Source organism: Grampus griseus (genome assembly GCF_964374135.1).
Source record: "Grampus griseus genome assembly, chromosome: 18".
Taxonomy (NCBI): domain Eukaryota; kingdom Metazoa; phylum Chordata; class Mammalia; order Artiodactyla; family Delphinidae; genus Grampus; species Grampus griseus.
In genome coordinates, this window is record NC_139012.1 from 61,917,370 (window position 1) to 62,147,647 (window position 230,278).

The 230,278-nt window shown below is 37.9% G+C and overlaps 3 protein-coding genes and 1 pseudogene across 8 annotated transcripts in view; 3 read left to right on the forward strand and 1 right to left on the reverse strand.

Moving 5' to 3' along the window:
• The window catches only part of CDADC1 (cytidine and dCMP deaminase domain containing 1), a 38,925-nt gene extending 15,048 nt beyond the window's left edge, over positions 1-23,877 (forward strand). For both annotated transcript variants that reach the window (XM_082675387.1, XM_082675388.1), the window contains 6 exons: positions 1,527-2,096; positions 7,799-7,848; positions 11,064-11,233; positions 12,931-13,120; positions 17,251-17,311; positions 23,397-23,877. In XM_082675387.1, the coding sequence (XP_082531513.1) occupies positions 1,527-2,096; positions 7,799-7,848; positions 11,064-11,233; positions 12,931-13,120; positions 17,251-17,311; positions 23,397-23,470 (1,115 nt within the window). In that variant the 3' untranslated portion in view covers positions 23,471-23,877. The remainder of the gene's footprint in view (positions 1-1,526; positions 2,097-7,798; positions 7,849-11,063; positions 11,234-12,930; positions 13,121-17,250; positions 17,312-23,396) is intronic.
• A 22,325-nt stretch (positions 23,878-46,202) lies between these two features.
• Positions 46,203-144,640, reverse strand: CAB39L (calcium binding protein 39 like). 2 transcript variants are annotated; one of them, XM_082675732.1, is made up of 11 exons: positions 144,599-144,640; positions 130,415-130,562; positions 129,725-129,800; positions 94,968-95,109; positions 90,132-90,296; positions 84,788-84,906; positions 71,309-71,477; positions 67,287-67,346; positions 63,465-63,530; positions 56,499-56,642; positions 46,203-48,005 (listed from the first exon to the last, which is right to left on the reverse strand). In XM_082675732.1, exons 4-11 carry the CDS (start codon positions 95,076-95,078, stop codon positions 47,826-47,828), a joined length of 1,014 nt encoding a protein of 337 aa, XP_082531858.1. In that variant the 5' UTR covers positions 95,079-95,109; positions 129,725-129,800; positions 130,415-130,562; positions 144,599-144,640; the 3' UTR covers positions 46,203-47,825. The 2 variants fall into 2 exon arrangements, with proteins under 2 accessions (XP_082531858.1, XP_082531859.1); XM_082675733.1 differs by lacking the exon at positions 130,415-130,562 and having other exon boundaries at positions 144,599-144,615.
• Positions 123,765-124,621, forward strand: LOC309835914 (protein ILRUN-like; annotated as a pseudogene). The gene has a single exon. The product of its transcript is annotated as a protein ILRUN-like (transcript).
• A 6,639-nt stretch (positions 144,641-151,279) lies between the features above and the next one.
• On the forward strand, positions 151,280-226,093 carry LOC309835803 (histone-lysine N-methyltransferase SETDB2-like). Of its 3 annotated transcripts, XM_082675496.1 has the most exons (21): positions 151,280-151,385; positions 157,408-157,533; positions 158,555-158,620; positions 161,654-161,750; positions 172,438-173,001; positions 177,255-177,371; positions 178,121-178,290; positions 179,809-180,028; positions 180,572-180,671; positions 182,038-182,131; positions 201,078-201,199; positions 210,066-210,173; positions 214,468-214,601; positions 217,737-217,771; positions 217,965-218,036; positions 219,362-219,417; positions 220,184-220,366; positions 220,807-220,858; positions 221,581-221,712; positions 223,262-223,333; positions 225,254-226,093. In XM_082675496.1, the coding sequence occupies exons 1-21, from the start codon at positions 151,370-151,372 to the stop codon at positions 225,391-225,393; spliced, it is 2,676 nt and encodes an 891-aa protein (XP_082531622.1). In that variant the 5' UTR covers positions 151,280-151,369; the 3' UTR covers positions 225,394-226,093. The 3 variants fall into 3 exon arrangements, with proteins under 3 accessions (XP_082531622.1, XP_082531623.1, XP_082531624.1); XM_082675497.1 differs by lacking the exons at positions 201,078-201,199; positions 210,066-210,173; positions 214,468-214,601; ... (6 more) ...; positions 223,262-223,333; positions 225,254-226,093 and adding exons at positions 184,621-184,946; positions 188,652-188,740; positions 189,330-189,612 and having other exon boundaries at positions 151,303-151,385; XM_082675498.1 differs by lacking the exons at positions 182,038-182,131; positions 201,078-201,199; positions 210,066-210,173; ... (7 more) ...; positions 223,262-223,333; positions 225,254-226,093 and adding exons at positions 188,652-188,740; positions 189,330-189,612 and having other exon boundaries at positions 151,303-151,385.
• Positions 226,094-230,278: the final 4,185 nt, after the last annotated feature.

Below are 230,278 nucleotides of genomic sequence, written 5' to 3' on the forward strand. Positions count from 1 at the left end.
TAGGAAATGAATTATGAGAACTCCAACAGAGGGAAAAAGAAACAGCCAGAGGAAACATTCTGATAGCTTTGAGGCCTTCAAGATTACTTTACAGCCCAAGGCACAGTAAGGGTCAGTAGTAGGAGGGAGTAGATAGAAATGTGTGTTTGTTTAACTCGAATTTTTTAGTTCATCTATATCTTTGAATGAAGAGAACGTGTGGGCCATCTGCCTGTTCACTTCTGGGCACAATTATCAAAAACATAAATGCCTCTCCTAGCAGAAGTTACATGAGACACCAGCAAAGGCATTTCTTTGTTGTAAAATAGTAACTAATTGATAAACATTTATGTGCTTAGTTTTGTATAAGGCATCTCATCGTTCATTCTCAAACACAAATTGAAAACTTTTTTCATATTTGTTACCCAGTTTTGTTTTCTCTTTTGTAAATTGTTCATATATTTTGCCTCTCTTGGAGGCTTTATTCTTGTCAATTCATATGTGCTCTTAGTGGATTAAAATCTCTGTACATCAAAGATTACTAACCTTTTCTCTGTTACATTTATTGAAAATGTTCCTTCTAGTTTGTTGTTTTGTCTTCAATTTTGTGGACTTAAAAACAATTAATATTGCTTCCTCTCCCGCCGCTTCCCTGCTGCCCTCACATTACAAATTCTTTGTGGACGTTTTGGATAACTGCATATTTTATTATGAGGAAAACTAATGTGTTAAACCATTCCTCTATTTTGGCCATTTAGATTTTTTCTATGTTTTTACTGTTTTAAACAATGCTGCACTAAACATATGCATGCATGAATTTTCTTTTGTCTTTATTTCAAATATTTTCTTAGAAGAGCTTCCCAGAGGAAGAGTTTAGAGTACAGGTACATTTTTCATGTGTGGATGAATTTGTTTGTTTCAGGTACAAAACTCTAGCCAGTATCAGTTATGTTATGGTATTTCTAAAAGCTGCCATTTGATTACTTGGAGGACTCTGGTATATAGTCCTATCTCTGGGCTTTGGGACCACACTTAGCAGAGGTAGTGATTCCACAGATACCTTCCATGGGTTTTGTTGTCGGCAAACTTTTCCTATAAAGGGCCAGATAGTAAGTATTTTAGGCTTTGCAAGCCGTAGGGTATCCATACAGCCATTCAGCTCTCAACTCAGCTACTCCATTGTAGTACAGAAACAGCCAGAGACAATGTCAAAGATTAGGTTTGTCTGTTTCCACAAATCTTTATAGGCACTGAAATTTGGGTTTTATATGATTTTCATGTCACAAAATAGTTTTCTTTTGATTTTCCAACTATTTAAAACTGCGAAATCCATTGTTGACCTGCAAGCTGTATAAAAATAGGCAACAGGACAGATTTGGCCTGTGGCCGTAGTTTGCCAGCACTTGGGCTCTATTATTGGTGACTTGGTAATAGACTTTTATTATATTGGGGCCTTTGGACCTACTGCAGTGATATGGTGGATTTATCAAGAAAACCCTTAATTTCAGCATGCATCTGATAACTACCGTTCATATTTTGTGTTTCAGCTGGAGTTAACCGAATTTCCTATTGGCCTGCTGATCCAGAAATAAGCTTGCTTACTGAGGCTTCTAGTTCTGAAGATGCAAAGTTAGATGCCAAAGCAGTGGAAAGATTGAAGTCAAACAGTCGGGCCCATGTGTGTGTCTTACTTCAGCCTTTGGTGTGTTACATGGTGCAGTTTGTAGAGGAGACCTCTTACAAATGTGACTTTATTCAAAAAATTTCAAAAACATTGCCTGACACTACCATTGACTTTTATTCTGAATGTAAACAAGAAAGAATAAAAGAATATGAAATGATATTTTTGGTTTCCGGAGAAGAAATGCATAAGCAAATACTGATGACTATAGGTTTGGAGAACCTGTGTGAAAATCCGTACTTTAGCAATCTAAGACAGAACATGAAAGACCTTATCCTACTTTTGGCCACAGTAGCTTCCAGTGTGCCCAACTTTAAACACTACGGATTTTATTGTAGCAATACCGAACAGATTAACGAAATTCACAATCAGAGTTTGCCGCAAGAAATTGCAAGGCACTGCATGGTTCAGGCAAGGTTATTGGCATATCGAACTGGTGAGTTTATACACTTAGTTCATAAATCGGGGCTGCTTGGGTCGTATTTGTCTCAGAAGTAAAGTATTCATTTCATCTATGGTAGCGTTTATTGACTCTTAGATACTAAGGTTTTGTTGGTCATACAAATAAAGAGAAGTTAGTGAGACCCTTGAGTAGACAACTCTTAGAGTAGTTTTAGGATTTCTTGTGGCCTATATCAGGTGCTACATTTATAAATCAGGATCTGATTAGGCCCTTTCTGCTTCTTGCTTTTATCATTTCACAGTTGAATGAGCCCTCCACTAGATAGGACAAAAAGAGAGGGGAGAGAGAACCAGAATTATTCTTTTTTTTCTTAACTCTTCAATATTCTGTAGGTATTCAGTATTTAGTAAAAACTTAAAAAATCTTTAAAAATATGAATTCAAAATAACAAATAGAATCAAAGTAAAGGAGATTTTTTCATATTCTTCCAATTTCTGGTATGTCTTCAATCAGCAAGTGGAGAAATCAAACATTTTTACTTTATTATATTAAGTTGTACCTGAGTAAGTATGTGAAAAAGGAAAATATTACTTGGGAATTTTCTCTATCATGATAAAAGGCGGTATCTGTATTTCCAATTATAGAACAGTGTTTTTACATCTCAGCAGACATAACATTTTTCAAAGTAGAATCATGATCACTTTTTTTTTTACATCTTTATTGGAGTATAATTGCTTTACAATGGTGTGTTTCTGCTTTATAACAAAGTGAATCAGTTATACATATGTTCCATATCTCTTCCCTCTTGTGTCTCCCTCCCTCCCACCCTCCCTATCCCACCCCTCCAGGCGGTCACAAAGCACCGAGCTGATCTCCCTGTGCTATGCGGCTGCTTCCCACTAGCTATCTACCTTATGTTTGGTAGTGTATATATGTCCGTGCCTCTCGCTCGCTTTGTCACAGCTTGCCCTTCCCCCTCCCCACATGATCACTTTTTAAAATGCAACTTTGAAATAAGGAAAAGAAAATGCAGGCAGGAGGAACAGTAGAGTAAGATTTGGTGAGTAGGCTATAGTAGGAATTTTTAAACTTATCCCAAGAAAGAAGGAGAAGAGAGAAAATCTTCAGAAAAAGTCCATACAAATGCCACTGATCTGCAGTATATGCTCAACAAAGACCACAGGTTGAAGTAATTTCAGTAAAATGGAGGTTTTCAAATGGCAGCATGTTAGAATCACCCTAGAAACTTTTATTAAAAGTAAGAATGCTCAAATTCTAACCCAGACCTACTAAACCTGGTCCCTAAGGGTATGTCCTAGGTCTGTGAATTTTTAACTTTCTGTAAGGGATTCCAACATTCAGCAGGGTTAATAATCACTTGATTCTTATTAAAGAATTTGATTCTACTATAGGCACAAACTACATGATGCCAAACAACTGTATTCTGTAAAGGTCTGACTTAATGTAAGTGTCTTGTATCGTGGGCTCTATGTTAGTCTCTGCCAACTCCAGCTTTATAAAGAATTTTTCTCCCAACCATTCTGGAAGGACAGAAACATAAATGGAAACAGCTGTTACAGCTATACTTCACTAATTCTCATTTGCTAATTAGAATTCAGCAGATTCCAGAGTGAGCGTAAGATGGGAGGTGTGAGTCTGTTTTTTTACTGAATCTCAGGAGCTCCTCTCCTAATACCTAACAATACCGTGTATGGCTCCACTATGCAGTAATGTATAGATATGAATTTGCACATATATTCTTTATTAGATACTCTACTAGTATAGTTATAGTATTGTAAATTTATCTGCTGTTACTATGCAGAGTTTTGTACTTATGCGCTTGATGGGTGAATTAGGTTTTTCAAGGTTAATTTTTTGTCTATGTATGACTTTCTTGCCTGGAACCCAAATCCTGAATAGAATGCGACTCTTATGTCATGTGCTCCTTTCCACTGTGAGCTCTTCCAGGGGAGAGACCATGTCCTCATCATTGTTTTTTCCTTAGCACAAAAGAAATATTTTTATATACAAAGATAAGTGGTCCACAGTCCCCTACCCAAAGCTCTTGAAGCCAGATGAAAAGGAATTCAGAATTTTTCAGATTTTAGAAAAATAATATGTACATGCTATATGTATGTGTGTCAAGGTGTTTTAAAAAAACTTGATATAAAGGATTGCAGATAAGGAATTCTGGACTGATACTCCTCATTGATGATAATAAAAAATTTACTGAGCACCTACTGTGTGTCAGGCACAGAGCTAGGTGATTTATATATGTACCTTACTTAACATTGAGGACAATCCAGCAAGGTAGATATCCCCTTGACTTAGTGTGTTTCTAATAACTCTAAATTTTATGCTGTTCAGCTCACATAACTTTATTTCACTCTAATAGGTGAAGAAATCATTCCGTTAAACCATTTCATTTAAAAATATACATATGATTAAAAAGAATGCCAAAACTTCTAACAGAGTTCTGAAACTAATTGAAAGTAGGTAATTAATTGATTTTTGAATGATGAGTAAATAGGATCCACAGAGGTGTCATTAAAAATATGTTTCTAAGCTACTTTGAGGGTAGCAAAAAAGTGACAAAATTTGTTTAGACTCTAGGGGAAAAAAACAGAGATAGGAGGGCATCACATCTTACCTACCTGGTTTAAGTGTGAGTTTTGATTTCTTTTTATGTCCTGTTTCCCATTAGACTAGGCGTTTTCCAAAGCTGACGATTATGCCTTCCTTCTGAACCACAACGCTAATGATGAAAGTAGGTTGGAGTAGCCAAGAAAGTTAACTGTTTCAAATCATAACTCAGTGGTTCTCAACTTTTAGTTGCCTACGAATCAGAGGTGATGCTCATGAGAAGTACAGATTCCTGAGTCTGCCGCCTCCCTTGGAGAGGTTGATTCATGGAATTTCCATGGGAGCCAGGAGTCTGCCTTTGTAACAAGCGTCCAGTCATTCTGATGCAGTTGGTTTGTGAACCACACTTGGACAAACCCTGACATGACCACAGTATTGGGAGCTAAAATAACCATGCCTGTGTTCCAGAACCATAGGATAAAGAGTCCTCTGACTTTCAGTGACCAAAGAGTCTCAGAAATTTGGCTCAGTGATTTTAAGTTGACCTTTCCTTCAAGGGTATACAGAGAAAATCCTGTGAATGACCAGATCCTGGGGAGCAATTTACAGACATAAAGGTTTTTGAGAAACTTTACATAAAAATTACTGATGTGAAAAGATTTTTGAGAAATTACCTCATCTGTCATCCAACCTTGGGGGCTGGGTGAAATCTACTCATCGTATATGGATGAAATTTTATTCTGATTTCAAAAGACATGTAGTAAAGAATATTTTCTTGGTGAAACTAGGCTTAGCTAAGCAGTAGAGCTTTATTTTTGGCTGCGTTGGGTCTTTGTTGCTGCGCGCAGGCTTTCTCTAGTTGCGGTGAGTGGGGTTACTCTTCGTTGCGGTGCGCGGGCTTCTCATGGCGGTGGCTTCTCTTGTTGCGGAGCACGGGCTCTAGGTGCATGGGCTTCAGTAGTTGTGGCATGAAGGCTCAGTAGTTGTGGCGCACGGGTTTAGTTGCTCTGCGCCGTGTGGGATCTTCCCAGACCAGGGCTCGAACCCCTATCCCCTGCATTGGTAGGTAGATTCTTAACCACTGTGCCACCAAGGAAGTCCCTGAGCTTAGTTTAAAAAATCACATTTTTTTTCCTCCTAACAAGATTTAGGCTGTCCCTAGACTGAAACAGAAAAAGTGGCTCCTGGACTAAAAAATAATAATATGAAAAATACTTAGTATCAATGGTAGGAAAAGTAGACTCTTGATATGAAGAGTTTCTATTTGAGTTTTTCATTTTCTGTTTCAGATTTATACATGTATTAAGTACAATTTTACTTAAAGGTTTTCATTTATAATATAAATGAAATATAATCTTAGGTTTTTAACTTCTATACTGCTTACCTTAGAAAGGAGCATAAAGCCATAATTATATTCTTTTCCCTTCATGTTGTATTCTGACAATCTTGGAAGGAACAAAACTTTTACCCCCAAATTCCTTTCCTGACAGTCTCCATACTATGTTTCTCCCATACACTGTTTGTTTCTCCCATACACTGTTCCTCAGTATCCTGCTCCTTTCCTTCATAGCCCAGCACAGCACCTAGGTTCTTAGATGTTTCCTTGTTACCATCTTCCTTCTCCATTGGACCATAAGCTTCATGAGTATAGGCACTCAGGTATTCAGTAAAGGGGAACCTTTGTTACAAAATTCTTCACATCGGAGGGAGGCAAGCCGATTGGGTGTGGAGGGCTAAATTTTAGTCAGTTTCTTTGCCTGTTTTCTCATCTAGAAAAGGAAATTTTGTCTGCTTTACCTTTAGGATAAAAATGAGATAATGGATAACAAGTGCTTAAAATAAATTATAAAAATGCTTTGTGGTATAATTTTGAAAACCCAAGCTTGCTTGACCTGAAGATGGGGAATTTCATTATAGTGTCATAACTTTCTTTAAAAATTAACTTTATCAGGCATCCTAGTTTTTCATGCATAGGTAGAATAATGTTTCTTTGTACTTTTACTAGAAAAGTATTTAAATATGTTATTATTGGAAGGATTATCTTTTAGGAAATTGTGGGGTGAAGCCACAGTTTTGTTTAATCCTCATCAATATGAAAATGCCTGAGGGCAAGTTCACAGATAATTTTCACTTTCTCTGTGTAAATGTACCTACTTAACTATATTGGTCTCTTATTAAGATTTTGATAAATACTATGGTTTTTATAATTTGTGTATAATTGTCCTAGAAATTTTTAACTCACCCTTAGTAGTAGTAGAAAGAAAAAGTCAGTTCTTAATATTTAGAATTTCTATTTTGGTTTTGTATTTTCTGTTGAAGGTTAATAGTTTTAAGAAATACAGCCTTTCTTGTTGCAAAGTAAATAGGTTGGTTCTGCAGGGAAATTATAATGTTATATTTGTGACTTCTGCCACTTGATTTAGAAATGGGCATCATGTCACTAACTTGGCATTCTTTTCCCCTCAAGGTAAACTGTGAAGGTCAGGGAAAGGACATCATTTTATTTAAATCAAAATTCCTTTCATGTACCTTCCAGCAAAAAAAAAAATATATGTGTGTGTGTGTGTGTATATATATATATATATATATGAAAGCCCATAAAGATTTGTTTATGTTTGTATTATGAGTTTGAACTTTTTTCATAGCAAGAACACTTTCATGAAATGTATTTTCCATGATTAGAGTGCAAAAGATGCTAGGAGAAGACAGATTTGATTGTTGTGAATGGTTATTACACTAAATCCATTAGTTCAGAAACTTCTTTCTTAATTGATTTCATCGTCTATTAGAAATAGTCATTTAAAAACTTACTTGTTGGTGGAAATTCAATAAAGTTACCCTCAGTTCTGGTTACAGCTTTGAAGTCACCTGAGTGCGGGCACTGCCACTGTGTTATCTCTGCACATAGATCACGTGAGATTGGGTTGGTAGTGATACTGTCTATAGTTAGTTCGTACCTAGCTCCCATATAGTCTATGCTTGACAATATTTATTTTCATACTTTTTCCGTAATTAGTGAGGTTGTCAAGGATTGCTGCTACATTTATGAAGTATATTTCAATAAATACATGTTCATTATTTTTGGAAAAAATGTATTTCTGAAACTAACAAATCATTGATTTTTACTGAGTTACACGCCATGTATCTTTCAGAGGATCATAAAACAGGAGTTGGAGCAGTCATCTGGGCAGAAGGAAAATCTGTGAGTATGAAAATAATTCTTTATAAACATTTAAACTTGATTTTGTTTAAACATATTTCCATGTTAAGTACATGACATTTTGTTGACCCCTGGGGATTAATATTTCTTATTGGTGTATTTATTAAGTTTTATAAACATTTGCATATTCTCTCAACAGTTTTTTTATATAGATTTATTCATTTAGTGAACATTTATTAAACACCTGCCACAGGGTTGGCTCTGTGCCACAGTGAACAATGGGGAGTTAAGGATCACATAGTCCACCCTTCATAGCCTTATATAGTCTAGTGATGGAGACAGAGGTGAAAAAGAGACTGGTATATAACTGTAATTATAACCTGATACCGTGAGAGCACAGAGGAGGCACCTTTACTCTGCTTGGAGAAATGAGTAAAATACTATTAGGGGAGGTCAGGTGCTATTAGTCTTGAAGAATGAGTAGGAGTTCATCAGGCAGAGCAAGTTAGTGGGACTAGAAGGGTAACATGCAGAGGTAGGGCGTGAGAATGTGGGGAAATGCAAGTAATTTGGCACATTGAAGTCCAGGGTCCTGTGTCTAGCAGAGTAGCAAAAAATTGGGCTGCACCATAAAGAACTCTGTATACCACATAGAGAGTTTAGACTTTATCCATCAGACAGTGGGATACACTAGCATAGTGCTAACCAACAGAAATAAAAGGCAAGCCAATACGTGATTTAAATTTTTTTAGGAGCCACATTAAAAAAATAAAAAGAGGGCTTCCCTGGTGGCGCAGTGGTTGAGAGTCCGCCTGCCGATGCAGGGGACACGGGATCGTGCCCCGGTCTGGGAGGATCCCACATGCCGCGGAGCGGCTGGGCCCGTGAGCCATGGCCGCTGAGCCTGCGCGTCTGGAGCCTGTGCTCCGCAGCGGGAGAGGCCACAACAGTGAGGGGACCGTGTACCGCAAAAAATAAATAAATAAATAAATAAATAAAATAAAAAGAAACAGGTGAATTAATTTTAAGAATATATTTTACTTGGGACTTCCCTGGCGGTCCAGTGGTGAAGACACCGCGTTTCCACTGCAGGGGGCACGGGTTCGATCCCTGGTTGGGGAACTAAGGTCCCACGTGTCGCGCAGCGTGGCCAAAAAATATATATATATGTATTTAATCGTCTGTCCAGAAATATTATCATTTCAACATGTAACCAATATAAAAATATTTGTTAATGTTTTTAATAAAATACTTTGCATTTGGGGGGAGTATTGATTCTTCACAATCCTGTATGTATTTTATACTTATAGCACCTCTCAGTTTGCACTGACCACATGGTGCTATTGGCTACTATACTGGACAGAGCAATCCAAGAATATTTTAAATGGGAAAATGATCTGATTAGATTTGCATGTAAAAAATGAAGTGGGGCTAGACAGGAACTAGGGAGGTTAATAAAAAGAGATGATGAGGACTTGGAATTCTGTGGATGGGTTGGGAGGGCATGGAACCAAGAGATACTTCGTAACTATGAGGATGACTAAAAGATGAGTAGGGGGGCCTAAGTGTCCTTCAACAGACTTTATAGCAAGTAATTTTACTATTTGGCTGGATATGTCATGAGCCCCTCAAGTTCAACCTAGCCAATACATTCAGTATCTTCCCGGCTAACCTATTCCTTCACTAGTGGTCACCATCCCATTCCCCATTCCACTCAAACAATCGATCACCAAATGCTGTGAATTCCACCTTCAGACTATCTCTTGACTCTTATTTCTTCCCAAATTGTTAGCACCTATTAGAATAGGTTCCTCTGCCAGAAACTCCCATAGTATTCTGTACAACTCCGTGGTGACGCTCATCACAGTTAAATTTACATGTCCAGTTTCTTATCGTCTCCAGATCAGAAGGTTCATGAGGGCTGGGATTCTCTGTCACATTTACCAGTGTATTCCCAGAACCTAGCACAGGGCCTGGCCTATGGTTGGAACTCTCCCTTGGATTTATATAAATGCTCAGCAGCCTTTTGGCTTAACACCTGGTTCTCAACTACTTTTTGGAGAATTTAGTTTCCAGTTATATTATCTAGAGTGTAGGCAGCATGGTAAAGTGGAAGGACATGGGTTTGGAGTCAAGCAACCCATCCTTGAATTCTGGCTATGTTGCTTACCAGCTTTGTGACTTTGGACAAGTTATTTAATCTCTTTTGGCCTCAGTTTCCTTATCTATACAATGGGAATAGTAATAGTACTACTGTCTAGGATGTTGTGAGGATTAATTAAATGAAGTAACACATATAAAAGTGAGCATGATGTTTAACCTTTAGTGAATGCTCAAGGATAATTTGTTATCAATGAGATAACATATTATTTGTAAGCTTCTGTCGGCTCATCATAACAATGATTTTTACCAAGCTGCTATAGTACTGAGTCTGTTGAAACTATCACATGAGTAACTATGTATAATATATTGAAATTTAGTGAGGTTTATGGCATATTCCAAAGTATTATAAACAGTTCTGATTTATAAAATATTTTACTTTTATAGTTGATAAAACATTCATATTGACACCTAATATGCCACTGACCAGGAGAAATAAAAAAACCACTTTAAAAAAAAAAAACCACTTAAGTAGGAAGTTCTATTACATACACACACACACGCACATATACACAAAAACACAGTAGAGGCTCAGTAAACATGAAAATTAAAGGAAAGTGCATTATTTATTTTCCAACTATATACACTAGCACATTTTTAGCCCAAAACAGAAATTGTCTGTTCAAAATATTTTTAGGATTTCTGACTTGCTAACCAGTAGCACAGCACAGAGCATATAAGAAATTAACAATAATTTATTGTGTACCTGCTGTGTATGGAACACTGTAATAGGTCTACTTTAAGTGGCAGAAAGGAGGTATAAAACATGGTTTCTGTTCTCTAGGATCTTATAACCTATTCAGGGAGAGGTGTCTGAATCAAGTGAAACAGTTTGTGAATTAAGCTACTATTTAATTAACTGCTAAAACGAAGGATTGCCTTGAGATTATATACTAGAGATGATCAGGCTGCTTGAAATTTAACTTTGACAAGACCACACTGTGGCAGGAAAATCTAATATTGTATTTTTCTGATGGCTCAGTTTATCATGGAAAAGTGAATTCATTATAAGTATGATACTAAGCTTTAAATATACAATGTAAGATGCCTTTTCAGAATGTTGAAAACAGCTTTGTTGGTTTGCTTACTTTTCATAGAGAAATTGTGATGGAACAGGAGCAATGTACTTCATAGGATGTGGTTATAATGCTTTTCCTGTTGGATCTGAGTATGCTGACTTCCCGCACATGGATGACAAACAGAAAGACAGAGAAATAAGGAAATTCAGATACATTGTACACGCAGAACAGAATGCCTTGACATTTAGGTATGAAATTTGTTCGCATGTATTTTCTATAAAATGTAGCAAGGATTAGTTAAAATTAGTTTTCTTTTAGCTGTAATTTATTGCCTTTTTAAAAAATTCCAAGAAATATTCTTTTCAGAAGTATAACTTTGGTCCTACTTGGTCTTTGCTACCTGACCTGAAGCCATTGTCAGGGATCCTGCAGGGTTTCAAATTTATTGAGCAAGTCTTTTTTCCTTTCTTCCTTCTCTGTCCAATATAAAACTGCTTGAAGTTTGTCCTTAGGGTCTTGCATATTTCTGCATTATATAATCAGTTTTGTTTTCTAAATGTAGAGCCCATATATTTATATTTATGAATATATAGATTTTATTATGAATCAAATTGCTTTAACATAGTTTTTGTTAGAGATTATAACTGGCATTACCTCCTTCTAATGTTAATTTAGATCATTTCCACAAACATTTCTCAGCATTTACCATTAAGTGGGTGATCTTAGGGGATTTAAATCTGCATAAGTCATGGTTTCTGTCCTTGAGGAGCTTATAACACAGTATGGGATATAAGACTGTATTCAACCTAACATGGTCAGTTGTGTGGGAAAGGCCAACAAAAAGTGGGTAGAAATTCAGGGGCTGCTACGGATGGAGGGGGAGTGAGAGGGAAAAGCTTTATGGAGAAACTGGCATTTGAGCTGTGCTTTAAAGGTTTGGTAGGATTATGCCATTGGAGATGCTTACTTGAAGGGAAACCATTCTTGCTTCAGGCATAGCAGTGGGCTAGAAGTAGGAAAATGCTTGTGTGTTTAGGAACACAGATGTTACACTTAGGCTGCACCATGGAGCACATGGGATCGGTTGGGACTGACAAGAGAGGACTTTGAGTTTAGACTTCATTTGGTAGGTAGTGGAGAAATTGAATGACATTGACAGAGCCACACTAATGATTACTTAGGTTGCAGGCATATTGTTTGAACAGACTAGATGCATACAATTCTGCTGCCCTAGTACAGGGGAACAGAATGAGAATCTGAACTAAGGACATGGGTGCAGAAGGCTGGTGGTGGGGAATGTAAGACTGAGAGCAGTGTAAACCATAGAACCCAGAAGTACAACTCCTGTATCCTCAGATGAAGCATTCCTTAGTCCTAAACTACCCCTGGCATGTAAAATTTCACCAAACTCCTCTGTTTTTTTTCCTTGTGCTCTTCATTACAGATTACTTGCTTCGTTTTGTCAAATCCAAATGCTTGTTAAATAAAATTATCCTGTGTTAGGGAAGGGAGTAAGGGAACTGTAACTCAAAACAGAACTCTAATATTAATTTATCAATTTAGTAAGCATTATTAAATATCTGTTAGTTACCAGATAAGAGGTAGACCTTTTGGCTACCATGATGACTTAATGTCTAATCACACATGGTACATTCTTAGGGAAGGTGTTAGTTCTAGCCCCTAATTCTGGCATTATAAAGAGTTACTTACTTAGAAAGCATTGTTTTCTCTCTCTCTCTCTCTCTCTCTCTATTTTCATTTCCTTTGTAATGTAATACTGAAAATCTTGCCATTGACTAATTCAGCAAGAATAAGGCTTGATCATTATTGTGTATAATGTTGTAAATCCTAAAGCAGCTCAATTTTAATGTTTAAAGATTTTTCTAAAACATAACTTACCCTTTTAGAAACTATCTTCCTGATATTTTATATATATTTTTTGTAGGTGTCAAGAGATAAAACCAGAAGAAAGAAGTATGATTTTTGTGACAAAGTGCCCATGTGATGAATGTGTACCTTTAATTAAAGGTGCGGGCATAAAACAAATCTATGCAGGGGATGTAGATGTTGGAAAAAAGAAGGCAGACATCTCTTACATGAGATTTGGGGAACTTGAAGGCGTTAGCAAATTTACAGTAAGTAGATACACATTTTTTCAAATATACTTTTTATTATATTGTTAGGTACTCTGCTGCATATTTTAAATTAGCGATTCTTACCCTTTTAAAGAGTTATCATTGAGTTTATGTTTATGTGCAAGCACTTGCTTAACTACAAATGTTCAGCTTAGGATCTGCCTTATGAATATAGATTTCTATCAAGAGTTGTGCATTGACCTTACAGATCTTGAATTAGTTAGTCCTTTGGTGCCATCTGGTGGCTAACAAAAGAAAATCCTTGACCCACCTCTTCCCTCACCTTTCTGGATTGAAGTGGTAGACAGAGGTGAAAGTAGTTTAAGATTACCCAAAAGAAGGGGACACGGACACACACACACACACACACACACACACACACACACACACGTGTGCATTTCTCATGAGAAAAACCAGGAAAAAATAAGAAGAATTTAATATTTGACATTTCAAAAAAAGTGCTGGGGTGGTTTGTGGAAAACTCAGAACTTTAATTCTTTGTGCTTTTTTACTACTTTGGTTTATAAAAAACTTTTTCTTGGGCTTCCCTGGTGGCGCAGTGGTTGGGAGTCCGCCTGCCGATGCAGGGGACATCGGTTGGTGCCCCGGTCTGGGAAGATCCCACATGCCGTGGAGCGGCTGGGCCCGTGAGCCATGGCCGCTGAGCCTGTGCTCTGCAACGGGAGGGGCCACAACGGCGAGAGGCCCGCGTACCGGGAAAAAAAACAAAAAAACCTTTTTCTTTTTAGAAATAATCTCAAGCATACAGAAGTTACAAAAATACTACAAATAATTTTTTTTTCCAGAACATTTGAGAGTTAAGTTGTTGCTATGATGCCAGATCACTCTCAGATATTTTCTTGTATATTTCCTCAAACAGTATATTATCCTACATAACCACCACAAAACTCAGGAAATTATCATTGATATGTTGCTACCATTTAATCCAGAGTCCAGTCAGGGTTTACCAGTTGTCCCAATAAAGTTCTATACAGCAAAAGGATCCTGTCCAGAATCATATGTTGCTTTGATAATTCTGGCTTTTTTTTTTTTTTAATATTTATTTATTTGGTTGCACCGGGTCTTAGTTGCAGCTCGCTGGCTCCTTAGTTGCAGCACATGGGCTCCTTAGTTATGGCAGGTGGGCTCCTTAGTTGCGGCTTGACAGCTCCTTAGTTGTGGCATGTGAACTCAGTTGTGGCATGCATGCGGAATCTAGTTCCCTGACCAGGGATCGAACCTGGACCCCCGGCATTAGGAGCACAGAGTCTTATCCACTGCGCCACCAGGGAAGTCCCATAATTCTGGCATTTAATATAACATTTATATACTGTAGTTTGCAGTGGGTACAAAAGGCATATGATAGAACTGTTTACAAATTTCAACTTTACTTTTCTGTTTGAATCCAGGGTGTCTGGAACATACAAGGCACCTAAAAATTACTTACTAAACCATATATATATTTAAAAATTTATTTAAAAATTAATATAGCAACACATTAGTTTTCTAGTTTGTGTGTGAAGAATCATATATTTTTATCCTTTTCATTTTTGTCATATATTTTTGTTTTTTATTTCCAGTTGTCTTATTTAAAAGACATGATTTTAAAAAGAAAAGGGGGGCACTGAAAGAAGGGAGAGATGGGACAGATGCCTCTTTTGTAAAACTAAACAAGTTTGTATCCATCTAATCAAAAGGGAAATCACCAGTTCTGTATTTTTGTTTTCTGTTCCTTCATTCCTCCTGAAGATTGGGAGGAAATAATTCTCTTTATAAAGTGTAAGTGACCTAGCTCTTCAGGACTGTGAGTGCTGGGTTAAGTGAATTCTGAAATATCTTGCTTACTGGTGGATTTTAGTAGCTTTTCCACCGTAAAGAGAATGAAGAGATCAGAAGAATGTAAGACAGGGCAAGAGAAGCAGGAAGAGACACGAAGACAAAGGGAGTGAAGGCCCCTCGGGCAGAGATGGGATTCAGAAATACCTGTTGGGCCAAGACCCACCCAGGAGTGCCCTCATTCAGGTACACCTGGTCTCTCTGTACTCCTTCCAGTGAAGATTAGCTCTCCACCCTCTGATCCTTTCCCTCATCTGGCCTGGCTTGCAATATTATGTCAATGATTTAAACTACTTGGTTATAGCTAAATGCCTAGTTTTGTAAATACCAGTAACTAACACGAACTAGTATTTGTTCCACGTTGGAATTTTTATAATGATTATATTGCTTTTAGACTGTCAAAAGTAGCATGAGTACCAGTAAATTTCATTTTTTTAAACATTAAACCAATTGAAATTAATTTTGTTTGAAAATTTTTTTCTTTTCTCTTTGAGGTGTTACCATATGCCTTGAGATAAGAGGTTCTGTTCTGTGGGGTTGTTGCAGACTAGGCTAGGGCTGGGCAACAGTATTTCCAAGAATATATTTTACCTGTGTAAACCCAAGTCCATTTACTGAGAAACTATTTTTTTTTCTGTTTAATACATGTAAATTTTTCTTTTTTAGGTTATATTACTTTTTTTTAAATTGTGAAAGTAATGTATGCTCATTATAGAGGAAATAGAAAAAAGAACAGATATATAGATGAAAATAAAAAAAGAACAGATATTATCCCACAGTTCATAGATACCACTGTTAACATGTTGCTGTATTTTCTGTGTCATTGAAAATTCTTCAGAAATAATTTTTAATGATTACACAGTATTGCAACCTATGGACATAACTTATTTAACCATTCCCTTTTTGTTGGACACCTAGATTGCTTCTAAGTTTTCACAGTTAGACATAGTCTTTTTATGATGATCTTTAAATGTAAATTCAAGGTTATTAGTTTTTACTTTGCCCAAAGTAATAGATTTTAATGGTTTGACATGTTTTGAACATGACTTTTTTTTTTTTTTTAATTTCACATATATCTTCCCATTGCTTGGAAATCCTCCTTTTTCCTGGTGCTAATCCTAACCATCCCATTTCTATAGGTGACCAACCAGTTCTAGATGTCTTCCCCTTCCAAGGACTTTTTTATACATGGTAAAATGTCTGTCTTATATCTCATTCTCCCTCAAGGCCCATGATATTAATGACTTCATCTGATGAACTAACTGATGCTTCTGGAAGAGGCCCCCAGGAACTATCCACTTAATTGTGTCTTTCTGGAGAGAGTGCCCTAGTGGGGCTTTTTTGGTTAAGTCATTAGTGTTTCTGATGATGGGGATTTCTAGGCAAATAAGAAAGGAAGGGTGTGCTTTGAGATATTGATTACACTCAGTTTTTCTTATCTGCTGCTCCGGTCTTCACTGTAATATCTGAGAATCTTCATGCTTCTGTATTTCTTTCTGAATGATTGAGATGGAAAACTATAATCAGAGGAGATGTGATATGATATGATATGGTACAATAAATGGTATGCTATGATAAAAATAATAGTATATATTATATTACTATATTAAAAGGCAAGATAGTCTTTGTCTTATTTTCATTCTTTCTATCTAGGCCTTCTCTAGCTATTATAAGATTCTGTAGGACCTGGAGCTAGAATATGAAGTGGTGGAAATTCTATAGTATTGGGCATGGGCAGACCCAGGTTCTGGTGCTACTGCTGTCTTTAGTCAGTATGTAACCTTGGGCAAGTCACTATGCTTCTCTGGTCTTCCACTTCCTTACCTGTAAAACGGAGGTAAAGGAGGATTTTTATACTTCCTTCTCTAAGAATATTGATTCTCATTCCAGAAGTCATATCATTCAGGGTCATTCAGAGTCATTATTAGGGCTTGGTTGGTACGACACACTAACTCTTTTTTCTTACATTGTTTTAAGCTGTTTTGATATTTGAAAGCACAGTGCTGAAATGCTACTTTTTTTTTTTTTTTTTTTTTTCTGTACGTGGGCCTCTCACTGTTGTGGCCTCTCCCATTGCGGAGCACAGGCTCCGGATGCACAGGCTCCGGACGCGCAGGCTCAGCGGCCATGGCTCATGGGCCTAGCCACTCTGCGGCATGTGGGATCTTCCCAGACCGGGGCACGAACCTGTGTCCCCTGCATTGGCAGGCAGACTTTCAACCACTGCACCACCAGGGAAGCCCTGAAATGCTATTTATTAAACATATAAATAAAATGTTTGTGTCCTTTTACAGTGGCAAATGAATCCATCAAGAACTTGTGTTCTTGAGCAAAATGAGCCTGAAAGCAGAGAAAGTAAGTATTTACAAGTCCTTTACTGAGGTTAACTTTGCTGCTAAGAAGAAAAGAAACATAGTGAATTAGAATGATCAGGTGTTGGAAATTGATGTGGTTGGAGATGGAGTATATTCTTTTTGCAGGTTACATTTTTGCCATTCAATTTGTTCACAGACGTTTGTGTATCTACTATTTGCTAGGTGTCATGGAAACTGCTGATTAATGACTAGTCCTATGGGCTCTGCAGTTTAATACAAATAATCATGAACAAATTGAATTTATAAATTAAATTTACATGAGAAAGTAGACGACAGTGCTCTTCTATACCAAAACAAAAGCCTCTTGGGCAGTTAGAAAGGAAAAATACATGTAATTAATACAGATGGATCTAGGGCCAAATTATGAGGATATGTACATTCTTATTAGAGTAAAGCCACATTAGCTCAGATTGGTCAGAGAGTGGAAATATTCTGGTTATTTGAATAATCTAATTAAGAGTCATCACAGTTACCATAAATGAATTAGTAATCTTCAGAGCTTTATTATTTGCATATTAACCAGATATTTTTAATGTAATACAATCTTTGGGATATCTTGCAATTCCTCAGGCACATAATTTGGAACATTAATTATTATTAACTGTACAATATTATGTTAAAATGTTATCTTTCTGTTTGAATTCAATTCAAGGTAAGTAGAAGTTTAGTATAATAAGTCAAATTTTCTTGATAATAACAATGATTTGACTACTCTGAAAAATCAGGAAATATAAGCCTTTATGGGCAGAAGCAAGAAGAACAATCCTGTGGAACAAAAACCACATTCACAGAAAGACAGACAAGATGAAAAGGCAGAGGGCTATGTACCAGATGAAGGAACAAGATACAACCTGAGAAAAACAACTAAATGAAGTGGAGATAGGCAATCTCCCAGAAAAAGAATTCAGAATAAAGACAGTGAAAATGATCCAGGACCTGGGAAAAAGAATGGAGGCAAAGATCGAGAAGATGCAAGAAATGTTTAACAAAGGTCTAGAAGAATTAAAGAACAAAAAACAGAGATGAACAATACAATAACTAAAATGAAAAATACACTGGAAGGAATCAATAGCAGAATAACTGAGGCAGAAGAACTGATAAGTGACCTGCAAGACAGAGTGCTGGAATTCACTGCCATGGAACAGAATAAAGAAAAAAGAATGAAAAGAAATGAAGACAGCCTAAGAGACCTGTGGGACAACATTAAATGCAACAACATTCACATTATAGGGGTCCCAGAAGGAGAAGAGAGAGAGAAAGGACCCAAGAAAATATTTGAAGAGATTATAGTCGAAAACTTCCCTAACATGAGAAAGGAAATAGCCACCCAAGTCCAGGAAGCACAGAGAGTCCCATACAGGATAAACCCAAGGAGAAACACGCCGAGACACATAGTAATCAAACTGGCAAAAATTAAAGACAAAGAAAAATTACTGAAAGCAGCAAGGGAAAAATGACAAATAACATACAAGGGAACTCCCATAAGGTTAACAGCTGATTTCTCAGCAGAAACTCTACAAGCCAGAAGGGAGTGGCATGATATACTTAAAGTGATGAAAGGGAAGAACCTACAACCAAGATTACTCTACCAGGCAAGGATCTCTTTCAGATTTGATGGAGAAATCAAAAGCTTTACAGACAAGCAAAAGCTAAGAGAATTCAGCACCACCAAACCAACTCTACAGCGAATGCTAAAGGAAGTTCTCTAAGTGGGAAACACAAGAGAAGAAAAGGACCTACAAAACCAAACCCAAAACAATTAAGAAAATGGTAATAGGAACATACATATCGATAATTACCTTAAATGTGAATGGATTAAATGCTCTAACTAAAAGACACAGGCTTGCTGAATGGATACAAAAACAAGACCCATATATATGTTGTCTACAAGAGACCCACTTCAGACCTAGGGACACATACAGACCGAAAGTGAGGGGATTGAAAAAGATATTCCATGCAAATGGAAATCAAAAGAAAGCTGGAGTAGCAATACTCATATCAGATAAAATAGACTTTAAAATAAAGAATGTTACAAGAGACAAGGAAGGACACTACATAATGATCAAGGGATCAATCCAAGAAGAAGATATAACAATTATAAATATATATGCACCCAACATAGGAGCACCTCAATACATAAGGCAACTGCTAACAGCTATGAAAGAGGAAATCAACAGTAACACAACAATAGTGGGGGACTTTTAACACCTCACTTAACACCAATGGACAGATCATCCAAACAGAAAATTAATAAGGAAACACAAGCTGTAAATGACACAACAGACCAGATAGATTTAATTGATATTTATAGGACATTCCATCCAAAAACAGCAGATTACACTTTCTTCTCAAGTGCGCACAGAACATTCTCCAGGATAGATCATACCTTGGGTCACAAATTAAGCCTCAGTAAATTTAAGAAAATTGAAATAATATCAAGCATCTTTTCTGACCACAAGGCTATGAGATTAGAAATCAATTACAGGGAAAAAAACGTAAAAAACAAACACATGGAGGCTAAAGAGTACATTACTAAATAACCAAGAGATCACTGAAGAAATCAAAGAGGAAATCAAAAAATACCTAGAGAAAAATGATAATGAAAACATGACGATTCAAAACCTATGGGATGCAGCAAAAGCCGCTCTAAGAGGGAAGTTTATAGCTATACAAGCCTACCTCAAGAAACAAGAAAAATCTCAAAGAAACAACCTAACCTTACACCTAAGGGAACTAGAGAAAGAAGAACAAACAAAACCAAAGTTAGCAAAAGGAAAGAAATCATAAAAATCAGAGCAGAAATAAATGAAATAGAAACAAAGAAAGCAATAACAAAGATCAATAAAACTAAAAGCTGGTTCTTTGAGAAGATAAACAAAATTGATAAACCATTAGCCAGACTCATCAAGAAAAAGAGGGAGAGGACTCAAATCAATAAAATTAGAAATGAAAAAGGAGAAGTTACAACAGACACTGCAGAAATACAAAGCATCCTAAGAGACTACTACAAGCAACTCTATGCCAATAAAATGGACAACCTGAAAGAAATGGACAAATTCTTAGAAAAGTATAACCTTCCAAGACTGAACCAGGAAGAAGTAGAAAATATGAACAGACCAATGACAAGTAATGAAATTGAAACTGTGATTAAAAATCTTCCAACAAACAAAAGTTCAGGACCAGATGGCTTCACAAGTGAATTCTATCAAACATTTAGAGAAGAGCTAACACCCATCTTTCTCAAACTCTTCCAAAAAAATTGCAGAGGATGGAACACTCCCAAACTCATTCTATGAGGCCACCATCACCCTGATACCAAAACCAGCCAAAGATACTACAAAAAAAGAAAATTACAGACCAATATCACTGATGAATATAGATGCAAAAATCCTCAAAAAACTACTAGCAAACAGAATCCAACAACACATTAAAAGGATCATACACCGGGCTTCCCTGGTGGAGCAGTGGTTGAGAGTCCACCTGCCAATACAGGGGACACGGGTTTGTGCCCCGGTCCGGGAAGATCCCACATGCTGCGGAGTGGCTGGGCCCGTGAGCCATGGCTGCTGAGCCTGTGCGTCCAGAGCCTGTGCTCCGCAATGGGAGAGGCCACAACAGTGAGAGGCCCGCGTACCGCAAAAAAAAAAAAAAAAAAAAAGGATCATACACCATGATCAAGTGGGATTTATCCCAGGGATGCAAGGATTCTTCAATATACACAAATCAATCAGTGTGCTACACCATATTAATAAATTGTAGAATAAAAACTATATAATCATCTCAATAGATACAGAAAAAGCTTTTGACAGAATTCAATACCCATTCATGATAAAAACTCTCCAGAAGGTGGGCAGAGAGGGAACCTATCTCAACATAGTAAAGGCCATATACTACAAACCCACAGCAAATATTATTCTCAATGATGAAAAACTGAAAGCATTTCCTTTAAGATCAGGAACAAGACAGGATGTCCACTCTCACCACTGTTATTCAACATAGTTTTGGAAGTCCTAGCCGCAGCAATCAGAGAAGAAAAAGAAAAGGAACACAAATTGGAAAAGAAGAAGTAAAACTGTCACTGTTTGCAGATGACATGATACTATACATAGAGAATCCTAAAGATGCCACCAGAAAACTACTAGAGCTAATCAATGAATTTGGTAAAGTTGCAGGATACAAAATTAATGCACAGAAATCTCTTGCATTCCTATACACTAATGATGAAAAATCTGAAAGAGAAATTAAGGAAACACTCCCATTTACCACTGCAACAAAAAGAATAAAATACCTAGGAATAAACCTACCTAGGGAGACAAAAGACCTGTATGCATAAAACTATAAGACACTGTTGAAAGAAATTAAAGATGATACCAACAGATAGAGAGATATACCATGTTCTTGGATTGGAAGAATCAATATTGTGAAAATGACTATACTACCCAAAGCAATCTACAGATTCATTGCAATCCCTATCAAATTACCAATGTCACTTTGTACAGAACTAGAAAAAAAAAATCTTAAAATTTGTAGAGACACAAAAGACCCCGAATCGCCAAAGCAGTCTTGAGGGAAAAAAACGGAGCTGGAGGAATCGGACTCCCTGACTTCAGACTATACTACAAAGCTACAAAAATCAAGACAATATTGGTACTGGCACAAAAACAGAAATATAGATCAATGGGACAGGATAGAAAGCCCAGAGATAAACCCACACACCTATGGTCAACTAATCTATGACTAAGGAGGCAAGGAGATACAATGGAGAAAAGACAGTCTCTTCAATAAGTGGTGCTGGGAAAACTGGACAGCTACCTGTAAAAGAATGAAATTAGAACACTCCCTAACACCATATACAAAAATAAACTCAAAATGGATTCGAGACCTAAATGTAAGAATGGACACTCTAAAACCCTTAGAGGAAAACAGGAAGAACAATCTTTGACATAAATCATAGCAAGATATTTTTTGATACACCTCCTAGGGTAATGGAAATAAAAACAAAAATAAACAAATGGGACCTAATGAAACTTCAAAGCTTTTGCACAGCAAAGGAAACCATAAACAAGACGAAAAGACAACCCTCAGAATGGGAGAAAATGTTTGCAAACGAATCTTAGGACCAAGGATTAATCTCCAAAATATATAAACAGCTCATGCAGCTCAATATTAAAAAAACAAACAACCCAATCCTAATATGGGCAGAAGACCTAAATGGACATCTCTCCAAAGAAGGCATACAGATGGCCAAGAAGCACATGAAAAGATGCTCAACATCACTAATTATTAGAGAAATGCAAATCAAAACTACAATGAGGTATCACCTCACACTGGTTAGAATGGGCATCATCAGAAAACCTACAAACCAAGAAATGCTGGAGAGGGTGTGGAGAAAAGGGAACCCTCTTGCACTGTTGGTGGGAATGTAAACTGATACAGCCACTATGGAGAACAGTATGGAGGTTCCTTAAAAAACTAAAAATAGAATTACCATATGACCCAGCAATCCCACTACTGGGCATATACCCAGAGAAAACCATAATTCAAAAAGACACATGCACCCCAATGTTCATTGCAGCACTATTTACAATAGCCAGGTCATAGAAGCAACTAAATGCCCATTGACAGATGAATGGATAAAGAAGATGTGGTACATATGTACAATGGAATATTACTCAGCCATAAAAAGGAACGAAATTGGGTCATTTGTAGAGACGTGGATGCATCTAGAGACTGTCATCCAGAGTGAAGTATGTCAGAAAGAGAGAAACAAGTAGGTGCATTTTGTTTCCTCCAGCCTAATAAGAATAACTATCCCCCCAGAACAGTTTTATGAATTGTTGGCTATACACTGTTGAATGAATCCAGTTTTTAAAAGGTCAGATATTGTGTTACCTGAGTGAGTTATCTAGAATCTGTTCTTCAACAGTTGAGAATTATTTTAAGATAAGATCAGTATTCCTTTTTAACTTAAGCATTATTTTGATCTTACAACCTCTGTGACTTTAACGAATAGTCATTTATTTGAAGTGACATTTTTCTGACGTTACGTTATTCTTGAACGCTAGATGGTGTGTTGGGACCCATACCCCGGGATGAAGAACAGCACCAAAACAAGAAGCTGCGTCTTGCAAACCACTAAGAAGTCTTGTGTAAACTAGGGTGAAGGCCTCAAGAATTTTTATTGCACTTTTAAAATCCAACCTTCTTAACTCAGAAAATAAGAATGGATTTTGGATATAATCGAAAAAAATTTTTAAAGAAAGCTAATTTATTACTAGCATATGAATGATATTAATGAGAATATTTTTATTTTAGATTTGTGTGTTTTCCAGAGTATAGTGGTGTGTTTTTTTATTACACTGAATGAGGTATCAATAATTTAACAAGACCCAGTTCAATCGGCCATACAGATTGATTTCTCCTTGTCTTAGCTTTACATTAACCAGTTTGAAAGGGGCTGGTTTATTGGATCACACATCTCAGCAAAGAATTACATACCTTTTCAGAAATATTAATTTTTAAAAATAAATTTATTTAATTTATTTATTATTTTTGGCTGCATTCGGTCTTCGTTGCTGCACGCGGGATCTCTCTAGTTGCGGCAAGCGGGGGCTACTTTTTGTTGCGGTGCGCAGGCTTCTCATTGCGGTGGCTTCTCTTGTTGTGGAGCAGGGGCTCTAGGCACGCGGGCTTCGGTACTTGTGGCTCGCAGGCTCTAGAGCGAAGGCTCAGTAGTTGTGGCACACGGGCTTAGTTGCTCTGCGGCATGTGGGATCTTCCCCAACCAGGGCTTGAACCCATGTCCCCTGCATTGGCAGGCGGATTCTTAACCACTGCACTACTAGGGAAGCCCAGAAATATTAATTCTTTTGGATTATGAAGGTGATAATTAGTAAACTACTCCAGGAAAATAAACGGCAACCTGGCCATTTTTAAGTCAGTGTGTGGCTCACAAAAAGTTCCCATTTATACTCAAAGCTTTCTAATAATCAGAATTTACTTAATTAGGATTGAGTCATAAAAATGAAGTTGGTGGACCTGGTCTCCATTATAAAAGTACATTCCTAACAAGGTTATTAATTTTTCTTCAGTCTTTCGATATGTAGAGATCACGATCATTTGTTGGACTAGGGTGTTTTTATATCACTGATTTTGGGTAGCAAAAGGAAGAGAATATAATTCTGAGACAGTATTACTATTTGATATCACTGACTCTTTAAACCACTAACAACAAACTTCAAATTTGGTTATGATGTTAACAGAGAAGAAATATTTTAGTGTGGAATACTGAAACTAGCCTTTTTCAAGTTCCATTCATAAATGCTGCCCATTATTCCCTCCATATAATTAGCACAGAATGTCTCATGGCTTTGAATGGAAAGCCTTATAAAAACACTTGCAAACCTTAAGAATACTGAAAGTCTTGAAAGTAAACGTTATGGTCAGTTCAGTTATTTTCCAAATTGCTCTTCGTGAGTCCTCTCATTTTTATTTGCTGAGAAACTTTCAGAAAATTAGCCCGAGTCAGAGAGGGATTTGCATGGCCTGTGGCCTGCAGGCCTGGGGTGTGACATGCTGAGGAATGACTGCCCTGGTTATATGTGGGGAATCAGGTTCGCCTCTGCTGTTGCCCCCTTTCCAGGGCATCACATATCATCACAAGGCCTCCTATCAGTTTCTCAGAATTTTACACAGGACAGTCCACATGTTGACCGATGTCCCTGCTTGGACAGCAGCGTGCTTAGGTCCTCCGGGGGTTTAGTCATCATACCTGGCAGTTGAGAACTGCTGTAAACATTTCACCACAGATGTAGGACATAGAATAGAGAGGGATGGGAGGAAAGATGCCTTTAGAGGTAACTAAGGCTAATTTGAAAACCAGTGGTTAAGCTATTCTTTAACATTTATCGATATTAAATATTGAGATTTGCTTACATTATGCTTAAGTTCATCTTATATGATGTGTTGTTTTCAACTGATGTCAGCTACATCAACTATTTTGTAAATCAATGAGCAAATGTTTTGCCAGTTTTGTGGATTTATGTGTTGGACATAGTGGGGAATATCAGAAGGGAGAAACATACAAATGGGAAGAGCTATGATTAGGAAATGGAAAACTGGTTATTTCTGTAGCACTATTAAAATGGTCATGATAATGCCATATTTTCTTCTGTACAACTGGCCGGATTTCAACATTTATTGAGAGTTTACCATGTAGTACCAGAAGGAAAGCTCTTTGAGTGTAGGGATGTGTGTATGTGTGTATGTATGTGTGTGTGGGTGTGTGTGTGTGTGCGCGCGCGTGCACGCACGTGTGTATTTAAACTGCTGAATCCAGTACCTACAACAGTGTCTGGCACATAACAGGCATTCAATAAATATTTGTTGATTGACTGAATGACTGCTAGACTCTGGCTAGACCCTGTAGATGAGATGTGTAAGAAATGCGTCCTGACCTCAGGAAGCTCACAGTCTAGCGGAAGTTGCAGGCATGAAATCAAGCAATAGAGTGATTCTCAGAAGGGGGTCCCTGGACCAGCAGCATTAGCCTCGCCTGGGGACTCGTTAGAAGTGCAAGTTCTCAGGCCCACCCAAATCTACTGAGTCAGAAACTCTGGGGGCGGGGCCCAGCATTCCCTCCAGGTGATTCTGATGACCCTCAAGGTTGAGAACCGCCTTGTGGATGTAACTGTAGGAACAGTGGTGGCACAAAAGAGGACAAGCATACACTCTGGTGAGTCATGGAGAAAGGGTCTTGTAGAAGTGGAGGTCCTGAAGGGGCTACAGGGTGTTGCCAGGCAAACAGTGGGGGTGAGATGAACTTCTGGGAGAAAGTAATGGAGATAGATGGTCACACTGGGAAGCAGGAAAGGGAAGTGTCAGGGACTCGCACAAAGATTGCTGAGCTGTACCAAGAGCGCCCTGGGGTAGCCCCCTGCCTAAAATCTAGGAATTCACAGTCAAGAGGGTTCATCCCTTAGCGTGAGAAATCAAAATTTGCACTTAAAAATACATCATCCTTAATTTCAAAGATCGGGAGGATAATAGTGAATTCATAATTTGAAAAAAAGAGCTCTGCATTTGTTTACTGCCAAGTGACAATATAATATGCCACCTGGAGGCGGGGTGAGTGTGGGCCTGGCTCGCCACCCAGCTGTCAGGTAGAGTGCGTGCAGGTTTACATGTACTGTTTCATTGCATCACTGCCAAAGCTTTTTCTTTTATTCAGCTTTTCTATGGGTTTCTCTTCCTCAGTTACTTATTGAGTTTGAGAATATACCTTCTCTCATAAATCTTCCTCGTTTTATGCGTGAACAGTTCAGCTTTAAGATCTGCCACAACAATCTGCTTTTGACCCACTTCAGAGCAATTTTTTGAAGTTCTGGTATTGCCAATAGTGGCCACTTGGCATTTAGCTGAGGCTATTACTGTTGCTTTTTAGGATTAAGCAACAGTTTAGAACATTCATTTCATGTGTAATATTCTTCAGGGTTTTTTTTTTTTTGCTATCATTTAAAATTATAACATTTCTGATATACAAGAAAAGTTAAAAGCCCCATTAATCAGTATCAGTTGAAAATGAGACCCATTTAAAATGGAATACCCTTTAGAACCTTGTCCATAAAAATGTATTTACTCTATTCAATGAACTGCATTCAAATAGAGTCAGATTTCAAAGGAACTCAGATCTCATCTGTTTAGAATACTCCTTTATAGTTCTGGAAACAGAAGCATCCAGAAGGTGAATGATTTCTTCAAGTCTAGTTCAGAATGTCACAAGGGCCTAAATCAGTATCAGGGTTTTTTTGTCCATTTTCAGTTTTGCTTTTAATGTAAGTGCACATTTGTCCTGTACATGTTGACATGTTGGCTGATTTTAACATGTATATGACAGTAATAAAAGACTTCCATTACTATAAATTATTTTTTAGTAAAATTACACCTACACATTTTAAATGAGCAAATAGTCCTATAAACCTTATTTTGAAACAGTAAGTCTCACGCTGTCCTCTGTATCACCCCACCCCAGAGGCCACCAGGCTCAATTATTTTAGCTGAATTATTTTGTATTTATTTCCAAATCTCCAAATCACATGTTCCTTACTAGTGTTTCAGTTTTAGGTATTTTCTTTTGAATTACCATTATGAAAGAGCTTTCTTTCACCTCACTCTCTCCACCCACTTCCATCTTTCCATCCTCCCCACATTCTTTTATTTTGGTGGCATCAATATTCATTGTCTGGTATTATGACTATGTAAATGCTACTCACAGGTTTGTCATGTTGTGTACTGTGATTACTTTCCCTTTCCTTATAAAATTTATTTTTCTGAATTTAAAATTTGACTTTTTTTGAAGGGGGGGAGCTTGGTTTTCTGTATTTTATTGCTAACCTGTAGCCAAACTCTTCTCCCAGTTGTGTGACCAACTCTTCTCCCAGTTGTGTGACCTTCTCTCAGTATGTTGAAGCACATTGAGTGTCCTAAAAAGCTCTTCTTATTGAAGAAATCCCTCCTAGAGCCTCTGACCACCTCTAGCCTGGGCTAATTGGTCACTAGACCTTCTGCATTGCTGGCTTCCTGGGGTCTTCCTCCACAGCTCTGCTGGAGGGAGCTGGGGGGCATTCTTCACCCTCTCCTTGAATTGGAACACCTGTTTCCTGGGATCCAGTCTTTTTCTCAGTTTGGTGGGCATATCTTTCAGAAGGGCTCTGAGAAAAGGGTACATGGTGGTGGGATGACTGTCAGACAAGACTACTGTTGGGGAACATTTTCGATGCTATGAGTATCTGCAGATGTCTTTATTCTACCCTCAATTTAATTGATAGTTTGTTGGGTGTAGAATTCTAGATTGGGAATAACTTCCCCTCAGAATTTTGAAGGCATTGCTTCATGATCCTAGTTACACTACTAGAATAAGTTTCAAGGTTTGAGTTGTCAATCAGACTCACAGGAATCAATGAAGGGGGACTTCCCTGGTGGTGCAGTGGTTAAGAATCTGCCTGCCAATGCAGGGGACAGTTCGAGCCCTGGCCTGGGAAGATCCCACATTCTGCGGAGCAACTAAGCCCACGCCACAACTACTGAGCCTGCGCTCTAGAGCCCGCGAGCCACAACTACTGAAGCCCGTGCGCCTAGAGCCCGTGCTCCGCAATAAGAGAAGCCACCGCAATGAGAAGCCTGCGCACCGCAACAGAGAGTAGCCCCCGCTCGCTGCAACTAGAGAAAAGCCTGCGTGCAGCAACAAAGACCCAATGCAGCCAAAAATAAAAATAAATAAATTTATAAAAAAAGAATCAACAAGGGTTACTTGGCAGCAGATGCTTAGAACAATGTAGAACACAGCACAGCCTCATGCACCACAGCAGCCTCCCGAGACCTCACATTCACAGGCACAGCTTCCAAAATGCCACCATTGAGTCCTCTTTTCTCTTTGTCCTATAAGTTTATGTTTAAAACACAACTCCTTTACTTTCATTTTATGATTTGGGGGGAGAAAAAAGAGGTAAATTAATGTTTGTTCACTTCCATTTTTGTATTTTCTGTAATGTTTTGGCTTTAAGCATGAAATTCCTTTCCCACAGTCATTTTAAACATTTTTATTAATATATTTAGTATAAATAGCCACCCCCTAATATCATTATGTATCTTTTCCTTGGGGATAAGCCCCAAAGATATTGTGTCAGAGGAGCATGTGTTCTGCTTAGGGCTATTTTTAAGACTTGATGCAGATGAGGAATACCTGAAAACTACGGATTTTCTAAGACACAACCTTTGGGGATAAAGAATTAAATCTTGTTCAACATCATAGCATTTGGGTGTCTTTCTATTTGTTATTTCTGATTGTATATTTTAAAAGGCTTGAAAATAGAAACACTTTACCAGGCTAACCATGTATTTTGGTTCTTGTTTAACTCTCATCTTTGCTGGAATTGGTCCACTAGGTGGCTTCAGGCTCAAGTTTATTTGCAAACCATATATCTGATAAAGAGTTAATACCCCAAATATACAAAGAACTCATAAAAATCAACATTACAAAGCACCCAGTTAAAAAAAATGGGCAGACATCTGAATAGACAATTTTCCAAAGAAAACATACAGATGACCAACAGGTACATGAAAAGATGCTCAGCACCACCAATCATCAGGGAAACCCCAATGAGAACCACGATGAGATATCATCTCACAGCTGTCAGAATATTCTGTTATCACAAAGACAGCAACGAATGTTGACAACGATGTATAGAAAAGGTAACCATTGTGCACTGTTGGTGGGAAGTAAATTGGTGCAGCCACTATGGAAAAAAAGTATGGCTATTTCTCAAAAAAAATTAAAAATAGATCTACCATATGTTCCAGCAATTCCAATTCTGGGTATTAAGCAAAAACACTAATTGGAAAATATATATGCACCACTACATTCACTGCAGCATTATTTATAATAGCCAACCCAATTGCCCATCAATTAATGGATAAAGAAGTTACACACACACACACACACAATAACTGTATGATTTCAATTATTTGTGTAATCTAAAAAACGAAGCAAATGAACATATAACAAAACAGAAACAGATTTGTAAATACAGAGGAAAAAACAGGTGGTTGCCAGAGGAGAGGGGGGGTGGGAGGAGGAAAGAAATAGGGGAAGGAGATCAAGAGGTACAAACTTCCAGATGCAAATAAGAAACAGTCTTGGGTATGAGATTTGGGAAATACAGTCAGTAACTATGTAATGTCTTTGTATGGTGACATATCATAAACAGACTTACTGTGCTGATCATTTTGAAATGTATAGAAATATCAAATCACTATGTTGGGCAACTGGAACTACCAGTGTTGTAGGTCAATTATAGTTCAAAACCAAACTCACAGGAAAAGAGATTTGTCCTTACCAGAGGCAGTGTGCGCGTGGAGAAGGAATTGGACGAAGGCAGCCAAAAGTTACAAACTTCCAGTTACAAGATAAATAAGTACTAGGGATGTAATGTACAACATGATAAATTTAATTAACACTGCTGTATGTTATATATGAAAGTTGTTAAGAGAGTACATCCTAAGAGTTATCACAAACTTTTTTGCTATTTCTTTAATTTTGTATCTATATGAGATGAATGTTCACTAAACTGATTGTGATAATCATTTCATGATGTCTGTATGTCAAATCATTATGCTGTATACCTTAAACTTGGGTACAGTGCTGTATGTCGATTATATCTCAATAAAACTTAAATAAATAAATGAATAACACATTAATAAACCTAACTTAGGAAAAAACTTTATAGCAAGATTAAGTGAATCCTATGCCAGGACTCCAATGTTTTGGTTGTTAGGAAGTATATTAATATAACTAATCAGCTTACAAATTCAGGAAAGGCATGTGACCAACTTGATAGATGCAAATAAAGTAGCATGGTAGAATATTACAGGTAAAAATTATAGAAATAAAGAAGATATTAATGCATATGTACTCAAAGAAATGTCACATACCCACAACACTAGTTCACCTATAGAGAAATAATAGATTAATTTCCTCTAATTGTGAGATCACTAGGAGACATGAACACCTAACTTACTTAACACTTTGAGGTATTAGTAAAAAAAAAAAAATACCACTGGAAAAGAAGGATTAAAATTATCTCCATTTGCAGAGCATATGGATATATATCTAGTAAGCCCAAAGAACACCTGGAAATTTGTTACAGAAAATAAGACAATAAAATATTTTAAAAACTATAATAAGCATGTAGTACGCAGTTCATATAGACACATCGCAAGCAGTTACCAGGTATGTTAAAAGGGAGGCTGCAATTTTTAAAGTATAAAATAAAAATAAGAACACGTGAAAAGCCTACATGAATAAAATTATCATGAACTCCTTATATAGATAATACAGATTCGAAGAAAAGGAAAAATCGATTTCCTTAAATATAATAAATCATACATAGAGAAAAATATACCAATATGCATATGTTTATGTATATATTTGTGTGTATATGTGTATGTGTATACATATATATACACACACACACAAGTGTTTTTCTGGGGATAGATAATTTATTTACATAAAATGAGAATATAAAATGTACATAAAATAGAGTTATTTTATGAAATAAAAGATTAGTTATTAACTTAAATATATTTTACATGCAAGATACTTTATATATGTTTCATGGAAACTACAAAGAAAAAAATCTATTGTAGTTACACAAAAGATTAATCCTTTTTCTTTAAAAAGAATTAATTCATATCACATCAAAAAAAATACAAAGAAACTACAACAACAACAATAACAGAAAATAATGAAAGTCCTTATCAACAATTAAACATTAACAGATGAAATTCTCCAATTAAATGACACAAAGTGGTTGAATTAATTTAAAAAAAGAACCTACAGGGAATTCCCTGGTGGTCTAGTGGTTTCACTGCCGGGGACCTGGGTTCAATCCCTGGTCGGGGAACAGGGATCCTGCAGGCAGCATGGCGTGGCCAAAATAAAAAATAATTTTAAAAAGAACCTACAATATGCTCTCTACAAGAGATTCAATTTAACTTTAAGGACGTATATAGGTTAAAGTGAGAGGATGTAAAAATATATTCCATGCAAATGGCAACCCCAAAGAGAGCAGGAGTACCTATACTTAGATAATACATATTTTCAATCAAAATCAGTCACGAGACAATGTTACTATACAGTGATAAAGGAGTCAAATTATCAAGAGAATATTACAAGTATAAATATGCACCCAACACTGGAACATGTAGACATTTAAAGCAAATATTAACAAAACTACATACAGAAAAAGCAATAAAGTAACAGGGTACTTCAATACCCCATTTGTAAATGTGGATAGATCATCCAGGCAGAAAATTCATGAGAAAACATTGACCTGCACAACACTTTAGAAAAGTAAACCTAACGGAAATATACAGAACATGCCATCCAAGGGCACCAGAAAACACAGTCTTTTCAAGGGCACATAAAACATTCCCAGGGATATGTCATTCCTGGGCCAAAAAGCCAACTTTAACACATTTAAGACTAAAATCTTATCTCAAATCTTTCCAACCACAATGATATGGAGCTAGAAATCAATAGGAGAAAAGTCTGGAAATTTTACAAATACATGGAAATTAAACAACACATTCCTGAATAACCAGTGGGTCAAAGTAGAAATCGAAAGAGAAATTAGACAGTATCTTGAAAAAATATAAATACAAAATATCACAATTTAGGGAATACATCAACAGTAGTTCTTATGTGCCTACATTTTAAAAAATGAAAGTTTTCAGAAACAACCTAACTTTGCACATCAAGAAAGTAGGAAAATAAAGAATTAAGCACAAGATTAGAAGAAAGGAAAGAGCAAAGATTAGAGGATAAACAATGGATAAAGAGACTAGAAAAAAAAATCAAGCTACGAGTTGGTTTTAAAAAATAAAGCAAACTGACAAACTTTTAGCTAGACTAACCAAGGAAAAAAGAGAAGTCAAAAAATCTGATAAATGGAAGAGGAGACATCAAAGAAATACAAAGGACCATAAGAGTATATTATTAACAATTACATACCAACAAATTAGATAAATTATAATAAATTCCCAAAGCATGAATCTACCAAGACTGAATCATGAAGAGAAAGTCTGAACAGACCAATAATAAATGAGGACATTGAAACAACAAACATAAACCTCCCGACAAAGAAAAGCCCAAGACCAGATGGTTTCACTGGTGAATTCTACCAAACATTAAAAAACTGGACTTCTCCAGTGGCGTAGTGGTTAAGAGTCCGCCTGCCAATGCAGGGGACACGGGTTCAAGCCGTGGTCCAGGAAGATCCCACAAGCCGTGGAGCAACTAAGCCCATGCACCACAACTACTGAGCCTGAACTCTAGAGCCGGAGAGCCACAACTACTGAAGCCCGCGCACCTGGAGCCTGTGCTCCACAACAAGAGAAGCCACCGCAGTTAGAAGCCCACGCACCACAACAACGAGTAGCCCCCGTTCGCTGCAACTGGAGAAAGCCTGCGTGCAGCAACGAAGACCCAATGCAACTGAAAATAAATTTAAAAAAATAAAATAAAAAATTTAAATTTATAAAAAAAATCATTCTCAATGATTTCTCAATTTCATTCTCAAAATCATTCTCAATTCACCAATCATTCTCAAACTCTTCCAAAAAAATTGAGGGAAGACTCCCAAGCTCATTTTATGAGTTCAGCATTACTCTGACACCAAAGCCAGATAAGGAACACTACAAGAAAATAAATCTAGGGGCTTCCCTGGTGGCGCAGTGGTTGAGAGTCCGCCTGCCGATGCAGGGGACACGGGTTCGTGCCCTGGTCCGGGAAGATCCCACATGCCGCGGAGCGGCTAGGCCCGTGAGCTATGGCCGCTGAGCCTGCGCGTCTGGAGCCTGTGCTCCGCAACGGGAGAGGTCACAACAGTGAGAGGCCCGCGTACCGCAAAATAAATAAATAAATCTATAGGCTGATATTCCTGATGAACATAAATGCAAAAATTCTCAGCAAAAGTCTAAATAAATCAATAAGGGTGATACACATTGCTAAAAGAATGAATATATGATCCTTTCAATAGATGCAGAAAAAGCAATTGACAAAATTCAAAACATTTTTATGACAAAAGCTCTCAAAAAATTGGGAACAGAAGAAGCATGCCTCAAAATAAGACCATATAATACACATCCACAACTAACCTTGTACTGTACCTTGTAACCCTGAATGGTGAAAAATTCAAAGCTTTTCCTTTTTAATCAGGAACAAGATAAAGGGTATCCACCCTCACTACTCTTATTAAAGACAGTACTGAAGTCCTAAGCAGAGCAATATGACACAAAAATAAGAAATAAAAAGGCATTCAAAATGGATAGGGAAAAATAAAGCTTCCTCTGTTTTCAGAAAGCATGATCTTATATACGACCTCTCCTCTCCCCCAATATGGTGAAAATAAATTCAATAAAGTTGCAGGACATAGAACCAACATACAAAAGCCAGTTGCATTATATGCAACAGTAACAAAATATTTGAAAGAAATAAAATAATTCCATTTACAAGTAATTGTTGTCCTCGACCACCCTAAGGGTCCCCGGGCGTCTGTGACAGCACGGGTCCGACCTCTTTAGTCGGCTGAGGCACCCATCCCCCGTCCCCTCCCCCCGGTACTTTATCTAATAGCGGAAGGAGCGCAGAGGCACGTGGCTAAATCAGGAAACCTGCGAGCGTGTGGATGAGTTTTACGCCCGAGAGCGCGAGAGGCAATTAAACATTATTGGAACCCACTGTAAGCGCAGGGAGGGGAGGTTAGGAGGCGGAGTCCCGCCGTAGCGGGTCCCGCCCCAGGACCCCGCACAGACACGCCCCCGCCCCTTCCCCGCCGTCAGGAGGAGGGGCTCTGCACCTCCCCCTCCCCGATTCCCCTCAGGACGCTCAGGTTTCCACCCCCACCCCGGGGCCCAAGCAAGCCGGGCGGAGGTCTGGGGCGAGATGAGGGACCCAAATTCCTCTGGACTAAGGAGGCAGCTCTTCCTAAAGAGCAGTCGCAGCTCCGAGCGAATCCCTGCGGCTCGAAAGTTGGCCTCGCGACCCCCCGCCCGCCCCCGCAGGAGGTGCAGGGTGCGGGCCAGCTTACCTGGCCCGAGGCCCCAGGGGCGGCCGGGGCCTCAGCGGGCGCGGTCCGTCTTAGCGCAGCGGCCGAGCGGCCGTGGACTGGGTCCGCGTCGCGCCGCCCTCCCCTCCGGCTCCCGGGCAACTCAGCTAGGGCGGATGGACGCCAAGAGAGGCCGTGCAGGGAGTTCGGGCTCCATTCCGGGCGGCGGGGCACTGGGCCCTCAGTCACTTGCAGGGCCTTTTATCCGTTCCCTTCCGCGCCCCACCCCGGGCGCTAAACGTCAGGTGCCCCGGATTTAGGGCAGGTGGCGGGCTTCTAGTCATGTGACCCGGCTCCACTCACTCTGCCTCCCGAGCCTGAAACTTCAAAAGTCGGAAACTTCTCCTTGATTCCAGCACCTAACATAACTTTTGACGTAAAGGCTGGGATCAATGACTGTACAACAGATGGATAAGCGAGAACCTTCTGCTGAGGGAAGGGGTGTGGGGACAGGAGGGGGAGGCTCAGATGGAAAGGGAAGAAGGAAGTTGGGGGAAAACTCTCAGAGAGGAAGGGCACAGGTATGAGCACAGCCCACCCACCAAAATACCACCGCTTTTACAGGCTCCACGTTTTACAGGACCACCAGCCCCGTTTCCCAGATGCCAACACCCACGCAGGCTTACAGCTTGCAAACTGCAAGCCCAAGAGTCAAGCCGGGTATTTCTGGGTCCAGAGTCTTGCTTCTGGAGAAGCAAAGGGCAGTCACACCGCAGACAGCCTGTGAGGCTGTCCAGCCACTGGGCCACCTGACCAGGCTGGAAGTGCCCCGTCGGATGCTGAAGGGGCAGACCTCTGTCCTCTGTGTGATGCGAGGCAATTTGGGCCAGAAAGTCAGAAACGCCCGGTTACCAACCCCTCCTCTCTGGGCACGTCCTTGGGGTTCCTCCATCCCCGTCTCCCAGCCTGGCTGTCTGGGCGGGAGCCACAGGTGGGATCCGCCGGTGCTCTGGCGCCCTCTAGTGGCCGTTCGCTCTAAGGCCAACTCTTAGCCCTTCCTCCTGCCTCCCTCCCCAGCCCTGGGGGCTGCACTGGCCTTGGGCACCTGCCAGCCTGATTTTGTTCCTCCTTTCCCTTTAAGCACAATGAAGTGCCCTACAGAGGTTTAGAATCTCTTGAAGAAAGAAGCTCTTTTAGTCAATACACCTTGACCCTGAGAAGGTGGTTTCTAGAATGAACCTGAAATACTGTATTTTTCTCCATGTGTTTCCAAGAAGAGAGAGCTCTAGTTTTCTAAGTCAAAAGAAATACAAAGTTATAAATACGATGTTGTGAGCCAGATGGAAAATCAATATTTTAGAAAGTTTATTCTTTTTGAATGGACCTTTCATTGAAGACAGAATAAAGGATTCCCCTGCAGATTCCTTGAACTGTAAACACATAAAATCCCTCTGGACTTGATTGATTCAGTTGTGACATTTAAAAGAGAAAGCTAAAACTGTGCATGAGCAATTCTTCTTGACAAAACCGTTCGATCAGTCAGCCCCCTTAAATCCCGTGACCCCTGTAGATCAAACAGGCCCCTTAAATCCTGAGACCCCCTTTGATTTATCAGCCCCCTTAAATCGAGTGACCCTTGTTGATTCATTAAGTTCCCTTATATCATGACCCTTTTTGATTAAAATAGCCCCCTTAAATCCTGTGACCCCTGTGTGATCAAGCAGCCTCCTAAAATCCCGTGACCACCGTTAGACCTATCAGCGGCCTTAAATCCCATGACCTTCTTTGATTCAATTAGTACCCTTAAATCCTGTGACCCCTGTTCGTTCAGTCAGCAAGATAGCGGTTCTGGTTTCACAGGGAAATATCAGGAAGTGTTATCTATCAACAGCACAGTCCTATTTAGGCAAGTTCAGGCAAAAAACAAACAAACAAAACAAACTTTTGAGTTCTGTATACATATCCTACTATTTAAGACTTGCAGACCATTTATCTCTTTTTCCTTAACTTTAGAATTTCCATTCAGCTAAAAACACATTTGAATCTTTTATTCTGGTTGCTTTGCACCTAATGAGGCTTAAATTATGGCTTTAGCATTTTTAGCAAAGTTCTTCTGAATGATAAACGATTTACGATTTTCTTTTGTCCTCAGTTGCTTTACCTGCCTTTCAGGAACCGCTCTCATTTTCAAGAACTTGAGAGTGAGACTTTGTGATTTGAGGAATTCCAGAAGAGGATGCATCCTTATAAGGTTAAAAAGAAAAAATAGTGTCATTTAGTAGTGTACAGAAGTGTGAGGGCCAAGATAAAGGATGAAGTTCCAGCTTCTTAAAAGTGTGGAGGAAGGGGTCTGCTGCTGGCGATAAAGACATGGGTTAGAATGTTTCATGAGGGTCACTCATCACCACCTGGTCCCCCTCCCTCTTCTGGGACCACAAGCCAGTAAAGAAGCTGGTCCCTTTCAAATTGTACACCCGTGTCCCTGAAAGGAACCAGGTGAATGTGCGTGGCTGGATCAGAGTAAAACGCACATCTAAAAGGGTCTGCGTTAATGAGGCTGAAGGGCTGGGACTACTGCCTTCGTATACAAAGGACAGTCCTTTTTATTTTATGTTATCTCTTGTCTATTTGATGACAGCCATCCTGACAGGTGTGAGGTATCTCATTGTGGTTTTGATTTGCATTTCCCTGATGATGGGTGATGTTGAGCATCTTTTCATGTACCTGTTGGCCATCTGTATGTCTTCTTGGGAAAAATGTCTATTCCGTTCCTTTGCCTGTTTTTCAATTGGATTACTTGATTTTTTTGCTGTTGAGTTGTAGGAGTTCCTTATACGTTTTGGGTGTTAACCCCTTATCAGATATATGATCTACAAGTTTGTTGCCCTGACTTCTGCTTTCTGGGTGACGGGGGTCCAGGCACTCGGGATCCTCTGTTTCTCACACATGTGGTTACAGTAGTGGCCGGGGCTGTGTTCTGATAAAACTCCACATGGCCGGGGATCACTAACCCCTCTTCTAGGAGGCGGCATGCGGAGTGCAGCGGTGGGCGGGCACAATTCCCCTGAAGTCATCAGTCAGATGGTCATGCGCCGTGGAGTTCACATCTCCCAGCCCCAAAGTGATGGGGCAACTTCTAAAGGGAGGACCTTGCAGCTGAAACACTGAGCAGGTGCTCTTGTTCCTTGTTGGAACGATCTGGAAACCAAGTTGTGTGGAACAGGGAACTCCCCCAAGTCACAGAAGCTCAGTTCAGACTTCCTGGGACGCCAGACCTGCTCCGAGTCACCCTCACTGAGGAGCGAAAGCCCTCAGGCAGGGACGGGAGGAGCTGCTGGATTGCCCTTGCCCTGCTGGCCAAGGAGCAGCTCTGCGATGAGTGGCACATGCCTTTTGCTTTGGGCATGTAAGAAAAAGCCAGGAGACTGGCTTTTTCCTCTGGTCGAGGGCCTCCTGTGTGCCAAGCACAGCAATCCTCTGTCACGGTTGGAAAGCTAGACACAGATAGGTCAGGGAATGTTTCCAGGTCACACAGCTGGTAGGGGCAGCGCTGGGGTCTGATGCAGACCAGATGCCCAGCCCTCACTCTCTCCACTTTCCCAGGAGCCGTCGTGATCCCACGTGTCAGCGTCCCTCAGAGAGGCCGAGGCATCGGCGCTGGGAGCCTTCCCTGCCTAACAAGGCAGGACGCCGTAAGAGGGAGGACAGGATGCCCAGAGACTGCTCTCAGCAAGGGACCCAGCACACACTGGGCTGTTTCTCCTTGGAAACACATGGAGAAAAATACAGTATTTCAGGTTTATTCTAGAAACAACGTTCTCAGGGTTAAAGTGTATTGACTAAAAGACCTTCTCCGAGAGATCCTAAACCTCTGTAGGGCATTTCATTGCACGTAGAGGGAGAGGAGGAATGGAATCAGGCTGGCAGGTGCCGAAGGCCAGGGCAGCCCCGGCGCGCTGGGGAGAGAGGCAGGAGGAAGGGCTGAGAGTCGGCTTTAGAGCCTATGGCCGCTAGAGGGCACCAGAGCACCGGAGGATCCCCCTGCGGCTCCCCGGCCCGACCTCCAAGGCTGGGAGATGGGGTTGGAGATGGGGTTGGCGGAACCCCAAAAAGGTGCCCAGAGAGGCGAAGCTGGTTACAGGGCACTTCTGACTCTCTGGCCCAAATTGCCTCGTCTTCCTGTTTAGGAAGAGCTGCGCAGCATCCTAGTCTGGGGAATTTAGTCCTTCATCTCGCCCCCGCCCTCCCACCGTCTCGCTAGGCCCAGCGTGGGTGGGGAGGGGGCCCCCCCCGCCCTGCGCGTCCCGGGGGAATCGTGGAGGGGGAGGCCCAGAGTCCCGCTGGAGTCGCAGCGCCCCTCCTCCCGAAGGCGGGGAAGCGAGGGGGGTTGGGAGGGCTGTGCGGGGGGCGGGGTGTCCCCGGGCTGGACCTGCGGCGCTGGGACTCAGCCTTTCAACCTCCTAACCCCCCTCCCCCACCCCGCCTCCCTTTCAGTACGTTCCAGTAATATTTAACACAGATCCGTGCGCGCCACCTCCAGAGTTTATGATTCGGTGGGTCCAGTATTAGAGCCCAATAATTTGTCTCTCTGACAGTTTCTCAGGTGATGCTAATGCTGCTGGTTTGGGAACCACACGCTGAGAACCGGCGACTTAGCGATTCACTTAGACAAACTGTGCATTTTCTCTCCTGGGGGGTACAGTGGAGAACAGCACTGGTGGTGAGGAAGCGATCTGCCATCTACTGAGCACCTGTGACATCTGCCGTGTGCCAGGCACCTCAGCAGCACTTTACGCGTATTATCCTACTTAATCCTCTCACCCGGCCCGCCAATCAATTCGTAATTATTTATTGAGACCCCGTCGTGTATCATGCCATGCGCTGTGCTAGGCTCTGAGGATGTGAAACCAACCCCACAGACATAATCAGGGACACATTCTTGAGCAGATAATTATAAGGGCAATTAGCCTAATCCATAGAAAGTGGAAGACCAGAGAGTTGAAATAACTTGGCTTGGGTTACACAGCTAGTGGGTGACAGAGGAGACAAAACAAAAACCACTTCATTCCAAAATGTACAGTCCTTCCGCTAAACCAGAGGTTCTCTGGTTTTTGGTCTCAGGGACTCTTTACACTCTCAAAAATTATTAAAGACCCAAAAGATCTGTTTGAGTTAAATCTATCAACATTTACTGCACTGTATTAGAAATTAAAACAAAATGGTTCACACTTTGAGAACCACTGCACTAAACCAGGCTGCAAATAGTAACATCTTTCTTAGGTTCTGAATCCTGACTTGTTTTTTGTTTTTTTGATTTTGGCTGCGTTGGGTCTTCGTTGCTGCGCGCAGGCTTTCTCTAGTTGTGGTGAGCAGGGGCTACTCTTCGTTGCGGAGCGTGGGCTTCTCATTGCTCTAAGATGTGCACAGATCCTCTCAGCTGACACAACCGGGCATGCTATCCCCTGGCTCCCAGGACTGCACTCAACCCTGACCAGCTACTGTGCAGAGGGGGAGTTCCTGCCACTGTTCAGGGCAGCTCATTGCTGACAGAGGTTGGAAGCGGTGTGGGAAGGGAATATCACCCCTTTTCCTGGTCCCTGTTTGGTCTCTGCCAACATGCCATGGCTCCTGTCCTGGGCAGAAATCCCTAGGCTCTCATGGCCTCAGTAAGGGTACTGAAGTGGGTTTGGTACTAAGTAGGATAAAGCTATTCTTATCCTTTGAACAACCAGGTCAATAAGGACTCTTTTTTTTTTTTTTTTTAATTTTGGGGAGGTTTAAGAAATGGCTGGGTGTCTACGGTCCAAAAAAAAAAGGTGTTCCTCTGCACCAGCAAAGTTCACAGTGATAGGAAAATTCCTTGTGGGTGGGAAGGGCATTGAAGGAAGAAGGAGGAACAGGATGGAAGGAAGAAGTGAGGGGAGGAGGGGAAAGTCCCCAGTTACAAGGTTTTAAATAGTTGCTTTGCTTGTCCTATGTGTTTCCCAGCAGCACTAATGGGGGAGAGTATTCAAGGAAGGGACAGGAAAGAGCAGGCAAAGAGGAGGGGACTCCTCTAACAGCCCAATACTTTATATTCTGTGGCCGGAGGCCCATTTGCCTCTGTAAACGAGAGGTGCAGGGAAGGTGGCAGGGAGGGCTGAGGGTTGCTGGGTCTAGTGATGAAGATCAGAGACGACAAGGAGAATGGCAGCAGAGTCCTGTTTGGATCCTCACATACCATTTCCTATATACGAGTCCCAATAACATGCACAGCATGCAGGAGGCGGCTGCGTACCAAGGGGACGCTTTTAAAAGTAAACCTTAATTAGTCCCTGGGACTCACTGAAACTAATTTTTAGAAGCAAATCACCTACTCTGATTCTAATCTTGCCAGACACCTTTATATCTGGCTTTGTCTTGTTTTTTTTTTTTTTAAGGTATCCCAAACTAGCCTGCCTAAATTAAAACATGCTTATTCACTCCATACTGCTTCCCATCAAGGGCAGGGAGCTACATTTTAAGGTTTTCACCTCAAAGAAAGAGTACTGGCCTGGGCAGAAGCGGAAGCCTGGGTCTTGGACCTGCTCAGTTCCTGATGATAAACCAAAGTGATTTCTAGACAAAAGGGGGAGGGGGGAGGACTGGGAAGGGGGAGTCTGAGGCAGTTCCGTGGTAGTTTGTCCTGAAACCCTAGCGGAGAAGCCAGTATGAGGCACCTGCTGAGAGAAGCGCCCAGAAACTGCTGGCTGCATCTGTAGGAGTTAACAGTAAAGAGGTAGGAGTGTGTTTCTGAATCAGAGTGGAAGTGTCTTAAGAGGGCCCCCACTGGTGGTCCCTGAGCTGCCTCCCTTCCACGAGTGGGAAGAGCGAAGCCCATGCAGAACTGAGATGAAGCAGGGGTGGGGTTCAGCCGGGCAAGAGCTGTGCTGTCTGTGGCAGGGAGCCCCACAAGTCAGAAGAGAAGAACTAATCATTTGTTGCAAGAAAACTTGCTGAGTACTGGGGGCAAAAGTGAGAGGGGCCACTAAAGGAAGGTGGAAGTTCTTTGATGGAGAGCAGAGAAGCCTAGGCACAGTGGCCCTGAGTCCACACTCGCCCTGATCTTTTAAAAGTGATGTGTCCCAGCTATTGTAACTAGTGCTGCAATGAACATTGGGGTGCATGTATTGTGGAACTAAGCCCAGTCAGTGTTAAGTCCTAAGTATCTCACAGGTTCTAAAGCTCCTGCCTCTGAGCCCTAGGTTTGAATCCTGCCCCACCATGGGCTCAGTGGACAATCAGGCCGGTGACCCTCTCTGCGCCTCGGTTTCCACACTTGTAAAAAGTCAGGATAATAAGAGCACGTGCCTCACAGGTGGTTCTAAGGTTTGAGTTTAGTATTTGTGAAGCACCTAGAACAGGGCCTTCTCAGAGCAGGCACCAGCTCGGCCACAGATGTTCTTAGGGGGTCCTCACTGTCTTGCATCCCCTCACTCAGTGCTCCCCATGCCAGGCCACTCTCCTCCTGACCGACCGTGCTCTGACAGGCAGGATGCATGTCACTTCCTGCTGAAAGGCCAGCTGCCTCCATGATGGCCCGAGACCCTTTGGGTGGCATTGAAGGCTCTCCTCCCGGTTCCCTCCACGTGTCCACACGCCCAACACTCAGGGCACACACCTGTCTCTGGCCACACGTGCTTCATGCCCATGGCCCCTTTCGCCCAGATCCCACACTGGAGTGGAATTCCCTCTCCCACTGGCTGTGAGCCCCGCAGGGTAGCTGAGGGAGTTCAACATGGGAGCGTCCCCCGGGCCGGCACATCACAGACTTTACCTCATTGATTCCCTGTGAGGCAGCTCCTCTTTTTGCCTCATTTTACAGGTAGGAAACTGAAGGTCAGTGATTCTCAAGATCAAACACTTGTAGTGGAGCTGGGATTGAGTCCAGGCGTGGCTGTCCCCAATGTCTACATGGGTCCATCGACACCGCACAAACCTCTCATGTCACTTAAGAGGAAAAAACGGCCAGAGGTCTTCAAGGGGGGAAAGACATTAAGAGGATGTGGAAACACCTCCTCCAGTGCAACACATAAGTGGTGGGCTTGGGATGTGTCCGTTTAGCTGGAACACGTTCCCAGTCTCCTCTCCTGCATGGTGATGAATTAGGGCTGGGGTCAAGAAAAAGCTGGCAGCTGCAAGTGGAAATGAGGTGGCAGCCACACTTTCCCCGGGAAGGTCGGGCCATCACAGCTCAGGACGTTGCCGCAGGCCTGCTGGCTCACCCTGCCGCTGGGGCCCCAGCCTCCCTGCCCCTCCTCCGTCAGCTGCTCCAAATCTGGGCTCAGCTGGGGGAGCTGTACAGTGAGTTGTGCGGTCTTACAGTCAGCCACGGCGTCGGAGGTGGAGGCTGGGAGGCCGGGAAGGCAGTGTGGGTTCCAGATCATATCCATGGATTCCAGCTGTCCTCATGGGTGCCCACTTCAATCTATCTTCCCTTCCCTGCTGACTCAGGCCCAGTGCCAGACGCAGGGGACAGGCTTACGAAGGCCACGTACCCAGCCCCCACAGCACATAGGTCTGACCCCTACAGTAACCCCCTACAGTAACTCTGTGGATCAACCCCTGACGGGCACAGAGAGTGAGTTCAATGAATGCTGGTTGAATAAATATTTTGGTTGCTTTATCTAGACTTTAAATTTCAGAACTAAAATGAGGGGAACTCATTTTTTCAACCTTCGCTAATGGATAAATTATTAATGTATATTACAACAACATGTTCTTCCAAAAGGCCCCTGTGATCACAGCTTTCACGTAACATAGATGGCTCACAGGGCAGTGATTAAATTACAATTGATATTGAGTTAATTGATGGTAAAGGGACCGGGACTTTTTGTATGGTTCTGTGACTTTCAGGGTATTGGTAATTGTACACCTTCCTCCTGGGAGGGAGTGATGAGGGACTTGGTTATCTCAACAGGATCGTTTGTACATGCATCAGAACGTCTGCCTTGTGGTAGCCCCGTGGTGCTGGGCCGCTGAGGAATCTGAAATGGAGGCACGGCTGGCTGGGCAGCAACCAATCTATCAGGAATCTAAGCTGATATTATGTCCAACTGCAGAAGTAAGTCAGGAAAACAGAAGCAGATGCAGAAGAGTGGTTTGGAATTAACACCTGTGTAGAGTCAAGAGATTGCTCAAAATGATACAGAAATTCAAGATCGAATCCCTTATCCCATGCAGAGGTCTAATTTGATCTTCCAACACCAGACAACCACATGAAGCAAAGTTACCCCCTGAAATGAAACTAGCTTTTGAAATCTTTCTATTGAGTTATCTTTAGGTGGAATGCAATATTTCCTCCTTTCCTTGGGGGCCATGATGAACGAAGTGTCTGCCCCTGGGGTGGAGTCAAAGAGCAGGCCTGGCGGGAGGCGGCCCAGACATGCAGCCTAGTTTCCGAAGACATGGACTCAGACTGGCCCTCAATCCTGGCTCTGCTGCCAGCTGTTTGACCTGGATAAGTTACTCACCCTTTCTGCGATCCAGTGCTCTCCTCCATAAAGTGAAGAGTGATACGACAGGGTCTCTGAAGAGGCTTAGTGCTGGCCAGGCTGATCATTTTGTCATACTTTGCTTTAATTACGGTAGTCATATAACAGCACTTTCTGTATGTCAAAAACAAAATCACATCCTTGTTCACAGCCATCTTCTGTCTTTTCAATCTTCTTAGAAAGACTAAGTCTAGCTTTTCCAGGTCTCTTTTTGTTTCCAGCCTTTATCTAACTATGGGCCCTCATTAAAATAGCCAAAAACCTTCCTGAAAAAAACATGCAGGAAAAGATGTACGTGCCATATGTACAATATTCTTTTGGATAAAACAGAAAAAAAAGTAAAAGATATAAATCTTAATTTCCTCTAGTATAGTAGACTAGAAAGATCTGTAAACCTATTTTGAAACAACTATCTTTTCATATTTAAAAAAAAAAATCCTAGTGATTTTTGAATTTCATTTTCCTTCACTTTATTACAATCACTTTCAAGTCCTGTGTAGTTTCCAGACGGCACTATGGCTCAGAGCAGCTGCGTCTCACACAGACCAACCAGTGTGGCTGGCAACAGAGGCTTTGGAAAGCTTGCTGCCCTTCCTCAGCATATACTGCTCCCCAGAGCCCTCCAGGACGAGAACCCACAGGGCTGGCAGTTAGAACACTTGCTCAAAGGCTGAGTGCCCCTCGGCCTTTTCTCCCAGGGTAATAATCCCAACATTTGGGCAGATGCCTGGCTTTACTCAGAGTCTCGTCCAAGAACATTATGATTTCAATCCATCCTGGCTTCATTCTAGGACCTTCACCCCCGGGAGCCTCCCAGGCAGCAGTGGGGGAGGGCACGACATAATTCCCCACTCCCAGGACCTCCCCTCGTTCACAGCCTTGAGGATGAAAAAATGAATAAGAGCAGGAGTTTGGCCTCCGGCCACCGTGGCTTTGTACCCCAAGTCTAGTCCACATTGTCTGGGATACTGCTCAGAGCCTCAGTTTCTTCAAATATAAAATGGGAATGACTCTGGCTGTGGTGAAGCATCAATCAATAACGTGAGGTGTTTCTATACTGCCTGACAGGCGGCCCTTGGTCAATGGCAGTGAGCCTCACTGGGAGGATGGGACAACCAAGGACAGGGGAAGTGGTCGTGGGGCCTCTGGGCAGCCTGGGGTGCCCTCCGCCTGGGGCTTTCCCTGTTTGGAGCGGTGACAAGAACAGAGAGGCGGGACATACAGAGGAATGAAACCGACCAAGGAATATGTGGCACCTTTTCATTTAGTCAGTCTTTATTTAAATGTGTGCTTTTGAAATAGCTTATTAAATATGACCTTTTCAAAACCCAATTCTCACAATATTTACAGTGACTTTTATGCAAACATATTTTAACTGTGAGCTTCTTGCTCCCTCTTTCACGTTAATAATCTACAAATTTGTATCACAGCAAAATCCCAGCTACTTCATTTATTGCCTTTTAGACTAGTTTTGTTTGTGAGGTACTAAGCTAGGATAAGGGATTGCTAGGAACGAGCTAATTCAAGCTCAGAGGAAATAAAATATGTTTTATTTATCAAAAAAGAATTATAACAAGACCTTGCTTTCCAACTGAAAACATGTGTCCCATGATGTGTGGAACAGTATTTAAGCAATGAAATACATTTCCAATGGTCATTATTGCGCCGCCTTCTTTTTTTAAAGAAATATTTACACTCATCTCTCTTAAACAAATAAAATCAGAAAAGTCAAATTTGAAGAGATTATGGACTGTCAGGGAATGTTATAAAAATAATCTGACCTCAGTGACTGAAGAATGAAGGTCATCAGACGGCCCGGCACTGACCAGAGCTGCTGCAAGAAGGTCCTGCAGGCCCTGCAGCATCTGCCTCAGGATCTGACGCTGGACACGGAAAGACACAGCCAAGAAGGATGAAACCGCACCAGGTGATTCTTCAGATGCTACATCTACAAGGGCACTGATCCTGGAGAGGGATCTTTCCCTCTCTGGGTGGAGAAATATCTGGTTGAAGAACACAGTACCCAATGTTGTAAAAAGTGAAGATTCCTATGGAAGCCATAACTCATGATTTGGAAACAGAATTATGAAAAAAATACAGATTAACAATTGTACCTTTAATGTCTTGTAAATAGCGCTTAAAATTCCGTTTTATACACTTGATGTCTGAAAACAAACCATGGCCTTTTTAAAAAAACACAAATTAATCCTTAACCATCCTAGTATGCAAGAGAATATTTGAGACCAACATTTTTATAAGTTTTCTACCTTTTCACTGAGGAATTTGATGTGAAATTAGAACGACAGCTTATTAGAAAATAAAGTGGAAAAAATTTTTAGTCCTTTGAGGATTTTTTTCATGCATTTAATCATTTGCGCTTCCAACGGCAACATTCCCTTATTTATAAAGGCCTGTGCAACCCTCTGGACCCATGGTTTTGCACACGCTAGGCATCTCAATGCAATGATTCCTACTCTAAAACACACTTTCACCACAAAACTTTTTTCCCATAATGAGAAGTATGAATGAAATATTCCAAACATTCACTAACCCGACAGAAGTCTGTGGGAAACAGCAGTGACTTTTGCTAGAGCTGTGGTTCTTACCCATCTGTTCCAAGTTCTCAAGTAAGCAGGTCCTACCCTGTGGGTGCTCTACGCCCATGACTCTTGTTAGTCCATCCTGTTTGGACTTAGTTGGTCCCATGCTAACCTGGTCAGAGTGGAGAAGTGTGTGTGTCTGTGTGTGTACCATGAGTTGGTCATGCTGAGGAGATCCATTGGGGTGGAATGTGGGGCAGTAAGCAGAAAGGTGGGCATCAATTCCCTAGGAAGTTAGGAATGAATGATTACAGTTAAAAGATATAGGCAGGGAACAGAATACGTAATGACTGAAAACATGGATCTTATTTTCTTGGTACCTTGAGAAATTTGTTTGTTCAAGTACAGATGGGCAAAACAGTTTTGTGCGTCTTGCCCCCATGCCCAGTTCTCTAAGAATTTAATCCTCTTCGAGAACTCAGTGACGCCCATTCTTTGGGCTCCTACTACTTGGTGGCTCGTGGTGACTCAGGGCTCAGGTCTGCAAGCCCACAGCCTTGTTGCCCTTCATCAAGAAAGGGTTAAAATTGCTTCTATGAATGTCTAAAACAATGGCTCTGATTTCACATAAATAATCACAGACTCGATTAAGATGAATATATTATTCTAAATTAATTTTTTTCTTTCAGACATTTATATTCCATCTACCCTGAACAATGAATTGAGAAAAAAATAGCCACCTCCAAAGCCTTCCCAAGAATGAATACTTTTTGAAATGACACTTTTTGTACAAACTGAACAAATGAGACAGTGACGGTGGCAGGAAACTGGGTGAGACTTCAAGGCGCCGTTTTCTTCAAGTCTCGAATCTGTTTAATCAAGTAGTTCTTCTCATCGGTGAACTGCTCATCGTCCGTCCTTTCTTTTTGGAAGCTGCTCAGAAACTCGATGAGTTTGGGTTGGTTTTTTAGTAGAATCTCCACAATAGGCTGTGCTTTGTGAGGACTGGCCACAAACACCTGAAACATGAGAAACAAATACCTAGGACAAGGAATGCACATCAGGGAAAACACGGATCCCACCTGTGTCTCATTTGTTACATGTGTTAGTAAAATACAGAAAGCCCCAGATTATACTTCCTTATTGAGGAAAATGAGTCATTCCCCATTCATATCCATTTTCTACAGAGAATATACAAATATATTCAATATATTTAAATTATATATGTAATCATATATTTAAAATTACCATATAACTAAATATGTGATTATAAAATTAAATAAATACATATAATTCTATATAATGAAATAGATAATATATAAATATAAAACCATATATATATAAATATTCAATATATATAATATATTGAATATACTTAATATATTCATCTGGCTCAAAATTCAAAAAGGACAAATGTGAAAAGTCCCCCTCTCACCTCCTCTCCCTGGAGGTCACCAATGTTATTATTTTCTTATGTATGTGGAGCTTTAAAATTTATAACTGCCTAGGTCCCACCTCCCAGAGACTCCAGTTCAGTAGATCTAGAGGGGAGTTCTGTCTCTCTGTATTTTTATAAAGTTCCACAAAGATTCTTATGTGTACTCCTAGTTGAAACCATGATCCTGGGCTAATAACTCAGCTGTACTATAAAAGACAGTGACAACTGTAATAACAGGACACAATAACTCAAAACTATAATGCTGGGACTTCCCTGGTGGTCCAGTGGTTAAGACTCTGTGCTTTCACTGCAGGGGGCGTGGGTTCCATCCCTGGTTGGGGAACTAAGATCCCACATGCTGTGAGGTGTGGCCAAAAAAAAAAAAAGAAAGAAAGAAAGAAAAAACCAAGCATATTAAAAAAAAGAAAAACTATAATGCTGACTGGTACAGTATTTTGCAAAGGACACACTTCCTAGTTAGATGCTATATATATAATGACATGACCAGAATATCCATAAAACTGTTGACTGCTATATAGCTCTCTGGTTTCATGTTCTGGGCTCCCCACTCCTCAGAAGGGCTGAGTGCTTCACCACCAGCCCCTCTGCACACTGCCCCCTCTGCACACCGCCTCCTCTTCCTGAACCTCCAACAGTGCACAACTCTACTCCGAACACACTGTGGCCAGTGATCGGTTATGGAGACAGTGGGAGCTACAAGGTTGAACCCTCAAGGTTCCTCCAATCCAGCAAGCATGAGGAAGGAAAAACTACACCAGGATGTAAAGGACCTATGAGAGGGAAATGAAAAGCTGTGGAGGTTCAAAGGAGGTGGAGATAACATTAGATTTCTGAGTTTGGAATAGGAAGGGCTCATGGTGTAGGTGAAATGAGAGTTCATGAATCAGATTTTCTCTTTTTTTTTAATATCAGTTTGGTAGTTTGTGCATTTCTAGGGATTTGTCCATTTCATCTAGGTTATCTAATTTATTGATGTACAGTTATTTGTAGTATTCTCTTATAATCTTTTTTATTTCTACAAGGAGGTTGAATCAGTAACCAAAAACCTCTCAACAAAAGCCCAGAACCAGATGATTTCACTGGTAAATTCTACAAACTTTTAAAGAAAAATTAACACCAATCCATTTCAAGTTCATCCAAAAAATAAAAGACAAGGGAATACTTCCTAACTCATTCTATGAAGTCAGCATTACCCTGATACCAAAGCCAGACAAAGCTATCACAAGAAAACTACAGATCACTGTCCTTTATGAATAAAGATGCAAAAATCCTCAACAAAATACAAGCAAACGAAGTCCAGAATAATATTAAAAGGATTACCTGCCATGACTAAATGGGACTTACTCCAGAAATACAAGCATGGCTCAACATAATAAAATCAATCGATGTAATACACCACATGTACTAGACTGAACTGCATCCTCTAAAAAGATGAATGTTCAAGTCCTAACCCTTGGTACCTGTGAACATGACCTTATTTGGAAATAGGATGTAATCAAATTAAGATCAGTTCATACTGAGTTAGCTTGGGCCTGAATCCAATTACTAGTATCTTTAGAGGAAGAGGGAATTTTGGACACAGAAACACACAGAGATACACAGAGGAAAATGCCATGTGAAGATGGACACAGAGATTGGAGTTACGCATCTATAAGGCAAGGAATGCCAAGGATTGCTGGCAACCACCAGAAGCTAGGAGAGAGGCACAGATTTTCCCTGAAAGCTCCAAGAGGAACGAACCCTGTTGACACCTTGATCTTGGACTTCTAGTTGCCAGAACTCTGAGACAGTGACTTTCTGTAGTTTTAGGACACTTAGTCTTTGGTACTTTGTTATAGCAGCTCTAGGAAACTAAGATGACATATTAGTACATTGAAAGAAAACCATATGATCATTTCAGAAAAAGTATTTGACAAAATCCAACACCTTTTCATAATAATAATAATAATAATAATAAACACTCAACATGGGACAACTAGATATCCACATGCAAAAAAATAAAGTTGGACCCTTACCTTGCACCATAAACAAAAATTAACTCAAAATTGATCAAAAAACTAAATATAAGAGCTAATAGGGCTTCCCTGGTGGCGCAGTGGTTGAGAGTCCACCTGCCGATGCAGGGAACACGGGTTCGTGCCCTGGTCCGGGAAGACCCCATGTGCCGCGGAGCGGCTGGGCCCGTGAGCCATGGCCGCTGAGCCTGCACATCTGGAGCCTGTGCTCTGCAACGGGAGAGGCCACAACAGTGAGAGGCCTGCGTACTGCAAAAAAAAAAAAAAAAGAGCTAATAAAACTTTTAGAGGAAAATATAGGGGTACATCCTCATGACCTTCTATTTGGCAATGGTTTCTTAGCTACAACATCAAAAGCATGAGCAACAACAAAAAAAATGGATAAACTGAACTTCATCAAAATTTAAAAATTGTGTGTATCACAGGACACTATCAAGAGCGTGAAAAGACAATATACAGAATGTAAGAAAATATTTGCAAATCATATATATGATCAGCATCTAGTATCCAGAATATATAAAGAACTCATACAACACAACAACAAAAAGACAAACAACCTTTTTTAAAAAGGGGCAAAGGGGGACTTCCTTGGTGGTCCAGTGGGTAAGTCTCCGCGCTCCCAATGCAGGGGGCCTGGGTTCGATCCCTGGTTGGGGAACTAGATCCCGCATGCATGCTGCAACTAAGAGTTTGCATGCCACAACTAAGAAGTTCACAGGCTGCAACTAAAGATCCTGCATGCCACAACGAAGATCCCGTGTGCTGCAACTAAGACCTGGCACAGCCAAAACAAACAAATAAATATTAAAAAATAAAATAAAAAGGGGCAAAGGACCTGACATTTCTCCAAAGAAGATATACAAATGGCTAATAAGCATGTGAAAAAATCCTCAACATCATTAGATCATTAGGGAAACACAAATCAAAACCACAATGAGACTAGGCCAGCTACAATTAAAAAAAAAAACAAAAACTAACAATAACAAGTGAGGAATGGAGAAATTGGAACCCTGTACACTGCTGGTGGGAATGTAAAATGGAGCAGCCGCTATGGAAAACAGTTTGGTAGTACCTCAGTAAGTTACACACTGGATTATCATAAGACTGAGCAATTCTGTTCCTAGGTATATACCAAAAGAATTGAAAACATTTGTTCAAACAAAAACTTGTACATGAATATTCATAGCAGCACTATTCACAATAGCCAGAAGTCCATCAGCTGATGAATGGATAAGCAAATTGTGATATATCCTTAAAATGGAATATTATTCAGCCATAAAAATGAATGAGGTACTACTGATCATGCTACAACATGGATGAACTTTAAAAACATTATGCTAATAGAAGAAACTGGACACAAAAGGCCACACATTATATCATTTCATTTATATCACATATCCAGAACAGGTGAATCCATAAAGACTGAAAGCAGGTTAGTGATTGCCAGGGGCTGTGGGTAAGAGAAAACGAGGGGTAGTTGCTGAATGGGTATAGGGTTTCCTTTTGGGGGGATGAAAATGTTCTGGAACTAGAGAGTAGTAACAGTTGTATAACACTGTAAATACAAAATGCCACTGAACTGTACACTTTAAAATGGTCAAAATGGTGAATTTTTATGTTATATGAACTTTACTACCATAAATTAAAATTGTTACTTATTAAAAAAAAGTACCCCAGGCTCGTTTACATTGTTACACAAAATGCCTGATGTTTACAGAACACCTAATATGTTAGGAAATCACATACTGGAGCCAAACGTGTGGCTCCTCTGGCTACCATTAGTTTACAAGTGAGCTGCTGGGAAGTTTTAGCTAGGAACTGTCTGGCATTTGTGGTAACGACAGCAATAACTCATAACAGTCTTTATTCCCAAAAAAATTTTTTAGAAGATTAAATATATAGAACAAACTAAGCTTCTCTGTTTGAATCCAAAATAAATGTGAAACATAGTGGAATTTGCAGACAAGGCATCACTGGATCAACTCTACTGAATCCATACACTGTACAACAGACCTAAAAAAATGTTCAATTTGTTTTCAAGTTTAAATTTTTTCCTTATTTTTATTTTTTTATGGCTTCTGAACTCTGCTGCCTCTAAAGGTAGTTGCTGATTAGAGGTGACTAATGCTCTAATGTACAATTCCTTTGGGGCATCCGGGACACTGAAATCAAAGCTTGAGATGAACCTTTCATGAGGACAACCATTCTTGTTCTGTATACTTTTTCAGGTGAATTGTCAAGCTGGCCTTTGGATTTTGGAATAAGCTAGGGTGGAGCTTCTTGTTTTCATGGAAATGGCTATTGTGGCCAACTGCTAGGATCTGAGCAACAGAGCAGTACACTCAGACCCATTTTCGGCAATGGCCATGCCTGAGTTCCAGCAGCTCTGAGAGGTGAGCCAAAAGGCACTGGCCATCCCCACCCTCTAGGTGCGAAAGACAGTGGCAACAGCGTCCTTTGCTATTAAGGATGTTAACAGGGAAAGGAAAGAAAGATCAGCTCATAGCTGATCCCTAAATTCACGTTGGCCATATCTCTGGAAGAGGCAGGATCACAGAGACAAAGGTCTCCTGAACCTAGTATCTTAGAATTAGACTTTTGATTTTAATTTAACATTTTGCAAGTGAGGAAGCAGATCCAGATGGATTTGCCCAAAGTCACTGGTGGCAACCGCGCCACAACAAAGACCCAGGTCTCTTGACTTCCATGACTTCCATTTAGTCCTTTCCCATCATACCATCCTGTTCGCCAATAGCAGAGAAAACATGAAATGGCAACTCATTCAAGTCCTTGAACTTTTCAAGCAAGCTAATGAAAATTGGCCACTAATAATCTGGCAAAGACATTTTTAGTCATGTGTTCCACATTTTCTGTACTTTAGGAAAGGTACCTGGGGAAAAAGACTATTAATAAAGAACTGTGAGAAAACTCTAGGACTCAGCTGTTACTTTTTCTAAATAACAAAATATTTTTGGCAAGTAAACAATTCAGTTTGCCCTTCAGTGCAACGAACATAGTTAGGGTCCAGAGTAAGTCCAGTTTATACACATACAAGTAAACAAGTGGTCAACTATTTTTAAATGCACCTATTCTGTCCAATAATGAGATGATCCAAATTCTGATCTCAGAGGATGGAAGTAGGTTATTTCTATTTTGCCACCCACTGAATACTTCCATAATACTGCATTTTGGAACCAAGTTATATGAAGCATGTTCTCATCTAGGATGATATATTAAAATTCTGTGGGAGCTGGAAAGATAAGACACACAGCCTTCTATAATTTCCTCAGTCAAAAGGCAAGGGTCTTAAGAGGGCCTATCATTTTATACTCTGCAGGCATTTTCCTGTCCTACAAGAGCCTATTTTTGTCTCATCCAATTTGTGTTTATTCTTTATTAAATAATTCTAACACAGAGAAGAGCACAGCAATAACATATGAGATTTCAAGTTCCCACCATAGAGCTCTATCATTTTTGCCAAACTTGCCTTCAGAATTTTAATAAAATAAAACATTACAGATATAATTAAAGGCTATTAGACATTTCTTCATGATATCATTCTCTTTCCTACTCCTCCCGTGAAGTGACTGCTATCCTGAATTTGGTATTTATCATTCCCATGCAGGTTTTTAGACTATAACTGCATATGTCTGAATCCATACATAGCGTTGTTTTGCATGTTTTTAAACTTTAAATAAATAACATCCTTTTAACATTTGCTTATCCCACTCAGTGTTTCTGATACTTATCTACACTGATCCATATAACTCTATTAAGTTTAACCCATTACTATATGCTATTGTATGAATACAGCACAATTTATTTTCCCAGTCTCCTGTAGATACCCAATTTTTCCCATTTTACAACATGCGAAACAATGTTGCAATAAACATTTTGGTACAGGATTCCTTATGCATGTGAGCAAGATTGTCCCTAGGAAATTGCCAGAAAATGAGATTTCAGGACTGAAGAGTATGGACACTTTCAGTACTTTATTTTGCTAAATTGCTCTCCCAAGTGCTTGTACCAATTTACAGTGTATGACCTACTGCCCTCCAACCTTACCAAAATTTGATGTTGTCAGACTTAAACATTTTTGTCAGTATGAAAAATGTAAAGTGATATCTCTTTGATATTTTAATGGCCATTTCCACAATTACTACTAAGATGAGCATCTTCACCTATTTGTTGACCAATCAGGTTTCCTCATCTGTAAATTACCAACTTGTATGCTTTGCCTATTTTTCTATTGAATTGTTTGTCTTTTTCTAAATGATATGTCAGTTACATGTGTCACATTCTGTCCTGTTTTTCACTTTGTTTATGATGTCTTTTCAAAAAGAAGTTAAATTTTAATGTAGTCAAACTTATTTTCTATTATGTTTTGTGATTTTTAATTCTTTTTAAAAATTCTTCCTTCCCCAACATCATAAAAAGTCTCCTATTTTCTCTTTTAAAAGTTAAAAAATTTTGCTTGTCAAGTGTAGATCTTTACCAGAATTTATTTCTGAATATAGTGGAGAGTAGGGTTTTCTATATGAATAATCTATTACCCTAGAACCATTTATTAACAGTAACCCTTTCTTCACTGATTTACAATCCCTCCACTATGAAATATCAAATTTCATATTTGCACAGGCTTATTTCTAGGCTTTTTACTCTGTTTTGTTGTTCTATTTATCTATCTCTATGCCAGTACAATATTGTCTCCATTTACTATAAATCCATAATAAGTCTTAATATATGGTAGGATGGATTTCCCTACCTTGTTTTCCTTGAAAATTGCCATAGATAATCCCAGGCCATCGTTCTACCTTACAAATTTTAGAGTCAGCTTGTCAAGTTCCAGGAAAAGTTCTGCTGGGATTTTGATTGTAATTAAATGGAATTCATAAATTAATTTGGAATTTGAACTGCTCTAGTGGTCTTTTGGACAATAAAGATGTGGTGGCTGAAAGATGGACTAAAATTGTTTTTTACCTCTCAAAGCAACAATTACATACCTTATAAACTGCCATGTCTCCCATTTATAGACTTATAAATTCAATCACTGAATATACATTATAAAGGCCAAAAAAAAAAAAAAAAGCCTGGAACTCTCTGAATCCTTAATTCTACTCTAGATACCTATCCTAAGAAAATAATCCTAAATATGGAAAAAATTAGCTGAATACATAAAATGCTCATTGTAGCTACAAATTGAAAATAACCTAAATATAAACGACACAGGAATATTTAAGTAAACTAGAGTAAGTATACCCAATGAAAAACTATAATGCCAATAAAACTACTGGCTCTTTTTAAACACTATATATAACAACAGTGAATTAATGTTCACTTACGGTATAGCATTGAGTGATAAAATTAGTGTATCAATTGTGTGTACAATGTAAATACAGCTGCAGAAAAAACCTTCAAATATGTGCACAGGAAAATAAAATTTACTAAAATCTTTAAAATAGTTAAGTCAGGGGTATGGGATTATAGATTAGATTTCTTCCACCTACCCTACTTTAAACAAATCTATTGTTTAAAGTTTCTAGGAGATGATTTTATTACTCTTACATCAAAGAAAAGATATTAGAAAGAAAAAGCAGGTGTTATATGGACTACTTTTCTTTCAAAACGAATTAAAATATTTCTAAGCAAGTAACAAAGCAAGTAGTACTCAGTGTTTCTTTAGGTTTCACTTAAAGTTCAAAGAAACACTTCAGGCAGAAGCAAAGCATTCAAATTCTGACACAGGTTTTCGGCTTCAACTCAATCACTGATTATTTTAGTAACTTTTGGGAAACAGTATTCCCCTATTTTCTCAGCGAAAAAAATGAAAATATGTCGAGATATGGATTAGTTAGCAAATCTTTTAGAAACAAATGGGCATTCATTAAAATAACTCTAAAATTTCACCTAAGTCATGCAAAACAGAAAGACTGCCTATTTAATTTTCTCTCAAGTATAAAGGAGGGTACACAGTAGGGAGTTTGCCATTTGCGACTGGAAAACAAATGCCCACATTATTTCTGCAGCTTGCACTTTACCTTAAAGACATGAAAGGCTTCAAACTGGATGTTGGGACTTTTATCCCGGAGGAGGTTCATCATCAGTTTGAGGTTCTCTGGCTTGCTGATGTACTTTGTCATGATGGCAAAGTTGTGCCGGTCCAGGATCAGTTCACCTAGCAGCTACAAAAAACACAGAATCAAATTAGAATCTGTCCGAGAGTCATCTTATTCAAAATATATCCCACTTCTTCACACCGGAAAACAAAATATAAATGTGAGTTATGAATGTTGATATGAAAAAAATTCAGAGTCCTTAAGTACATCTTAAAGCATAGGCATGGAAGCTGTTGTTATTATTAAGTTATTTTTAAATTTTTCATACAGTTTTGCTAAAGTCAGTGCTTAATGCATTTCTGAATCTTTTTTTTTAAGCCAGTCATTGCTACTGCTTAAAAAAGCTTTCTCTGCTGCCCTCATCAAGAGCTAGCCAGAAATAAATTTATTATTTTCATCCCTTACTTTAATGTGCTTCCCAGTAATGTACTGCTCCTTAGGCGTTGAGGTAGGATAAGAATAAAAAAATTGACTTAACAATTATACCTTCCTTATCTGAATAAATATACTCTAGTAGCTTGCTGGAAAAACAGGTTATATTAAGTGACTCTTACCTTCTCCCTAAATTTTATTACAAAACCTGATATAGAGCCAGAAAAAAACTCTGACCCTGAATTCATATGAAATTTAATATGTGCAGCAAGTTTTTATAAAAAAGTAAAGCAAAACATTTTCTGGTGACAAATTATTAACTCCTAAAATGCGGCATTACTCCATGTTATGAACTGGATGTTTATGTCCCTCTAAATCTATATGTTGAAATCCTAATCCCCAATGCGATGGTATTAGGAGGTGGGGCCTTTGGAAGGGGACTAGGACATGAGGGTGGAGCCATCATGAGTGGGTTTGGTGCTCTTAAAAAAGAGATCCCGGAATGCTGCTGGCACCTTGATCTCAGACTTGCCAGCACCCGGAACTGTGAGAAATAAATGTTTGTTGTTTAAGCCACCCAGTCTATGGTATTTTTGTTATAGCAGCCCAAACAGGCTAATACACTTCAAAACAAAATAAAAATACCAAGAGTGAGAATAGTTGAAGACCCCCTAGCAGCATATGGCTGAACTTTTATTCTCACTGTAGTGGTAGCAATTCCTAAAGCTTCAGCAACCAGGTGGGTGAAATGTACCCTTAACATAATTTTATATATGATATACTTAATGATGACCAGTGTTGGATGTTAGATGGTCACCAGTTAGTCTCAAACATATGCAATAGCAATTGTGTAAATTTGTAGTCTTCATCTTTCTTAATCTCTCCTCAGCATCTAAAGCTAACTGGATACTCTCCTGGAAACTTTCTTTGTTCCTGGTTTCAAGGCCACCGCTTTCTTCTCTTTTCTTACCGCTTGAAGCGAGTTCCTATGCTGCCTGTTACTGATTCCCCTTCCCTTTAGGCTCTATACATGCAGGGATTTTCCAAGCTGTAGTTTACCTCTTTAACTCCCAACAATCTCATCTATGCCCGTGGCTTCAACTATGACATCCAGGAAGATGTCTCCCAAATCTATTATACATCTCTGTTTTAATTTCCTTCCTAAACTCTATACCCACATTTTTAACTCCCTGACCCCCACCCCAAGCCCTGGTTGAACACTTAGCTGGCCTATCACACTCAACATCTCTACAACCAATTCCCTTTCTTCTCCTTGTTAATGACATCATGATCTGCTAGTCCCCTGGGGAAGAGAGTTGAAATCTTTCTCAGCTCTTTTCCTTCCTTTACTCCTCATACCAAATCTATATCTAAGATCTGCCAATCTTCTGTTTTTAAATGTCTTGAACATCCTTCGTTCCATTTTTACTCACTCAGACCCTCCTACCTTCCATCTGGACTACTGCAACAGCACACACAATGGTCTCTTTTTCAGTCTTCACCCAATCCAACCCATTCTGCACATTATGTCAAATGAATCTTCCTGATGATCAGCCTTATTCATGTTACTAATGCCACTTATAACATGAATGAATAAACAAACAAGTATCTAGATTCCTTTGAACTGGGGATAAAAATTGAAGTCCTTAGTCTGGCATTCAAAACCCACTGTGACTGGAGTCATTTCTGCTGCATCCTTTCCTCTGCCCCCTCACTTATTCTTTCTCATTCTTCTGCTTCTGTGGCTTCACTACCCTTGCTCCAAATTTTTCCCAGCTTTACTGAGGTATAATTGACAAAACTGTGTACATTTAAATTGTACGTCATGAAGATTTCATATGTGTATACATTGTGAAATATTTACCACATGCAATTTAATTAACACATCTATAGCCTCACGTAGTTACCCTTTTCCTTTTTGGGGTGAGAATGCTTAAGATCTACTCTCAGCAAGTTTCAAGTATACAATACAGTATTATTAACTATAGTCACCATGCTGTATGTTAGATCTTCAGAATTTATTCATCTTATAACTGAAAGCTTGTACCTTTTGACCAGCATCTCCCATCCCCCTGCCCCCCACCCATAACCACCGTTCTACCTTCTATTTCTATAGTTCAACTCTTCTCCTCAGCTGAATTTCCTCTCTTGCCTCTGTGCTCTTTGTTTTTTCCTAGCTGTACTCACTTTGCCTTACAGTGCAGAGTTACTCATGAGCTTATTTAGAATATAAGCTCCATAAGGGCATGTGTCAATTCCTACTAGTGTTTGTATCCCTTATAACCTAACTGTGTGAGGTGTATGGATATCGTTGGGGAAATAAAGTACAAGCAACACAGAATCCTCTCTACAAAGTGTAGAAAAGAAAGAAAGCAGTTTTATTATAGAATATGCGTATTCAGAGCACAACACTGCAGGTAATCTACAAAAAAGGCATTACGAAGACATAAAATTCTATCTTATTTATACAACCAAGCAGCTACAATCCAGTACATATATATACTCTCAAGATGAAAGATAACTGGTCCCCTATAAGAGGACCAGACAGTGCCATTTGCTGTGCACCCTTTCATAGTTCACCCTGAATTCACCTGGCCATTGAAGAAGCCATTTGTTTTACCTCATTGCTTTTATCCAACTAATGTAGAGAATAATAAAACTTCTCTTATCTCTCTGACAAGCAAATGGTTACAGCTTGGAGAGGAGCATCAAGGTTAAACTTTCCTGTGATAGAGAGGAAGGAGAGTTATCTTCCTAGATGTTTACACTGCAGGGGGATGGCTCCCGGATTCTCAAAAAAAAAAAAAAACCAAAAAACATTCTGGGTTGTAAAGCTGACAAGAAGCTTCTAAAGATATATATGTGTGTGTGTATATATATATATATATATATATATATACACACACACATATATATCTTTATATATATACACACATATGTGTATATATGTAGCTTCTATGTAAATATAGATTCTATGTAGATATATATTTATTTAAAATATAACATATTTTATATGTTATAATAAAATATAATTATAATATAACTCTGGTGGTCCAGTGGTTAAGACTCCATGCTTTCACTGCAGAGGGCATGGGTTCAATCCCTGGTTGGGGAACTAAGATCCCGCATGCTGTGTGGCGTGGCCAAAAATACATATAAAGCATACACACATACACATATCAAAAGGTCTTATAGCAACAGAGCAATTTCATTTAAAAAATTTAAAATTTGTATACATACACACATTCAATAAATATTTGTTGAAGTGACATTTATGAGTTAAGTTCAGATTAAGTCACTTCAATTCTTATTACATGGGGATGCCTATATATAAATTCTACCCAATCTATCCTCTGTTTATATAATTTCACTACTTTTTGGAAACAATCAATTATGTTAAATCATTTGGCCAAAAACACTGAATCTTTTAGCCATTAAATATTAATCTATTAATTAATACTGACAGTGAAAAATGCTGCATTTCATAGTAATACAAAGCATTATACAGCAATACTATACTAAGTAAAAGGAAAAAAATTCATATTTTTTACTTCTTTAACTTTCATGTTATAGGCTTCATAGTATACAGTGAAACCACGCACAATAATGAGTTTTTAAAAAACTCTGTGTTTTAATGATATTGACCAGAGCTCTCCCCAAATCCAGAATTCCACCAAGCTTCTTTCGAATTATAATCTTTCTAGTGATTAAATACCAGGCCTCTGAAGAAGATAAGAAATAAATTCCTAAGCTATGTCATATAGTGAAAGGAATTTCTCTGTTAATTATTTTTTATTGACACCAGGAACCTAAGCACCCCAAGATAGTTCAGAAAAATTTAGAATTTGATTAACAAAAGGCAGGAGGTAGCAACTACTTTGGAATCAGAAAATAGCCTAGTAAATACACTGTTACAATAATCTAACCTCTCTTGTTTTCTAAAATTATGAAACATCTATGTGCAAAATATTACAGAATCCAGAGATATAACCATAGTAAAATCAAAATAGAAGATACTGCTACCACAGATCTAATTACCCAAAGGAAAACCCAACAGCACACAGTGGAGCTCTGCAGACAATGTTCTGATGAAGAAAAGAGCAAACAATACTTAAGGAGCTCTTTCCTTGAATAGACTGATACAAGACCATCTTAGCAATATCTCTGCCTAAATCCAACATTCAAAAAAGGCCAACTCTTCAGTAACGATTTTAGCAATTTTTACATTCTTGATATACTTTATCTACCTTTTACTAGTGCTTTTCACTGTCTAACCAGTGCTTGGTTTTATCACATTGTAAATCAAATATTTGTGAGACAGTCAACTGTAAAGGATTTTAAGTGGGAATAGCAGCTCATGTAGTATGTGTGGGTGCATTAATAAAGAAAGAGGCCTTATGAGTGGGCTGAGGCATCTGTAAATAAGTAGAAAACAATCAGCTTGAAAAGGGAGAGTTTAAAGGAGACTTTCTATACCACATGCGGTACAAAGTCAGATGCTCTTTGCCATGTCACTGGAATAGCGCTGAGGTCTTCAGCTGGAGAACTATGTGAAAAGAGGAAGAGAGGCTGGATGGTGGAGAGCCAGGTGGCAGCAGACAGAGGTGAGAAATGAGTCTTTCTTGCTCCCCTTTGCTACCCGCTAAATTTGTATTACATGTTGTACTAATCATACATCTACTGGGTTAACAGGCTTCGATTTTTAAATGCAAATGCATCCTGGTAGGAAAAAGTCTAACTCAGACCCTAGTCCCAATTATTTATTTAGAATAGATCGGTGCCTTCAGTCCAGAGACTGAACTCTGGGGACAGTGACGAGGAATATTTATTAATGAAATTTATTTCAATTTTCTTTAGCAAATATATGCAGGTCTTACCATGTGGTAGGTTCTGCTCTAACCATTTAACAAATATTAACAAGGGAACAGGACAAGGTGGGGTTGAAGGCATCCTGAGAAGAGAATGAGGGCAATGGGCACATGGATAGGAGGGGATGACAGGACAGCAGGAAAGAAAAGCAGGAAGAAGGCCAAGAAGGGAAATGTCTGGGTAAAAAACTGTAAACTTTATAACTTTGCCTAAGGCCCTAGAGACAGTCGATCACAGAAAAATTTGTCACAAGTTCTTATCACTGTGGAAAATGGTACAAGGATAAATTCTAAAGTCCATGACCCTCAGTTTTCTTGATCCCAGTTTGGTTCAGTCACCTTAGTTCATATCAACCCCTCTACTTTGGCCCAGTATCTGACAGGTTCCACTGAAAATAGGAAGGACTTGGAAAATTTATGAGCAGTTAGCTATATATTGGCCCTTCAGAGCATCGTCACCTCTGTTTACTGTTCCAATTTCCACTCCCCGCCAGGATGACTACCTCTGTAACACAGACAAGCTTTCCTGGTTTGACTGTTCTTGTGTCTATTCTTTAAGTACACGGCTGTCCCAACAGGATGTATCCTTATCTTCAACTGCTTTTAAGAAGCTTTCTGGACATGGGAGAGCACAGCATTGATGTCTCTGCCTTTGCCTGGAGCTCCATCTCATTAATTCAAGCTCCAGCACAGACAGCAGCACACCCATGATACTTTTCTTCTATGTGGATTACTCTGTATGGGTTTCTGCACAAGGAGAAACTCAATCAAGAGTGCTGAATGACTGGCTGAAAATAGTACACTGACCTCTCCATCAACAGGTAAAGCTGGAGCAGCAAGGGCACAAGTACAGGGGAGAGTGGTCAAGGCTGACACATAATCATGGGGAAAGTGAATTCACAAATATGTGGTACAAAATAGATTTAATTTATTGCTTTAGCTTAAAACTATCAAATATTTAGAAACAAATGCATTGTTCTACAATGTCATCATTCCAACATTTAAAAAATAATACTATATTTTTATAATTAATATATAAAATAATATGAATATATAATAATATAAAATAATATTTAGTAAGCTCAAGCATCATACAAATTGCTTGACTAAAAACGGCCAATTATTATCTGCCAAAAACATTCTTTTGGATATCTGAGTAGGATCTGAAGGGCAGAGATGCAGCTCTAGCCAATGTCCTACTCCCTCAGGAGCTGTCCCACCTCCTCTTGACCAAATGGCTACTTCCAGGCACCTTTTCACTGAGGGAGGGAAGGCCACTCACAGATGGATGTGGCCCAATTCTGCTGGGTCCCTGTCTGATGAGGGAGAGAGGCATTTCAACAGGCATTTCATAGGAGATAGAATCTCAAATCAGAAATGCCGTTTGGTTACATACAAATAAAAACATACCCCTCATCCTGTATTTATTCTGTACTTATTACTTATATTGTTACTTCCAAAAAGTATTTGAAGCAGGGCACTTACCTCGTTTTGCTACAAAGTACAGTCATAACGTTGAATGTACTTCTCAAGTTACAAAAAAATAGAATAATTTTTCTCTATTTATTTGTCCACTATTAAACCTTAGTCATCTACTAACAAGAATATCAACTTCTGGAGACTCTAACTTAAAGAAATTTGATATTACCTTTAAAGATTGTCTCTTAGTCACATAATTCTCAGACTGGAGCAATTTCTCATAGTCTCCAAAAATCTAATGAAAAGAAAAGAAATATTAGAGTGTAAACCCAGCAGTGATTTCTCTGCATTAAGTTTGCTACTTCTCTTTGTTTTATTTTAGTTCTGTAAATTAGAAATTGAGTAGAAAATGAAGTAATTGAGTCCTCCCAATAAATCATTTTGAATAAAACATCTGTTAACTCATCTAATGAGCTACAGGATAACTCATTTTATGACATTTTAAAGACATTTTAAAGAAATCTGTTTATGTAGTCTTGCTGATAGCTATTAGTCTGTGAATAATTTGAGAAAAGATTAAATACACTTAGCAACTCATAAAGAATCAAACTGTCAAATTCATAGCATGAACGGGTAGAGGAATAGGGCTACTTCTGCCACATAATGGCCATGTTAATGCCAAGTGGCCTCTCTGGGGCACTTCCACTCTCCCCAGAAGCTAGGGGACGCTGGTGATTGGGGTCCGTTTCCTAATGTGATTGGTCGTCAATCACTGCCCAGTCCCTTTGGTTGAACACAGAGTGCCAGCGGCTGGCAAAGCTCAGTGTCAACCTCCCATCACACATAGACACACTCGGAGACCACTCAGGTGGGAGGAGCAAGCCTGGCAGAGAACTGAAGGCAAGAGAGCTCAGGGGCTGAGGAGGGTCCTGGTCCTCAGAGGAGCAAGTGCCAGGTGTGTGTGCGTGTGCATGATGAGGGGAAGCTGTGCACACTGAGGATAATTCCTGATAGAGAATTAAGAAAGTGAAAAGTAAAAACAAAATCATGTAGCTCACATTAAAGTCACAGTAATTATACTCTTTTACATAAAGGACTTGTTTATTCTAATTGTCATGGAACACAAGGAGGATTTTTCACTAAATCTGTCACACGAATGTCGTGGTAAATTTTAATTGTAACTATAAAATGCAAATACACGCAGATAAGGTATTGTTGACTCCCCAAGCTACCAGTTTCATTATTTTAGGTCATATATCATGTTCTCCAGCTTCAGGTTTACTGCTAAAGAAATATGAAACTCAAGAAGTATGAAATGTTTAGGGAGTATGAGTTCTCAGAGCTAATGTTCAGGTCAGTGTAGCAGGCTCAGCATCTGTGAAACTACTAAATTACACATGAAGTGACTATAGATACAGAGACAAATTTAGGTAAATAAGAGTCAAAGAGAATGAGTTTATGGTCTCTCAGATTATTGCTTATTATCCTTGAATGCAAACTGCACAACACATTTATCTCACTCATCCTATAGAAAAGATTAGTAGTTAACACTACAGGTTTTGTCATAAACTATCTTTGCCCTCTTTATTTTCATTTATTATAAATGTAACATCTAATGAGACTTTAACATTCCATCCAGCATCTATAGTTACTGAACAACTAAACTATAATAACAATTCATTTCCTAACTTCAAAAATACGTGATTTTCTTTTAATCTTGAAGCTTTTGGATATCTCTGGCAATAATCTTTTTCTCCCTTCATGTTTTACACTTTGATCAAAGTTCTCCAGTTGATCCCATGGGTATTCTCTTGATAATTTTAAGATATGAAAATCACTTTTGATTTCATGATTATATTGATAATTCTTAATCTCAAACCAAAGGAAGATCAGCAAACAACTTATGAATAAAAAATCCATAGTTTAATTTCTGTGACTTGGATGTATGAAGACATAGGATACTGATAGGGTATTTCATATCTTCCCAGAGTCATCTGTTTCCTTTTACATTTTTGTGTGGCTAACTAGAAAATTTTAATTTACATAGTGGGTTGCATTGTATTTCAATTGGACAGTACTGGTCTGAAGCAGCTAAACTAATACTGGAATAAACCTTATAAAGTTTTGCTTCTAGGTTTGTGCTACGTTTCACTTTAATTATGCTATTCCTATTGCTGATACACTTAGCAAAAGCAAAGCAGCTCTTGGATGGGTCTGTTCATTCAATATTCATTTAACACCACCAAATGTATGGCACTGAGTTAGGTATTAGGGATGTAAGTAATAATGATAAAAATTAATACATGGTACTATCCTAAAAACTTTAAATTTTGTCAAATTCCTACAGCAATCCTATGAAGCAGGTATTATTAATATCTTCATTTTTTGGTAAGTGCAGTAACTTGTCCGGGATCATACAATTATTAAGAGGTGGAGCAGGATCCTGAAGCAAAGCAAGTGGATACTAAAGTCTATACTGTATTCTGAAACACTGTGTTTGACAGATAAGGTTCCTGCCTCCCAGGGAGCTTAAGAACCAGTCAGGAAGATATAAAGACACACCATAATAATACAACGTGGAAAACGTGTGAGAGAGAAGGAGAGAGGGAGAAAGGGAGGGAGAGAGGGAGGGAGAGGGGGAGAGAAAGAGAAAGAGACAGAGAGAGAGAGAGAGAGAGAGAGAGAGAGAGAGTGTGTGTGTGTGTTTGGGGGTGGGGGGATTACAGAAAGCTTCCTAGAAGAGTCACATTATGCAACCAGGCAGGACTCTGAGGGGCCTTCCCAGGAACATACCCTCCTGAGTCCCCCACTTCTTGTTTGTAAAAAAGCTTCAGCCTCGGGGCTTCCCTGGTGGCGCAGTGGTTGAGAGTCCGCCTGCCGATGCAGGGGACACGGGTCCATGCCCCGGTCCGGGAGGATCCCACATGCCGTGGACCGGCTGGGCCCGTGAGCTATGGCCGCTGGGCCTGCGCGTCTGGAGCCTGTGCTCCGCAACGGGAGAGGCCACAACAGTGAGAGGCCCGCGTACCGCAAAAAAAAAAAAAAAAAAAAGCTTCAGCCTCCTAGGTCTTCCCCGAGTTTCAAAGAGCAAATTTAATCAGAGAAGTGAGAAAATGCAGAAACAAAGGAAAACAGCCAAGCAAGACAAAATAATAATAGTTTAGCCATAAAACAAAGTCAAGGATCTTTTGTTCCTCCTCAAGGTCTATAGATAATATCCTGAGCCATATCCTTGAGTTGTTTTGCAAATACTGAAACCCTCACCAGGTGGAAGAAGTTAACTGCATACTGTCCACAGGCATGTAGACCTCATACTGGTTGGAACCAAAAGGTTGATGATGTTAACCCCTGAAATACCACCCTGTCACCTTACCACCAACCAGTCAGAAGACTGTCCATGAGCCAATGAGGCACCCTGCAACCCTCACCCCTTCCCTGAAAACCATTTGGGATTGGGGTCTTTTGAGCATTAGCCGCCCCACATTCCTTGCTCGGCCTTGCAATAAATGTTGAATTTTCCTTCATCACAACCCGGTGTCAGTAGACTGGCTTTGCTGCATGTCGGGTGAGTTTGGTTCAGTAACAATTATAGCTAATTATCAAAAGGTTGAGATGGATTCACCCTTAGAGAAGGGAGTTGGAAGACATATATGTATTTTGGTATTTCTACTAGTAAGTAAAACTAGTTATCAAACCAAGTAAAATATTTATATTAGTAAGATGGGGTGCTCTTCCATTTGGAGTTTCCTACTGCCTCTTAAGGGCAACATGGATGCTCTTAAGTCAAGATCAAAGTGAGCAGGTACTAGTTGTTTCCTGGAGCTCCAGAGCACAACAGGAAGAGATGTGAAAAACAAGAAAGCCCTGATCTCCTGCCATCCTCTATTTTCCATAGTTTCTTGATGACCTGACTTCTAGGTAATAAACCAATCGGGTGTATGGTTGGTTTCAACTGTGTATCATAAATAGGAGTAAGTGCTAACAGATCTAAGAAGGAGAGAGAGAGAGGAAGAGAGAATGAGGTAAATACTTAAAAATGACTTCTACTTACAGTGTCATAATTTTGTTCTAAGAAGTCTGCTACCAGCACTTTATGTCTGGTCAGTAAATCCTAGAAAAAGAAAAGTCAAGTGAAACAAAATTATTATAGGTAACAAATTTTATAAATCTTTTTCTTCTAAGATTTTCCAAGTCCATTAATTTGAAACATAAAAGTTTCAGAATATTTTCATTTACATCATTAAATTACTTCCATTCTTAGTTTAAGATGTGAAATACAATTTGTTTCATGCTAAAAACAGCAGAGTGCTTTAAATTCATACCATAGAAATAATTCAACTAGTGAAACAAATGTCACCTAACAGACAAGTGTACAGTATATTTCTTCAAGCCATAACTCTACATTGTGAAAATGATATAATAAATATTCAAATAAAGTCTATGACTATCTTTTTAAAATGTCATTAATAACCATTTATTAAAAAAAGAACTCTGAATGTACTAAAACCATATCTCACAAGTTAACAGATTTTCAATGATTAATCTTTAATTTTTCTTAACCACTTTTGAAACGTAAGTGCCTAGGATGCTGGGAAGCACAAGAATGACATTTAACAGGGCCATCTCAGCATCATCCTGCTCTTGGGTTAATGGGCTGGGAAGTGTTGTTCAGTTACTAAGTAGCACAATGCACCCTTTCAAAGTTGAAGACAAGTAGCCTGATCTAACTACAGACATAACTCTCGGAAAATTGAACAAAAGCATAAAGGAATGTTTCACTGAAAATTCACACCTAAATTATATCCTTAATTCACCTTAATGTTGGAAGAAAACAAGCGTCAGCTAATCCATTTAACATGCTTAAGGGCTAAATACCCTGTCTAGGTACTATGCAGAATTTAATTAAAAACCTAACAAGAATTTTCAAGTTTTCAAAAATAAATTCTTATACTTTAATACATATTTAATTAAAGCTTCTTAAAAGCATATACAAGATACACAACATAACCTCACAGAGAAAAAGAAGGCAGCAGCAATGGTAAAACTCACTTATTTCTATTTCAATAAAAAGTTAAATATTTAAAGCACTTTGCACTACAATTTTCTTTTTTTTCAGTTTTATTTTTATTTTTTAAAATTTTTATTGCAGTATAATTGATTTACAATGTTGTGTTAGTCTCTGCTGTACAACAAAGCGAATCAGTTATACATATACATATATCCACTCTTTTTTAGATTCTTTTCCCATATAGGTCATTACAGATTATTTGAATAGAGTTCCCTGTGCTATACAGTAGGTCCTCATTAGTTTGCACTACAATTTTCAAGTTCAAAAATAATGAGACTGGCTATTAATTTCATTTCATATTACCTTTCATCACAACTTGATTGACCATTGGGCCTATCAGTGGAGAAATGTACTTTTTTCCTCAGGGGAACATGTAATACTGTTCTGGAATCACAATTTTAAAATGGGAAAATCCTCTAAGGAATTCATTCCTGGTCCATCCCAGGTCAAAATTCAAACCAGTTCCTATGTCAGGGGACACCTCAGAGAGTAAGGTAGTTCCACAGCATCCTTTGGGGTCCCTAATCTTTTTCTAAGTGGATATTCGGGATGCCTAGTTTTCAGATACTCTCTTCCCCAATCTCCTGAGCAGTATCAGTGATTTTCTAAGCTGACCCAGGTTAGAAAGTTCTCTCCATGGGCTGCAGCAGACACTGTGGATGGCTGCACCCATGGGGTTCTGCATCTATTATGACAGTCATCAGCCTCAGGTATGAGGACCATGATCTCCCATGGCCTCAGGCCCTGCACATACCCTGATGGTGGCAACAGAAAGAGTACTTTGCAGATGAGTGCTGCTTGGAAAGGTTTTCCATTCACTATACATTAGTGTTACACCAAAGAAAGAGGAATAAGGAGGGGGTTCTGTTAGTAGCAGCTCCTTCAAATTCTAAGGGAAAAAAATAACTTTAAAATCCAATAATAGAAAATATAATATGGTAGGGTAGAATTCCTCCAGCACACGTGTATGATGGATACAGCCAATAAGTGATTCGTGCACATACACTCTTATACTTGAGTGTGTATACATTATATATACATAGATATACCCTCCAATTTATATACATAATAAATGTATGCACAAAACTGGAGGGATTATACAATATATATATACACACATATATAACATAATACATGTATATAAACATAATACATAGACAAATACAGATGTTGCATTATTATAGATCAAATAACTGAGTGGGAGAAAAATTGCTAAGATCCCACCCCAAAATGAAAAAGCAGAAAATTGCCAAGAAAAATAAAGTTCAAATTTTAAAGAATTCAAAGTTAAAAAAAAGTATTTGAAATAGTGTACTCTTTCATCCCACCTCCTAACAATTGTTTTGACAGGGCTAGGTTCTGCATAGTCTAAGTATAATGCTAAAAAAATGTTGATATTGACATTTTAGTGAATTCTTCACAGCTTGGGAGAACTCAGGGTGCAATGACAGAGGCAGACATGCAATGGCAGGGACACGATACATCAGCCAGCAGCAGCTGCATTTATTGAGTTTTTACTACGTGCTGGAGAGTGTGCCGAGCACCTTACATACGTTATTTCTAATCTTCACAACTCTGCAAAAACAGAGATTATTTTCCTCATCTCACAGATGAAGGACATATAGCAAGTCAGGTACAGAGAGAGATGGAATTCATACCACTTCTTATCATGTTGATTCTTAGAGGGAGAGGTGAAAGAGATTGTGGTTGTAAGGAATCTTTTTTGGGAAAGGACAATTTGTAGACAATACCATGACAAAAACATAAGCCAACAATGTGAAAACACCAATGACTAACTGGGCAGTAGTCATCTTGCAGTTCAAAACAAAAAAGGTTAAGCCTAAGAAGTTAAAAACAAAAGCCCAAACCAACCAGCCAACCAAGTAAACAAATCCCCTTGAAACCAGCTACTTAAAAAAAAGTGACTTATGGTCATTACATTATATTAACCAGAGCATTTTGGTAAAATATAGATAATAGGCATTTTCAATATCAGTAGCATACTAGGAAAGTTTTTAAGGTTATTTAGATTTTCAAGGACTTAAGTTCAACGGAAAATATGCTCATGTACAAATCACCATAGTTTATTTTTGTGATTCAATATTGTGCTGAAAATTAAACTGAGCTGAACATATGATGCAAGACACTATTATCAAGTATAGTTTATTCTATTAAATATTGAAAAATCTTTGGGGAAATTTTCAAAAATAAATGCTCAGTTGAATTTGATCTTCCCCCTCCATTGAGTTGTTCTATGTTTACAGTTATTTGTGAAGTCTTATTTAAGGATTTTTAAAAAAGGAACTAACTTGCTTCCATGACAGCAAAGAGTCATCAGATTTGAAAAGGAAAAAAATGGCACTACAGTAGCTACTAATAGAGAACATCTCCTCAGTTGTTTAGGAACAGATATTTGCTAGAAAGAAATGGAACCATCCTTTGTGTTAAATGTCCTTCTTCCTATCTGATGCACCAAGGCCCCTCCTACCATGTGTTCTAGATATACTCTTGGGGGCTTCATCTGTAGCCACTGTACAACTGTTGTTTTGCCAGGTGAGACTTGTCGCCTATGAAACAGAGAAGGCTCCTGGGGTTTCTCAATACCCTGAGCACAAGTCCATGTTTCTTGCCCTCGCTGCTCCTCTTCTCTCCACCCACCGCCAACTCTCCTTAGAGTCTGTCCCCTGTCCTTTCCTCCTCTTTTCCTTCCTTCCCTCACTCTTTGCTCTTCTCACTGGTTTTCTTCTTCCTTACTCTGTGTCTTTGTCTTCTTCATAAGCCCCTATGAGCTTATGACAAGCATTTTGAGTTGCCTTTTCCACAGTGTGACAGACGGGTCTAATTGCATTCTACTTACTGAATCCTCTTATGATCCACATCATACACAGTTGGCTATGCTCTGACCTAAGGAATACAACTTTCTGCTTTTAAAAGTTAAACTGCCTCTTAGAGCCAAATAACTAAATGCTGAAGTTAAATAACCCAGCTGATTCAGAAAAAATTACCTTAAAAGTAGCAAAGGCGTCTGAAGCAATATCAAATGTTGACAACTCCACATACTTAAAGAAATCTCTGAATTGATTAGAAAAGAGGATGATTTTCGCAAGCGGTTCATGTCGAATACATTCTCTCAGCATAATCCCACAACGTAAGGCGATCTGTGGGGTTTCATATCTAAAGCATAAACGAAAGAGAAACAGAGAACAATGTTGTTTTATTAACAAAATAATATTAATGGTATCAAAAGGACCATTTCAATACTACTGTTAATGGAAGCATAGATACCATTTGTCACAGTTCATTCAAACACCATTCTTTCAATACCCACTAAATATCCACAATGTGCCTGGCACTATTCCAGATGTTGGGGACAGAATAGTAAGCAGACAAGGTCACTGCCTTCCTAGCATTCACAGTTTAGTGCAAATGTTTCTGGTGGGGGAGGAGACAGACTATAAACAATGAAAAGATAATTTCATATACTTCAGTGCTGTGAAACTGAAGACAATAAAATAGGTATACTATAGAGTATACTTAATTTGCTCTACTTTAAACTGAGTGGTCAGGGAAGAGGCAAAGCATTCAGGCAAAGGGAACTAACTGTAAAGGCTCCAAGGAAAGAACCAGCAGCTTTGTAAACCAAGGTAAGGAGTTTCATTTTTAAATGTGATAGGAAGCCTTTGGATAGTTTAAAGAAAGCAATTAACACAGTCTGTCATATGCTTTAAAAAAGATCACTCTGGCTACCTGTGGAGAATCTTGTAAAACAGGGAAGAATGAGCTGGGGAGCTAGAGTGGAAGCAGGGAGACTAGCTATTAGGAGGAACAGAAGCCCAGCTAGAGATGATGGGGACTTGGATTGGGGTAGAATAGTAGTAGAATAGAGGACTGTGGGCAGGTCATGCATATTATTCAGGGGAAGAGTCAACAAAACTTGTACATGTTGTAGTTGGGGTAGGGTGAGGAATAAATTTGGGGTGAGGGAAATTGAGGATTCAAGAATAATAAAATAATATTTACATGAAATTCAGAATCAAGAATAAAATCTCTTTCCCACAATTTAGGAAACAGGCTACTTTGTAACATCAAATTTATAAATACAGTAGGGAAAATAGCAAAGAAAGGTATTTGAGAGAATTCATTAAACCAGTGTGGTATTTATCCATTTTTTCCCCCATTTTTATGTGGAATAATATTCACAAATATCATCTGAATATTCCCTGAAAAACTCATATTGACATTAAATGTTAATATATTCAGATAGGCACTATTCTTTGCAGAATATTAAAAAATGCCAATTTATAGTGTTAGCAATTTCTCTTATCAGAAGAATTTGAAAATCAGCTTATTGGCATGCATGGAAGAGTTATAAGGTGGGTTTTTATTAAAGATGTTATAAAGATGGGTACGTTTTCTGAAATGTGAAGGAGAAAAACACTATCATTTATTAATAGAGTACTTAGGAGAATATAAAATGAAGACTGTTGACCTAGAGAAAGAACCTAAGGGGCAGACAATTAAAATCCAGACTTATTAGTAAGATATTTATGGACTTTCATAATTTTGCTTTAAACTTAACTTTTCAATTTCATCTCTCATCACATTCCTTAATTCCTTGGGGTATGCCATTCTCTCAACCTAGAATGCCCTTCTCCTTAAGTTTCCATCTCTAAGATTCTCTCTCGTCTTTCAAGACTTAGTTCAAATGCCACCTCCTCCTTGAAGTGTTTCCAATCACCTACCATTCAGAATCACTCTCCCCTTCCTTCATACTCCTACAACAGCTTGTCTGTAATTCTACTTCAGCACTTTTCTCATTCTACACTATAGTACATTGCAATTAATTGTTATAAATCTGTTTTCTTTACCTCATTACAAACAACTTAATTGCTAAGGATATGTTTTACTTATCCTGTTACCTTCTCCTCTCCTCCATATGGTGCCTATGTCTTATTTACTGTTACCTTCCCCCATCCCTACCCCAGTCTCCGAAGAGTGCCTAGGATAATGCTTTTCACAAAGGCATATAATGAATTTAATAAACTTCAAACTCTGATTAAAATTCTTAATACTAGAGGACTCTAATGAGACACAAACTTTGGCTTAGAGAAAAAGCTGTATGATCTCTAGCCAATGTTTTCTCATTTCTTAATTCAATTGTCAAACTGAAACTATCTATAAAAAAGGTTTCTACTCCAACTTTTGTGTATAATTAGTTCTCTTTTTTCTTTCATTTGGTGAAGTTTATTGGAACCATCTGTGATGCACTGACTATTCTTGAGAACCAAGAGAATATTTTAAAAGATGCTACTCTAGGTCAGAACACTTGTCATCCCATCCTAGTAGTTTGTGCCCAAGAGTGGAACTGTCATTTCTCTGAGATGACAACTTCTTAAAGTTAGGAATATATTGGGATATATAAGGAAAGTCCTAATTTTCCTCAGTACCTTTAAGGAATTTATAATTCACATACATCATTTCAACCTGACTACCCTCTAGGATATTGACTTTTGATAGTTTATTGCCTACTATATAAAGAAGTCCTCCATAAGTTAAGCCTACCTTAAGTTTCAAATCCCAAGAACATTAATATACTTAGGTTTGGTAAAGAATCAATATTTGGGCTTCCCTGGTGGCGCAGTGGTTGAGAGTCCACCTGCCGATGCAGGGGACACGGGTTCGTGCCCTGGTCCGGGAAGATCCCACGTGCCGCGGAGCGGCTGGGCCCGTGAGCCATGGCCGCTGAGCCTGCGCGTCCGGAGGCTGTGCTCCGCAACGGGAGAGGCCACAACAGTGAGAGGCCCGTGTACCGCAAAAAAAAAAAAAAAAAAAAAGAATCAATATTTACCTCATCTATTTTATTCTACTTGTGGATAAGTGTCTCAAGGACAAAAGACCACGACAAATCACTATGTTCTCCATAACAATTAACTTAATGGCAGGTTGCTGATAAAGGTTAATCCAATGAATGTTGAATCACTATTTTATAGAATTGAATCATATCTTCCTACTGATTTGCAGTTTGGATCATATAGTCCAGACTATATAATTAACTGTGTCATTGTGCAGAATGCACACTACTTTTATGCATGCTTATTCAAATAATAACAGTGTGTAAGATCTGTTTCAAATTTAATAAAAGCCAAAGTGTAAGAGAAATGATCTCATCTAGCAGTGAGCTACAGTAAACATTACACAAAAAATGGTTAGAAGAAAGATCTTGTGCAAGAATATCTCAATTTAAGAACACAGATTATATTATGTAAGGAGAAAAATGACTTTTGTTGTTACTGATGGAAGAAACAACGTCAGCAAGCACTAGTAAAAGTTTTGTAAAATGCCATTCAGCAAACACTTGGCCTCCTCAATATAATCAAGAAGTTTTGCTTCTAACCTAGAAACATTTGCTTACTTTAAAAATAGTGAGCTAACTCTGTCCACTGAAAAGGTCTAGAAGAAATAACAATCCAATGTCAATGAGCATCCCTAGCATCCAGATTATAGTCCCTAAGAACCATTTCTAACTAAAACGAGAAAGAGTCCTTGGTAGAGATGGCTAATTCCAGGTCTGTATTAGAAAATGTACAAGATGGGCCAGAAAGCAAGGAAACTCTCACAAACTAATGGGAGTGATATCAAAAGGACATAGGTCAACTTGAAGAGGCCACAGACAGATGATCAAGCATCAAAAAAAGTTTTTAGGGGCTTCCCTGGTGATGCAGTGGTTGAGAGTCCACCTGCCGATGCAGGGGACACGGGTTCTTGCCCCGGTCCGGGAAGATTCCACATGCCGCGGAGCGGCTGGGCCCGTGAGCCATGGCCGCTGAGCCTGCGCGTCCGGAGCCTGTGCTCCGCAACGGGAGAGGCCACAACAGCGAGAGGCCCGCGTACCGCAAAAAAAAAAAATTTTTTTAAGTACGACTATATAAGATGTATGAAAAAACACTAAGTCCACTAGTTCATAATGATACTACAGGGATACAGGGGTGAGGAGGAGGAGGAGAGAAGAAGAGAGGAACAAGGGGGAGAGGGAGAAAGACAGGGGGAAAGAGAGAGATAAATAAATGGACACCAATGGAAGTTCCTAGGTTAACAATTTATTACTTTCTAAACTGATAATTGAAGGGAAAGAACTAGGCATTTATTCTTCCTCTCCAGTATGGACTGTACTTCAGACTAGTTAAATTGTGGTGGAAGAGGGAAAGTTATTCTCTATAAAACTAGTCCAGTCAATAAATACATAAGGAATAATAAAGTTAGAAAATCACCTTTTTGTAACCCCTAAGGAAATGACTGAATCAGGCAATGTTCATCAGTGGATGATAAAACAATTAAGTGTAGTTGATGGGGAACTTTATAATGGATTAGGCTGCCACCATCTGAACTCATTGCTCAGTCTTAGCATTACTAAATGTATGTCTCCTGATGTGATGAAACACAAACTACACAGCACCACTTACAAAATATGACTGCCATAATAAAACTGAATCTGAATCTAATCAAGCCTTTAAATATAACCTCCAGTGAAGCAATCTGACAAACCTAGAATAAAGGAAATTATGTAGGATAACTGATTCAGTTTTTCAACAAGTCAATGGCATAAACATGGGAGAAGGTGCTGTTTTAAATGAAAAGGGACTTAAAAAAGACTTAAGTGACATTATAAGCAAATACAATAAGTGGACCTTATTAGAATTCTTGTTTGAACAAACCAACTAAAATTTGGGGGGGCAATCAAGGAAATTTGAGTATGGACTGGGTATTAGTTATTAATGAATTATTATTAATTTTTAAGTGCAAAATTACATTGTAGTTATGTAAAAATTCTTATTTTTGAGATGCGTATTGATGTGTTTAGGGTTGATATGATGATATTACATGAGATTTGAGATTTGCTTTAAAATACTCCAGTCAAAGAAAAAAAAAAAGAAAAAACAAGGGAAGAGGTGTTGGGAAGACAGATGAAATTAACACAGCAAAACACTGACGGTTGTTAAGGCTAGGAGATGAGTACATGGGATTTCTTTGCACTGTCTTGTTTTGTATATGGTTGAAAATTTTTGCAATAAAATTTTTACAAATAAGATTATTAGGAGAAATTTATTATTTTAATATTGGACTTCTGGAAAATCTTCCACGGGCAATGGTTCTTTACGGATCACTGAGAGCAGTTTAGTGACCTCACTCTCAAGTTCTCTCAGTACCCTGAAATGTCATTTGCGTGGGCCAGGAGAAAAGTTCGTTTGAAGTGAGAAAGTCCTTTTTAATGATCTTTTCATAAAATTTGGGTTCCAAATCCTTTTACTGTGTTTTGTATCCCATATCCAAATGATTCTCCTTGATGGACAAGAATCAATTTCTTTCTGTCTTACATTCTTTTTTTTTTTTTTTTTTTTGTCTTACATTCTTTATGGTTAGACTTAGGTCCAGTATAGCATGTTACTATCATATCCCTAAATGACATCATTTTTTTTATGATTTCTGTCTTTTTTTCTTTTTTATTATTATTTTTATTGGAGTATAGTTGATTTACAGTGTTGTTAGTTTCTGTGGTACAGCAAAGTGAATCAGTTATACATACACATATAACCACTCCTTTTTAGATTCTCTTCCCACATAGGTCATTACAGAGTGTTGAGTAAAGTTCCCTGTGCTGCACAGGAGTTTCTTTTTAGTTATCATTTAATATATAGTAGTGGCAAAGCACTTAGTTCTGTTGAGACATGTTCTTACTAACATGTTTAAAGAATTGAGGTAATTTCAAAGAGCAATTCAACTAACAGAATAATGCTGACCTCCATCTTGAGCCATAGTCATCATCTGACTCCACTGTCTAATCTTCTTTTTTTTTGCATTTCTTTTCTTTTTTTTTATTTTTTAGATTTTTTTTTTTTTTTTTTTTTTTTGCGGTACGTGGGCCTCTCACTGCTGTGGCCTCTCTCGTCGCGGAGCAACAGGCTCCAGACGCGCAGGCCCAGCGGCCCTGGTTCACGGGCCCAGCCGCTCCGCGGCACGTGGGATCCTCCCAGACCGGGGCACGAACCTGCGGCCCCTGCATTGGCAGGCGGACTCTCAACCACTGCGCCACCAGGGAAGCCCCTATTTTTTAGATTTTTATTGGCGTATAGTTGCTTTACAATGTTGTGTTACTTTCTACTGTACAGCAAAGTGAATCAGCTATACATATACATATATCCTCTCCTTTTTGGATTTCCTTCCCATTTAGGTCACCAGAGAGCATTGAGTAGACTTCCCTGTGCTACACAGTAGGTTCTCATTAGTTATCTATTTTATACATAGTATCAATAGTGTATATATGTCAATCCCAATCTCCCAATTCATCCACACCCCCTTTGCCCCCTTGGTATCCATATGTTTGTTCTCTACGCATGTGTCTCTATTTCTGCTTTGTAAATAAGATCGTCTATACCAATCTTTTCATATTCTACATATATGCGTTAATATACAATATTTGTTTTCCTCTTTCTGACTTACTTCACTCTGTATGACAGACTCTAGGTCCATCCACATCCCTACAGATGACCCAATTTCATTCCTTTTTATGGCTGAGTAATATTCCATTGTATGTATGTACCACATCTTCTTTATCCATTCCTCTGTGGATGGACATTTAGGTTGTTTCCATGACCTGGCTATTGTAAACAGTGCTGCAATGAACACTGGGGTGCATGTGTCTTTTTGAATTATGGTTTTCTCTGGATATATACCCAGTAGTAGAATTGCTGCATCACATGATAGTTCTATTTTTAATTTTTTAAGGAACCTCCGTAATATTCTCCACAGTGGCTGTTATCGATTTACATTCCCACCAACAGTGCAATAGGGTTCCCTTTTCTCCACACCCTCTGCAGCAATTATTGTTTGTAGATTTTTTGATGATGCCATTCTGGCTGGTGTGAGGTGATACTTCATTGTAGTTTTGATTTGCATTTCTCTAATAATTAGTGATATTGAGCATCTTTTCATGTGTTTGTTGGCCATCTGTATGTCTTCTTTGGAGAAATGTCTATTTAGCTCTTCTGCCCATTTTTTGACTGGGTTGTTTGTTTTTTTGGTATTGAACTGCATGAGCTGTTTGTATATTTTGGAGATTAATCCTTTGCCAGTTGCTTTGTTTGCAAATATTTTCTCCCATTCTGAAGGTTGTCTTTTGTCTTGTTTATGGTTTCCTTTGCTGTGCAAAAGCTTTTAAGTTTAATTAGGTCCCATTTGTTTACCTAAATGACATCACTGTTTGATATCTGAATGCACCAATCAAATTATGTCCCCAGTTTTCAAGCAACTTTACAAGAGATAATTCAGTAAAAATGCTGATTTTTAACAAAGAGCTAAACCTCTAGCTAACCTAGAAAATGGTAATGGGTAAAGCTGGTTCCGTTCAGGGCTTCTTGTCTACTCTGTCCTCAGGGTCTTCTATAATTACCTCTCCCTTCTTATCTCAAGGGCTTCAAATCTTATTAAGGACGTATTAATGGTTAAGAAGATGGGATTTAGAATCAGATCTGGATTGAAAAATTGGCTCTGTTACTTATTAGCTGTATTTATAACCTTGAGCAATAGTCTTACTCTAAGTTTCAGTTTCCTCATCTGTAAAATGGTAAGGATAATACCTAGTCCTCATAGTATTGTTAGAAGGATTAAATGAAATAACATAAGACGTTGAATGTAATGCCTGGCACACAGCAAACACTCAATAAATGGTATCTATAAAACAGGATGTGAGGCAATGAGTCTAAAGTTTGGGTTAAAAAATAAAAGAAGAATCATTATAATATAGGATAAAAACCAGAGAAGTCATCACCAAATTGTTGATAATGGTTTCTTTGGGAAGGATTATGGTATGCACTCCCTTTCTATATTATAGATTTCTAAAATGTTTGAATTTTTAAAATTTATTTGTATTGAAGTATAGTTGAATTACAATATTGTGTTAAAATGTCTGAATTTTTAAATAATAAACATGTATTACTTTGAATCAGAAAAAATAAAATGTTTTAAAAATATCTACTCTTACACAACATTATAAAGCAATTATACTCCAATAACGATATAAAAAAGAAAATAAATAAATAAAAATATCTACTCCTCTTCATCCCCAATATCACCACTAAAGTTCTGGCCCTAATTATCCCTTGCTTGGACTCTTCCAAGCTGGAATCTCAGACCCCCAATTCTCCAAGCCATTTTCTATACTGCCACCAGAACTCATCACATCTAGTCCCTGGATGGCTCCATGTTGCCTTTAGAATAACATTTAGACTCCTTGGTAGGACTGAAAGACTTATGAAAGACTCTTCATAACTTGGTCTTAGCCCTTCCAGCTTTATCCTCATCCCTACTTTCCATTCACACTAGGTTCCAGCTGCATCAGAATTCTTGTCATCCTCCAAACACATTGTGCAATTTGATGCCTCTGTGGCTTTGCATGGGAGGTACCTAATCCTTCTACTCTCTGTGTCTATTTGGAAATTTTCTACTTTAAGACCTGCTTCATTTTTGACATCTCAAGCAGAGGTGATGACTTCTTCATCTGTGCACCCACAGAATAAACTGGTAAAGAAACAACAATGAGTTGTAATGAGTTATCTCTGCTCACTGTAGACTATAACTGCTTGAAGACTGGAAAGCTGGATATTGTTCTGAGAGCACAGATTCTGGAGTCAGACTACTAGAGTTTAAAGTATACCGGCTATGTGACTTTGGACAAGTTACTTAACCTCTCTGGGCTGCAGTATCCTCTTCTATAAAATAGGTATAATAAAAATAACAACAACAAAAACAACAATAACTATCCACAGGACTATTATATAAATACAAAGCAGGGCCTGACATATACTAAGTACTATGTTAACTACTACAATTACTATACTTACTATTATTAGTGCTATTATTATTGTAGACCCCTAATAAATGAACTAATAAGCAGTTTTAGCCTTACAAACTAATCTAATTATTAACTTTTCAGAAGATATGGAAAGACGGTTTATAAAACTTTCCTGATGAATCAGATTTGAGGGAGTTATGCTTAAAATAAACAATTCCTATTTTTCTATTGTGTGCTATAATTACATGAAAATGGAGTCTTAGAAATCTGTATATTGAGAAAGTGTTTTTTTTTTTTTTGAGAAAGTGTTTTTTAAATTAAATGACTCAAAATTACTTTTTCCACATATTGAAAATAAATGAAAGCTAAGTTTTTTCTTAAATACAGAAAAAATGACATATAATTATTATAAATTATCCATTATAATAGGATTCCTGGTAAATACAGGTGATTAATGAATAGAAGAGTTCATATTTGAAATATAAGGAAAATTTCTACTTACATCAATTTAATAGTTTGTTCAGAAACTGAGTGATCTTTTGCAACAACTAATTTGTAAAAGAATAGTAGTCATTTGAATTCATCATAAAGTTCACCACCAAATAGGACAGAGACACATTTTCAAATAATTAAAGATAAAATAAAGATATACTGATTATTCATACTCAGTAAATTTTATATGTAATCATAATTGCAAAAGTGCCAATGCCCCACATGTTTTATCGAATCACATATAAATAAATATAATCTAGTAGGAAAAAGTTATTAAAAGAGATTCCAACCTTTATCATTTGTCTCTCAAAATTATTGATTTATAACTTACAGCACCACTTCTCAAACTCCCTTCCCTCCTCTAATTTACTCTGCAGCTACTTTGGAGCCTCCCACTAGTAAACCTCCAAAACCCTCTCCTGATATTAGTGGGTTTTCTCCCTCTGATTCCTTCCTCCTCATCTCTAAGTCTTGTTTGTGCCAGTGGACATAACCTTCTAGCTTAGTCTAATTCCCCTGCCTGGCTTCCTATCACTAGGTTTTTTTCTCAACTCTCTCTACTGAAAAAGGAGAAGGGGTGGGAGAAATATAGGGGACAATTACACATTAATGAATCCTGTGCACATCACAAATAATAAAGGCTCACTACAGATCTGTAATATGTTCCAGCAGATAAATTATTAATGAATAACAATTAGAATTAGTTGTTTATCTTGTCTCGTTATTTCTAGAAAGGGAAAATAAAGTTATATTCTCCAATATAAGTTGTAATTCTTCACCAACTTAATTTAAAAAATAAATATCCCATTACGCTAAATTTTCACATCTTCCACAAAGCATATATAATGTGTCAATGTATAAAATGTATATATATTCTATCATATATAAAAGGAATGAAAAAATTACCCTACAACCATACTTTATAATTTATTGGATTGCTTTTATCTGAATTCTTAAAGCTTAACAGTAATAATTTTCATGTGTTTATAATTTCCTTGGTAAGAAGACACTAAATTCATATCTTTAGCAGAGCCACTTGTATCTGGTGCAGCTCTTTGACAAAATAAATACAAGGCAGTTGCCATCCCCTGACTGCTATTCAGTGACAGCAGCTACATGAAGGAGATCCTCCAAACAAATAATTCCCACTCCAGGAATGAAGTCCGTGGAGTTGCGTGTATCCTTCACATAACGACCCCATGGTGGAAGATACTGTTTTAGAACATCCACACAACTTCTCTTCCACATCAGCTGACAGGCTCTCCAATATATTTTTAGGACAACACATTTTAGCATTCTCAAGGGATCATTGATTTACAAACTAACTTTAAATGATTATTAATTTATCTTCACTTCCTGAAACACAAATCTGATATTCTTCTTCCCAAACTCTCCAATGACTCCCCATTTCCTACAGGATAATGTCAAATGCTTAGGCTTAACATTTTAGAATCTCCAGAAGGGGGTACAAATTGATCATTCCAGCCTTATCCACCAATGACCAGCTGGGCAGATCATAACCCATTACATTTTGTAGATCTTATCTGAGCTAGAAACAAACACTTCCCTTTATAGTATTATTCTGACACTTGGGTATGGTCTTAATTGTATTTGTTTAAAATTGCACATATATCTCAATGTGAACTGCAGCTCTTAAGAGGGATAGGGATAATAATTTTTTAGACTAGTAGTTACTGAGTACTGAGTACCATGTGCTTGGTGCTATGCTCTGCGAGAACTACCTCAGTAAAGACTCAAAATGACATACTGAAGTAGGTTTTATTATTGTCTTCATATTACAATGAGGAAATCAAGACTTAAGGAAGCTAGGTAACTTACCCAAGGTCTTAGCAAGTAAATAGCAGAACCCTGACTGAACACATAGGTCGGTCTGACAATGCATAGTTTAAGGCATATAATGCAACATTATCTTAGCGCAAAGGTAATATTACAAATTTTATAGATAAGAAAACTGAGGCTTGGAAAAGTGCAGTGACTTGCCCAAAGTCGCAGAGCTAAGAAGTGGAAGAGACAAGAAACAGGAAAAATCAGAGAGCAAAAAAAGAGCTCTTATAAATTAAAAATAGGGTCGCTGAAAGGAGAATTCAGTAGAGTTTATCTTCAATGGAAGATACAATTAAGAACATCTCCTGGGTAAGCTGGGATGAAGTGAGAGAGTGGCATGGACTTACATATACTACCAAATGTAAAATAGATAGCTAGTGAGAAGCAGCCACATAGTACAGGGAAATCAGCCCGGTGCTTCGTGACCACCTAGAGGGGTGGGATAGGGAGGGTGGGAGGGAGACGAAAGAGGGAGGAGATATGGGGATATATATATGTATAGCTGATTCACTTTGTTATAAAGCAGAAACTAACACACCATTGTAAAGCAATTATACTCTAATAAAGATGTTAAAAAAAAAAAGAACATCTTCTGACAAGTAAAACAAAAAGACAAAGAAACAGAAAATAGAAGAGATATGAAATCAACCCCAGAGATTTAACTTTGACTAACAGGAGAACGAGAAAGTGAGAACAGAGAATATAGAAGGGAATAAATTTTCAAAGAAACAGTATGTGACAGAGAATGTTAACTGTCCACAGAAATCCTTTCTCCTCTTCTTCCTGGGCACTAACTACATTTCTCAGGTTTCCTTAAGAATTAAGAGGTCAAGTGACTAAGTGCTCTCAAATGGAATGTGAGTGCGAGTAATGGAAGCCATTTCCAGGCCTGGCTCATAAATTCTCCCAAGTACTTTTGCCTTCTTGTGGGCTGAAATGGCAATCAACAAAGTGATCTTAGGAACCACATGTTGAAGGAACCCCTGCTGACCTAGAACATCTGTTCTTCTCTATTATGTGAGAAATAAATTTATCTTGTAGTTGGCCACTCTATTTTGGGGTCCATTTGTTATAAAGCTTAAGGTTTGTTATAAGTTTAGCCTACCCTAACTAATACATGATACAAGTATATTTCCCTTTCCAGAACTGAAAGACTTAACTCTCAGTAAAAACAATATTTTGTACTAAAAAACAAAGTAATTATAGTACACTACTTTGTTCAACAATGAATAATAATTACATAGCTATAATAATATAAATGTGACTAATAAAATTAAAAATTGTGATAAAGTATATTGGGAGGGTTAAGAGAAGGAAAATGGAGTAACAGTGGTGGTGGAAATACTAAATTGTCATCTAGTCTATGAGAAAGTTAAAAGATATTTTTTAAAATTGGTAAATCAGAAGTTAGTAAAAGCCCATTATTGATAATATAGAGGTAAATACCAGATGAACAAATAAAAAAGATGAAAGTGGTTGTCTTTGGGCAATGGGACTGAGGAATAGAGAAGGAAGAGACAAAGAGCTGATGTTTGTTGATATTTCTGATTTTTAAACTATGTGGTATGTATTATTTTGATACAATAAAATGTTTTAAAATGTACAAGAAAGGATTCGGGAATTGAACACAGACGAGATGGACTAGAAGAGCATGCTAGATTCAAGATGGTAAAGTAGAAAGATAGAGAAGGGGAGACAAAAGATAGTCTGCTATCCCCAAGCCTTTCTACATCCATATTTCTGGTTTTAGGAGTTGGAGCAGCCTCAGAATGCCCAAGAAACATTTGTAAATGAGTATACATAAAAAGTAATAATCAGGAATTCTATTATCTGACCCGACTTTAGTTTTTTGGCTGCCCTGTGGTCCCATATACATACAGTGATATTTATTCTATCCTCACGTGAAGCATGTCACCATAGTAGATGCTAGCCATTGAAAGGATATCGTGTGTGTGTGTGTGTGTGTGTGTGTGTATTTGTGTAATGAGGGGATTCAGTCTTATGCAAAGAGGCTAAGTGGGCAGCTAGAAAAAGGGCAGATTGGAAAGCACAAGCAATAATGTAATAGGAAGAGATAACAGGAAAGTGGAGGAAAGAGAGGCAGTAAGTGGAAGGGAATTTATTTAAAAAGGATTTTGCTGCAGCCTGACTAATCCCAGAGACATAGATTTGGAGGGCTAACTTCAAGCATGGCAAATATGAATCCAAAAGGGATCGTTTTCTCAAATGAGGCTAATGCTATATATTACTTTTAACAACTTTTCTAAACTCAAACCTACTTTAAAGGAAAGCACGCACCTACCCTTTGAGGAGCATAAATAGGATATGAGGATGAGCACTAATGTACTCCACAGTAGGACTCCGAGTGCCTATCTGTCGTCTCAGGATGTTGTTAAATATCTGGGTCACATCTTTTTTCCCCTGTTAAAGAAACAACGAACCATTAAGTTGTATACTTTAAATGGGTGAATTGCATGGCATGTGAATTATTTCAAAAGCTGTTTATACACACACACACACACACACACATTCCATTTAATATGACATAGTATTTTCCCACCTGAGATTGTGAATTCTTTGACTTAATTTGTCTAATGATAGGTACAAAATATATAAACAACCAAAAAAATCAAGATCAAATAAAATCAATGCCCTACACATATAGTAAGCATTTCAAACTGTTAAATGCATGAAGTACAGTCAAAGCTTGTGTGTCAAGGCTTTCTGATTTCTCATTTTTATAGTAATAAAACCAAAGGTTAAGGACCACTTTTTAATGAGGGCCAGGGAACAGAAAAGGATATTTAGGGAATGGAAATTTTCAAAAACTTAGGACCATAAAATGGCTTATTGAGAAGCTGATCCTGGAGTGCTTATTTTGCTTATTTTTTATAAAACGTAGCTTATTTTTTTTAAACGTAGCAATCTCTAATAATCATTAGAGATTAAATTAGAGATGGACTAGAAGAGCATGCTAGATTCAAGATGGTAAAGTAGAAAGATAGAGAAGGGGAGACAAAAGATAGTCTGCTATCCCCAAGCCTAGAGATTAAATTATCACAGTAGGAAGTTTTCTACCTTTTTTTTTTTAAACATCTTTATTGGAGTATAATTGCTTTTCAATGTTGTGTTAGTTTCTGCTGTATAACAAGGTGAATCAGCTATACATATACATATACCCCCATATCCCCTCCCTCTTGCATCTCCCTCCCACCCTCCCTAGGAAGTTTTCTGCTTCTTTGAGCTGCTTTCTAATTCAAACTGAACAGTTGACTTTGCATCCAGCCTATTTTCACAAGGCACACCTGCCTTTAAAATGAATGCATCAACTCTTACATGCAATACATTTTCATCCTTTGATCTCTTATCACATTGTGTTTCAAAACATCAAAGAGTCTAAAGCTGTGTCTTGAATAGTGCCCAAACATCAAAAAACACAGCTCTGAGTTTGATCCTGAGCCCACAAATCAGAAACTTTGCAATCTCAGCCATAACTCTTTTTTTTTTTTACCTCATTAGAATATGCTGAAGTATTTTTTTTCATCAGCAATTTTAAGGCTTAAAGGATTAGACAAAAATTTATGGCTATAAAGTAATGAGATTTTCTTTCAAACAATTTTAACCCAAAGGTCTGTCTTCTAACTAGCCGTTATTCACGTAACAGCAGGATCCTCCAATACTTTCCTCACCCCAATGGACCACTTTCCTCTTGATTCCTGAAGAAGAAAATGGGTTTGCCACACAGATTCCTGAGTCAGTCTCTGCTACCCAATCTAAAGCAATGCCTTGGGCCACCATCACTGTTGTCAGCTCTGGATTTCAAATCCCTGCTCCTAGCTCCTCTCAGCCCTTGTTCATTGTCTTGCCTTCTACAACTAGTTATTTTCTCAGCTAGTTATTTTATATACTGTTTATCCAAGTACAGAAAACCACCTCTTCTCCTTCATTTGACATATACTATTAGTACATAGTTCTTTTATCAAGGGTTTAAGGGTAACAAAGGGTAATTATAGCACAGTGCAGAAACAACTTCAAATTGAATCCTACACATCATAATTAAAGATTATTAAAGATTCCTCAGCATTCCTGATCATCTTTTTCCTTAAGCCCCTTCCTCTGTCATGGCTCTGGAGCCTTCTCTCTCCCTTACTCCAGACCCTTCTCCTATCTCTCTTCTATTTCCTACTCCTATCAAATTTAGCCAAAGAGACGGCATTTCTCAAATTTCTGTTATTTTACTCTGCAAAGGGAATCTAAGCTCTTTTCTTTCAGTCTTTTTCCTTCCAAACATTGCCTAGAGACCTCACCTTTCACAACTAACAAAAAAGCCCATGTAGGTGTCTTCTAAACAAAAGTTCTTTTTTTTTTTCTGTAAGGAATGCTCCATCCTTTTAGGTTATCTGGCAAAAGCTGCAGCCCTTCCGTAAAGTAATAATTTTCCTTTCCTGTTATAAAAATATAACAAAGATTTTACAGTCAAATGACTGTTACACTCTTCAAAGAAGCCCCAGGAGAGGCTATTCACTTACTGAAGTATTATCATTATTCCTGAATTATGCTCTACACATTTACTAATTCTTTAAGAAAAGTGGCTTACTGCTGTGCTTCGGGACGTCTTCCTTTGCTCCAATTCCCTTACCTCTGCTTCTATTTCTCACTCTCATACCTACATTGATTCATTCATCCAACCAATGGATATGGAACTAGGCATGGGAAATGCAGTCCTAGTACTCAAGATACTCTCAATCCAGAACGAGCTGTAACAGGGCTACCTAAGAACCAAGAGATGAGGAGGGTGGGGTTCTGTGTGATTAGACGGAGTTTTATCAAATGGTCACTAGTTTATATGGATACTTTAAGCTTGAGAAGGAAAGTTGCTGCCTGTGGGCTGATCATTCATGCTTCCAGTCCATAGAAATACACAAAACATTTCTGCAAGTGGGCTCATAATGCTAGTAATGGTGCATCCTTCCTGAAAATACTATGAGTATATAGTTGGTGGAATGCTTAAAACTGAACCATTTTCAATTTTAACTGTTTTTCATTCATTCATTCAACCAAGAGTGTTTATAAGTATTTATTTGCTATGGGTTTGATTGAGGAGGACAGCTTCACCTACTGAATATCACATTCATTTATAACTATGTTCTAGGCATCAACTAAATGAACAAAGTCAAGAACCATCTGGTCAATTATTCCTCAATAAAGCTGAAAAAAAGAACTGTCTGCAATTATCATGATAATAGACCTTCATAATGATAGTGTTGAGTCATCAGTAAAAAATGATTACATCTAGTATATAATTTTGGAGGAGAGGCAAGTATACAATGCATGTTATAAAGAAAATGTAAAGTAATCCACAAAAGTAATCTACTTAACTTTCTTCATTTGAAGAGTTAATCTTTAGCTACATGGAAAATGCACATATTCAGAAAGATAATTTTTTCCCCAAGGATTCCAGAGAATAAAAGTTTACTCTACTTGATAATGTATAAGTCAATTTTTAGGCAATTGAATGTCTTAATCCCCAAATAATTTTTAAGTAAACTTCTCTATATTTATTTCTAGTATACCATGTAAAATAAGGGAAATTTGCATAAGTGTTTCTTACTGTTCCTCTTTTGTTTTCTAAGCCAAAGCTGCACAAAATTGTGAGGCACCCTAAGTTTTTCTCTGGTCTACTCCCACCTCCCCAATTCTTGGAGAGCACTTTGAACCTATGCTATTCTGTGGTCGCTCAAGGCTTCTCCAGGTCACTGGACCTGACGACATCTCATCCCTGACTCATTCTTCAAAACGTAACCAACCTTGGTCATATTCCTTCCAGCATCCCATTGCAAATTAAGCTAATCTCATAAACTAACTCAAGCTAACATATTAATTAGTGATGATAATAGCTTAATACATTGCTGCTTTCAGGGAAATGTGCAAAACAAGGGGAGATTTATAGAAATATAATACTGTATTCCAAGAGCAGGGAGTTTCCCAGTTATGGTCACTCACCAACTAAATTTAAAACTAAAATAATAAACACAGAAACAAACATCAAAGGTTATAACAAAAATAAACCAGCTTACATTTAACTTAAGTTTGAGAAAGAGAGAAGATGAAAATATACTATCTGACATCTGTATATATCTGCACATGTATTTAGTGTTCTTCCATAACATGTATATGTATATATATTTTACTTTGTTTAATATTTAAAAACAATGATATAAGTTCATATTATTCCTATTTTATAGATGAGAAGGTTTAGTCTCAAAGAGGTTATGATACTAACTATCAAATGGCAGAGCAGGGACTCTATAAACATTCCTAAATCCAAGTCAAGTGTTTTTCCACTATGCACAGCTCCTACAAATGTCCATAATACCTCATTTTAAACTAAATTTAAAAAACATGAAAGTATATAAACACAATGATAAAACTACACTTTAATTCCACATATGCCAGGTTTAAAAAGGAAATAGGGAGTAAGATGGGGAGGGAGAGTGACAAGCCAGGCAAGAGGAAAAAGTAGGAGATTATTGAGCAGAAAATGTCAAGGTTAGAGAAACAGGTAAGAGAGGGAAGGAAAGAAAAAAACAGGTGTTTCTGAAAGGAAGGCTGAGTTGAAGTCTGGGCCCTGAGAGGCCCTCAGTCAGTGTAGTTTCTAGTCAACACACTTGACTTCACTGTCCAGAGCAGTCTTGCCCTGCATTCCTCCTCCTCTGCTCCAGTCGGCCAAAATCTTCCCCTATCTAAGCCATCCAGAGAGCTGTGGGCTAGTATTTCCACAGATCCCCAGAGCCCTGACCTTATCTTGGTCTAATCACTGTAATGAGTTTCTTTTAACTTCCTTGGTGACAAAACACAAAGCAATTTACTTCAGAAATCTCCATTCTCTTCTATCTTTGAGAATTAATGGAGATCCAAGCACTTACCTGAGAGTATCAAAAGCCTGATAGTGGTAACAAAACAGCAAACAAATCAAAACCAAGACTTCCATCATTGAAATGTGCCTTACGTATATATATTTCATTGAAGAACCACTGATGATAAAATGCTTACACATATTCACCACTTATGTTTCTAGGTGTTGTTTTATTTATTATTTAGGCAATTAGGTATAATTGCTTTCAAAATGAGATAAATATCCTATATTAGTAGCATTTAACAAACTTCTTAAATCATTGGTATAAATATTTCAATTAAAGAAACAGGTCTGGAGAAAATAAGTTTGAATCTCAGCTTAGGCTCTTAGTAACTGAGTGACTTAGGGGAAATTACTTAATATCTTTGAACTTTAGGGTCTTTACCTGTAAAACAAGACTAATAATATAGTACCAATCATATATAGGTTGCTTTCAGAATTAAATGAGATGAGTGCTTGGAAACTGTACAACATGCAGTAAGCACTCAACAAATGTTATCTATTATTATTATTATTATTGACCAGTAAGTTTCTTACTTAGCTGCATAAAACTTAATTCCAGTATACCTTTTGCTTTTTTAAAAAAATGATTAAGATGATTTTAGAACTTTCAGGGGAAAATGGGATTTTAAATAATATATAAACAGTAATAATAAAAAATTACAGTCAAATATTGGTATGTATATAAAAATTGAAAAGCAGAATTGTCATCCTTTTGCAGATAGTTTACCTCAAAGTCTATCAGCTGTAGGTCGGCTATCAGTGTCACCAGCAGCCCACTATTGTAGAGTTCTTGTGCTAGCTGAGCCACAGCTTCTGTTGGGGGTTCCTTGTCACTTGTCCCACACAGAATTTCTTTCATTGCTTGCAGTGATTTCGACACTTCTTCTGAAGCCTAGTGACCAAAAAGTATGCTAATAGTTGAGTAATAAAAAATTTCAAGTTATAAACAAACAAACAAAAACCACTTATTGAGCCCTGCTTATTTATGATTAAAGAACTGTGTACAGTTGCAAACAAAAACCATTCAGTAGGCACTGCGTTTTTTATTTCAGAAAATGTTACTAAAGTTAATTTATAAAAGAGAGATCTTCAGTATTTCTACTTAGTTAGAATAATTGAAATGATCTTCCTTTATTTAAAAAAAATTTTTTTTAATTAAAAAAGTGTTTTTACTTTTTGGCTGCACTGTGCAGCACGTGGGATCTTAGTTCCCTGACCAGGGATCGAACCCACACCCCCTGCAGTGGAAGTGTGCAGTCTTAACCACTGGACTGCTAGGCAAGCCCCCATGAACTTCCTTAAATCATACTCATACTGAACTTTACTAGTAATTAATTACAAATTTAATTTATAAATTAAATTCAGTCCATTTTGAAGACTTATCAGTAGCTAGTAGTCTTTATTTAAATCATTTGTTAATGTTTTTCAACAAATCCCTATTATTCTGTTTTTTTTAATGGAGTAGGTACAAAATCATACATTGTCAAAACCCATAACCTTTGTCAATCCACTGATCCCTCACACATAATCATTATCTTTTTGTTATCTATGAAACTTAAAAAAAGAAGCAAAAGATCTCACATTTTTTTAAATGGCCTCATATTTTATATGTTTTTATTAAAAACATATAATTTTGCTTTTATTAATTCTTAAAAAAATTATAATTAATTTATTTTATTTTAGGCTGTGTTGGCTCTTTGTTGCTGTGCGCGGGCTTTTCTCTAGTTGCGGTGAGCGGGGGCTACTCTTCGCTGTGGTGCACGGGCTTCTCATTGTGGTAGCTTCTCTTTTTGCGGAGCACGGGCTCCAGGCGCGCAGGCTTCAGTAGTTGTGGCTCTCGGGCTCTAGAGTGCAGGCTCAGTAGTTGTGGCGCACGGGCTCAGTTGCTCTGAGGCATGTGGGATCTTCCCAGACCAGGGCTCGAACCCATGTCCCCTGCATTGGCAGGCAGGTTCTTAGTCACTGTGCCACCAGGGAAGCCCTCATTGCATTTTAAAGAATAATAGGAGAATACATAGAGGTAGAAAGTACATTAGTGAGTATTAGGGCTTGGGTAAGGGAGAAGGAGGCGCTGAAAATGTTCTGAAATTAGATAGTGGTGATGGTCACACAACCTTGTGAATAAACTAATAACCACTGAATTGTACACTTTAAAATGGTGGATTATATGGTATCTTAATTACACTCAATAGAAAATTTTTTTAAAAACAGGTGAAGATAAATAAATAAATAAATAAATAAATAAATAAATAAATAAATAAATAAATAAAGCAAGGGCTGCCCTGGTGGCACAGTGGTTGAGAGTCCGTCTGCAGGGAATGCGGGTTCGTGCCCCAGTCCGGGAAGATCCCACATGCTGCGGAGCGGCTGGGCCCCTGAGCCATGGCCGCTGGGCCTGTGCGTCTGAAGCCTGTGCCCCGCAAGGGGAGAGACCGCAACAGTGAGAGGCCCGTGTACCGCAAAATAAATAAATAAAGCAAGCAAGCAAGCATGGGATACCAAAAAAAAAAAAAAAAAACAGGTGAAGAAAAAAAACAGGCCAATTAGTTAACAATTTGCTGACTGTTTTTAAAGAAATATAGTTTTATTACTTTCAAGTATTGTATTCTAATCATTATAATTGAAGAAGGAAATGAGGAGAATAAGGCAAAATAATAAAAGTAACTCATAGTAGCATGACACTACTTAAAAAATTAGTTTCCAGATACATTTTATGATATTGCTAAAGCAATCCTTAATTTATTAAAGGTTGGAAGTTCCTTAAATTGTGACATATATCCACAGAAGATTACTTTAAACATATATAGAGTTAAGAATAATTATAAAGCAAACACCAGTGTGACCATAAGAGAGGTCAAGAAATAGAACATTTTTAGCATCCCAGAAGTCACTTGAATGCCGCCTTTTCAGCCGGAAGTAAATACTTTTATGTTTTTGATGACAATCATTTATTTACTTTTCTTTATAGTTTTCTCACCTATGTTTGTATCCCAAAACAACATAGTTTAGTTCTGCTGATTTGGAATAGTACCTGTACCCTCTTATGATTTGCTTCTTTCACTCAACACTATATTTGGGAGGTTCATCCTTGCCGCCGCATGTAGCAGCAGTTCTTTAACATTCATTGCTCTGTAGTATTCCATCAATGGCTGGACCACAACTTCTCACTTCTACTGTTGATGGACATCAGGGTTGTTTCCACTGAGGGGTTACTATGAACAACAATGCTACGAACATTCTTGACATGCATCCTGGTGCATATTTGCAAGAACATCTCTAGAGTTTATACTAGGAGGGGAACTGCAGGGTCTTAGAACATGTATATCTTCATATTTAACAGATAATATACTCAACTCATTTCCAAACACCAATTTATACTTTATCACTCATAGTGAATGAAAGTTCTTATTGCTCTCCACACTTGTCAACATTTAATAGCATCAGACATTTTTCATTTTTGACAAGATAGTAGGAATGTAATACGAATTTACTGTTGTTCTAATTGGACTTTTCCTGATCACTAATGAAAATTAGTGTCTTTTTATGTCTTTTCCTTTTTCCTCTCTTTTGTTATTTAGATTCACTCTTATATGAAGGTCATTTCTTCATTCTATTGAGCCAATATTTTGCTCAATATTACAAAGTACACTAGAAATAAAAATATATTTCTACATTCCTTACAAGATGTAGGATAAAAAATATATTTCTACATCATTACAAGAATACAATATTGTATCATTCACTGGGACAGAAAGATACCATTAACTCAAGGGTATTTATTTTACAGATATCTTGAATCTTGCCATAAACTAGTCCCTTTAGAGACAAATTATATATGTAGGATTCAATGTCCCTTTGAAGGAATAACTGAATTACTAAAAACCCCTTCCTCTGAGGAAGCCCTTCTTGGTAGGACTTTAAAACAATGTTAAAATGAGGCTGCACTGGGAATTCCCTGGCAGTCCAGTGGTTAGGACTCCGCACTTCCACTGCAGGGGGCGCGGGTTCAATCCCTAGTCAGAGAACTAAGATCCCACATGCTGCGTGGTGTGCCAAAAAAAAAAAAAAAAAAGAGGCTGCACTGTAGTAGAAACTATCAGTTGATCTTTAAATATAAACATTTTACCCTCTATGTCAGTATAATATTATATACCAGTATAACCCCTTAGATTTTTTCTTCATTCTGAGTTTTTTTCCTTCCAGTTTTATTAAAATATAATTGACATTCAGCACTGTATAAATTTCAGGTGTACAGCATAATGATTCAACTTACATACATCATGAAATGATTATCACAATAAGTTTAGTGAACATCCATCATTGCATATAGATACAAAATTAAAGAAACAGAGAAGAAAAGAATATATTTTTCCTTGTGATGAGAACTCAGGATTTATTCTCTTAATAACTTCCATACATAACATACAGCAGTGTTACTTCCATTTATCATGTTGTACCTTACACCTCTAGTACCTACTTATCGTACACTTGGAAGTTTGTATCTTTTGACTGTCTACATCCAGTTCCCTCTCTGCAGTACCCCTGCCTCTGGTAACCACAAATCTGATCTCTTTTTCTGAGTTTCTTTGTTTGTTTTTGAAGTATAATTGACCTACAACACTGTTAGTTTCTGTTTTACAACACAGTGATTCAACATTTCTATACATTTCAAAATGATCACCACAGGGCTTCCCTGGTGTCCAGCGGTTAAGACTCTGAGCTCTGAATGCAGAAGGCCCGGGTTAGATCCCTGGTCAGGGAACTGGATCCCACATGCCGCAACTAAGAGCCTGCATGCTGCAACTAAAAGATCCTGCACACCGCAGTGAAGATCCCATGCGCCGCAACTAAGACCTGGCGCAGCCAAATAAATAAATAAATATTTAAAATATATATATTAAAAAACCCAAAATAATCACCACAATAAGTCTAGTTATGATATGTCACCATACAAAGGTATTACATAGTTATTAACTATATTCTCTACACTGTACCTTTCACACCCAACTGGAAGTTTGTACCTCAATCTCCCTCAGCAATTTCTTCCCCCTCCAACGCCAACCCACCTCCCCTCTGGCAACCACCTGTTTGTTCTCTGTATCTATAACTCTGTTTCTACTTTATATTTGTTCATTTGTTTTGTTTTGTTTTTTAGATTCCACATATAAGTGAAACCACACAGTATTTGCCTTTCTCTGACTTATTTCTCTTAGCATAATGGACCTCTAGGTCCATCCATGTTGCTGCAAATGGCAAGATATCATTCTTTTTTATAACTGAAATGGATTGGTGGTTGCCAGAGGTAGAGGGTGGGGTGTCACCCCTTAGTTTAAGTCTAGAGGGATCCAAGGTTGGTCAGAGGCTCTAGAAAGTGAACGAAGAGTTCAAGACAACAGACCCAACAATTATCAGTTGCATAAAACCCAGAATCAATTTAAACGTACTTACAAAGAGCCTACGAGTGCATCACAGACCATGTTTAGGATTCTTCATGAAGCTTTTACATTAGCTTTTTTGGTCTATTCATGTATTTTAATAAAAATGTTATTATTTTACCTCATACCTTATCTGTCTTTCTGTCTTGCTTTTCCAAAACGGCCATGTTGTCTTTCAGAATTTTCACGATTTCTGCTGGATTTTTGTGCGATTTACTAAACAAAGGCATTTTTTTCATCTATAGAAATCTCTTCTTCCAATGTGGAATGCTAAAAACAAACAAACAAATAAACAAAAATTATAATTATAATTCTTAACATGATTAAATTGTTATACCAAAATGTCTTATAAGTTTTCAATAACCAATTCAGTAATATGAAACATTAAAATCAGTCAAACTAAAACAAGTTTCATTGGGACTTCCCTCGTGGTCCAGCATTTAAGACTCTGTGCTCCCAATGCAGGGGGCCCAGGTTCAATCCCTGGTCAGGGAACTAGATCCCACATGCCGCAACTAAAGGTCCCCCATGCCACAACTAAAGATCCCACATATCATCTAAAGAATCTGCATGCTGCAACTAAAGATCCTGCGTACAGCAACTAAGACCCAGCGAAGCCAAATAAATAAATACATAAATATTAAAAAAATAAAACAAGTTTCACCAAGTTTTGTGCCAAATTTAAATTAATATAAAATATTTTAAGAAAGATATTTTTTAAAGTTTACCTAAAAGTTTTTACTCAAAGTTTAAAATCTTTCCTAAAATAGAAATTCAAGATTTATGCAAGAAGGGGAAAAGGAGTATTTTTAGAGAATAACCTGATATTTAAAACTAGATATTTTGACCAAAGAGAGTGATGATGATGATGGTGATAATAATAATCATAGATAAAATAAAACATGTAAAACAAAAGTGGGATTAGGATCCACATACTTTGGTAAAGCAATGTTTAAAAACATGCCACTCCACAGCAATCACAAAATTACAATGTAAAATTGTTTAGAATCCGTTTTTTATTTACTCTTCAAACATTCAGCTGGCATACTCACTGATGAAATGAGGACTACCATGATGGGGGGTGAGGTGGGAGGGGAACAGGAAAATCAGTTCTTCTTTTTGAGAACATCTATTTACATAGAGCAGAGAAAGCCAAATATAGCTGTCATTGCCCTATTTACACTAAAAATGTGTTATTTTTTTTTAGAAAAAAATCTAAAATTAAAGGCTCCAGTTAGTAGAGGCATATTCATTTACTTTACATTTATTAGCAAAAATATTTCAAACATTACAGAAATATGATGTGATAAATCAAAGGCTCCCATTAACCAGTCATCCAGAGGCAACAACTATTATCAGTTTTGATACATATTCCTCCTGAATTTTTTCTATGTATATAAAAATATATTTTTTAAAACCAAAATAGAATAAATACTAAATATAGTATTTTTCAACTTTTCCCCACTTTTTATATCTTGAATATCATTCTATGAGTATATATTTAGATGCACTACAATATTTTTATAGCAATATCCATTATACAGACATATTATGTAATTACTTCTAGTATTTGGTAATTTCTTATTAAATTATTATATAATTTATTTTACCAATACCTTTATTTTTTTTTTTTTACCAATACCTTTATTGATAGACTTTTGGGTTAATTCCATTTTTCCTCATATTTTTCTTATTAACAATGATGCAATTAATCAATAAAGAATATTACACACAAATGTACACAGCAGTCGATAGCAATACTCTAAACAGTTATTCCTCTGGCATATCCTTGGCTATGGTTCTAAATATTTACTTCATCTCCCTAGACTCCTACTTCCCAAATCTGGTTCCCTAGGACTTCTGTCAAATCTCTGAGTTACCTTATACGCTTTCAAAAACTTTCTTCAGTATTTGTTGTTTGTGATCAAGAATAATGCTAAGTGGCACTCAACATACCTGCTAAACAAACAGGAGGTACTTAAACCCCCAAATTGTTCTGAGTTGGTAATTCATCCGCTATGATTCCGAAGTTATCACCCTTGTCTGCATGTCATTTGCTCTATCTGTAAAATGAGTGTTCTGTTTTTTAACTGTGAATTCACCTAGTCATATCATTTAACTCATATTTTTTTTCATCTCATTCACCAAGATATCAAGAAAAATTTTGCCAAATGTTTTGGGAAAGCCCAGATACATTATATTTATTTGTTAGTACCAGTTTAGTTACCTTATTTTATTTTTTAATACATCCCCATGACTCACTTATTTTGTAACCAGAAGTTTGTACCTTTTGACCCCCTTCACCCATTTCATCCACACCCCACCCTCCACCTCTGGCAACAACCAATTTGTTCTGTGTACTTATGAGCTTGGTTTTTGGTGTTTTTAGATTCCACATATAAGTGAGATCATATGATATATGTCTTTTTCTGATTTATTTCACTTAGCTTAATGCCCTCAAAGGCCCATCCATGTTGCCACAAATGGCAAGATTTCATTCTTTTTATGGCTGAATAATATTCCATTATACACACACACACACACACACACACACACACACACACACACACACAGCACATATGCTTTATCTGTTCATCCATTAATGGGCACTTAGGTTGTTTCCATATCTTGGCTATTGTAAATAATGCTGCAGTAAACATGAGGGTGCATATTTCTTTATGAATTAGCATTTTCATGTTCCTCAGATAAGTACCCAGAAGTGGAATTGCTATATCATATGGTAGTTCTATTTTTAATTTTTTGAGGAAACTTTATACTGCAAGGGGGATTCTTAAAGAAAGATAGAGCATGATATTTTGAATTAGATAGGCCAAATATAGCGAGCTCTAGCATATTCATCACTGGTCCACACCCATTCTAACTCCATCAAGGCCAAAGATAAAGTATGTAAGATGGAGTCCTGAAAATGGTGCTTCCTTGGGATAAAGTGGTAATAGTAATAAATTCTATGTCAGAGTTATAGAACACACATTATATTTCAACAACACAAGAAGCAGGAACAGGAGAAGATGCCATGCTAAGTCCAACGGACTGACACCAGGTGAATGCCTCCTGGGCACTGAAAGCTGTGGTGGGGTTGCACACATCAGCCTGCCCTCCGGCGTTAGTGCTGACAGCAGGCCATGCAGCACACAAATATCAGAGGACTGACATGGGCCCTATTGTACTTTTCCACTTTCCAAAGTAAGTGAACAGAATAAACAACAAATAAATAGTTTCTACTAAAAAAAAAAAAAAAGCACAAGCAAAGGGGAGAAATGCCCTGTGGACTTCGACAGGAAAGGTTACTTCCAAAATTAATTCTCTGTAGGAGATAGAATAGATATAATTGGTAAAATAAAAATTAAAAAAAGGAAGAGAAGAACTTAGACAAAAAGAGAGTTGGTCAAGATAAAAGATCAAAAACACATAATATACACACATATACAGAAACACCCCAAAATGCAGCATGGCAATCCAAATCTGCATACAGCAGAAATGACCCCACAGAAAATTGATTGAGGACAACCAAAAGGTACACAATTAGTTAGTCTATATTTATTCATTCAGAAAATATTTACTGAGCACCTGTAAGGTGTGAGGCGTTGCACTAGTAAATGCAAAATAAGCTTCAGAGGGTGCACAATGTAGTGGGAGACACAGCCACACAAAGGGTTTTGCCAGAATGCCAGAAAAGGTTAAACAAACTTAAATGATGGAGAAAAGGTACTTGGTGTGTGTTCGTGTGTATGTGTGTATAGTATATATTATGGAAATATGGAGAAGATACAGTGTTCTATCTATAAAAACGGGTATTACAACAATGAAAAGAGGTGGAGGAAGACAACAAATGCAAAAGGAACTAAAAAATGGAGAGAAACAACAAAGATAAAACAGCCTAAGCAGAAAAAAAGATCTAAATGTGGTCATTTACAGAATTTTTCTAGTTGAGATTAATGATGAGACCCCAAATTCAGTGCCTTGTGGCTTTTAGAAGAAACCAACATTCTTCTCTTAAAGCTCATTCCTACAAAATGACTGTTAACAACAAAAAGGATAAAAATTAAGCTGTCTTTGGACTTCCATAAAACTACATGTCATAAAACCATGGAGAGAATCTACAGAGTTCTGAAAGGGAAAGTCTATAACCTCACAATTAAGTCTCTAGCCAACATATTTATGTGTGAATAGACCGTGTACACCTACTAAAATTCTTACAAAAAGATGAGATGGAGTCAAACCCACAAGAGTTCAAGAAAATAAATGCTAAAAACCAGAAATAGTTCTTGAAAGGGAGCCTTGATAGTGCTGGCAGAACATTTGGGAGGGTGCAAATCTACAATGCATTCATGTCGGAATAAAAATAAATAAGGATTCAACTAAATAAGTTAAAAAGGAAACTGCCTCAAAAATCTCAAGAAAAGAATGATGGAAATAACAATAGAATTAGAAATAACTGAATCAGAAAAGTAAAAGAAAAAGAAAATCTCTGGTACTTTTTGGTGCCTGTTTTTTCTGGTGCTAGACCTGTCTGCTCTCCTTCCCACCCCACCCTACCAAAAGGGTGGGAACATGACCCAGGCGGGGCCAGAGTATTCCTTCCACTGCCCTGGCTACAGCAATTGGCTCACAAATGGATTGTGACACCATCAAGCTAATCAAAATGCTTCAACAGCATGCTTCAATGCTTTTCCCCTAGGTATTTTAATTTAATTTAGTTTAAATGAAATATTTAGGGCATCTAGAAGAAGAAATAGAGAACAATGTAACAAGTTCCTGTATATTTACCACCCGGCTTAAAAAATAAAACAACTAAAGCAACGCTCTTGGTACAATTTTCTGATCCCATTTCCCTCTGGCTCATACTGTACCTATTTATCATTACCCTTACCTATATATGCTTTCACACTTCTACTAATATTACAGACAATATGTGATATTGTTGTGTATGCTTTAAAGCGTTATAGAAATGGTATTACATGGCCAGTTTCTTTTTTTCTCCCTCAACACTGTGTTTATGAGATTTATTTGTGTTAATACACAAATCTCACGTTTATCTTACGTGCTGTATAGCATCCCACTGTATGACTATACCACAATTTATTTATCAGTTCTCCGAGTTCTGATTGTTTTCAATTGTTTATTATTACACGCATGATCATAACACAGATTCTTTTGCCAGTCTACTTATACATTTGTATGAGAATTTCTCTAGGGCAGTGGTTTCAACTTTTTAAATAGTGACTTGCAGTAAGAAATGCATTTTATATTGTGATCCAGAGCAAAGGAATGTATAAATGATTGTATAATTGTTTCATGAAACAATACTTGCCCTCTAGATAGATTCCATTCTGTTCTATCTGTTCTATCCTACATTATTTTTTTAAAAAGTGCTGATCATTATCCATTAATTCACTACCTGCTAATTAGTATGCAAGATGTCATTACAGGGGGAAGCTAGATGAAGGGTATACAGGATCTCTCTGTATTGTTTCTTATAACTGCATGTGAATCTTTAGTTATCTCAAAATAAAAAGTTAAAAATAAAGAATCCATCACTATGGAAAATGGACAGTGATAATCCAACATAAGGATAATTACTGTTCCTGAAGTAGAAAACTAACAAATGAAAGACGTACTTAAAGATGTACAAGATGTGTCTATTTGTCTACTCAATCCTTCAGCAAGCCACCCTTTTAATTGTATACAGCCACAGAACTATTTCTGGAATGTGGCTCAGCTAATGTTAATGGTATTATCTGAATGAGATTTGTGATACATCTAAAATTTTTTCATCTTGATATTTTTCTGTATTATCTATAATAGTGGGGAATAAACCCATGTAACTAAGAAAAGAACCGAATAGAAAAACCTATTTTGTTTTTGAATAGAAAAACTGAATATCATTAAAATGTCAATAATCCTAAAGTCCATAATTTGATACAATTCCAGTCACAAGTCCAAAAAAGTTTTTAGTAACTAAATTAAGCCAAGAATACCAAAAAAAACTCACAAGGATAACGAGTTTTAAAAAGGAAGATTTCTTACGAGGGAATGAAATTAAACGTGCTATCAAGTGCTATATGTGAAAGTGACACAAGAAAAACAGACCAATGGAACAAAAGAGGCCAGATATAGATGTTACTATAAGTGACTTTCAAACTTCTGGATGTAAAATAATTTCTCTAATTTTAGAAGTGATGAAATAAATCTCAAAAAAAAAGACTGACAAATCAGTTAATATAAATATGTTACAAATCTAATAAATTGTTTTGAATTTTTATGGATAAAATAATAAAAACATTGTAGGCAAACAACAAATAAGAGTGACAACAAATAAGAACAACAAATAAGACAACAAATAAGAATTCTGTGACATGAATATGAAAGACAGGGCTAATATCATTATAAAAGGAGATCTAAGACAAATAAGAAAATCATTAAGAAATAATGCATAGATATTAGAAAACCACAAAGGAGGAAATACGGTTAAACACATAGTAAATGTTTATTCTCTATAATGGAAAAATGCAAACTTAAAGTGAAGGACTATTTTGCCCATCATATAACAAAGTTTTTTGTTGTTGTTTTGAGAAAATTCAATTCTATTGATGGTGAGATGCAACAGGCCCTCTCTTTTCTTACTGGTGGAAGTATAAATTGGATAATAATTTGGCAATATGGATCTAGAGCCTTTAAATATTCACAACCTCTGACTTTAGTAATTCTGCTTCTATCAATCTGTCCTAAGAAAATAAACTAATTAAGGTTACCTTTATAACTTTTTTTCCCATATTTTAACATCTCTAAAATGTGCATGTGTCTTACAATTGATGGAACCTTATACTAACTGGCAGGGTTTTTTTTGTTTTTGTTTTTTTTCTTTCTTAGTGGTACAAGAGTATATGCCTTACAACCAATGGCTTCTTAGATTTGATGAAATATAGTATATGGCTATGAAAATGTTTACAAAGAATGTGAAATAAAATGTACATGTTAAAAAAACACCATCCCATAATATAGACCATAACTACAACTATGTAAAAGCAAACAAAACCACAAATACACAAAACCTATGCATAGAAAAAATCATTTAAAAAAGTTAACAGTGATTGCCTCTGGGTAGCTGGCTTATAAATACTTAGTTTTCTTCTTCCTTCAAAGTTTCTTTTGTCCCCAAACTTTGTTCAATAGATCATGCAAATGTTTTTACAATGGAAACACCTTCTCATAAATGATACTTTTAATGACTAAATCACCATTTTTTAAAGTTCAAACTGTGGAATATCTGATCATCATGTCTTTTCAAAGCACTAGTCAAACAAATATGATTTCTGTTACTTGGCTATGAAATTTCATTAAGAGTAGCACTTGGCTCAGATTCTGGAGAGAAAGCCAAAAAAAATTCTTCAGCTCTGCTCCCAGGGAACTCAGGCCCTGTAGATTTTTAGTAGACTTTGCCAGCTTGGCAGCATTCCCTTTCCTAAGGCACAGTAGAATATTTCATATTCCTAACTTATGTGTGAGCGCCTCTAAAGATGACCCAAAGTCAATCACTCAAATACCTCATCTGAACATGTTCAGTGACGTAAGTGGAGAGGAGTGTGTTTGAAGGGGGCCAGGGAAAGGGAAGCTAGGAGAAGAGGTCATTTGGGCATTAAATACCCTCACTGTTATCCCTTAAAGTATTTTAAAGGGGAATAAATGTCTATCTGTAGGTGGCTAATGAGTATCTCTAGGCCTTTATGTCTAACCTCCAAATGTGCCGTTCAATAATAGTTTTCAGTTCAAAGACTTTCCACGAAAGCTTAATGGAGTGGGAAATTTATCACTGAAGACAAGAGAAGTCTCAAGATTTCCATAGGTAAAACCATAAAAAATATAACCAAACTGCTAACTCATTGTAAGAAAGTCAACTCAAAAATGAGCCTTGTTTTCCTTCACATAGGTTATTTTACAATGAACAATGAGTAAGAAAGGAAGATTTCCAAAAGTCTTTCACAGAGCTTGCTAATTTAAACTTAGTCACAGGTACCTTCGCTCAAACTAAGAAAATTAAACCATCACATTAAAATAAATTTCAAGAAAGTTCAGAAATTACCATTCTTTTATGTTTTATTCCAAATAGGACTCACAGATAGAAATAATGCAATCAAAAAGTACACCTATGGCAAATAATTGGGCCAATAAGATTCATTTTTAAAAATCAATGGGATGGAGATTACATGAGTATATGTATTTGTCAATATTCAGTGAACTGTTCTCTTAAAATGGGTACATTTCATTGAATGTAAATTTTAAAATAAAAAAAAGTACACCTAAACGTTCTACTGTATTTGTTGCATCCCAAATAGGCCTCTTCCCACCACAAAATCATTGATTACCTTCACAGATATAATAAACTACAAAGCATATCATTATTGTTATATATGTTATGATATCAAATCCATTATAAAACATATTACATATGTCAAAGTACCTTCCAATCAATGCCCGCTATCCCTCAACCATTCCATTTTAAAATATACTTCCTAGATGTAATTAGAAGACACCACAATTGCATTTTGTACTTGAAGACCTATAGAAACGAGTGAAAATCAGTGGACAAAGTATAAATAAGGACTTTCACTGATCATCCTTTTTCTCAGTTCAAAATGACTAAGAATGGACCTGTTTTTATAAGTTTTGTTAACAGAGTTTGAGGGAGCACCATTTTCAAAAATGAACAATTTACATAGAAATGAAAAACTTGTAAGAACTGTTTTATGTACCCTTACTCATTTGGAAGCCTTGATCAGACTTACATCAGAATAAAAACTCTTTTACAAGAAAAAAACCCATGTCCTTGGGAATTGCTCCTTAATTCTAATGTATTGTAACCACTGAAACAATTTAAAAATAGAACTAGTTTATGAAATTAGGAAGACATACAACTACCCATTTATTATTATAAATATTAACCTACTAGACTACTGTTCCAGGAAAAACAACCAGAAACTTCATTCACAGTAATGTTTCTGTTGACAGCTCCAGTCATTTGTTGGAGTTAAAATTTTCTACATCTATTAGCTAATAAAGATTGTCAATGGATAATAATTTTACATTTGAATTTCATAATCTCAATTTATAGCAGAGATCTGAAGCTAGGTCAGTATTCTCAAAGACTAGGAAGTGTAATCAAAGCATCAGTTCTCACTGAAATTCACAAATGGCTATTTTTCACAACAGAATTATCAAGGGAAACTTGTAATTCTTTTTTGGGGGGGGGGCGTGTCTTTCTTTTAAGCACATACATATACAAAATAATCATCAAATTTTGGTTAGATACTGTTACTGGTATTAAGGCAAAGTTTATAGTTACAGTGTGAAATACAACCATTTCATAGCTTCAGTAAGCCCTGTGCCTATCTATGAACTCTCAATCTATAAAACATTAACATGGGAGAGTAAAGATGCATGTGATTTAGCTGAAATTATCTCTCATCCTATAGACTTCCAGGATTGTAAAGTTCTTCTGGATGGGTAAGTTAATATGACCTCTCATCCTTCCACAGCTGGAAGAGACTAGATGAGTTTCTGCTGGAAATTTAAGACATATAAGTCATAAAATTAAATATTTATTATTTCATTTAGAAACAGCAAAGATTTCATCTTAAACAAACTATTTTAATTACCAGTGGAACACTAAGTATGTCCATAATTAAAAAGCATGCTAACAGAGATTTTTTCCTTGTTAAGGGAATCTCAGCTAAATATTATCTTTAAGCTGCATTATAAATCTATACATGCATGTACACAGACATCCATACCTCAGAAATGGAAAATTGTCCAAACTATTCCACATTATTTCATTCAATCATTCAACAAATATTTATTAAGCACCTATTATATGCCACTTGGAACTACTCAAAATCATTACTTTTAAAATGTGATTTGAAATAGAACATAGAAAGTATTTTTTGATCAGATGGAAAGGTTTTTCTGCCTCTAAAAATCATCTAAGTATAATCTGCATTCATTGTATTGTTTATTTCATTACATATGTTTACTGCAGTACTAACTTTAACATTTTATATCTTGGCCTTTTAGAGAAACTTTTTTTAAAAAATTGAAGTATAGTTGATTTACAATATTGTGTTGGTTTCAGGTATACAGCAAAGTGATTCAGTTATATCTATATATATATATTTTCCAGATTATTATCCATTATTGTAGAGAAACTTTTAGGGCCAGCGTAACTAAACTTAATTTGGATAGACCTAATTTGAGTTTTCCGAATAGGCCACATTTCTTCATATGGGTCCTAGTACACATATGCAAATACATAATTCTTCTGAGTTAAAGTTGACACCTTACTTCAGAATGTCCCATGTACTCAAGATACCAAGCTTGTAAATTGCCTCCCCTCATCACCATCCCTACTCATTCAAGATTACCCCCAAGTTACACCACAGTCTTCTCTTTTTCTCTTAACAGTTAGGCCTATTCTGTACTACTATTGCTTTGTTTGCTTCTTAAAATTCAATTCTTGGCTCTCTCTTTCTCGTAATGAAAACTGTGTGCCCCTAAACCCCTTTCCTTTTCGGGGTACCTTGGAAAAACTACTCAGTTCCATTTTTGTAAACCAAAGAAAGAGTTGAGTTCCTATCTGGTAACTATTTATTAGGTACCTACTTATATGCCAGACACTGGGCTAGATCTCAGAAATGGCTGATAAGCATAAAAGCAATGACTAGAAATATTCCTGTAGCAAGGAAAAGAAAAATCACTGATTTTAATATAAGATTAGATCTCATAAACAGTGCAATTTATCTTGGAAGCTCATAAAAGTACCTAGAAATGCTGTTTATAAACATACTGCTTTTCTTCAAGTATTAATATTTAGGAAAAATAATGTCTTATGCAACTTGTAATTGTTTTTATATTTAGTTTCATCACTGTAATTGATTTTCTAATATTTTTCAGGGTGGTGATGGTTTTTCTATTGTGTAAGTGAAATACAAACTTAGGCTATAATAAACACCAAGCAATCATTATTTGTTAAATTGTTTCCCAGAGAAGATGGTTCCCAAATTCCCAACAACCCACTCACAAATAAACTTCTAAGGTACAAAACACTTGGAAATTGGGGATGGCTTATTTTTTATTTCTATATTTACAATCCTATAGGCTTAAGAAATGGTGCCACTACTAAGATAATACCAATGAATTACTAGTTTAAAATAAAAAATTATTTGGAAGATTGTGAAGCTATGTGTAAATCTTCCATCAGTCTAAGGACTGAGTGTGGGAAATTCTGTAAAGAAGTAAAATTTGGTTTGTGATATAATCTCTATTGTATTTACTTTTGACTTCAAGTATAAGATACTAGTCCTAAAAAGGTTTTCACAGACAAGCTGAGTTTCTTTTTATACACTGGTCAATAGGTTAAAAAAACTCCACAAAACAAAACCTGTTCTACAGGCTTCTGCACACATACAGGAAATATTAGAGAAAGTACAGTAGTTTTACATTATATCTAGAGTACAAACCCTTTTAATAGGTTCATTGACACCTTGCTTAAGTTTTCATTTCTGCTAAGTTGTTCTGCCTTAAAGGACTCACTTGAATCAATAACTAAGGACATCTTTTTTGAGGCTGGCAAACTAGAAACATTGCTTAGAATGATGCATCTTTAAGCAATGACTCACTTCTGCAGCTAACAATATATACTTCCTTCTTACACAGAAGAATGATTACATGCCTTCCATCGATGCCTTTAAAAAAACATATAAAATTAGCATACAATCTCCCAAGTTAAGATTGTACAAATGAAGTTTTTATTGGAATGTGAATATATATTTTAAGAGTTTTTTCTTTTTTCTCTTCTCTATTGTTTACATACATATATGCATCTGGTTAAAATAGTTCTTCAGCAGAACAACAATATTATATAAGAGTTTGGTGCCAGCTATAAGAACAAAATAACTGCCTTATTCCTTAATTTGAAATGTGCATTCATTTTGTATCAAATGTTAAGTTTGATATGTAAATTGTCTAATTTTTATTTTCACTCCAGAACTTTGAAAAAAATCATGTGTCACTTATTGGATCTAACAGAAGCATTCAACATTCAAATTACATATCCCTTTATTTAATGGCATCATTAACATTTCTAATTGAATTATGAGGGAATGCTGTAATTGATAATATCAAACATCACAATGATTATTTTAAATTTACTGAAAATAGACGGAACGAGGTAACTTTTGAATTTTTATTCAGTTGAAAGAGAAACATGAAAAATGGTATCCTGCCACTATTTTATTTTTGGAAACTCTTTGTAAATAAAAACCCATTTCCAAAATAAGATATTCCATGGACACGGAATAGTTGGTAATGATTCAAGTGCCTTAGGCAACAGAGAAGTATTGTTTTGTAGTTGTTTTTAAAACCTCTCCTAGTAACAGCAGTTTATCATGCACAAAGAAACAAGGTAACAGCACAGTTTAAAATGAAAATATAAGCAAAAACTGTAAAACCTCAGCTAAACTAAATTTTAATTCCATCTCTGTGAACCATTATAGGTAACCTGGTTGATACTCACCAAATGTTACAGAAAAGCCCAGGCTCGCCTAAGCAACGAAAAGTAGACACGTGGTGAGGTGCTGAAGACAGCTCTCTCTGGGGCTCAAAGCACTTTAGATGAAGTAGCCTTTATCTTCCATTTAATAGAGGGTGCCTCCTATTACCAAAGCGTGGCAGAGAAGAGTTTCCACAATCCTGTCTTGACTTTCTGTCTCCCTCTTTGAAGAGTAAGTTACCACCGGAAAAAGTTAGCAGAAAATGATCACTGAACACTCACACAGGGCAGCTGTAAATTTCCACTCTCTTTGCTTGCTCTCAGATTCCAAGCCTTGCTTGTCTCTTAATCTGTCACAGGCAGTTCTGTTTCTGGTCAAACCAGCTTGCTTATGCGTTCTCCTCTCCTCCTCTAATGCACTCTTTTAGATACATACCACACAGTCACAGCTCCCTCTTTTTCTTCCTCCTTCCCAATCATGCAATGTCACAAGAATGTGTGTAAAGCAATTAAGTTGAGGCAAATTTAATTCTTGGCCAAAGGAAAAAAAAAGAGTCTAGGTATAAACAAAATTTTTTTCTCATCAAATTTTTTCCTTTTAAGTCCTATACTTGTTCATGCATGGTTTTGTCAACAAATTAAATTGGCCTGACCATCTTGTTTAAAAATTTGAATAACAAAGGCATGTTGATAGTGATAATAACAGATTCATTTGCTAATATGTTAGATTCCCAGGGAAGATGCTATTCCCAATCATAATAAGAAAGTGTAGCAAGTAAATACACAGTATTATTAATTTAATCTTGAGATTTTAAAAAGCAAGGGAGGTGGGGGGGCGGGGGCGTTGGCACAATGGATAACGCCTCTGACTACGGATCAGAAGAGTCTAAAAAGCAAGGGAGGTGTTAGAATGAGTATTCATAATTTAATTTCAGTGTAATTTTGTGAAAACTTAATTTATTAAAAAATACGGTATATTTTGAAACTTAGAATCAATTTAGTTATAAAAAGGAAATTATAAAGAACATAGAGAAATATTAACACCAAAACTATTAAATGGAGCAGCTTACACCATTTATGTGCAAACCAAATGTAACTATTTGGTGTAGAATGTCTCCCCCTCCCTCCCCACCCCATCACACAAAAGCACTATTTGTCAGGATACGTAATACCTCTTCAATGAGAATTTTAAAAGCTAAAGGTTTCAAAAAACATTTTTTCATTAATATACATGTATAATTATAGAGTAAAATTTCTTAAAATTATGGATCTTTCTGCAAGGTTTGAGGATGAGGAATTAGGTAGAAGACTGAGTGGGATGGCTAGTGACAGGCTTAGATGGCCTTTATTAGATTCTTTGGAGTTAAAAGGTAAGCTTGGAATACATGCTAGCTCTGTGAGGATGCTAGTCAGAGCCTGCTTTGGGGTTTTCTTTTTTTAATTAATTAATTAATTAACTTATTTTTGGTGTTGGGTCTTTGTTGCTGTGCGCGGGCTTTCTCTAGTTGTGGCGAGCAGGGGGTACTCTTCGCTGCGGTGCGTGGGCTTCTCATTGCCGTAGCTTCTCCTGCTGCACCAGCTCTAGGCGTGCGGCTTCAGTGGTTGTGGCACGTGGGCTCAGTAGTTGTGGCTCAATGGGCTCTAGAGCGCAGGCTCAGTAGTTGCGGTGCACGGGCTTAGTTGCTCCGCGGCACGTGGGATCTTCCCGGACCAAAGATCGAATCCGTGTCCCCTGCATCAGCAGGTGGATTCTTAACCACTGAGCCACCAGGGAAGTCCTCTGTTCCAGTTCTTTAGTGCCAAAGACTTTTAGGTTCTCTGTCTCCCACTATGTTTCCACTCAAAAGTCTTGTGCTCTTCTAACAGATCTCCCAATTATAGAGCTGACAGAAATAGTTGTTAGACCTATTATTACTTTAATCTTACTCTCTGCAGAACTAAAATATCTCTAAGAATATGAACTTAAATAAATTGAAAGGTAATTATTTGTACTTAGTTGTTTATCCTTATGAAAAATAAGTGAATGAATCTTGGCTTTATTACTTAATCTATATATCATATATATTAAATATATATTTCTTAACATATATACTTATTTTAAAATATATTTCTTTATCTGGCTTATTTAAAGTACAGTTTAGAAATTTAAATATGTTACAAGGAAATTTTAACACCTAAAAATCAGGCATCAAGAAGACTAGGGCTTCCCTGGTGGTGCAGTGGTTGAGAATCCACCTGCCAATGCAGGGGACACGGGTTCGATCCTTGGTCCGGGAAGATCCCACATGCCACGGAGCAACTAAGCCTGTGCACCACAACTACTGAGCCTGTGCTCTAGAGCCCGTGAGTCACAACTACTGAGGCTGCATGCTGCAACTACTGAAGCCCATGCACCTAGAGCCCATGCTCCGCAACAGAAGCCACCACAGTAAGAAGCCTGCGCACCACAACGAAGAGCAGCCCCTGCTCACCGCAAGTAGAGAAAGCCCATGTGCAGCAACGAAGACCCAACACAGCCAAAAATAAATAAATAAATAAAAGAAGCCTAGAGATTAGTCTGCTGTTTGTTACTTCAAATTAGTAGTTCTGTAAATCTGGAATCTTATTTCCTATTTTTAAAGAAACAATAAATGGAAATTATCCCAAAACCCTAAAGGGTATTAAGAGCCTACTATCTTCTTAAGATTATACTCAAAGAGTTCTGGTATAACTGAAGAAGTTCAGAATTTGTAAGGGTAGAACTTAGAATAACTATAAGGCTGATTTTTTAAAAGTCACTTTAAAATTAGACTTTATATCAATCTGTGATGGAGTCTAAGGCACAAAATAAAGACAAGTCATCTAATACATAATTAAACAGATTGTCTGCATATGAATGTATGTTTACATTTGATTCCTACTAAATACCATTTTTTAAGATGCATACAAAGAAATCACAAAAAGTGACCTTATATTAGGCCACAAAGACATCAGTAAATTTTCAAAGGAGAAATAGTGCAAACTTCATTCTGTAAATACAACACAATAAAACTAGAAGTTATTTTTAAATTTTTCAGAAGATAAGCAAACTGTTCTTTAAAAATACCCTATTAATACGTGAAAATTAAAAAAGAACATTCTTTCAAAAATTATTTGGACAGAGAATTAAAAGTACAATTATAGGGACTTCTGTTTCAGACTATGATGGAGTAACAGGGACTAGATTTACTCTTCTATCTTACATAATTAAAAAACTGGACAGAATTAATAAAACAATGGTTTTCAGACACTGGACACCAGGCAGCTCAGCCCAGTAATCCCTAAGAGAAAGGAAACAAACAAAGGTAAGCTTCACAATTGTCCCAGTTTGCAGAGCAGGAAGGGGAACCCAAGCAGAGCATGGCAGTCTCCCTGAGTTCAAAAGACAGAGTTGATAATTCAAGAAGGCCAATGTGGCTAAAATTCACAGGGCAAAATACCAGAGAGGGAGAGCTACAAAGAGAGCCCCAGAGATCTGCAAAAAGTTCCCCTCAAATCTTCACTGAGAACTGATCAGTGCACGTCCATGAGAAAACTCTCCAAGGCCAAGGAAAGAACCACTGGAAAGAAGCAGGCTGAAGAATTCCCACTACACACACAGGCTGAGAATAAATAGGTCATGTTCCCAACAGTCAGAATAAAGAAATCGCATAATAAATGGGAGATTGGGTTGAGTACTCAGAAAAATATTGCCTCAGTAGCAGGACCAAATTAGTCCTAAAGGTTGTTCTGGTCCCCCCCAATAGAGGTTACAAGTGAGCTTGAAAGGATCAAATTGTTTCCAAATAACTTAAGTGTATCCTAGAGAAGAATTAAAAATTTTTAGAAATCTAGCACACTACAACATAGAATCCACATGTTTAGCATCCAGTCAAAAAGTACCAGGCATGCCAAAAGCAGGAAAACACATGCATAATAAGGAGAAAAACTTAATAGAAAATAGCTCAGAAATGACACAACTAACAGCATTAGTACAAAAAGACATTAAAACAGCTATTACAAATATACTCCATAAGTTTAAGAAAGTATAAAAAAGCATAAGTATTGTTAAGGAGAGCCCTGGAATATATTAAAAAGACACAAATCAAATTTCTAAATATTAAAACTACAATTTCTGAGATAAAAATTACACCAAATAGGATGAACAGATTAGACACTGCAGAAGAAATAATTAGTAAACTTGAAGACAAAACAGAAGTTATCAAAATGAAACACTGAGGGCTTCCCTGGTGGCGCAGTGGTTGGGAGTCCACCTGCTGATGCAGGGGACATGGGTTCGTGCCCTGGTATGGGAGGATCCCGCATGCCGTGGAGCGGCTGGGCCCATGGGCCATGGCCGCTGGGCCTGCGCGTCCAGAGCCTGTGCTCCGCAACGGGAGAGGCCACAACAGTGAGAGGTCCGCGTACTGCAAAAAAAAAAAAAAAAAAAAAGAAACACTGAGGGAAAAAAAAGACCAAAAGAAAAAAAAGAATTAACGAGCATTCCTAACTATGGGAAAACTTCAAGCAGCCTAATGTATGCATTGTTTGAGTCCTAAAAGGAGAGCAGAGAAAAGGGGAAACAGAAAACAATGTTTGAAGAAATAATGACCAAAAATTTTCTAATTTAATGAAAACTAAACTGAGAGAAATGAAAGAAGAAAAATACAAATCTACTACTATAGTCCAAGATATAAATACTCTTCTTTCAATAATTCATAGAAAAAGTAGAAAATCAGTAAGTACGTAAAAGACTTGAACAGCACTAAAACCAATTTGATCTGATATATATCAAACATACAAACATAGAAAATATGTTCTCTGATCACATTAACTTAGAAATCAATAATAAAAGATATGAGAAATTCCCAAACATTTGGAAACTAAATAGCACACTACTAAGTAATCTATTGGTCAAAGAAGAAATAAAAGCAGAAATTAGAAATTATTTGGGGGAATTCCCTGGCAGTCCAGTGATTAGGACTGGGCACTTTCATTGCCATAGACCCAAGTTCGATCCCTGGTCAGGGAACTAAGATCCTGCAATCCATGCAGCATGGCCAAAAATTAAAAAGGAAAAGAAAAGAAATTACTTTTAACTGAATGAAAAGGAAAACCTAACAACAAAATCTGTGGGATGCAGGTAAAGAAGTATTTAGAGAGATGTGTTTAACATTAAGCACTTATATTAGAAAAGAAAGCATGCCTCAAGCTAATGACCTCAGCTTCCACCTGAAGAAACTAGAGGCGTTAAGCCCAAAGCAAGCAGAACCAAGAAAATAATAAAGAGCAGAAATCAATAAAGTTAGAAACAGAAAAACAATGAAAAAAATCAATGAAACAGAACCCGATTATTTGAAAAGATCAATAAAATTGCTCAACATCTTACAAGACTGACAAAGAAAAAAAGACAAAAATATCACTATCAGGAATGAAACATTAAACCATAAAAAAGCTATGAGAAAACGCTGATATTTATTTGATCTCTGGGTAAGATAGTTTTTTCAGACCAGATCTATTTAAGAATAATGTTTTAATTTGTTAAGCCCTCCCTCCTCTTCCTTTTTAAAAACTGATTCTGGACTTTTCAAAAGACCAAGACAATTCTGTTACAGAAACTTTTGAGAATGTGTTTTGTGGTGCCATTTAACTTGTTCTTCTATCCCCTGTATTTCCTATAAAAAGGAAGTTAGCTCTGAAAGCATAATAAAACATAAACATTTTTTACAAGATAAGTTCATAATGAATCACACCAAGAGGCAACAGTCTCATTGTCCCACTATTAGTGATCTATGTTTGATGACTGAGTTAGGGTAATAATAGCACATTTCTTTATTGAAAAGACATTTCCCTTTTTGACTAGCTAGTAGGGTATAGACTGATATTTTTTTCAATCTGCAAATATGCAATTCTCTCTCAGTGCTTCCTCCAATGATTTTAGTATTCATTGGTGATCCTTCCCTAAATCAATTACTTCACCAGGGTTGCAAACCGGTAATTTTAAAAATTCTATTCTTTCTATGTATATTGGCTGGCACTGTTTTGTAGAGAAGAGCTTCTCCTCAACTATACTTCTAATTGTTTAATTCTCTTTATTTAATCACCAATTTTGAGAGTAGGAAGCTAGTAATATTCACTTCCAATGGTGGCAAAGAGAGATACGTTTTTTTGGTGGGGGAAGTCTTTCTCTTCTCTTGAATATCACTATAGGTTCACAAATTTTTACAAATTCAATGTTTCAATCAATTACAGGCACTATTCTTTTTGGTGCTGTCCTTGTAGCCTGGGTTGCCCCCCAAAAGCAGGGTCTGAAGCAAAAGCCTCATGTAATATTATTTTAATAAGAAATCCAATCACAATGAGCAGGAATGAGGAAATAGGGGAATAAAACAAAGAAGGAATATGTCAGCCAATATGACAATGCATCATCAAGCTGGCCACCTGTTAAATCTATCAGACTGAAACTCTTAGAAGCTATATGAACTGCATTTCAGGATCACCCCTAGGGTTCGGGGGTGGGAGGGTGGGAAAGGAAGAGGAAGAATTTATCTACTGATTCTCATCTTGGATTGATCAAAGTCTTTCCCCAAAGGGAACTAACTCCCCTACACTTGAGTTTAACTCCTCTATTCTTCCCGGTTGCACATGTGTGGGTCTGGGCACTGAGTGGACCCCAGAGCAGTGGCCACATGGAAGCCCTGTGACACGTAGCAAAGAGCTTGCAGAATGACAGGAGATGAAGCTATTAGGTTATGCCTGCATGAGGGTTTGCATAGAGGTGAAATGAGACAAGTGAGTCCTAGAGGATCTGCAATGGTATATAAGAGGTATCTAAAACAATTGCTCAAACTTCCACAAATTAGGCCAGCGGGAGTCCTTTCAAGATAGCTCCTACATCCTTCTGATACAGTTTCAATAATCCTTGAACTTTCATTGCTTTCTTGTTCAACACAATGGTGCAGGCTCACCTTGTATTTACTTTCTCCCAGATCTGGGCCATTTCTCCAGAGAGAAGTTTTCCAAATGTGAGGAACAGTGCACTTACCCTTGCTCAAAAGTGTTTACTTACTGCATCCAGCTCCAAGATCTCTGTTGGTTTTATGCTTTTTAATCAAATTTGAAGTAGCTCCTTATGGTCTAGCATTCTATGGCTCAATTATAAATTTACTCCCCCACCCACCCAGGACATCTAATAAACAAGGCAAAAGGAACACAGGATACCAGGAATAAATACTCCCACATGAAAAAGGGTAAGTGAGGAAACATTAATCTATAATATGTATGATATTTTGCTGGACAGGAAGAGCAAGCTTCCCTGCCTGGGGATGAGTTCCTTAGCTACCAAACTGGTTGCCCCTGGTTCTAATCTCTCTAATCCCTGGGAGAATCCTCCCTATCAATTGTCCTCCAACGTCACATTTGAGAGGGTCATTGTGGATGGTTCATGACTGACAGCTTTCCTGCTGAAGCCAGTCTACCTGTTTGGGGGCCAGATTTAGGGGTCTGGGAGTTGCCAAGGGATGACAGAACTTTATTTCTCAGGCTTGAATTTCTTTGACAATACAACGGTCTTGGATTATCATTTGGCTTTTAATCACTTTGCCTTTTGTCTTCTACTCATCAAAGCCAAAAACTGTTGAATCTGTTGTGATTTTTGTCTCTAACCAGCTTCCTTGGTCTGCCCATTACTCAAGCCCCCAGGTTAAAATGCTTCCTTCTTGGTCTCTTCTTCCAAAAAAATGGGAGAACTTCCCCTTACACCCAGGCTGCATCCTATTAGATTGCTCTGTATTCGGGGTTGACTGCCCCACAAGGCAGAAGTAGAAAAAGATGCTTGGGTTTTCAGGCTTCTCCTAGATTCTAATCATATCTTTCTCACACTTTGTGCCTCCCTACTTTTGCTCAAACTAATTTAGCTCATGGCTGTGATCACACTGGAGAGACAAATATGCAGGCATAATGCTTAGGAAGTTCTTAGGCTCTCAGGTTCTGTATATGCCTTTTTAGTTATCCTTTTCCATATGAGCTCATTATCTCTTACTCAGAATCCTTTGACTCAAATTCTACCCAGGTGGAGCTCTGCAAAATCACATGTTGCTCCACTTGAATGATTGATTCATTTCATTAACCTGTGACTTTGCTTATTTACAATATCATTATCATGAGGAGGGTGGCTTAAAATCTGGCAACTGGAAGTGATGTCTGGAAGGTCTTAAATAGACTTTCTCCCCCTCACCCCGCCTTTTTTTTCTACTTTACTCATATCATTGGGTCATTCAGCATTTTTTTTTTCATTCAGCATTTTTTATTGCAAGAAGGCAGAAATTTTATAGCCTCCTTTTACCCTTACCTTGCGTGCATTTTCTTAAAGACCTCTTAGCCTAGTACACTCATTTATTACTTAAATAAATTCCTATTTATCAGTTCTATCCATCACTCCACTTCCCATGGTCCACTTCAATATTTAACTCCCTATAGAAAGGGGTCAGCCTCTGTTTCCCCCACATTCTTCTCTCCTGATCAATAACACTGTAGTTACCTAAATAGATAATAAAGTTTGTTTTTGTGTTTGCTTTAATTATACTTCTAAGGTTGGTGAGGGTAAAATAAAACAAGAACTCTAGTACTTTAACACAGAGTGTAAATTAACATAACTTTTTCCTGTAGGGATATTAACAATAAGTTGCAAAAGGCTTAAAATATTCATTTTCCTTTTTATTTAGTAATTCAATGTCTACAAATTTATTCTAAGAATAAGTATGCAAGGAAGAATATACAGGGATATTTATTACACTACTTATAGCAAAAAACCCCAAAACTAAAGTCCAAAGTATGTGATTGATTATAATCATTGGGGTCCATGTGGCATGGGCATTGGCCAACCAAAGCAGATGTCCAAATAACCAGCATAGTTGCAGGCCATTCAGCATGCCTACTGAATATTGAGCAGTGTTCATTCATTAATACAGAATAACACGGTCAAGTTGTTTAAGAACATTTAAAGAAATGGGGATATATTTATTGCATAATATCAAGTTTAAAAATTCCAAGATGCTAAACTTAGTAAAGAATATGAGCCCCCAATTTTTGTTCTATTTTTTACATAAATATTTCCTTCTATTTGGACATGGAAACAATACCAAAGGTTAACATTAGTTGGAACACCAGTGGTTACATTCATACATTCTTGTGTTTTCCAAATGTTCTAAAATTAACATGTACAGTCAGTTTTGCTACAAAATGAGGTAAGTGTTCCTAAAAATCTCCATGCTATGCAATATCATGCAATAAGAACCACAGGAATTCTGGGGAAAACCGGGTTGGAGCTCAATACTCAAAAATTTCATCAGTGACATATTTTTTCTCTTAAAGTAGGAACCTAATAAAAATAGTAGCACACTTTTACACATGTTAAGTGGTTTAAAAAAATACATAAATACCACAATAAATATGGTACTTTTCCTTGAAAAAGACCTGACATTTTGCTTATGGTGGTGGATGTTAGGAGACTTATAGCTTGTAAATTATTTCAAAATAGTGGAAATAGGATTATCTGAAATCAGCTGGAGAGTTGTAACACCAAACATGGATGAATGTGACTCATATAACATGTGGTACACAGAGACAGCTGGTACATGCTTGAGGTGTGTGCATGTCTATGTTTTGTGCATTTCTCCATGGTTTATGTTTTGTGCATTTCTCCATGGCTTGGTTCAGCTGGGTGGTTTTCTGCATTCGTAAAACTGTACAAAAGCAAATGAGAAATCTGCATTATGCTCAAATGTTTCCTAATATGTCAATCATATTGGAACAAATTTGTGTTTTCAAAACAAGTGTTAAAAGCAGAAATGACTCTTTTACCACTGTAAAATATATGTATATGTTGAGTATGCTAACAAGTACTGTGAACCTATTGTTGTAATTTTGCTAATTTGGGTAACTACAGATTTTTTTTTTTAAGTGGTATTTACCTCTTACTCTCGCTGTTTTGTTTTGTTTTTTAAACATCTTTATTGGAGTATAATTGCTTTACAGTGTTGTTTTAGTTTCTGCTGTATAACAAAGTGAATCAGCTATATGCATATGTATATCCCCATATCCTCTCCCTCTTTCGTCTCCCTCCCACCCTCCTTATCCCACCCCTCTAGGTAGTCGCAAAGCACCAAGCTGATCTCCCTGTGCCATGCAGCTGATTTCCACTAGCTATCTATTTTACATCTGGTAGTGTATATATGTCAATGTTACACTCTTACTTCGTCCCAGCTTACCCTTCCCCTCCCCATGTCCTCAAGTCCATTCTCTATGTCTGTTCTTTATTCCTGTCCTGCCCCTAGGTTCACGAGAACCACTTTTTTTTTTTTTAGATTCCATATATATGTGTTAGCATACGGTATTTGTTTTTCTCTTTCTGACTTACTTCACTCTGTATGACAGACTCTAGGTCCATCCACCTCACTACAAATAACTCAATTTTGTTTCTTTTTATGGCTGAGTAATATTCCATTGTATATATGTGCCACATCTTCTTTAGCCATTCATCTGTCGACGGACACTTAGGTTGCTTCCATTCACTGTTTTTTTCTCCTCGCTTCTCATCTATGCTTTTGTTTCTCTATTTTTCTCTCTTCCTAAAGATTACAGTATAGGTACAAAATACCACAGCTACAACTTCAGGTAGCCCAGGAATAACATTTGACTTTTCTTCAATAGTCTTATGCCAAAAAGGGAGACCCAAAGCAAAGAATCTATTTATTATCTTAGGAGTTTGTCATGCTATCCATGTACCATAGATATCTCTAGTTCTTCTCATAATTCCCATTTCAGACAGAATTAACAACGTGGCCCTGGAACTTGCTTAAAGATACTCAAATTGCTTTCATAAAAGCAGAATACAGAAGAAATGCCAGAGGACAAATGCTTTAGAGGTGTCCAAGTTGCACTGAAATAGGGGTTAATTGATAGAATGAAAACACATTTCCAATTGTCCATTAATTGCTAATCCTTGGCCAAATTTGGAAATCTTTAAAAGTTCTTAACTTCAGCAAGATAACAAAGCTTCTTCATTAGTCTGTTTTCTCTCTTATACTAACTCTGCTTCCATCTCCACCTTCTGCTTTTTTTAGGAAGGAGGAAGCTTGAATTACAAAATTTAGGTGACACCCCTGCCTATTGGCTGTATTTCCAAAATGTCAGAGCAATCTCTCAAAGCTGAGACCATCAATCTTTTTCTCACTTTCTAGCACTACTCTGGCCCCCTACTGGTACTGCACTGCAGTGGCAGCTGCAATATTTGGCCCTCAGCAGTAACATCTACTATGCCAGTCCAAGGAATGACTGCCTTGTTTCCCTAATGCCAAGATAAAATATATCTCTACATATATCTATTTAGTAATAAATAAATATAGATATATAGTCTCTGAAGGCCTTTATGTGATAAACTATTCTGAACACTCTTCTCATATCAAGTGCCTAGTTTCACAGTCCATAAAATCTTTGAAATTAGGCAGACTCAGATTTGAATGAAAACAGATTGTACGTAAGTAACATATCTTTAAATTGGAGATAACAGTATATACTCCAGGACTAGTTGTGAGCATCAAGTGAAATAATATACATACATGCCTGACTCAGTTAACTGTTAAATGTTAGACACTGCTCCACTCATAAAAAACAAACAACAACAACAACAAAAACTCTAGCGTATATTAAAAGTACATCATCCAACTTGCAGTTGCTCTATCACTACTCCTGAATGGGGCAGATCCACTGGAGGAGTCACAAGCAGTTTGTAGTCAACCTCATTTACGAAACACTTAGTAGATGCAAAGTGCTATAGTAGGTGCTCCAGAGATACTCATAGCCCACACACCAACAAGTCATTAACTATGTGTTTAAGGACTTTTAAATTTGTCTTATATACCAACTAGACCAAAAGAATTCCGTTAAAAGAATTTTGAGTGCAGCCTTTTTTTTTTTTTTGGCCACACCACGAGGCCTGTGGGATCTTAGTTCCCTGAGCAGGGACTGAACCCGGGCCCTCGGCAGTGAAATCACAGAGTCCTGACCACTGGACCGTCAGGGAATTCCCTGAATGCAGCATTTTTAAAAAGCATAGGATAGGAGTACAGAAACCCTGGAGTTTAGTCTAATTTACTCTAAGCAAAAGACAGAGTTGGGGTGGGGGCAAGGGAAACGGGACCCTTAACCATTTGATTTAAGTAAGAAAATTACAAGAAGTCTCAGAGGTTCCAGAAGCGGTGCAGGGATTCCAGAATATTTGTGAATTTGAGATTAATAGCGAATTATCAAGGAGATGCTCTATAACAATGCTTTATTTTACACTCGATTAATCCACATCTTTCATTCTAACAAACATTTTGAGGGTATTTTCTATGTGACACAAAGTAGTTTTCATAATGAACTTCAATTAATACTGTCCATACTTTCAGGGTTGCTACTAGCTTCTATGGTACTTTGGTAAAAGTCAGAAAAAGGGACAGGTGCAGTCAAGCAGGCGCATAGATTAACCAGCAGATAGCACCTTCATACAAAGAACAAGTACCCTTTTCACAGGCAGATGCAGCCCTGCACCAGCCTGGCACATAGTTTGATGTGACAGAAGTGGGGATGTGAGCTGGATTTCAGGCCCCACTCACTTCCCTGGCCAGGAGGCTTTGGGCAGTGGACAAGCCATACAACTAAATGCAATGGCCCTGAACACTTGACAATGGCAAGGCTCTGTTACAACTTTCTTATCACTTCAATGTATAGGATTCATTCATCCAACCATCTGAGGGAAATCTGCTCTTTGGGGGTACAGAGTAAAATAAGAAATTCATATTTTATTAGGGGATATAAGACATGTACTAAAAATAAATAGAGTGTAAGGCAAAAAGTTATGAATTACAAATGAAAAGACTAATGAAATACCAAAAAATTCAGAAGAGCCAAAAAAACATACCTTGAGGAATCACAGAAGGTTTCATAGAAAAGGTGCACTGAACTCAGTTTTGAATGATGGGTATGATTTGGTCACATGGAGATAAGAACACAGTATTAGGAAGTACAAGATATAAATAACAAGCAATAATTTAGCTTATCAGAAGCAAATGCTATGTGAATGACACTAAAAAAAACTGAAAAAAAACAGGTTGGGATCAGATTATGAAGAGCTTTAATACTAGGTTAATGAGTTTAACTGTTAATTTGTGGGCAAAAGGGAGCCATGATGTAATCAAACTCTCTTTCATGAATATGAATGTGGCAGTGTGTAAGAAGAATCAAGAAGGCAGAGAGACAGGAGGAGATGAAATTAAAGGCAATTGCACTAGTCTAGGATGGCAATGAAAGTAACTAGGCAGTCTACCTATCAGAGACAATAGGTTTGGCAACTGAATAAATGTAGATGGTAATTGAGAGAAGAGACAATATGATGAGTTTCCATGCCTGTGTGAAAGAGTAGATGGGTAATATTTTCAAAATAAATAAGGACCAACGAAGGAAAAACAAATTTTTGCAAAATAACCAGTTGCTTGATATGTAACAAGTTTGAGGTGCCAGCAAGACTTCTGGATATAGATGCCTACAGAGGCAGTTGAACACATAGCATAGAACTTGGAGAGAAAACAGAGCCAGAGATACATTGGGGGTCACTCATTCTGCCAGTGCAATATGAGAGACCAAAAAGAAAGCCAAGAACAAACCTTTAAGGAACGTCTATAAGTTGTGATAGAAAAAACTGACTAAAGAAACAGTAGTTAGAGAAGGACAGGAGAACCAGAAAAGTATACTATCACTATGAACAAAAAGGAGAACATCAAGAATATGAAGTGTGCAACAATATGGAATACTGTAGAGCAGTGATGAGCATCCTGCCTAAACCTGTAATCTAATTTCTAAGGCCCTCTTTCAATTCTTACAAACCAAAGGTATCAGGGGAAATAGGTATATTCAGAGAACCACTTAGGACAAGGAAAAGGACCTTTAAGAATTCATATTCCCCTAAAATCCTAAAGACATAGGCTGATAGGCCAAAGCCAGGCTGGGATCACCAGAGCATACGGTACTACAGCAAAGCATAAAGCAGGCAGAGGACTCCAAGCCAGTCCTTCTGGGAAATTGGTAATATTCGTTCTGATCCAGGTAGCATGGCTCAACTGACTTGCCTTGAACACTGGATGAGAGGTTGGAGTAGTAGTCCCTGACACACAACAAATATTCCAGGGCAAAATTAGGATTGTAAGAGGTTAGGGATGAGGTAACGGAGGCATGAGCATATATTACTGTTTCCAAGTGTTTTGATAAGGAACAGAAGGAGAGCTTGAAGGACTAATGAAAGGTATTTTTGTTGCTTGCTTGCTTGCTTTTTTTTTTAAACTCTCAGTAGATTGGGTGGAACAGATATCAGAAAGATGCAAGATAAGAGGATAATTAGTGAGGCAAGAGTCTTAAGCCCACAACGGAATATGGGATCAAGAACATAAGTGGAAAGTTTAACCCCCAAGAAGAATGATATATATCTTTCTAAAATGAAAAAGGAAGAGAAAGTATGAGTGAAATAAACTGTCCAGGTAAAGAGAAATAAAGTTAGAAAGCACATGATTGCTTCCATTTTCTCAGAAAAGAAGAACTCAAGATCATCTGAAGAGAATGAGAGTGGAGTAATAGAATGTGCATTTGAGCAGAGTGAAAATTGATGTTATCAAAAATCATATAGGGACTTCCCTGGTGGCACAGTGGTTAAGAATCCGCCTGCCAATGCAGGGGACATGGGTTCAATCCCTGGTTGGGAAGATCCCACATGTCACGGAACAACTAAACCCATGTGCCACAGCCACTGAGCCTGTGCTCTAGAGCCCAAGAGCCACAACTACTGAAGCCCGCGCACCTAGAGCCCGTGTTCTGCAACAAGAGAAGCCACTGCAGTGAGAAGCCTGCACACCACAATGAAGAGTAGCCCCCACTCGCCGCAACTAGAGAAAGCCTGAGCACAGCAACGAAGACTCAACACAGCCAAAAACAAAATAAATTAAATAAATAAATAAATAAAAAGGAAATAAAACGAATCCTCCTGCCAATGCAGGAAACACGGGTTCAATCCCTGGTCGGGAAGATCCCACATGCTGCTGAGCAACTAAGCCTGTGCACCACAACTACTAAGCCTGCGCTCTAGAGCCTGTGAGCCACAGCTACTGAAGCCCGAGCACCTAGAGCCCGTGCTCCGGAACCACAACAAGAGAAGCCACCACAATGAGAAGCCTGCGCACCGCAAATGAAGAGTAGCTCCCGCTCGCTGCAACTAGAGAAAGCCTGCACAGCAATGAAGACCCAACAGAGACAAAAATGAATAAATAAATAATAAGTTAATTTAAAAAAAAAAGAAATGAAGGGGTACCAAAATAAATAATAATTTAAAAAAATCATATAAATGTAGTAAGAAGAAAAGCTAAAGGCTATAACTTGCATACATCAAATTCTAAGCTCAATAGTTACAATTCCACTTACAATTGCAGCACAAACAATATTACCAGGTGAAATACATGCTATGGTATTCCTCCAACTTCCCAATTCAAGGAAAAACAAAGAATGAGGTAAGAAAGAAGTCATGGAATCCTCAGATACAATATATCAATACAATATCATCATAACCAACAAAAATGGGCTTAATGCTATAACCATAGTCAGATGGTAATGACTCTCTTATTTCCCTGCCCTTCTTTGATGGATCTATTTTCTGTTTTTTTCCACAGTTGATACTTGTATGAAAAGTTCTTCCTTGAATCAATTAAGAACACAACATAGCTTTTAATGAAAGAACAACTCTCATCCTATCAAGAACTGACACATGTTCGTTCTCTTTTTATAAAGTATGTCATCTTCCAATTTTCTGAGTTTTTACAAACTTTCACTTTGCTACAAATTATTGAAATCAGAGCTATACAAAAAATTTTATGTTGGAAAATCATATTATTTCTGTTATAACTCTTTAAAAGTACAATTTGTAAGCTGGTGCTTTAGAACCAGGAAGGAAAACAGGATCTAAAAAGAACACAGAAAGGACAAAGAGAGAATTAGGTTGAATAAAGGGACAGAAGACCTTCAGTTATAAATTATTCAGTTTAAAATGTCCTGGGAGGGAGAAGCGAGAGGAGGCGCTGGCGGCGGCACTAGGGGGGCGCGGGGGTGGGGTGGGGTGCGAGAGTGAGTGAGCGGCTGAGTGAGTTTATCCCTATGGTTGGTGAGAGGCCCGGGGCCTACCTCCGAGGAGCGGGGTCGCAGCGCCAGCTAGCAACGGGCCCCTCCCGGGCCCCGGCCCGGCGTCGGCTCAGTTGTGAGGAGGAGGGGAAGCGAGTGTCCGGCCCCAGCCATGGAGGGCATGGACGTGAACCTGGACCCCGAGCTGATGCAGAAGTTCAGCTGCCTGGGCACCACCGACAAGGACGTGCTCATCTCTGAGTTCCAGCGGTTGCTCGGCTTCCAGCTCAACCCGGCCGTCTGCGCCCTCTTCCTGGACATGACCAACTGGAACCTACAAGCAGCAATTGGCGCCTATTATGACTTTGAGAGCTCAAACATCAGTGTGCCCTCTATGTCCTTTGTTGAAGATGTCACCATAGGAGAAGGGAAGTTGATACCTCCTGATACTCAATTTATAAAAACATGGCGGATCCAAAATTCTGGGGCAGAGGCCTGGCCTCCAGGGGTTTGTCTTAAATATGTCAGGGAAGACCAATTTGGACATGTGAACATGGTAATGGTGAGATCGCTAGAGCCCCAAGTGATTGCAGATGTCAGCGTCCAGATGTGCAACCCCAGCAGAGCAGGAATGTATCAGGGACAGTGACAGATGTGCACTGCTACAGGACTCTACTATGTAGATGTCATCTGGGTCATTCTCAGTGTGGAGGTGGGTGGACTTTTAGGAGTAACACAGCAGCTGTCATCTTTTGAAACGGAGTTCAACACACAGCCACATCACAGGGTAGAAGAAACTTCAACCCGTTTGCCTCTCCCCAAAAGAACCAACAATCAGATGAAAACAACTTAAAAGACCCTGGGGGTTCCAGGTTCGACTCGATCAGCAAAAACACATGGTCTCCCGCTCCTGACCAAACCGAGCAAGATGAGAATAGACTCTCACAGAACTCTGTAAATCTCTCCCCCAGCAGTCACGCAAACAACTTATCAGTAGTGACTTACAGTAAGGAATCTCCTCTACCCTAGGAGATGGCCATGAGAGAGCTCTGTCTGCCAGCATCTCACCTGGATTCTAGCACACTTGCTATTACATGAGATCTTGGGGGATAGAATTTCAAATAGCGAATAGCCTTTTCTGAAGTCTTTAATGAAAGGAAAGTCAAACTCAACCAACATCCTTCATCTCATTGTAGGACTTTAAATAATATGTTTTCATTCACAAAAAAATAATAATAAAATAAAATGTCACGGGAAACTAGTCTCAAAGTATCTCTTTCTACAGTTTGAAGATTGTTGATAATGGAAAGTACTTTTTGACAAGATATTTAATTTTCAGACTCAAAGACATTGACAGCAAACAACACATAGAATTATAATAAAACATATTCACTGAATGGAAAAATCTCTATGGAATTAGTTCAGTAACTACAGTTGGATTTCATTATCTTTATAAAACACATTTTACCATAACTCTGAAGACTTATAAAACATGATCTAGAATAGGAGAAATGATTATAATCTATTAATAACTACTGACCACAGAAAAATACCTTTAATAAATGCAAACACAGAATGGTATCTCGTTTTACAAATAAAATATGAACTAGTGTACTTTTCTTGCTATATTAATTCTTTAAAAATATATCTTTTAGGGCTTCCCTGGTGGCGCAGTGGTTGAGAGTCCGCCTGCAGATGCAGGGGACACGGGTTCGTGCCCTGGTCCGGGAGGATCCCACATGCCACGGAGCGGCTGGGCCCGTGAGCCATGGCCGCTAAGCCTGCGTGTCCAGAGCCTGTGCTCCGCAACGGGAGGGAGAGGCCACAATAGTGAGAGGCCCGCGTACCGCAAAAAAAAAAAAAAAAATTTATATATATATTATATCTTTTAGCCTTTTGATTTCAAAATAAATGCTCACTGTAAAAAAAAAAAAACAACGAACTTTTAATTTTATATGCTTCTCTATTGTTTGAAAATCCCCTCCCTTCCTCTTCTCTAATTACACTCCCCAAGGTTAACTACTAATAATAGTTTAGTTTTATTCTTCCTGACATTTGTTTCCAGGCAAACACAGACAGACATACATGTTGTTCGAGTATACACACAACTTTTAAAACATGGGATCATACCACACATACTGTTTTATAAGTTATTTGTTTTTCTTAATAGTAGATCCTGGATTTCTTTACATGCCAGATTTGATAGATAAACTTCATTCTTTGGGCCTCTCACCGTTGGGGCCTCTCCTGTTGCAGAGCACAGGCTCCGGACGCACAGGCTCAGTGGCCATGGCTCACAGGCCCAGCCGCTCCGCGGCATGTGGGATCCTCCCGGACCGGGACACGAACGCGTGTCCCCTGCATCGGCAGGCGGACTCTCAACCACTGCACCACCAGGGAAGCCCCAAAACTTCATTCTTTTTAAAGAGCTGCATAGTGTTCCTTAATATTGGTGTACCAATTTTGTTAACCACTTCTCTACATGTAGATATTACAGTAGCTGCTGCTCCCCCGCCCCTTCTATCTTATAATCTATTTTTAACTTATTCACTGATAATACAAGGATAAATTAGGATTTAAAATTATGATGCCAGTTCTCCTTTGAAAGAAGCTGTAATGTGGTCATCTAATAGTAATAAACTTTTTTTTACTTTAAATAAAGATTTTGGCCTTTCATCACTGATAATCATATACAAAAGTTGTCACTGTTTTCCATGCAGTGTTATCAATAACTCTGAAAATTTTCAAATATAACTGATTTTCAAATTAACTACACATTATAGCCTAATTCTCCACTATCACTCAATTACATGTAACAACTCTTTATTGGTGTTTCTACAAGCCTACTGTAGTACGGCGTTGTCTAAGGAATTAAAAATAAGTCTTTCACAAAGGACTTGCCTTCAGGGAGCTTACAACTTTTGGGGAAAAAAACTTATTTACGTATATGAAACAATTACACCAGAATATAAAGACTGGAGAAAATGTAAAGGGAAGAAAAAATAACCAAGGGACCAAGTATTATAAGGTACAATATAGAGATTACCTAGTGAGGAGAGAAAAGATAAAGAACTAATGGAAGAAATGGGAATTTAGATGCACTTTGGAAAAGTACTAGGATCTGAATAGGGAGATAGAAAAGGGGGGAAGATACTCCCAGCAAGGGAAAATGTTTTAGGAAAATCTTGAAGACTGGCATGAAAAAAGAAAGGGGAAACAGTAGGAAAGGGGAAAGAAAGAGAACTAGGAAAAAGGGAGAAAAGAAAATCATGGTTAAGACAGAAGCATACAGGAAAAAGTTTCTGAGATGGAGTGGTGGGCAGGGAGGGTTGTTTGTTGCTTAGGCACATATATTTACTGTCAGAGGAAGAAGCCTGGGGAGAGGTAAAACTAAAAGATCCTAGTGGGAAAAGAAGTCAGTGGTAAAGGAAAGAGTGAAGAGAACAGTGAGACACAGAGAGATCTCCTAGAGGGAAGAAGTAACCCAAATGGTAGCTGCTCCCTAAACACTTGGCCAAATGTTTTAGTCGCATATCAACCAACATTTAGCATTCAGCCCCTTCACTGGCTTCTGCAAGAAATCCAGGTACACCAAGGATTTCCTAATTTCCATACGTTTTTATTTGTGGGGTCACAGTGAGAGTCACATTACACAATATACAGCATTTCACTTGGAAAGTCTCATCTAACATCTCTCGAGGGTTCCCATTCCCCTCCTGCCAGGTTTTCCCTGTACCTTTCACTTTTTTCTTTCCATTATTTCTGTCCCAGGTTCTACTTCCAAATCTGTGTACGTAACTCATCCTGAACCTTAACAAAACAGGCCCTTCCAATGGACACAACACACCTCTTTAAAAAGCAATTTAAGGGGCTTCCCTGGTGGCGCAGTGGTTGGGAGTCCGCCTGCCGATGCAGGGGACACGGGTTCGTGCCCCGGTCCGGGAGGATCCCACGTGCTGTGGAGCGGCTGGGCCCGTGGGCCATGGCCGCTGGGCCTGTGCGTCCGGAGCCTGTGCTCTGCAGCGGGAGAGGCCACAGCAGTGAGAGGCCCGCGTACCGCAAAAAAAAAAAAAAGTAAGACAAAGAGGAAGTGCTGACTTTTAAGTGATGAGTTGGGGAACCCATTAAAAACAAATTAGTTCTGGTTTTGTTTTTTTATTCCTGCCCGTACAAAGGGGATGATGCTTTCTCTCTAGAGAAGCTCATCTTAGGTTACTCTGAAGTGTTCTACTTTAGTACTAACTTTCTTCATAAATTGTATCCTGCTACTCTGATTAAATCATCTCGCCATCTCTTTTATTTTTCCTATATTTTTTTTCTCTGTGTATGGCCTTCCATGCACAGTTGACCCTTGAACAACTTGAGGTTTAGGGGTACCAACCACCAACAGTCAAAAATCTATGTTTAACTTTACAATCAGCTTTCCATACTGCGGTAACCACATCTGTGGATTCAACCAATTGCAGATCATGTAGTACTCAAGTACGTATTTACTGAAAAAAATTCACACATAAGTGGACCCGTGCAGTTCAAACCTGTGTTGCTCAAGGGTCAACTATAGTTTCTTACTCTTTTTAACTGTGCCTTATATGCTGGTTTAACATATTATTTAATTTTTAAGTTCTATTATGGGATTTTTCATTTCTGATATTCTAATTCATTCTTATTTTAATGTGCCTTGTCATTTTTATAGTCTATTACTCTTTATTTATGTTTTAGAATCCCTCTTTTTTTAAACATCTTTATTGGAGTATAATTGCTTTACAATGGTGTGTTAGTTTAGGCTGTATAACAAAGTGAATCAGCTATACATATACATATATCCCCATATCTCCTCCCTCTTGTGTCTCCCTCCCACCCTCTCTATCCCACTCCTCTAGGTGGTCACAAAGCACCAAGCTGGGGACTTCCCTGGTGGCGCAGTGATTAAGAATCCGCCTGCCAATGCAGGGTACACGGGTTTGAGCTCTGGTCCAGGAGGATCCCACATGCCGCAGAGCAACTAAGCCTGTGTGCCACAACTACTGAAGCCTGCACGCCTAGAGCCCGTGCTCCACAACGAGAGAAGTCACTGCAATGAGAAGCCTGCACACTGCAACAAAGAGTAGCCCCCACTCACTGCAACTAGGGAAAGCCCACGCACAGCAACGGAGACCCAATGCAGCCAATAAATAAATGAATAAATTTATTTAAAAAAAAAAAAAAGCACCGAGCTGATCTCCCTGTGCTATGTGGCTGCTTCCCACTAGCTATCTATTTTACATTTGGTTAGAATCCCTCTTTTATTTATTAAATACATTTATCTTATGTATTGGATATTTCTAATAGCTGAAATATCTGTAGATCTGTTTCAATTGTGATTTCTGCTGACTCTTGCTCATAGTGTTTTGATTTTTTCCCCTTGTATGTTTTGTGGGTTTTTTTTAAAAAATGAGTTTATTTGTTAGAATTTTAACTATGATTATTTGATAACTAGGTTGATAATTCCTTCCATGGAGGATTTGTGATTGTTTCTGGCAGGTACTGAAGAGTGTTACAGACCCAAGTCTATTTTAAATTAAAACTCTCAATTTGTAGAGTTTAAGGATCATGAAAATAGTATAAAATAAGGCATCAAATCCAAGTGAATGTAAGCAGGAATTATTCAGGGAGATTTTTAACTCCACCCAGAGCTGTATGACTCTCCAGGATGGTCTCTGATAGGCCCCCTTCACTTTGCAGAACGCAGGGAATTTTCCTCCGTCTCCATTCTTCTCCATGCACAAGTTTCTATGCCAAAAGAAACTGATGGATGCCCTCAAAGTATTCAGTGATTTCAGCACTCGTTTACCTCACAGAATATACTTGCTTGGTTTCTAGCCCCAGAAAGTTTCCCTTATTTTCTTATAGGTTCATCCATTCATTTTAAAGGATTTTTAAAATACTGAATCTAGTATTTTACATATTTGGTGGATGTCTTGTCTATCATACTACCAGAAATGGAAGTCTATTTAATACTCCTACAATTGCTTTGTAAAATTTAAATCAGGATATAATAATTACTCCTGTAAATTTTATTTTAGTGTGTTAACTGTAGTCTATAAGTCTGTCAAGGGTACTTATAATCTTGACTGAGTTATTATATTAGCTTACCTTAGAAGTTGTGTATCATCTGCAAATTTTCTTCAACTTTCTCAGCCTTCACCAAAGTCACTGATCAACACAGCTTCTGACAAAAAGAAAAGCTTAAAAATTAATTTAAAAAATCTTTATAGAAATTTCAACGTTTTCCTTATTATCATGTACATAGAATTATAAATTGAATTTCCATCAGAATCATATAAAAATGAATCAAATTAAAATACGAATATCTCCCTACCCCAATTAGTTCAAGTGGCAGACTTTTTAAAAATTAGTACTGAACCAAATAAAAATATTTCATCATTAGGGAAAACCAGTATAAATGTGAAGGGGTGGCTTAGATGAGGGGAACTCTAGCACCACTGAAATCTCTATCAGCCCTAACCTTCCACAGGAGGAAACCACCTTATCTAAACTAGTATCTTAAAGGCCAATACAAAAAGGTTGTGCAAAGCTTAGAAGAGCTTTAAAGTGTCACGAAGGGAAGCTTTGAAAGGTTTTTTGCTTTTGACAGCATCATGAAAACCCATGCCTGCTAGATTTTTTTTCTGCTTTGCCATAATTTTAGTTCACATCTGTCACTAATTTCAGTCATCAATGGCAACTTTTATAAAATTTCTATCTCCAACATCAGTATGAGGGCGTGTATGTGTGCATGTGTGTATGCTTACATTTTCCCATTAGAAATAAGAGAAAACTTACACTCTCTCCTTTAATACAATGCTCTTGCATGAAGAACGTATAAACAACTGACTTTGGGTCTGCATCTTTATTTTCTGAGCAGCAACTACTGGTTTAAACAGAACATTTAGCTCTGGATGTTCTTTCTTCTCAATATTTGATGTATATCCTGCAATAATGTAGTAGAAAAAACACAGGCTTTGGAATCACATAGATCTGGGTTTAAATCTCAACATCCCTCTTAGGAAAATAATATCACAAGTCTCAACGGGTAGCTGCACGAGCCAAATTATATAGCATATACATAGTGCCCAGCACAAAGCCTGCTACGTAACCTGTACTCTGTTAGCTGTCCTTCTGTGTAATTTTGTACTTCATTTCCACTTTGCTCAATCTATCAAAGGACTTTCCAGACTAAATTTTCTAAGTCATAGCCCTGATAAACTACTGTGGTTTTGTTCAACAATTAACATTTTGCAACACTTATTTTACCCAACAATAGACATAAAATACTTTAAAAATAGCAATACATCGGCTTCCCTGGTGGTGCAGTGGTTGAGCGTCCCCCTGCCGATGCAGGGAACACGGGTTCGCGCCCGGGTCTGGGAAGATCCCACATGCCGCGGAGCGTCTTAGGCCCGTGAGCCATGGCTGCTGAGCCTGCGCGTCCGGAGCCTGTGCTCCGCAACCGGAGAGGCCACAACAGTAAGAGGTCCGCGTACCGCAGCAAAAAAAAAAGCAATACAACAATTATACTACTGAATATACCCCGCTAAGAAGATACAGTTATCCCTTGGTATCCATGGGGGATTGGTTCCAGCTCCATCCCCCCATGGATACCAAAATCCACGGATGCTTAAGTTCCTTATATAAAATGGCATAGGGTTTGCATATATCCTATGCACATTGCACATATACTTTAAATCATCTCTAGATTACTTATAATACCTAATACAATGTACATGATATATAGTTGCCAGTAAGGGGTAAATTCAAGTTCTGCTTTTTGGAACTTTCTGGAATTTTTTTCCCTGAATATTCTCGATCCATGGTTGGTTGACTCTGCAGATGGAGAATCTGAAGATACAGAGGGCCAATGTACAGTCCAAAATCTATGTTCTAAAGTCACTAAAATTGTTGCTTTTCTTGTGTGGCTATGTCACCAAACTTCTATATAGTTATGTAAATTTATTTCCTTTGTAGATTTTTCTTCTCTTTCTACCTTTTTACTTAATTTAATTTTTGAATATGTAAACATACATGATTCTAAGATTGAAACCATGTAAACAAGTTATAATTAGAGAACTCTATCATTGGCACCTTTCCCATTCCTTTCTTCTACATATTTAATAGATTACTCTTCAGTGTCTTTGTTTTTTCCACTTTGTAATATATTCTGCAGATCACCCGATATTGGTACATGGAGACTTTCTACATTCTCCTTATGCCTTCTAGTGAAAAGGGTGACTTGGAAGGGACACCATCAACCTGAAGATTATTCCATTGTTGCATGTACTTTAATCAGTTCCCTATTAATGGGCATTTTGGTTATTTCCAATCTTTCGCTAATACAAGTAATTCTGTTGTGACTAAATTGATACAAATGCCAGTTTATATTTTATGCCTGTGTGTCCTTAGAACAGATTCCTATGTCTGGGTCAAAAGACACACGCATATGTGATTCTGCCAGATACTACTTAATTCCCTCCTGGGCTTTGTGCTTTTGTATCCCCACCAGAAATGCATCAAAGTGCCTGTTTCCCCACAGTCCATAGAATATTTTATATAACTACAGATTTTGGTGAGAAAGGCTTTAGTGTAGTTGTGGTTTTTAGAATAGGTTTCATTTGTATTTCTCTTTGTATGACTGAAGTTGAACATCTTTTATATGTTTTGTCATCTGCATTTTTTTCCATGAAATCTATTTTCATATCTTTGGCCTGTTTTTCTACCAGGTTGATGGTAATTTGCCTTGATTTTTGGAGGTTATTTTCATTAAGGAAATGAGCTCTTTGTGCTGTATATTCAAATATTTCTTCCCAGTTTGTCACTTGTCATTTGACTTTGTTCATGGCATTTTTCACCACGTAAATATTTTTTTAATATAGTGGAATTTATCATAGTTTTAATTTTCTTCTGAGATTGAGTCATAGTTATAAAATCCTTGGCTTACAATTTCATAGACTTTAAATTTGTTCCATGCCTATTTTGCTTTGTATGTTGCCATTGAGAAGTTTGTTGCTAAACTCTTCTTTCTGCCTGGAAGCCCAGAGGTACTTTTCATTATCTTCAAAGTCCAATAGTTTTATTAGGACATGACTTAGTGTTGACTACTTGGGATCAATTTTCCCAGTACACAAGGAGCATTTTCAATACATAGATTTAAATCTTCTGTTACTTCCAGAATGTTTTCATGGATTTAAGTTTAAATATTGCCTCAGCTACTGTTTTTTTCTTCTTAGGAACTCTAATTTTACATATAATCTATATAAATCATTTTCTGACTTTTTACCTTTCTTCATTTAATTTTCATTCTTTTGGCTGTCTTCATATTTTTTCTCAATGCCCCTTATATTCTTTCCATTAGGTATCTTGGACTTCAGCTTCATTTTAAAAGATGATTATTTTTTGTCTTCATTTTGTTTCCTGAGTTCAGAAAATTCACCTTCCATTTCTTCCCTTCTTTTTTTGTCTTGGGGTTCTGAATTTGAAACTTTATCTCTGCAAATGCTTGTTTAAGGGTATTTCAGTTAGGAGTATTTAATTCAGGTAGTTTTCTTTAGCTCTTTAGTTGAGTAAGCTTTGGGGGAGACTTTCCATCAGCTGAAATATTTTGATTCTCATTTTATTTTTTCTACTTATAGTAACCTTATATGGGTGTTGCCTGCCATTTTCTGTTCATTTTGAAGGGTTTCAATTTTCTTAAACTAATTAACAACGGTACATAGACAGGAGTGAGGGATTTGGAAGAAATACTGGATTTTTTTAGTTCAACAGCACCTTCTGTTGGTTTAATAAAGTACAGACTTTTAAAAATCAGTGACTCCTTTTTGGGTGAAAAAGGGTTCATCTATCTTCTACTCTGTTTCACCAAGATCCTTAATTTCTACTACCTCTTCATTCTCTTTACCACCGAGCCTCCAGGTAAATGGTGACCCTTCCAAGTCATTCTGTTGCCAGAAGCAATACCTTTCTGAGATGGCCTCTTTGATCCTGTGTACTTTCAAGTCCCTTTTGTCTAAGGAGTCTTAAACCTTAGTATTTCCCTCCTTAGGGTGGGGTTTTCTCTTTTTGGAGTTATTTTACTTGCATTCTACTGACGCCAGTTCCTGCTTCCTTTTTCTCTGTTCTGAAGTCTCAACCTCACTTGTCACCTCAGCATGGGGTCCAGAGCTGAGTCTGCTCATTTCAGTTTATCTGCCTACATAACCATAATTTGAAATTACATTAGTTAGGCAAGGGTGGTGGTGATATACTTTGCTCTCCTTACAGATCTGTATGGTTTTTTTAAAAATAAATTTATTTATTTATTTATTTTTGGCTGCATTGGGTCTTCGTTGCTGCGTGCGCTTTCTCTAGTTGCAGCAAGTGGGGGCTACTCTTCGTTGCGGTGTGTGGGCTTCTCACTGCGGTGGCTTCTCTTGTTGTAGAGCACGGGCTCTAGGCGTAAGGGCTTCAGTAGTTGTGGCTCACAGGCTCTAGGGTGCAGGCTCAGTAGTTGTGGCACATGGTCTTAGTTGCTCCTCGGCATGTGGGATCTTCCTGGACCAGGGCTCGAACCCGTGTCCCCAGCATTGGCAGGTGGATTCTTAACCACTGCACCAGCGGGGAAGCCCTGTATGGTTTTTTAAAAGGATGTATGGAGAGATTTGGATTTAGACAGTTGCCACCATCCTACAGAAAACTTGACCCAGGTTTAATTTTAAAATTTTTAAATTATTTTCTAGTCTTATTACATGTGGTCAAAATTTTGACTTTTTATATTTTGGAACTGATATATTCTTTGTGGTCTAATACATAATAGATTTTTATAACTGTCCTATGTGCATTTGAGAAGACATATTCTCTATTAATGGATTCAGACTTTGATACAAATCTGTAAGATCTACCTTACTGATTATGTATAATAATGACTAATTTTCTTGGTCCACTTAACCTGACATTTTGAGAGAGGTGTGTTAAAGTCGTCTATTATTAGCAGGTTTCTATTCCTTTTTACATCTAGTAGTTTTTACTTTATGAAAACTATTGATGTGTCATTTGGTAAATAGATATTTTAAAAAATCTTCATTGTAAATATAACCGTTAGCTTTATATGGGCTATTTTATAGTATCCTTCATCTTAATGCTTTTTGAACTAAACTCTGCTTGTCTGATACCAAGATGATGAACCTTGCTTTTTTTAAAATTTGCATTTTTCTGATATGTTTTCACTCTTCCCTCTATTATTGTTATTTTAAAATTATCCTTCATTTCTTATGAACTCCTTTTATTATTCATACTTTTTACAACTGTATCTTTTGCATACAGCGATCATTAAGTTGAGCCCATATACATTTATTAATACACCTGACATATTTAGTGTTGTGATAATGATTCATGTTCTATTCATTTTGTGTGTGTGTACAGATAAGTACGTATAGAAAATAAATACATATAGAAAATGTGTGCATATCATTACATAGTTCTCTTTGCTCTTTTTAGGGTAGGTATTTCTTTTAGTATTTAGGAAAGTTTTTGTTATTGGGGTTAACTCTATAGTAATATCTTTATACAATACTCTTCATTCCCCTCCCCTCTTTTTAAGATACTGTTATTTAGGAAAGTTTTTGTTATTGGGGTTAACTCTATAGTAATATCTTTATACAATACTCTTCATTCCCCTCCCCTCTTTTTAAGATACTGTTCCCTGCAATTAGCAGTAACAAAATTAGTAACTTCCTCTTCTCCCCCACCATCTAGTTTTGATCACGGGTATTACTTTTATTAGCGTTTTATCTTACATATCTAAGTATACATACTTATTTATAGTATTTTATGTCCATCAGTCAGCTTCAAGTGCTATCCTTTTCCTTACAGCTAATTCCTATGAGGCAAACAACCACTTAATTCTACTTTTCACTTATACTCCTCTTCCCCCCTCCCTTTTTCTGTGGGCTATGCTATTTCTACATCATCAGATTATACAACATTTACATACCATTCTACCACAATTATTCCCATCTTACAATCTTAGTGCTACACGAGATATACTCAGTGCTTACCACCTGACCTCATGTCAAAGATTCTCCAGTCATTTCCTGGTTGTCTGAAATTTGTTCTCTAGTATATTCTTCAAGAAAAATTCATAGGAACAATATTCTTTGAGTTGTTTCATGTTCATATATGCTTGTTAATGGCCTGAATTCTTGAAGTATAATTTGGTGAGATATGGAATATTTATTTCCTTGAATATTTAAAAAATGTTGCTTTGTTATTATCTGGCATGAAATGTTGCTGCTAAAAAAATCTAATCCAGGGCTTCCCTGGTGGCGCAGTGGTTAAGAATCTGCCTGCCAATGCAGGGGACACAGCTTTGAGCCCGGGTCCAGGAAGATCCCACATGCCGCGGAGCAACTAAGCCCGTAAGCCACAACTACTGAGTCCATGTGCTGCGTCTACTGAAGCCTGTGCACTTAGAGCCTCTGCTCCGCAACAAGAGAAGCCACCACAATGAGAAGCCCGCACACCGCAACGAAGAGTAGCCCCCGTTCACTGCAACTAGAGAAAGCCTGCGCACAGCAATGAAGACCCAACACAGCCAAAAATAATAAATAAATAAAAATAAATAAATTTTTATATTAAAAAAATCTAATCCAGTCTAATTTTCTTTCCAGGTTTACTTGGTCTTTTTTCCATGGGTGCAGAAAGATTTTTTTTCTTTATTTTTAAAATCCAACAGTTCTACAAGAATCCTTCTGTGTTAACTGACTGGTCTGGGTTGAATTCCCCAGATGCACAGTGTGTCTTTCAATGTATATAGACTTAAACCTTCTTTAAAGTTTTCCTGAATTATAGTTCTAATAGTTGTTCTGTTCCACTGCATTGGTTTACAATTTTTTTATCATGGTAAAATAAACAACATAAACAACAATAATAAACAACAAAATAAACAATATAAAACGTACCATTTTTAAGTATACAATCCAGTGGCATTAAGTATATTCACAATATACTTGTTAATGTTACATAATCATCACCTCTATGCTTTGGTTTAACAAAGCCAAATACATTCCTAATACACTTATTTTGGCTCTCTTTGTCTTGTCACTTTCTTTTCTTTAAAAAAATATTTATTTATTTATTTGGCTGCGCCAGCTCTTAGGCACAGCACATTGGATCTTCGTGGGATCTTTGTTGTGCCATGCGGGATCTTTAGTTGAGGCATGCAAGATCTAGCTCCCTGACCAGGGATCGAACCCAGGCCCTCTGCATTGGGAGTGTGGAGTCTTAACCACTGGACCACCAGGGAAGTCCCTGTCTTGTCACTTTCTTTTGGCCCCTTTTAAAAAAACTTTATCTGTTTGATTTTCTTCAATTTTCTCTTATCTACTCTTTATTTCTCTTATTGTGCTTTCTATGATGTATATTCACTCTTGTGTTCTTTCTAATTTAATCATCATTAGAAATATCCTTTTTTCTAATTCTTTCTGGAGTTCTGCCAGCTCTCATTTCACATCCTTCTATATAGCTTATTCACCTCATCTCTGAGCTCCTTTTATTTCTGATTTGTGTGGTTCCTTCAAAGGTTTCATCTTTCCCTTAATTTCTCTTTGCTTTATTTTGAAATATTTAATTACCATTTTCATCTGCTCTTTGGCCACTTTTTTTCTGGTGTGTTTTGATTATATGATGCAATGCTCCATGGCTCATTTGGTTTTTTTTCTTATGATAACTTAGTATGTAATTATCTCATAGTCCCTTTTCCAATATACTTATATGTTATCCTAGACTAAGAGGTTCGTTCCTGTGTCACATTGTACGGACATACTTCGGTTTTTAAAAATCCATTCCCCAGTTGAGATATCTGGGTTGTTTCCAGTTTTTGGTGATTACAAATACAACTGCTATAAATATTTGCAGAGGGGAGACTACAGGTTTTCATTTCACTTTTCATAAGAAAAGCATACAGCAGTTGTGGGGGAAATGCAAATTAAAATCATAATAAGATGTCACTTCATATCTCATTATAATGGTTAAAATAAAAAAAAAAACTGATAATTCCAAATGCTGGCAAGAGAGAGAAGCTAATGGAGCTCTCATATCTTGCTGGAAAATTTCAATCTAGGAGTGGGATTGCTAGGTCATATAATAAAGGTATGTTGGATTTTATAAGAAACTGTCAGTCTTCCAAATGGCTATAGTATTTGCATTCCCACTGGCAAGATTTGAGTCCTGTTGCTTTGTATCCTTGCCATCACTTTGTTCTCTTCTTTTTCTTTTTGTTTTGTTTTTTGCCATTCTAAGAGGTTGTATAGTGGAATCTCACTGCATTTCCTCAATTACTATTCTATACTTTTCTCATGTAACAAAAATAATGATCATTTTTCTATGTCATTAAATAGCCTGTATCACTAAATACCCTTTGAAAACAATCCTTTTAAAAGGTTGAAATATAGCCTATTGTGATGGGTGTGCCGTAATTTATAAAACCATTCTTCCACCATTAGGTAATTTTTATTTCCAATTTTTCACAAGTACAAAATTACATTGTGATCAAAAAGTTTTGACTCCATCTCCATTTTCACAGAAGCTTCCTAGAAAGGGTCAAAGAGTATACATATTTATGTCTCTGATGCATTCCAACAAATTGCTTTAAGTATTTATTTCTTTAATTACAAGTTAAATACTTTTCATGGAAGCCGTTTGTACTTGTACTTTTGTCACCATGAGTCCATGTCCTTTGCTCATTTTCTGTCGGGTACTGATGTTTTTATATGTTGATTTGTAAGAAATGAATACACTCGCCAAAAGTATAGACCACACTTCACATGTAAAGCAATATAGGCCTACCTTTGACCTCCCCACTCAATTCTTTATTCTATTTGAAAAATGAAATATACTTCAAATGAACAAACATTTATCGAATATTAACTACATACAAACGTGTTCATCAGACTCAGGAAGTAGTCTTGCCTTCCAGGGAGTTATTTTGTTTCTCACAAGCTTGTAAGAAGCAAGTACCATTGTATAAAATGCACAATTTGAATACAGCATGATTAGAAGAGATTGTGATTGAATGAAACCTATTTATACTTTAAGAGGAAGTTGAGCTAGGCATTGATTACTTTCAAAAGAAAGTAATTTTGGACAATGTAAATCATTTTTACACACAGAGAAAAGGAAAGTACCAGTCCCTAGGTCTGCAAGTGATAGGCCATGAGCACAATATTTGAGGGTCACAGCAACCCACCTTACTTCTCCCAAATGTAACTGAAGGAACCTAACAGAATCATCAAAAGTTCATGAAATCATAACAGAAATGATGAAATTGTTACTTTATTTTGTAAAGATATTAAAAATAACTTTCTAAAACCCAAGGTTGAAAATAAAATCCTACTCCTACTACCACTTGCAAATATTCTGCCCACTCCCCGCCCCCATATATTTTAGCCTTTAAGTTAAAAGCCTGTGGCATATAATGGCAGGAAGTGAAGCAGCCATCTTGGTCCACAAGATGGAGCTGTATGAGGATAGCAGAGCAACAGGTTAGAAAGAGCTTGGGCCCCTGACAACTTTTTCTAGCAAAGCTACCTGGTCAGCTCATACTTTTACACAGGAAAGAAATAAACTTTTTATTTTATTAAAAAAATATTATTTTAGACCACAATTATTTTTCAGTTTCTCCATTACAGAAGCCAAACCTGTATCTTAACTAATACAAATTTCAAGTTAAGGAGTATGGGCTTTGTCAATCATACAATGGCATATAAAATGTTGTTAAGAAAAAGAAAAGGAAGGCCTAAATTAGGGCAGTGGCAGTGAGAGCAGAAAATGAAGAAAGCCATTTTGGAGGCTAAAGCTACAGATTATACAATTGGGCAAAAGGAGAGGTAAGAATTTGAAGTTTTACATCTGAGCCACTCAGAAGATGCTTATCCCATTAATCAAGATAGGAAACATGAAAGAGGAAGAGTAGTATATAAATTGAGTAGATCGAATTGTCCAAAAGGCTGTGAGAAATGTGTGTTAAGTGCTTAAGAGAGCAGAACTTGACTTTAGAATTAGGGCTCATTTGCACAAAAATGATGGTTTAAACAGCAGGAACAAATGAGATTTCAAAGGGAGAAGTCACAGTAAAGGCAAAACTTTAGTGTTTCAGTTCCCCTATCCTTTAAAAAAAACAAAATAGGGCTTCCCTGGTGGCGCAGTGGTTGAGAGTCTGCCTGCCAATGCAGGGGACACATGTTCGTGCCCCGGTCAGGGAAGATCCCACATGCCGCGGAGCAGCTGGGCCCATGGCTAAGCCTGCGCGACCGGAGCCTGTGCTCCACAACGGGAGAGGCCACAACAGTGAGAGGCCCGCGTACTGCAAAAAAAAATAAAAATATATATATATAATAATTTAAAGTTTACTCCTTTAAGTGAAATATGAATGTCCCATGTGTTTACCTCACAATCATTTTCAGTAGTTAATGGACATTCTCATGATTCAGGCATCCAATCAATTTCATTGATTAGCTGAACACCACAAACTGCAGTAGTCATTTTGATCTTTATATAGGTTTTTTTTGTTTTTCTTTTTTTTTTAAATTGAAGTATAGGGACTTCCCTGGTGGTCCAGTGGTAAAGAATCCATCTTACAATGCAGGGGATGCAGGTTCAATCACTGGTCAGGGAACTAAGATCCCACAGGCTGTGGGGCAACTAAGCCCACGTGCTGCAAACTACAGAGACCACATGCCCTGGAGCCTGCGTGCTACAACTAGAAAGAAGCCTGCACACTGCAAGGAAAGATCCCGCATACCTCAAAGAAGATCCCGTGTGCCGCAACTAAGACCCAATGCAGCCAAAAATAAATTAAATAAATAAATAATAAATCTTCTTAAAAAATAAAAATGAAGTATAGTTGATTTACAATGTTGGGTTAATTTCTACAGTACCACAAAGTGATTCAGTTATACATATATACATTTATTATATTCTTTTCCATTACAGTTTATCTCAGGATATTGACTATAGTTCCCTGTGCTATGCAGTAGGATGATCTTTATATAGTTTTAAGTCATTTTTTATTTTTAGTCACATCATTTAATTTATTCCCATAATGGACTTTATTGGTTGAATACCAGAAAAATAATGGTGAAACACACCAAATTAAGGAGGAATATAGAAATATTTCTGAAAATCTCAAAATGTTCCCCCAAAGTGACATTTGTATGGTCAAAATTATTTACGAGGCCCAGCAAGGTATTTCTGGTACTTCAAAAATAAATTTAAAAAGAGGAATGATTATTATATGCAATTTAGTACGAGGGGAAAACCTATCACATTTTAATTTTTTTTTTAAATAAAGAGGTGCTTGTATTGTTACTTATATGTGGAATCTAAAAAATAAAACAAAGGAACAAATATAACAAAGCAGAAACAGACTCAAAGATACAAAGAACAAACTAGTGGCTACCAAAGGGGAGGGGCGTAGGGGAAGGGGCAAAGTAGGTGAAGGGGATTAAGAGGTACAAGCTACTAGGTATAAAATTAAAAAGTTACAAGAATGTAATATACAGCACAGGGAATATGCAACTGAGTCCCCCTAAAACTGAGTTCCTCTGCTGAGTTTATTATTAACCTCTCTATCCAAAACTTTATTCCATTTCTTGTCCCACACCTGTTCCTCTCAAGATAGAAGAATATCAAACTAAAGGGGGTACTGAAATCAAACAGGTCTTGGGGGGGGGTCCTCCTGTGTACAAAAGCCCCTCCATTTCCCCCATTTTTTGTTTGTAAAAAATGTCTCTAGTCTTCCAGGCTTTCCCTGAGTTCCAAAGAGCAGGCACAGGCAGTTACTAATTAGGGAAATGAGAGAATGCAGAAACAAAGGAAAAGCAGTTAAACAAGAAAAATAATGGCAGTAATTCGGCAATAAAGCAGAATCCTAGTTCCTCCTCAAGGGATATACATAACAATCTGACAGATATCTTTGTCAGGAACTAAGGCCCCCCACTCACCCAGGTGGAGGACAGTGACTACATTCTCAAGCACTAGACCCCAGACTGGTTGGAACCAGAAGATTGATGATTGAGATTCCTGAAATGTCATCCTGCTACCTCACCACCAAGCAATCAGAAGAAAGTCATGAATCTTGCAGCTCTCACCCACAAATGTTGCTTTTAAAACTGATCCCCTGAAAACCATCCAGGAGTTTGGGTCTTTTGAGCATGAGCTGCCCATACTCCTTCCTGGGCCCTACAATAAATGGTGTACTTTCCTTCACCATACCCAGTGTCAATAAATAGGCTTTGCTGCATGGCAGGTGACCAGACTCAAGTTTGGTTCAATAACAAATACAGTCAATATTTTATAATAACTTCGTATGATGTGTAATCTATAAAAATATTGAATTACTGTGGTTTACACCTGAAAATAATATAATAAGTCAACTATACTTTAATAATAATAAAAAAGAAGTGCTTATAATCACTCTAAAACCTTCACTCATAAAATCTTTTGAATTTTTTAAGTACCAAACACAAGAATTCCAAACAGGTTCTGAGAGCAGTTTTTATTGACTTTTTTATGCTCTATTAGATAAAGAGATTCTAATAAACATTCTGTCACAAAACATATTCATTTAAAAGGTATCATCAAATTTTTTCTTTTATAATTAAACGGTGCGTCACTTGATAATGGGGAAAAAATCTAAATTTGTATATATGAGATTGCAAAAAAAAATAATCTCTAACATATCAATCTAAGTTAAATGACTTTTACTTAGTTACTTAACATTGTTCATGCAAAAGTGATATTTTAAAAAATTTCTACAGATCTTCAGGTTATATATTATGAAATCTAGAGAACTGTATTCTTCAAAGAAAAATCTGAAGACAGTTACCTAATTTGTTATTTTAAAATTACATACAGAACATATTTACGCAATATAGTAAACGTAGTATTTTGACTTTAAGTTGTGTTAAAAAGAAAATAGATTGGGATTGATATATATACACTAAATGTATAAAATGGATAATAAGAACCTGCTGTATAAAAAAATAAAATAAAACAAAAAAAAGAAAATAGAAAAGCAATAAATTTTCTTCAGCAGAAGAGATCGAAGGCACTAATGTTTGGTATCATTTACTGAGATTGTACGCTTTCAAGAAAAAATGCAACTACAGCATTATTACTTGAGGGTTCATTTTCATTATCTAAATTTCCTTATAGTAGGATCTCATAAACAGACCTCACAAAAGATTTATGAACCTGTCCTCATTATTACTCACATGTATAAAGTGGAAGCAAAAAATAAATTTAGTTCAAACAAATTGAAGGTCAAGTTTTCCAGAAAGCAGGTTAAAAAATTATGTTTCAGTTAGGCTAAAAAAATGTATATATCCATACCTCCCAATTACTGTATGTTTTAAATGTATTCAATCAACAATTACACTTTTGAATGTATGCCAGTAACTATGATATGTGAACGCTATCCAAAAGTTTTTGCAAACATTTACTGAGCAGCTCCTTTGTGTTATCGCTGTTTGTTAGCCACCAATCGCTTACTTTTTTTTTTGGCTGCACTGCACAGCTTGCGGGATCTTAGTTCCCCAAACAGGGACTGAACCCGTGCCCCCTGCAGTGGAAGCACAGAGTCCTAACCACTGGACCGCCAGGGAATTCTCACCAACTTTACTTTGATAGCCTATACAGTCCTCCCTGGAAATCCGCCCAGGGTTGGTTCCAAAACTCTCCGCAGACACCAACATTCCTTATGTACATAGTACCTAGCCATCAACTCACCACTAAATTACTGATACTGAACTCTTGCAATTTAAGTTTTTAAGGCTCATGAATAAAAAGTAAAATTGTAAAAGAAAATTAATTTTCAATTATTATTTTACTGCTGTTCTCTTTGGTACTCCTGCCATGGTACTTTTGAGTTGGGTTACCAGTTAACCTTGGATAAATGAAAACTAAACTCAAGGCAATAAGTGTCTTTGCTTTCTTCTCATGAGTGTCAAAACTGCTGAAGTTAATCACAAAATATTAACCTTTTAGCTAGGTTTTCAGATCCGATAAAATTTCCCCTCAAATGAATGACCATGCGTGCATTCTACTTCGATTTTTTAAAATAATAAGGAGGAAAAGGAGGTAATTCCTGTCTCCCTCCTCCCATCCCCAAAGAGCTGAGAAGTTAAGATGCTTTTTCTTACAAAAACCTCTCCCTACCCATGACGAAGCAACCAAGGATGCCAAGGCAAACCCGGAGATTCCTAAATCTTTAGCAGATTGTAACAAGGAAAACCAAAATTTGACAAAATTCTTCCTTCATTTCCACTGTTTCTGCAAAGATCAACTACTTTCTTGCTTTTAAAAAAAGACCACTGCAGGAATGCTGGCTGTACACTTAATGAATAAAACTGCCCTAACGCAGAACCTGACGCTCACTACTACCAAAAGAGGGCCTTAGTCAGAGGTTAACTACCGAGTAGGGCAAACACTTTAGCAGTCACTCCCTTGCAAACGACAGAAAATGAAGACGTCTCTTTCGAATCTGAGGACAGTCGTGAGGTATCTCCCCCTGTCCCCTTCCATTACCAGCCTTGTTCCTTTCTGAATCAGGCAGTCCATCAGCCAACCTCCTTTGTCAGTAAAGAGGGCTGATGGTCAGAATCTTTTCGAGACAAAGATTATTGGAATAGTTCCCTGGAACCCAAGGTATCACTGTTAAGGCATCAGAGTCCTCGCCAAGCCCCGACAATAACAAACCAACCAAAGCCTGCGCTCCCCATCACCGCCACCATTTATCGCTCTTCCTAGCCAGGGCTGAGACTCAGACCAGGAAAACCTTTCCCTTTCAGGGAAGTAAGAAGGCGCCAGGTCTGTTTCCTCAGGCCCTTCCTCTCCTCCACTGCTCCCTCAGAACACCTCTACATCTTGAGCTGCTAAGTACGCTTTCAACCGCCAAGCAGCCCCGTCCCAGACACACCCAAGATGGCTCCAACCACCTACCAGAGGAAACAGCTGAGCCACCACTCCAGCGATGCCGTCCTCTCGACTGCAGATATCCCCATTGGTCCAGCCAGAGAGCGCGAGACAACCCGAGAGTTCTGACAGCCAATCGGGAGACGGCGCGCTCCGGCGCTCCCGCGTTGCCGACGGTACGCGCGCGGAAGTTCTGAGGCGTGGACCCAGTGGGTGTGCAGCCAATGGGCTCCGGGCCAGGTGGTGGGAACCTTCAGTGTCCGACTCCTCCCATTTTGGGTTCGCGTTAGGCCTGGCCGTTAGGGTTTGGGCGGTCCTCCGTCCCTGCTGAAGCGAGGCGGGACTGTTTTTGTTGAGGTGAGGTCTAGTAAATGGTGAAGTACTTCCCGGCCAGAGGGTACCTGGGTCCGTGGGGTCTCGGTGGCGTGCAGTGGGAGAGGAGTCCGACCCGCGGGGGAACCCAGCCTCGCCAACGGAGCGGGAGGCGTGGAAACCGCAGTCGAGCCGGTGTAACCGAGGCACGGTCGTGGTTGGCCCTCCCGACGGCTCTTTCGGCCCAGCACCCGGGAACGCGGCGGAGCTCTCGGCCGCGTGGATCCCAGCCCTTGTCACCTCCCTTCTTTCACCCACGTGCAGTCCCGGGCTGGAGAAGGGACTGCGGGCGCTCTGAGTTCTCAGCCCGCATTCCAGTCTCTTGTCACCCGGTGCACATCTTCATGTGAGGTGATTCCTAAGCACCTGGGGAACCTGAGGCTGTAAAAAGGGCTGCGGGGAGTGGACTGCAGTCCAAAATCCAGAAGCAGAATTTGATGGTTTAACCACTGACCCATTTCACAGGTAAGACCACACAAACCCTAAATAAGTAAAATCATCTACCCAAGATCACGGACTTGAGGTCAGATCCTAAGAGCTCCTGACTCTCGTTAACCACAATCCAATAAGAAATTATCCCCAACAGGTAGTTAAATAAGGAACAGTATGTAATTGTGCTCTTCGGCACGTGGAAACCTGCAGTGAGCTCTGCATGTATTAATGAGGCGGTAGATTGAAATAATCAAAAAACGGGCTCAAAAATCAGACTGCTTGGTTCCTTAGTTGCTCTCTGCCACTTACAGTGTGGCGGCTTTAGCTTCCTTGTGAGAAAAACGGGCATGCTAATTTATCCCACATGATTGTTAGGCACATTAATACGAACATGTGAAGTATTTAGAAGCCTGCCTGTCACATGTTTTATATGCAATAAATGTTCATTACTGTCATCACAATTAAAACATAACAGGAAATGGTCAGTTTCCTAAGAGCCTATTTGTAAAAACGAAAAGGAACCATAAAATGAAGCGAAACAGACTATTTTTCTGCCAAAATGAAAAAGAAGGGGAAAAATATGAGCAAATTTTAAAATCCTGTTACACTCTCAAATAACACTGGTTGTCTCTGGATGATGAGATTATGAGTGATTTAAATTTTCTTTGTGCTTTACTATATTTTGCAAATTTTCTTCAGTAAACATGTTTTAATTTTGTAAGTTCAGTTACTTTTAAATTTTCAGAAGGTATGAACAACACTGGTGAGAGCTTTCTTTAAAACGAAGCTATTACTGAGTGTGCTTATATGCTACAGGTGGAAGTATAAATTGGTAGAACATTTCTGGAAGGCAGTTTGGCAATATGCTCCAGAAGGCTTTAAAATGGACAGTCCCTTTTTGAAAGTTATATACTTAATTTTTAAATTAGTGCATTTTTACATTCTCCTTTTATGAAATTAGAACCTTACAGATACAGAGCACAATCCACAATCCATTACCTACCCCCTTCTCCCATTCCACACTCAAGACTTTGATGCAGAGCCTTCAAGTCCTTTTTTACACTTACATATTCTCTGTAGGTGCATATATGCATTTGTAATTCTTAAAAATCGAAGTGGTATCATACTATATAATTTTGTAATTTTATTCACTTGACAGTGTTTTTGCAGTGTAAACGTGTTATTTTATAGCTTGTTATGTTATTTACAGCTCGTTTCTTTCACCTGCTCGATAGTGTTCCAATGTATGACTGAATTGTTCTGTTAATGTAAAATATTTATCTTTGTCTCATTTTCATGTTAAATTATATTTTGTTTGATATGTACTATGTAGCGCATTTTATTTACCATTCTCCTCTTGATGGACATTAGGTTGTTCAGTTTTTCACCTTTCAAACAGTGCTGCAGGGATATCCTTTTATTTGTTTTGCTGTGCACATGTGCTGTTTCTCAAGAATATATACCTAAAAGTGGAATTGCTTGGTTTTAAGTTATGAACATTTTTAATAGGCATTGCCAAATTTGCCTCCAAAATACTTCTACTAATTTACCCATCCTACAAAGTATGACAGTTCAATTTCCCTACAATCTAGATCAACATGAGATACTATCTTTGTACTTTTTGTCCATCTGATGGATGAAAATTATACTCATTTAAAAATTTTTTTCATTCTCTGATTACCAGTAAAACTGCAGTATCTATTCATATGTTTATTGACCTGTAATATATATGTTTCTATAATTTCTTTTTTTAAATTGCCCATTTTTCTATTGAATTATCTTTTTCCTAATGATTTGAGGAGTTCTTTTTGCATCCTGGTTACTGTGTATCCTGTATAGTTTTTAAAAATTTCTTTAGAGTCTGTGGCTCTGTCCACTTTTTGTTACCATTGTTAAAAAATGTTACAGACATTTTCTCCCAACTCTTTGGTTGGCTTTTAACTTTAAGTTAAAATTTTAAGTTTGTTAGTTGTCAATTATTTATTCTACAGATAGATTTTTCTCTTCTTTACAATCTTTAGGTCTCTTTTTATTTTACTGTATTTCTCTAAGACTTCCAGTACCAAACTTCCATTGGTGGCAAGTGTCCCCATCTGGTGCCTGACTGTAACAAAAATGCTTCTGATGTTTCCTCATTGAATATGATATTTACTTCTTTGTTTTGGTAGGTAGTCTTTATCGGGTTAAAGAAATTCTCTTTTATTCCTAGTTTGCAAGAGTCCTTGTCTTCCCCCCCGCCCCCCCCCCCCACGGCCCCCGGCCCACCCCAGAATAGTTGTTGACTTTTATTGAAATTCTTTTGTGTGTCTTTCTGTATTTAAGATGATAGTTTTCCTCTATTTATCTGTTAATGTAGAAATTTACATTGAGTAACTTTACAATGCTAAACTTTTTGGGTATTCCTGGTATAAACCATACTTTGGTAACATACTTTTACTCTACTGCTGCATGTTTTTACTTACTATATTTGCTTCTATACCAAGAAGTGCGTTTGGCCTTGAGTTTCTTTTCTTATGCGTCAAGGTTACAGTAACCTCAAAAAAATGTTGAGTAGCCGCCCATATTTTTTCTGCTCTTGAACAGTTTGTATACTATGGAAATTATCCATTCCTTGAAAGTTTTGTAGAATTCTTCTATAAAACTTTTTGGACCTGGTATACTGGGAGTGAGAGATGGGGATGTGTGGCATGCAGCTCTGGTAAGATCTTGAATTGTTTTAATTTCCTTTTCGTACTTATCCCTCTAATTTTTTTTTTTCTTTTTTTCTTGAGCCTAGTTGGTAGTCAATAAGTTCAATTAGATATTCATGGTGAATTGTTCTGTCAGTGTAAAATATTTGTCTCTTTTATTGGTTTTCATATTAACTTCTATTTTGTTTGATATGAATGTTTCTTCTTGTATTTGCTGGTATGTCTCTTTTTCACATCCCTTCATTTCAACCTTTTGATGACATTTTGTGAGATTTAAGTGGGTCCCTTATTTTAAAATATAGCTAGGTTTTGCTTGCAATTTAATCTGAGAGTCTGTCCTTTAATAAGTGAGACTGAACACATTAACCTTTTTTGTGATTATTAACATAATTGGCCTTTTTCTTGTCCTCTTATTTACCTTGCTTCCCATTGTATCCTTTATATCTTATATTTTTCCATTTCTCATTTTAATTGAGGTTTGCCCCAAGGTTTTAATTGAGGTTTTCTTTGTTCTGTTTTCTTTTTCATAGATTACTTTTACATTTTTTTCTAAAGATTTATTTATTATTTTTAAATTTTATTTATTTTTGGCTGCGTCGGTCTTAGTTGCGGTGCGCGGGCCCTTCGTTGTCTTGCGCGGGCTTCTTTAGCTGTGGCTTGCACGCTTGAGGGTGCGCGGGCTCTAGTTGAGCTGAGTAGCTGCGGGGAGAGGGCTTAGTTGCCCTGCGGCATGTGGGATCTTAGTTTTATGACCAGGGATCGAACCCACGTCCCCTGTATTGTAAGGCGGATTCTTTACCACTGGACCACCAGGGAAGTCCCTACTTTTACATTTTTAACACAATTATTAAATTTATATTTTCCTAACAAAGTCTGCATTTCGTTTGTATTGATATCCTCCCTACGAAGAACTTAGTATGCTTCTACTTTATTTTCTCAGATCTTGCAAGAATCCTCTTCCATCCCTCCTTCAGAAAAGAATGTAAATTTCCTATGGTTATATCTTCCAGCAATTTGGTTTCGTCATTAAAACCCATTTTTAATCTGTAATTATCTAGCATTAATGTGTTTTACTCATTTATTTGCTCACTTTTGCTTCTTTTACCTCAGTACTTCCTTCTACGTTAGTTTTTATTCATGAAGTACTTCTTTATTTCTTTCAAAGTCTTTGAGTGTCTGTAAAAGCCTTCCCCCCAACCCCCACGTTGAAAGATACCTTGGCTGAAATAGTATTCTGGATTCAGACTTATTTTCCCTTAACACTTTGCATCTGGCATTTCTGATGAGAAGTCTGAGTACCAGTCTAATAAACATTCCTTTTAGATAATCTAGATTTTCTGAAAGTTTCTAAGACTTTGTCTTTCTTCTTGATATTCTGAAGTTTATCCATGGTTTGTCTAGTGGTATGTATTAAAAAGTTTATCTTGCTTGATACTCAATGGACCCTTACCCACACTAGCCACATTAGTAGGCTAATGTGTTTTCCAGTTCTGAGAATTTTTTGGTCATTATTGCCTCTTCATTCTAGTTATCCCTCCTTTTTTTTCTTTGCTCTGTGTTCTGAGTGAATTACTCAACTCGGTCTCTCAGTTTACTAACTGGCTCTTCATCTGAGTCTATGCTATTATATCTATCTATTGAGTTTATTCAATAACTGTTTTTATATCCAAGATAGCCAATTGGTTATTTTAAAAAATTGTATGTTTTTTCATAGATGAGGTTTCCTTCTTTAGCTCTTTGATATTAAATACAGTATTTGCTTTAAAATTATTTTCAGGATGCTCTATTAATTCTCCTCCTTAATATAAGTTCATCAGTTTGGTAGGCTTGTTAAGTCTTTTTCATGGTGTAGCTTTCTTCATATGTTTGATGGTTCTTGGTTGTGTATTCATCTCCTCTGAGAGGATTTACTCTTCCTTTTGCCGTGGTGATGTGTTTGTGGTTGGCATTATCTCTGCAACTTCCCATCTGTTTCCTTTCCCCAGAGAGGTTGCACAGACTCAATCTATAGAGAATTCCCTTTTTGTTTTCAACATGACTTTATATTTTTAATTACAAAAAAAATTACCATTTCTGCAGATTTGGTGTGGCAGTGGGAGAAGAATGTATATGTTGACTAACACCTTGAGACTAAAATTGCTGATCTCTTTTTGACCTTTTAGTTCTACCTCTAGGTGTATGTCTTCAGGAAATAATCAGATATGCATAAGATATATTCCAGCCTTATTTATTATACTGGAAAAATAGAAATAATCTAAATGTACACTATACAGGTTTATAGTACTAATTATTAACTTATTAAATTTTAATAATTGCATAATTATTGTTTATAATTGTTCATATTACACTAAAGAACATAATAATTGTTCTTTAGTGTAATTTAATATATGGATTATTGACCAAAGTACATTATACAGCCACTTAAAAGTCATATTACAGGAAAACATTAATGACGAGAGAAAGTACAGGATATATTATCAATGAAAGATTATAAAAAATTATACATACTAAAATTCAAATTTTGTTTTAAAAGTATATATAGTGAAAGAATAATAATAATTGCTAGCATTTATTGAGTCCTTTGTAATGTGCCAGGTATTCTAGGTGATTAAGTCTTAACCTCACAACAATCTTTTGAGGTAGTTAGCATTATTATCCCCATTTAAAAAGTTTTTTAAAGTTTTATAAAATGGAGTTAATTTATATTAATTAACATATATTAAGTAGATAGTTCTTAATTTTTCTGTTAATTAACATATTAAGTAGATGATTCTTAATTTTTCCGTAATTTTCCTAATATTGATATTTTACATGTTTTTCCAGTTAATATGTATTCTTTTTTCATAATAGTTCATGCTGTTTTAAAAGATAGCGCTATTGTTATAACAATCTCTTTTTTCTTATATATTTTATTATTTACCAATATGCACCATTCCTTATTGTTTTCCTTACAGAATGTTTCATGCATTCATGGACCGAAAGATGGAGTTGCTTTTTATTTTTAAAATAATATTGTCAATGATCTGATACGACTATATGTATTCACTTGATGAAGATGCATGGACTTGTCATTAAGTTGGACTAGTGATCATTTCTGAAAGTTTCTTCAACCACAATTTCTACTTGAAAATTCAAGTATCAAAGAATATTTGGTTTAGAGTGGTATAATGATGTATTTTCTCTGAGTACTGCAAATTTCATAGAGACCACAGTTGGATTCCAGTTATATTCTACAATCAAAGTGATTCAGTTCTTTGATAAAGTTAATTTCGAAGAATTTTATGTTTGTAAACAACACCAAAAGATGGGAGAAAAAAATGGTAGGTTGAAAAACCATTGTTAAACTTTATGTTTAAAAGTATATAGACTACTTAATGAAGCTGAATTGTGGAATTTTCAAGGTTTTTCTGTGCAAGTAACTTTTCTGAATTAGAAAGAATTAATAGGATTTATAGGACTTACTCTCATGTAGCAACAATTTTGATTGTCTTTATAATTAGTTGTGTATCTGTAATACTAAGTCAGTATCTTAATGTACTTTTTAAAAATACACTTTGGGCTTCCCTGGTGGCGCAATGGTTGAGAGTCCGCCTGCCGATGCAGGGGACACGGGTTCATGCCCCGGTCCGGAAGGATCCCACATGCCACGGAGCCGCTGGGCCCATGAGCCATGGCCGCTGAGCCTGTGCATCCAGAGCCTGTGCTCCGCAACGGGAGAGGCCACAACAGTGAGAGGCCCGTGTACCGAAAAAAAAAAAAAATACACTTTCTTCTTTTTAGAAAACTTACAGATTTACAGAAAAATTGATAGTACAGAGAGTTCTCATATTCTCTGCACCCAGTTCTGCCTGTGATTAAAATCTTACATTTGGCTGGTACATTTGTTACAATTAATGAACCATTATTGACCCATTATAATTAACTGAAGTCCATAGTTTATTCTTATTTCCTTACTTTATGTCTTTTTCTATTCCAGGATCCCATCCAGGATACATTACATTTACTTATGTCTCCTTAGGGTCCTTTTGCATATGACAGTTTCTCAGACTTCCCTTGTTTTTGTAAGATTTTGTATCCAAGTGTTTGTAAGATGCCCCTTCATTGGACTTTTTTGACTGATTTTTGTTTTTCTCGCGATTAGACTGGGGTAGTGGATTCTGGGGAGGAAGACCATAGAGGTAAAGTGTCAGTTTTATGAAATGATATCAAGGGCGCATGTTACCAACATGATTTCTCACCTGCTGTTGTTGAGCTAGATCACCTGGCTGACATAGTGTTAAGTGGCTTCTCCACTGTAAATTACTACTCTCTTTTTTTCTCCCTTTCTCTACTATACTCTTTGACAGGAATTCACTGTGTGTAGCCCATACTTAAGGAACATGAATTTATGCTCCTCCTCTTTGAGAACAGAATATTTACATTAATTTTTCAGAATTCTTCTGCAAGGGAGATTTGTTTCCTTTCCCCAGTATATGTTTTATTCAATCATTTATTTACATCAGTATGGATTCATGGATACTTACTGTATACTTTGGGTTATAAGCCAGTACTGTTTCATTTTGTTCTTCAAATTGTCCCAGGATTAGGCATTTGGAACCCTTTCGGTCAGCTTCCTGTCTCTTTGACATACCCCCATCAATGTAGGTGGTTTTTGTTTTGTTCTTTGTTTTTAGCACTTCCTTATTTTCTGGTACTATATGATGCTCCAGGCTCATCTTGTATATTGGCATAGTCCTTGAATGAGCCCTCCTGATTCCTTTTATTGGAGAATGGTATTACAAACTAAGATCTGGGCAGTAGGTGTATTCATTTGTTATTGGGTTGTCTTGCTTCTGGCCCTCTCAGCTGACAGAGCAAAGTATATATAAATATAATTGTATATACACATATCTATAAATATTTCTATATGTAACCATCTGTATCTGTATTGAGCTAAACATGAGTTTATACTGATGTTTCTGGCTCTAATCCATTACCACATGGATTATTCTAGCTTACTCTCCTTGCTTATCTATAAATTCCCATTATCTGTTATCCATTTATTTAATTGCTCGATTCTAGTATATGTGTATAGCAGTATCAGAAGTACTGTAAACTTATTCCCAGGTGTGACACCTCAGTGCTTGTGCAACTTCCTTTTGCCTGTAGTTTTACAGAGTCCATTTATTTCCAAAGTTATTTAGGTCAGCACCTTTTCCACTCAGCCCTTCAGAGAGGTTGTGTATACATTCCTTCCTGGGATCCCTGATCTCTTAAATGATATTTTAAAATTTGCATACATTAAGCTTCACTCTTTGTGCTTTCAAGTTCTATAGGTTTTGACGAATGCATAATGTCATGTATACACCACTACAGTATCATACAGAATAGTTTCACCACCCTTTAACATACTTGTAATATGCGGATTGTTTACAGGTTGTAGTACTAATTTCACTGGACAGTTATCTAGGCCAGCGGTTTCAAACTTTCTTTTGGTCTCAGGACTACTTTATACTCTTAAAAGTGTTTAAAACCCCTAACAGCTTTTGTTTATGTGGATAATATCTATTCATATTTACTATATTAGAAAACTGAGAAGCTTCAAAAATGGTAATTGGCTTATTTTTTTTTAAATAATAAACCCAACATGTTAACAAATTACATTTTTGTGAGACATAACTATTTTCTGAAATGAAAATAATTAGTGAGAAAACCATTGTTTTATATTTTTACAAATCTCTTTAATAGTTGGCTTAATAGAAGAGAGATTCTCAGATCTTCTGCATTCAGTCTGTTGTGATATGTTGCTTTGGTGTAAATGTATAAAGAAAATGAAGCTTCACACAGACAAGAAGTTGGAAAAAGGAAGAATATTTTAATAGCCTCTCAGATAATTATGGATATTTTTCTTTGATACAACTACAAAACTCAACAAGTAGTCATTCCTTCAAGGTTAGTTACAGTGTGGAATCTGAATTCTTATCAGTGAGCTTTTTTTTACACTGTTACATTAAAAATCCATTGGTTTGTCTTGCACTTTGATGGGCCTTTTACACATGTATGATTTTATAACATCATGCATTGGCCACTTGGAAAACATTGGTTCAATGAATTATGCAGATTTTTCCAAATGTTGACACATTTAATCATACAGTATTTAAAAATTACATTTGTTAATATTGCTACCAATCTCATCAAAAAGTGATTAGTTATTGAGAAGCTCTCAAGCTTACCATGGCAGATGCAAGTTTTCTAAATTTTCAGTTTCAACTTGATAACTTGAATTTTTCATTAGCAACAAATGCTGTTACTTTTGTCCTTCAAGTGATAGGCTCCCTTTATTCATGTTTGAGAAAATGTGTACCAAACACCCAAGTTGGAAAAAAACAATTTTTATTAGTGGTTCTTTTAAGGAAAAATGGTTTTCTATGAAAAAAAAAAAACCCAGCTAGTTTAGCTTACAACTCAAACAATCTCCCTAGTGCTTTTCCTTGAAACAGCCATTGTACTGTGGTAATTATTATTTTTTTTGGTAATTATTTATGTTGCTTTATCAAAGACCTTCTTAAGTGAAATTGGTGGTAAATAATAATAATGACTTACTAGTAGTTCGGTGCAACTGCCTTGATTCACACTAAGGCTCCAACATTTTTACTCACCAGTGCTTTTGAACCATCAGTTAATGTCAATATAGGGAAGAAAAGGGCAAATAATGTCTTGATATTACTATTAAAATAGTTTGACCTAGCGTATTGTCTGAAAGGATTTGGGAACTCCCAGGAGTTCATAGACTACAGTTTGCTGATAACAGGCTCAAAGGTGTCCAGAGATTCTCTGTACCAATGTCCTGAAGCTCTTCAAGTGATGGATGGAGAAATATAGATATATACATGTACACATACCTAGGTCATTATCGATGTATTTAGTAAGCACTCCATGTTGATGTTCTACAGAAGACCCTCTTCTCATTCTACAGATTCTCTCTAATCACATCTATTTTGTGGCTTTAGCAAGAATTTGTGTGCTATTGACTCCAAAATTTGTATATCTGGATCAGATCTTACCCTGGAGCCTGTGCATCCAGTTTACTCACCCTACTTGAATTTCTCACTTGTCTCTCTACCTTTATTCCCTATCGCAGTGGATACCATTATTATACATATGGTTGCCTGAGTCAGAAATATAGAAATCATTCTTGTCTCGTCCCTCTTCCCACTGCCACTTTAGTGATTTTTTAGAAGCAAAATTAGTAACATAATAAGATGCTTAAACCTCTTGAGTGGCTCCCTATAGACTTCCATATAAAAATAAAGTTGCTTAGCATGGCACTCAAGGCTATGTCAGCCCCTATCTGTCTCTAAAACATAATTTCTCATTCCTTTTGTCCTTTCACATTGCATTTTTTTCAAATGTTGAAACCTTTGTCTGAACTGTGCTATGGGGAAAAAGGAAAAGTAGGCTTAGTCTTGTGTAGTACACATCAGGCCAGAGAGTTAACAGGGAAACAGCACCCCTCCTGAGGCTTCTATGGTAGCAGCAGCCCTAATTAGCCAGAGGTCCCCCTTTGGTTAGATGACTGCCAGGGAGAGTTGGGACTCTGAGTCCTAAGCCTCTTTTGAAGAATCTCACTCCATTACCAACTTGGAGGTTCTGGGTTTAATTTTTAATATTAAGGAAAATGTATTTTTTGTAAACTTACTACGCTGTCTGCTCATTAATCCTCCCAATGGCTTCTCAAGTGACCTTTCTACAGTGCAGTTACTGTTATGTTTCTCCTTTGCTTAAGGCCCTATTCATTTTAAACATTTTATACATTAATTTTATATATTTTATAAATAATTTGTGTTTAACATTTTAGGTATTTTTTGTTACTTTTATTTTTGTTTATTTATTTTTGCGGTATGAGGGCCTCTCACTGTTGTGGCCCCTCTCCCGTTGTGGAGCACAGGCTCCGGATGCACAGGCTCAGCGGCCATGGCTCATGGGCCCAGCCGCTCCGCAGCATGTGGGATCTTCCCGGACTGGGGCACGAACCCGTGTCCCCTGCATCGGAAGGCGGACTCTCAACCACTGCGCCACCAGGGAAGCCCCTGTTACTTTTAAACATGGTGTAAGATTTGACTTTCGCCAATTTATTTTAATTGCATTTCTCGTATTTCTGTTTTCAGCTTTGAAAGGATGATTTCGCTAGAAAATTTTTAAGGTGTTAGCTTGCTGGGCATCTGAAATGTTGGCTTATCTATATAACTTTATCTATAAAAGTTTTAAACATATTTTGCCTCCTGTAAGTGTGAACAAAAAATGTTACCTGCCATTTCAGTAAACAGTGAATATTGCCTGCCATCAAGCCATCATCCACTGCATCTGCCCCCAGCAGCACGCCCTGAGGGGAATTCAGAGTGTAGAAAAACCGGATACTAGTCCTAGATAGTTAAGATGCATGTCTGAGGAATAACTTCAATGAGCCCAAACTCTTGCATCTCCCCAGACACAGAAAAGCACTAAAATCATTAAACTGAGATGTCTGTCTTTTGTGATTAGCAGTAGTCTTTTGATGTTTGACTACATGTTTTATTACCACCACCCCCCAGCCCCCACTCCCCCCAGCAAAAAACTTCTGTATATCCTGGCTCCTCCCTTACCTCTTCAGAGAAGTTCCTCAGAGCTGTCTGAGAGGCTGTTTCCCAGGCTGTGGTCCTCAGTAGTTTGCCAAATAAAACATAATGTGCAACTTGTTTGTGCGTTTTTCTTTCAGTCAACATAATTATTAAAAAGTTACTATCAAAGATAGTTTTTAAAGCATTATTGTTAGACATTTAGTTATTTCAACAATTGTTGAGATGTTTCCTTCTGGAACCCTCCACTTCCATACTCAATGGAGGTTATGTCCTTGAAACTTTTAAAATGAATGTGTCTATAAATACACCCACTCCCACCCCTAGCATGAAGTCATTCCTGCTGTTTTCCAGTCAAGAAATAGTGTCACTACACAGAAAGAAAAATAAATTGTTTAGGCATTTAAAGTTAAAAAAAAAAAGTGTCACTGAAGTTTTCAACACATTTTTTTTTAATTATCACATTTAATTATCACATTTCAACACATTTTTTTAATTATAAAAAATATTTTTAATTATTTTTTTTAATTTTTTAATTATTATTTAATTAGAAATAAGTGAGATACCCAGGTCATATTTTTTGCTTGTAGGTCGTTGTAAAGAAACAGTGACCAAAATCTTTTTCTTCAAGGAAAGTAATAGGCCAGTTAAATTTTGATTTTTATTTAGAAACCAAGTATATTTTTAATAACATGTGCCTTAGGAAAATTATGTCTACTGAGCTCTTAGGCTATTATTTTTTCTTTAGGTGATGCAAAAACTTTCTGGATGGAGCTAGAAGATGATGGGAAAGTGGATTTCATATTTGAACAAGTGCAAAATGTGCTGCAGTCACTGAAACGAAAGATCAAAGATGGATCTGCCACAAATAAAGGTATGAAGCAATAAAAACGTTCAGTACATTTAATGCTGAATATTACCCACTGATAATATAATATAATTCTGTTTCCAGTATTGCTGTTCGTTTTAAAAGTCAAATAACTTCTTTTGTTTTTTAAGAACCTAACATCAGTTCTACCTGCTTTTTGTGTGTGTGTGTGTGTCCTGCTTCTATAAACACTTGTTTTTACCATACTGTGGACATTTTGTAAAACTGGATGAAGCTGGTTACTTTGAATAATAGCTGCTGAATTTATCTCTATTTATCTCAGGCTACCTTCTTCTCCCTCACTTTATCTTTTTTTTGGGGAATGTATTGCAAAACTCATTGTAGAACATTTGATACATATAGAAGAATATAACAGAAATTATGTATTACCCAATCATTCAGAGATAACTTATTTTCTTTAATATAAAAGTAAATATATAAATATATTTTGCCTGCTTTAAACAGAACTTGCCTTAGTAGTCTTCAGAAAGCAAACCTTGCGTTCTACATAGGCAGTCAGTTCAGTCATCCCAGTATTTTTTCTGCTTCTTTGTCTTCAACCTAAGTGGTTGTAGAACATAGACTTTTATATGGAAATTTCCTTCATTCCATCAGAACATATGATTTTTAAGCAAAATCTCCCCTGACTATCCTTTATTTTTCCCCAGGATATTCTTAATACTTTATGGATGTTCTTATGACATTAATCTATGATGTGCTTGTCCACAAAATTAATAGTATTTTTCATTTTAATATTCCTTCTCATTCCTTCATGAATCAGATATATCTAGGTTTGAATCCAGTTCTGCCACTTCCTAGCTTATTGACCTGGAATAAACAGCTTAACCACTAGGCCTTAATTTCTTTGTCTTTAATGTATTTAGTAGATAATCATAAGAACCTCTTAGAGGAGTTGTGAAGATTGAATGAGATAAAATATGTAAATTGCCTAGTACAGTAGCTGACATCTTGAGTGAAGGTGATACTGCTGCTGATTGTTTTCATTCTTTTTTCCTTTCCTTAACAGAATACATCCAAGCAATGATTCTAGTGAAGGAAGCAACTATAAATAATAATTCAACTTTGATATGGGGTATGTACATTTCTAATCCCAATCTAGAATATTCTCTGCTGTTTTCTTGCTTTGAAGCAAGCCAGCCTTAATTATGTCAAGTTAACTGAAGACAGTTTAAAAATAAAACTGTAAGATCCATATATGGAAATCAGTTTCCCTAGTAAACAAAAAGTCCTACCCCATAGGAAATGCATACTCTACTAAACCTCTCCGGGAAGAATTGTATCTCTTTTTCAAAAACGCTTCTACTATAAGCAGGGCAAATAGAATTCCAAGACTCCACACCACTATAAACCTATTGATACTTTGTGTAAAGAACAATACTAAAAGGCACATTCTGGTATAGATAAATTGATGGAAATTTTTTTCATTTCTAGATTATTATTAGACCATCAGTCTAACAAATTTATTTTAGAAGTAATTGAACAAAGATAATGTACCAGGATTATAAAAAGAAAAATTGAAAAGTTATTTTAGATAAATAACAAGTCCTGTATAGCACAGGGAACTATATTCAATATCCTATAATAAACCATAATGGAGAAGAATATGAAAAAATATGTGTGTGTGTATATATTTTTATATATATATATATATCTGAATCATTTTGCTGTACACCAGAAACTAACACAACATTATAGATCAACTATATGTCAATTAAAATTTTTTTTAATTAAAAAGCAAGTTATTTTATCAGAATCACTGTCCTATAAATCTTAGACTATCATTAATTTGCTAAAGTGTTGAGGAGGTACATTTACTAAATTTTAATTAATATTGGTAAATATTTCAACAAATTATAATTATTTTAACTCATAATTTGGAGCCATAAGGTTTTAAATCTCTGAAAAATGGCTTAACATCATCAGTTTAGTTTTATTGATTTATTGATTGATTGATTATTGATTGCTGTGCCGAGGCATGCGGGATCTTCGTTCCCTGACCAGGGATTGAACCCATGCCACAGCAGTGGAAAAGAGGAGTCTTAACCACTGGACCGCCAGGGAAGTCCCAAGTTTATTTTAAAGAAAGCTTTTGTTATTCAAAAGTATTTTCAATTTCAGTAGCTAATGTACAGTTTTAGAAGAGTAGATTCTTTAAGAAAACAGTCTTTCAGTATCCTTCAATAGCACTTGGAATCAACACATCCTTAAGGGATTACATTTGCTTTGCAAGAGAAGCTTTTAAATGCAGGAGGTGGTAAGAGGAATTAATTCTAAGCAACTTTTTTTTTTTTCTTTCTGAAACAATCTTTCCCACTAAAAGAATATAGGTTGGGTTTTGTTTTGATTCTTTTTTTTTTTTTTTTTTTCCTGCGGTACGCGGGCCTCTCACCGCCGCGGCCTCTCCCGTTGCGGAGCACAGGCTCCGGACGCGCAGGCTCAGCAGCCATGGCTCACGGGCCCAGCCGCTCCGCGGCATGTGGGATCCTCCGGGACCGGGGCACGAGCACGCGTCCCCTGCACCGGCAGGCGGACCCTCAACCACTGCGCCACCAGGAAAGCCCTGTTTTGGTTCTTTTAAAGTAAAGATTTCATCAATAGAAATACTGAGTACTATAGTTTCATATTTTTATATATAGTTCATCTTAAGTGTAACAAATTTATCAAAATAAAAGTATATGTTTGCTAGTGGTAGAGCAATGTTTTAAAAGTAATTGGGGAGTTACGTAATTGACATTGCTAGCATATGTACGGATTAAACACTTTCTAGTAATAAAGATTCATGTTAGTATTTATATTAAAAGGAATACTGAGACTGGGGGAAACAAAAGGACTTGGTGTTGAGGTCAAAACAAGCCATCCCAGATCCAGCCTGAATTCTCCAAACCACTAATTACCTTTAATTTTCTTTGATTGTGTATAATTCTGTAAATATCTGCTGTATCCCCATACAAAGACTTGGATACTGTTTTCTTGAAAGAAATTATTATTTCTCCTTTCTCCCCTTAACTAATAGTTAATTTAAAATCTCCATGTTTTTTAGTAAATCTTATTTCTAACTATGCTTATATTTATTTGTTTTGTTCCTATTTGTTAATATGGCTTTATATGGCTCATTCAAAGAAATTAGCTGGGAAATTCTTAACTTGTTAAACTTATTTAATTTTTAATCAGTTATTATATTATTTACTCAGCTCTCTTCCACTATCAGATTTTAAATCTTCTTTTTTCACCTGTATAACTAAAGAGGGTTTTTTATGCTAATTAGCCAAGGATGACCTTGGATTATAAGTTAAACTATTCTTTTATTTACTTAAACTTTTTTTTTCTTTTTAATAAGAGTGGTGTGCACTAAAGGACCAATGCAAGTTAATGATCTAAGGCAGGATGAGAATCACTTTTTTTCTTAAGTCCACTAGTACATAGGAAGAAGCACAATTAAAAACAATTTTTTAAAGCCAAACATAGACTATTCTACGTATCCATTTTTTTCAAAATAGGAGCAGGAAATCTATAACTTTTTCATTAAATACATAGCTTATTTCTATAGTGAAGTCATGTTAGAAAGAATAGATGAACTTGAAAAAGAAGAGACAACAAATGAGATGAAATTAAGTGTGGAAAGATATAGGAGAAACTAAGAGAAATATGAAAATACAAATGGAAAGACAAAAAGAGATACCCAAATACCTCCCTCTCTCCCCCAAAAGTAGATAGAATAATGAGAAAACAAAAGATACATAAACTTTCAATTTTGTGACCTTAATAGAGCCTTTAAGAGTTATGTTTTTTTGTAAAATACAAGCAGAAATAGGGATACTTGATGTTTCACTTTAAAGGTTGATTAAAATTCAGATAAAGTTCGGCCAAACTACAATTTCTGCAGTAGAAATCTCTTCTATCCTAAGTCTTTTATTTTATCCTATCTTATTTTCTTAATGTTTTTGAAAATGTTGACACCTAATTTTTTGGCTCAATCTTGAAATCGTAATATGTTTTCAGATTTAAGGGCTATATATATATCTAGTCAATAAAGATACTATTTAGATTTTACAGTGAGTGATTTTTAACTTGGCATTCTTGTTAAGTTTGTAATTTTTTCATGTAGATCATACGTCTGTGACCCAGAATGCACAGGAAAACAAATCAAGTTCATTGCCCTCTACATCACGTGAAGACTCCTTTCCAGAAGACTATACCTCTCTGTATGTATATAAATTAAATTTATTTATGTCATTAATGCTTTTGCTCCCAAAAAAGGATTTACTGTTGCTAATCATTTGACGTAAGAGTAGATAAAATATATAAAAAAGGATGCTTTCCCATCAAAAGTTTTAAAAGTTGTGTATTTTATGTACATCAGACTTGTCAAGAGCTGGGAAATCAGTTGGCATTCTGTGAAGCCATGTTCTGCCTTGTAGTTCAAGGTGTCTAATGACAAAACAGTTCTCAAGCCAGATAAAAACAGAGAAGCCCCTATAGTGACTGATAGAAGTAGTCACTATCATCAGTTTACCCCTACCCAGAGACTGGCAGAAAGATGCAGACAATACCAGATAACCCTGCTTTACCTACGTATCCGTTGTTTACTTACAGCATTTTTGTGTTTTTGCAGGGTCAGTAACTAGATCTACAGCACTGTGCATAGGATTGGTTTTCTTTATTTTTGTTTTTTTCCAGTAAAGTATCTTCATACATGTAAGAAAGTTGATCTTCCTCCCCACAAAATTGGATTGAAATTAGGTTACTTAACTCCTGAGATTTGTAGTAGGTTGGTTTTCTTTCATTTGTTTTATGAAATGAAGCTTAGATAAGAAAAGAATCATTTCTTTTTTTTTTTAAATTAATTTTTAGGAAAAGAATCACTTCTGAGGTTCATATCAGTATTTCATTTCCATGTTTTTCTAACTTTTCTTTATAAATATAAAAAGATTTTTTCCTTTGTTAATTGCCTGATAACTTGAGCCTTACACCTCTTGATTTTTATTAAATTAGTCACCAGAAGAGTACTTGTAAGCCAGCTTAGCTAACTTTCTTGAAACCCTAAATTCCAAATTACAGATTTTACCAGCATGTTTACTCCTACATTTTAGTCGTAAGTAGTTCTAATTGTCTATTGTTCCAGTAATGACTAACTTAGAGCTGTACTTATTAAGTGTCACATGAGGAAATTACATAAAAATACATTGTAAACTGTAAATTACTGTACAAATTTTAGTTTTTATTTAAGAACTAATGATAGCTTATATACAATTTTCTCTCTTGCATATACCCTAAGTTAATCCCTTCATATTCAGAGAAGAACTTTTTGAATCTTCAAATTGTATTTCATATTCCCCTTCCCCCAAAATAGGGGAAATCAAATGATGACATTTGTAGAAAAGAATGCCACAGAACCCAGTTTGGAACATAATTTAGTTGGTTACATCAAGCTGAAAAGGGAAATGAAACATTCAGTTTACTGGTTGTACAACACTGTAGCTATATAAATTACTTGAGAGTAAATTAGCCTATATCAAAACAAAGAACAAAGCTGTGAGAGCCTAAGAGAATTTATTACAGTGAATACTGAGTGAAACCAAACAAAGGGATCTATATCTTAGGTAGACAAGTAAATAGTACTGCTTATAGTTCAGAATACATTATAATGAAAAAGTGGTAGAAAGGAACTTGGCACTTAATAATAGGGGAAAAGCAATTCCAGGCACAGGCTTCAAAAAACAAGGAAATATTGGATACCTAAATAAATAAATAAATAAAAACAGAAATGTATTATAGTAGACTAGGCTAAAGAAGATAGAAGTTAAATGGAAGAACAAAACAAAAAGTACATTATAGAATATATTTCTTACTATGGGATGTACCCCCAGCATGTTTCAAAAATACTAAAACAGACTGAAGTTATTTAAGGGAAAACATAACCTTACCTCATTTTTTCTGCTTTTTTTCCCCCCTCATTTTTAATGTATTAGGTGCTACTGCATTGTAGTCCATGGGTGGTGATGGATTTGCATTGATCTTTGAGCTGCATTCTCATCAACTATTTTTTGCTACCTTTTTGAGAAATCTTAAAGATTGAAAACATAAAAAGGGAGATGGCAGAAACCCATACTCACACCATCCAGAATTAACAGCTATTAACCTTTCATTGTATTTGCTTCCAGTCTCTTTTTTAAAAAGAAAACAAAACACTATAATCTCTTTGAGCCATACCTAACTTCTCACCATGACAAAGTTCCGTTGCCCTCTCTGCTTCTCTAGGAGCAGTCACTATCATCAGTTATTTTTCTAGTTCATTTTTTAATATTTATATAGCCATAAATAATATATAGTGCTATTATAGTTTTTAAATTTTACATAAATATTCATATATGTACCTTCTTACTTGTTTTACTCAGCATTAGTTTTTTGAAAGTTTTTTTTTTAATTTAATTTATTTATTTTAATTTTTTTGTCTGCGTTGGGTCTTCATTGCTGTGGGCGGGCTTTCTCTAGTTGCGGCGCAAGTGGGGGCTATTCTTCGTTGCGGTGCGTGGGCTTCTGATTGCGGTGGCTTCTCTTGTTGCAGAGCACAGGCTCTAGGCATGCAGGCTTCAGTAGTTGCAGCACATGGGCTCAGTAGTTGTGACTCGCAGGCTCTAGAGCACAGGCTCAGTAGTTGTGGCGCACGGGCTTAGTTGCTCCGCGGCATGTGGGATTTTCCCAGGCCAGGGCTCGAACCTGTGTCCCCTGTACTGGCAGGCAGATTCCTAACCACTGTGCCACCAGGGAAGTCCCTACTCAGCATTAGTTTTGAGATCTAATCATGTTGCTTCTGTGTTATAGATCTATTTCATCTCCTTGTTTGGATTTCCATCATGTGAGAATACATTTTATTAATTCCATTCCTTTAAGGATGGATAATTAGATTGTTCCAAATATTTACTGTTACAAATAGTAGTGCAGTGATCAGTTTTATCCCAGCCTTTCTTTTAAGAAAGTGTTCATTGTGAAAGTCAATTAAGGAAATTAAAGGTATAGTCTGGGATCTTTAAGATTACCCCAAATCAGGACTTCCCTGGTGGTGCAGTGGTTAGGAATCCGCCTGCCAATGCAGGGTACCCAGGTTCGAGCCCTGATCCGGGAAGTTCCCACATGCTGCGGAACAACTAAGCCCGTGCGCCATAGCTACTGAGCCTGAGAAGTCCTCACACCTCAACGAAGAGTAGCCCCCACTCGTTGCGGTGAGAGAAAGACCGCGCAGCGATGAAGAGCCAATGCAGCCATAAATAAATAAATTTATTTTTAAAAAAAAAAGATTACCCAAAATGTAGAAGAAAAGGGCAAATGAGTGAGAAAAAGAAGAGAATGATGAATAATGTTCTCAAAAAAGAAACTATTAGCAGAAAACCAACAATTTTAGTGAACACTGTAAAGTATTTTCAGAATCATCCATATGTTATAATGCTCTTTACAAAATGTTAAGAATTTCAAGCTAAGGCGACAGAGTTAGGACCAATGTGCTGCTGCTTACAAAGGCAGTGCAGGAAATCACAATGTCTAAACTAGGATTCAGAATTATTCCAGCAGCTAGAAAATGAAAATACATATATTTTCCATTAAAAAATTTGGTACTTAAATAAATATGAAATGCAGATGTTCTCAATATATTAAAAAATAATGTAAACTTGCCTAACAGAATCATTGCTTTTGGAAAAATCTGCCCTGTTTTTTCTGAACTAGAACAAACAAATGAACAAAAACACAAGAAGCTAGAATAAGTGAAGCAGAAGCAATAGTCAAAGAAGGTAACTTCTGAGTATAAGGAAATATCAAGTCTGGAGGCAAAAGGTTTTACCAAATACCACAGAAATGAAAATTACTAATAGATAAGTATTGATTTTTAAAAAGTTTTAATATCAGTCTTAAAGTATAAATATCTTACAAGTATCAAAACAAACAAAAAAAGCCAACAAAACAGCAAAAATCAGGCTAGCACCTTTGCAAAAGCTCAGAAAACATCTATATACATAACCTTCTGGGAAATTTTCTCAAAAATCCTCTTGCTGACCAAAAGAGGAGTCAGAATGTATAAGATATAGTATTTAAGAAATGGCAGTGGCATAGAAACCATCTAAATATAGAGTTAACTATAATAAAGATGAGTCCTTAAACTAGAGACAATGGAGGCCCTGCATGGTATGCAAAGTTTTATGTTTATAGTGTATTTCTAGAGAGGGTTCATAGCTTTCATCGGATTGTCAAAGGGTTTATGGCCCTAAAAAGTTTAAAATATCACTATTGTGGATATGGAGCTTCTAAATAAAATTTTAGCAATTCTAATCCAGAGAAATATTAATGAGATGACTTAGAATTTACACTAGTCAAGCAAGAATGATTTAGTATTAGGAAATATATTATTTTACAGAAGTAAACCACAGGAAAAAAAGCTTATCTTAAGATGCCAAAAGACTTTTAAAAGTAATATGAACCATTAGAAATAGAACTTTTTTTTTAATTTTTGAATTTTATTAATTTTTTTATACATTATGTTCTTATTATTTATCTGTTTTATACATATTAGTGTATATATGTCAATCCCAATCTCCCAATTCATCCCACCCCCACAGCTTCCCCCCTTGGTGTCCATACGTTTGTTCTCTACATCTGTGTGTCTATTTCTGCCCTGCAAACCGGTTCATCTGTACCATTTTGAAGAATTTTTTCTTAATGTGGGAGAGAATATGTTTCTTAAACCAGCATCCCTGTCCTATATACTGGTGAAACTTAGAGACATTTCCTTTAAATAAAGATTAAGACAGAAGTGCCTGCTATCATAATTGTTATTCAGTATTTTTATGGAAATTCTAGCCAGTATAATAGAATGTAAAAGAAAATATGATTATTGAAATGTACAAAGTAAAATTATTTGTAGATAGTCTTATCCTTCTAGAAAATCTAAGATGCAAGTGTAAAATTATTAAGCTAAAACGAGGGTTTAGTGACATAGTCACATAAAATAAAAATATGAAACTCTATACCTTTAGAAAATATGAAATTAAGTCCCCATTCACAACACCAGAAAGTAAAATAAATGAGACTAATTACAAGAAGTATATACCTGAGGAAAATTAATTCTAAAGATTTTAATGAATGGATAAACTTACTATGTGCCTGGATGGGAAAACTGCATATTGTAAAAATGGTAATTCTTCCCAAATTAATTTATAGATTTAATTTCATATGAAATCCAAGCATTTGGATTTTTTTTAACTTGGCGAGCCATTTAAAATTTAATAAATTTTATCTCAAAAGATAAAAAAATCAGAAAACACCTAGAACATGTTTAAAAGGCAAAATAGTGAGGAAGGACTTGCCCTGAGAAATATCAAAATGTTCCATCATAGTATGGAAAACAATGTTATATTGGTATAAGAATTAACAGTTCGATCAAAAGGCAGAATAAGTCTAGAAAATAAGAGGACATTTTTATGTATTTCTAAGAACTTGAGATATGATTAAGCTAGTAAGTCAAAAGTCAGAAGGTGAAAGAAGGAGGTATTCAGTAAAAGACTCTGGAACAATTGGGTATCATTTGGAGAATTTAAGTTAGATCTTCGTGTTACGTCAAAATAAATTCCAGATGAAACTGGACTCTCAAACCATAGAAAAATTAATTATAAAATTAGAACCCTAAAAAACAGAAAAATAATAAATATTAGATATCTTTCTATAACATTATGTGTCATGGCATTATTCATAATATTGTTTATACTTTATTATAAATACTTAGTTCACTGCCTAGAATGTAAGCTCCTTGAGATCACAGAGCTCTCATCTTTTTTTCCGTAGCACCTGGCACATAGCAGGCACTCAAGAAATCGTTGATGGAAGAATGAATGAATGAATGAATGAATGAACGAACGAATGAACAAGCCCCCAATAGGAAAATGGACAAAGCATATGAATAGACAGTTAGCCAAAAGGAAAAAAAAAAAAAATCAATAAACATGAAATTATGTTCAAACTCCTTATTATTTAGAGAAAAAAATTAAGGTAATAAAATATTTTACACCTATCCAATTGATGAAAAATTTAAAAATAATATTCAGGTAGATGAGCATTCATCCGTGCTATGAGAGTATAAATTGGTCCAGCCTTTTTGGAAGGCAGTTTGGCATCTTTTATTGATTAAAATATGTGTACCTCCTAGTACCATGATCGTAGTCTGTAAATGCCATTTCTCATTAAATGGAACCGTAGTCCCTTAGAGAAATGGCTGATTCCAGACCTGAGATATCTTGTGACAGAAAGCAAAAAAGCTATCAAAAAAACAAACAAAAAAAACTGTATGCCAACACATATATATGGAATTAAAAAAAAAAAGATTCTGATGAACCTAGGGGCAGGACAGGAATAAAGACACAGCCATAGAGAATGGACCTGAAGACAGGGGGAGGGAGAAGGGTAAGCTGGGACGAAGTGAGAGAGCGGCATGGACATACATACACTACAAAATGTAAAATAGATAGCTAGTGGGAAGCAGCTGCATAGCACAGGGAGATCAGCTGCTGCTTTGTGACCACCTAGAGGGGTGGGATAGGGAGGTTGGGAGGGAGACGCAAGAGGGAGGGGATATGGGGATATATGTATATGTATAGCTGATTCACTTTGTTATACAGCAGAAACTAACACACCATTGTAAAGCAAAAAAAAATCTGTCACTTTGGTAGTTGCTAGGATACAACTCATCATTCTGAATATTAGTAATTAAAGAAAAGAATCAAGCATTTATCCGCCTGCTTATACTAACTGTATTTTAGGATAACCCAAGAATTGATGAATTTCTTTATGAAAGCACTCTAGCCGGAAAATGCAGTAGGAATGATAGAATTAGAAGATTGTTATTTTTACAACTACTACCCCCACCCCACCACACCCCAAAGAAACAGTGGCCTTAGCCCAGTGGTCTCAAATGAATTGTGGTCAGAACAGGTGTTTTGTTTTAAACTTCTAACTTATTGAGGAGTGATGCTCTTGTAAAATGCATAAAATGTTGCAGCAATGTTAAATTGCTGTAAAAGTTTCTAAACTTTTGCACTTTGAATTTTTGTACTTACCATGAATTGTTAAAAAACCACTGGGAACTGGCACCACCACACCTGAACGTAGCACTGGTCTAGACAACGATCATGAGTGAATGCCAAAACTGTTAACTGAAAGTGAGGAGCTTTAAAATGGATGGAAACACCCAAACCCACTTATAAATCTAAGCATCGCTAAATGTGAACAATCAGACATTGTTTGTCTCCTTATGTGATGCAATAGGAAATTCATAGCACCACATGTGAATTATCTCCCCTGACCCCCCACCAAAATTGAACCTGAATCAAATCAGGCTTCTAGAACTGACTACTGCTTTGCCAGGAATGGAAGGGGTGAGTTAAATGACAACACCACATGGAAGGCATCAGCCAGATTCCAGAATGTGGGAACTACTATAGGACAAGTGACACAATTTATTTAACTTTAACCAATAAGTGTCATTAATGAAGAGGGAGGGAGCACTACATAAGGTTAGAGACATAAAAGACACCTGAATCAAATACAGAGTGTAGGGGTTGTTTGATTCTGATTCAAACAGATTTTAAGACAATCGGGGAAATGTGAAGATGAGCCATTGAGATTATGTATTTTTAAAAAGACTTATTTGTTAGAAATACATACTGAATTATTTCAGATAAGTGTTTGCTTTAAAATACTCCAGTGTTTCAGGGTGGGGCAAGAGGGGTGGAGAATAGATTAAATAAAATAGGCAAAATATTGATAATTATTAAAACCTGGTAATAAGTGTCAAACATAAAGCCAGACATTAGCTGTAGTGGTGAAAACAGGTTTTATTCACTAACTCCTGACAGTAGGAATACGAGCTGAGCTCCATCGCGATTTGTGCTGAGGTGACTGGCGTTTTAAAGGGCAATGCGGGAGTAAGGAAGGGAGTACAAGCTGGGGCTCAAGTGAAAACTTACTGAAGGTTAATCACTGTGAATGCCCATGAGGCCAGCTGTGTGTTCTGGCTGGCAGTCATCAAGTTAGGATTCTGTCCTCCCACAGAGACTGGAGGACAGAGACCCTGTCCGTCCTGATGATTACCTTTCAAAAGAATGGCTTTCAGGTTTTTGAGAAAAATATTCCTGAGTTATAGAAACATATACATCTCAGAGAGACCCAGAAAAGATTCATAATTTTAAGACCTTCTTAGTAAATGTTCTAAGAAAGGTCAGGGGCTTGTCTTTAGGTGTTGGCTAGAAGAAACAGCCTTGAGCTTTCTCAAGGAGGCATTTTGTTGAGAGGCTGGGGTTATCCTAGGGACATGCATGTCCTTATGCTGCTAGAAGCCTTGCTAGAGTTTGGTTATCACTCAGCGCAGAGGGTTGGACAGAGTCATTATGTGCTGGGAGTTCTGGAGTTCTTACAAGTACATGAGGTTCCAGTATATCAGTCTTTATGAGAAAAGAATACTCTTAAGTGTATGTTTGAAAGTTTTTTAATAAGAAGTTATTCTTAATGTATATTCCCCTTGACCAAGTAATTCCTCTTAAAGGAATGTATTTTAAGGTAGTAATCAGAAATTTGCAGGGCTTCCCTTGTGGCACAGTGGTTGAGAGTCCGCCTGCCGATGCAGGGGACACGGGTTCATGCCCCGGGCCGGGAAGATCCCACATGCCGCAGAGAGGCTGGGCCCGTGAGCCATGGCCGCTGAGCCTGCACGTCCGGAGCACAGGCTCCGCAGCAGGAGAGGCCACAACAGTGAGAGGCCCGCTTACTGCAAAAAAAAAAGAAAGAAAGAAATTTGGTCAAGGACTTAATGTATGAGGATATTCATCGAAGTAGTAACACAGAAAAATAGGAAACAAATATTTTCAACATGAAAAGATTTATAAATTATAGGACATCCTTTCACCTACTAGATTATCAGAAATCCGGAAGCATCAAGAGCCTCTGTGAAAGCAGGCGCTCACATAAATTGCTGGAGAGGCTGACCCCATGGAGAGCAATTAGGCAATCTTAACAAAATTACTAATCCATTTACCCTGTGACCTAGCATTCCGGTTTCTGGGATATCTTCATATGTATGAAATTATTATATATGAGGTTTTTTATTACATCATGATTTGTAATAGCAAAAGATTGAAAACAATAGAAGACTAGTTATATAAATTGTGGAATTTATGTAGAGGATTACTATACAGCTGAAAAAAGGATGGGGCACCTCATATCTGTGCATTCAGTATGGTACCAACTAGCTACATGTGGTTAGTTAAATTTGAATTACTTAAAATGAAATTTAAAATTCAGTTCTTTGGTCACAGTAGCCACATTTAAAGGTGTTCAGTAGCCGCATGTGGCTAGTGGCTATGCCACTGGACAGCACAGATATAGAACATTTCCATCAATGCAGAAAGTTCTGTTGGACAGTGCTGCTTTATATAGTGAGTATAAAAATTTTTCTAAAATACCTATATTACTTTTATAATAAATAACAGATACCTAGAGATAGATTGAAAATATTAGGTAACACAAAACAGGTTTTTTTGTGTGTGTGAAAGTTTAAAACCTGAGTTTGGAACACGTGGAATCTTCACAGAGTTTTTTTCTTAAAGTCAATAACCTCTCCATTTTCTCCTGTAGTTTACCATTTTCAGATGTGTATGAGACCAGGTGGGTTACATATTATGGGGAAAGTTCACTTGGTACAGTTGTTGAAGGTAAAAAGAAAAAACAGCATAAAGGATTCTTAATTAATTATTTTTTTACCTAGCCTTTACTGTTTTTTGCTTGAACCAAGTTTGTCTGAAGACATAACCTTCCTCAGGTCTTTATTGAACTCATGTCCTACATGAACTCTAAATTTGCTAGGTGCTATTGGTGTAGATGTAGCAAAAAGTTACCACTGTAATCACAGCTTTCTGGAATACTCTGAAATTAGACTGTGATATAATAAAGATACTTGCTTTGTCTGGGTCCCCAGCACACAGCTTCTAAAACCTTTGGAATCTCCTGAGTAGTAGGAATGTCTTTGGCATGCAAATGAGATGACTTGGTGAGGCGCTCCTAGTTAACTTAAGGATGGGGTTTGGACGCCAGAAAGACAACCTTGGTTAGAAGCCTAAAACTTTCAGCCCTACCTCCCAACCTCCAGGGCAGGGAGAAGGGCTGCAGGTGGAGATAATCACCAGTGGCCAATGATTTAATCATTCATGCTTAAGCAGTTAACCCTCCATAAAAAACTTTAAACAACAGGGCTCCTGGAGCTTCCTGGTTGATGGACAGTTTGAGTTGCTGGAAGGGTGGTGCATTTGGAGAGGGCATGGAAACTCCATGCCCCTTCTTACCTACCTTGCCCCATGCATCTCTTCCATTTGGCTGTTCCTGAGTGTATCTTTTATTATAAACTGGTAATAGTAATTAAAATGCTTTCCTGAGTTCTGAATCTTTCCAGCATATTATCCGAGAGAAAGGGGTTGTCAAGAGTGTGGGTGACCTGGAAACTGCATTTGGCATCTGGCATGGGGGCAGTCTTATGGGACTGAGCCCTTTAACTTGTGGAATCTGTTGCTGACTCTAGGTCGATAGTGTCAGAATTGAACTGAATTATTGGACACCCAGTTGAAGAAGTGGTGCTGGAAAAAACACCACATATTTGATGTCCAGAAAAAAAACAACCCTTCAGGTGTAACTTTATGTGGCTGCAGAACATAGTAAGATGTTGATTTCAGAGTCTGGCTTATTTTAGTGTTGTCTAAGAAGAAGCTAATAGGAGTTAAATACCACCTTAGTGTGCAGTGTTTTTTAAAAAATAGGGATTGTGCTATACATTTGAGATACTAATAAATAATTAATTTTAAACAGATCTACAGAAAATAAGGAAATTCCCCCTCTGGAAAATAAAGTTGCAGACTTTAGAGAAAAAGAATCATCTTCAAATTTATCTTACCAAAAGCATGACTGCTCTAGTGCCTGTCTGATGAAAATGCCACTTACCTTCAAGGGAGAAAACCCTCTGCAGCTACCAATCAAATGCCACTTCCAAAGACGACATGCAAAGACAAACTCTCATTCTTCAGCACTCCACGTGAGTTATAAAACCCCTTGTGGAAGGAGTCTACGAAACATGGAGGAAGTTTTTCGTTACCTGCTTGAGACAGAGTGTAACTTTCTATTTACAGATAACTTTTCTTTCAATACCTATGTTCAGTTGACTCGGAATTACCCAAGGCAAGAAGAAATTGTTTCTGATACGGATATTAGCAATGGAGTGGAATCAGTGCCCATTTCTTTCTGTAATGAAATTGACAATAGAAAGCTTCCACAGTTTAAGTACAGAAAGACTATGTGGCCACGAGCATATTATTTAAACAGCTTTTCCAACATGTTTACTGATTCTTGTGACTGTTCTGAGGGCTGCATAGACATGTGAGTAGAAAAACATGGCATTTCAAAAAAATCTTCTGAATGTAGGGGTACTTGTCAAGAAGTCCTGCTGTGTATCAGTTTGTCTGTCTATCTAAAACCAGTTCATCGAGAATCTAAAATAGAAAGATGCATCTCATTAGCAATAGGAAAGAAAAGTTATTTCAGTAATTTGGGAATTATTTCTTCCAAGGATAAGTATTCCCTTTAATCTAGTACCATACTCCTAATAGCAGCAATTACAGCTAATGCCATGGAACTGTGCCAAACACTGTGACAAGTGCTTTACATATATTTTCTTGTTTAGTTCTGACAAAACCCCATGGGGTAGGTAATATTATTTCCATGTTACAAATGAGGAAGTGGAGAAGCCAAGTGTAAGGTCAACAAATTTAAGAACCAGAATTTGAACCCGTGCTCTTAACCATTATGTTATATGTTGTATTTTACTTTTGCAAATCATTTCCTTGCTACTTTTTTTAGAAAGTTAATGGTGCCTCTCCTGATCATAAAATTGACATTCCATAAAAAAAAATGAAAACATGTTCTAATATATTAAGACTGTGAAAAACATTTTTTTTTCAGGATGTGTAATTTATTGGTATTTGTAGGTTTGCATATGTAGAGCGGACTTGCATTATATGTACATTTAATTTAATGCAAATTTAGCTGCCTTTACTAGGAAAAAGAAAAAGCATGAGAGAGATAAAGAGAAATAATTTAAATTATATACATAGTTCTCACCATCCTCTCAGAAGGAGTGTGAGATATCAATCTGCTGTTACCTCAGTTTGGCTCAGTTCCTTTAGATCTGTCATAGAGGAAACCTCTCACTGTGCCAAGTTTTATTCTGTTTAAATATAAGTTGTTGTTTTTTCAGCATTGCCTCTAAACGTAACCCATCTACATCTGGCCAAGCCCAATCTCTTTCAGTGATGGAGGAAAAAAACTAACTGTTGGACAGTGTTTACTATACTTTATGGTCAGTTTAGTGGGGTTTTTTAAAGAATAATTTTGACTGTTTGTGATTTTTGCCTTAGACTGTAGAAAGTAACCCCCATGTAACATGCACCACCAGCATATATATTTTCATCTATTGGTCAGAAATTACAAGAGAAGTCACAAAATAAGCAAAAGCTGAAGCCCACTGGGATCTGGAATTGGACATGAGCACTGGGGCCAGGGATTCTAATCCTGACAGGATGGGAATTAAACATGTCCCATGCATGGCAGAGAGTGGGCGCTGAGCTCTTTGGGGGGACAGAAACAGGGACCTGCACAATGCTGGGAAGCAGGCTAATAACTCACAGGGCCTGGAATTGTGTTAATAACAACTGGGTTTAGAGCTGTGAAACCCATAGGTCAGAGCCAGAGCAATGAGGAAAGCAGCCAGTGTAGAGGAGCACCCAGGAGTAAATTCCACGAAAAGTATGATTTCAAACAGTCAGAACACACGAAGACATTTAGGACCATGAAGGCAGCATAAGTCCCAACAACTGGCAGCATTCACACCTGAAGAATCAGAGGTAAATGTAGAATCTGACTGAAAAAGACTTTAAAATAGGTATGTTTAAAATGTCCAAAGAGATAAAATATTAGCATCCATGAAACAAGAAAAGGAGATTATTTTTTAAGTATACTGTATATGTAAAAGAACCATTTGGAAATATGGGAAATAAAATATATGGTCATTGAAATAAAAACTAAATAGATGGACTAAATGGTAAGCATTGGTAGAGCTGGAGAAAGAATTAGTGAATTGCAAGGCAAAACTAAAGAGATTCCCTCAGAATGCAAAGAGATAAAGATATGGGGAAAATAAATTTACAGGTTAAAAAATATGGAGGATAAATGAAAAATTCTAACATACATCTGAGAAGAAAAGAGCATTGTTCAGAGATAATGGCTGAGAATTTTCCAGAATTGAAGAAAGACAGGAGTCTTCAGAGTGAAAAAGCCCACTGTATACTAGAAATGGAAAATAAGATAACTATATCTAAATATATCATGATGCAACTTAAAAAGTATCTAGGGCAAAGAGTAAATCTCACACTATCAGATAGAAAAGAGGAAGAATAGATTGACAACACACTTTTCATCAGAAAGAAGACAAAAAGGAGGCATATTAGCTTAAAATGCTGACGGAAAATAAAGGTAAAACTAGAATTCTGTACCAACCCAGATGGTCATTTGTGGGGAGGGAGGAGGGTTCTTACACAATTACACAGCAGTTGAAGACATGCATAACTGCTTTCTAGCAATAGTACTTTTAAGTCTATCTAGAGCATTGTTTTTCAAGCTACAGGTTTAGTAGGATGTAAAATCACTTGTAACTAGCATTTTAAAAATTAAATCATATAGAAGGTACCCACGTGCATCACACATGATAAGGTACTTCATGCCACTGTTATTTCTGCTTGTATGCATACACATATAAATATGCATGCCTCTGTAGGATTGTGAAGAAAATATATTTCTTACTGTGAGTCATAGTCAAAAATATTTGAAAGCTACTACCCTAGAGATGCTTACACATGTGCATAAGAATAAGGATGTTGTAGCATTTTTGGTGTATTGAAAACTAGAAGCAACTTAATTGTATACCAAGCAACTTAATTGTAATCTAAATGCTGTGGAAAAGTTAAAAGGAAATAACTAGATTTGTATATAACACAGATGGGTCTCAAAAACATATTGAATGAAAAAAGTTGTAGGATAATAACTATAGTACTTTTTAAAAAAATACAATATATTGTTTGTAGATAAATATGTATGTAAAAAGTATAAAGGATGCCTCACCAAACCTCTTGAGAGTTTAGTTTTATCTGTAATGCTTTTTTTTTTTTTTTTAAGGAAGATCATATATACAGTATATATGTTTTAAATTACAGTTGGCCCTTGAACAATGCAGGGGTTAGAGCTGCTGACCCTCCATGCAATAGAAAATATAACATATAACATAGTTGGCCCTCCATATAAGGGGTTCCACATCTGTAGTTCCACATCCGAGCATTCAACCAACCGTGAATCGTGTAGTACTGTGGTATTTACTCTTGAAAAAAATCCATGTATAAGTTGACCCATGCAGTTCAAACTCATTGTTCAAGGGTCAACTAAAAGGACTAGACAAAATGATGACAGCTAATTCTATATGGTCAAAATATGAGTGTTTATTGTATTATTGTTTGTGTTTTTCTGTACTTTTTAAACTTTGCAAAGTCATACTAAAAAAAGCAACAGTAGATTTCTACATCTGTAAATAGAATCCAAATTAATGAATTTATTGCTTGTTTTTTTCTGTTGCAAACGGTAGTTACCACTCTGACATGTATTGTGTATAAACAGAGAAATGCAGAAGCAAATCATAGAGGAAAAGACCTTAAAGTCACTTACCATTCAACATACGAGACAGGATTCAGAGATTTTAACCAGCTTACCAGTGGTTACATACCTAGTTTATAGCCGAGATAACCAGGTTCTTTACTCCCTATCGATTTACAAGTCCCTGTCATGTTAGATAGTTATCTAAATAGTTAGAGGGAAATTTTTTTTTTTTTTTTTTTTGCAGTATGCGGGCCTCTCACTGTTGTGGCCTCTCCCATTGCGGAGCACAGGCTCCGGACGCGCAGGCTCAGCGGCCATGGCTCACGGGCCTAGCCGCTCTGTGACATGTGGGATCTTCCCGGACTGGGGCACGAACCCGTGTCCCCTGCATCGGCAGGCAGACTCTCAACCACTGCGCCACCAGGGAAGCCCGGGAAAATTTTTTTATGGTTGCATGTTTACTGCTTAGCAATGTTATGAAAAACAGATTGTAGTAGCCAGATACCCAGCATCAGTCTCCCCAATTTATTTTCATGTCACTGGAGGGAGAGATAATACAAGACATATGCAATATGCCCTTTTGAGTTTGACACATATAAGTTTATCCATTGTAAGAGAGCAGACATAGGAGAATTTTTACAAAGAAGGTTTTGCAGAATAGGAAATGAAAGGAATTCATTTTGAAAAGTTAGAGAAAACTCATAAAGTTAAGTATTTCATGAGCAAATAGAGGTACAGGGCAGTTTATAATTATTTATAAATTTTTGGTAGATGTTGTCTTTCAAAGAGGTCTTTTTTATTTAGGGAAGAAGTCTAACAGTCCATGAACCAAACAACTATTCTAAATATAATTACATCCTTTACACTTTTGTCAAGATAGTCTCTTAACTTGGTGCTTTTTTATTCTGACTTCTCCATCCGTTGCCTTTTAGAACAAAATGTGCATGTCTTCAACTGACAGCAAGGAATGCCAAGACTTGCCCCTTGTTAAGTAGTAAAATAACCACTGGATATAAATATAAAAGACTACAGAGACAGATACCTACTGGGTAAGATACCTTGAGGATCCGTTGCAGGGTGTTTATATCTTTGAAGAAGGGTACTTTATCATTGTGGCCTGTAGTCTTATAAATGTTGTTAAATCTTAATTTCTTATACCAAAAATCTAAATTAAGGAATTAAAAAAACAAACTTGTATATTGTTCTTGGAAATGGAAGTCAGAGAGCACACATGTAACATGCAGACTGTTTCTAACACTCATCTGCTTTGAGTCTGACTCTTTCCCTGCTAGGGTTAGCTTACTTTGGGTAGACGGTTCCCCATTAAGATGTATACTGTGCAAAGCTTGTCGGAGAATTGGGAATTTTCAACTTCTCATGGCTGTTATTAATAAAAATAAACAGAAAATTTTCTTCCTAGACTTTCCCTTCCTAGACATTTCCTTCGTAGACATTGCTAGACATTTTTAAAGAGCTAACCTTTACTATGTGCCAGGCATTGTCTCAAGCACTTTGTAGATACCAACTCATTTAATCTTCACAAAACAACCCCAAGAAGTAGGTAGTATCATATAATCCCCATTTTAAAAATGGAAAATTGAAGTACAGAGAGGTTAAATTCAAGGTCACGCAGCTAGTAAATGCTGGAGCTATGATGGAAACCAGACAGTCTAGCTCTAGGAGCCTTCACACTTAGTCTGTCTCTCTTGGTAATTATTAGTGACGTAGCAATATAAAATGCTTATGCTTTTAATTTAAGATGTCTGATTGATTTTTCTCTTGTATGTTTTATTGACAGCATTTATGAATGCAGCCTGTTGTGCAAATGTAATCGACGAATGTGTCAAAACCGAGTTGTCCAACATGGACCTCAAGTGAGGCTACAAGTATTCAAAACTGAGAAGAAGGGATGGGGAGTACGCTGCCTAGATGACATTGACAGAGGGACGTTTGTTTGCATCTATTCAGGTAAAGCAAAGGTTTACTTTCACATTACTCTATAGTAAGATCTACATTTCTGAATCTCCATTTTACTAGTCAGGGCCACTGAGATCTTATAGCAAGGACAAGAGCAACAATATATAGGAGGAGCATCAGAGGAAGACAAGTGACTGGGAAATTGAGCACTGAAGGGATGAAATGCCTTAGGAGGAGGTATCAGGTGTTCCAGAAAAGAAAGGCTAAGGGATAAAACTTGGGTTATTGTGTGAGGCACATTTTTTGGTCTCTGTGGCTGCAGATGCTTTGGGGTAAGGTAAGAAAGCTTCCTATTTAAATAGGAAATCTAAATGACTGATTTGCTAAGGTAAAGATTATTAATCAAAGACTGTCTTGTTCAGTGTCTTGAGCTATTAGAATTTAATAGGTTAACATTGTAATAAATACCTTCAGGTGATGATTCAGGCAAAGCAGTTCACTCCATTTCAGGGACTCAAGAGAGTTGCCCATGTTCTGAGTGAAAGTTTCCAACCAGTGTGTTACAGTTGTGCAATTACTGATTCTTTCAGGCCATATCCCACAGGCCAGACACGTTGGTCTCTAGTTGTCTCTTCCTTTTACCCCAGAGTGTTAGGCAAAAATCCTCACTTTCTGTGCGTACCATGAAATGAGAAAGGTTGGAGAAACACGACTCTCAACGCAATCTAAAGGAAATGTGCTAGGCAGCAGGGACTAGAGCAACCCTCCTCATCTGAAATTCCAGGTTCACTTCAGTGAGGGCAAGAATTATCAGAGTTCAGAATAGTCACACCTGGATCCCTACCACATACCACTTACAGACACACATACTACACAACTTACCTAGACAATTCATCTCTCGTATTTCTCAAAATAACTCTTTGATGCTGCCCGTAAAATGCCAAATCGTGTCCAGAAAGTATCATTCATTGGCTTTATCTGCATTGCTAGAAAATGCACCTAAGTTATCTCTCTGATCTAGTTGCTAATTTTGACTTGTTAACTATAATTTTGAGTTCCTTGAAAGAAAATGCGTAAGCTTCAGGTGAAGATTTTAATTACACTAGGGCTTAATATGAGAATAGGCACATATCACCACAGATTTAAATAGGTCACTTTATAAAAAGAGTAAAGGTTTTAAGTGATAAAGCATTTATAACTAGACACAAAAGCTGAAATTTTAAGACTAGAGTTCACCTCTCTAATTTTCTAGAATGCTTTCTGATCTGTATTTTTGTTTTATATTATTGTAGCTAAATCTCTTCTCTTTCATGTTATACCACAACAGACAAATACTTCTTTTAGATGTCCTATATTTTTTCATGTACTGGGAGATACGAAATCTCTTCTTGGTCTTTTATATATTATTTCTTACAATAGCTTTCTAGGATGAGTTAGTGTTTATCTTCATTCTAGAAATAAGGTATACCCTATAGGGTTCTTTAGTAACAGAGCAGAAGAGATGCCCTTTTGTTGCTAGTAATTGTGTTATTTTTTGTTGTGTTAAGCTCTTTTACTTTTTTCTTTTAGGAAGATTACTAAGCAGATCTAACACTGAGAATTCTGATGCTATTGATGAAAATGGAAAAGAAGAGAATATTATGAAAAATATGTTTTCAAAAAAGAGGAAAATAGAAGTTGCAGATTGTGAGGTTGAAGTTATCCCATTAGAATTAGAGACATATCCTAGAAGTGCTGTGACTGAGGAGTGTCCACCTAAGCTCCATAATAATCCCAAAGAGCCCATTATGTGAGTGAGATCTTATGAACCCAATCAAGATTGATCTATGCTGTATACTATTGATCAAGAGTAGTTCTTTCTCTTTCATCTTTCTTTCTTACTTTCCACTTCCACTCCTATATATCTCCTATATGTCAACTTGCTTCACAGTTGTAAGTTTAACACTGTGAGATATCTAGGGCACTTAGATTTAAAAATCTAGCCAACATACTTTATTTCCTCAGTTTCCATTTGTGGAGTTTTACCTTTAAAAACTTTGACTTTAATCAGGTTCTTTATGGATGTCGTAACTTTTGCAGTTCTTTTTATTTTCTATTACTGTTTTATTTGCAAAGCTTTTCTTAGGTTTTCTTCAGTTTTTTAATATACTTCAAAAATGATTGACTTTAAAATATGATTATACTTTTTTCTTCTAGTGAGGGGTAGGCATAGATGTTATAACTTAGATTAATTTCTAATGGATATTTATGTAACAGTGAAGCTATCTATATTTCAGGGCACAATAAAGAGCATTTTTAGTGATATACAGAATAACTTTTTTTTCCTTTTCAGAGAAATGAAATGTAACAATATTTCAAGAATTCAGTATCATTCAGTCATTAGAAGTCCTAAAACCAAGATGGCCAGTATTCAACACAATGGGGAAAAGATGGTAAAAACTGCAAAATGTAGATGGTGCCCTTCTGAGAACATTAACTATTACTTAGTTCAAAAATTGTGTTACTTAATAATGTGTAGGATTTCTTTTATTATTTTGTAACGTGGTGCTGTTAAAGTGTTAGGACTATGTTTTATTTACTTAGTATCTTCCATGGTGGTTGGCATGTTCCCAACTTAGATATATAAGGAGAATGTTGGTCATGATCTGACAGTGTATTCTACTGAGACCTATCCAGTCTAAGAATTTGTAGAAGAAGCTAAAGTGTTCAAGAGTTGATAGTATTACATAATAAGAAAAGAAGGATAGAGTAATTTAAGTTAAGGAGAGATGGTGTGAGATGTAGGAGAAAGAAGAGAAGCAGCCTAATGAAAGAATCATCAAGAAAGCAACATTTTACATGATAGCCTCTGAAGGTACACTTTTCAGTCTGTACTGAGAAGAATAGTCAGAGACCGTAACTTCGAAACAGAATGATACAGGAAGAAAAGAACAGGCAGACATAATGGTAGTTCACGGTAAGGCTTGTTGATGAAAAATAAAAACTCTGCCCTAGGTGGTGTGCAAATATTTGCCCTCTGCCTAGTAACATTCAGTAGGTACCTCCTCAGTACCACATGATTATGAAAAGATTGGGCCGGGGGATCACATAGGCTTGGGTTTGCCCTCCAGCACTGCAGCTTACTAGCTGCTTGACATCTCTCTGTCTACATTTCTTTATCTGTACAATGAGAATAATAGTATCTGTCTCAGAGTTAAGAGGATTAAATGAGATAAACATCAGAAACTTTGTGTAGCACAATGCTTGACACCCAACTAAGTGCTCCACAAATGTTGACCATTGAAGTACATAAATAATAATAATGGTCAACATGTATGGAGCACTTAGTTGAGTACCAAGCATTGTGCTCAGCATATACCCCTTTTTGAAAGTTATCATTACCATTTAAAGTGACTGCAGTGTCTGCAACTCATGGAGACAGGCAATTCCTTTAACCTTTTCTTTGAAGTAACTAGCCAAAGAGTGTTTTTAATCTTTGCACATCTTATAGTTGAAGCCAAATTTATAATCTGGCATCAGAATTGAGGGATACAGACAGGTGTATTTGAGTTTTATTTTGAATTTATAATGCCTAAAGAGTGTCTTGACAGTCCTTATAATTTTCATAGCTGTTGCTCACTAAAGTGCCTAGGAGTAAAATACAGCCATAAGGGCTCCATCACTTCAGAGAGGCTTTCAAAACTAATCTAGTAGCTATAGCCTGTGAAGATTGACACTTGACGAAAGAGCCCTTACTGCTAAATTAAATTTTTTTTCCTGACCTAGGAAGTAAAGACATCTTCCTTGTTTTCTTTTAAGGGATTTACTTCCTCAGAGTCTGTCACCTCAGAAGATAATGGTGGATTTAAACCAACTCAAGTACATCTGAACTCTAAAGCCAAGGAAATGAGAGGTAGGCTTTGTTTCAGTCTGATTGCCTGCCTCTTCTGCCTTTTTGTCTCTCTTGCTCAGTACTTGTGGCTCATTTTCTCAGACTCCATAACAAAAATGTGGCATTCATCACAAGAGTTTCTACTTGTTTAGATCAGAGGTTGGCAAACTATAATTGGTGGGCCAAATCCAGCCCACTACCTGTTTATGTATAGCCTATGAGCTAAGATAATTTTTACTTTTTAAATAATAACTGAGAAAAAATGAGAAGATAAGTAATACTTCGTGACACTTGAAAATTAGAGGAAATTATAATTTCAGTGTTCCTAAATAAAGTTGTATTGGAACAGAGCCACACTCTTTCGTTTACATGTTGTCTCTGTCTACTTTCACACTATAGCAGCAGACTGAATAGTCACAACAGAGACCATGTGGCCCACAAAGCTTACAGTATTTACCGTTTGGCCCCTTACAGAAGAAGTTTGCTGACCCCTGGTCTAGATGCCAACCATGACTTGATGCGTGGCAGGAGAATGGGGTGGTCAGCTCCAAGTCTGCATAGTCCATGTATGGCTTTGGAAGCATTGTCCAATGCAGCTATTTCCTAACCCTTCGTTTAGGCTCCTTAAAAATAAAGACACATCATTCTCCTGCAGTATTCCAGCCAGTGCTGCTGCAGGGGATGCTTAGCAAAAAGTGTAAATATTGCTACCCTGAGTGCTTATCTTTCAGTGTTACCGGACCTGCCATGGTTAATATTGCAACCTGACAAACTTGGATTTTGTTCATTTGCATTTCAATATATCCCTCAGTGGAGAGGCATTGCTGAGACATGACCCTTTGTGAAGAACTGACCAACCATTGCCTCTTCTGCCTTTGGGCTTCCTTGCATCTGCACCCCCAACTCCCCACCTGGTCTTAAAGGATGGAGACTGGGGGAGGCAAGGCAGCTCCTTGACAGAAAAGGTCTATCAAGAAAGGGCACTTATAATAATTTCACCTGTAGAGGAGGAAAATCTCTTTCTACCCATCTTAAGCTGTCTAGCCAGAGCCCTGTAAATTAGACTGACAAAAGACACATTGACAAGAGAAAAACAAAAGTTTATTAGTATGCATATTATACACATAACACATGAGTACTCAGAGATGAGTAACTCAGAGAGGTGGCTTAGAACTCTGGCTTATCTAGTATCTTAGTCAAAGAACAATAAATTTTTAGAGGAATAACAAGACAAAGGAAAAGGGCCTTGAATATCTCGTGGTGGAAATTGTGGGAACCCAGATATATGTGAAACCAATGGTAGATAAAGGCTAGTTAGTCAAGTATGCTATGTAGATTGCTTTGGTTCAGTCTCCAAGCTGACAAAGGTCTATAGTTATCTCTGGTAATTAACTTTTGTCCTTCCTAGTATTATAGATGGAGGGACACCTTTGTAAATTTATATCCTGCTTTTAGACACATGGGGGGAGGGCTGAGCTTTTCCTGTATTGCTACTTAATTGCCCTTAGCTCAAAATAGTCCTTATGTCAGAGATGCATATTTTGGGATGACATTCTGATATATCACCATTTAATGCATGTGAGCCATACGACTACTGTTACTTTTGGTTCTTTTGTCATTTCCATTGACTACTACAATGTATATAGCAGGCACCACAAAAATTAGTTATGTACTATTATGGCTCACAAGTAACCCATGATTAAAATATGAGTACATGTAGGAGTAGCAGCCAGCAACAGTGATAATTACATCAAAAACATTAATTTTAGAGAAGTATAATTTCTTCGTGCCACTGAATTAGGTGACACAAATGATTTTTTAAAAATAAATCATTTTATTCCATTTGACATGCATTCATACTTTTGAATATTTTCAAAAAATTATTTCCATTATTCAATAAGAAAAATAAGTAGTTCATCTTCTTCTAAAGTACTGTTGTTTGTAAAAGTGTAATTATTGAATGATCATCTAGTAAAAACTCCAAACATTAATGTATACAAAACCCATAGCAATAGTTATTACTATTGGGACTTATAGAGGGTGACTCCATCAGGGTCTCCTCAGGCCTTTCATTGGTATATTAAAGGCCTAAAGTACTCCCTAAATACCCTCTCTGTTACAGCTGTTTAGAATACACTTAAATGCAGATTCCAAAGTTGAAGAGAGGTAAGTCAGTTTCTAAGGAGTAGAGATTAAATATAGTAACAGGAAGCAACATGTATACAGATTCATAAAAAGACATTGTTATGTAGTAGAAAGAAGGCAGGCTTTGGGGTCAGATATTTCTGGGTTTCTTACCCCACTGCTCATTACTATTGCTAGTTAGGTGAATCCCTTAAGCCTTCAGAGGCTTGAAGTTTTCATTTGTAAAATTGGAGTACTGTCTACCTTAATACATTGTAAGGATTAGCAATAATTAGCACAGCTTGCATTTAATTAGAATTGTTACTCTCACCACTGTTGCTCAGCCAATTACATTTCCTGACAATTCCTTCCACAATGTTTATTAGAGGACTCAAGCTCAAACCAAGCTGAAGATTCTGAAGACAACCCTGTGATTGAATCAGATGTGATAGATATAACTAAATGTAGAGAAGAAACTCCACCAGGGGGCAGATGTCACCAAACAGTCACACTGGATGATCAGAATGAGATTCAAATACAAAAGCCCCAAGAGGAAAAATCTCCAGCATGTCAAAACCAGCAGGTCTTTTGTGATAAAGAGTTACCAAGTGAAACCAAGAATGCTTCATCTGATTCTCTAAAGAAGTTCAATAAAGGGAGTGTGTTTTTATTGGATGCCACAAAAGAAGGAAATGTGGGCCGCTTCCTTAATGTGAGTATATGGGCTGAGGTTCCTATGTCTAAACACATTTTTTTTTTCCTAGGCTTCTTAACAAAATCATGAGGAAAATATGATTAAAAGACTCCAAAGCCAGACTACCTAGATTAGAATGCCAGTCCTAACCAAATATACTTCAATTAAAAAATTTTTTTAAAAGTGCCAGTCCTCCACACATGACCTGGGGCATGTTACTTGACCTCTCTATGCTGTATTTCCCACCCCTATAATATGGAGATAATAATAACTGTCTAGGACGTTATGAAGATTAAATGTATTATATATAAAGTGCTTAAAAGGTACCTGGCACACAGTAAACATTTGCTTGAGAAAGCTATAAGAAATAGTAAGAAAATCATATATGTTTATTGAAAGGTTTTCAAGATTCATTACTTCAAAAAAATATCACAATGGGACTCATAGAATAAGCTTCTCTTTTGTGTCTTACATAATACAGTGAAATGCCTCTATCTATTCAAAAAAATCAGTTGGGAGTACTTATGTTTTGCTTACTCTCACTAAGTTTTGAGTGGTTTAGTGGCTTAGTACAGAAAACCAGTACATTTATCAGAATATTGCATTTTACTATCTTACTCCTTTTTTATTCCTAAACCATAGTCGTTTTCTGTTTCTGTGTATGTTTGGGATATATGTAATGAGATTTATTTTTGTTTATACAGAGAAATATTTATGATTTCTCTGATTTTAAGGTTCAAGACTTAAGACTCCTGGCATCTTCATGATAAGAGGGATAACTTGTATTATTGGCCATAACTACTGAGTAGTGTGGAATTACCTTGTAGCTTTCCCATCATACTGCTATTCTATCCTGCCTCCTACCGTCATACATGTTTATCAAAGAATGTATGGTCTCAGGAATCCTACAGGAAAAAAAATCCGCTTCAACCTCTAGTCCCAGTGTGTATATAGACTCTCTTTGGCCAACTGGACCATGTGGAAGCCACCTGTATGCCCCGTACTCTCTGGGCTCCACTTTGTCCTTGCTTATCCTATCCAGGAGAGTGAAGAGGAGTCGTGGAAGGAGGATGGAAACTTTGATACCCTCCACACATCTTTGGAAAGGTCCACTCTAGTACTCTGATCCCTGGATATGGCCTTAATTTTTCTCTTTGATCTGTATCAGAGCTCTTCTTCCTCTCTGGGGTTGAATTAGTGGGATGGGCAGCTTTGCTTTTTCCCTTAAAGTAATGGGAAGCATGCATGGCCCATGATTCTTTTATGCATTCCCTTTGCGAAGCTCAACACTCCCTTCCCCCCCCACCCCCCACCCCCCACCCCCGGCCACGCCGCACAGCTGGCGGGATCTTAGCTCCCTGACCAGGGATTGAACCTGTGCTCTCAGCAGTGAAAGTGGAGTCCTAACCACCGGACCACCAGGGAATTTCCTCAACACCTCTTTAAAATGACTTTTGAGTAGTTTGAAGTTGACGTTCAGTGATTATTTTTATTTTATTTTATTTTAATTAATTTATTTTTGGCTACGTTGGGTCTTCGTTGCTGCGCGCGGGCTTTCTTTAGTTGGGGCAAGCAGGGGCTACTCTTTGTTGTGGTGCATGGGCTTTCTCATTGCGGTGGCTTCTCTTGTTGCGGAGCATGGGCTCTAGGCATGCGGGCTTCAGTAGTTGTGGCTCGTGGGCTCTAGAGCACAGGCTCAGTAGTTGTGGCGCACGGGCTTAGTTGCTCCGTGGCACGTGGGATCTTCCCGGACCAGGGCTCGAACCCGTGTCCTCTGCATTGGAAGGTGGGTTCTTAAGCACTATGCCACCAGGGAAGCCCTCAGTGATAATTTTACATGTAATTCAGGTGCCATCAGAAGAGAAAATACTCTTAAGTCGGAAAATTTTTAAAACCAAAGAGCTTTTCTCCTTGCTAGATAAATCTTTATTTGGCTTTTTTCTTTTTCTCTGTCCTAGTTAGGAGGATACTTGGTTAACAGGGAACAGAATCCTCTCCTCCCTTCCTCTTTCCTACAACTGCTTTTCTCTATTCCACTTTCACTACTTCTACACTATTGCCAAACATGCTAGGAGCTATTAAACATGCCAGGAGAGCCAGAAGATCATTAAAGAATGATCTCTAGGACTTCCCTGGTGGCACAGTGGTTGAGAGTCTGCCTGCCGATGCAGGGGACGCGGGTTCATGCCCCGGTCCGGGAAGATCCCACATGCCGCAGAGCGGCTGGGTCCGTGAGCCACAGCCGCTGAGCCTGCGCGTCCGGAGCCTGTGTTCCGCGACAGGAGAGGCCACAACAGTGAGAGGCCCACGTACCAAAAAAAAAAAAAAAAAAAAGAATGATCTCTAGCAAAGGACTGTTGTGGCTTCCTTTCTGGTAGGTTATGTTGAATGGTGGCTGCACTAGAACTATATGGTTGGTTTCACCAGCTGGGTCCATCCCTTCTTTATAGGAGGAAAAAAACGGGCTTTTCTTTCTTTTTAAATTTAATTTTCTACTTAGATAATACATTCACAAGATTTCAAAGTTTAAATAAAATAAAAAGCCTTAGAGAATACCTACATACATACATACAGCCAAACAGAATTCTGTATCAAGGTAGCTCTGACCCTGCCAAGTAGGCACCATGAGTAAAGCTTACCAGGCCCAAATTGAAAAAACTGTGTGGACAGGAAGTTATCATTGAAATTTAATGGTGGCAAATATGTCTGAGGAAAATTGCTGGGATTTGATCCCTTTATGAATCTGGTGATAGATGAATGTGTAGAGGTGGCAGCTAGTGGGCAACAGAACAATATTGGAATGGTGGTAATAGGAGGAAATAGTATCATCATGTTAGAAGCCTTGGAGAAAGGAGAAGGTCATGTTCAGCAGAGAAATCAGTTACGTATACAGGTACCCTTTCCAACAGGTCTGTTTGACTGTGTTGTAAAACTCAGGTCATATACATTCTTCATATTAAACTTTTTGTTTTGTTTAAAAAAAATGTACTGTGCCCACATTCACCCGGCCCCCACTCCACCCTCTATAGTTAAATCATTTTTACTACTTTTTTGTGTATTCTTATAGTTTCTTTATGCAAATACAAGTAAATATAAATATATGTTCTTATTCCTACCCATTACATAAAAGATAGCATATTATATTTACTATCCTACACCTTGTTTTTTTTTAATTAGCAACGTGCCCTGGAGATCTTTCTAATCAGTACACAGAGCTCCTCGTTCTTTTTGTTTATATTAATAGCTGCATAGAATTCCAATGTGTGGATATCCTAAAGTTCATGTAACCAATCCTCTTTAGATAGATATTTGGATCGTTTCCAAACTTCTACTGTTAAAAACAATGTTCAGTGAATAATCTTACACATGGATACATGTGCAGATATATCTGTCGGATACATTTCCAGATACTGGATTGCTGAATCAAAAGACATGCATCTATAATAACGATAAATACTGACAGATTATCTTCTATAGGGGTTTGCACCATTTTGCCTTTCTACTGGAAAAATGTAAGAGTGTCAAAACAGGGCTTTTCTGAATGGATTCCTACCGTCAACAAAATTGTAATGAGCTATGATATTCTATATACTAGTCAGGAAAAAAAAGATATAAACAAAAATAAGTTAGATGTGTTGGAAACAGAATGGTATTCTAATGCTGCAAAGAACAAGGTATCAAACTTGATGCTATGTCTAACCTCTATGTTTATTTTTTTAACAGCATAGTTGTTGCCCAAATCTTTTGGTACAGAATGTTTTTGTAGAAACACATGACAGAAATTTTCCATTGGTGGCGTTCTTCACCAACAGGTTTGAAAATTTTTTTTATATGATTTCATTTTGAAATTGTGACTTTAAAAATAACAATAGAAAAATATTAAGAGAAGATATATGCTATAGCCCCACATATCTGGCACCCTAGAATATTCAGTTATCCCAGACTGTTTGTGGTCAATAAAATTTTAAATAGCTGAAATTTTCATTCTTATTTCCTCTTAGAGTTAATGCCTGAAAAGGCTAAGGATGGCAGGCCTCAGCCAGTTCAGTTCAGAGGATAAATGATGCAGAATGCTACATCTTTGAGTCCAAACTGCCCCCAGCTACCACACCACATGCCTCATCACATTACTGGGTTCCACTGTTTGCAAACCACACTTCCTTCCTTGTGGATATTGACAAGTTTCTTCTTACTTATGATTTTAGTAGATTTGAAATAAAACTTAAGTGATTATTCTTAATAAAAGAGCATTCCTAATTGGTTGTTGTTGGAGAGAGAGAGAAAACCATATTTTTGAGGATGGTTAATGATGTTAATATGAAAATTGATATAATCAAACTTGGTTCATTTGGTAGTTATTCAGGGTAATTTATGATTATTTTTAAAATTTCTACTTTCTAGGTATGTGAAAGCAAGAACAGAACTAACGTGGGATTATGGTTATGAAGCTGGGACTATGCCTGAAAAAGAAATATTCTGCCAATGTGGGTTTAATAAGTGTAGGAAAAAAATATTATAAATCTGTAGCTAGTGCCTGTTCATGAAATTAGCTTATCAAGCTGAAATTAGAGTCATGCAAAAGAAACCCCAGTGGTCAGTGGCATTAATTTAGGTTATGATCCATCAAGAGAATTCCTCTCAGTTTACCCTTGTTGGGGGGTCCATTTGCATTACTTAGAAACACTAGGAACAAAATAAGGACATTTTCATATGCATAGGGTATCTCTTTATTCTTACTGCTGTTCAACTGTACATGAGTAGGATGGAAGTGTATATTTTATATGAAATACTGCTATATAATTTGTAACTTATTTGTAAATTATATATTAAGAAAGACAAATGTCACAATTGATTTCAGCACTTCTTATTGCTTTTGGAATTATCTTTGACTTTCATGGCCCCAAAGGGCCAAAGCTCACATCTTTACCTACAAAATTTATTTATGTTTAATTCCTGGCAAATAATTTACCATTGTGAACCATAAGGTGGGCAACAGAGCCTGAAGCATCTGTCGAAATTCACTTCATGCATATTACTTCCAAGTATTTTAGTGCTAGTTGGAGAAGCTGTATCTGGCTCCGTGAAAGTGTCCCTCCCATCAGTCCGTTTGAATGAGAAGGGGTAGAAGCTCTCCTGTGGGGAAGGTTTTGGCACACTCTTTGCGATTCAATTTCTTTTCCACAGATTCTCTTCACTCCTTCCACATAAACACGGACAGGAAAGGAGGGAGTAGAAACTTGGAGGAATTAGAATATTTTTGTTCTAGATAGAGCCTTATGAAAAGGAAACTTAGAAAATAGTCAGACATGGCTTATTTAAGCCAGAAGAGATTGTGCTGGGCAAGAATTTCACTTAACAAAACAATTCTACTGAACTGCAAAGTCTGAAACAGACCCTTGGACTCTCCTAGGCATGATGTGCAAATTATTTTCCTAGAGAAAGTTACTTTGCTCTAGGTTACCTGACCACGATTGTCTAATGGAAAGAGGATGAGAATCTCCAAGAGTTAAAACTAATTTTATCTATAACAAAGATATACATTTGGCTGCCAGGAACTTCCCACTAGGAACCAGGATGGGAATACTAGCTCAAAAAGGAGTAATTAAAAGTAGTTCTGGTTTTTGAGGGTTTTTTTTTCTTTTTTTTTTTTTTTGATCTTGATTCTGGATTTAGTTTGGTTACCTTTCAAACAAAAATCTCTTCTAGGTTTGGACCCGATTAATTTCTTTAAAATATTGAACTAAATAAAAATTTAACTTGAAATTGGTTTAGAGAGTGGGAAACCAAAGAGCTAGGAAAGGGAGCAAAATATTATAACCCAAACAGCCTGTAGACAGATGAGGAAAGTTGAGAAGTCCATTTATTCACAGTAAAGATGCAGGAATTTTAGGCAATGCACTAAAATAAAATGAAGACACTTGATAAGTATGGAAAATGTTTTTGTGCAGAAATCACCATCTTGATCTGCTTCATTCTGTACTGGTTCACAGCTGTCATCTTCCGTCAGCATCCTAGAGATTCCCTTTGTCTTCCCTATGTCAGGTCTGTTGCCAGTTAAATCCCGTTATTTCCCCTTTCCTGGATTTACTCCCACATATTGGTGAAGCACATCCTCCAGTAGCTTTTGAAAGGGAAAAATGAGAGGTGAATATTTTGAGCCCTTGTATGTTTGAACATGTTATTTTACCCTTACATTTGATTGCTATTTTGGCAGGGTATGGGTACTCAGTTCGTGAGTAGCTTCCATACCCAATTTTGAACACATCTGCTACATTCCAGTGTTGCTGCTTTGAAGTCTGAAAATGTTCTCACCTCTGGCCTTCAGGGTGACTGTTGGAAGTCAGATAAAGCCGTTCTTTATCTTTTGTATACGTGGCCAGTTTTTTTCAAGCTTATAGCATTCTCTGTCCCAATGTTCTGTTCCCAGTAAGAGTTAGTTTTCATACCTCATACCAGGTGCTTGGTGGGAGGGATCTTTCAATCTGAAAACTTTGTTCTTCAGAGAAATTTTCTTGAACTATATTTCTTTAATGAAATAGTTGTGTTGTCTGTTATCTGTTGTCTCTTCCTATTTATCTAGACATTAGACCTCCAGGATTGGTTCTCTCATTTTCTTATCTTTTCTCTTAATTTCCAGCTTTGTCTTCTTGCTCTACTTTCTGGGAGATTTCCTCAACTTAATCTTACAATTTGCCTATTGTGTTGGGTTTTTGTTTGGGGGGTTTTTGCGGGGTGGGGATTGGGTTTTGTTTTGTTCTGGTTAGGTTTTTTTTTTTGGGTCTCATTTTAAATTTCTAGAGCTCTCTTCTCTGAGTGTTTTTTTTTCTTCAATATCCTATTTTTGGTTCATGGTTGCAGTATCTTATCTCTTTGAAAATACTATTTATATAGTGTAACATACATACAGGCATTCATATCTATATTATCTTTTTCCTGAATATTCTGTGACCTGCAAGGTTTGTTTCTGTGTTTTCCCTGTATGTGTCCTTTGGTCTTTGTCGTTCACGTTTTAGGCTTTCCTCAGTTAGTTAGTTAGATCTTGGCAGTCTGCTCATTCTTTTTTTTTTTTTTAAATAAGGGATTTTTTTTAACATCTTTATTGGAGTATAATTGCTTTACAATGGTGTGTTAATTTCTGCTGTATAACAAAGCGAATCAGCTATACATATACATACATCCCCATATCTCCTCCCTCTTGTGTCTCCCTCCCACCCTCCCTATCCCACCACTCTAGGTGGACGCAAAGCACCGAGCTGATCTCTCCCTGTGCTATGCGGCTGCTTCCCACTAGTTATCTGTTTTACATTTGGTAGTGTATGTATGTTCATGCTACTCTCACTTCGTCCCAGCTTACCCTTCCCCTCCCTGTGTCCTCAAGTCCATTCTCTATGTCTGCATAGAGGACAGCATCTTTATTCCTGTCCTGCCCCTAGGTTCTTCAGAATCATTTTTTTTTTAGATTCCATATATGTGTGTTAAGTCTGCTCATTCTTAAGAGTGGAACACTGAAAAACTGAGATTATAAACTGAGAGCGGGGTAAGGGGCTCTTCAACTGCTTCACCTGACCTAGCTGAGCTCTTCAGTTTCTTATCCAGTCTCTTTAGGACTTTCTTTCTGGCCTGGCAAGGTGTACTCTTCCATCTTACTGCTTGAAAGAAAAAAAACTTTGCTGCCAGAGCGTGCTCTTTTCTCCTGTTTTGCATCTCCACACTCTTGCTTCTGTAATCCATTTGTGTTTGTCAAGACTATCCAAGTTATCCTTTTTAATATTGTTCTCTTTTCTGTCCCCAGTTTGCCTCCTTTCCTCTCTTTAAAATCTGCTCAAAAAACAAGACCTCCAGGAGTTTTCCTTTGATTAGTTCCTCAGCAAACCACCAGCTATTACATGCTTCTTTTACAGAGCAACTTATTTTTTAACTGTAATTTAATTATATGCGTTTGTGTTCTCTACATGTGTATTCCATGCACCAAAAACCTTGTCTTGTATGGTGCTGTGTACCCAATGGGTGCTAAATAAAGGCTTGCGACTGCAACTGGAATTACTGTCAGTTAATTCTGCGTCCGTTTATGATAGACCTGTTTAGGCCAGACTTGGTGTGATACAGTTTTTAGAAAATAATGGATAAACCCTCAGAAGAACAATCATTTCTCCAGCTGAGTCCAGGGGCTTCGGCCACCTTTACTCCGACTATCGCTTAAGTGGGCGCAGGGTGGGGAGCTCCTGGCATGATTTTTTTTTTTAAAAAGCAATTCAAATTCAGACTCAGATCTGGAGAAGTTGCGAGTTTCTGTTTGAGAACTGCATCTACAAAGCCGACGGGTCTCTTCCTGCTCGGGACTTTTCCCGCGGGTAGGGGAGATCAATCATCATGATTTCGCCGAAACGGACTTCCGGCTGCGCGGGCGCAGTGCGCAGATATGGAGCCGGCGGGACCTCCCGAGCCCGAGTCGAGCTGCGGCGCCAGCTGGTCCGAGGCCCGGGCTGGGCGGGACGGGGTCCCCCACCCAACCGGTGAGTACTGCTCGGGGGGCGGGGGGCGGCAGGGGCAGTCGGGGCCCAGGGCAGCTCCCTGGTCGCCGCCGCCTGGGGGCCCGCGAACCCGCTTCCCGAGACAGCGCTGAGGTCTTGGCTCAGCAGCCCCTCGGCCGCCGCCGCTTGGGGGCCCGCGAACCCGCCTCCCGAGACAGCGCTGAGGTCTTGGCTCAGCAGCCCCTTGGCCTCTGGGCGTCCACCGCCGGCGGCCCTGCTCCCAGACCGCTGCCCAGGGCCTCTCGTAAGGAGAGGGTTTGCCTTCCGTTTACCGTTTATTTACCGTTTACCTCACCCACTGCTAATGGAACAGCCCATTGCTACAGTCCTACAACGCTAGGAATACAGCCAGCAAGGAAAACCGAAGGAAATGCCTGGGAGTTTACTCTCCCAGCGCGGTTTCACCCACCCCTAAAACAATGCCGTCGGAGAAGTGCTCTGGGGAGGAAGGCTGGAGGGGGACCCCTCTTGAAGAGAAGTGGTCAGCTAGGTCTCGGGAAGCAGTTTGAGAAGTTTCCACAGAGAATGTAACGTTTTAGAACCATCCCCTCCTTTCCATGAGTAGTTCAAGTCTGTGGCCCTCTCCTTTAAGTGAGGCAACAGCCTTCTGGCTGGGCTCCTTCCCTGCGTTTCAGCAGATGTAGAGCGCTTACCCTGTGCAGGCTCAGCACCAGGTGCCGGGGATGCAGAGACGAGTTAGGCAGACCCTGCCCTAGAGAGTCTAATAGGGAACTCCTGTGTGACCTGCTAAGAACCACAGAATCACAAATGAGGGGCTCCTCCAACTCAGCCTGGTGTTCAAGGAACATCCTTAGTTTTAAAGAGGAAGAGTCACCCAGAGATACAAAGCTTGAAAAGGTGGTCCAGAAAGAGGTGAAGACTCGAAAAAAGGCACCAGCCATAAAACATCAGATGTGGCAACCACAAGCCAAGCAGTTGACTATTTCATTTAGCTAGTGTGTATACAGAATGCAAGATGAGGAGTTACCGGAGGTGAGGTTACATCCTGACCTTTTCCCCAAACTCCAGACTTGTATAACCAACTTCATTAATGCCAGGAACGATCTCAAACTGAATATGTCCCAAAGAAGACTCCTGTTTGCCTGCACACACCCACACACTCCAAACCTGCTCAGCCACTACCAGCCTTCCCCATTCCATTCACCTGGTTGCTCAGACCAAAACCCCAGTGCCACTCTTGGTGCCTCTCTTTCCTCCTTACCTCCCAACTAATGCGTTAGTCAGACTAGTCAGTTCTTTCTTCAGAATATATCTGAAGCCTGGCCTCTTCTCACCGCTTCCATCACTGCCATCCAAGGCACCATCATCTCAGGCCTGGACTATTGGTCCCCTGGCTTCCACTCTAGCCTCTCATACAGACAAGCCTGCACAGTAGCCAAAATGATCTTTAAAAAACAAAAAGTAAGTGTGATTCTCCTACTCAAAGCCCTCCAATAGTCTCTCATTACTTTCAGAATAATCTTACTGTGGCTACAGTGTACCCCATGTCCTGATCTGATCCAGCCCCTACCCATCTTGATGACTCTGCTACCCCTCACTGCACTGTGAGTCCTCTAAGCCCCCCACCATATTCAAATATCTGCTCAAATGTACCCTCCACAGCCTTGCCTGCCCATCCTGTTTAGAAGAGCCCTCCCCCACCCTCATTAATCTCTACTTCCTTCCCCTGCTCTTTCTTCATAGCACTTAACCACATCCTGAAATAATACTTGTTTGATGTCTCTGTACTACTAAAATGTAAGTTCCATGAGAGTTGAAATTCACATCTTATTCCCTGCTGCCTAAAACTCTACATTAAGTATATGTTGAAGGAATGAACGGGGTTGTATGTAGCACTAAAGAGCTTGGCTTCTGATCTTTAGGTGATAGAGAAGGGTTTTTAGCAGGAGAGAAACATGGGCAAATGTCCATTTTAGATAGATCACTCTGGCAGCAACGTGAAGAATGAAGTGGTGTCATGACAGGGAAAGCAGAAGGAGGGAAATGAGATTATCAGAATGAACCAGGTAGAAAACAGTGAAGGCAGGGCAGTCCACTGTCCACGCTGCTGCCGAAACTCACTCTCAAGTGCACATGTGCGCACGCACATACGTTCACACGTGCCTACACACAGATCAGGTCATGGTACTTCCTGTGTTAATTAGGACTTGTTGGCTACAAATAGTACAAAATCAACTTGATGTCATTTAAGCAAAAGGGATGTTTGTTACTGGAAAGCAGGGAGACCACACTCACAGACCCCAGGAACATGGATGCTATAGCATTTATCAGAAACAGCCAGGAAATAGGGCCTGAGAAGCCGTCATAAACTTTGACAGCACTCAGAATATCTGCTTTGTTCTCTTTCTTTGGTCCAGTTTTCCTGATAATGGGATAGAAGATGGCTACCCTCACAGCTTCTCAGTTTTTACATCTTCAAGAAACCAGCCCAATCTGAACTAAAATCTTCTATTCTGAATTCTGTATATGTGGGAGATGGGCAGGTTGGTCCTCTGGGACTGTCAGCTGTGCCTAGGGAAAGAGAGTCACGTAGTATGAACATACCTGCTGGGGCTTATCCCTGTGTATGATTGTGAGTCAAATGGATACCCTAAGGAAGTCCACTGAACATCCTATTCCCTGGCTGCCTGCCACCCCTCCCTTACAACACAGACATCCTTATTCCTCTTTTCACATTCTGAAGCTGTCCCCAGTATTGCCTTCTGGCTATCCCAAATATACATCCTGCCAAACTTCTCCGAAAGTTATGTCCAGTCACACCATCCAGAGACAATGTGATAAAGCCATTCATCTTTCAAGTCCATTACCAAGCCTCTAGGTAATATCTACTCCCCTTCTGTTTTGGTCAGTTCAGGTATGCAGTCACTGGACTCAGTAATAACGTCTACACATCTGATATACAGTGGCAGAACTAAAATAGTAAACTGCAATGAAAACTATTGATCAAAGGAGAAAAGAGGAAGGAATTTCCAAGCCAGCACCATAAATTGGTTGCCAGTCCAGAACATAGGCCATACCCTATTGGAAGGGGATTGTAAATGGAAGTATAGGGTTAGTGAATCTCATTCTATCAGTTTCACTCATTTCTTTAGTGGTGGAACATGTTCCTTGGCCATCCTATCCGACTACCCCAGATTCAATCCTCTGGGTGGATTGCCCTTGTCTGGTGAGCTTTAAGACCGTCTCTTGGAAGAGAAGCATTGGGAAGACACCCCTGCAGAGGCTGTGGCCTTAACAATCCCTTCCCAGGTGGAGCTGAGCCTGGAGATTGCTGGCGAGACTGCCACTGTTGGTTTGAGTTAGTCGTAGTTCATGTATTCTTGGCTTATAATTTTTCTTCGGCTTCATTCTATAGAACCTTTCCTGGTTACCAGTTTCATTTTTGAGAATTCTCGTTGAGTCAGTCTCTGTGAGTCCTTAGGCCTGCTAGACCCAGTAGAAAGACCTTGGGGAGACCTACATATCTTCATTGTTCTTGGTCTCAACTACTGATGGAGACCAATGGACTCTTCCCAGCCCCCATGATACACCTGTCCCTCACTGTCTGAATCTATACAGTTCCTGAGTTCAGATAGTGAGGAATATCAAGTTATCCAAATGTATTTGGTCCATGAGTTTCAGATAATGTGTAGCAAACGATCAGATGTGAGGGATGCCTGTCTGTGTAAAAGCCTATAATGTTACTCTCCCAACTACAGAGAGTTCTGTGATCCCCCAGTCTAGAAGAATAAACAAGTTAAAATAGCCAAGCTCTTTTAGGAAATTGTGATGAGGGGGTGTTTTAGCAGGAAAAAACTCTTAGGTGGAGCCTGTGTGTCCACCTTGCGTTTCTGTCCATCAGCACTGGAAACTCCAGATCAGAGGACAGCAATGTTGCCACCACCTCTGTGTTCCCAAGTGCCAAGACCCTGCAGACTTGGGAGTGTAGCTCAGACAGGCAGAGTCCCCAGAGCAAGCACAGGGGACCACACTCAGGTATGAGCGGCCTGATAGCTCAGCCCAATGCAGTTCACCGGTCTGCAGGTGCAGCTCTGCACAGGAAAGGGTGACAAGGCAAAAATACCTAACTCTTACACAAGGAGTGCTGCATAGCCTATCAAACATTATCATATTTTTTTATTAGGGAATTTTAGCACTAGTAATTTAACTGCCTGAAACTTTTTTTAGCCTATGCTTTACAAATTTTAATGTCCAGTTTGAGTGTTCTTTTAAATAAGAGCACGGTATTTAGTCGAAGTAGATTTTGGGTCCAAGGTGAATAAAATTTGGGGATTTTTTTTCCCATTTTCATCCTAGGATGGAGGCTTTGTGTGGTCAAATATTAAAATATATTCTAAAACATTGAAAATTGTAAAGTGTTGTATTGGTGGGGGAAGTGACAGATCAGTGGAACAAATAGAAGTATGTAGAACAAATCTAAATATATGTAATAATTAAATATATGAAAAAAGATTTTAAATTAGTGGCTAGCCATTATGAAAATAAGTTAGATCTCCATCTCATACTTTACAATAAAATAAATTCCACGTTAATATTATAATGTAAGAAATAAAATTCTAGAGGAAAAGAAGAGGTGTCTTCTAAGTTATGTTCCCCCTACCCAAGAGTGAGAAGTGATAAAGGATTGATATAATTTCATCAAACAAAACCTTTAAACATTCTGTATATCAGAGAACATTATAAACAAAGTTAAAAGGCCACATATTTGACTAACAAAGAGTTAGTATCCTGGATACACTACAAGCTCTTATAAATCAGTAAGGAAGTAGTGAATAAACCAATAGAAAAATGGGCTAAGGACATCAGTGCCAGAGAAGAAATGCAAATGCCACCTTATGGTAACTTAAATTCATAATTAGAGATTATGATCCACTTCTCTCTGCACTTTGTGTTCTTTCTTTTGACATGGTCATCTAACCTTCTGTCCCAGCTGTACCTTTATAGTATGTTTTTAAATCAGGTAGACACCCTTTCATTTTTTTTTTGAAAGTGTTCTTTACTGCCCTTGCTCATTTGTTCTTCCAAATAATATTTTTTTTCAAGTTCTTTAAAATAACCTTCTTGGGATTTAAGTTGAAATGGCATTAAATCTAAAACTTATGTTGACTGAAGAAAAACACAACCTAAAAATTGCGAGATGTCTTATTTGGGGAGCTTACTGAAGACTGTGGCCTGGGAGACAGCCTCTCAGCTCTGAGGAACTGATCGGAAGAGGTAAGGAATGAGCCAGGATATATAGGAGTTTTTGCTGAAAACAAACATGTAGTCAGACATCAAACAATTACTGCTAATAACAAAAAACAGACCTCTTAAGTTAATGATTTTAGTGCTTTTCTAAGTATGGGAAGATGCAAGAGTCTGGGCTCGTTGAAATTATTCCTTAGAAATGTGTGGTAACTGTCTAGGGCCAGTATCCTGTTTTTTCTCGATCCTGAATTCCCCTCAGGACACACATTGTTGGGGGGGGGCAGGGTTTGCTGCAGTGGCTGATGGCTTGTTGTCGGGCAACATTTTTTTGTCCGCACTTATCTGAGATAGAGTTGACAGCATTATAATGTCCAGCCTTCCTATCCAGGTGCACCGTATTTCTCTCCATGTTGAAATGGAGCTTAAAACAACTCTTTCATCATGTTATCCCCCTGCTCAAAAAATCCTTCCTGGCAGCCTTTCACCATCTGTTTCTCAAATTCTTTTCCAGCTTCCTTTGCATGAACTCTCCTCTTCAGCCTGGCTGGTTTTCTGTCTCCCAGTCAGACCTCTTGGTCTCTTATATATCTCTGCTTCTGTCTGCAACGTCCCTCCCACCCCGACCCCGCTTCCTCTCCATCTCAAGGTTGTACCAGCTCAAGGAAGTGTCCTTGACAGAACTCCGTCCCACAAGGAGCACTTCCTCCTCTGTCCATAGCGTATATTGTATTTCCTACTCAGCAGTTACTTGTGCCACGTATTCTGTTATTTTCCAGAATACTATTTGGTCTCCTTGTTTATTTTGTAAGCTTCTTGCAGGCAACAGTTCTGTCTCATGTTTTTTTTTATATGCTCTGCTGTGCCCTTCCGTACAGTAGCCACTCTCCACATATGGCTCTTGAGCATTGAAAATGTGGCTCGTCCAGTTGAGAGGTGCTGTAAGCACAAAATACACTGGGCTTCAAAGACTCAGTACAAAAGAATGAATTAATTGTTTCCTTAATTAAATGTTGAGAGGGTAGTATTTTGGATATGTTTAGTTGAATAAAGCATATTAAAATTAACTTCACCCATTTCCTTTGACTGTTTTAAATGAGGCTCCTAGAAATTCTTCATCTGCACCTGTGGCTCACACTATGTTTCTGCGGACAGCGCTGGTCTAGAGCTCTCAGCGCGGTGACTCTCGTACAAGAGGAGCTCCCAACTCGGTGGTGGTTTGAGATGAATGAAAAGCAGCAGTTCGCCCATTTCATTTCATCTGAGGAGTTTTGTCTCAGTCTCCCCCCTTTTTCTTGGTTGATGTGGAGCAGGAGGACTACTAATTTGTAGCCCTACTAATAAGCAGGACCCAAATCCAGGAGACAGACGTTAATTAAGGAAGAAACTCATCTGAATGTGAAAGAAATGCTAGCTCCAAAGTGAGGTCTTCTGACATTGTGAGATGCAAGATGTAGTTTAAGAGAGACATCAAGAGACCTTACACTTTTAAGTAACAAAAAGGACTTTTAGGAAGCGCTTAAGCGGTTAACCTCATTTAAATTTAAACCTTTCGCCATTAAATGGTTAAATGAATTTTTGTTTCAAAACTAAAATTTGAAGGTAAAATTGAAAGTGCTTTCTGCCACAGAAAACTAAATGAATAACAGGATGAGCATTGGAAAAGGCAAAGAAATGTTAAATGGATGCTTGTGGCCAAATTAATAGCAAACTAATAGGTTAGAGAAGATTGCCTCTCACCCATGCACCCAGTGGATACTGGGAACAGCTGGCTTTTTTCCCCCCCTGTCTCTTCCCTGTTCTTCCTAGCTCTCCTTCTCTTAAACTTCTTTCCTTTCTTTATTCCGCTCTTAAAAAAAAAAACTCCTGCCTTCGTGTATCTTTCTCTCCTAATTTATTATAATGCTAGATTACAGCACATTTAAAGTATATTGCTCATTTACTTCTTTAATTCACCCCAAATTTATTTATTTATTTTCCCAAATTTATTTTTGAATATAGTATGATATAGGGATCTAAATTATTTTTTACAGGTAGTTAATCAGAGCATTATTTCTTGAATACACCATTGTTTTCTTGTTGATTTATAATGTCAGTAATCATTATTGAGAGCTTACTATGGGCAAGGCAATGCTTTGAGAGCTTTGTATTTAAATTCCTGCTTATGTTTCTTAAGTAAAGGTTTTCCTCATGTTTAGACATTTTAAATGAAACATTTTTTTCTTTTCTTTCATTAAGCCATTAAGAAAATACAAAGTTGCTTTTCTGCTTGGGTCCCAATTTTTTTTCTCCCTGGGAGTTGAGACTCTCTCATAAAACAAGTTCCCTGCCCTCTACTTTAAGATGGGTGGAGGAGTTGCAGACACCAAGAAATTCCACTTTTCCATTTCTCATCAGGGATGTTACTTTATAGGTGTCTTTCAGGTTGCAGAAAGGTTGCAAAAAAGGATATGCGCACTTTGCCCCAAAGACCTCGAGTGTAGTGTCCTGTACTTTGCACAGTCAGAGAATATAGCTGCTCATGAAAACTGTTTGGTAAGTTACTTGAAAACACATGAGTCCTTTTAGGGAAGGACATACCAAAATAGATAAATGTACTCTGGATACAACAAAGAGTAACACGTTGGCTGCCCATGGCTTGGGCTTTTTTTTTAATGAAAGCTTCTTTATTTCTTTATTTATTTTTTGGCTGTGTTGGGTCTTCGTTTCTGTGTGAGGGTTTTCTCTAGTTGCGGCGAGCGGGGGCCACTCTTCATCGCGGTGCGTGGGCTCCTCACTATTGCAGCCTCTCTTGTTGTGGAGCACAGGCTCCAGATGCGCAGGCTCAGTAGTTGTGGCTCACGGGCCCAGTTGCTCTGCAGCATGTGGGATCCTCCCAGACCAGGGCTCGAACCCGTGTCCCCTGCATCGGCAGGCAGACTCTCAACCACTGCGCCACCAGGGCTTTTAAGTGGGGATTTGGGGAGCATATTTTTCCCTTTTTAAAGTTTCAGATCTTAACACCTTATGATTACTTTCAGTTTTATTTATAACTGATCAAACACACAAAGAATTATGATGAAGTTCCTTTAAAGATACTTTAATTATTTCAAATATAACAGATACCCATAGACACTTCACCCAGATTTATAAAATCATGATAGTATATGATATTTGCCTCAGCTTGATTTTTTTTTTAAGAAAAAAAAAAACATAGATAGTTAAGGACTTCTTCTCTCTGTTCCCTTCTCTCCACCCCTCCCCAGAGGTAATTGCCATCACAAATTAGGTGTTTCTTATTATCTTGTGTTTTTAATTTTATGCTCCCACCACGTTTAAGTATTTATAAACAAATATATTGTTTTACATGTTCTTGGACTTTATAGAATTTCTATCAGATTCTGTAGATTATTGATATATATCCATGTTGATAAATGTAGTTCTAATCTTTCATTTTAAATGTTATATTATTCCATTTTATGACTATAATCACCATTAAAGTATTCTGTGAATGACCATTTATGGTTTTCCAGTTTTTTATGTTACTGACCAGCTGTCATAAATATCCTTGTATAGGTCTCCTAATTCACAGGAGAATTTCTCTGGTCTAGGGCACTTAGAACTGCTGGACACAGGAAGGGAACATTTTGCACCTCACTAAATGTGCCAGATTGCTCTCCAAAGGGATCGTACCAAGTTTGACTTCCACTATTTTGGAGTTTGCTTCTCTTCTTCCTTGTCAACACTTGATTCTATGAGATTTATTTTATTTTTTGGTATGGTAAAAGTATGTTTAATTTTGAAAGAAATTGCTGAACTGTCCTCCACTGTGGCTGTACCATTTTATATTCCCACCTGCAATGAATGAGAGTTCATGTTGTTCGTATTTTTTTTAATTTTATTTTATTTATTTATTTTTATACAGCATGTTCTTATTAGTTATCTATTTTATACATGTTAGTGTATATATGATGTTCATATTTTAATTTGTAATTCCCTGATGACATATGACATGTGGTGTTGAGCATCTTTTCATATACTTATTTGCCATTTGTATATCTTCTTTGGTGTTGTCTGTCCAGATCGTTTGTCCAGTTTTTAATTGGGTTGTTATTGTTTAATTGGGTTTATTGGGTTGTCTTATAATTAACTTTTAGGAGCTCTCTATATCTTGGATACAAGTCCTTTATCAGATATATTTTACCAATATTTTCTCCTAATCTGTGGCTTTTCGTTTCATTCTCTTTACAGTGCCTCCCTGGATCTGTGGTTTGGTGTCTGTCATGATACTATGAGATTTTCATGTTTTCCTCTCTGATGGGTGTGAGATGGTCTCTCGTTGTTATTTGCATTTGCAGTTCCTAGATTACTTAGTGAGCTTGCACCTCGTTTGCTGTGCTCCTGTGTGGTTCTTTTTTCGATTCTGTGACTTGTGTTCATAGACTACACTTTATCTTTGAGATCTTAGTTTTGCTTATATGTATTTATTCACATATAAATAAATTCTAATGCTTTATTATATATGTTTGCTTTTAATTTTATTTATGGTGCTTTCTCTCATACAGAAGCTTGTGATGTAATTAACATTCATCATTATTTTCCTTTATAATTTGTAGGATTTTTCCCCTAAGAAATTCTTTTCTGAACTAAGGTTCTGTCTTTATTCCAAAACGTTTAAAAATTTTGCTTTTCTCATTTAGCTTCTTGATCCAACTGGGATTTATTTGGATTATAGTGTAAAGTACAGACCTACTTTTAGTTTTCTTTTTTATGCGATTAACCACCTTCCCCAGCACTATGATTGAAAAATCTATCCTTTCCTCACTGATTTGTAGTGATAATAATGATAACTGTTGTTATTATTTGGTGTTCACTGTGTAAGGTAATGTTCTGGGAGCTTAACCTAGGAGCTCTGGGAGATTAACAGGATTAACTGTTAATCCTCACAACTACCCTAAGAGGTAGGTATTATAATTATGCCCAAACTAAAGGTGGAACAACTGAGGCACAGAGAAATTAAATCACTTGCCCAAGGTCACAGGGCTGTAAGTGACTGAGCCGGGACTCTCACCCAGCTATCTAGTTTCAAACCCTCATGCTAATCCGTTGCTCTAACAGTATTGTCATACGTGCACAGATCTCTTTCTGGCTCTCCATTCTCTTCCATTGGTCACTTGTGTATTCCTGAGCTGGTACAACACTCTTTTTTTTTTCTTTTAAACAAAACTCGCATTTTATTTAGGTTGAAATAAACTATACGAAATTGATTTTCTTCACCAAAAATAACAAGGAATATTTTCTGTATTATTCCTAGATAAACCACAAAACACTTATTTTTGTAGGTTTTCTAGGTTTTGCTTGTAAATCAAGATGAGGCAGTAGATACAGTCATGGAAAAAGAAGAAAACAGACAAATCAGTTGTCAGTATCCATGGCCTCTGATCCTGTCTTGACCATGAAACAGAAGTGTTCAATGTATACCTGCCAAAAAGCTTATGAAGATGTAGGCTCAGTAAAGGAATGTAAACAGCAACAACCAGATGTGGAACAACAATGGCAGGCTCTTCCATTCAAACTTTAACTATAACTTGTTCCTTTAACTTCATTTGATAAAGACAGAATCTACACTGAAATCCTTGTTTGGCGAGCTCACACGTTTCTCTTACAATCTGATAATTTTCTTAACTGTCCCTTACAGATTTTTAACAGCATACTTAAAACTCCTACTATTCAAGTCAGTCATGAGCTTCATTGTAATGTTTTATGAAACGTATTCCTTCCTCCGATACCTCCTCAAAATTTATTTCTTCAAATTGCTGATAACTCAATACCTGACAGTTGGATCCACAGTGATGTTATGTCTAAAATGACTTAACTAATACAATTCCAAAGTGCCATTAGCAGAGATCACACAGAGTGTAACATGGTACTCTCAATGCTATCTTTTGGAAGAAGAGTTAGGTCTCCAAAGCATGAGAGTTCAAACAGGCCATCTAAACAGGCAGATTATCAGTGACTAATGAGCTGGTACAACACCCTTAATTACTATGATTTTATGATAAACCCTGGCTTTTTTTTTTTTTTTTTTTTTGCGGTACGCGGGCCTCTCACTGTTGTGGCCTCTCCCACTGCGGAGCACAGGCTCTGGACGCGCAGGCTTAGCGGCCATGGCTCACGGGCCCAGCTGCTCCGCGGCATGTGGGATCCTCCCGGACTGGGGCATGAACCCGTGTCCCATGCATCGGCAGGCAGACTCTCAACCACTGCACCACCAGGGAAGCCCAGGTCTTCTTTTATGAATTTCAAAAATGTCCAACAATTTTTTTTCTAGAGAGGTCTAGAACTTTGGGTTAGGCCTATTCCTGGGTTTGTTTTTTTGTTTGTTTTGTTAATACATTTTTTTAAAAAAATTTATTTATTTTTGGCTGCGTTGGGTCTTCGTTGCTGCACGTGGACTTTCTCTAGTTGCGGCTCTAGGCGCACAGGCTTCAGTAGTTGTGGCACATGGGCTCAGCAGTTGTGGCTCTTGGGCTCCAGAGCGCAGGCTCAGTAGCTGTGGCGCATAGGCTTAGTTGCTCTGTGGCATGTAGGATCCTCCCGGACCAGGGCTCGAACCCGTGTCCCCTGCATTGGCAGGCGGACTCCCAACCACTGCGCCACCAGGGAAGTCCCTGTTAATACATTTTTAAAGTGAGCTATTATTGGTATATACAAAAACTGTCAATTTTTATTTATTTTTTATCTCATCCAACGATCTTGCCAAACTCTCAAATCTAAAAGTCAGATTCACCTGGATATTTTATTTGGACGATCCTCATCTTTAAATAAAGATGACTTTTCTTCCTTTAAATTTTTGGGCCTCTTAATTTCTTTTTCTTATTTTGCTGCATTTTTCTAGAACATTGTGTTATAGTGGTGATTAAAAGCATTTTAGTGAGCCTTGTCTTGTTTTTTATATTACTGGGATGCTTCTAGGTTTTATCATTAAATTTGTGCATACTTTTTAATACTTTTACTTTATTAAAATTAGGAAGTTTCCTCTTATTTCTAGCTTGCTACAAGTTAAAGTATTGAATATTATGAAATGCTTTTTTCTGCATCTATTGTAATGCTCTTCTGGCTTCTTTCACTCTCTTTCTCTGGCCATGCACAATGCTAGATGCTTTATTTTTTTTTTTTTAATTTATTAATTTATTTATTTTGGGCTGTGGTGGGTCTTCGTTGCTGCGTTCGGGCTTTCTGTAGTTGCAGCGAGCGGGGGCTACTCTTCGTTGCGGTGTGCAGGCTTCTCATTGCTGTGGCTTCTCTTGTTGCAGAGCACAGGCTCTAGACGTGCGGGCTTCAGTAGTTGTGGCTCTCGGGCTTAGTTGCTCGCAGCATGTGGGATCCCCGGACCAGGGCTTGAACATGTGTCCCCTGCATTGACAGGCGGATTCTTAACCACTGCGCCACCAGGGAAGTCCGATGCTTTATTTTTTATATACACAACTTTTTTTAATCTCAAACTTACAGAAAAGTTGCACATACAGTACAAAGTACCTTTTTTGTTGGAACTGATGAAAGAAATATTCACATATTTAGATATAGGGAAGTCATTCTGGCTTATACATGAGTTAACTTGAATTTTATGCTAACTAAAATAGCCTGTTTGTGGCCTATCGAATATACACTGTACATTTGCTTTAATTATTAGAGAAAAGGACACATTGACCAGAAGTAAAGAATGTCCTTGTTAAAAATAAAGATTATATGCCCCTCCTCCTGGGATGCCAATGCTGGTACTCCTTTGATGATAAAACTCCCTTCCCAGGTTCCAAGGCCATACTGAGTCACTGTGTACATGCTAGTCTGTTCTTTTTTTTTTTTTTTAATGTTGAAGAAATGTAACCCTGACTCGTTTATTGCTCTTTGTTCTGACAAGATATAAAACTGTGCTGGAAACAATGCTTCTCCAGAGCAGTTTCTCAGAGTAATCTGGGAAGTGGGCTTCTAGGGTAGTCCTCAGTTTGGCTCAAATAAAACTCTTTTCTATTCTTATTATAGACTGTTTAGTGATTATTTTCGTTTACAGAAACATTTGAAATTAATTTGAGACATGATGCGTTATCTTTCCTGAATACTTCAGTATGTATTTTATACAAAGGACATTCACATAATCACAATGTAACCATCAAAATCAGGAGTTTAATATATTACTACGATCTAATCCTCAAACCACCCAGGTTTCAGGTTCAAGTGTCCTAATAACTTTATAACAAAAGATTCCGATTCACAGGTTACATTTGGTTTTCATGTCTCAAATTTTCTCCTTTTAATCTGTTAGTGATAAATTATGTGCTTGTTTATTTTCTGCTGTTAAACCATTCGGAGATTAACACTATTTGATTGTGATGTTTTATTCTAATATACTGTTAATGTTAATTTGCTATTTTTAGTTAACGTTGTCAGTATAATTTACGTTTAAAAATCACCCATTTTGGGCTTCCCTGGTGGCGCAGTGGTTGAGAGTCCGCCTGACGACGCAGGGGACACGGGTTCGTGCCCCGGTCCGGGAAGATCCCACATGCCGCGGAGCGCCTGGGCCCGTGAGCCATGGCCGCTGAGCCTGCGCGTCCGGAGCCTGTGCTCCAAAACGGGAGAGGCCACAGCAATGAGAGGCCCGCGTACCGCAAAAAAAAAAAAAAAAAAGCACCCACTTTACGTGTACAGTTCAGAGAGTATTAAGTCATGTATTTACCAACGTAACCACCACCACCATCAAGATGTAGAACATTTCCATTACCCCAGAAGGTTCCCTCATGCCTCCTTGCAGCCACTTCCTCCCCACCCCAGCTTCTATAGCTTGAGCCTGTCTTTCTCATCTCACATGAAAGGAATCCTACAGTATGTATTCTGTGTGTCTGGCTTCTTTTGCTCATTACAGTATTTGGAGATTCATCCATGTTGTTTCTTGTATGTGTATTTTGTTCCTTTTTATTTCTGCACAGTATTTCATTGTATGGCTCTATCACAATTTGTTTATCCACTTGCCTGTTGATAGACATTAATTCCAGTTTGAAGACACTAGGATAAATCTGTGAAGATCTGAATATGTGTCTTCATGTGGACATACACTTTTTTTGTGTTATAGTCACTAATTTTTTTAGATTCCACATATAAGGGATAACATGCAGTATCTGTCTTTCTCTGTCTGACTTATTTCGCCAAGCATAATACCCTCCACATCCATCCATGTTGTTGCAAATGGCAAACTTTCATTCTTTTTTATGGCTGAATAGTATTCCATTGTATGTATGTGTATGTGTGTGTATGTATACATATATATATATATATACACACACACACACACACACTACATCTTCTTTATCCATTCATCTGTTGATGAACACTTAGGTTGCTTCCATACCTTGGCTACTGTAAATAATGCTACTATGAACACTGAGGTGCATATATCTTTTTGAATTCGTGTTTTCATTTTCTTTTATGTATACCCAGCAGTGGAATCGCTGGATCACACGGTAGCTCTATTTTTAGTTTTTTGAGGAACTCCATACTGTTCTCCACAGTGGCTGCACCAGTTTACGTTCCCAACATCAGTGCAGGAGGGTTCCCTTCTCTCCACACTCTCAACAACATTTGTTTGTGTCTTTTTTGACAATGGCCATTCTGACAGGTATGAGGTGATATCTCTTTATGGTTTTCATTTGCATTTCTCTGATGATTAGTGATGTTGGGCATATTTTCATGTGCCTGTTGGCCATCTTATGTCTTCTTTGGAAAAATGTCCATTCAGGTCTTCTGCCCATTTTTTAATCAGGTTGTTTTTTGATGTTGAGTTGTATGAGCTGTTTGTATATTTTGGATATTAACCCCTTACCGGTCATATTGTTTGCAAATATTTTCTCCCATTCAGTAGGTTGTCTTTTTGTTTTTTCAATGGTTTGTTGATGCAGAAGCTTTTAAGTTTAATTAGGTCCCAGTTGTTTATTTTTGCTTATGTTTTCCTTGCCTTTGGAGATAAATCCAAAAAAAAAAATTGCTACGATTTATGTCAGTGTTCTGCCTATGTTTTCTTCTAGGAGTTTTATGGTGTCCTGTCTTACACTTAGGTCTTCAATCCATTTTGAGTTTATTTTGGTATATGATGTGAGAAGATGTTCTATTTTCATTTTTTAACATGTAGCTCTCCAGTTTTCCCAGCACTACTTATTGAAGAGACTGTCTTTTCTCCATTGTATACTGTTGCCTTCTTTAAATGTGGACAGTAATGCTTTTATTTCTTGAGTGAACACCTATAAGAGGAATGCTGGATCAAAAAGTAAATGTAAAAGTAAAGGTAATTGCATCATTTTACACTTCTAAAACAATGTGTAAGAGTTTCATTTGCTCCACACCCTCATTGATACTTGGTATTTTCAGTCTTTTTAATTCTAACCAGTCTAGTGAGTGTGTATTGGTATCTCATTGTGGCTTTGATTTGTCTGAGGGTTAATGATTTTGAGCATCTTTTCACGTGCTTATCCACCATTTGTAACTCTCCTTCTCTGAAGAGTCTGTCCAGGTTTTTTGCCCATTTTTAACTGAATTATTTGTCTTACTGAGTGGCAAGAGTTTTCCCTATATTCTCGATATAATTTTTTTGTCAGATATATGAATTGTGAATATTTTCTCCCAATTTCTGGCTTGCCTTTTTGTTTTCTTAGCAATGTTTTTCAAAGAGCAAAACGTTTTAATTTTGGTGAATTCCAACTTAGTAACTTTTTCTTTATAGTTTCTGCTTTTTATAAGAAATCTTTGCCTGTGCCAGTGTGAAAAATTTTTTATCTTATGTTTTTCACGCCCTTTATTATTTAAGTGTATGTGTAATGTTGATCTTTCATTCAGAGGTAGTTTGGATTCTTTTGGTTTCAAGAAACTTTTAGAAGCGCGAGCCAACCTAAATATAAAAGGGGCTTTGCAATAAGTTGCAGGGGCAATTTTTGGCTCCTGAAGACAGGCACACAGGTGGGTATAAGAAACAGGAGCTGGGAAGCCATCAGGAACCCAGGATTTCCTCTCTAGCCCTCATTTTTGTTTTCCTCTCTTTGTTGACTGACTTGCTCTGACCATGTGGCTCAGAGCCTGTTTTAGTCCCCTAGGATAGGGACTTTGACTGGCCCAGCTTGGGGTCAGGGCCCCGACCAGGTCCAGTTAGCCACTGGGGGTCAGGGTTATGCAGTATAAAACATGTCTGGGGATCAGGACAACTCCCAAAGAAAAGCAGGGTGACTTGAGATCTGCTCACACACGCCAAAAGGTGGTCACTGTTCTACGCGCAAGCCATCTTCCACTCCTGGTGAGTACTTTTTGGTACCATTTTCTGACTTGCAGCTTTCAACATTACTTTGCGCATACTCTGGCTTTTTCTTTTCCCAATCTGCAGCTGTATTCCTCGGCGCTTGTGGAATGTGAGGATCATGATCCGTTCAATCATGATAGAAATTTTGATGTGGAATCGGTAAAGAAAGAAGTCAAGAGAGGAAGGAAGTTGGTAAGTATAAATGATTCTATTACTCAGATGAACAGACCCTTGGTGATGCTTTCAAAAGAAAGTCTATTTGACTGATAAACCAGGGGATAGAGATGCAACGTGGAGAGCTGAAAGAAGTAGGACCTATATTGGAAACTTAGATTCAGTTGAATATTTTAATATTTTAAAATAAACTACAATATGCTTCATCGGCAAAGTAGATATGAGTTAGAATGCTTTGGCTATAAGTGGAAGGAACAAACTGGCTTTAAAAAAAAAAAAAAAGTGGGCTTCCCTGGTGGCGCAGTGGTTGAGCGTCCGCCTGCCGATGCAGGGGACACGGGTTCGTGCCCCGGTCCGGGAAGATCCCACATGCCGCGGAGCGGCTGGGCCCGTGGGCCATGGCCGCTGAGCCTGCGCGTCCGGAGCCTGTGCTCCGCAACGGGAGAGGCCACAAGTGAGAGGCCCGCGTACCGCAAAAAAAAAAAAAAAAAAGTGATGCTTATTTTCTTAACTTAGAGGAAAAATTGACTTCGCAGTTGGTTGATTCAGTGGCTCAATGATGGATCATGCCCATCATCCTTTCTGCCCTCCTGTCCACAATATCAGCTGGTCCCTTTGTGATCATAGGGTGGCCACAGGCAGCGGCTGAAGCATCAGGCTTTCTTGCTCTTACCACAAGAGAAAGTTCATCCCCAAGCATGGATTAAGAGCCCTTCTGAAAGTTTAATTAGGCCACACCCCTCTTTCTGCACCGATTGCTAGAGGCGACCATAACTAATCAGGATCTACCCTCGGAGCTGGGGTCAGCTCCCCCTGGGAAGGAAGAATGCTGAGTAGTTGCTCTACTGGGTCTGCTGTAGTAGACTCCCTCCGTGACAGGCCCTTCGCAGCTTAATCAGTGGTACAGCAAGCACGAGCGCTAACACCCTACCCACCACCACAATCCACAGTCAGGTTAGTGACCTGGAACAAACATTTTTTTAGTCCTTGCAGGATGTCAGCATATACATGGGCAATTTCCACATCGCCTGATGTGCTTTGAGAAACGTCAGCATGGGCCGCTCAGTGAGCAGGCAGATCAGCACAGCTGGGGCTCAGGAAGCCTTCCTAGTTGGGAATGTAGGGGGGAATGAGGATGGGGACGGGGGAAATTCAGAGAGAGGGAACAGGGTGTGCAAAAGCGTGGAAGGCAAGAAAGAAGATGTGGCACATTCATGAAACCATAAGCATAGGACTGTCCCTGGCATTCTCTTCACTGACCTCATGGAATTCCACAGGATGTACTGGAAGGCGTGAAGCCATTCCCTGCCCTTAGATAATGAATTGACAGTTTTTCACTGTGATAGTGAATGCTGCAGAAAACATCTTTGTGCATTATCCTCGTGTGTTGGTTTGATTGGTGCTATACAGCACATTCCTAGAAGTGGAACAGCTGAGTCAAAGAGAATTCCCTTTAAAATCTTTGAAACATGCTGACAAACTATCCCCCAGAAAGACTGTACCACTTTATGCTTCTGTACATAGTGGATGAAAGAGCACTTCTCCCAGCCCGTGACGAAAATGAACATCTCAAACCTCGTTAATTTTTGCCAGTCTCAGAAAGTTTTCCCTTGCGTTTCCCTGATCACTGGAGAGGTTGCACGTTACCCCTCTTTAGTAATCATCCCAATCCTCCCGGCTCACCCAGCTCCAGCAGCTCTTCAGTGATCCCTGGCCACGGTCTAGCACAGCAGTCACTCCCTTGCAAACCCCCTGGACACCCTCCTTACTCACTGAGCAGAGCCCCAGCCTGGGGAAGTGTGTCTGTCTGATGTCTGCAGGAGCTGAGTAGCGCTGGTAGTTGAGCAGTTAACCGGAGAAAAACCCACAGATGTTTTGACTGATCTTAGATTCATGGCCATAAACCTCAAACAGACAACCAGCACTTCATCCTCCACCCTCCACATTTACTCTTTCACATCCTATCATCTCTCTTTAAAACCTTGCTCCACCCCAACTTCTCCTTGCCAAGTTGAGGACTATCCCTGATTTTTTTTTTTTTTTTGGATACTTTCTTTTTTAGAGCAGTTTTAGGTTCACAGGAAAACTGAGGGGATGGTACAGAGTTCCTGTATTCCCCCTGCCCCTACACGTTCACAGTCTCCCCTTTATCAATACCCTCCTTTATCAATACCCTCCACATGTTACAACTGATGAACCACACTGACACATCAGAAACACCCAAAGGCCATAGTTTACATTAGGGTTCACTCCTGGTGTTGTACATTTCTTTGCCAGATTCTTACCGAGAAAATGGAAGCGACTAGACAGGAACCCCTACTGTCCAAACCACTGCCCACCAGCCTGTCCCCAGACTCTGACTTCCGTCCTGTCAAAGCCAACCCTGCACATGGGCTTTGGAGCCGTCCTCCTTCCCTCCTTAAGGACTAGGTTCTTGCATTTTCCTCTACCCCCTCACATCAGTATCCCTTCTTTCTAACTGATTATTCTTGTCAGCATATAAACATGATCAACTGATCATGTCATCTTAAAAAAAAAAAACAAAACTCTCCCTTATACACAAAGAACTGGTCATTTACAGTGTCACTTGTCTGACCTTAGTTGACCTGTCAGCAGTATCATCACACAGTGGTCCCTGCCCTGCATCTTGAAGTAGTTCCTTCTTTTGACTTCCTGGACATACACTGCTAGTATGTCTTTTACCTTTCTGGCTGCTGCTTCTCAGGTGCCTTGGCTGTTTTTCCTCCTCTGCTCAACGTCTACAGTTTGGAGTGCCCAAGGCTCTTTCCTGGGCTCCTTCCTCAATCTGAACATCCTTCCTACATGACCTCATCCAGTTCCCATGGGTTCAATACCATTCTTATGCCGAGACTCTTATCTCCAGCCCCGATGACCAACCTGACATACCTACCTGGATAGGTAATAGCCTCTCATGTTAAACTGGCCGGAAAAGAATAGTTCCATCCCCTATACACTCATACACACGATCCATCCAAACCTGCTCACTTCTCCTCAGTAAACAGCACATCATTTGTCCGCCATCATCCCCGTTTGTATTCTCTTCCCATTTTTCTGTGGGCTATCAGAGTCTTACCCTTTATCTACTATGCAGCAAACAGTCTTTTCCCTTTTTTTAAATGGTATCTATCACCTTAAAATTCGAGCTTAAATTTTTTATATAGTCAAATCTGTCAGTCTTTTTCTTTTTCAAGGTGTCTCCTGCCTTGCTTAGAAAGCCTCAGTACTGTCCTATTCTTCTTTCTCTTATATTTTCTAATTTTTTGCAGCTTTTTAAAAATACTTATTTTTTATATAGTTAAAGCTTTAATCCACGTGGAGTTTATTTGGGAATATATTGTGAGGTAGGGATCTAACTTTCTTTCCTATACATATAGTCAGATGGCCCCCCAACATTAAATCATTCTTTGTGCTCTGACTTCAAATTCTGCCTTTTGCACAATCTAATTTCTCACCCACAATTAAATTTCCTTTATTTATATAGTTGCTTGTGCTGACCTTGGGATACTGTGTGAGCTGTCACCTCCTGTTTTGCTAGGTGGTTTCATTGTGCGCCGTCATTCAGCCAGAGCATGATATAAACCAGCTGTGGTCATGGCTCAGATTCCCCCAAACAGGTTTCTGTGGCCACGTACTCTCCTCCTAGCCATCTCTACGCCACCTTCCTAGCAGACCAATAGACTGATATATAAAAGCAAGAGATCAAATGAATCGAGCTAAGAAAAAAACTTATTCCTCAGGGGCTTTTTTGTTTTTGTTTTTTTTTTTTTTTACATTTTTGGCCTTTCTACATAGATGCCAAAGAGATTTCACTTCCTTTCTCTCACATCTCCTCAGTAGTGCCTCTGTAAGACAGGCACTGTGATCCTCAGGGAGGAATTCGGGTCTAAGAGAGGGGAAGGGACTGGCTTGAGATCACACAGCTGTTAGTGGCACTGCCAGAAGCTGACCTTGGTCACAGGCTCAGTGTCCCCAACAGAACCTTTTGCCTAGAGCTGGACAGTGTTGCCAACCCTGCTTTTTAGAAATCTCTTTTAAAAAGAGAGGAGAGGGGGTTTTTTTGGAAGCAAAAAGGGTTTTCTGCTTTTAATCAGATCATTACAAAACATTCCAGTTAGTTGAGGTTTTGCTGAAATTTCAAAATGAGCAGCTGAATGTCAGGACCAGGTGTTTGTAGCTGAGGACATTAGGACTGCCAACTTAAAAATAATATTTGATGACATCTTTAACTTTAAATTTTAACAAAGATTCTGAAAAATCAGGTGCTTACTCAGTAAAATCTGTTCTTCTGTAGAAATGCACATTTTGTGGGAAAGCAGGAGCCACCGTGGGATGTGATTTAAAATCCTGTCTCAAGAATTACCACTTTTTCTGTGCCAAGAGTGACCATGCAGTTCTACAAGCTGATGGATCTAAAGGAACTTACAGGTATCTAATAAAACAGTTTTAAAGCCACGTTTGGGGGATGGAATAAGGACAAGGAGACTTTTTAAAGCTAATTTTATACAAATGATTTCCAAGTAAGAATGTGGTTTGGGAGATGCCCAGCTGGGAACGTAACTTGAAAGTACCTTCCCTAAGTGTCATAGGAAGAAAAGAAGCAGGGTTGGTTTTGTTTTGGGTTTTACTCTCCCTGCATCCTTTCTTTCCTCATAGAAAGCACTGGTTGACATGGTAGCACAAGTAACCTAACGGTGGCCACGAGGCTGGGAACCAGTTCACACTCGCTCTTTTCTGTAAACAGGAAAGGAGCCTGACTTGTTAGTTCTAGGTCCATGCTTTACCCATCTTGTCTCCAAATGAATGTATTTTCCCATCACTCTCACCACCCTCTTAACTATAAATAGCCTCTAAAAATGATAAAGAAACTATGCAGCAAATACAGTTATCAGTCATTAAGTCCTTGAAGAAATTTACACCTTGTTTGTGTTGCCTTTGGCTTTGAAATCTTGCTCCTTGTTTTTCAATAATTCTCTAATGTTAACTTTGATCCAGTAAGGCATATTTCAAGTCCAAAATAAGTATATTTGTTTTATCCAGGAAGAAACGTGACCTTCCTTCTGATGAAAGAAGTCAGTTCAGTTAAGTCATTATACAGTTTAGTCAGAAGAAATCAGTAACCCAGTTTTTGATTGATTCAGGTCATGTTCAGCGAACTCTTTTTTGTACATAGATGCAGTCTAGAATATGTCATATAAAGGTGAAGGAAATAACAGTCAAAAGGTTAGGTTTGACCTTTTTAAAGTTATGAGATGGAATAAAACATAGAATGATGGTCTAATGTTGACGAGCCAGGCAGACACTTCTCACTTCTTTGGGGCATATGAATAGATTCTGATTGAACTGGACATTTTAAATTTCAGTGAAACATATACATTTTTTTCAGGCATAGTATCTGAATAATAGGATTAGTGTTATGAGAGAATTATTTTTATTTTTTTATTTTTTTAATTGAAGTAGTTGATTTACAGTGTTGTGTTAGTTTCAGGTGTACAGCAAAGTGATTCAGTTATACCCATATATATATATTCTTTTCCCTTTATAGGTTATTACAAAATATTGGGTATAGTTCCCTGTGCTATACAGTAGGTCCTTGTTGGTTACCTATTTTACTGATATATATAGTAGTATGTATATGTTAATCCCAAACTCCGAATTTATCCCTTGCAGAGGATTATTTTTAATATGATTTTTGTAAGATCTGTTACATTCCTAAATGATACTTTAAAATTCCACATGGAGGGTAGATTTTTTTACCCCTTTGGGCATATATCCCCAATTTTATCAGTGTGTTCCAGAACTATTTTATTACTTTTATCTTTTAATCACTTACTTTATGCCAGGAATACTTCAAAGTACTTTACAAATGTTATTTCGTTTAATACTCTAATAGCCCAGTAAGGTAGGTACTACTATCCCCATTTTAAAGATGAGGAAACTGAGGCCCGACAGTAATTTGTATCCAGGCCACACATTTGGTAAGAGGCAGAGCTGGGCTTCAGGGCTCCAGAGTCTTTGCTCTTTGACACCATATCCTCTTTAAGCTTAGCAGCCATATATTCTAAAATGTGGGCAAGCCTAACATTCAAAGAAGTTTGTTAAATAATTTAAAATCTGATTTTACACAGGTATTTTCTTGCTTGAGACTAGACAGGAAATGTGTAAATATGTTAATTTTATATTCTTTTTATATTTGATTTGCTGAGAAACTCATGAATTGAAATATTGTTTCACTTTTATTATTTACCTTCCCAAAGAGCTTATTTTATTATGACTTCTCCAAAGACCTAAAACACCCACTAAAAAGACTATTAGCAGAGCTACAAGGTCAAACAAAAAGGAGTCAAGTTCCTGCTATACCTTAAAGTCTGAAAAAATACTGATCATATATTAGTAGAACCAATGAATAGAGACTCATAAAATAATCTTCTTCGTCATAGTTTTATCAAGTATCAGGTGAACTTTTTCATTTTTAAATTGAATTTAAGCATTTGGAGTGGCTGTCACGCACGAGACCCCTTGTTAGGTATAGTGAGAATATAAAGAGAAGCAAGATGTGAACTAAAACTATCACCTCACAGGAGGACCAGAAGGTCAAACCTAGTAGGAGCACGTGGCCTGATGGGAGCAGGAGGGGATTTACATGAAACTGGCTTGGACTTCAGTTGATAATTGTTGAAAATGGGTGATGGGTTGGGGGCATGGGAGTTCATCACATCTCCACTTTTATATATGGTTGAAAAAAAAAATTAAGTACCTGGCAAACAAAAGTGCTGAGAAACCAGAATCTGAAGGGCGAGGAGATTAATATCGATTGGGGGTGGGCGGGTGGGGTGCTGGGAGGACTGCATGGAGGAGGCGGGAACTGATGTACGACAGGAAGAGTTCATACATTCCCCTAGGTGAGGGGGACCCTGCATCATGAGGGTCAGCACCGTAAGGAAGGGAACTGGGGGCTGCGGAGGAAGAAAGGCTGGAGAGAAAACAGGGCCTGAGCAGCTCCTTCAGGTTTACTCACTCCACTTCTTTGCTCTAGCTGCTCTGCTTCTTCCTTCTCTTCTAGGGCACTGATTAGTTCTAAGCTCATGCAGTTCAAATCTAAGATCTGGGGGAGATGCCTGTTGAGTTAGAAAACTACTTTCCCGTCACATAATGCATGCAATTTTGTGCTTATTGTTGAAAGTCAGCAGAACTTTGTGTAGTCAGATGAAAACTTGTGTCTTAGCTGTTGGATCTCTTAAGTATTTTCTTTATACAGTAAAATCTTACTGACCACTGTATATGAACAAGTATTGTTCAAAATATGTAGTCAGCACTCACCCCTGCAGAGAGCACGCTGACCTGTTCAAGGGCACAGGGGACGCTGGCACAGGGTCCATCTACACTTGATGTCTGTCAGTAACTACACAGGCTTGAACAGCAATTTTGTTTTTAACAAATAAATATTTAAGGTTAAGCCCGCATGAAAACAGATTAGTTCCCTTTTAAATTACAGTGCAATAGGCATAATATTTGAAAAGTGTAAATACAATTATTTGACTCTTTGAAATTTCATGTTTTCAGAGTATTGTGCCGACAACATGCTGACCTTCAAAATGGTAAGTCTATAAAATTTAGTGTTGTGGGTTTAAAGAAAGGTAAACCTTCGGTAAGACATGGAATAATCTGATTTACTGGCCTCACTAAGTTAAAATACAAATTTTTGAGTCAAAATGTTACATACTTTTAAAATTGTCAGTCCCTGTGCAGTGTGCAGTATAATGAACTAAACTTTTCTTCTTCGTGAACTAGACCTACCCTCAGAGAAGCCTTTGTCTGGTGTCCTCCATTCTCACTACAGTCAGCTGACCAGACCAAAACATGGTAAGAAGCTTTGACTTTTGTGACTACTTGTCTTCTGAGAAGACTATCAGAATCTTCAGTAGATAAAACTGATAAAGTGCTGTATGTTCCCTGAATGCAATTCTCCTAAGAATGCATGATTAGCCTTTCCGTTCTGAGGAAAATTGGGTCCTGGCTACCTGGGGTTACCTGACCTTTGTGTACTGCCGGAAGAGCAGTCTTGCCAACACAAGATGTGGAATGCTCTCTGTGGACAGGAGTCGGCCCTCTTCGGGAAAGGCTTATTAGTTCCCTGTCATGCCAGCTGCATTTTGTGGTGTAAGCAACGCTCTCTAAACAATAGCGTTACCCTTCAGCCATTCCCCTTGCAACTTATCAAATACTATCAAAAACATTGCTGTCAGTCAGTGTTCACTGACAGGGAAAGATGACAATAATGTATTCGTTTTAAAAAGCAGATTATAACACTGTAACGAATCCTCTCCCCAGAGGAAACCATCGTTGTTTCTTTCGAATTCTTCCAAAAATGTTCTGTGTATAGAAACATACCTACTACTATATTTTGCTTTTTCACTTAGTATATCTTAGAAATTCTTCTCTATCAGTGGGTATAAGTAGATCTTGCCTCATTTTTAAAAGGCTTCATAGTATTCCACTATGTATATTATTCAGTTGTATAGCTGAACCACAGTTGAACTAGTCTCTGCGTGACTGACATGTAAGTTATTTCCAGCTTTTTTCTATCACATTTAATACTGTAGCTAACATTTTTCTCCACTCATCTTTGTGCCTTTATGTAACAATACTATTAGAAAGACTTCCTGTAAGTAGATTGCTGGGTCAAAGAGTATAAACAATGAAACTTTGGGTAACTGTTGGCTAATTATCTTCTAAAGAGGCCGCACCAGCAGTACACACTGACCCAAATCCTTGCAGACATTATATATTATACATCTTAATCTGATCAATGAAAAATTCTGTTTTATTTTGCATATCTTTACTTATGGGTGAAACTGAGTATACTCCCCTATCTTTTGATCAATTATATTGTTTCCCTGTGATCCAATTTATTTTTCTGTTTAATGAACCCTCTCTCCAGAGTTACCCATTTGCCCATTTTTCCACCCAATTGCCTTTTTTGTATTGATTTATAAGGTCCTTTTATATTTTAAAAATTGGCCTTTTGTCATTTTTTTGCAAACATTTAATCTAAGTTTGACATATCTTTTGACTTTGTTATAACCTTTGGCATATAAGAGTTGTACATTTTCTGTAGTCCAGCATCAGTCTTTTCCTTTATGGATTCCAGTATCTACATAATTTATACTTTTCTGCTTACTTTTCAGGAGTGAAAAGTAAAAGTGGGAGGAAAAAACATCTCTCAACAGGCAATCCTGTACAGGTAATCTGAATTAATTTCATTATAGCTTTAAGTTTCTCCATACAATGTCTTTTTTTAACCTTCTGAATTTCAGGTGACACAATGATAGATGATGATGAATATTAAAGAGAAGTTGGATGTGTCTTGGGTATCCAAGCACATAACCTCCAGGAGATGACTGTCCCCTGGCTCCTGTAACACATCCCTGAGTACCAAATCAGTGAGAGGATCTGAGCCCACAGGGTGTTTATGGTCTTAAAACAGGCATAGGTGCAGTGGAACATCCTTACCTAGCCAAGTATTTCCCGGCTGTAGGATCCACATTTGACCTAATTTGTGATTTATAATTTTCTGGATTCCTATTCTGTGTAAAGCATATGAAAATGTTTTGGGGATTTGCAACAGCTCGTGTAAGCTTTAATTAATATGAGCCAGCAACCTCTCACCCTATTTATACAAGAGGTGCTTGTTACACCTGTTAATGTTTTGTTAGACAAAAACAAAACTACATTTGATGTTTACATCTACATATGAACATGGAACATGATTTTCACCATAAGCATATCATCACTGAATTTGGTTTTCACTTTATGCAATACAGTAAGTCCCCTACACACGAACCTTCAAGTTGCGAACTTTCAAAGATGCAAACGTGCATTCACACGTCTAATCACATTCATGTGTCTGGAGTACATTGTCGCACGTCTGCATCCTCTACAAGTGGTTGTGCTTTTGTGTACTCTACAGTACTGTATACAGCAGTACAGTAACTTTATTTCAAGCACAGGACCCGAACGTAGAACAGTACATGAAGACTGCAGCAGCTGTTAAGAATGCAACCCAGTGCTCCCATGTCATCTATGACAGGAAAAGAAGAGCTACTACCCAGACATCAAGGGATCGTTTTGTCAAGAGGGTAAAGAGAACTGAATCCAGCAAGGAACCAGAACCTGTGCCATCACCGTCAGGCGTGAGTGAAATTGCACCTTGCCCTCCATCTCCTATTGCTGACGATCCTTCAGCTCTACCATCTCCCACCTCCTCTCCCTCCTCCAGTCAGTAACTCTTCTTGCCTGTTCATTCGATGCCAGCCCCTGTGTGCCAGTTGTTGTACTGTACTACTGTACCTTTCAAGGTACTGTACTGTAAGATTAAAAATGTTTTGTTTTCTGTTTGTTTTTTATGTATTATTTGTGTGAAGAGTATTATAAACCTATTACAGTACAGTACTTACTATATAGCTGATTGTGTTAGTTGGGTACCTAGGCTAACTTTGTTAGACTTACGAACAAATTGGACTTACAAATGTGCTCTCAGAATGGAACTCATTCATAAGTAGAGGACTCACTGTATTAAATGTCAACAGTAAAAAATTAGTGTAAAGTAATCTTGATCTTTCTCTCCTTTTAGCCACCGGAAAGAATGGAATTGGATAGGAAGGAAAAGGATGGCAGACACACAGGTTTGCTATAAGTTTTGTCTGTTAACGAATATGACTTACAGTACTTAGTACCATTTCAGAGCTGGTATCCCACTTTATTATTTAGAATTTCAGAGTTGGTATCCCACTTTATTATTCTAGACTTGTAGTAATGAATTATAAGAATAGAAATCTTTTATCATAATTATTCACTCCATCATAACCCCAACAGATCAAAATAACTTATAACAGGTTGGGATGGTCCAACTGCTCTTCAGTATTAAGAAAGGATACAGCTCTTGATATAGAAGCCAGAGTTGCCTGAGTTCAGAATCCAATGACATGCCACCCCTCACACTGTGACCCCCCCCCCGCCCCCCCGCCAAGAAGCTTAAGCCAGTAATTGTAACTTTCTCTTAAGGAAACAGACGTTCCATAATAACAGTCAACTGTGACAGAAAAAAATGAGGGAGGCTGTTATCTCAAAGATTTGAAGCTAAATTTTAGAAAATTCTCTTTATTCATATAATTATTCTAAGCAGAGAAGTTTTTATTTTCACTTTTTATAACATTTCATTGTTTCAGCATGAAAAAAATGAGGTATGATGAAATTACAATTAATAGAAAAGATAAAGGTGCTGTACGTATTACCTAATAATGCTCATCCACCATTAGGCAAAGTCTGAAGAAGTGACCATAAAGTGATGTATGATAGCTGTCCTGAGACAGACGATTTCCTTCTGAAATGTTTTTTTTATTCTTAGATGCAATTGTGAAAGTTCCTTTTCTTAAGAAATGTAAAGAAGCGGGTCTTCTTAATGCTTTATTTGAAGAAATAGTAGACAAACTTCATTTGATTCACGAAAGACTCAGGGATGAGACCACTTCAGAATCAGGTATTGAAATAACAAAATTTCTACATATAGAGACTTCTCACAGACCTACATGTTAAACAAAACCAACACCCCCCCCCCCAAAAAAAAGTAAACATTTTCTTTCTGCGCTGTTTCTTTTTTCTTTTCCTTCTTTATCTCATTCTTGAGAGCCTGTTTGGAGGTTCTAGCAGGGGAGTGCAGCTACTTGTATACCCTTGACCGAAGAACGGTCCTCTTCTATTGGGGAAGGTCATCCTCTTCAACCGAGCGCGCAGCTTCGGGAGGGACGCACGTGGAGCGGTGAGGGAGGAAGGGGACACCCGCCTAGCCAGCCAGATCAGCCGCATCAACCCTGGCGATCAGTGGGGTGACACATGTCGCAGCCAGATCGCCTTCACATCCTTTATCTCATTCTTTAATACAATTTATTGTTCCAGATCTCTTGTCTTTTTATAAATCAACAGGAGGTAGGTAATTGACAAAATCATTACTTTAGTAAAAAATACCCTGATTCCCTGAAAGTTTTAATGTCTTTTCCAGAGGTTCATAACTGAGTGACCATCAAGAGAATGGGCAAGTTCAGAACCAGGTTCAGTCACACACCTGCGCTCCCCCCGCTCCCTGCGGCTGAGCACGCTTGCTGCTAAGATCTGAGAATGGCATTCATTATGCTAGTTTTGATTTGACTCTAATTCTGTTCCTTAAACAAGCAAGTGCCTTTTTTGATACTGTAAAGTATAGAAGAAAGAAGTAATTTTAATGTTTTGGTTGATGTTTGGTTTAGTTAAATGTGGCCTTTCAGAAAGAGCTCTTCGGGACGCTGAAGTTCCATTTGTACACGCAGGTATACAGCCACTTAGCCTTCTCATAACCTGTGTTAGGAGCTTAAAAACTTTATTATAAATACAGTCGACACATAACATGAGTTTGTACTGTACGGGTCCACTTATACCTGAGTTTTTTTCAATAAATACTACGCAATAAAATACTATACAATCCGTGGATACAGAACCACAGATACAGAGGAACCACATATTTGGGAGGCTGACTGTGAAGTTAGTTAGTTATGCTTGGATTTGTGACTGCACGGGGGTCAGCACCCCTAACCAACCCCACATTGTTCAAGGGTCGACTGTATAGCTGTCTTAGAAGGAAAAACCTTGACAGTCTGTATTTTGGGTAACAATGTAAAATATATGATTATTTGAAAGGGATTTTTTTCTACAGGACAAAACCAAGAAGTGTAGTTAAGAGCAAACAGACATTTGACATTCTTTTGTTCGTTTACTCTTGTCTCTAGACCAAGCACATCTCGAACTTGAGCATGCCCCTCAGAACCACCAGGGGGGTTTGTTAAAACAGATGGCTGGGCCCCATCCCTGGAGGTTCTGATCCAGTAAAGGTGCTAAGAATCTGGATTTCTAACGAGCTCCCTGGTGAGGCTGCTGCCACTGCAGTCCACAGGGGATGCCTGCTCTGTGTGCTTTTCCTTTTTGAGGGTTATTCTGTGAGGTGTTTCTGCCTATGTAAGTTATTTAAATTAAAACTGAAAATGTTCTTCTTCCTCCAGACTATGAAGAAATTGGGACTTCACTTTTTGACTGCAGATTGTTTGAAGATGCATTTGTAAATATTCAAGCAGGTAAGAGTTATAACTGAGCAGCAAAGTTTATAAACATTTATCATATATATTAAAATAACACTATTCAGGTGATAAAAATCCTATTTTAGAAGAATGTTCACCCTTGCATTAAATGAAAAAGCCCATTAAAAAACAATATGAGCCCTCACACACAGAAGAAAAAATATATATACACAGGGTCACACATGCACACAGAAAAACTGCACATAAATGGAAACAGTAGTTATCTGTAGGTGACTGGATTATAGTAATTTCTTTTGTCTTAGTGCTCATTGTATTTTCCACATTTTATATATACACACAATGCTTTTGTAATCAGAAAAAGAACTCATCTAAAAAAGTGGAAACAAAAAATTAATTGCAAAATGGAAGTATTTGGGCACCATGTTTGGAAATCAGCAGGAACTGGTGAGGCTGTGATAAACCATGCTGCACTGTCTCCCTCTCACTTGGTATGATGTGTATAAATTTCAGTTCTTTCAACATTAATCTTCAAATCTAATGGGAGAGGAAGGGTTGTGATTGATTCTAAAGTTCATCATCAAAAAAAAAAAAAAAGAATAGCCAAGAAACTTTTGAAAAAGAAAACCTAGTGGAAACAGAGAGTTAACCTTTCCATAAAACATCAAACAGTGGTCCTTTCACCACTATTTCAGATGCCTTCAAAACAGGCTAAGTTTCCACATTGATGAGTCTGACCTGACTTCTCCATCAAGGCTGCCCCACACAGCTGGGCAGGCTGTGCACTGCACATCCCAGTGGGAGTGGAGGGCACAGGTTGACACAGAGTTTAAGGCAGATGGCTCCCCCTGAAGTTGTACACAAACAGTGCCCTAAACTCTGTTCTTTTCCAGAGATGTATTTGTCTTTCCAGCAAGTATATTAGGAAAATAGATATTCCCTGTGGTTTTAAAATATTAGTTCATATTCCTGTCTCAGTATACACAAGCCTTTCTCATTTTTGTTTTCATATTACACATTTCTATTTGAATTTTGTATTACATTTATAATCAGCAGAAAAAGTCAACAATAGTGTGTTTTTTTACCAGTCTCTTGAGAATGTCTGCATACGTCTTATGGGAATATCCTTTTTTTTTTTTTAAGAGGCCTTTAAATTTTTTTTCTAAAAAGCTTTATTTTGTAGGTGACTTTCATGTATGTTTATTTTTCTTTCATATAAAAGTAACATGTTTGGAACATGTCACTACCTAGGTTAAGTTAGTTGGGAGTACATACAGTATAGTGTAGTATTTGGGGGGTGTGAGCTCCCGGGGGTGACACTACTTGGAATCGCATGAGAACCAACTTAAAAGACTTAACTTCTCACACCCCAACTGATAAAGACTCTTTTGCTTAATTCATCTTTTTCAGTGTTCCAGAAAGTTAACTGCAGGTATACAGATATTCTTGAGGTGTTTAAAAAATTGCCACTGAGTAATATTATAGTTTATAACGCCTAACTAAAGTAGCTTCTAAGTTTCCACAATGAAAGCATTCCTATTTCTAAATAAAACCGAAAGCTTTTATGTAACATTAAAAATTGGATGCATTTCTCTGAAAGATTTGCCCTTAACTCTTGATAGTCTAATGGCATCCTGTCAACATGGATATTGTGTAGCATGAAGGTTATTTAGTTGCTGCTTTCAAATCCTCAAAAGTATACAGAAGTGCCTTTTCTGCTATAAATGTATACAAAATTTTAAAGATTTACAGACCAGCTTTATGTGTGATAAATACTAGAATTGTATCCTGAACTAGAAGAGGAATCAAAAGCATAAAAGCATCAATTCCTGCTCACAAGACCCTAGATCCTTTTCATTTGGGGCACCGCATTGTGTACTATGCACTTTCAGAAGAGGCTAGAAATAGTGCATTGTGTATAAAACTACTGAATAACCTGAAATAATTTTCTTATTATAGCAATAGAGAACAAAATTCATCTATCTGAACAAAGGCAGCAGCAGCTGAAGGACGAGATTGAGCTACTTCAGGGCTTAAAACAAACCTTGTGCTCTGAGCTTCAGTCAAGTTCTACTTCAGATTCTTCTCCGTCTTCTTAAGAATGACCGTTTCGTAAGCCAGGAATCAAGCACAGTTGCAAACAGGCTGAAAGCTGGAGACGGGCCTGTGAAAGCCACACATCTTTAGCACTAGGGCCCTCGAGTCTCTCTGGCCCTCAAACTCTGATCCTTACCAGCCCTTAACTGTTCTTGCTGATTTGGCATCTTATTCCTTTTTATTGCCTCCTCTTCCTCATCATCATCTCACTTCTACCCCTCCCCCCCCAGTAAAATATTTCTGATTCTACTTGAGTAAATTGGGCCATGCCTCCCATCACTCTAAAAATCCTTTGGTGGATTTTTAGATTTTTAGTTCCCCCCTCCCCCACCCCCACTACAGTGAGCTAAGTGGATTCCAGGTGCTCCTGCCCCCAGGGCCTTTGCACATCCTGCTGTGAAGTCTTCACTGCTCCTCCTGCTGATGTCCTCATACCTGTTCCATCTGAGAGTACTTTCTCTTCGTACTTTCTCTTCATATCCCTTTCTCGGTGTAAGCCACTCTATCATACATCAAACCACTGGAGTATAAGCAGTCTGAGGGCAGAAACTCACTATTCCTGTGTTTTCCTCCCTATCGCATTCCCAGCAGCTAGCATGCTCAAAAAATGTTGAAAAAATGCATAAACTGTTTTTATCTTTTGAGACTAGTTCCAGCCCTTTAATGTTTCTTTGATATAATAAATCTGAACGTTGTACCTGTACCCAACATACCTGTGTGTTTTTAAAATTTCTCTTCAGCCACAGCACATGGGCATAACATCATCTTCAAAACAAACATTTAAAACTGGATGGTCTCTCTGAAGGTTTTTCTCAACCTAACAATACACAATTAAGATTTGTATGCCCTACTACCACGTCTGACCTCTGAAAGCTCCACATTTCTGCGTTTCTACCACACTACTTTGATCCACAGTAGTGCTACATACTTCACCATGAGTTTGATCTGAGTCTCCAACATGGTATCTGGCACATAATATGCTCAATATCTGCTGAAGAATATGATATAAACGGAAGAACATGTCCATTCCTGTTGTAATGGCAACCCCAGCCCAAGTCATTAATAACTGAGGGGCAAAATCTCAGTGGTTTTCAAATTTGGCTACACATCAGGATCACCTGAGGCACTTAAAAAACTACGGAAGCCAAAAAAAAGATTTTGGAAGATGGCAGAGGAGACAGACTCTGAGCTCACCTCATCTGACAGGCACACCAAAATTACAACTATTTATAGAACTATGGATCAAAAAGACCGAAGCAAACAGAAAAGATCTTCTACAACTAAAGATACCAAGAAAACCACAACCAGACAGGGGGTGGGGTGGGGTGCAGAAACACAATACAGTCGAGACCCACACCACTGGGTGGGCGACCCACAAATGGGAGAATAATCACAACTGCAGAGGTTCTTCCCAGCAAACAATGGGTCTGAGCCCCACATCTGGATCCCCAAACCCAAGGGTCTTGTGCCAGGAAGACAAGCCCTATTAACATTTGGCTTTGAAGGCCAGTGGAGCTTACCTTTGGGAGTCCCAGAGGGCAGGGGGAAATAGAGACTCCATTCTTAAAAGGTGCACCCAAAAACTCATGCTCCAGGACCCAGGGCAGAAGAAGTAATTTGAAAGGAGCCTGGGACAGACCTACCTACTGATCGTGGCGAGTCTCCCAGAGAAGGAGGAGGCAACTGGAGCTCACCCTGGGGACAAAGACACTGGCAGCAGCCATTTCTGGGAGCACATTCCACCATGGAGACACTGGTGCCTGCAAGCGCCATTCTGGAATCCTCCCTCTAGCTTATTAGTCTCAGGATCCAGCTGTGCCCCTGCTCACTAGCCTATAGGTACCAGTACCAGGATACTTCAGGCAGAACAACTGGGGTGGAGCATACACGCCCCCTTAAGACCCCCCTGAGCCCACAGCCGTCCCAGGACACAGCCCTGCCCACCAGAGGGCCCAGGACCCAACTCCACATACCAGTGCACAGGCAACAGACCCAGACACCCTGGGATCCAGCTCTGTGCACCAGTGGGCAGGCATCAGCCCTAGAATCCCCTGGGCCCCAGCCCCACCCACCAGCAGGCCAGCACCAGTCGTGGGACCACCTGAGCCCAAGCCCCGCCCACCAGGAGGTAAACTCAAGTTTCAAGACACCCCAGGCCCTGCAGCCAGCTGTGTCAGGAAATGACCCCACCTGCCAGCTGTCTGACACCAGCTCTGGAACCCCTGGGCCCTGCAGTGAGACCCCAGGACCTGGCTTCACCCACCAGTGGGTGGGAACCAGCCCCAGATCTCATGGACCTGACTCCTGGCTCCAGTGAGCCAGCACAAGCCCCAGGGCCAGCCTCCCGGGGTTCCACAGCTGGCCACCTCATGATCCACGCTGCCAACCAGTGACTGGCTCCTCCATACAAGGCAGGGCCTGGCAACCAATCAGACCAGAGGCCAGCCACACCCACCAGGCTGCCCACAGTAGTCAGCCCACCACAGCAGAAGGACCCACACAGCCCACATGGAGGGTGCCCCTATAGCATATAGCTCCGGTGACAAGAGGGGAGTGCATTGCTGGGACACATAAGACATCCCCTACAAAGGGCCACTTTTCCAAAGTCAGGAATCATAACCAACCTACCTGATACCCAGAAATAAATACAGTAAGTTAGGCAAAATGAAGGGACAGAGGAATATGTTCCAAATGAAAGAACAAGATAAAACCCCAGAAGAAGAAATAAGTGAAGTGGAGACACAGTTCAAGGTAATGATCATAAACTTGATCAAAGAATTCAGAATAAAAATGAATAAACAGAACAAGAAGTTAGAAGTTTTTAAAGAAGAGTTAGAAAACATAACAACCAAACAGATGAAGAATACAATAACCAAAATGAAAAATACACGAGAAGGAATCAAAAGTAGACTAAGTGACACAGATGAACAGATCAGTGAGCTGGAAGACAGAGTAGTGGAAATCACTGATGCTGAACAGAAAAAAGAATAGAAAGAAATAAGGACAGTTTAAGAGACCTGAGACAACAAGCATACTAACATTCACATTACAGGGATCCCAGAAAGAGAAGAGAGAGAGAGAAAGGGCCTGAGAACATATTTGAAGACACAGTAGCTAAAGACTTCCCTAACCTGGAAAAGGAAACAGTCACCCAAATCCAGGAAGCACAGAGTCCCAAACAGGATCAACCCAAAGAGGACCACACCCAGACATATTATAATTAAAATGGCAAAAATTAAAGATAAAGAGAGAATATTAAAAGCAACAAGGGAAAAGCAACAAGTTATCAATACTTATAAGGAAACTCCATTAAGGATATCAGCTGACTTTTCAGCAGAAACTCTACAGACCAGAAGGGAGTGGCACAATATATTTAAAGTGATGACAGGGAAAAACCTACAACCAAGAATACTTTACTTGACAAGGCTCTCGTTCAGATCTGATGGAGATCAAAAGTTTTACAGACAAGCGAAAGCTAAAAAAGTTCAGTGCCACCACCAAACCAGCTTTACAAGAAATGTTAAAGGAAATTTTTTAGTGAAAAAGAAAAGGCCACAACTAGAAACATGGAAATTATGAAAAGAAAAAGCTCATTGGTGAAGGCAAACATACAGTAAAGATAGGAAATCAGCCATGAACAAAGCTAGCAGGAAGGTTAAAAGACAAAGTAGTAAAATTGTCTATATCCACAATAAGCAGTTAAGGGATACAAAAAATAAATAGATTTAAAATATGATGCCAAAAACAGTAATCATGAGGGGAAGAGAGTACAAATGTAGGGCTGTTAAAATGCATTTGAAATTAAGAGATCAGCAACTTAAAATAATCACATATATATATACAGATTGCTATATAAAAACCTCATGGTAACTGCAAACCAAAAATGTATAATAGATACACAGACAAAAAAGAGAAAGGAATTCAAACATAACACTAAAGATAGTCGTCAAATCACAAGGAAAAAGAACAAAGAAGAAGAAAAGAACAAAAAAGAACTATAAAAACAACCCCAAAACAATTAACAAATGGCAGGAACTACATACATATCAATAATTACTTTAAATGTAAATGGATTAAATGCTCCAATCAAAAGACATATAGACTGGCTGAATGGACACAAAAACAAGACCTGTACACATGCTTCCTACAAGAGACTCACTTCAGATCTAAAGACACATGCAGACTGAAAATGAAGGGATGGAAAAGGGCATTCCATGCAAATAGAAATTAAAAGAAAGCGGGGGTAGCAATATTGTACCAGACAAAATAGACTTTGAGGTGGGAGAGGGAGGATGGACGGGAGGCTCAAGAGGGAGGGGATATGGGGACATGTGTACGCATATGGCTGATTCGCTTTGTTGTGCAACAGAAACTAACACAGTATTGTGAAGCAATTATACTCCAATAAAGAACTATTAAAAAAAGACTGTAAAGAAGGACATTACATAATGATCAAGGGATCAATCCAAGAAGATGTAACAATTGTAAATATATATGCACTCAACATAGGACCACCTAAATACATAAAGCAAATATTATCAGACATAAAGGGAGAAACTGACAGTAACACAATAATAGTAGGGGACTTTAACACCTCAATTACATCAATGGACAGATCGTCCAGACGGAAAATCAATAAGGAAAACACTGGCCTTAAATGACACATTAACCATTGACAAAACAGGAAGACAACCTACTTAATGGTAGAAAATATATGCAAATGATACGACTGATAAAGGGTTAATATCCAAAATATATAAACAGCTCATACAACTCAACATCAAAAATACAAACGAAATTAAAAAATGGGCAGAAGACCCGAATGGACATTTCTCCAAAGAGGACATACAAATAGATGGCCAAGAGGCACACACAAAGATGCTCAAC

Bases quoted from the DNA above. Each gene is read 5' to 3' on its own strand.
- CAB39L (XM_082675732.1), bottom strand. From the start codon at position 95,078: ATGAAAAAAATGCCTTTGTTTAGTAAATCGCACAAAAATCCAGCAGAA. The intron at 71,478-84,787 runs GTAGGTGCGTGC...TTTATGCTTTAG, and splicing joins CTATTTATGCTCCTCAAAGG to ATATGAAACCCCACAGATCG. The intron at 63,531-67,286 runs GTAAGTAGAAGT...TCTTTTCATTAG, and splicing joins TAGAACAAAATTATGACACT to ATTTTTGGAGACTATGAGAA.
- LOC309835803 (XM_082675496.1), top strand. The intron at 158,621-161,653 runs GTATGTACATTT...TTTTTCATGTAG, and splicing joins TAATTCAACTTTGATATGGG to ATCATACGTCTGTGACCCAG. The intron at 221,713-223,261 runs GTATTGAAATAA...TTCTTCCTCCAG, and splicing joins TGAGACCACTTCAGAATCAG to ACTATGAAGAAATTGGGACT.